The 267516-nt window shown below is 49.5% G+C and overlaps 4 protein-coding genes, 1 long non-coding RNA gene and 1 pseudogene across 5 annotated transcripts in view; 3 read left to right on the top strand and 3 right to left on the bottom strand.

The window, feature by feature from the left end:
- The first annotated feature begins 20043 nt into the window (after positions 1–20043).
- LOC142818689 (uncharacterized) lies at positions 20044–25374 on the top strand. The gene is made up of 2 exons (XM_075900011.1): positions 20044–24247; positions 24526–25374. Exons 1-2 carry the CDS (start codon positions 24047–24049, stop codon positions 24820–24822), a joined length of 498 nt encoding a protein of 165 aa, XP_075756126.1. The 5' UTR covers positions 20044–24046; the 3' UTR covers positions 24823–25374.
- An 83480-nt stretch (positions 25375–108854) lies between these two features.
- On the bottom strand, positions 108855–155642 carry LOC142818690 (uncharacterized). The gene is made up of 2 exons (XR_012896274.1): positions 154503–155642; positions 108855–131422 (listed from the first exon to the last, which is right to left on the bottom strand). It is a non-coding gene; the product is annotated as an uncharacterized LOC142818690 (long non-coding RNA).
- A 103-nt stretch (positions 155643–155745) lies between these two features.
- Positions 155746–199071, top strand: DELE1 (DAP3 binding cell death enhancer 1). The gene is made up of 13 exons (XM_075900012.1): positions 155746–155902; positions 158736–158862; positions 171978–172077; positions 172519–172654; positions 173037–173180; positions 177712–177773; positions 179799–179916; positions 180969–181111; positions 184883–185041; positions 186877–186969; positions 194483–194639; positions 194912–195179; positions 198683–199071. Coding segments are annotated over exons 1-13 (1620 nt in total). The 5' UTR covers positions 155746–155790; the 3' UTR covers positions 198684–199071.
- Positions 199072–199976: 905 nt separating this feature from the next.
- Positions 199977–223983, bottom strand: PCDH12 (protocadherin 12). Its single transcript, XM_025184092.2, has 4 exons — positions 220817–223983; positions 220349–220443; positions 215508–215659; positions 199977–203454 (listed from the first exon to the last, which is right to left on the bottom strand). The coding sequence occupies exons 1-4, from the start codon at positions 223637–223639 to the stop codon at positions 203075–203077; spliced, it is 3450 nt and encodes a 1149-aa protein (XP_025039877.2). The 5' UTR covers positions 223640–223983; the 3' UTR covers positions 199977–203074.
- A 6616-nt stretch (positions 223984–230599) lies between these two features.
- On the bottom strand, positions 230600–239552 carry LOC102450406 (plasma membrane calcium-transporting ATPase 1 pseudogene; annotated as a pseudogene).
- Positions 239553–265219: 25667 nt separating this feature from the next.
- ARAP3 (ArfGAP with RhoGAP domain, ankyrin repeat and PH domain 3) overlaps positions 265220–267516 on the top strand; it is a 26656-nt gene continuing 24359 nt past the window's right edge. The window contains 1 exon segment of the mRNA XM_075900723.1: positions 265220–265272. Coding sequence (XP_075756838.1) covers positions 265220–265272 — 53 coding nt within the window.

Consider the following 267516-nt stretch of genomic DNA (forward strand, 5'->3'; position numbering starts at 1 on the left):
AAGGGGCCCTTCAATAGAGCAGGAAAAGGGATAACACCGTCTACTGCCCGGCTGCCAAAGTTGGACAGGGTCAGATAACCAATAGCTATACACAGTGGATTCTCCATCTCTGACCATTTTTAAATCAGGATTGAATGATTTTTCTAAATGATCTGCTCTAGGAATAACTTTGGAGGCAATTCTCTCGCCTCTTATGCAGGAGATGAGACTAAGATCACAATGACACCTTCTGGCCTTGGAATATAGGACTCTATGCAACCTGGAAAAAGCATGTTCCAGAAAGACATCATACTGACTATTGGGCTCATCATAATACTGTGGAAATATGAAAGATATTGCTGCATCTGGCAATGGTTAGTGCCCTCAGATCTTCAGCAAAGGTTTATGGACAATTATCCAGGTATACATACTTCCATATTTTGTTAAGTTACTTGTGGGATTTCATTACTCAGCACATATATTTACTTATATTCTCAAACTGTGCACACTTCCTTTCAGCAGGTATCATGCTACATGATGGATACAATGGGCTTCTCACCGCCACTTGCTAATCTATAGGAGATACAGTTCCTACCACAGTAGATGAGACCTTACAAGCCAAGATGACAAGAGGTGTCAACATGCCCTAAGCCATGCTTCTTGTGCAGCCCTTCTCCATGCTTTTGGCCATTCCCAGAACCATCTCTAGATTTTACCTTTTGTAATAATTTGATCAAGATTTTCCAAAGGCAGAGAAGCATGAAATGAATTTTCCACAGTAGTTCTCTAGTGCCAAGAAAGCCTGAAGCCCTGTAGAGTCACCAGTCCCTACAGACAAAGTAGCTGGCTAGCTTTGGGTTTTGTTGAGCTGGGAGAATTATTTCAGAGCCAACTTTGTGTTCTCTGTTACTTGGATTCCCCTGATAAAATGTGCATTTGCTTTTATTCTCTGTCAGCTAGAGGTGGGGCCAACCTGAAGTCTTTCATGTGAGCCACTCAAATCTCAGAATTATGGGTTAAATGCAACCTGGAGCCGGACCCCCTGGTTCTGACTGTGTCAAACACAAGTGATGAGGATTTGCAAACTGCAATCTCTTTGGCCCATTTGCTCTCAAGCCACATTTCTTCTGCCAGCTTTGTACTGCTTCCAGGTTAGGCATTTGCATTTCTATAGCTTCTTTGTGACATTAGACAATCTCTTAGTGGCAGGAATCGTAGGTAGGGAAAGGCATTACCTTCCCAAACTATTTCATATGACCCCGGCCATGCTCCACCAGAACGCAGGGTCCCTTCTGCCTGTGTTACTATGGCAGAGGCTAGGGCAAGAGGCTGGAGGCCAGTTTAGGGAGGCTTGTAGCCCAAAAACCTACAGAGGAAAATGCTTTAAGTAAAGTTTGTTTAGTTTTTGTTCAGCTCTGTTGTTCTTTAAGAAATTTTTGCTTTGCAAGAAGCCTTGTTTTTTAAATTATTTACTGTTCTATGTAACAATCATACATATAGTAGCCCAATGTCTGTGAGTCTGTAACGCTGCCTTCAGCGCCCCACGCCCCCTTCCCCTCCCTCCGTGGTGGCTTGGCTGAGCACTGCGCCACTCAGCTGGGCCGCAGCAGGGGAGCAAGCGGCAGCAAGCGGGGAGGGAGCCTGCCAGCCCTGCTCCAACAGGTCTGTGAATGGCCTGGCCAGTGGTGCTAATCAGAGCTGCCAAGGTCCCTTTCTGATTGGGTGTTCCAGTTGAATACTGGACACCTGGCAACCCTCAGACACAAGTGTCCCAGCACGTGGCATTGAAAGGCTGTAAGAGTTCTCTCCAGTGGCACGCCCCTGCATGCCTTGCTGAGCTATAAGGTGTAGGCCTTGGCTACTTTCAGTGCATTCACTATACAGCTGATGTCTCTAGTGCTGGTGCCAATCTGTCATCCAGAAACACAGCCCAAGTTTGGAAACACAGCCATACCTGCCACACTCATCATAGAAAAGGGGACAAACTGAAGAACAAGATGATCATACTTAGCTAATCATTATATTTCCACTGACACTTTATATGGCATATCTGGTCAGATTCTTTGCAGTTTTACAAAAACAGTATGGCTGTAACACAAAGTGTCCCACAGAGTCCATACAGCATCACAGAATGCAAGGAGCCTGGGAATGAATCAAGATTGAGACATACCAGTCAGTGTTGGAAATTACAATCCAGTGCAAGGCAGCGGGGTGGCTGTGGCTGATTTATCCAGCCAGCACCTGGAAGGTAAGAGATGTCAGAGAAACACCTTGAATGAGCTTGCAGCAAAATGCTTTGACCTCATAGCAGCCCTTTATCAGAGACAAACCACAGAAATGATCTGAGGTCTGAAAAATGTGCCTTGCAGTGAGAGACAAAAGGGACTTATTCTACTGAGTTTATCAAAGAGAAAGTTAAGAGATGACTTGTTCACAGTCTTGAAGTACCAACCCAGAGAGTTTTCGGGACGAGAGGGCTCTGCAGTGTAGCAGGCAAAGGCAGAGGGCCCCAGCGGCGGGGTGCTGATGCTACAAAGACTCAGGCTGACGATAAGATACAAAGACAACGAGTGAGAGAAACTGAAAGAGCTGGTAAAATTCTTCCCTGAATTTTTCTGGTGAAAATTCCTTTTTAAAGAAATGGAAATATCAGTAAGAAAATGTCTGATTTCAGCTGCTTTTGTACTTTTAATCTCTCCCCCCGACACACACACAAATCCACCTCTGATTTAATTTATGCTTTTCAAAAACAAAAAATAAAGGCAGTTGTTGGATTTCTGAAATAAACCAAAATATGTAAAAAAATTATTTTCTTCGGAATTTGTTATAGGAAATGAAACCCACTTCCCATGGCAATTGGCCTAGTTTGCATTGGGATGTCAGTGAGTCTCCGTCCGCGGCAGACTGTATATGAGGGATGGGTGTCACTCTCTATATGGGCATATGGCATGCTGCATGTACCATGGACCCCTCTCTGCCTCAAAACACCCCCTCTGCATCTTAGCCCCCTTCGGTTACTCTGGTTTGGATTGGGCAAAACGTGATAATGAGAACGCAGTGAGTTCAAGGCACTTACAGAACCATCTCATGTGTTGCCCCTTGCTGCCACAGCTGGCATTGCCACCTGGAAGGCAGCTCTGGTCCGGGGACCATTTTCTTTTCTTTCCCACCCTGGGCAGCCTTTGTCCGTGGGGATGAAAACAGCTGTGAGTAAGGAATGCGCCCGGCGGCCAGGGTCCTGGTTTGTGGCTGGAGAAGGTTCCGAGCAGAGCACTGGGAGGCAGCATGTGTTGTGAGCAGCTCCCCCATTCACCATCCCACTATAGTCCCATTGCAGGGACGCTAACGTTTTCTGCATCAGGCTGCATCTGCCCCATCCTCACAGCAGCAGCTGGAGGACCGCGTAGGACAGTGGCTGCTGCCTCCTGGAGCCCCAGGCTGGGGCCCAGGGAGGCATGCAGCTCACTGTATTGCAAGTGAGGAATGCAACTGACAACAGCTGGCACAGCTGCCTGCCTGGGGCAAGGTACAGAGCCTGCATGAGCCTCGCAAACATGGCTCTCCAGCAAAGTAGGGCAGGTCTTGAATAGGCATTCCCAGCCATGGAGCCCAACTCATTTCCTCCCTGGCCCAAACCCAAGGGCCTCCGGTTGCTTTTCCCACGCGAAGCCTGATGGCAAACAGGAAAGGAGCCCTGCGTATCAGCCCAAGCTGGGCAGGGAGGGGGGAGGGAAATCCCTGAGAGATCCCTCTGTGCTCTCCTCACAGGTCAGGCTTTCGGAGATGCCCCCTTTACAGCTGACTGGAGTGGCAGTTGGGACCTTCTGGGGGTAGGCAAAGTCCTGTGGCACCTTAGAGACTGACAGATCTGTTGGAGCAGGCACTTTCGTGGGCAAAGACCCACTTCGGCACATGCATGTGGAGGATGAGGCCCACTTCTAGCAGCTGATGTGGAGCTGTGAACTCCAAGAGAGGAGAAACTGCTGTTGTACTTGGCGAGCCATTCAGTCTTTGTTTAATCCTGAGTTGATGGTGTCAAACTTGCAGATGAACTGTAGCTCAGCGGTTTCTCTTTGAAGTCTGGTCTTGAAGTTTTTTTGCTGCAGGATGGCTACCTTTAAATCTGTTACTGTGTGTCCAGGGAGACTGAAGTGTTCCCCTACAGGTTTTTGTTTGTTGCCATTCCTAATATCTGATTTGTGTCCATTGATTCTTTTACATAGGGACATTGCTGGCACATGATGGCGTATATAACGTTTGTAGATGTGCAAGTGAATGAACCCGTGATAATGTGGCTGATTTGATTAGGTCCTGTGATGGTGTTGCTGGTGTAGATATGTGGGCAGAGTTGGCACCGAGGTTTGTTGCATGGATTGGTTCCTGTGTTAGAGTTACTGTGGTGCGGTGGATAGTTGCTGGTGAGAATTTGCTACCGGTTGGCTGGCTGTCTGTGGGCGAGGACTGGCCTGTCTTCCAAGGCCTGTGAAAGTGAGGGATCATTGTCCAGGATGGGGTGTAGATCACTGATGATGCATCGGAGAGGTTTCAGATGAAGACTGTAGGTGATGGTCAGTGGTGTTCTGTTGGTTTCTTTCTTGGGCTTGTCTTGTAGTAGGAGGCTTCTGGGTTCACATCTGGCTCTGTTAACCTATTTCCTCACTTCCTTGTGCGGGTATCATAGTTTCAAGAATGCTTGGTGAAGATCTTGTAGGTGTTGGTCTCTGTCTGAGGGGTTAGAGCAAGTGCTCTGGGGTAGGGTTCGCAGGGCCTGAATCAACCAGAGAGATGCAGCTGAGAGGAGCAGGTTGTGTCAGGCACAGACAAGCCAGGCCCCACGCCCTGTGAGCCTGGTAATGGCACTAATCCAAGGGCACATTTTCACTAACTTGTGCAGCCAACCAGTGTGTGCTTGCCCTGTGCTGCCCTTGGCTCAGCTGAACTGGTACGGGGGGAAATGTCAGGGTGGTCAGGCTTCTGCAGCTGCACAGGTAGAACCACAGCTCGACTAGACTTGCTTTCACTAGGGTTAACAAGCACGGGAGAAAAACGGGTCAAGCCAGCTGAGCCGTCCTACTGAAACTGGCCAGGCCATGAGGGACTGGCACTAATTCAATTGAGGTGGCCTGTGGAACGGAAGTATTTCTTATATGGACATTTAGAAAAATGTTTAATTTTTCCAATGAAAATTGAAACTGAAATCCAGAAGCTGTTCCATTTGGGACAAAAAACATGGGTTTTATTAAAACTTTGTGTGCTTCAGTAAAAAGACATTTGAATTCCAAAAACTGGTGGGTTTTTTATTAAAACCCAAACATTTTTTACCAATTTTTTTCTTCAGATTTCAGCTTCTGGTTTCTTACATGAAAAACTGGAACATTTTGACCAACATTTAAAAAAATCCCATAAAAATGTGTTTTGGGACAAAGCCATTTTTTGTTGAAACAAGTTGAAGAAGTTTTTCCCGGCTTGCCCTTTCATTGCGATACAGGGAGGCAGGATCTGTCCCAGATGACACCTGCTGCAGTGAGATCTGCCCATCAGGGAGAGGGGCAGAACCTGGCCATAATTTGGTCAGCTGCATTGCTGGCTTCTTACAAGCCATTGCTCCTTCTTAACTAAGCCCTTATTTGCTTTACAGAACCTTTCTGTGTGTTTGCAGGCAGCTCTCCTATCAGTCCCCAGCCCTCTGACCCTTGCTCAATGTATTTTTTCAAAAACCCTTTTAGCATTGTTCCCTGACCTCCAGCTTGTCTATTGGGCCCAAAGCTGACTGCAGAGCCCAGGGAAGACCTCCTTAGTGTCCAGCATGGTGGGCAAGCCACTTTGCTTTTGTTACTGTTGCAGTGTATGTGCCGTTATCTGTTGCTTCCTGTCCAGTTCTCTTTGCACCCTGCCTGGGGCTGGCTGGAAAGAAAACCAGGGAACTACAGCAATGGGTTTCCATTTTCAGCTCCGTTACAGGTGCTGGGCACTGAGCAGATGGCTTCATTGCGATCACCATGGTGACCCCGATCTCTGCCCTTCTCATCAACATGCTGCGTGGTGACCAGAGCACATTCCCCCCATGGGCATCCGGGGAATATGGGAGGGTGGGTGGCACGTACAGGCACCTGTGACTTCTTGCATTAGCATTGTATTAACAGAGGTTTGGCTTTAGTTTCTCAAGATTTATTTGGCTAAAGGAGTTGGGGAAAATAAAAGAAAAACCCAGAACCCTGACGGGCAGAGCTTGGGAATCCCTGAAGAGAGTTAGGGCCCAGGCCCACACACCTAACCTGCATGTGTCTTGACACACACTGCTAGCGAAGTCATGGTGACCAAGTCCAGAAGGGACAACTGTGATCATCCCATCTGCCCTCCCAGGTAACACAGGCCAGAGACCTGCCTCAGAATCATGCCTAGATCAGAGCTTTTGGAAAAACAGCCAGCCAAGCTTGACTGTGAAATTGCCAGCAACGGAGAATCCCCCATAGCCCTTGGTAAGTCATTCCAATGGGTGTTAATTACTCTGTTAAATGGTTATGACGTATGTCTTGCATAAATTTGTCCAGTTTCCGCTTCCAGCCACTGATCACGAGACCTTCCTTCGGAAGGCTGAAGAGCCCATTGTCAAATAGCCATTCCCCATATAGACTGAGCAAGTCACCCTTGAACCGTCTCTGTTAAACTCAAGAGACTGGGCTAATTGAATCTCTCATTACAGAGCAGGCAGCTCTCCTGTCTTATCCTTTAACCATTGCTGGGCTCTTCTCAAACCCCTCTCCTCCGCTTTGTTAAAAGCCTTATTGAATTGCAGGCAACAGAACTCCAGCCCTTTTTCCAGCAGCAGCCACACCAGTGCCAAATGCAAAGGCAAGATACCCTCTCTTCTCCTAGCTGAGATGCCTCAATGTATGCATCCAAGGAGCTAAAGATTCAGTGTAACTGGCTAGTGCAGTCCAGTGGCTTTCCACCAGAAAGATTTACTCCTAAGCTGTCAGTTAAACTGTAAAAAGTGGTTGCAGTTGGCTACTACAAATCACTAAGAGTACTTTATGGCAACACTTTAAAGACTAACAAAACATGTAGATGGTATCATGAGCTTTTGTGGGCATGTTTTGTTAGTCTTGCAAGAACTACCAGACTATTTGTTGTTTTTTAAGTTTATCCTGTACAGACTAACTCAGCTACCCCCTGAAGCATTTGTATAGAAACAGTTGGGGTTATTTGGCTAGTATCATATATGAGCTTTTTTTTTTTTTAATTAAAAAAAAATTCCTCCCCAGAGCAGAGCTCAGCTCTCATCAGGCTAAATTTCTAGCCTCCCCAGCCCCCCATGTTAATTGGCTAATCACCGGGTGCCAATAATGATCTAATCTGGGGACTTTTGTGTCAGGTGCAGGGAGTGATGAATCAGTCTGTTTCACACAGTTAAAGACATTATTCCAAACCAAATATGACAAAGCTAGGAATCCAGCCTTCTGGTACATTGAAAGTCTCCTAAAATACACTGAGCTATAGAAATGCAGAGCTAGAGCATCCAAGTTACCTTAAGGTTGCAGTGACACTAAATATGAGCAAAGAATGTGGCTTTATAAATGAGTCTTATTTAATCTGCAACCACAAGCCCTAAAAGCCTTAATGCTAACCAGAGGGTTAGTGCATGGCATCCGAATGAAGTTATTCCGGTGCCTTGATGATGTTTTTACATAGTTATCATGTCTGGGTTTCCAGGTCTAAGACTAGGATTCAGGAGAGCCAATCCCTTGTTCTGCCACAAACTTCCTATTTGATGCTGGTCAAGTCACTTGAACCAGACTATTTGCAGGTAGTTGCTACTTACAGAATGAATTGCTCTGTTCCTCAGTTTCCCTCTGTAAACTGGGAATAATATTTCCTCCACCTCACTGGGCCTGTCTCCATAGTATCAGTAATGTTAAAGAGGTGGAAAAACTGGTGCTGTTCAGGAAGAGATGTGGTATTGAGGTGGGGCGTGCAGGGGAGCCAATCACTGGGGACTGAGGTGGTAGCAGGCTGTGCCATGGCACGGGGGAGCAGAGGGAGGAAGAAGCCAAGGACAGGGGAGGTGGGGAAGCTGGGGTACAAGCCTGCGCCTCACCCCAGGCAGTTTTAGCAGCATCTCTGCGGACCATGCCCCACAGGCTATTGGAGTCCTACCAGCAGCAAAGAACCTGGCACATGCTGCCACGATGGCTGCCTCACCCAAGCGCCACAACAGGCTGTTCTGGATGTGGCGTTTGAGTACTGGCTTTGCTTGATCAGGGGCTGAGTGAGTGTGCTCCAGATTCCCAGAACCCCTGCCCTGCAGTGGGTTACAGGTGAGCTGTGCCAAGTTCAAATATGCTGGAAACGCACTGGGCTGTACTTGGCCTGCTACCACAATGTCAGTGCGATTGACTCCGGCTAGCACAGGCTGTGACTACACTCGCAGGGTTTGTCACTGACAGTTCTGTCGGTGCTAGAAAAGCACTAACAGAAAACCACCGGGGTGAATTCACATTGTTTTCCACAGGCCCGAGAGCATGTTTACACGTGCAGCACTTGTATCGCAATGAGAGGAGCACCCTGTGCTAGCTCTCCCCCTCTGCACTGCTCTAGGACGCAAAGCAAATCATTATGTGGCAGGGAAGGGTAGTCAGGAAGAGACTTGACCAGCACCAAACAGGAAGTTTGTGGCAGAACAAGGGATTGGCTCGCCTGAATCCTAGTCTTAGACCTGCATGTGGTAACTGCTGAAAGCAACCTGTCCTGAGGTGGGGGAGCGTTGGGTCTCCAACCTCAGAGCCCACCTCCCTCCCTGGCTTTGCACAGCACATGCTGTCTGCCTGCCTCTCTTTGGGTGGGTGGCAGCAGGAGCATTCCCCAGTAATGATTTGTCATGTGTCCCGGAGCAGCGACAGCACCAGCTGTCAGAACAGAGCTGAAGGGAAGGAGCACACACCTGCAGATTTTCAAGGAGTGGCCACTCCCTCTGAATTGTGGGACAGCTCTGGAGGGCAATTAGACTGGAAAAAGCAATCAAGAGTCTTCACTGGCACATCAGAGCATGCAAAAAGCAAAAGTCTCTTGTCAGGGTGTTTTCATTTTTGGCGCCGAAACTCAGCCCTTTCAGCACAAAACACGGATCTCCAGAGAAGAGGCTAAGCTGGGGTTTTGTGCGTGACTTTTTGCACTAACGCTGGCAAGTGCAGGCAGCTTTAGTAATAGCTGGGTGTAGAGAAGCAGAAGAGTCACCCCCCTCACTGGTGGGCAGCCAGAGCCCAAGTGTGAGTCCGAGGTGTTGTAGGGACAGGATGTGCTGTTGGGCACAGGGACCTGGATGCCTCCTCCGAAGGGTTTGTTGATAAGTGAACAATGGGAACTATTGTCCCACCTCAAACCCGGGATCACTGGGAGGAGCTCCCACGTCTGGCCCCCACCCTGCTCTTCCGCCCTGCAGGACAGCAGCAGAGCTGTTTTACACACGTCACTAGTGTGGAGCCACACGGGTTTGGACGGTGTCTGCAGACATGAAAGGGGGAAGCTCCCTGACCTGGCAATTCCTCTCACTCTGGGGACCAAGCCTTAGGGGGGAGCCACGTTAATCTGTATCTGCAAAACCAGCGAGCAGTCCTGTGGCGCCACAGAGACTAACAGATTGATCAGAGCCTGAGCTCCCGTGGGTAAAACCCACTTCCTCAGATGAGTCGGCGTGGAAGTTACAGAGGCAGGGGATATAAAAGAACAACAAAAGAAAGGAATTACATATCACGTGGAGACCAGTGTTAATGAGGCTAACCAAGTCATCCTGGATGTGTCTCACTCGCAGCATTTGGTGTGGAGATGTGACTATCGAGATGGGGAAATTGCCCTTGTAATGCGTTAACCAGTGAAGATCCGTAGTCAGTCCTAAACTGATTGTATTGAATTTGCAAATAAAGGCCAGGTCTGCTGCCTCCCTTTGTGCTCAGGATGTAAGGTTCTTGTGCAGAAGAAGGGCTACTTTCGGATTCCTTACAGAATGCCCAGGGAGGTTCAAGTGCTCCCTACAGCATTCCCAATGTCTGATTTGTGACCATTAGCCCGTCCTCTCCACGGCAGAGGGGCTTTGCTGGCATTTGATGGCATACATCACATTAGTGGATGCGCAGGCAGAGCTGGCCCAAGCTACAGGCTGACGGGGCTACCGCCCGGGGCGCCCCATTGTAGGGGGCACCGCCCGGGGCTGCCGGACCGGGTGGGGGCGGGGCCGCACGAATGGCTCGGGCCAGCCCTGTGTGCAGGTGGGGGAGCCCCTGAGGGTGTAGCTGATGTGATGGTGCCACTTGTATAGATGTGTGGACAGAGTTGGCAATGGGGTTGTTGCAGGGATAGGTTCCTGAGTGGAGTGCATCTGAGGTGTGGTGTGTGGCTGCTGGTGAGTATTGCTACAGGTCAGGGGGTTGTCTGTAGTGAGGACTGGCCTGTCTCCTAAGGCTTGTGAAAGGGAGGTTGTAGATTATTAATGATGTGCTGAGGGCTGTAGGTGATGCCCAGTGGTGTTCTGTTATTTTCCATTTTGGAGCAGGTGACTGTGTACTCATCTAGGCAAAAATCTCCATGCTTGAATTTGGAGTTACCCTCATTCCTCCATTGTTGAGGACTGTTGTGGGTGTACCTAGTGGGGCCGGGCAGTTTCTTCCCTTTCTCCTATCCTACAGCCCTATGGAGCCATGTTCGTGCCTTGGAGCTCTCCAGCTGAAGTTGGTGAGCTGCTGCTTGGCCTGGGCATACCAGGCTGGCAAAGGCAGAAAGTAGAGTAGCTGGTTAAATCTCCAAAACAAAACTAATCCATTTTAATGAAGGTTCACAAGCTGCAGTGAATGTGAAACAATGTTGTCAGCTAAGCTGTTGCATTATTCACTTTTATTTGTACAAGGTCCTTCCATTAATATTTGACTACAAGAGAATGCAATTAAAAATTTTCTACTTGAATAAACCTCTCATCACTGTCTTAGTTACAGGATGAAAATCTTTTGCGCTTCCGTGGAAGGGAACGTCTCAGTGTGCTGGCTGAGTGTTTGCGCGCACATGTGTTTCTTGCCTCCCCTTTACTCTCTCCACTGGCCTGTTCTCACCTGTCACAAGCCCCTCCTGTCCTGTCTTCTGGGGCAGCCCTTCTCTCTCGCACACTTGGAGCATCCCTGGGCATTGTTTCTCCCCAGCTAGAGCAGAGGCACACAGGTACCTGGTAGGATTAGTTCAGACAGGTGGGGTGTGCTCCAGTTTCTAGAGCGGTTCACTGGAATCATTTGAAACAGGCTGAGACAGTCCCCAAAAGAGACAGGTCCATGCCCAATGGAATAAGTCAGACCTGCGTTCCTATGCAAGGCTATTTGTGGGGCAGGCTAGCAGGGAGAACTGATTTATTATTGAAATTCTTGCACACATGGATGGGCTCTGAATTAGTTGTAACCTCTCAGGAAAAAGATGCAAGAGTCATTAAAGACAGTTCAGTGAAAACACACGGCCAATGCACAACACAAGTCAAAAAAAGGGAAGAAATTAGAAGGGAATAGAGGATAATGCAGAAAGTATTTTAGCATTTTATAAATTGCTGTGTCCTGTTTACCCTACCCCTGTAATGCAGGAACAATGATCTCTGAATGAAGCTTTACGACAGAAAACAGAAATGCATAAGTGGCACAGCATTTATCTGGGAAGCACATAGTTACAAGCTATTCATAAAAGCTGGTGCATATCATGGTGCAGAAGGGGACTCTGCCTCAGTCCAGAACCAGCAGTCCAGAGTACCCCCTCTCACATACTAACCCCCACCTCAGTCTTGAGCCCCCTCTCACACTCCCAGTCCCTCCCACCTGGCACTCCCTCCTGAACCTCTCATTCCTGGCCCCACCCGAGCCCACACCCCGACACAGCCCTCACCCCATCCTGCATCGTGCCCTCCTGCCACAGGCTGGTGAAGCGGCGCAAGGGAGGGTGGGGGAGAGTGAGCCACAGAGGGAAGGAACAGCAAGAGTAGGGGTGGGCAGGAATAGGGCAAGGGTGTTCAGTTTTGTGCAGTTAGAAAGTTGGCTACCAGAGAGTGTGGAGATGACACAGGGCAATTGGGAAGGGTGGGAGATTGGCAGTAGCTGAGGCCCAGAGTTTTGGGATAGTGGAGGCGCAAGACCGGGGGTAACAGAGAGGAGCCAGAGCCTGGTGGGCTGTGGAGCTGTTGTAATAACCGGGCCTGCACATTGGAAGCTCAGCTGCAAACAGCACGTGCAAAGCCATGAAATGTTACAGTAGCTGATAACAATTGTTGATGGCAAAGGTGCAAAAGCAAGATAGAAAAACTGAATTAGTCCAAGCACAATGGCCCCGACATCAGTCAAGGACTGTGCTAGGATCATGTCTGATGGGAGACCAAAAATCACTGAACCAAAATGTGTGTGCTGGCTACTAGGCCTAATTGGGGACAAAATAACAAGGGGATGGTCTTTCCTAGCCACATTCCCTTTTGGGGCCCTTAAGAAAGAGACTTTGGGGGAAAAATTCGACAAATGGGCAACTGCTACACTGGCTGACTGAGAGAAGGGGGAGGAGTGAGTCCCTCCACCACAGCTGCTCCCCCCTGTCTCTTGGGACCCATCTTGAGAGCTGTCCTGAGAGCGGGCTGAAGAGAGGGACCCATGTGACATCGCCACTCTGGCTGGACATCGCCAGGGATGGGAGACATTGTCTTCCACTGTCTCAAACTGTCTTCCCTGTCTTAGTTCTTCTCTGTCCTCTCGTCCCTTTGCCTTCTGCCTAATAAGGGCCAAGCTGAGCCAGCCAAGGCTGCGTACATTACAGCACTGCTGTGAGCCTGTGACCAGAGAGACCGCTCAAAGAGATGCCCTACACAGTCCAATGTTGATCCGAGGTTGCCAGGTCTCGGAGTGACGGATAAGGGTGTGTGCCGGGCTTGTGTTTATCCCACAGTGACAGAAGTGAACGTCCACACCAGAGCCAGATGCTGCACTTTCTCCCTTTGCAGCTCTTGTCTCTCCCCTTTTTGCCTGTTTATCTTGTCTTCGTAGGAAATGGGATTGGCCTTTAACAATGATGACAGCTCCAGCCCAGCCCAGCTACTCCTCTTCTCCCTCAGCCCGCTATTACATCTCTGATCCCATCGATGAGACAGGCAAACAAGGGTTTTTTCCTTTGAAAAGCTCTCCCCAGCTAAGGGAAGGGGCCCAGGGTTGTAGTTACAGTGACAGCCTGACTTAATGCTTCACATTTCAGATGCGTGAACTGTTTTCCCTTCTTTCTGTATCTTCAAGAACAGGGTGTTAGGGTGTTTCTTGGGGGTTTGCCGTGGCGCAAGGCAGGCTGAGGTCTCTGGCTAGCAAACCCTGAATGTTCTGTAATTCTGGGCAATGGTGGACAGTGACAAGGTCACGTTGACACCTTTGACTTTTGGGGCCCCTGTATTCTGCTGAAATTAATACAGCAGTTCCTGGGAAACTGGAGTGAAGGGGAAGGGCAGCAAGAGCAAGGGGCAGCCCGAATGATCTGCTGGGCCGTCCTAGGTCTCTCCCAGTGGTGGTGGGAAATGGGCTGTGACAAAGTGCCTATGAGTACGTGCAGGAAAGGTTCTAGCCAGGGAGGTCCCACAGAGCTGAGGCTATGGAGACCAGGCATTGTGAACGGGGCAGCGTGGCCAGCGCTTGGACAGCGTACGTGCCACAAGGAGCACTGTGCGGAGAGCAAAGGGAAAGGCATGACACATGACACATGACACATGACACATGACACAGCATGATGGAGAGCAGCAGTTGTGTTTGGTTCATGGCCCAGCCTGCAGGCATGTCCCCTTTCCCTGCCCTGCTGCAGGGTTGCCCCAGCCCCTCCCTGCCACTGACTGCTTTGCTGCCCCCATGGGGAGGGGTGTTTGCCCAAAGTCTGTACCCCGGGGGCCATGTGAGGTGTCACATGAAAGCTTGCGTCCGACTGATTCTGTAGATGCTATTCATGAACCTGTATGATATCTGTTTGTGGAGGGAGAAATACGTAATCTGGGCTTATGACGGAAAATTCTCTCTCTGAGACAGAGCAATGGGCAAAGAGTGCTCAGCCAGTGACTATGCTAATTAGCATTGCTCCAGGGACAATGACTCTCTAGGTGCCAATACACACCTGAGGAATGTGTCTGGAACCTGCAGACCAGCCAGAATAGTGATTGCTGACTTGGGACACAAGGACAGGTCCCTGGGACATGTGACCTGCCCCAGCTTGGAAGAGACTAGGCATGGATATAAGATGCCCTGAGGAGAACTCCATTTTGTCTTGAATTCTGCTCCTGATCCCGGATGCAGCCTTGCAAGGGACAGAGAGCCGGGAAGAATTGTGGACCCATCCTGACGTAGGATGTACACCACTGACTTTTCAGATAGCAGTTTATAACATCTCTGCTAAGAGCCTGCATCGAGACGTTGGTGATTTGATCCTTAACAATCTCACTCTCATGCTTTTCTTTCTTTTATTAATATTTTATTAATTTCTTTAGATTTTAGATTCTAAAGGACTGGCTCAGCGTGGTCTTGTGGGTAAGATCCAGAGTGTAAATTGACGGGGACCTGTGGCAGGTTTCTTGGGACTGGAAGAACCGTTCAGGGTAGGTGAGATTGGGTTTTATAAGCCCTCACCTGTGTGCTAGGCCCGGGGCTGATTGTGGCACAGGGAGAGCTGGGGTGCCTGAGGGGTTTTGCTCGGTGTGACTGGTTTGTGATCTGTTTGGGAAGGTCTCCAGTCAGGGGCAGTAAGGAGCCCTGAGTTTGAGCAATTCACCCTGAGCGGACGCCCTCAGCAGTGCCCAGACCCGGCCCGGTCTGTCACACCCTCACGCTCCACTGCCCTGCAAGCTGCCCCAAAAGGTACTAAACAGGACTCCGTGTCAACTCCAGCCATTGATCACTGGCCCTCCTGCCCCAGAGCCCAGCCTTCCTCTGTTCACTAGTCCCTGCTGTCCAGCATGGCACCTGCCCCTGAAGACCAAGGTGGAGCAAAATGCAAGAGTACAGCCCTAGTGACCAGCAAGCGGCCCACAGTCCCTTCCTTGTGCTGGTCAGGCTCAGGATCAAGCAGCTCAGGAGATGGCAGCAGTGGTAGGCTGGCACGGGGAAGCAGCCACCTCTCAGATATGAGTCCTTTTGGGGTTCCAGATCCAAACCAACACCTGAAACAGCCTGCAAATGGCAGGGCAGCCAGCTGAGGCTCAGAGCACAAGAGACACCGAGAAAGCCTGTCCCCACCACAGGCTGACGGCTGCAGCAAGTGGCAGCCACGGCCCCACGCAGCACTTATCCGAGCAAACCCACAGTCCCCTGTTCAAAGGGGTGAGCAAAAATACAGGATCAAAAAGTATTGTAAAGACACGTCTCCATCACATCAGCCCTGTCACCAGTCTACAGCACCCCAGACAGACCCACTTTCCTGCACATAACCCTGCTCACCAGCCCTGCAGCTCCAACCTGATCACCGGGAGGAAGCCAGGGGTTTAGAGAGGGCTTCACTACCCAGAACCCTTTGCAGAGAAGGGAAGTCCCTTCCTGTCTCTAGGGGTATGTCTACACTAGCTCATTAATTCGAGCTAGGTAGGCAAATCAGGCAACTGGAGTTGCAAATGAAGCCCGGGATTTAAATATCCCAGGCTTTATTTGCATGTTCCCATCCGGCCGCCATTTTTAAATCCCCCTTAGTTCGAACAAACTGCCCACGGCTACACGCGGCAGTTTAAAGTTAATCCGAACTAAGTCCTTAGTTAGGATTCACTGTTACTCCTCATTCCACGAGTAATGAGGTTACTCCTCATTCCATTTAAAAATGGCGGCCGGACGGGAACATGCAATATTTAAATCCTGGGCTTCATTTGCAAGTTTGAATGCCTACATTAGCCACCCTATTTCGAACTAGGGTGGCAGTGTAGACATACCCTTAGTGATTAACAGTTCTGAAGACAACTTTTCCCTCATTCCTAGTTCTAAACCCATTGCACCTCCCACAGAGTGCATGGCAGAAAGCTAAAAGTCAGTTGCTAGAGGCACCTAAAGGGGCCCCTGTCCTCATGCATGCTGAGCTGGGGGGTAGCCAGACATATTTAGCAATATACATGCACCCCGCCATCTCCACCCTCATCCTATTCCATTCTTCAGTATTTCCCCATCCCCGCCCCATCTCTCTCCATCTACCAGCGCTTCCCTATGCACCCCATCCCTTTCCATTTACCAGCATCCACCACCCCTCCTTCATCACACTCCATCCCCCACCACCCTCCACCCTCCCCACTCCATCTAGCAGCACTCCCCTCCCCCTCCACTGTTCCACTGGTCAGGATAAAATGCATTATGTGCACAAGGACTATGCTATAGAACACTGAGACTTCAAAGTTGAATAACCCAAAATTAGGAAATGCCAGTGGTTGTCTGCAAAGCTTTAATTTGGCTACTTGTGCATATGCAAAATGGTACCATGCAGTTTTCATTACATGATCACACGCAACTTTCACCCTAAGATTCTTGCCTCATTCAGGGCGGACTGGATCACGACTTCCCTGCCAAATTTCAAGTCCTTATGCCAGAACATGGAAGCACAGCAACTTCCAAACAAAAGAACTGTAGACATCTTTAACATGGGCAAAACCAGGTATTTCTGTCTGACCTTGTTCTCAGAAAAAGCTGAATGATTTTTGCTGGTCATTTCCAAAAATCATCAGCCTGAAGCAGAAACCCAGCCTGGAAAATTTCAGCCACTTACAATTAAAGATTGGTGCACTTAAAAGCTACTGGAAATAATGCCAAGCAACCTTAGCCACACACAGAACTGCACATAGGCTATGTCTACATTCGCGGCTTCTTGCATGGCCGTTCTTGTGCAAGAATCCGCAGAGCATCTACACTGTCCACCCGCTCTTGTGCAAGGAAATGTACAGTACGGCGTGGTAAGAGAGGGCTTCTTGCACAAGAGCTATGCTCTTTTTTAACAGGTGTAAGCCCTCTTGCGCAGGAGCTCTTGCGCAAGAGGGCAGTGTGGATGCTTGGCAGGGATTTCTTGTGCAAGAAACCCCTATGGCTAAAATGGCTGTCGGAGCTTTCTTGCGCAAGAGAGCGTCCACACTGCCATGGGAGCTCTTGCTCAAAAGCACAGCGTGCACATGGCAGTGTGGACATTTTCTTGCACAAGACATCTTGCACAAGAACCCTCGCACAAGAAGCCGTGAGTGTAGACACAGCCATAGTGCTACCGACCGGCTCCCCTGCTGGAATATAGAAACCCTCATGTTCTGAATGCAGGTGCCAGCCACTGACTCTCCCAGGGTTTGGAAGACGTTTTCCCCCAGGCATGTTGTTGCTAAGATTCAAACGGGGTGGCGAGGGGTTGCCCTGAGGTGCAGGGTACATCTTCCTCTTCCATGTCTCTAGACCTGTGGGCTGTATGTGAAACAGGAGGGTGTGCTGGAGACTACCAGCAGCCTGAAACAGGCTAATCTCCCCTGTTCCTCTCAGCAAGGTGATGACTCAGAGGTCCAGTGCTGCAAAGGGAAATGCCACATCCAGTGTCTCCCTGAGATCAACATGGGTGAGAGAGGAAAGGCAAAGACCTGCACAACTGCCTGTGCGGGACTGTCCGGTGGGTTTCATACATGGGTGGGGTTGGGGAGACAGCACTACTTCTCTTTGTCCCCAGGCAAGAAGCCCTGCCCAGGAAGCCTAGCTAAGCCCCTCTGCCCTGGAGCCACCACAGCCCCGCAAGCCCACATGAGCATATTCTGAGCACGTGCCCAGTCTGCCGTGAGCTGTGCCTGATCCAGGAAGCACAGGGGAGTGGGGCTTCTTTCGAGAACCAAACGTGGCTTGGAAGCCGGTGCCCCTCCCCCCCCTCCCCCCCCCCCCACAAACCAAGGCTCATTGACTGCGAACATTAGGTAGTTTCTTGAACCTTCCTCTGCAGCCGCTAGTGCTGGTCCCTGCGCAAAACAGGGAGCTACGTGTGCAGTGGGCTCTGCCCATCCCTGAATTTCAGGAGACTGTGGAGCATGGTGGCATCCAGGGCAGTTGCCTGCTCCCTGCGCCCTGTGGGACCCTGGCTGCTCCTGGATTTCTCAGCAGCAGCAGCAGCTGTTGCCAAGAGTGATCCTCATTTCCGGGGCTTGGAGATAACGTTGTGACTTTCAGACTGCACAGCAACAGGCAAAAAGCATCATCAAACCACACCCACACCCACAGCTTGTCTGATCCCCGGGACTTGCTTTTCTGGACCTGCTGGTGCAGCTCAGAGCCATCTAGAGGTGGAGCCATTTAACTGCAGGTGAATCTTACAGAGCAGTTTATATTTCAGATGCCCTAGGACTGGCTCTGCTTCCAGCCCCAGAGGCTGCAGGCTCCACTGGCCCCTCTGCTGCTGGGCTAGGCAGGGTTCCTGGCCGTCAGCCCTCCTGCCACCCAATTCCTGGTTTTTAGAGATTCAACCTGTGCCAATTATCCAGCTTGTCTCTGTGAGGCTGAGTTACTGCAGAGCCTTCTAAATGGGCATGCACCTCTGAGCAACCAAAGCTCATGCAGAATGCAGCAGCCTGTTTTCCAGCAGTGTCCCCAGGAAGCCTATTAACCTGGGCTGCCAGTTTAAGGACGTTGCAAGGCAGGGAGTTTAAGTTGGAGACCAGCACAGGTGGACCTGGCCTGCCTTAGAAACCCACAGCTCTTTGCATGATACCACAACGGGTGTGGCCAGCTAGGCGGACAGTCTTTTGGTCTCAAGAAGGGGCTATAGCAGGATGTCTTCAGTAAGGGACCTTGACAGTGGGCGAAACCCCTTTGGGTCTGCAGAGCCAGGCTTCCATGAGCGCAGGGCACCCTGTATTGCCTAAGCATGGCCCAGCACTTTGTGATAGGGAAGCTGGGCAGGGTTTGGAAGAGAGGAAGCATTTAGTTTGGTGGGTAGGAAGACGACCATTCTGCAAGATGACTTTACTGAGTAAGTGTTACATGGTCATGCTGCTATGGTCATAGAATCCTAGGGCTGGAAGAGACCTCAGGAGTCAAGTCCAGCCCCCTGCCCAAAGCAGGACCAACACCAGCTAAATCAACCCAGCCAGGGCTTTGTCAAGCCAAGACTTAAACACCTCTAGGGATGGAGATTCCACCCCCTCCCTCGGGAACCCAGCCCAGTGCTTTCCCTACCCACCTAGGGAAATAGTTTTTCCTAATATCCAACCTAGGCCTCCTCAGCTAAAACTTGAGCCCATTGCTCCTTGTCTGCCATCCGCCACTACTGTGAACAGCCTCTCTCCAGCCTCTTTGGAACCTCCCTTCAGGAAGTTGAAGGCTGCTCTCAAATCCCCCCTCACTCTTCTGCAGACTAACTAAGCCCAAATCTCTCAGCCCCTTCTTGTAGGTCATGTGCTCCAGCCCACTAATCATTTTGGTTGTCCTCTGCTGGACCCTCTCCAATGCGCCCACAACCTTTCTGTAGTGGGGGCCCAGAACTGGACACAATACTCCAGATGTGGCCTCACCAAAGCTGAATAAAGGGGAATAATCACTGCTCTAGATCTACTGGCAGCACTCCTCCTAATGCACCCCAATATGCCATTAGCCTTCTTGGCTACAAGGGCACACTGCTGACTCGTATCCAGCTTCTCATCCACTGTAACCCCCAGGTCCCTTTCTACAGAACTGCTACTTAGCCAGTCGGTCCCCAGCCTGTAACAATGCTTGGGATTCTTCCGTCCCACGTGCAGGGCTCTACACTCAGGCTATGTCTACGCTGCAGGTATTTGTCGGCAGACTGTATGCTAATGAAGCGCTCATTAGCATTTGTCGTGCTGTCATTCTCATATTCTCTGCCGATGCTTTTTGTGCAAGAAGTTTTTACGCAAAAAAGCAGTGTAAATGGATCCATTTTGTGCAAAGAAACTCCTTTTGCACAAGATCCTTTTTTGAGGCATAAGGGATCTTGTGCAAAAGGGTTTTTTTGCACAAAATGGACCCATTTACACTGCTTGTTTTTGCGCAAAAACCTCTTGCACAAAAAGCATCAGCAGAGAATATGCAAATGACAGCACGACAAATGCTAATGAGTGTTTCATTAGCATAATCTGTGCCGACAAATACCTGCAGTGTAGACATAGCCTCAGAAGGCATGTTTATCAATGGGAATAAATGGTAATACAGTTACACTGGGGAATAAACTAGCCTTCTGTGTTTTCAGGATGGAAAGCCGGATTTCTTCTCCTCTGTTTTGCATTAGAACTAATGGTCTTGGAAGTGAGCTGCTAAAATTCATTCTTCAACTAGTTTTAAATCACCACAGAAAAGATGGAAATTTGTAATCCCCATCTGCACATTTGCCAGTTTTGAACATTTACCGCTGTAAAACTATTGCCCAATTTCCTTCAGCACAGGCTTGCTTTTTAGTCTTAGCGAGTGCTACAAAACCAGCTGAGTTTGAAGTTTTTAATTCCAATTAGTTCTGAGTTACTGAGCCTAAATTTGTGAGTGACCACAAGAAAATGTATTTTCTCACAGGTGAAGAATTTAAAAAATGCCTCAACTAACTACCCTCCCTCCCAACCTCCCACCCCCCACCCCCCACCCAAGCATCTTTAAGCAGAGACCAACCTGGACAATTTCAGCCCCAGGGAAAGCAACGTGAGAAAATTCAAAGCAACTGGGGAAGAAAGTGTGGTGGATTGGAAGCTAGAAATTCACATTCTGCTGCACACAGTCCCACACCTCTCTGGCTAAGCAGATACAGGGCTTGATGGGCTCGACGTTGAAGTGAATAAAGGCTCTGAATAAAGCCAGGCAGGACTCCAGTGCAGCTTGTCTCCCTTCATGCACACTCACTGCAGGGAGAAAAACACCTTGACTTCAGCGTTTCCTACCTCTGGGCTTGAAGCACTAACCCCCTTCCCCACCATGAGCATTCTGCAGCAAGTTCACCTGGATGGGACACAGGGGGAAGCCTCCCACACCCCCACAGGGGCCATGCACCCCAACAAGGAGGGAGGAGGTAGGGCTGTGGGCTGTGACTGAGGTTGAGTCTTCTGGTTTGAGACTTGGGGAGGGGGAGCCCTGGGCTTGGGAGCCCCCGAATGCTAGGCAAATCTGTACCCACTCACCAGAGGGGTACATAAACTGACTTTCGGAGGGGGACAAAAGGGAAAGGTTAGGTGAAACCAAGACAAGTATTTCCACAGCCACTCCCTGAGGGGGAGTAAGTCACTGTCCTGGACCACTCAGGGCCGGCTTGAGCTATTCCTGCGCCCCGGGCAGCGGGCGTGCGGCGCATGCGTGGTTCCGCCCCCGGGCGCACGGTGCATGTGTGGCCCTGCCCCCCCAGCACGCTGCGCACCTTACAGCTGCCATCAGGCGTCCACCATTGGTTGGCGCCCTGGGCAGCTGCCCGGCTAGCCCCCTCTTAACCCGGTCCTGGGACCGCTGAATTCCTGATGCAGCTGTTCTGCCTCTCGGCTCCCCTCCTCAGATTGTTGGTCCCCATCTTCTTCATTCATAGTCTGTGGTTCCAACAGTCCAAGAAAACCGAGGTCCTGTTTCAAAAGCAGCTCTGGGGCTTCCTCATCTGCCCTGCTGCTGGGATTTGAACCCATCCAATGGGGTTTGATTTCAGACAATGCTTCCCAGACATTACAGCCTTTGCATCAGTGAGAAGGGCATTTCAGCAAACCTCCAGAACTGCTGGGTACTGAACATGTTCCCACTCTGGAGTCAGTGTCCATGTTCCAATGGCCCTTGTGTTTAAAGGGCCAGTCACAAATGGATTGCTACTCCTTTAAGATCCCACCTGATGTACTGGGATACCACTGAGCCCACCAGTTCTGCCAGCTTGGGCATCCTATCACTCTGTCTTTCTGAGCCAGGTTCTTAAGTTTCCTCTAGCATACACACACAGGCAGGACCACATCAGGCTGCAGAAAGACACAGACACTGACATTGCCTCTGGGAAGACTCTTCTTAAGGGACTTTCCCCAGCACTCAAGTGCCCACCCCCCTTGGGGTACATCTAGACTACAGGCTTTTGTCGACAGATACTGTCGACAAAGAGCATCTAGACTGCATCCAGTTCTGTTGACAAAGCAAGCCACTTTGTCGACATGAGTGAAGACACAAAGGACAGTGTAGATGCAATAACGTCTTCTGTTGACAGAACTCTGTTGACCAAAGGTGTTATTTCTTGTAGAATGAGGTTTACCGCCATCGACAAAACTGCTGAGTTCTGTCGACGTTATGTCAACAGAACTCGGCGGTAGTGTAGATGCAGGTATAGTTTTGTCAACAATAGTCCACTTTTGTCGACAAAACCCTGTAGTCTAGACACACCCTTGGAGTACAGACCTAAATCATCTTGTGAAATCTGCTTCCTCCCTCAGTGTGGAACTGCCCTTTACTCTCCTCCCCCCACACAGTTATGAATAGCACAAACTGGGTTTCAGAATAAACAAAAAACAAGTTTATTAACTAAAAAGAATAGAAAGTAAGGGTATGTCTACACTACAACGTTAATTCGAACTAACTTTGTAGTGTAGACATACCCTAAGTGATTATTTGAGATGGCAGACAGAACAAAGCAGATTATCTGAATAAATAAACAAAACCTGCAAACTGAGTTTAGTGTACTAGATAGCTAGGGTATACTTTGGCAGATTATCACCCAGAGTGATAACAGGCTGGCAGATTCTTAAGGCACAAGTTACCTTGGCTTTCCCAGATTTTTATACACAGGCCAACAATCTTTCCAGCATGGGACGATGACCTCCCACGCAGGGCCGGCCCACAACATTTTGGCACCTGAGGCAGGGAGCTGAAATGACGCCCCCGTGCCCCCTCGCTTGGGCCAAAACTTTGAAAGGTCTCGATTCTGCCTCCTGCCTGTTCTTCGCCTCTCACGGCACTGCTCTGCTGCCTACATCTGCACCTGCCGCAGACACAATGTTCTACACTCTGGGTCCTAGTGGCACCCCCCCACAATCTGGTACTTGAGGCGGCCGCCTCAGTTCGCCTCATGGTAGGGCCAGCCCTGCTCCCACAGTTCAGTCCTTGTCCCTCTGGTGTTTCCAGGCGTGCGTGATTGCAGGGAGAATGAGGTCCCCCTTGGTGTAATTCTCCCCTTTTATATCTTCATCCCACTTGCTGGAAGCTTGTGACCCGGGTCAAATAGTTCTCATTAGGCAGTGCTGTCTCTGAGAGGATTCTGTTGCCCACAGCTCCTGGGGAGATCCTTGTGCTTGTGTATTTCCTTAATAAGCCATTCATATTATTTAGCCTTTTTATTGCGGTACCTGAAAGCCTGCTTGCAGGTATTTTCAGCCTCACCAGATGTTTCAGTAGCAGCCACACAGCCAAACTTCATAACTTCAAAGACAATGATAACACAAACGATTTGACAAGATATTAATATCTAGGAGTAAGCCTACACTACAGTGTTATTTCAAAATATCTTATTTCTAAATAGTTAATTCAAAATAAGTTATTTCGAAATAATGCGTCTACACATAAAATGTATTTTGAAATAGCGTTTTGCTATTTTGAAATAGCGCGTCTACACTGATTGGACGCTGAATCGCATTTAAGGCCAGCTGAAACCGGTTCCGGCAGGGCATCAGGTCAGTAGTTGCTTTGTGTGGCTGCTGTCTGAGGCTATCTGAGGCTTGTGCTTAAAGGGAGCCCCCTGGACAGCCGGTTCTCAGCTTTCCCTTCTTGCTTGCCTACCTCGCTGAGGGACAGAAAAGCATTTTTCTCTCTGCCTGCTTGGCTGGGACACCACAGGACTTGGCACCATGGAGCCAGAGCCACCCCTGGGCACTCTGGTGCTTCTTTTGGATCTTTTGCTCCAAGCCTGGCAGCAAGTGCTGGAAACTGCCTGGCACCATCTGCGGCAGCCCAACCCCCAGGTCCTCTTCCGGACCCCCCTGAGAGCCATGGAGGAGCAGCCCCTGGACGCCAGAGTACCTTGCCGCATCTGGCGCCTGGACACCAGCAGCATCTGGTGGGACCACATCGTCCTGGAGCACTGAGGAGACCAACAGTGGACCCAGAACTTCAGGATGAAGAAGGACACCTTCCTGGAGCTCTGTGAGTGGCTCACCTCTGCTCTGCAGCAGCGGGACATGCACATGAGGCCCGCCATTGCCCTCCAGAAGTGTGTGGCCATCGCCCTATGGAAGCTCTCCACACCGGACAGCTACCGATCCATTGGCAACCAGTTTGGCGTGGGGAGATCCACCGTCGGAGCGGTGCTTATCCAGGTATAGCAGTCTCCAGCCATTGTGCCAGGGGAGGTGGGGGCAAGGAGTGGATGGGCTGCCCCAGGGAAAAGGGGGGGAGGGGGTGCAAGTCCCCTCCATGGGAGGGTTTATTCTGTCCCAGCCGCACTTCGGACTGCCCACGGTGGCCAGGATTGTGGGGGGGAGGGCAGCCCAGGATTGTGGGGAGTGGGGGCACGGGGCAGTGGCGGGGAAGGAACACTCTCACAGCCACTCTGGAACCCCAGTGACTCTCGGTGGTTTTCTGTGTCTCTCTGCAGGTGGTCAAGGCCATCAACAGAGTGCTACTCCACAGAGTCATCCGCCTCTCCGATGTGGACGCGGTCATCCAGGGGTTTGGTGCTCTGGGCTTTCCCAACTGTGGGGGGACAATTGATGGGACGCACATCCCCATCTGTGCCCCAGAACACCAGGCCTCCTTCTACAATAACCGGAAGGGGTACTTCTTGGTCATCCTGCAGGCCATGTCTGACCACTGGGGCCACTTCCTGGACATCAACGTGGGCTGGTCCAGCAAAGCATACGAAGCGCGGGTGTACCGCATCTCCTCCGTGTGACAGAGGCTGCACGCCAGGACCTTCTTCCCCGACCGCCACATCAGGGTCGGGGACATGGACATGCCTGTGTGCTTGGTGGGGGATGTGGCCTACCCCCTACCACCCTGGCTCATGAAGCCCTACCTCAACCCCTCCCAGCAGGCCGTTAATGCCAGACTCAGTAGGGCCCGCACTGTGGTGGAGGGGGCCTTTGGCCGGCTGAAGGCCCAATTTTGATGCCTCCTCATCTGCCTTGACCTCTCCGAGAGGACTATTCTACACGTGGTGGCGGCATGCTGTGTGCTGCACAATTTCTGTGTGCAGAAGGGGGAGGCTTTCCTGACAGCCTGGATGGCAGAGGTCGACCACTAGGCTGGCCTGTACATGCAGCCCCTCATGGTTTCCAGCCGGGAGGCCCATCGGGGGGCTGTCCATGTCCGGGAGGCCCTGCAAGAGAGCTTCCACACGGAACAGGACTGAAGTCTCCCTGGCGTGCCCCACTGGGGCCTTGTGCCTTATTCCACCCTCACATCCTTCCACTTACCCCTTCATAACCCCCCTTCCTGTTGTCAAATAAAATACACATATTTACAAAAATATAAACTGTGTTTATGTAACAAAATGGGGGGGTATGAAACTCTGGGGAGACTGGGGAAAGGAAGTGGGAGATGGGAGGAGAGAGGGTGGGAGAGGGGAGGGGGAAAACTGGGAGGAGGGAGCTGGAAGGGGGAAGCTAGGGGGAAGAAGGGTGAGGGGAAGCTCAAGGCTCAAGGGTGGGGGTCTCACCGGGCCAAATGTCTCCCCACACGGGGGGCCTCGGTGTCCCCGGGGGAATGGGGAGGAGGGTGTGGAGGTTGAGGAGGGAGAGGCGAGATGGGGAGGAGTGGGAGGAGGAGCAGGAGCTGGGGAGGCAGCAGGTGCTGGAGCAGCACAAGGCAGCATGCTCTGCACCAGGGTCTGCAGATGGGCACAGATGGCACGACCCTGGGCAAGCTGCTCCCACTGGAGCTCCAAATCTAGTTCCACCCAGCGGTCGAAGGTGCGGTGCAGGGCTCGCTGTGCCCCCAGGTCCTGCAGAGCTGGTCCTCCTGTGGGGCCCTCGTATGTGGGACCATGTCCCAGGCGGGGTGGTGCGCCCTGCACGTGCAGCTGGTGCGGCTGTGGAGAAAGAAGAGGAGTGGTCAGTTCTCCCTGGGGTCACAGTGGGTGAAGCCCAGCCCCCCTCTGCAAGGTGAGGATGACTGTGTCCTGCACCGTCAGAGCCGATGTGCTTGCACAGAGGCCTTGGTCGGACTGTCCGGCTATCCCCGGGAGCGAGAGCTGTCCCGAGACCGCACCCATGTCCTTGTGCTGTATATCGTGCAACCTAGGTGGGGGGGAGATGTCCCCTGCCTCTGTGTAGAGGGGGAATGTGAAGGGAGAGCATCCTGCTGTGTCCCGCCCGGGGGTCAGGAGCATGTCAGGTCTCTTCACACACGTGTGTGCTATCAGGCCACGGCCCCTATGTGGCACACAGCTGGAGCCACCTGCCCAGGGGTAGAACGACACGTGCTCACACATGCACAGGTTGCTGCGTGATTCATGGTAAGCAAGGCCCGTGTGCGCGGTCCCTCCCCACTCCCCCGGGAAGGGGACAGTGATGTCATTTACATGGTGTGGTCTCCCCGGACGACCCTGATGACTCTGCTGCTGGGACAGCTTGGGGGTCCAGCCGGCGTGGCACCCTCCATGGCGGCTCCTCCTCCACGCCTTGGTCAGGGCTTTCTACTCCCAGCTCGCTGCCCCTTGGTCTGGCACGGACCATCCCGCCCCCACAGGATGCGGTCCAGGGCCTCGAAATAGGGGCAGGTGTGTGCCTCTGTTGGGGAGCTGCCGCGTGTGGCCCTGCCATATCCCTGCCACAATTCTTTAATTTCCATGTGCACTTGTTCTTGGGTGCACATGTGGCCTTTTGTGGCCATGGTGGCAGCTATGTGGCTGTAGACAGCCGTGTTCCTCCATCTAGTGCAGAGATCATGGATGGTGGAGGCCTCCCCCCAAACCTCAATGAGGTCCATGATCTCCACACTAGTCCAGGATAGTGGCCAGGAGGGCGGGGCCGGGAGCTGGGCAGTGCGGGGCCATGAGTGGGCAGCCAGGTGGGCAGAGCTGGGAGCTGGGCACTGCGGGGCCATGAGTGGGCGGCCAGGTGGGCAGAGCTGGGAGCTGAGCACTGCGGGGCCATGAGTGGGCAGCCAGGTGGGCAGAGCTGGGAGCTGGGCAGTGCGGGGCCATGAGTGGGCGGCCAGGTGGGTAGGGCTGGGAGCTGGGCACTGCGGGGCCATGAGTGGGCGGCCAGTTGGGCAGAGCTGGGAGCTGAGCACTGCGGGGCCATGAGTGGGCAGCCAGGTGGGCAGAGCTAGGAGCTGGGCAGTGCGGGGCCATGAGTGGGCGGCCAGGTGGGTAGGGCTGGGAGCTGGGCAGTGCGGGGCCAGGAGTGGGCGGCCAGGTGGGCAGAGCTGGGAGCTGGGCACTGCGGGGCCATGAGTGGGCAGCCAGGTGGGCAGAGCTGGGAGCTGGGCAGTGCGGGGTCATGAGTGGGCGGCCAGGTGGGCAGAGCTGGGAGCTGGGCAGTGCGAGGCCAGGAGTGGGTGGCCAGGTGGCCGGGGCTGGGAGCTGGGCAGTGCAGGGCCAGGAGTGGGCGGCCAGGTGGCCGGGGCTGGGAGCTGGGCAGTGCGGGGCCAGGAGTGGGCGGCCAGGTGGCCGGGGCTGGGAGCTGGGCAGTGCAGGGCCAGGAGTGGGCAGCCAGGTGGGCAGAGGTGGGAGCTGGGCAGTGCGGGGCCAGGAGTGGGCGGCCAGGTGGGCAGAGCTGGGAGCTGGGCAGTGCGGGGCCAGGAGTGGGCGGCCAGGTGGGCAGAGCTGGGAGCTGGGCAGTGCGGGGCCAGGAGTGGGCGGCCAGGTGGGCAGAGCTGGGAGCTGGGCAGTGCGGGGCCTGGAGTGGGCGGCCAGGTGGGCAGAGCTGGGAGCTGGGCAGTGCGGGGCCAGGAGTGGGCGGCCAGGTGGGCAGAGGTGGGAGCTGGGCAGTGCGGGGCCTGGAGTGGGCGGCCAGGTGGGCAGAGCTGGGAGCTGGGCAGTGTGGGGCCAGGAGTGGGCGGCCAGGTGGGCGGGGCTGGGAACTGGGCAGTGCGGGGCTCTGAGTGAGCGGCCAGATGGGCGGGGCCAGGAGGTGCGCAGCTCAGGGCCCAAGGCAACCACCTCGCTCTAGGGCCGGGCCTGTCAGCCCTTTCACCTTATTTTTCACTGACCAATTTTTTTTAGTTTCCATTCTAGAATGGAGTCAAAGGGCCACAGGTTAGAACTGACTGTGACCAGTCTTAAACCCTAGGCTATGTCTAGACTGCAAGCCTCTTTCGAAAATGAGCGTCTAGACTGCAAGCGGAACTTTCGAAAAAGCAAGCAGCTTTTTCGAAAGAAAGCAGCAAGTGAGTCTGGATGCTCTCTTTCTAAAAAGCCCTGTTGGCATTCAAGAACGCCTTCTTTCGAAAGAGCACTTTCGAAAAAAGGCGTTCTTCCTCGTGAAATTAGGTTTACCACCGTCGAAAGAAAAGCCGCGTTCTTTCGATTTAATTTCGAAAGAACGCGGCTGCAGTCTAGACGCAGGTGAAGTTTTTTCGACAAAAGGCTACTTTTTTTGAAAAAAACCCTGAGTCTGGACACAGCCTAGGGGTGTATCTAGACTGGCATGATTCTGCACAAAATCTTGCCACCTATCTACACTGGCCGCAAGTATTTGCACAAGAACACTGACATTGTAATGTACAAAATCAGTGGTTCTTGCACAAATACTCCGACGCTCCCGCTCAGGAATAAGCCCTCGTGTGCAAGTATTCTTGCGCAAGAGGGCCAGTGTAGACAGCCACTTTCATTTCTTGTGCAAGAAAGCCCAATGGCTAAAATGGCCATCAGAGCTTTCTTGCTCAAGTGAGCATCTACACTGGCATGGATGCTTTTGTGCAAAAGCAAATCTTTTGTGCAAAGGCACATGCCAGTATAGACGCTCTCTTACGCAAATATTATAACGGAAAAACTTTTCCGTTAAAAGTATTTGCGCAAAATCATGCCAGTCTAGACACAGTCTAGATGATTATGATCATCAGCATACTTGTTACCCAACATCTTTAAAGTTCATTATTATTTATGGATCCCTATTTAGGATAGACCAAATTAAGGCTTGCACGTCAGAGGCAGCGTTACAGTTTCATGAGCATCCTTAACCCTGACAATTCCTAACTCTAAAGTCCCAGCTTTAGAACTGAGGGTATGTCTACACTACAGCACTAATTCGAACTAACTTAATTCGAATTAGTTAATTCGAGCTAAGCTAATTCAAACTAGTGCATCTAGACCTAAAAACTAGTTCGAATTAGCGTTTTGCTAATGTGAACTAGCATGTCCACATTGAGTGGACCCTGAACCGAGATTAAGGCTGGCCGGAAGCAGTGCCGGCAGGGCATCAGGTTAGGACTTAGGCTGTGTCCAGACTCCATGCCTCCGTCGACGGAGGCATGTAGATTAGCCAGATCGGAAGAGGGAAATGAAGCCGCGATTAAAATAATCGCGGCTTCATTTAAATTTAAATGGCTGCCCCGATCTGCCGATCAGCTGTTTGTCGGCAGATCGGGAGAGTCTGGACGCGATGCCCCGACAAAGAAGCCTTTCTTCATCGACACAGGTAAACCTGGTTTCACGAGGCATACCTGTGTCGATGAAGAAAGGCTTCTTTGTCGGGGCATCGCGTCCAGACTCTCCCGATCTGCCGACAAACAGCTGATCGGCAGATCGGGGCAGCCATTTAAATTTAAATGAAGCCGCGATTATTTTAATCGCGGCTTCATTTCCCTCTGCCTATCTGGCTAATCTACATGCCTCCGTCGACGGAGGCATGGAGTCTGGACACAGCCTTAGAGTGTGGAGCTGCTGTCTCAGGCTAGCCGAGGGCTGTGCTTAAAGGGACCTGACCCCCACCCCGGACAGACAGTTCTCAGGGGTTCCCTGCTCTTTTGTCTAACTCGATGAGAGACAGCAAAGCAGTCCTGTCTTGGAGTGCCCACACTCGGCAAATCACTGCACTTGGCCATCAGCCTGGCTGCACTTGCCGCAGGCTGCCATCTGTGGGGGGTCAATCGGGGGGGATGCAGGAGAGCTTCCATCCCGAGGAGCCCGCAGAGCCACCGCAGTCCTCCCCATCGGGGACTCGTGCCCCATTCCTCCCTCATCTCCTTCCACTTACCCCTCTCTAGCCCCCCTTCCTGATGTACAAAATAAAGGACACGTGTGTTCAAAAATAGAAACTCTCTTTATTGAACAAAACTGGGGGAGACTGGGAAAAGGAGGTGGGAGAGGGGAAGAGAGAGGGTGGGAGAGGGGAGGGCAACTAAAATGATCAGGGGTTTGGAACAGGTCCCATATGAAGAGAGGCTAAAGAGACTGGGACTTCTCAGCTTAGAAAAGAGGAGACTGAGGGGGGATACGATAGAGGTCTATAAAAACATGAGTGGTGTGGAGAGGGTGCATAAAGAAAAGTTCTTCATTAGTTCCCATAATAAAAGGACTAGAGGACACCAAAGGAAAGGAATGGGTAGCAGGCTTCAAACTAATAACAGAAAGTTCTTCTTCACAAAGCAAAGAGTCAACCTGTGGAACTCCTTGCTGCAGGAGGCTGTGAAGGCTAGAACTTCAACAGAGTTTAGAGAGAAGTGAGATAAAGTCATGGAGGTTGGGTCCATGGAGTGCTATTAGCCAGAGGGTAGAAATGGTGTCCCTGGCCTCCGTTCGTGGAAGGCTGGAGATGGATGGCACAAGACAAATGGCTTGGTCATTGTCTTCGGTCCATCCCCTCCAGGGTACCTAGTGTTGGCCGCTGTTGACAGACAGGCTACTGGGCTAGATGGACCTTTGGTCTTACCTAGTACGGCCATTCTAAGCTCAGGGCTCAGGGTCAGGGGTCTCACTGGACCACCTTGATTTTCATGCAAACCTGCTCCTGGGTGGCCAGGCTGGCAGCTCTCCTGCCCTAGACGGCCACTTTCCTGTGCCTAGTGCGGAGGTCGTGGATGAGGTCTACGATGTCTGCACTAGACCAGGCGGGCGCCCGCCTCTTGTGGCCCTGGGCAGGCTCCTGGGAGCCGCCAGCCTGGTCACAGGAAGAGGCAGAGGGCTGGATGGCAGCAGGTGGCTGGCTCGTGCCGTGCCAGGTACAGGGTCTGCTGGCTGGGTGCTGGCAGGCTTGCACCTGGCACGGGCACCATAGCCAGCCCGTGCCCCTTTAAGGGCTCCGGGGCCGGGAGGGGGGGCAGAAGAGTTTCCCTGGTGGTGCCCAGAGTGGCCACCAGGGAAAGCTGGGGAGGGCTAGCCTCCCACTAGTTCGAATTAAGGGGCTACACAGTCCTTAATTTGAACTAGTTAATTCGAACTAGGCGTTAGTCCTCGTGGAATGAGGTTTACCTAGTTCGAACTAAGTGCTCCGCTAGTTCCAATTAAGTTCAAACTAGCGGTTTGTATGTGTAGTGCCTAGCAAAGTTAATTAGAACTAATGTCTGTTAGTTCGAATTAACTTTGTAATGTAGACATACCCCTAGTTACTCCTTTCTTTCACAGTTCATTACTTTCCCCAACAGTCCCCTATGGGACTGGAATTTCCCAGGTGTTGTTTTGTTTTGTATTTTTTTGATTTTAGCAAACCTCTTCCCTTTTCTTTGAGCCAGAAGAGGTTGGAAAATGAACTTTCTCAATTTAGAAACATTCTTGTGATGTTTATTGGAAAACATTGAGGTTTGAGAGCTGGGATCTGACATGGAAAGAGGCTCCTTGGGGAGCTGAACTTAGTTTAGCTTGGCTGGGAAGAAGCTGATTGGGACAAGAGCTGAAAATTGCATTCCAGTATGCTCAGTAGTGTTTGTACTTAAGGTGGACAGATTAGACACAAGCATGAACGCAGGCCTGGGAACCAGCAGGGTCTGATCTCCAGCCCTAGCTCCTTCCTTGGCTTCCTAAAGAACACACAGCACACACAAAGGTTAAGTTGGAGACAATTGGCATTTTGTCATGTGGCTTAAATGAGGTATCCAGCAACTGCCTAATGTCACATGGGGACTGTATGGGAGTGATTTCACACCCCCTGCAGTGCTGGGGCACAATGGTGATTTCACACCCCCTGCAGTGCTGGGGCACAATGGTGATTTCACACCCCCTGCAGTGCTGGGGCACAATGGTGATTTCACACCCCCTGCAGTGCTGGGGCACAATGGTGATTTCACACCCCCTGCAGTGCTGGGGCACAATGGTGATTTCACACCCCCTGCAGTGCTGGGGCACAATGGTGATTTCACACCCCCTGCAGTGCTGGGGCACAATGGTGATTTCACACCCCCTGCAGTGCTGGGGCACAATGGTCATGTCACACCCCCTGCAGTGCTGGGGCACAATGGTGATTTCACACCCCCTGCAGTGCTGGGGCACAATGGTGATTTCACACCCCCTGCAGTGCTGGGGCACAATGGTGATTTCACACCCCCTGCAGTGCTGGGGCACAATGGTCATGTCACACCCCCTGCAGTGCTGGGGCACAATGGTGATTTCACACCCCCTGCAGTGCTGGGGCACAATGGTGATTTCACACCCCCTGCAGTGCTGGGGCACAATGGTGATTTCACAACCCCTGCAGTGCTGGGGCACAATGGTGATTTCACACCCCCTGCAGTGCTGGGGCACAATGGTGATTTCACACCCCCTGCAGTGCTGGGGCACAATGGTGATTTCACACCCCCTGCAGTGCGGGGCACAATGGTGATTTCACATCCCCTGCAGTGCTGGGGCACAATGGTCATGTCACACCCCCTGCAGTGCTGGAGCACAATGGTGATTTCACACCCCCTGCAGTGCTGGGGCACAATGGTGATTTCACACCCCCTGCAGTGCTGGGGCACAATGGTGATTTCACACCCCCTGCAGTGCGGGGCACAATGGTGATTTCACACCCCCTGCAGTGCGGGGCACAATGGTGATTTCACACCCCCTGCAGTGCTGGGGCACAATGGTGATTTCACACCCCCTGCAGTGCTGGAGCACAATGGTGATTTCACACCCCCTGCAGTGCTGGGGCACAATGGTGATTTCACACCCCCTGCAGTGCTGGGGCACAATGGTGATTTCACACCCCCTGCAGTGCTGGGCACAATGGTGATTTCACATCCCCTGCAGTGCGGGGCACAATGGTGATTTCACACCCCCTGCAGTGCGGGGCACAATGGTGATTTCACAACCCCTGCAGTGCTGGGGCACAATGGTGATTTCACACCCCCTGCAGTGCTGGGGCACAATGGTGATTTCACACCCCCTGCAGTGCTGGGGCACAATGGTGATTTCACACCCCCTGCAGTGCGGGGCACAATGGTGATTTCACACCCCCTGCAGTGCTGGGGCACAATGGTGATTTCACACCCCCTGCAGTGCGGGGCACAATGGTGATTTCACAACCCCTGCAGTGCTGGGGCACAATGGTGATTTCACACCCCCTGCAGTGCTGGGGCACAATGGTGATTTCACATCCCCTGCAGTGCTGGGGCACAATGGTCATGTCACACCCCCTGCAGTGCTGGGGCACAATGGTGATTTCACACCCCCTGCAGTGCGGGGCACAATGGTGATTTCACACCCCCTGCAGTGCTGGGGCACAATGGTGATTTCACACCCCCTGCAGTGCGGGGCACAATGGTGATTTCACACCCCCTGCAGTGCGGGGCACAATGGTGATTTCACACCCCCTGCAGTGCGGGGCACAATGGTGATTTCACACCCCCTGCAGTGCGGGGCACAATGGTGATTTCACACCCCCTGCAGTGCGGGGCACAATGGTGATTTCACACCCCCTGCAGTGCGGGGCACAATGGTGATTTCACACCCCCTGCAGTGCTGGGGCACAATGGTGATTTCACACCCCCTGCAGTGCTGGGGCACAATGGTGATTTCACACCCCCTGCAGTGCGGGGCACAATGGTGATTTCACACCCCCTGCAGTGCGGGGCACAATGGTGATTTCACACCCCCTGCAGTGCTGGGGCACAATGGTGATTTCACACCCCCTGCAGTGCTGGGGCACAATGGTGATTTCACACCCCCTGCAGTGCGGGGCACAATGGTGATTTCACACCCCCTGCAGTGCGGGGCACAATGGTGATTTCACACCCCCTGCAGTGCTGGGGCACAATGGTGATTTCACACCCCCTGCAGTGCTGGGGCACAATGGTGATTTCACACCCCCTGCAGTGCTGGGGCACAATGGTGATTTCACACCCCCTGCAGTGCGGGGCACAATGGTGATTTCACACCCCCTGCAGTGCTGGGGCACAATGGTGATTTCACACCCCCTGCAGTGCTGGGGCACAATGGTGATTTCACACCCCCTGCAGTGCTGGGGCACAATGGTGATTTCACACCCCCTGCAGTGCTGGGGCACAATGGTGATTTCACACCCCCTGCAGTGCTGGGGCACAATGGTGAGCTGCCCTGCCACCCTGGGACTCTGTGGGGATTGTTCCCTCCTCCCCCGCAGAACTCCAGCTGTATGGTGATTTTCGGGCCTGTGCCTGGGGTGATTTCCGATATCCTGCATTGCTGGGGTTCCCAGGTGACTTTCGACAGCAGGGCGCTGCATGACTCGTGTTTGCCACCTGCTGGTCACATCTTGAAATAGAGCAAGGGCCTCTCGCCTGCCTGGCAGCTGCCTTGGCCCCTTGGTCCTCCGCTGGTGCTGCCCGCCCATGAGGGAGCATGAGGGGTCTGAGCACGCGTGCAGCAGCACAGGGCAGGTGTCAGTGCTAGGCCTGTGGGGCGGGCCCCGTGCCAGGCTAGCTGTGTCTCCTCTGGCATGTGTGCTAGGGCCCACGCTCAGGCAGGTCTTGTTCCCCTGCTTCGCAGGCCCCTCCGGAGCTCTGCAGGTCTGGGGCCTGCCTCAGCCATACCCATGGTGCCCTTATCTGCACCCTGCGCTGGGGAACACAGGGTTGCCTCCTGCATCCGGTCCTGCAGCTTTCATGTTGGCTGTCCCTTTGCTCCCTGACCTGCAGGGCAGCCAAACCAGAGCTGCTTCGGCAGTTCTGGCAGCATTTGTTCTATCTGCCTGTCTGGGCTACAATCGCTGGGCATGTGCGTGCAGCCCCACAGCCCCACATGCTCCCCACAGGGCTCTCCACGGCACTGCAAAGCAAGCTCTGCCAGTCTCTGCTGCCAGCACTGGAGGAGTTAAATCTCCCCTTCTGCAGAGGTTCTCCCTGCTTGGGGAGGGTTGTTAGGTTCCCAGCAGCCTTTCCCAGACTCTGACTCCTTGGGGACTCAGCGCAGCCTCCTGCTAGTGTGCAGAGCAGCATAGTGACGTGCCCCCAGCCCCCCGCTGCCTGGGCTGGAGACAGAACGGGAAGCAGGGCCCAGGGCCACGACTTCTCCCAGCTGCACAGATGGGAACAGCCCTGCTCTCCCACGGCCCAGGCCTAGGGTGAGTCTCACAGGAAACAGCCCTCTCCCGGAGCTGACAAAACTCTACAATCCCCCACCCCCTGTCTGCTGTACTGTCCTGGCTTGGCAACACACAGCCCCACCCCCTTCCCACACAGCATGCAACCACCAGTCTCTACAGGTCCAAATACACACATGGTAAACACACAGACACACTCCCAGACAAACACCTGCACCAACCCGCCCCCCAATTCACTGGCACTAACACACAGATACACCCCTCTCCATGTCCACCAACACACACTCACCCTTACTCACCTCCATCAACACACAGACAGAGGATAAGAAAAGAGTTTCTGTACATCCAGTTATAGTGCTTAGATTGTACACAAATTCAAAGTTTGTTTTTATAATCAGCAATAACCCAAATTTAAGTGAATACCTTTAATAGTGCAATGTAGCTATTTACTAAAGTGATTTGTATTATAACCCAACACCAGCCAAAAGCAACACAGCCCCCTGTCCGCTGGATAGCTGGAGGCAAGGTAGGTGTGTCCATGTCAATACAGTTTGTTCTGTCCTGAAGTCTTTCATCCTCCCAAACTAGCAGTCGGGGTGTTCTCATTCAGACCCTGCTTAGACAATAGTCACTAATCAACGCTCACAGATTGCTCCTATCTGGTCAGCAGGCTATTAGTGCTACAGCGTGGGTCCAGCGAGGGTTATTTTCGGAAAGTGTTTGTGTGCTGTCCCTCTTGCCCTCTGGAGCTCACATGATGACAAGCAGGAGTGTGCAAGGACTGCAACTGGAGCACTGCTCAGTCACCTGGCAGCCCTGCTGACTAATGGCTCTTTCTTGCTGAGAGAGACGCCTTCACTCTGTCACAAGGCAGGAGTCACTGAATAGAATTCTCTGCCTGGGCTGTGCAGGTCAGATGTTCAGAACCAGCCCCTCTGTCGGGGACAGCTTTGAATCTCTGCCAGATCTTTGTCACCAGGCCCCTGGACCCCTGAAAAGCAGGTGTCAGCAGATAAAAGAACAGAGGGGAAGTTTCCCGGATGTATGCTTCTGCTCTTTAGTATTCAATGCTGTTTATTGCAACCCTACAGTTTTATTTGCCCTGCATGATAAATGTGATCACTGTTCCTTTTGCTTCGCTAGTCTTCCCCAATCACATCCAATTCGCAAGCTATTGAGTTTTGCTGAGGGGCAGGATAAGATTGTGCAGATATAACATGATGGGGCAGGGTGGGAGAGCAGCACTTGGTAACTTACTGGTAAGTCTGGCACTTCAGGTTCCACCAGTCTCCCTGACAGGCAATAGCAGAGCTGCCGGAGAGCCCCGAGGAACGTAGTGTGGCTGCAAACTCTCTGGCTCCACTCCTCAGTCAGGTTTCCACGGGGTAAGGCAACACAGACCCAGTCCAGTGGGGGGAGGGGGGAGAAGAACCAGCTGGGCTTCTAATTCAGAGCCCACACGCTGAACCCACTGTTGTGTTCCCACCTTCTGCCCCAGGGCAGAATCCCTTCCTGACGCTTGTACCCCACATCTCCTTCTGCACCCCAGCCTCTTGCCCTAGTCCTCAGCCCTCTCCCATGCCTAAGTCCTCCTAGAGCCTGAACCCTGCACTCCCTTGCCCCAGCCTTCAGCTGCCTCCTGCACCCCAAGCCCAGTGACTGTGAGAGCGGGTTGGGGACAGCCAGGGATGGAAGGAGGGGAGAGGGAAGGAGTGGGGCGGGGCCTTAGACGAGGGGTAGGGGGCAGGGCCTCAGTGAAGGGTTAGGGGATGGGCGAGGTGATTCGAAAGCTGGCAGCCCTACCCCTGCTCCATGGCGGATCTATGTATCCTGATTTAAATGGATTGTACTGGGATGGGGGAAATTCACCCTGTGTGGCCCTTCCCCCCTGAATTCACCTACTCCTCCTGAGGGCCCCAGTATGGTTGGCCCTTGCACTGAGTGCTGCACAAGAGGCCTTGGCTAGAGGAAGAATTGAAGCTTGTAGCTTAGACGTGTTCTGAGCAGCACAATTCGTAGTCACCAACCTCCGGCAGGGAAGACGCCAGCACGTTAAAAGGGCTGAGTTCCCACAGCAGCTGTGGTCCATACCTCTCCCCACTAACACGACAGTCTGCATGAGGCTCTGGAGTTCTTTCTGTCCCAGCCCACGTAGCTGCAAGGGGAGGGCTGCATTAGCCTTAATGCCTAGTATGGGAAGACAGGAGTACCCCGAAGATGCAGGGCCAGTGTGCTGGAACCAGAGGTGTGCTAGCATCCACTGGCTTGGTGTGGGTCCTATCATGTACAGGGTTTACAGTGTGGTGCAAGGGCTCTGATACAAAAGTTGATGCAACCCCTCTGTGCAGGGCCAGAGGCCCCCTGCTGCTGCAAATGGTCCCAGCTCTTCTACAATGCACGCTTCCCTCCCCCTCTACTAATTTGCCTTGAAATGCAGGGTCATGAGAAATCATTCCTGAACCAACCCTGGCTCAGATTCTTCCATGGTGCACGAGCAGGAGCTCGGCCAGCACTGTGCTTTGCCCACTAAGTTGACGCAGCGGCACCAAAATAGTTAAGTAAGATCTTAAACACAGACGGGTCAGCTGAAGTGGCCCCTGAGGAAGCACGGTTCACCATTCACTGTAAATGCCAGGGATTGTCCAAAGAGCATCTATTTTGCAACTAAGGTCTCACTCGCAGCTGGTTTTAACAAACGAGTAAATTGACAAACTTGTGCAGAAGAGCATGTTGGGAGCTGCCAGTGAGAATACTGCTGGTTTCTTACGAGGCAGCTCTTTGTTTTAAGAAACAGTGAAGCATCTGTTAAAGAAATTCAAGAGGCTGTTTGCTGATTCCTCCACACAGAACAGTCCCACAGAGTTTAAGAGAAATTTGATTCATATTACTTGAGTCAAACATTGCAAGATCAGCTCCTTGTTCAGCATGGCTCTTCCTCATTCATACTTTAAACTAAAAGTCTTTGGGGCTGAGTTTCTCCATAAAGTGGCTCAGCGGAGAAGGAAGTGCAAAGTTTGGACATCCTTTGTCATTTCTGTTAAGTTAGGGTTAAAAAAGTGCATTTTCCCCCAATGTACAAAAATTCTTTCTGTGTTTTTGTATCTCACAAGCCATTAAAACAGACATGATCATTTTTTCTGGGAGCTTGGCATATAAACACATTGCAAATGGCTCTTCAAAGCACATAGAACAATGTTGGCACTGAGTAAATAATAAATAAATAAATGCCAATAATTAGCAAAATGCCTTAGAGCAGTATATGTTTTGGTAAAGTAATGAAGTCAAGTACATACTGTACCAGGTCTAACTAAATTGCTTATTTAATATTCCTCTAACAGCCCTAAACGTTTCTTTCCAGCATCTGCAATTTCCTCTGAATTTTAACTTTCATTTGAACTGTAGAGAAAAAAAACTTTTGTGCCCTTTGGCCCTTCACAGAACTGCTCTTGCTCCTGTGTACTTCTATTTCAGCAGTGCCAGAGGTGCCATCGGAAGTTATGGACAGAACCCAGCATCCTGGGGCCACAAGCAGGCCCAGCCACCAAGAGCTCACATTCAAAATAGGCTTAAAGGGAGGCTTTTAGGGGTGAGAAATTAAGCCCCCAACTGAGAGTGAGCGGGGGTCCTAGGGCACACAGGGGACATATGGCAGAGGTGGGAGATGTGCCAAGTGAACACCCTGACCCCAGGGCACCCTGTAGTGCAGGCCAGAGAGATTTGTCTGGCTGGTTTCCACAAACTCTGGCTCTCCAGCGCTAGGAGGAAAGACAGAGGAGTTCGAGCCCAGAGTTTGTCAGAACAAGCACAATAACAATGTGTTTTTAAAGTGTCTTTGTGCATCTAAAGGGGCAAAGAGGGACCCAGCAAACATCCTTTTCCTTTGCGGTTCACAGTCCTGCTCTCTGCATGTGTTGGTTTGGGCCTGCACATCAGTTCACCTTGCATCTGAGCACCCTGCGAGGGAAGTTACTCAGCAAAGCATGGTGGCTGAAGGGACAGGGACGTGCAAGTCGGCACTTCATCACGCCTGCTGGGTGAGGGCCTTTTCCTTTGCACTGGGCTAGGAGAGTCCCTCAAAACCCTTTTCTTTTGCCCCAGGCTCAAGCAGCTAAATGCCAGGAGAAGGTATGTGGGTGCTGTCTGCCAGTGCCGGAGCTTGTCTGTCCCTGGCTACAGACCTGAGAAATGCCAAGTTTTTCCTGTGATGTCTGCAGCCAGGCACAGACTCTCAATTGGCCCTGAGTGAAGCCATCCAAAAGGGCAATCAGGAAGGCAGGGATTTTTGAAGCTGGGCAGGCCGATATTCTACAAATATAATGGTGATGCTCTTCTGTGCTGTGTGAGCAAGCAGCAAGCAGCGTTCGACTGGCGCCCTCCTCCGGGGTCTGGGAGAGCAAACGCATGCTCTTACAGGGAAGGTGCTCCCTGGAGTAATATTTCAGGACTTAGCATGCACTTGTCGGCAGGCCAGCAACGCAGGGGGCCTGTCCCTTAGATTAGAGACAGGATTGCAGGAGGGATTCCCATACAAAGCGATCATCAGGGAAACTGCAACATGGCCAATCCCATGTCCTCAGCCCCCTGCCCTGCAAATCCTGAGCTTAGCAAAATAATAAACGTGAGGTTCTTGTTAATTGAGCCTTTAGAAGTCACTTTTTCAAACCTCTCTACACGGCCACAAGGCTAGAGACGCACTTTTTACAAATGAAATTGGATCCTCTCATTATTATTTTGGCTCCAGGAGTGGGGGGCGTTAGGAAAAAACATGAACATTGGAAAAACACTGGAACTTGTATAATGATGCCCACAAGCTTCTCATATGGACATTAAAATTAGCAAATGGAAGACACTAAGGAATTGAGCAGATGAATATTTGGTGTCCAAGCATAGTCAAAATTGCATGGTTGCTGCAGCAAGCCAATGATCCAACCAGTGGACAACTCTAGCGATGAATCATGGTCATGTGCCAGCTGAGGCCCATTGTACATACACTGAGATTAGTGGCCAGGGGCCAAGGCCCATAGCCTGTGTGTGACAGGGCGTTTGCACTGCACTGGCCCTTTAAGGGCAAAGCCCTGAGTGAGGCAGTTGTGGCTAATGAGGGCCCAGCTGGGGGCTATATAAAGAAGGGATCCTAGCGGGCGGGGGAGAACTGATGGCTGCTGTAGACAGAGAGCAGTAGGGACCTGACTGCCAGGGAAGAGGCGGGCTGGGGAAGGCAGGAAGGGCTGGGGAGGCTCCGTCTAGCAAAGCTCCCAGGCTGCAGGGCCTGAAGCTCCTGGGACGCCCGGCCGTGGTAGGCAGGGGCTCAGGTCCACACCCCTTTGCCATTGCAGACTGCAGTTTGCCCTGAGGCAGGGGCGAGATGGAGACTGGCCGTGGGTCACTGAGGCAAGGTGGGGACAGGAACTGGGTGCCCCTGGGGAGGGGAGGACCCTGGAGTGCGCAGTGGAGTAACCCCCCCCGGAAGGGGGTGCAGAGAGACTGGCGTGGGCACTGCTGGGGGGCTGTGTCCTGAAGAGGGCGCCATGGTCAGAGAGGAACACGGGGAGACGCCAGCTAGAGGGAGGCGTCCGAGGAGCCTGACAATCTAATTCCCAGGACTGCCAGCTGGGGGCGCCAGGGTGGGGCGTCTGCTCCGTAACGCTGTGTCACATGCAGTGATGATATTAGCAACCTGAGAAGAACCAGCCCCTATCTCTGAACTATTCATGGGGCTCACTTGCTGGACACTAGGGTGGTAGGACTGGCCTACCTGAAATAGGCAGCAGCCATTATCAAAAGCCCTGAAAGAAACCTGCGGTGCCCAGGCTCCCGGCTCTACTGTAAATGACAACAGCTAGATTTTTTTTCTGAAGAAAAGTAGCATTCCTACAAACAAATGACACTTTCCCTCCTCCCTGTGGAAGTGTGTGTGTGCGTGCGCGTGCGCACATGCGCAAAGAGCCTAGTTAGCATTGCAAGCCAATGGGAAGGTCAATTATGGGGGAACAGAAGGAGGCAGACTGGCCTCCTAGGTTGTCTACACTCGCGGCTTCTTGCGCAAGTATGGCCATTCTTGCACAAGAATCCACAGAGCATCTACACCGCCCGCCCGCTTTTGTGCAAGGAAATGTACAGTACAGCGTGGTAAGAGAGGGCTTCTTGTGCAAGAGCTATGTTCTTTTTTAACGGGTGTAAGCCCTCTTGTGCAGGAGCTCTTGCGCAAGAGGGCAGTGTGGACGCTTGGCAGGGAAGAAACCCCTATGGCTAAAATGGCCGTTGGAGCTTTCTTGCGCAAGAAAGTGTCCACACTGCCATGGGAGCTCTTGCACAAAAGCACAGCGCACATAGCAGTGTGGACGTTTTCTTGCACAAGACTTTTTGCACAAGAACTCTTGCGCAAGAAGCTGCAAGTGTAGACATAGCCCTAGTGTGCCCCGGGGTGAGAGACTGCTCTCTGAACCCAAGTGGACGGAGCTAGGACCTGCTCCACTGGAACTCAAGATGTGGGACAGGAAGCTAAAAGGATTGGTCCTGGTGCTCAGTCTGCTCACAGAGTTTGCTCTGGCCTGGGCATGCTGGAGCTTTGCCCCAGTCCCAGCCCTCGGGGGGATGGTCAGACAGTGTTGCCTGGAGGGGCTGAGCACCAAAGCTGGGACGTGCCGGAGGGCAAGGGTGGGGAGGCCCATTATCAGAGCTTGGGTAGCTCTGGCAGGGCCATTCCCAGCATAGGGCAGGACTCTGCAGGGTACAATGTCCCTTCGGATCTCACAGGCAGAGTTGCCTTTGGGTCGGCTGCTGAGACAGTAACTAGAGCAAAGCTACTGGACTGGTGAGCCTGGCTGAGCCACAAGGCAGAAGGGAAAAGCACAAGGAGCTGATTCCATTAAAGTCATCTCAAATGTAATAAGTGTTATGATTGGATTATAGCCACCAAACCATAGGAAAAGGGGTAGAGGAGGCTGGAGACAAAGGGGTGGGGGTTGGGATCCTGTCTCAGGCAGTTTGCAGGGACTGGACGGGTTGGATTTTCCTTTCATCACATGATGGGACAGGTGGTTTAGTTTATTTCTACTGGCAGAAGAGGGCCTTGCATGGCAGGGAGGGGATGGGCTAAGGAGTGGGAAGTAGTAATGCAGGCAGGACTTGTGATAGCAGATCAGACCAACGGTCCATTACAAGTTAGCCTGATGCCAACTCCCCACACATCCATTGCTGGGTGGTTTAAAACACAGCACAATCTCTTCGACCAGGAGGCAACAGGGCTACTCATGTGGGAAGGGGGGATTTTTAGGGCTCAGGTAGATTTTTGTTGTGTCGGGGAAGCTGTCCCATTGTAACCCGTTTGTCTGATCTAGGCTGCATGCAGTCAACTAATGCTACTAACTGACAGACCACGTACTGTGTGAGCACTTACACACGTCTGTTCTAGTTTTAGAGGTATTATCAGCTCCAGTGATAATCCCTAGCCATGAAATAGGGTGTTGATCTAAAACTGGTATTATTATCACTCAGACCAGCAAGAGCTTTTCAATCCATCCCTGGTCTTACATTGTTCTAAGTAGGAATGTTCTCAATTCCTCTCCTCTCTGCAGCATGGGATGGATTATCTTGTGTTTTAAGGCCATAAAAAGTTTTAAATGTCCCTTTTGCATCTCTGCTACTCTGTTATCTGGGATTTTTACTGGCAACGCTTGAAAAATAAACTGCAGTTCAGGAGTGGGTTCACTTTTATCACCGCTCTTCTCCCAACCTATGTGATTGTGGGTTAACTCCATTTCTGCAAATCTTGTTTTGCTTGTGTGCATCAACAGAGAGAAACTAAGATCATAAAGCTTGTTTGGTTCAGTAGGTATTTGTGTTCCTAAATACATAACGCCCAGACCAATCCAGACTGCTTCTTTATTTCCTCTATTTCTATTTTAGCACTTTATTGCTAGTAGTTTTGATTTTGAGTAATTCACTTGAAACTCGGATACTTCTTCAAATTTATTAATCTCTCCTTATTTCTGAAGGAAATTCTTAGAGCTGGCGTTCTAGCATGATGTTGTCTTCGTTGGGCACTCTTCTCCCAAGAGCATGCCACTTTTATTTCTGTAGTTGGCCTGTTCAACCCGGTCCAAGGGCTCCCCACACTGAACGTGCTGGGCCATTTCCACAGCAGAGCTGCCTGTAATGCGTACATGTGTCCCTCTCATGATATCTGATGAGGCTTATGAAGGACAGAGCATTGTTTGGAATCTCTCTCGCTCATTTGTAAGCATGCACTGGGCTATCGGTAGCTGTGTGACCCCATCCCTGGAGGTGCCGCAAGACACTTTGTGCCTAGGTGTGTGCGATACAAGTTGCTGTGGTTGTAAGGGTATGCTCAGACCTTGCCTACTGGAGCAGGGCCCCGCAAACAAGATTACACCAAACAGCCAGCATGGGCATGAGAACGTGGGAGGCCCCAATTCACACCCTTCTCTGGCTGAGGGGAGAAGCTGTAAATGGGGTTCTGTCACCCCAGTACTGAGCTAAGAACAGACTGAGTGGGACTGCTGCAATCTCCCTACTGAAGCTGTGAATAAAACAATGTAAAGATTCAGTGAGGCCAGCGATCGAATCCTGCGTCACCCCAGAGAGCACTAGGTGCCAGGCGACGGAGTTAGCCTCACGCTTTGCTTCTTCTCTCTGGTACAGGGCCAACGCATAATGAGCCAGTGACTAGGCACAGTGAGCAAGGGCCAACCTGAGAGTGGCCCAGCAGCTGGTGGTTAGAGCCCCCTGCCCCAGTGACGCTGCAGAGAGGTGGCCAAGTTAGTCTGTAACAGGAAAAACATAAAAACAAGAAATAGTCTAGCAGCACCTTAGAGACTGACAAAACAAGTCGATGGGATCATGAGCTTTCGTGGGTGCAGCCCACTTCTCCAGATGACAGGAGTGTTAGAAGTCTTTGTACTGAGTTAATCACGGTGGGCGAAGCTCAGGAGAGACTGAGGGAGCCCCACGTCAGAACACCCTGCGCCTCAGTGGTACGGTACTTAGCTGAGCAGGGATAGAGCCTGGCTCAAATTCTTCTCCCTCTCTGGTACAGGGGGAACTTGAACCAAGAGCCTTCCACCTCCCAGGTGTGTCCCGGGGACAAAACCACCAGGCTTGGTGCCAAGGGAGGGTTTGCAGCAGTGATGGTTCAACAAGGGCAAGTGCAGAGTCCTGCCCTTGGGACAGAAGAATCCCAAGCATTGTCACAGGCTGGGGACCGACTGGCTGAGCAGCAGTTTGGCAGCAAAGGCCCTGGGGATTCCAGTGGATGAGGAGCTGGAGAGGAGTCACCAGGGTGCCCTTGTAGCCAAGAAGGCTAATGGCATATTGAGGAGCATGGCCAGCAGATCTAGGGGAGTGATTATTCCCCTCTATTTGGCCCAAGTGAGGCCACATCTGGACTATTGCATCCAGTTCTGCCCCCGCCCCCCTCCTTACAGAAAGGATGGGGACGCATTGGAGAAAGTCCAGTGGAGGGCGACCAAAATGATTTGGGGGCTGGAGCACATGGCCTGCGAGGGGAGAATGAGGGATTTGGGCTTGTTCAGTCTGCAGAAGAGAAGAGTGAGGGATTTGAGAGCAGCCTTCCACAGAGGCTGGAGAGAGGCTGTTCTCAGTGGGGCAGGTGGCAGAACAAGGAGCAATGGGCTCACGTTGCAGTGGGGGAGGTCTAGAGTGGATATTAGGAAAAACTCTTTCCCTAGTAGGGTGGGAAGCCCTGGGATGGATTCCCCAGGGAGGGGGTGGAATCTCCCTCCCTAGAGGTTTTGAAGTCCCAGCTTGACAAAGCCCTGGCTGGGATGATTTGGTCTGAGTTGGTCCTGCTTTGGGCAGGAGGTTGGACTCGATGATCTCCTAAGGCCATGGTCAACAACCTATTGATTGCAATTGACTGGTCGAATTTGGGGACATGACTAGTCGATCGCAAGGTGTTCCAGTCCATCCTCGTTCCCCCAAGAAGGAGCCCGCGTTGGAGCTACCTCCTGGGAAGGTGGAGGTAGCGCCTGCTTCCTGCGAGGTGTGTGGGGGGGGGGAATCCCTGGCTGCGCTCCAGATCCAGCATCTCAGGAAGCACATGTGCTGCTCTTCCCCTCCCTAAAACAGCCGGCATGCTTTCTGTGACGCTGGATCTGGCACGCAGCCAGGGACTTCCTTCTCCATACTACCTTCCTTCCTTCCTGCACCGGGGGGAAGGCAAGTCCTAGGCTGCGTGCCAGCTCCGATTTCTCAGGAAGCACACCGGCTGTTTTGGGGAGGGAAGGAGCAGCACGTGCATTTCCTGAGAAGTCGGAGCTGGCACGCAGCCACAGGAACCCCCTGCCTCCGACCCCCAGTGCAGGAAGGCAGCACGGGGAAGGAAGTCCCAGCTGCACACCAGATCTGGCTTCTAGGAAACATGCCAGCTGTTTTGGGGAGGGAAGGAGCAGCATGCATGCTGCAGGATCCTCAGGTACCAGCCGAGCTGTCCCTGTCCCCGCCCTGTGGCCAGACTCCCTGCCCTGGCACCCGCTAGCACCTGGCCCCCTGGCCAGACCTCTACCCAGACCCCCCACCAGCACCCTGGCCAGACCCCCATCCAGCACCAGCCCAGACACCATCCAGTACCCTGCCCCTGCCTTGTGGCCATACACCCACCAGCACCTTGCTCCTGCCCCCTCTTTCCTGGCCTGACACCTACCCCCAGCTTGCTCCTGTACCCTGTTTTCTACCCAGATTCTGCACCCCTCCTCCCCCCATCCCTATCCCACTCACTGGCAGCCCTGGCCAGCACACTGGATCTGTCATTTTTGGCTCCACCTCAGAGTGTAGAGGGGTCCACAAATTCCACTCACCCTGGAACCCCAGAAGAGTTAATCTGGCCTGAGGCCTTGAGCCTCAGTCCTATCTATCCTCCGACCCCCCACCCCCCATGGGGTTGGAGTGCCAGGGGAGTGAAGTGTCTCAGCTGGGACCACATCAGTGAGGCTTGGGGGATTTGGAGGGGTTGTTTTTTGCATCTTACTTTTGAGGTCCCCAATGATTTTTCTGTGGGTCAGTGATCTCTGACCCAAAACAGGTTCCCCGCCCTTCTCATAAATAAAGACAATGCTGAAACACTGTGTTTGACATAATATTGTATTTAAAAATGAAGCCTGGCTAATAAGCCCCCAATTGGGGCTAAGCCCCCATCTGACCACAGCATTATAACACTCCTGCACCCCCCGAGACCCCAATCCTCAGCCTATCATACACCAGAACCCTGTCCTGAGTCTCTCATCCCCAAACGCCTGCACCCCCACATCCCTAGTCTTCTGCCACAACTCTGCAAATCTGTGTCCTGAGCCCCTCATGCTCCCAACCTCGCTGCCCTGTGTGACGTAGTGGGGGGTAACCTGCTAACTCTCTGGCTGCTGTCTGTAGCACCACCAAGCAGACAAGCGATGAGTCACTATAAAGAGGGTATCCCAACTGGTTTGGCCAGCTGACCCCCATGGAGAGGAACAAAGGGAGGTGGATGCTGCCCTGGCTGGGGGGCTGGGCTGGAGGAGAGTGGGTTAGTTCCTGGCTGGAAAGCAGGGGAGAAGGAGCTGGGGAGGGGGCTGGGATCCCCCCATCTCAAAGGGGGCACTGAGGCCTCGTAGCCCCAGTTCCTGTAACCAGATTACATCTGTGCTGTGCTGTATCCTGGAGGAGCAATAAACCACCCTCAATTCCACTGGCTGGTGGAGTCTGTTTGTGCCATTTCGGGGTGCAGGAGACGGGGGACCCCCAACGCGCCGTCACACCCTGAGCCTCTCATACACCCCAACCCAAACTCCTGAAATCCCACATCCACAAAGCTGCAGCTTGCTCCTGCATCCCAAACCTCCACCTGGCCCCAACACTCTCCAGCCTGGAGCTTCCTCCATGACCCAGCATCCCCTTCTCCATCTCCTCCTGCACCCAAATTCCCTCCCAGAGCTTGCACCTCTCACCCCTTCCCACACCCAAATCCCTCATTTCTCCGGCTCCCCTCTCCCCCAGAGCCTGCACCTCCTCCCTCGATCCAGTGAGTAAGGGCTGGGGACAGCAAATGATGGAGAGGAGGGGAATGGAGAGGGCGGGGCCTCAAGGAAGGGGTGGAGTCTTGGGGAAGGGATGGGGTAGATCTTGGCTTGCCCTGACATTTAAAAAGTGATCTTGGGTGTAAAAAGGTTGGAGACCACTGTCCTAAGGTCTCTTCTAACCCTATGAAACTATGGTAACCGAGGATAGTGAATAGGCCACATGAGTGGCCCTCCTCCATCTTGGTAGACTGGGAGATTGTCGTAACTAAGATGGCAGCTCTAAGGATGTGAAAGTGTAACCATGTACGTGGTTAACCCGTTAGCCTGAGCTCATCAGTTAACGTGCACGGTTAAATGCAGCTCCCTCCACCTGCACTACTGTTTCTGTATCAGAGGCAGCAGCACGGGGTGGGGGCGAGCTGGTGGGAGCCAGTGCTCATGTGGAACTGGCTTAAAAGCTGGAGGAATGCCTAACATAGTGAATGCCAGTGGGAAGGAGGTAGGTTTAGAAGATAAAATAAAAAAAGAACAAGTTAAAAATCACCTAGAAAAGTTAGATGCCTGTAAGTCACCAGGGCCTGATGAAATGCATCCTAGAATACTCAAGGAGCTGATAGAGGAGGTATCTGAGCCTCTAGCTATCATCTTTGGAAAATCATTGGAGACAGGAGAGATTCCAGAAGACTGGAAAAGGGCAAATGTAGTGCCCATTCATAAAAAGGGAAATAAGAACAACCCAGGAAACTACAGACCAGTTAGTTTAACTTCTGTGCCAGGGAAGATAATGGAGCAGGTAATTAAGGAAATCATCTGTAAACACTTGGAAGGTGGAAAGGTGATAGGGAACAGCGAGCATGGATTTGTAAAGAACAAATCACGTCAAACCAATCTGATAGCTTTCTTCGATAGGATAACGAGTCTTGTGGATAAGGGAGAAGTGGTGGATGTGGTATACCTAGACTTTAGTAAGGCGTTTGATACGGTCTCACATGATATTCTTATCAATAAACTAGGCAAATACAACTTAGATGGGGCTATTATAAGGTGGGTGCATAACTGGCTGGATAACCGTACTCAGAGAGTAGTTATTAATGGTTCACAATCCTGCTGGAAAGGTATAACAAGTGGGGTTCCACAGGGGTCTGTTTTGGCACTGGCTCTCTTCAATATCTTCATCAACAATTTAGATATTGGCATAGAGAGTACGCTTATTAAGTTTGCAGATGATACTAAGCTGGGAGGGGTTGCGACTAATCTGGAGGATAGGGTCATAATTCAAAATGATCTGGACAAATTGGAGAAATGGTCTGAGGGTTCCTGGATGAAGTTTAATAAGGACAAATGCAAAGTGCTCTACTTAGGAAGGAACAATCAGTTTCACACATACAGAATGGGAAGTGACTATCTAGGAAGGAGTACGGCAGAAAGGGATCTAGGGGTTATAGTGGACCACAAGCTGAATATGAATCAGCAGTGTGATGCTGTTGCAAAAAAAGCAAACATGATTCTGGGATGTATTAACAGGTGTGTTGTGAGCAAGACACGAGAAGTCATTCTTCCGCTCTACTCTGCGCTGGTTAGGCCTCAGTTGGAGTATTGTGTCCAGTTCTGGGCACCGCATTTCAAGAAGGATGTGGAGAAATTGGAGAGGGTCCAGAGAAGAGCAACAAGAATGATGAAAGGTCTAGAGAACATGACCTAAGAAGGAAGGCTGAAAGAACTGGGTTTGTTTAGTTTAGAAAAGAGAAGATTGAGGGGGGACATGATAGCAGTTTTCAGGTATCTAAAAGGGTGTCACAAGGAGGAAGAAGAAAACTTGTTCATCTTGGCCTCTGAGGACAGAACAAGAAGCAATGGGCTTAAACTGCAGCAAGGGAGGTTTAGGTTGGACATTAGGAAAAAGTTCCTAACTGTCAGGGTGGGTCAAACACTGGAATAAATTGCCCAGGGAGGCTGTGGAATCTCCATCTGTGAAGATATTTAAGAGCAGGTTAGATAAATGTCTATCAGGGATGGTCTAGACAGTATTTGGTCCTGCCATGAGGGCAGGGGACTGGACTCGACGACCTCTCGAGGTCCCTTTCAGTCCTAGTATTCTATGATTCTATGATCTGTTTGCTTTCAACTTAACTATGTGACTGGGCAACAAAATGGCAGATTAATTTTAATGCAAAGTAATGAATATTGGAAAACATAATTCTAATTATATGTATACAATGATGGGGACTAAATTAGCTGTTAACATTTAAGACAGAGAACTTGGAGACACTCTATACAGTTCTCTGAAAATATCTGCACAATGTGCAGCAGCAGTCAAAAAAAATGTTAGGAATCATTAAGCAAGAAATAAAGAATAAGACAGAGACTTATTGCTTCTGTATAAATCTATGGTACACCTACATCTTGAATATTGCATATAGATGTGGTCACTTCATCTCAAAATAGATATCTTAGCATTGGAAATAATTCAGAAAAGGGGAACAAATGATTAGGGGGTTTGGAACAGGTGCTATAGGAAGAAAAATTAATAAGCCTGGGAGTTTTCAGCTTAGAAAAGAGGAGACTAAGGGGGACATGACAGAGGTCTATAAAAGCATGATTGGTGTGGAGAAAGTGAATAAGGAAAAGTTATTTACTTGTTCCCATCACATAAGAACCAGGGGTCACTAAATAAAATCATATGTAGTCTGGCTCTTGGGGGGGGGAGAGGTTCATGAATATTATTGAAAAATCTGTTTCCCCCAGTGTGTAATGAGACCAGATGCCACAATTTTAACAGTTGTATAAAAAAGATTTCTGGTTTTGCAGCCAGCCCTCTGAGCGCCCAGCCAGATGCCCTGATCAGGTACCTGCCCTATGAAGGTTGCTCACTCCCCCATCCACAGGGGACAACACTAGCTCTGCCACTTCCTCCAACCAGCCAACACTGTATAGCCGGAGGGTGTCTCTAACTTCTGCTGAGAGCCACACCAGCCCCCAGAACACGGAAGTGCCAGATGCCTGCCTCTGTCCTGGATCCTGAGAACCTGCACTCTGCCTTGGGTCTGCTGCAGTGAGTTCTTCCTGCTCACTAGTGCCTTGTTTGCACAGGGTGAAACGAAGCAGGGAGCTTTGTTCTGTGTTCTTGCAGGGTGGTCTCCAGCATGACTGTCTCTGTGGTCAGGCTGCATATGCCAGCATGGAAGCTGTCTGCTCCTTTGACTAAAACATCCACAGAAAAGCTGCCAGATAGGAAAAGGAATATTAATCTGAGAACTACACAACAAAGCAACTGCAGGGTGTTCCCCCCGCCAGCCAGAGCAAGAGATAGAAAGCTGATTACCATGAAACTCAGAAGCCCGGAGCTAGTATTCACTTCAAGATTTGCAAATAATGTGCCCATTAACATTCATTAGCTCTTTAAATAATACCTGCCAGGCCTTCCAGGCAGGGAGAAGAGGCAGCTACGGCTGAAAAATCAATCACACAACAGCAGCTAATTGTACATTTTCCACATTTACACAGTTTTAATAAAAACAAAGCAGGCCAGAACGGCAAAGCTGAAGCTGTTGCTGAAGCATTCCCATCACTCAGAGGCACACTGACACCCCCTTGACTTCCTGTTCGAACTATAGGGCTCCGGCTAATTAGCAGGCATTTACTAGAGCAGAGTTTCCCAATTTTATTTGGCCATGGAACCCTTCTCAGAATTTTAAGGAACCCCTCGGTTTGTCAAGGAAAAAAAAAAAAGGAGGGGAACCCACCAATGCATGAAAATCACATTCCTTCCCCAAGACCCCACCCCTTTGAGGCCCCATCCTCTCTGTTCCCCGCCTCTCCATCATTTGCTATCCCCAGCCTGTATACACTCTCAGGGTATGTCTACACTACAGCGCTAATTCGAACTACCTTAATTCGAATTAGTTAATTCGAGCTAAGCTAATTCGAACTAGCGCATCTAGACCTAAAAACTAGTTCGAATTAGCATTTTGCTAATTCGAACTAGCATGTCCACATTGAGTGGACCCTGAACCGGGGTTAAGGATGGCCGGAAGCAGTGCCAGCAGGGCATCAGGTTAGGACTTAGAGCGTGGAGCTGCTGTCTCAGGCTAGCTGAGGGCTGTGCTTAAAGGGACCCGACCCCCACCCCGGACAGACAGTTCTCAGGGGTTCCCCTCCCAAACCCCCAAGCCTCACTAATATGGTCCCAACTGTGCTGGTAGGGGCAGGGGACAGGGTGCTAGTGGGTGCCGGGGCCGGGGAGAGGGTGCTGCTAGGTGGCAGGATGCTGGCACAGGTGGCAGGGTGCTGGGGCAGGATGCTGGGGTCAGGGACATGGTCCTGCTGGGCACTGGGGTGGGTTTCAGGGTGCTGGGACAAGGAACAGGGTGCTATTGGGTGCTAGGATGGGTGGCAGGGTGCAGAGGCCAGAGTCAGGATGGTGCTGGGTGTTAGGGTGGATGGCAGGGTGCTGGGACCAGGGACAGGGTGGTGCTGGGTGCTGGAGTGAGTGGCAGGGTGCTGGGGCTGGGGACAGGCTGGTGCTAGGTGCTAGGGTGGATGCCAGGGTGCTGAGGTTAGGGACAGGGTGCTGCTGGGTGCTGGGGTGAGTGGTAGGGTGGTGGGGCCAGGGACAGGGTCCTGGGGTGGGTGGCAGGGTGCTGGGGCCAGGGACAGGGTGGTGCTGCGTGGTAGGGTGGATGGCAGGGTGCTGAGGTTGGGGACAGGGTGCTGCTGGGTGCTGGGGTGGGTGGCAGGGTGCTGCTGAGTGCTGGGGACAGTGCTGGTGGGGGCAGGGACAGGGTACTCGTGGGGGGTCTGGGCAGGGAACAGGGGCAGCTGGGACCAGTACCTGGCAATCCTGCAGCATCTCTGGATTCCAGGAAGTGTGCAACTGCACTTCTCCTGTCCAAGCAGCTGGCGTGCACGCTGCCTGAACAGTAGGGGCTGTTGCACCCCAGCAACTTACTTCCATGATGCAGTCCTGGGGGGGAAGGTTCGGGGAGTCCCAGGGAAGAGCGTGCTGCCTGCACAGTCGGAGCTGTGCATCTCAGGGTCTCCTGACCTCCCCCCCCCCCACCCCGCAGAAAGGCCACGGAACTAAGTTGCCAGGTGCCACAGCCCCAGCCCCAGCTGTACAGGTAGCGCGTGCCGGCTCCTTTGGGGGAGGGGGAAGTGCTTCCCTCCCCACTGTGGGTCGCGTGGGGTCACCCCTGTCCAGCACCCCCTAGTGTGCCGGCTGGAAGCAACTGTTCCCCTCTGCCCCCATCTTGCTATGTCTCTGTGTCGCCAGGGAGGAAGGGGAAACAAGTGTTCTGCTTCTTTAGCCAGTGCTCTCTCTTTCAGCGGGGGTGGGGGAGTGCCGGCTCCTCGCGGAACCCCTACTTTGGCTTTGCAGAACCCCAGGGTTCCGCGGCGCACCAGTTGGGAAACACTGTACTAGAGGACTTGCCATGGCTCCTAGGGGTTCCCTTTAGGGTGAGAAAGGGAACAAGTGCTGTACAGTGAGAGGAGGTCTCCGTCTAGAACAGCCCTATGGCTGCCTTTGAGCTGCAAAACCAGGTGCCCCTCAGAAAGGACAAGTCACTATTTCCCCCGCTACCATGAGCGGCACGTGTAAGAGGCTGGGGTGGGGGGAGGGAGGTACACTGATGTGAAATCCAAAAGGCTGGCTGTGCGGGGGGCAAAGCCTGACTGCAGCCTGGGTCACCACTTTTTGGAGATGTGCAGGCCTGCCACATTTGTGCTGGCCAGGAGTCCCAGAAAACTCCTGGGGGGAGGGAGGGAGACACTGGCATCCAGACCATGTCCCCACCTCTATTTGATCTCTTCCTCGCTGCTAGCCCCTCGCATGGTGCTCCGCTTGCACCTGCCTCCAGATGGGTCTCTGGGTTGGTCTTGGTGCTGCACGCAGCCTGGTGGGGAGCCTGGAGCAGGACACCAGCAGGGCAGAGTCAGCCAGCTCAGTCTAGGGACCCTGCCCAGCTCCCCTGCACTGACCCTGGGAAGTGGCACTTCCCTGTCTAGGTTGGAGTCTGGTGCTGCTCCAGGGTGGAAGCAAATGAGCGACATCACCCTCCATGCTGCAAGGGTCATGGCAGTGGCCCAGGAACTTCAGCCTCCCCTGGGAGCCAGGCCCTGAAGTCTCTCTGCCTTCCCTGGCTGCAGCACTGGCCTCCCCTTTGCCCTGCTTTGGCCCCATGGCTGGAACCGAGCCCTGAGCAGTCTGGTGGGGCAGTAAGGCGTATGGGGGAGGGGACTGGCAGGAATCAGCTGGTGCGGGGGACTGAAGAGCCCCACAAGCAGAAAGTCAGGTCAGTGCTGGGCAGCAGCGTGAGGGGGGCACCTCAGTGGAAGAGGCGGAACAGTGAGGAGGCCATTGAGCAGGCGTGGTGGCCTCCTTCCCCCCCCCCCCCCATACACACTTGTTGGGAGCTTCTGGTGCTCCACAGCCTCCTCCAAGGAAAGAATCAAGCAGCACGTTTGCAAGCAGCCCCAGGAAATGGGGCGACACCTTGAGGCGCTGCGCAGCAGCTGAGGGGAAGGTTAATGCATTGGTATAAATAAGCAGTCGGTGAAATGCAGCCACCTCAGGCCACACTCTCATCTCGAGGGACTTGGGGCGTTCGACAGATACTTTTCTATCTGCCTGCCCCCACTAAGCCTGCATTTCCTGACTCTGTCATTTTATTTCCAACATATGATGACTGAGCACACAAGATGGTTGCAAGTTATGCTCAGTCCATATACAAGGAGGTTGCAAGTTGTCAAGTCCAGGTTTCTCATTACAGTTACATTCCAATTAGTACTTGCACAATTTCATATTTGAATTTCTCCAGAACACTTGTGTGAATACCCTCTGATCCTGGTGACTTATTATTCATTGATTTACCTTTTTTTTTTTTTCAAAACCTAATTTATGGACCCTGTCTCTGGGATAGTTCCTTTGATTTGTCACCTAAAAAGAATGGCTCAGGTGTGGAAATTTGCTTTACCTCCTCTCCAGTGAAGATTGAAGCAAAGAATTAATCGAACTTCTCCTCAATGGCCTTGTGTTCCTTGAGTGATCCTTTAGCACTTTGATCATCCAGTGGCCTCATTGGTGGTTTGACAGGTGTATCTTAAAAATTGCTGTTATTTGTTGTGTCTTTTGCTAGTTGTGCTTCAAATTCCTTTTTGCTCTACAGCTTACTCTCCTTTCTCTTTTCCCAGCAGGGCTTGATTTCCAATTTTTAAAGGATGCCTTTTTGCCTCTAACTATATCTTTAGCTCTGCTGTTTAACCACGGTGTCATTTCTTTGTCCTCTTAGTGTGTGTGTTTTTATTTTTTATTTTGGAATACTCATTTAGCTTGAGCCTCTATTAGACTGTTTGAAAATAATTTTCATGATGTGGGAAAAGCTGAAGTACTCAATGCTTTCTTTGCCTTGGTCTTCACAGACAAGGTCAGCTCCCAGACTAATGCACTAAGCAATGCAGTATTGGATGGAGGTGGACAGCCCTGGGTGGAGAAAGAACAGGTTAGGAATAATTTAGAAAAGCTAAACATACAAAAATCCACGAGTCCAGATTTAATGCATCCGAGGGTACTGAGGGAGTTGGCAAATGTCATTGCAGAGCCTTGGGCCATTATCTTTGAAAACTGATGGAGATCGGGAGAGATCCTAGATGATTGGAAAAAGGCAAATGTAGTGCCTATCTTTAAAAAAGGGAAGAACAACAATCCAGGGAACTACAGACCAGTCAGCCTTACCTCAGTCCCTGGAAAAATCATGGAGAGGAGCCTCAAGGAATCCATTTTGAAGCACTTGGAAGAAGGGAAAGTGATCAGGAATAGTCAACATGGATTCACCAAAGGCAAGTCATGCCTGATCAATCTAATTAGCTTCTATGATGAGGTAACTGGCTCCGTGGATATGGGAAAGTCGGTAGATGTGATATACCTTGACTTTAGCAAAGCTTTTGATATGGTCTCCCACAATATTCTTGCCAGCAAGTTAAGGGAGTATGGATTGGATAAATGGACTGTCAGATGGATAGAAAGCTGGTTAGTCTGTCGGGCCCAACAGGTAGTGATTAACAGCTCAATGTCAGGTTGGAGGAAAGTGGATAATGTAGCGAGTCTCTTTTTATTTTGCCAAAGTGAATAAATGTAACAACATACCAATGTGCTCCTTTTCAATGTCTACATTAATTCTACCTTTTGATGCATTGATACTGTATTAACACTTCCACAGCTTGCTGGTCCCTAGAAGACATACTTAGGGGGTAATTTAGAGCTAAATAACAGCACAGAACACCAAGAGCCAGGATTGGTGTCTGTAAAAAAATTTTGTTGGTTCATGGGAAACTTTGTCCCACCCACAGTAAGCGGACATCCAGCTAACTACAATCATGCCAGACTATGGATGTTGTTAGAGTGCTGGACTAGAGCCAGTCAACCTGTATTGGGTCATTTTCCACCACTCCAGCTTGATGTTGTCCTGCCACAAGACTTTCCTTCTCTACAGCACAGAGGCTGTCAGATTCCACGTGGGACTGTTCTACTCTGTCCCTGAAGGTCTCCTCTGTGTACCTCCTTGTTTATTAGCTAACAATATTAGGGGAAGGAATATTGTAAAATGGAACAAACAACAACTTCTCTCATACGGCATTACTCACAGAAACAGGGTAGGTATAGTAACTCCAAAGGCAGTTTCGTTGTTATCTGGTGAGGCTACACAAACGGTCTTGCCTACTTGGTCCCCAAAACACTCTGGAATTGGGTTTAAGGCTGCAACACAATTGCTCCATGATAGAATTATTAATACTGTTTGAAATTATTAATATTTAAATGGGAGACCATGAGATACTAAGTTAGCCATAAATTCCCTCTTTAAGTCCAATGATCAAATGGTATTTCAAACGATTGTTCTAGATATGCCTACCAACTTAGCCTCCTGTAGCCTATTATCCTTGCCACCTAGGCCTTCTTGTCATGGTACCGTCTCCCCAGATGCTCCTTTTACCCTCAGCAGAGCCACCTATGAGGTGAAGAACGCCAACCAGTTACTGGATAGATTTACAAAAACTAACATTCCCCTATAGTACTCTAAGCTGCCTCTTTCAACTCCTCCAGAACCTCTTGTTGAGATTCTGGCTGCGCTTTTCCCCTCACCTATTAATTTATGCATACCCCATCTGTGGCCCCACAAAGTCACAGGACCTCCTCATCAACCTCCTCCTGGCTATGGCCAAGATGGTAATCTACAAGGCCAGGGAGCAGGGGTTGGCTGAGGGAGGGGTTGACTGTGGGGCTGACTGTGGGGCATGCTTCCGCTCCTGCATCCATTCATGCGTCCGTGCTCTCTCTCAAGACCTTCAAGGGGCAGTGGGCGCTGTCCAGGGTTCTCTGCTAGGTGTCCTTATTTTGACCCTATGACTTCCGCACCCATCCCTGTTTTCTCTTTTTGTCCCCAGTAATTATTTGGCATTCTGTGTTTTGTGGACCCTTGCCATAAGCTGGAGGGAGGTCCTTTAGATGTGGGTAGGCTAACGCCGCCCACCTCCCAGAATCCAATAAGACAGTACTCTACGCTGTTAATAAGGGCATGCTGAGAAAACATTAAATCAAATACAACAGATTTATCTTCCTCAGGAACAGCCTGAAAATGGGAAGAAATTTGTTAGGAGGTTTCAGATTAGCAAGTTTTATACTAAATGTCAGGGGTGCCATCTAGGAGGGTGGAGAGGCTCTGCCCTTCTTCCCCGCCCCCCCCCCCCCCCCCCCCCAGTTTCATTCACCCTAGCCCCAGAGCTCTTAATGGCAACACAGCCTGAGTGTGATATGTGATAAAGCCACAACCTGGGAGCAGCACAATTTTTGTGGCAGGGTGATTAAGATAAAAAAGGCTTGTCATTAAATTAAACTAAGGATCATTAGACACTCCCGAAAACATTGCCAGGCACTGCAGTTAAAGACAGGAAACAAAGGATGGGAATAACTGGTGAAAATAGGGAATAACTGGTGAAAATAGAGAGAAGTAGATAGTGGTGTTCCTCAGAAGTCTGTACTGGGACCAGTGCTGTTCAATATATTCATAATGATCTGGAAAAAGGGTAAACAGTGTGTTGGCAAAATTTGCAGATGATACAAAGTTTATTCAAGCTAGTTAAGTCAAAGCAGAATACAAAGCCTTAAAGGGATTTCTCAAAACTGGGTGATTGGGCATCAAAATGGCTGATGAAATTCAATGTTGATAAATGCAAAATAATGCATCTGGCAAAATATAATCCCAAATTCACATGCAAAAGGATGGGTGTAGATTAGCTGACCCCATCAATAAAGAGATCTTGGAGTCAGTGTGGAGAGATGTGAGTGAGAAATCTACATGTTCACAAAGAAACAGCTTGAGGATCCCCTCCAAAAGATATTCCATCCATGAACTTCAGCAGAAGATGATTCCCAAAGACAAAAGATCTATAAGGAAAGAGAATGGACACTCCAAATTATTCCATCCTTTTCTCTCTCTCTGCAACATCTACAGCACGAGAGGAATAAAGAAACAGCTTTGGACTGGTGCAAGGATCCTGTCAGAAAGTTCAGTCAGTAAGACTGCTAAGACATGTGATGAAAGAGATTTTTGCTTTTAGATCCACGTAACTTGTTAAGTTATGTGTTAGTTGCTTTTTACTTTTATTGTCTTGCAATTGATTCTGATTTTTATGCCTCATTACTTGTAATAACATAAAATCTTTCTGTGGCTAATACATTTTGTTTTCTTGTTTTATCTAATTCAGTGTGTTTGGACTGAAGGGTTTGGGACATTTCATGTGAGATGACAGGATTTGTGCACATGATTTTCTGTTAATATGACAGACTTTCTATGAGTGTGTGTTGTCCTGAAGAAAAAAGCTGGGCAGTACATGACACACATTTCTGGGGTCAAGTCTGGACTGGCAATTTGTGGGTGTTGCCCTACAATGGCTGGTCATAGCACTCATTCTGTACAGCTGAGAGTAACTTCCTTGCTGGAGGCTGTATGTGAGCAGACCAGCAGTGGTCACTCTTACATTACCCTGGGTGATGTCACAGACTAATTTTGCATCGCACCTTTTTCCTGTCCTATATCTGTATGCAGAGCTGAATGAGCTCTCCTCTGACATCTAGTGATGAGCTGGGGAAGACTTTAGGAGCCAACCTTGTTTGAATGGACTCCCTCGCCCTGCCTAGCAGCTCAGGAAGACGGGGCTGCTTTTGGCTGGTGTTGGATCACAAGTCACTTTGTTATTGGAGGCAGGGGCAAGTGAAGGGTTCTTATCCTTGTGTGAATCCAGGGCAGCAAAACTATTCTTGGCATGCCCTAATGGAGAGACGTACGCTCAACTGAACTGCACTTGCTAGGCAGAGGACAGGGGTACCAAAGCATGGAGCTGTTGAATGAGAGCGAAGATGGGTATGTCCAGTTTGTGGTGTGAATGCTGCCCAAGGTTCCTAGACACCGTTTAACTATTTCTCTTCTCTGCCCATCCAAGATCTCTGGTGAACCAAGAGAGCTGATTAAAACTCAATAGAGAATTTTGTTGCAGATCAATAGAGATGAAATCACTAATAATAATCATATGGAACCAATAGACCTGATGTAAGATACTGCCCTGTCTGCACTAGTGAGATTCCCTCACTGAGAGCTATCATAAGTGATGGGACCTCAAGACATCCCAGAGGATGCACACTGGGGTGGACGGCAGGGTGGAGTGATGGGCAGAGCAGCTGATGAATCTAACAGTAGAGCAAGTCAGAGGCCCCCTACCCCAGATGGCAAGTGAATTTGCGCAGATTCACCTCTGAACTCTGTGTCATCACTGAGCAAGGACAGCAACTGTGAGTGGGGTGCAGTAGAGGGAGAAAAGAAGGGCACATTAATGAAACTTTTAACTATTGAAATTAAGAACCTGAGGCAACATATGGGTGGGTGTTTTGCTCATGTTTTGGTATTTATGAATTCTGCTTGTGGCATTTTCCCAAGTTAAGTCCGGAGTACTTTCCTCCTTTTCATTACAAGTTTTTCTACACTCAGACTCTGCTTGTGAGTGGGGTAGTATTGCTTCATTGAGGCAGCTGGGGTGGTGTGTAATTTTCCCAGGTTACTGGGTAGTGGCTAAAGACAGTGCTGTGCTGTATTTTTGAAAAGGAAGCGCTAGATACTGCTGCCTCCAACTGGCCAATATTATTATTGGCTTATAGCAATAAATCTGACAAATTGGTTGTTTGGTCTCGACTGTATTTTATCATAAACCAAACAATTTAATTAATGTATTTATTTATTTAAAATATTTTTAGCCCGCCTCTCTATTTAAAATATTCGAGGTAGCTCACTAAATTTTTAAAACACTAATATAGTTAGATAGATAGATAGAATAGAATAGAAATAAAATGTAGGACCCCAAAGGGAAGGAATATAAAGCCTGCTAAATCACCTCAAGAGGAGGGACACACACACACCTAAACACCAATACAAGGATGGGTAAAAAGGGTGGCCTTGGCCTGGTGCCAAAACAGTACCAGCGTCAGCGCCAGGTGACTGTCCCGGGGGAGAGAATTCCATGGCCTAGGAATTTTTATAAGTCATAACCAAGACCTTGAATTGTGCCTGGAAACATACCAGAAGCCCATGCAGCTGTCGGAGCACTAGCATAATGTGCTCCATATAACAAGTACTGGTTAAGACTCGAGCAGACGCATTCTGGACCAGTTGAAGCTCTTCAAAGGCAGCCTCATGTAGAGCTTATTAAATAATCCAAATGGGATGTGTCAAGAGCATGAATCACTGTGGCCAAATCATGCTTGTTCACGAAGGGTCGCAGCTGGTGTCTCAGCCAAAACTGCCCAAAAGCACTCCTGGCCACTGCGGAAATCTGATTTTCAAATGTTAAGGGTCCAGGAGGACTCCCAAGCTGCATTCCTGTTCTTTCTGGGGGAGCGTGACCCCATCCAGAACAGGTAACACGTCACGTTCCCAGACAGATGGGTTTCTGATCCACAGGACCTGTCTTATCTGGATTCAGCTTCAGCTTATTTGACCTCATCCAGTTCATCACTGCCTCCAGATACTGGTTCATATTGATCACCGCCACACCTGGATCCAATGGCACAGAGACATAGAGTTGGGTGTCATCTGCATATCGATGGCACTGTCCTCTAAATCTCCTTACCACCTCTCCCAGAGGTTTCGTGTTTATATTAAACAGCACAGGAGACAAGATGGAACTTTGCAGGACCCCGTGGCACAATTGCCATGGGGTCGAGCAGCAGCCCCCAAGCTCCACCTTCTGAAAGTGTCCTGACAGGTAGGACCAGAACCACTGCAAGACAGCGTCTCCGATACCCAGGCCCACCAGGCACTCCAGAAGAATATCATGATTGATGGTCTCAAAAGCTGCTGAAGGGTCCAAGAGAACCAACAGGGATGCACTCCCTCGTCTATCTCCTGGTGTGGTCCCGAACAAGGGAATCTGCTGGACCAGGGGAGATCAGGCATCCATGCTCTCCAGGGGCTCCCCTCCTGGCCGCTGCCCCAGGACAACCCAGAGGCTAATCTCTTCCAGTTCACCAGCCTACCCCCAGCCCTGTACACAGGGTGACAGCTGCTGCTCCTGGGGTTCCCTGGCTGCACACGCATGGCAGCAGCTGCTGCTCCCAGGACTCCCTGTGGAGAAGGGAACAGGGAGCCTTTGGGAGCAGCTTCCCACACGTGGAGTTGGGGTTGGGGAACCCCAGAAGCAGATGCTACCACTGGAGGCCTGAGTTGGGAAACCGTGGAAGAAGCTGGACAGCAGCTGCTCCCGGGGCTCTCTACCCCCAGGTTACTGACCCTCCCAACCTCTGCGGCTGGAGTTCTCTGGATGTGCCCGGATCAGGGAGTCCGGATAGAGAGGTTTGACCTGTACTTGGTTCCCCGGGGTTGGTCCTCCAAATATTATACCTATCAAGATTGTGGCTATAGTCCCAATGTTCTTCTATGCATTCACCCACACATGTTGTTATATGGCTAGAGGAGCTAGGAACTTAGGAAAGCTTGTCTGAGTCTGGGCTTGTTATCCAAAGCCCGTCTCATCTTCAGCACTGAACCAGTTATTAAGAATTCTGCAGTTGCACAGCAGCTGCTAACACAGACACACCATGTACCACCTGCTTCCACTCACCAACTTCATCATCTCCAACCCAACAGGAACTAGAAGCTGTTCTCTGCCTGCCCCTTTTGTGGGTGTTTTATATTCTGTAAAGAACATAGCCTGCAGGGGAAGGTACATAGGGAGTCATTGATTTCCATGTTGCCCTTTGCAGAGCGGTTGTTCAAGAAACTGGTGTGTAATTGAACAAGGGATTGGAGCTCATGCTGATGTGGAGTTTCATTGCACCATTAATATCAGCAGGGGCTTTCATACCAGACTGAAATTAGGAAAGTGCACCAGATGGCTTAACTAGCTCCCTGCCACCTTCCTCCAGCTCTGATCCTACTGCACTTACGAAAGTGGGAAATCTACTTGCCTTTAGAGACAGACACAGGAGAAAGCCAGAGAGGGCAGGTGCACATGTTTATTTCTGAAGCATGCTGGGGCTGCAGAGAAGACCTAGGAAGAAGCAGTCCCTGCCCCAAAGAGCTTGTGAGTTACCTAAGAAGTGGCAGTGGTGGTGTGTAGTCAGGCAGGAGTGAGGAAGAAGCAAGCTGCAGCAATATGAACAGGCAATTACTCACCTTCAGCCATATGCACAACTCCATGGCTCACTCCCAGGTTCTCTCTGTAACTCTAGTAAGGAAGATGAAGACAGTGATTGATGTCACTGTGGACACTGCCAGAAGGGGAGAGCTTCAAGAGGGATTTTAATGAGTGATGGGGAGATGTTTGGCAGACTATGGCAGGGGAGGAAATCCAGCACAAAAAACCACATGCAGATGCTCATGTGGGAAACTGAAAAGTGGGGCATCACTGCTGAGCAGGGCAGGGGACCCAGAAATAAGAGTGAGCCAGCTAAGCACACAGGGAGCTACAGAGTCTTGAAGGTGAAGGCAAGGAGTTCCCAGCTAATGCACTGGAGAAGAAGCATAACTCTGGCACGTCAAGTGTAAAAAGTATCATTAGTCAGACGAAAAAAGAAAAACAAACAGCAATTTTTAAGTACATCAGAAGCAGAAAGAGGAGAAAGAAGTTTGAGAAAGGAGAGAGAGAGAGTCTATATTTCTGGCCTCGCTGTGTGGTTGGAGACGTCTTCCTTGGGCTATGGGGTGCTGTGCTGTTAGTAACAATTCAGAGAATTAGGAAGATAACAGAAGCTTCATTAGGCGACATTAATTAAACTGCAGGAGTTAGGGTGCTGGGATGATCCTTAACTAGAGCTAGCTTGGACCTATTCTTAGAGAATTCCACCCCCTTATAAACTCCAGCAAGGGTACAACCATCACAAGACTTACATCAGTCAAAGCTGTGGAGAAGTTGAAGCTAGGCAAATGCAGTAATTTTTTAACAATGACAGTAGTTAACCTGTGGCTCAGTTACCAGGGGCTGTGGTTGATTCTCCATCACTAACAATTTTTCAGTAAAGATTGTACATTTTTCTCAAAGCTCGGCTCCAGGAATGACTCTGGGGCAGGTCTCTGGCTGGTGCCATGCTGGCTGGGATCAGACTGGATGGTCACTGTACTCCCTCCTGGCCTTGGAACCTAGGACTCTACGAAATGCTCTTTGGCTGCTCACATGCAGAAAACAGGAGTCCTTGCAGAGTATTTACACATTCCCAGGTGTCTGTGTATTGAACTGAGCCCAAATGCCACACCACGTTCAGGGTGCCCCTCTAGCAGGGTTGAGAGCAAAAGAATAAGGAGCTGATTGGGAGCTTGAAAGAGATGGATTCAGCTGCAATCCTACATTGCCTTGCCACTAAAAATATAGCATGTGGATTTCATTAAGGATAAATCATCATGCACACGTGAGGGAGCTTATGCATTAAGAAGCTTATGCATTCTCCATTTTGCAACCTAATTCTCCTGTAAGGGTTTTTCACATAGAACTTCCTGGTTTTTTAAAACAGAAAAAGATATAAAACAAAGAAATCCCATACCATGAAATTATTTGCTAGAAAGCAGGCACACACTGTGTCTTGGCCAGTTTTGCCATAGGACCCCTGTTTCATTTCAGTCTCACCTTCAAATATTGTATGAAATGAAGCAGCTTCTATTACAGATCATATTTCACACATGCTTGCATTCTAAAGCTCCAATCCTACAAAAATGTAAGCACCTGCATAATTTTACTCCCGTGAGTGAAGTTACATTTGTACTTCAATATTTACTGGATGACAGCCATGCTATGACAGTCCACTTTCTTCTGCACTCATGCCTAGTGCCAAGGTAACAAAACAGGACACATATTAAAGCATATTTCCAAAGTACAGAACGTTGTCTCCTTACAATTCAGTCACATTCACATGGCCTTTCATTGGACCACTACAAGGCACATTTGCCCCTAGGGATGCTGTCTCTGCCAAATTTCCCATGCAGCACACAGGTAAAGCCAAGGGAGCCAACGGGGGGAAGTGTTGAGTTTTGAAATGAAAGAAACCCTGCTTGCTGTTTCTGTGAGTTGTAAATCCGGAGTTGGTGGGACTAGATGAAATGAGCCAGGCAGGACGACCATGCCTGCAAAGAAAGCTGAGCACGCTGATGGAGTGGGCCTCGAAGCAGGAATACACGAGGAGGCGGGCTGCCGGGGGCCGGGTCGACCCGGACAGGCCGGGATTGTCGCCTCCTGTCTGATAAAAACATTCAGAAAATACCGGACACCGAAATGCCTGAAATGCCCTGAAATGTCGGGGATTTTCGGATTTTTTTTTCCGGCCAGGAGGCGAGAATCCCGGGTGCTCACTGGGTTCCGGGGGGGAGCTGTTTGGCCCGGAGCAGGAAGACGAGATGGTGGACGGCCGATGGCAGCCTGTTAGGGCCAAAAAGCCTCAAAAGCATTTCTTAAAGGGGCCATGCTGGTTTTTCTCAATAGAATTTTTTCCCCGGTGGTTTTTTGGTTTTTTTGATTTTTGGGGGTGTCGGGGGGAGAGTGTTTGGTATTTTTGGTTAAACCATCTGGCAACCCTATGAGTAGCTAAGAAATGTTTTTTAGGTAGACACAATCAGGTTATTTTCTTTGTATTGTTGTTAAACTTTGTTCTAAGTCCATGTTCCTCCCTACTCTCCCATACACTGTATCCCAGGGATGGAATTTCTCTGTGTTTTTAAATTGTTATTTTCTCAGTTGTATTAAAACACCTAGCAAACAAGTATGCTTTATCAAGTATATCTCTTTGTTTTGTTTAATAAAATCACCTTTTTTAAGATGATGATTTGATACGTGTGTCCTGGAAGTTAACAGAAGGTCTGACTATGCATGACTAAGGCTGAGAGGTCAACTATCAGAGACTACAGTTTGTTTTTTCTTTTTATTCAGGTTCTCTTGTGTTAGAAGAGCTGGGGCTACCCTAAGGTAAATAGGATGAAGTTTAATAAAGACAAATGCAAATTGCTCCACCTAGGAAGGAACAATCAGTTTCACACATACAGAATAGGAAGTGACTGCCTAGGAAGGAGTACTGCTAAAAGGGATTTAGGGGTCAGAGTGGACCACAAGCTAAATATGAGTCAAAGGTGTGACGCTGTGGCAAAATAAGCAAACATGATTCTGGAATGCATTAACAAGAGTGTGGTGAGGAAGACTTGAGAAGTCATTCTTCCGTTCTACTCTGAACTGATGAGGCCACAATTGGAGTATTGTGTCCAGTTCTGGGCACCCCATTTCAAGAACGATGTGAAGAAATTGGAGAAGGTCCAGAGAAGATGGACAAGGATGATTAAAGGTCTAGAGAACGTGGCCTATGAAAGAAGACTGAAAGAACTGGGCTTGTTTAGTTTGGAAAGGAGAAGACTGAGAGGGGACATGATGGCAGTTTTCAGGTATCTAAAAAGGTGTCACAAGGAAGAGGGAGAAAAAAATGTTCTCCTTAGCCTCTGAGGATAGAACAAGAAGCAAGGGGCTTAAACTGCAGCAAGGGAGGTTTAGGTTGGACATTAGGAAAAACTTCCTAACTGTCAGGGTGGTTAAACACTGGAATAAGTTGCCTAGGAGGTTGTGGAATCTCCATCTTTTAGATAGACATCTATCAGGGATGGTAGATGGTACTGGGACCTGCCATGAGGGCAGGGGATTGGACTCAATGACCTCTGGAGGTCCCTTCCAGTTCCAGTTACTAGTGTTCTATGATTCTGTAAGAAGTTTCAAGTGCTTTTTCCTGGGTTCAAGAAGAAAGGGGTTTTTCACTTGGGGTATGTCTAGACTAGGGTTTGGGGTTTTTTTGAAAGGAGATATGCAAATGTGGTGCTAATTTGCATATCTTCTTCCGATTTCTTTTTGGAAAGTGGGTTTTTCTAAAGTGAAAGTAGTCTGGATGCGGGGTGTTTTGGAAAAAAAACGTTTTCGAAAAAACTGCTTTTCCTAAAAAAAGAAGGTTTATGTGGTTTTTCGAAAAAGGTTTTTTTCCTGAAAAAAGCATCCAGACTACTTTCACTTTCAAAAAACCCGCTTTCAAAAAAGCGATCGGAAGAACATATGCAAATTAGTGCTACATTTGCATATTTCCTTTTGGAAAAAACCCATAGTCTAGAGGTATCCTTGGTGGTGGCAGCTACCTTCCAAGGCCAGGGAATCTGTGACCTTGGGAAGTTTTTAAGCAGGGGCGGGGAACCTCAGGCCTCAGGGCCAGATTCGGCCCCCAAGGCTCATGGATCCCCCCCTCATTGGGGAGCCAGTGCTGGCACTCCAGCCCTCTGCCATCCACCCACAGGGATGGAGCACACAAGAGCTACTAGTCTGGCCCCCTAGGCTGTGGGGTGCAAGGGGATGTGAGAAGTGCCTTCTTCCTTCTCAGCCAGGGGCTTCTTTCTTTGCTTCTCACTTGTGCGTGGCCCTCGACTGACTTTCCTGTGCATCAGCAGCCTCTGACCCAAAAAAGGTTCCCCACTCCTGCTCTAGAGACAAGGTATTTAAGATCTCTTGTGGGCCCCCATCTTCTGCACTCAGAGTGCCAGAGTGGGGAACAGCCTTGACACCAACCCCCCTGGTTTTGGTGGGAGTTTCCCAAAATAAGTTTCTATCTCCAGGAGGCCATTGCAGCAAATCTGGTAGGTTCTCGGCTGCTAAAAGTCCAGTGGTGCAGCAGAGCTAAGACAGGCTCCCCGCCTGCCCTGGCCCCACATCACTCCTTGAAGCTGCTGGCATATCCCTGCGGCCTCTATGCGGGAGGAGGAGGGCTTCACAATGCCAATCCTATAGTTCCCATGGCTGAAATGGGGAACTGCAGCCAACAGGAGCTGCAGGGGCTGTGCCTGCAGCAAAGGGCTGCATGCAGAGCCACATGTCTCCTCCCTCCCTCTCCGCCAGGGGCTGCAGGGTTATGCTGGCAGCTTTTGGGAATGGCATGGAAACAGGGCCAGCAGGGAGCCTGCCTTAGCCCTGTTGCATTGCTAACTGGCAGCTGCTTCAGGTAAGCTCCAACTAGCCAGAGCCCATATCCCTTACCTCCTCCTGCACCCCACCCCTGCACCATCCCTAAGTCACCTCCTACATCCAAACTCCCTCCCACAGCCTGCACCCCCTCCTCCACCAGGCTCAGCCCAGAGCCCCCTCCCACACTGTGAACACCTCGGCCCTAGCCTACATTTCCTCCCACATTCCAAACCCTGACCCAGCCCAGTGAAAGTGAGTGAGGATGGGGGAGAGTGAGCGACAGAGGGAGGGGGAATGGAGTGAGTGGAGTAGGATCTCGGGGAAAGGGACAGGATGGGGTGGAGCAAGGATGTTTGGGTTTGTGTGATTAGATAGTTGGCAACCTTAGCTGCCCAGCACCCTCTCTCCCTTGTAGTAAGAGGAGAGCCTGAAACATAAGCCCTTGTATTAGTGGCCTGGTATGAGACTTGAGGCATAAAGTAGTAGTCAAGGTCTTGCTGCTATAAAGCAAAGATAAGTTGTGAGCAAAAGGCAGGGCTTGTTCAGAGAATCTGGCAAGAACAGGGCTATTGCAGACACATGTATTCCTAAACAGTGCTAGGCACAAGAACACACATGCAAAAACATTCTGCAAATATGGCACCAGAACATCCTGATACCAGAAAATTCCTCAAAGATAACAGAAAAACAAGTACATCAGAAGCAGAAAGCCTGCTAAACAACCAGTGGGATCCATGGCCGATCAAGATGCTAACAGAGCACCCAAAGATGAGAAAGTCATTGCAGATAAAGTCATAAATGGACAGTCTCTACAAAAGTGGCCCTCCTGGCCACATCCAAAATACATTCCGCGGGGAGGGGGGGGACACGACACCATCTTCAGGCCTCTTTCTGCCGCCTCCTGCTTCTTGACTTCCCCGACTCCCCACGACCAAGCCCCATCTTCCAGGACTCTTCCTCCCTCGGGGGGGGGGTGTTCCCTATCCTCTGCGCTGCCCCTCCACGGGGGTGCGGGCTCCTACTATCTTTATCCTGAAAGGCTCGGCCTTGCCTTCCCCCCATCTCCTTTCGCCTCTGCCGCCAAATAATCTTCCATTAGGGAGACGGCGTCACTGAGGGTGCTGGGCCGATGGCGCCGCACCTAACGTTGGCCCCCTGCTGGGAGTATCTGGGTAAACTGGTTTAAAATTATGGTTTCTGCTACTTGGGCCCCTGTACGTCTATCCGGCTCCAGCCACCTCCACCCTAAGTTCCACAGCTTTTGGGCCACCTCCTGGGGGCATACCCGCTGCGGAAACCGTTCCAGGGGAACCATTGTCGGTGTGTTTCAGGGTTTATCCCTGTCTGGTCAAGGATGGTGTCCTTGACCGTGTGGTAATTAAGAGCCTCTCTATCCGAAAGGCTCCGGTAAGCGACCTGTGCTGGTCCCGTCAACTATGGAGCCAGCAATGTAGCCCAGAGTTCATCGGGCCAGGAGACAGCCGTGGCTACCCTCTCAAAAGTGACTAGGAAAGCTTCTGGATCATCTCCTGGACCCATTTTAGCTAACCTTACTGATAACTGAGCTACGTCACCTTCCTTCTTTTCTCCACCCAGGACCAAACCGGGCCCAGGGCTACCCCTCGAGGCCCATTGTTGGAGCCACCAGTCTTGTTGGGCCTGATGTTGTTCGGTTAATTCCTGAACCAATTGTCTTTGCTGCTCCTGTTGCTGCGCAACCAATTGTTGTATTATTTGGGTCTGCTGCTGGTGTTGCTGGCATTGGCTTTCTGCCAGCCACTCCAATAGCTTTCCCAAATCCATCCTTCACCCGGGGAATAAGCCTATTCTGAAAGTTTCTCCCTTACGAAACTACGATCCCCCACCTGACAAAGGGGGTGGGTCATACCCATGTTCTCCACCATCTGTCATCTGTCCATCCCCACTCCCCGTCGTTGTGTGGGATGGGGGCCTCCCTTGCCTGAGAGACTCGAGCCCCTGTCCTCAGTTTAGTCTTGGCTCTCACCTTCTTGCAGGTGGGCGTGCCAGCACCAGCAGGCGAGACCCGCCCCACCGTGGCCCGCCACCCACGAGCCTACTATGTCTCCCGCTGGCTGGCATGACCAGAGTCTGTCTTCAGTGCCCCGTTGGGACGGGGTCCGCTGTATCAGTAGCCTAACTTCGGGTTGATCGGGCCATTGCACGTAGAGTCTCTGTCTCAGGGTGGGGTTACTCCCGCCCAGTGGTGCAGTCCAACTTCATACGCGGTGGGGGAACTCAGGCCCTCCCCCTCAATTGAGCTCCAGCCCAGGATCCTTATGAGTAGGTTCCCTTGGCCTTACCCGAATGGTGAGCTGTGAATCAATCTCTCACCACTCCTCTCGGGGATGTTGTCGCTTCAACTTCCCATCCTGGGCTACTTCCTCCATGTACAGACTCTTGGCATTTCATGTTCTCTGACCCCATCTGGGCATTCACTCACCGAGGCAGTCGTCGGGTGCATTGGGGTAATAGCGGTCTAGTCGGCTTCTCTGCCATCGCTCCGGGGGACCCCCTCATCCTGGTGTCTGCCTTGGGTTCTTCTCCGGGGGGTTCACCCCGCAGGGCTTCCCTCCGCCGTGCCTCCACACCTCCCACCCTTGGGATCAGTCCAGCGGCTGCAGGTCCGGGGTCCTTCCTGTCTGGATTCCCCATGTCTCCTTCGGCGCCTGCCCTCCTGGCCGCCGCTCCGGTGGCGTGCTCTGCCCCGCTTCCCCACGGTGCTGCCTTGACATTTAAAGAGGCCGTGGGGCCATCAGAGCATGTGCAGCAGCACTGAAGGATGCCACACATCTCACTCCCAGCCGCCAGTGGTTTCCGGTCTGGGCGAGGGGACAGGCTTGCCCCGTCACAGGTGCCAACAAGATGCCCATTTGGGGTAAAGGAAAGGGATGTGTAAAGGACTCCCAGAAGGGAGGAGAAGGATAGAGTGCAGCACTTATGCCCGGACCCCTGAGGGAATGGATCCAAGGACTCAAGGGGCGGTGCTCTCGGGTACTTCAGTGACTGATTTGGAACTAATGATGGAGAAATGTGTGTTACTGTATAAGCCAGACAAGGGAGGTAAGGAGAGAGCAGCTGCCTGGATGCTATGGCAGGCTGCTAAGAGTCAGCTAGCACAGGATGTGGAGAAGAAGGAACTGGAGAAAGAATGAGATATGTGGAAAGCTCAGGTGCTTACACCCATGGCAAGTCATGGCGATTGACCATTGATTATCGCCGAACTAATGCAAACACCCCACAGTGAGCCCCAATAGTGGCAGATATGACCTCCTTATTAGAAAGCATGCCATGTGAGGCGAGCTGGTTCTCAGTGTTTCTTTGCACTGCCTCTAGCACCCGAAAGCCAGGACCGCTTTGCTTTCACCTTTTGGGACCAACAGTCTACATTTACCTGAGTCCCACAGGGTTTTCACAGCTCTCCAACAGTAGCCCACCAGGCTGTGATGGCCACAATAACCTGGGACCCTTAGACCGGCCCTGGGTGGTGTCCTATATAGATGACATTTTAACCATGGGGACAGAGCAGTAGGAGACCCAAGAATGTACAAAGAGGGTTCTGCAAGTCTTATAGGAAGCTGGCTTTAAAGCTTCCCGGGAAAAGGCCCAGCTAGTCCAGCCACAAGTCACATACCTTGGGGAACAAATATCAGAGGGTATGTCTACACTACAGCGCTAATTCGAACTAACGCGTCTAGAACTAAAAACTCGTTCGAATTAGCGTTTTGCTAATTCGAACTAGCATGTCCACATTAAGTGGACCCTGATCAGGGCTTAAGGATGGTCGGAAGCAGTGCTGGCAGGGCATCAGAGGAGGACTTAGAGCGTGGAGATACTGTCTCAGGCTAGCCGAGGGCTGCGCTTAAAGGGTCCCGACCCCCACCCCGGACAGACAGTTCTCAGGGGTTCTCCGCTAGCAAAGCAGTCCTGGCTTGGAGTGCCCGGAGTACCCACACTGGGCACATCACACCACTCGGCCATCAGACCGGCTGCACTTGCCGCAGGCTGCCATCTGGGGAGAGGGGGCAATTGCGGGGCTGCAGGAGAGCTTCCACCCCCATAGCCCGCAGAGCCAGCCCAGTCCTCCCCATCGGGGGCTCGTACCCCATTCCTCCCTCACCTCCTTCCACTTCCCTTCCCTAGCCCCTTTTCTTGATGTACAAAATAAAGGACAATTGTGTACAAAAATGGAATCTGTCTTTATTGAACAAAACTGGGGGAGACTGGGAAAAGGAGGTGGAAGAGGGGAAGAGAGAGGCTGGGAGAGGGGAGGGCAACTAAAATGATCAGGGGTTGGGAACAGGTCCCATATGAAGAGAGGCTAAAGAAACTGGGACTTTTCAGCTTAGAAAAGAGGAGACGGAGGGGGGACAGGATAGAGGTCTCTAAAAGCAGGAGTTGGGTGGAGAGGGTGCATACAGAAAAGTTCTTCATTAGTTCCCATAAAGAAGGACTAGAGGACACCAAAGGAAAGGAATGGGTAGCAAGCTTCAAACTTGTAACAGAAAGTTGTTCTTCACAAAGCAAAGAGTCAACCTGTGGAACTCCTTGCTGCAGGAGGCTGTGAAGGCTAGAACTAGAACAGAGTTTAAAGGGAAGTGAGATCAAGTCATGGAGGCTGGGTCCATGGAGTGCTATTAGCCAGGGGGTAGGAGTGGTGTCCCTGCCCAAGGTTTGTGGAAGGCTGGAGAGGGATGGCACGAGACAAATGGCTTGGTCACTGTCTTCGGTCCATCCCCTCCAGGGTCCCTAGGGTTGGCCGCTGTCGGCAGACAGGCTTCTGGGCTAGATGGACATTTGGTCTGACCCAGTACGGCCATTGTAAGCTCAGGGCTCAGGGTCGGGGGTCTCAGTGGACCCCCTTGATTTTCATGCACACCTGCTCCTGGGTAGCCAGGCTGGCAGCTCTCCTGCCCTATCCGGCCACTTTCCTGTGCCTAGTGTAGAGGTCGTGGACAAGGTCCACGATGTCTGCACTAGCCCAGGCGGGTGCCCGCCTCTTGCGGTCCCAGGCAAGCTCCCGGAAGCCGCCAGCCTGGTCCCGGGGAGAGGGGGAGGGCTGGGGGGCATCGGGTGGGTGGCTCAATCCGTGCCAGGTGCAGGGTCTGCTGGCTGGGTGCTGGCAGGCTTGCACCTGGCACGGGCACCGTAGCCAGCCCGTGCCCCTTTAAGGGCTCCGGGGCCAGGAGGGGGGCAGAAGAGTTTCCCTGGTGGTGCCCAGAGTGGCCACCAGGGCAAGCTGGGGAGGGCTAGCCTCCCACTAGTTCGAATTAAGGGTCTACACACCCCTTAATTCGAACTAGTTAATTCGAACTAGGCTTAATCCTCGTGGAATGAGGATTACCTAGTTCGAACTAAGCGCTCCGTTAGTTCAAGTTAAATTCGAACTAACGGAGCGCTAGTGTAGCGCCTATCAAAGTTAGTTCGAACTAACGTCCGTTAGTTCGAACTAACTTTGTAGTGTAGACATACCCAGAGAGAGGATGGCAGATGTGTCAAAAATGGCTACAGGAACTGCAGACTTTCCCAGTGCCCTCTGATAAGCACCAGCTTCAGATGGTACAGGGCTCCTTTAATTCCATTCGTGCACATGTCTGGGACTTTTCCAGTTTAGCCCGGCCCCTCTATGCCCTTCTAAAGGAGGGTGTGCCTTTTGAGTGGGGGGAAGAACAAGCCCAAGCTTTTGCAGCGATTAAAAAGGGGTCCTACAGGCAGCCGTGCTGGCCACCTCCAGGGTAGGTTTCCCCTTTCAATGTAGGCTTGCCACCTCACCCCAGGCTTTGGCCGTGGCCATGTTCCAAGCAGTAGGGGCAGAACCAGCTCTCCCCATTGCCTATTACTTCCGGGTCCTGACCTCAGTTGAGCAGAAGTTTGGTCCCTGCGAGAGGGAGTGTCTGGCAGCTGTGTGGGGCCTAGAGGTATCCACTGCTATGGTAGGGGATAGTCCCGTTGTCATTCAGAGCTCCCATACACCTCTGTGATACATCTTGTCAGGCAAACTTAGGTGGAGAGGGGGGAGCAACCCCCGATTGGCACAGTAGACCCTAGCCCTAGTCAACAGAGGAATGCAGTATCAATCCACCCCAGGAGCAGCTACAGCAGCCGCAGGTCTCCTGTCAAGTACAAGAGAGACCCATGAATGTCCATTTCAGGCACCAGAACAGGCTGTTCCACAGGCCACCTTCTTAGCAGAAGCCCAGACAATCACTCACCCAGAAAATATTTAGTTCACCAATGGGTCAGCAACCCGAATAGATGGCAAACTTCATATCCAGTCAGCATGCCTTAATTGAATGGATCGCAGCGTGGTCTGCAGTTGGGCTGCTGGGTCAGCTCAGCTCGCTGAGCATAAAGGCCTAGTGGGGTGCTTGAGACCTTGGTCTGAGAGTCTGGGACCACTAGTGGTTTTTAGTGATTCAAAATATGTAGTGGAAGGGACCAGGAACGGGATGTGGCAGTGGGCCCATGATCAGTGGAGCAGTGTGGATGGGGAACCAGTAGCACATGCAGAAGATTGGCAGGTTATATATAAATGGGTGCAGGCACATCCGGGACAATTATGTCTGACTCATGTAGGAGGGCATCAAGATCCAGAAGGGTCCCCTGAGGCCCTTGGGAATCATAAGGCAGATGCACTGGCTAGGTTACCAGTAGTGTCAGCTGTTACTACTCGAGGTGCTTTGTGTAAGCAGTTAAAAGGAGCAGGTGACCCCGCTGAATTCCCAGTGTCAATTCCTGGAAAATGGGACTGGCAGGATATTATATGCCGAGCTCACAGTTTGGGACATGAGGAAATGGAAGTTACATACCAGCAAGTGCAGGAGATAGCCCGATGGCCAGGTCAGAGAAAACAAGTAGAGGACTGGGTAAGCAATTGTCTGGTGTGTGCCATGTATAATGCCCAAGCAGGCAGAGAGTCAGAAGAAGTGCTGCCACTGGGACAGCAGCGCATTCTGGAGGAGCCGTGGGCCTGAGTTCTCCCTGATTTTATTGAGGGTCTTCCCTCTGGCCTGCAAGGGCAAACTTGTTGTCTGGTGATTATAGATGCCTTTAGCAGCTGGGTAGAAGCTTTTCCTATGAAGCGACAGACAGCAGCAGACACTGCCAAGCTGGTTTTTAGAGAAATCATTTGCCGATTTGGTTCTCTGGGAATCATGGACTCTGAGGGTATGTCTACACTACCATCCTAGTTCGAACTAGTGTGGTAATGTAGTCAACCGGAGTTGCAAATGAAGCCCGGGATTTGAATTTCCCGGGCTTCATTTGCATCTTGCCGGGCGCTGCCATTTTTAAATGTCCGCTAGTTCGGACTCCGTGCCCCGCGACTACACGCGGCACGAACTAGGTAGTTCGGACTAGGCTTTGTTCCATGAGGAGTAACGGTAGTTCGAATAGAAAGCCTAGTCCGAACTACCTAGTTCGTGCCGCGTGTAGCCGCGGGGCACGGAGTCCGAACTAGCGGACATTTAAAAATGGCGGCGCCCAGCAATATGCAAATGAAGCCCAGGAAATTCAAATCTCGGGCTTCATTTGCAACTCCGGTTGACTACATTACCACCCTAGTTCAAACTAGGGTGGTAGTGTAGACATACCCTGATAGAGGGCCACAATTTGTCTCAGAAGTATGGGAACATTTGTTGGGGGCATTGGGTATGAAACACAAATTGCATATCTCACGCCACCCTCACAGCTCGGGACAAGTTGAAAGGATGAACTGTACTATTAAAGAGGCATTGGGGAAGGTATTAGAAGAGCAAAAGGGGTCATGGGTGGAGAAGCTTCCCTTAGTTCTGGCAGTTCTTAGGAGCAAAAACAGGTTGAATTCCTATTTGTCCCCATATCAGCTGCTATTTGGTACCCCAATGATCCTTCTCCAATCAGCTCCAGGGGACAATTAACCTCTGGAGGATCACCCCAAGGACTGGATTCGGTGGTATAAAACTGGTGGAGGAAAACCCCCATATAACCCATCAGCTACAGCAGACCATGAACAGAGCAAGAGCTTGAATGGACAAGGGGCGGCAGGAGGTGGACCCATGGGATGTTATGTATTGCAAGTTCTCAACCCAACCCCTTCAGGCCAAGTGGGAGGGCCCATTCACCATAGTAAATCGTGCCAGGGACACAGTGTATACGAAAGACAAGATCCCTAAGGGCAAATGGGTTCACAGTGGCCAGCTGAAGCGAGTGTCAGCAATTCAAGAAAACTACCACTCTTTATGTTAATCTGGTTATGTGAGTTTTCTTTTAAAACAGATGGTGCCGGTATCCTGGAGCTCAGGGGCATTTGGACCTGCAGTTTTTCCCACCACCTGCAGAATGGACCCTATTCTGGTGGAACGAGACAACAGGCATGCACGTGAACCATTCCAATGTTAGTTCAACACTGTGGTGTAAATCAGCAGACAATTATCCCTCGACTCCCTTAAGGCCTTTTTTTGCCAGTTATTGTCTCCACTGCTGATGGAACCTCCTTACCCATAATTGACCCATGTGGCCACCTAGGACCAAATCAGGGAGGGAACCCGTCAAGAATAGGAGATTATTATAATACTCGCTTTCATACACGATGTACCCCTTGGGTTCCATGGGTAGGCCCAGTAACCCTTCAACTGATCTGGCGGGCACGGAAACGGGTCTTTAGCTGACCCAAGCAACTCTGTCTGGTGAGAGGAACCACAACTTGCAATTTGTTCAACCGGCTTCAGGCCCGGCTTCACAGGTGGGATCCCACTAATTTCTCCATTTTTCTTTCCACCAACTTGAGCTCACAACAGCGGGTGATTTTTGTGGTCCCAATGGTGGGATAGCACAGTCCAAGTGATAGACCCATGTCTCAAAGGCATTCTAAACTTATAGGTAAACTTTGGAGGACAGAACTGCAGATTTCGGGGATGGCTGCTGTAACTGCGGGGGGCGGGGGGCACCTGGTCAGATAGTCCCACGAGCCTCGCCGTCACCCCTAATTTGTGCCCAAATTCCCTCACTACAGGCGGAGGCGGTTACGGTGGCTCAGCTGGTTTTGTATCGGATTCAATTTGACATGTCTTTAATTAATGTGTCCACCATGTGGCCCAATTGTTCCCGCGTGGTGGAAGCATGGTTGAAATTGGTTCTTAACTCCCCTTACCATGCTAAGTGGGATTTGGGAGGGTGGGTTTTGGGAGGTTTGGGTACGGGAGCGGGCATTTTAAACGCTGTAGACATTGAAGTGGTGGCCAACAAGTTATCTCCACAGGGACCCTATTTCAAAAGGCCCAAAAGACGGCTGCTAGCATTTCTGAGAATTTGGCAGCTGGGCAAAGTCTTGTTGCCTCAATGGAAGTTCTACCCCTCCATCTGTTAACTAATACCCTTTCGGCCTTGGTAAAATCTTTTGGCAATCGTTCCTGGGAGGAACAGTGTTTGACAATTCAGCAAGTTTTGTTTGTAAGCTGGTTCCAGCAATGAACCCTCCTAGACCAGGGTTTGGTTCCAGGGGTGGTGCAACAGCATTTTTCTGAAATTGAAACCACAACCCTGTCCTCCCCAGGTGAGCACCCTACCCCCTAGGCCACACGGGAACCCACCCCACCACCTTACTGTCAGGGCGCCCCTTATCCCTCCTGCCCCGGGGGTCGCCCGGCTTTTGGCCATCCCGACCCGTCCTGACCCAACCCGGGGGAGGCTCACCATATATCTTATGTGCCTAAGGGGCCCTGGACAGGGGTTTTGTCATTATTGGCAGTTCCCCAAAAGTCCTCACATTTTACCCTGTGTGCCCTGGTTCCTATGCCCAAGCTTTAGGACCATCTTTAAGGATTCCCTGTAGTGTTCACAGCCATCACCACCCACAACTGGGATTTTTACATTTAGGCAAAGAGTGTGTAAGCCCAAGCTTTGGTCAATGGCTATATCCTGCCAAAACACCAGCCAAAGATGACTGTTATTCCCCATGGGATGCTGAAACCATGTGTGTGTTGCAGCGATTACAAGAACCGGTGGTGGTATTGACCCCCAGTCCACTATGTGCATGGTTTGGGTAACCTTGTCTGGACCCCATCTTCTAATGCATCTTGGTGTGCACCCAGTAATCATACTTCCTGTGTATCTAACGTTATCAGGGATGTTGTGGATGGGATATTTTCACCTGCCTTATGGTCTCCCTCAGTCGAGAATTTGGCCGTACAAGCAGTTATGTGGTCATACCAACCCCCCTCCCCCCCCATCATTAACTTTACTGTTTGGGCAGAAGGATGCCCAGCATAGTCTTCAGAAAGCCAAGCCTGTGGCACAACAAATTAAAAATAAAGAAATACACATTATTCAACAGAGTAAGCGCCTTGTGGAAATAGAGGATGAGGCTGTTTGAGTTACTTAACATCATTGGTGGGACTTTTTAAAGGGTGGTCAGGATCTGCCAGATCTGTTCTATGAGTCCAGGTCCATCCTATTGTGGGACTCTTGCTATTGTTAATTGTGTTCTTTATTGTATTTTTATGCTTATGTTGTTATACTCGCAGATTGGTAAATAGTGTAGTATGCGTACAACAGGTAACCTTTGCCCTCCAACGACATCACCTAATGGGATGATCAATAGATCAAGGGGCAGGGTGTTGGAGGCCAAGGAGGAGCAAGAAAAGAGTTAAAATGGATGTTGTTCTCTTTCTCACCTGTTAACGATGTTATTTGGTTCCCTAAACTGTTGAAGTGTTATCTGTTAGCCTCCATCCCTTCCCTGAGTGAGTGCAGAAGAATGTCTGAGGTGGGCACAAGAGCTGGGAAAGCTCTGAGGTAAACAGCAGGAGTAAACAACAGTGCACACGACCCGAGAGGCCCAGAGATTCAGAAGCTGCACGTGGCTGATCCTTAAAGGAGAGAGGGACGCAGACACAAATTGTTGGTTGACCATCAAGTGGAGCCACCCGCTCAGATCACCTGCCCAGTGGACCAGCTCAGGAGTCAATTTGGGAAGATCAGATACCATGAACTGCCTTTTGCTCGTCTGATCATCCTGCTTGGGACTTGGGTGTGGTTGGGTGTGGTTGCTCCCACTCAGGAATAAGCCCTTTTGCGCAACTGTTCTTGCGCAAGAGGCCAGTGTAGACAGGCAATATGAATTTCTTGCGCAAGAAAGCCCTATGGTTAAAATGGCCATCGGAGCTTTCTTGTGCGAGAGAACGTCCACACTGGCATGGATGCTCTTGCGCAAAAGCACATGCCAGTGTAGACGCTCTCTTCTGGAAGAGTTTTTTCACAAGAACTCTTCTGCAAAAGAGTTCTTGTGCAAGAGGCTGCCAGTGTGGACATAGCCTGACAGTTTGCCATGAGCCCTGTGGCTTGGCCACCTGAACAGTCCCATCAGCAAATGCTTTCCATTGTTGGGTTTGCTGACTTACCACTAGGTGGTGATAGAAGCACTGACCCTTCTGTGAGTTGCAGCTCCTGCAAAGCAGCAACCCAGCAGTGTTCACCTCTAGCGCTGGCTGCCTGTCAGCCACTCCCTCTCCTCCACCCCCGTTTTTCCCCCCTCCTCCACACTTCCACAGGAGCAATTCCCATTAAGATCCATTTTCGTGGATCACTGATTGGATGCAGATTCAAATTTTGTATGCAGAGTCCTGTAAGTCAGTCGATATCTATGGATTGTGGATCAGAGAGAGACACAAATTTGATATCTGTGCAGAGCTCTACCTACCATAAACATCAGAAATATGCTAACACATGCACCAGACATGGAGACATCAAGACTCACACTGCACCTTCCAACCCAATGTACACTGTGGAGCAATGCTGAGGAATGCTGGACATTGTTAATCAAGACTGAATATTTCTTCTAAAGAATCTATTGAGTTCAAACAGGAGTTATTTGGGACAGGTCTCTGGCCTGTTCTACACAGGGGGTGAGACTAGATGAACACACTGCTCCATTCTTGGTCTTGAAATCTATGACTCTAGACCAGCAAACTAGCCACTCAGCACACCACAAAGCTATCCATTTGTACAGCCATATAGGAACACACAGATTCACTGACACACACCATCCACACACAACTCACTGTAATTAAATTAACCCAATGCATGACCCAAAAGCACCACGAATCACTGACAAGTCCAATACCCCCAGCCCAGCATGACCATGTTACAGTCAGTTGAAGCCAAGCCTCCATGGCATTTCCCAGAACCTTCCCAAGCGTGGCTGCGCTCAGGCTGACAAGTGAGGCCAGGAGAGAACAATTGTTTCTGATTCTTAACAAAGCCATTTAACTCTCTCCAGCAGGGTAATCGTTGAAAGACGAATTACAAATGGTTTGGAAGGATGGTGCTCCCCTCGGACAAATTGAAATATTTATATTCCATTCTCAGAAAGCTGGCCCGGGTGTTTGTCGTACTGATGAAGGCTTTATGTCTGCAACACGGAGCTCATTAATTATATTCCAAAGGGATTAATTATGGCATGAATAAAAGAGGCTTCTGTCATCTCCTGGCTCCTTCCACACAGCTAGAGTAGAGGAGGAGCACTGAGACGCAGCCGTCACTGCCATGTGCTTGACAGAAAGAGGGCAACAGCCACAGCTACTCTTGACTTGCCCTGCAGTGTCTCTGCTGCTTCCACACTGCAGAAGGGCACCTTGAGAGGATGACATGGGGGATCGCGAGAGCTTTTAAATCTGGCTCTCAGTTCTGTTCGACACTGAGCCCCTCTTCAAGACCTTGACTGGGGACCCCCTCACTTCATGTGTGGAATTAAGACAAAGTTACATTCAGGTAGATGGAAGCACTTCCAAGGTGGGCAGAGTCTTCTGGCTTTCTGCCCATGTGGGGCTCCCTTGCTCATTGTCAGGTGGTTCTTGGCTGGCATCCCTTCCACAAAGCCCCATCTGTGGCTCTGCTGCCACACAGATGGCAGCTGTATAATTCAAAGAGGGCAGCCATTACCAAAGGACACGATTCTTTTCTGCATGGCATCACGGGGGCCAGAACAATTCCCAGTCCAGGTAAAAGGATGGCTCAGCACAGATTGGGGCAGGGGACCAAAGGGAGGGGGAGTCCCAGGCTGTCTGTGCTCCTGATTGAGAGGCCAGGATAATAAACAACTGTTTCTAGGAAAGCGAAAGCAGTCGCTCCCATATGGCTCCAACTGTTGCAATACTGGGCCCCAGAGTGCAAAGACAAGTCACAGGACAGCTGCCATCTCTGTTTTCTGTCATTTTGCCAGGCCAGGGGGCAGAACAAGGCAGATCCTTAGCACAGCCTCCAATTCCCTGTCACCTGGGGAGGCAGGCAGGGAGGGATGAGCTGTTCCCACTTTGACCAGAGTGAGCCCATAAACTGGGATGGGGGATGCAAACATCTGCCAGCTGCAGAGCGGTTGGGAGATATTCAGGGTTCCCGCTGTTTCTAAGCTGCAGACTCACAGGTCTGAAGAGAGGAGTAGGCAGGGCACGTCCTTCTCCTTTCCATTCCCACCGGGCCACAGAGCAAGTGCATGATCTGAAAGGGGAAAACCTGCACTCTAAAGCAGGAGAAACTAACTTTCTCCTATCCATAGCCAAGAGCATTCCAGAACCCCCCTTCTTGCCTATGCAGGCCCGCCAATGGGAGGGTGCGGATAAGGGGTCCACTACCCCAGAGCCTGATGATTCTAAAGGGGTAACAGGCCCCTGGGTGCCAGTCCTGTGGCAGTGGTGGTGCCTGGAGCCCTGAGCCCTTTAAATTGCTGCTGGCAGCACTGAGCGATGGGGGAGGGCATTGCAATCTGAGCGGCACTGAGGGCTGGCTGCTCTCAACCTCACCCCTTCTGCCTGAGGCCCCACCCCTTCTGGAAGCACAGAGCCAGCCCCCCCGCTACACACACACCTTGGCCAAGGCCCCAGCGAGGCTGTTGGCTCCCCAATTCCTGCCTGATCAGCTCAACAGGGGCTGGGTTCCAGCACAAGCTACGATGGCTGAAGCAATGGCAGGTGACAGCTCTGGTTGCAGTGTTTTCCCCAGGAATTGAAATTAGGGGTTACTACTTTTCATGTGTCCAGTACTTCAAGTCCATCATGATAGACTCACAACCAGGCAGAAGGTGATGCCTTTCTGAAGCCAAAATTCTATCCAACGAGGAAAAAGAAGGCTCAGCTGTAGCTGTCTTGCTTCTCCCTGTCACAACATGAATTCCTGCATTGTTCGTCCCAGGAAACAGCAGAGACTGGGTCTAACAAAGACAAATCTTCAATCATCACATGGTATTCCACTCTGAGTTCAAATTTTCTATTCTGTCCTAATCACATAGGAGCCCCATTGTTGGTGAGGTCTCAGCCCACTAGTGGTCAATATTTTAGAAGACAGGCATCTGTAAAACCTATGTAGAAGTTGACTAGAATCTAGAAGTTGCTGCTGTAAGTTTATAAGAATCAAGTCTGTGTACTTTATCAAATGGCTTATCGAACACTCCGGGTGCATTTAGACTGGCAAGATTTTGCACAAAAGCAGCCGCTTTTGCGAAAAACTTGCCAGCTGTCTACACTGGCCGCTTGAATTTGCACAAGAGCACTGACTTTGTAATGTACAAAATCAGTGCTTCTTGCGCAAATACTTTCACGCTCCTGCTCAGGAAAAAGCCCTCTTGCGCAAGAATACTTGCACAAGAGGGCCAGTGTAGACAGGGAAGAACTATTTTGTGCAAAAAAGCCCCGATGGCTAAAATGGCGATCGGGGCTTTCTTGAGCAAAATCGCGTCTAGACTGGCCATGGATGCTTTTACACAAAAGCACTTTTTGCACAAAAGCATCCGTTCCAATCTAGACACACCCCAGCAATATCCGTGCCCTAGATGGCCCCGGGCCTCATACACAGGTGGGGGGTCCTAGCACCCAATCCCACCTACCCCGAACAAGTTCTGTCTGGTTACAAGAAACCAGCCACAGATCCCTGGTCAATTTACCCTTTGGACCTTACCCACAAATCACGCTGGGCCAATCCTTTAGCATCTAACAACTAAAGGTTTATTATCACAAGAACAAAAAGCCTGAGAGTAAGGTTGCTAAAGAATCATACATTACATGCATTGAATCTCCCAGTCCTCGATGCAGGCTCTAGCAGAGATGTTAAAGCTGCTGGTTTAAAAGTCCTTGTTGCACATCCTAGAATCAGGATGGGTTCACAGGTCTTTCCGGCTCTTCGATCCCTGCTGCCTCTGGGATGAAGTGCTGAGCTGAGAACAAGATGGAGACCACCACATGGCCTATTTATCCATCCTTCCTGGTCTCTTCTTGGCTACAGCAGGTCACCTGGTCCACCTTATTCCTGTGTTGCCTGCTGGTAGCCCTTAGGTATGAGTCACCACTCATTCTTTAGGTGTGTCCTTGGCCCATTGAGTGCCATTGTCCCACAGGGCCTCGGTAATTAGCATGTCCACAGGCCTGGCCCTGCCCAATGCTCAACCACATGCAGGGAAATCTTCAGTGTCCATACAAGTACATGCCAACAACTGCACACACAGACATTATACAAACACATGAACAGCGTACATAGGATTAGCAGACAGTAAGCTTCTATTCAACACTTTTATACCATTTTTGGGGCCAACCCCCCTCCCAGGGGTGCAGCAGTGATCTGGCTGCTCCCTTCAAAGTCCAGTAACGTGACATAAACCTACCCCCTTTCTACTAGCATTCACTACCTTAAGCATTCCTTCATCAGACTTCTTGGTGAAGGCCGAAACAAAGAAGTCACTAAGCACTTCTGCCATTTCCAAGTTTCCTGTTAGTGTTTCTCCCTTCTCACTGAGAAGTGGGCCTACCCTGTCCTTGGTATTCCTCTTGCTTCTAATGTATTTATAGAATGTCTTCTTGTTTCCCTTTGTCTGTAGTTAGTTTGAGCTCATTTTGTGCCTTTGCCTTTCTAATCTTGCCCCTGCATTCCTGTATTGTTTGCTTGTATTCATCCTTTGTAATTTGAACTAGTTTCCACTTTTTATATGACTCCTTTTTGGTTTTAGATCATGCAAGATCTCCTGATTAAACCAAAGTAGCTTTTTGCCATAATTTCTATCTTTTCTACACCGCAGAATAGCTTGCTTTTGGGCCCTTAATGATATCCCTTTGAAAATGTGCCAACTCTCTTCAGTAGTTTTTCCCCTTAGTCTTGCTTCCCATGGGCCCTTACTTACCAGCTCTCTGAGTTTACCAAAATTTGCCTTCTGAAATCCATTGTCTCTATTTTGCTGTTCTCCCGGTGATCATTCCTTAGAATCATAAACTCTATGATTTCATGGTCACTTTCACCCAAGCTGCCTTCCACTTTCAAATTCTCAACCAGTTCCTCCCTTCTGAAATAAAAAGTTGTCTTCCATGCAGTTCAATAACTTATTGGATAGTCTGTGCCCTGCTGTGTTAGTTTCCCAACAGATGTCTGGATAGTTGAAGTCTCCCATCACCATCAAATCCTTCACTTTGGATGATTTTGTTAGTTGTTTAAAACAAGCCTCATTCACCTCTTCACCTGGCTAGGTGGCCTGTAGCAGACCCCTATCATGACATCACTCTTGTTTTTCACCCCTTTTATCCTAACCCAGAGACTCTTAACACATCTGGTTCCTACGTGCATCTCCACTTCAGTCCAAGTGAGTACATTTTTAATATATAAGGCAACACCTCCTCCCTATTTATCCCACCTATCCTTCCTGAGTAAGCTGTACCCTTCTAGATCAATACTCCATTGTGTGTATTATCCCACCAAGTCTCTGTGGGTATGTCTACACATCAAAGTTAATTTGAAATAACAGCCGTTATTTCAAATTAACTTTAATAGCGTCTACACAGGCAAACCACTATTTCGAAATAAAATCGAAATAGCGGGGTGCTTATTTCGAATTTGGTAAACATCATTCTAAAAGGAATAATGCCAAATTCGAAATAGCTAAATCAAAATAAGCGCTGTGTAGATGCTTATTTCGAAATTGGGAGCCTCCAGCCATTCCCAGGGTGCCTTGGTGGCCACTCTGGGCCAAACCAGGAAAACTCTTCTGCTCCCCTGAAGTCCTGGAGCCCTTAAAAGGGTAGAGTCTGTTTGGCCACAGGGCCTGTGCCAGCTCGAGGTCTGCCACCCCAGAGCCTGCAGGCGCTGCCCTTGACCCAGTTGCCAGCATGAGTGAACCAGCCAGTGTCAGCCAGCCCTCCACCACTCCCCAGGAGCAATCTGGCAGCTCCCAGGAGCCTGCCTGGGGCCAGAAAAGGCAGGCGCCTTCCTGGTCCAGTGCAGAGATCATGGACCTCATTGAGGTTTGGGGGGAATCCTCCAATGTCCATGATCTCCGCACTAAACGCAGGAACGCGGCTGTCTACAGATGGATGGCTGACAGCCTGGCCACCAAAGGCCACATGTGCACCCAGGAGCAGGTGCGCATGAAGATAAAGGAGCTGAGGCAGGTCTATTCCAGGGCCACAGGGGGCAGCTCCCAGACCCCTTGCCCTACTTTGAGGCCCTGGATCACATCTTGGGGGCCGGATGGTCTGTGCCCCCCAGGTGGTCATCGACCCTGACCAGGGCATGGAGCAGGAGGAGGACAATGGCCAGGAGTTGCAGGAGCCTGGAAGGAGCATGGCACTCAACCTGGACCTCTGGGGCATACCAGCAGCAATTTCACCGCTGTCTTCCGAGGCCAGGGAGGCCTCGACATGTGAGTGCCATCACTGTCCCCTTATGCGGGGCGGGGGGAGGGGAGAGGGAGTCCAGCGACCGCACGTGTGGGCCTTGATGACCACGGATCACACAGCAACCTGTGCATGTGCCGTGCCAGCCGGGCATGTGGCCAGCTGGCTGCCACACAGGGGCCCTGGCCCATTACCCACACATGAAGGCACATGACATGCTCCATACCCTGGGGAGGGACACTGCACGAAGCCCTCCCTCCACAAGACCCCTCTACGCAGAGGCAGGCTACATCCTCCCCCACCACACCCACACTATATACAGCACATGGGCATGGGTACAGTCCCAGGCCAGCTCACAGTCCTGGGGATAGCAGGACATGATGTTGCGGAGAACTGCCGTCCTCACCTTGCAGAGGGGGGCTGGGCTTCACCCACTGTGTCCCCAGGGATAACTGACCACCTCTCTGGTTTCTCCACAGCTGCACCAGCTACAAGTGCAGGGCGCACCACCCCGCCCAGGACATCCACCCACACCCGGGCCAGCAGGCGCACCTGGAACCAGGAGGGATACCAGTAGTAACACCTGGAGTTACTGCAAAGGCAGATCCACAGCCAGGAGTACTGGGTGCAGGAAGATCTCCAGCTGTGGTGGGAGAGCTTGTAGGATCTGCATGACCAGGGCCATGCCATCCGCGACCACCTGCAGACCATGGCTCAGAGATTGCTGCCTGCTGCCGCTCCAGCTATCACTCCTCCTCCCACTCCTGCTCCCCCTCCCGTTCCTTCCTCCCCTCCTGCTCCTCCCTCCATACCTGCTTCCCTCCCGGGGACGCCGAGGCCCCCGCACTGGCAGTGCAGGGAGACAGGCGGGCCTGCAAGACCCCCAACTCTGAGCTTCTCCTCCCTCTTCCTCCCCTTGCCTCCCCCTTCCAGCTCCCTGCTCCCAGGTTTCTCCCTCCTCTCTCCCATCCAGGCATTAACGGCCTGCCAGGCGGGGTTGAGGTGTCCTGTGTAGAGCCAGGATTGTAGCAGGTAGACCGCATCCCCTACCAGGCACACAAGCATGTCCACATCCCCGACCCTGATGTGGTGGTTGGGGAAGAAGGTCCCGGCGTGCAGCCTCTGGCACACGGAGGAGATGCGGTACACCCGCGCTTCGTGTGCTTTGCTGGACCAGCCCACATTGATGTCCAGGAAGCGGCCCCAGTGGTCAGATATGGCCTGCAGGATGACCGAGAAATACTCCTTCCGGTTATTGTAGAAGGAGGCCTGGTGTTCCGTCGATTGCCCCCCCCGACCCCCGCAGTTGGGGAATTCCAGGGCGCCAAACCCCTCGATGCCCACGTCCAAATCTGTGAGGCAGATGACTCTGCGGAGCAGCACTCTGTTGATGGCCTTGACCACCTGCAGAGGGACACACAAAATGAGAGTCACTGAGGTGCCAGGGTGGCCAAGAGTGTTCCTGCCCCACCACTGCCCCACGTCCCAACCCCCTTCCCTCCCCTCTCCCCACAATCCTGGCTACCACGGGCGGCTGGGACAGAAAAAACCCTCCCATGGAGGGGACTTGCACTCCCTCTCCCCCTTTTCCCTGGGACAGCCCATCCACTCCTTGCCCCCCCTCTCTCCTGGCACAAGGGCTGGAGACTGCTATACCTGGATAAGCACCACTCCGACGGTGGATCTCCCCACACTGAACTGGTTGCCAATGGATCGGTAGCTGTCCGGTGTGGAGATCTTCCATAGGGCGATGGCCACCCGCTTGTGGAGGGGAATAATGGGCATCATGTGCATGTCCCGTTGCTGCTGAGCAGGGGTGAGCCACTCACAGAGCTCCAGGAAGGTGTCCTTCTTTATCCTAAAATTCTGGGTCCACTGTTGGTCTCCCCGGCACTCTAGGACAATGTGGTCCCAGCAGACGCTGCTGGTGTCCAGGCACCAGATACAGTGGGGCACACTGGCATCCATGTGCTGCTCCTCCACAGCTCCCAGGGGGGTCTGGAAGAGGACCTAGGGGTTGGGCTGCCACAGATGGTGCCAGGCAGTCTCCAGCACTTGCTGCCATGCTTGCAGCAAAAGATCCAAAAGAAGCACCAGAGTGCCCAGGGGTGGCTCTGGCTCCATGGTGCCGAGTGCTGTGGTGTCCCGAGTGAGGGCAGCCAAGCAGGCAGAGAGAAAAATGCTTTTCTGTCCCTCAGCGAGGTAGGCAAGCAAGAAGGGAAAGCTGAGAACCGGCTGTCCAGGGGGCTCCCTTTAAGCACAAGCCTCAGATAGCCTCAGACAGCAGCCACACAAAGCAACTACTGACCTGATGCCCTGCCAGAACCGGTTTCAGCTGCCCTTAAATGTGATTCAGTGTCCAATTAGTGTAGACGCGCTATTTTGATTTAGCAAAAAGCTATTTCAAATTGCATTTTGTGTATAGACACGTTATTTTGAAATAACTTATTTCTAATTAAGTATTTTGAAATAAGATATTTTGAAATAACAGTGTAGTGTAGACATACCCTGTGATACAACAGGGTTGTGTTTATTTATTAGCACTTCAAGTTCTTCCTGCTTATTTCCCACACTCCTTGCATTAGTATATAGGCATCTAAGATACTGATTTGATCTTGCCTCCCAGTTCTGCATTGTCCCTCCTTTTTCTCTGCTATTATAGCCCACACTCCCTCCCATTTCCGGCCCATCTCCCAGGTCTCCATGTTCTTCACTTAACTGTGGGCTTTGGTCACCTGCCCCTGTCTAACCTAGTTTAAAGCCTACCTCACTAGTTTAGCCAGTCTGCATCCAAATATGGATTTCCCCTTCCTTGAAAGGTGAACCCCATCCCTGCTTAGCAGTCCTTCCTGGAATAGCATCCCATGGTTGAGGAAGCCAAAACCCTCCTGGTGACACCATCTTCGCAGCCAGGCATTCACCTCCAGGATGCACCTGTCTCTGCCTGCGCCCCCATTTTTGACAGGCAGGATGGAAGAGAATACCACCTGTGCTCCGAATTCCTTCACCCGTACTCCCAGAGCCCTGTAGTCACTCTTGATCCACGCAGTGTCACGCCTCACAGTATCATTAGTTCCCACATGGATGAGTAGCATGGGGTAGTAGTCAGAGGGCCAGATAATCCTCAACAGTGCCTCCATAGCATCTCGGATATGGGCCCCGGCAGGCAGCACCTCCCGAGATGACATGTCAGGGCGACAGATGGGCGCCTCCGTCCCCCTCAGAAGAAAGTCTCCGACCACCACTACCCTATGTTTCCTATTCGCAGTGGTGGCAGCAGACCTCCCAGCTTTGGGGTACAAGGGTTCTCCTCCTCAGCTGTAGGGGGTGATTCCTTATCTCTTGTATCAAGAAAAGTGTAATGGTTTCCCAGTACCATGGTGGGAGGGTTGGGAGCAGGGGTGGGGCGCTGCCTGCTGCCAGAAATGACCAGCTGCCAGTGTCCCCCTGAGCCGTCTCTTCCTCCACCATTGGTGTGTCAACAATGTTGTATAGTTGGATAGCTACCTCAGCTGTCTCCACGTGAATACTTTCCAGTTATTGCTTGTGGATTTGGATGCACCTCAGCCTAGCCACCTCCTCCAGAAGGTCTGCCACCTGCTTTTTTTATTGTTTCCCCAAAAGAGAAGTGAGTGGTGGGAATTATTCATGATTGATCCCAAGACAGCAATATCAGAATCAGAGCCATTGTTTGAGCCCCAAAGAGTTGATAAAAATAGTTATAAGAAGTGTAACATTTAGATGCTACCTGATTATTTTAGTGAGACTGTATTGTAAAAATTGACGAAACCAACCCTCTGGCTATTTTCAAGACAAGATTTTTTTGTTGGCCTCTTTTCCCTAATCAGCTTTCTCTTACCCTAATCTCGTCTGTAAGGCTTGTGCTTCCAGCATTCTGTTCTATATGTAGATGTGTAAGCAGGATTTGAAGGAATGCTTCCCTGGCAGCTAGCTGGAAGCAGGGGGAGAGCCCATGGATGTGTCTATGTAAATGCTTTTGTTAGATTTGCTAGTTATTTAGCAAAGCAGTGTTTTGCTCATTGTGATCAACTTATTTTGTGACCCAGCACCAGCTGTGTTAGTATTACATGCAGAGATAGGAAATATGGTTACCAATGCTTGTAAGTCTTATGAGAATACAGAAGAGCAAGGCTCTGCGTAATTGTTTCAAAGGAAAGCGTTCCCATTTAGCAGAAGGGACCTTGCTCCAAAGGGGCTCAACTGTCAAATCCCTCTGAAAGAAGGCTGGAGGCAGATATTCTGGGCAGGAGGCTCTAAGTCCCCAGACACGGCCTGAACTGGTTTGACCTGCTTTTCCCCACTGTTCAAAGAACAGAAATAACTGTGCTTCACTGCGAGCCTCTCTCTTATTTTAGTTGTGATAGAGCGGTGTGTCTGCCCTGCCTGCTAAGAGTTACAATCACTGGGGCTGTGTCCAGACTCCATGCCTCCGTCGACGGAGGCATGTAGATTAGCCAGCTCGGAAGAGGGAAATGAAGCCGCGATTAAAATAATCGCGGCTTCATTTAAATTTAAATGGCTGCCCCGATCTGCCGATCAGCTGTTTGTCGGCAGATCGGGAGAGTCTGGACGCGATGCCCCGACAAAGAAGCCTTTCTTCATCGACACAGGTAAGCCTGGTTTCACGAGGCTTACCTGTGTCGATGAAGAAAGGCTTCTTTGTCGGGGCATCACGTCCAGACTCTCCCGATCTGCCGACAAACAGCTGATCGGCAGATCGGGGCAGCCATTTAAATTTAAATGAAGCCGCGATTATTTTAATCGCGGCTTCATTTCCCTCTTCCGAGCTGGCTAATCTACATGCCTCCGTCGACGGAGGCATGGAGTCTGGACACAGCCTGGGAGTGAAATCACTTGAGAAGGGGCAATATTTCTGTCCAGCCTGCAAATTCCAGGAGCTGAAAATTACTAAGAGACTGATGTGAAGAGGTCACAGCTAAGAGGTAGATGGCAGCATGAGGAGCAGCCAGCAGGACAGCCATGGAAAGAGAGGGTCGTGGCCAGCAGGGCAGCAGTAGAGAGGGATGAGAGATGGCCAATGAGGCAAGTCAAATGACTCTTTCCATCCTTTCACCCTGGATGGGCAGTGAACCCTGCACTGAACGAGAGCAGCGACTGAGTGGGGTTCAGAGAAGGGTTGAGCTTCTGAAAGGAATTCTTGGGTTGCTGGACTTAAGAACCTGAGGGTGTGTCTAGACTACATGGCTCTGTCGACTGAGCCGTATAGATGAGTTTACTAGATATAGGAAAATAAAGCGGCGATTTAAATAATCACCGCTTCATTTACATAAAAATGGCTGCTGCGCTGTGCCGATCAGCTGTTTGGTGGCACTGCGGAGCAGTCTGGACGTGCCGTGGTCGACAAGGTATGCTCCTCGGGTGGGCGGGCGGGGGAGCGGACTGTGCTGGGGCCGGGGTCTCAGGTGCTGGGCTAGCGGCGGCTCCTCCTGGGAGGGAGGGAAGCTCCGCAAGGCTGGGCTGGCTGCCGTGCCCCAGGGCACCCCAAGCACCACCCTTCCCCCACCCCTCCAGCTGCTGCCACCCCGGCCCCGCTCTCTGGGGACCCGGCAGCGGGGCAGGTGCCGCCTCCGCCACTCCCTGGGGAGCAGATCCCTGGGGCACGCATGGCTGGCTGAGCCTGAGGTGGCCCCCGGGAGCAGCTGCCAGCGCCCGCAGCCACGAACGTCCCAGCCAGGCCACACCTCGGGGCTGCCGGCGCAGAGCTCCCAGCACCCTGGGGCCAGGCGCAGGCTCCAAGCAGCCGGGCGCGGGGCTCTCAGCTCAGGGCGGCCTCCATGGGGTTCTCCGCCTGCTCCTCCTGTGGGCCGGAATGCGCGGATATGCGGAGGAACAGCGCCCCGGGCCAGGCTCCACCAGTGGCTCAGCTCCCTGCCATGGCTCCCTCCACCTACCCCCACCCCACCACTAGGGCCAGGCGGGGAGCGCGCCTCCCTGGGGGTGAACACACGCGGGGGGGGGGGCAGTGCTGGGAAACGAGGGCACCCTGCAACCAGTTCCTTCTGCATACTGGGACCTGAGAACAAGAGTGAGTGTGGAGTGCTGCTTCCTCCCGCCCCCAGTCCCACTCCACTCATGCCTCTGTGGAAAAAAACAGGGGGTGGGGGCCAAAAATGTTTTTGCTTAGGGTGGCAAAAAAACCTAGAGCCGGCCCTGCTGGTGAGTGTTAAGTACCTGGTAATTTTGCATCCACAGAGTCAGTGTTTATGCAATCAGGGCTCTTCTCCATTGTCTCCGCACCCAAGAAGGCTAGAAGATAACTGCTAAAAATATCTGAAGAAATGAAAGAACTAGGATGGAAAAGGCAAAGTCTGAGTCCAGGCTGAGACAGGAGTCTAACCTGTAAAGAGAAATAAACTCTGATCTCATATAAAAACTTTTTGACTTGCTTGAAACAACATTTAGGGTGAGAAATTACTATTTTTAACCTGTTTTTCAGTGTATTAAGCTTAGTTCGTGTGGTTTGTTTGATGTGCTCAGTAATCTGCTTTATTCTGTTTGCTATCCCTTATAACCACTTACAATTTATCATTTGTAGTTCATTAATGTGTTCTTTGTTTATTTCAAGTCCCCATTTGTACAATTTATATCTGGAGAAGGAAGGCAAAAATCTGTGCATAGCTCCCTCCACACTGAGGTAGGGGGCAATTTTTATGAGCTTTGTGCTGTGCAGATCTCTTTATACAGCGCAAAACAATATTATTTGGACTTTACACTCTAAAGAAGGTGTGCATGTGAGTGCTGGATGAATCCCAAAGCTGAATCCTCCCACACAGGGCTGACAGAAGCTTTTCTGGGACAGGGACACCCCTCATCCTTGTGTGTGGTCTGTGTTTGTACAGCGCTTAGCACATGGGAAGTTTGGTCCATTAGCGGTACTCCTAGATGCTGCCACAACACAGATAATACAAAAAACATCATTATTTGGTTGATTCATGTCTCCCCCACACTGTTCTTTAGATGGGCATGTGAGCTTAGGAATAAAGTACAGTACATGATCTGTGTGCCACTCTTCAGCTGTCCTAATGCTACACTGTTGGCTATAGTGGCTGGTATTAGATATCCCTCGGGTGTTTCTAAGATGCAGTCACTGTGGTTATTAAACCACAGAGATATCCCGCAAAAACCCTGCTGCCTCCAAGGAACATGTTTGCTCTTCCGCTTTTTTCGTGGAAGAGCAAACGTGCTCTTTCAGGAAGCCCTGTATACCTCGTTTCACAAGGCATAAGGACTCTACCGAAAGAGGAGTCTTTTCCACCATTTGGCCTCATCTAGACAGGGCCAAATGGCGGAAAAGCCTCTTCTGCAAAAGCAATCAGAAAAAGCCCCATAGTCTAGACTTAGCAGTTTATTCAGACCTGGTGCTTGTCAAAGCTCAGAATTTCCATTTAGAGGGAAAGTTTGACATTTCAGAATTTGTTTTCTCTCTGAATTAAAATGAAAATAAATATTTTCAAATTTTCCTAGGCAATATATTTGTTTTTAAAATGTAGTTTTAGAAAAAAATCTTTTTTATATGACAACTGGTCATATATGATATATATTTTACTGCTACTCATCTTGAAATGATGTAAAAATAATAAAAGCAACACACAAAATAAAACAAATTTTCAAAAGAATAGTTTCATTTTTATATAAAATATCTATTTTTTTTCCAAAAATGACATTTTTGACCATCTCTAGAATAGAGAATATTGTTCATTAATTTGGCCTCTTTTCAGGTTAATATATTATTTGCAAAATGATATTGCTTCCAACAAATGTACACAGTTTATGTACCTACCCTTGAGCTATCTGGCTGCATAATTTTCAGCCTATGCATTCTTGACAAGGCTGTCTGATCTAATTATTCAGCAGTCACAAGGTCCTGTTACAGTTCAGAGTTAATTGTACACGAGTGTCTCTCTATTTCTATCTCTTTTAAATCATAGGCCTAAACTTGCACTTCTCTCAGAGGGCATCCCATAATTCATTCCATCTTTAAATTGGATCATCAGGCTTCAACACTCTTTTCCTACAGTGTTCCCTGTAAGCTGTGTGCTTGTGCAACCTCTCAGAGGAGATTCAAATGCTCCCCAGCTGAACAGCAGGGGCACTCCCAGATAGGTTTTTTGTTTCTACTGGTGGTGCACACATTCGCACATACCTTGGTGCACATAAAAAAATTATTCCACACGTGCATGGAAAAAATCCACACATACATGGGAAAGAGTAGAGGGAACATTGTTTCCTACCCCTATTTCCTTTGCTCCCTGCTAATTACTTCTCTCCAGGACAGTGAGCAGATTGACAGTCCGTGACAGAAAATAGCTTGTTCAAAACTAAGTATGATTCATAAGTATGGTTGGAGGAAGGTTACTAGCGGAGTTCCTCAGGGATCAGTTTTGGGGCCAATTTTATTTAATCTTTTTATTGCTGATCTTGGCACCAAAAGTGGAAGTGTCCTAATAAAATTTGCGGATGACACAAAGTTGGGAGCTATTGCCAATTCAGAAAAGGATCGGGATATCATACAGGAAGATCTGGATGATCTTGTAAATTGGAGTGATAGCAATAGGATGAAATTTAATAGTGAGAAGTGTAAGGTTATGCATTTAGGGATTAATAACAAGAATTTTAGTTATAAGCTGGGGACACATCCGTTGGAAGTAACGGAGGAGGAGAAGGACCTCGGAGTCCTGGTTGATTATAGAATGACTATGAGCCGCCATTGTGACATGGCCGTGAAAAAGGCTAATACGATCTTGGGATGTATTAGGCAAGGTATTTCCAGTAGGGATAAGGAGGTGTTAGTGCCATTATACAAGGCATTGGTGAGACCCCATTTGGAATACTGTGTGCAGTTCTGGTCTCCCATGTTTAAGAAGGATGAATTCAAACTGGAACAGGTACAAAGAAGGGCCACTAGGATGATCCGAGGAATGGAAAACCTGTCTTATGAAAGGAGACTCAAGGAGCTTGGCTTGTTTACCTTAACCAAAAGAAGGCTGAGGGGGGACATGATTGCACTTTTTAAATATATTAGAGGGATAAATACCAGGGAGGGAGAGGAATTATTTAAGTTTAATACCAATGTGGACACAAGAACAAATGGATATAATCTGGCTAGTAGGAAGTTTAGACTTGAGATTAGACGAAGGTTTCTAACCATTAGAGGAGTGAGGTTCTGGAACGGCCTTCCAAGGGAAGTAGTGGGGGCAAAAGATCTATCTGGTTTCAAGGTTAAACTAGATGGGTTTATGAAGGGGATGGTTTGATGAGATAACATGATTTTGGTAACTAATTGACCATTCAGTATCAGTGGGAAATAGGTCAATGGAGGGATGATAGGAGTTACTATAGAGAACTTTCTGGGTGTCTGGCTGATGAGTCTTGCCCACATGCTCAGGGTTTAGCTGATCGCCATATTTGGGGTTGGGAAGGAATTTTCCTCCAGGGTAGATTGGCAGAGGCCCTGGAGGTTTTTGCCTTCCTCTGTAGCATGGGGTACAAATCACAGCTGGAGGATTCTCTGCATCTTGGGGTCTTCAAAGTATTTGAAGGCTTCAATATCTGAGATATAGGTGAGAGGATTATTCTAGGAGTGGTGGGTGAGATTTTGTGGCCTGCACTGTGCAGGGGGTCAGACTAGATGATCATAATGGTCCCTTCTGACCTTAAAGTCTATGAGTCTATGAGTCATATAGTCACAGAAATATAACAAGCAAAGAGAAAAGCTTAAAAACAACAAAAGTGTATAGTATAACTTGAATGCAGCATTTGCTTCATTCTGGTAGGTCCAATTTAGCTTTGGTACCTCCCCAGAATGATTATAGTGTTGTGACTGTACTGGAAGCTGTGCTTTGCACCAGTCTATCAAAACTCCCACCCGTGAGCCAATCAAAAGTACCGTTTTGCTAGCATCGCTCTATATACACTACGGGGCTCTGCTGATACAACTATGCCCATCAAAGATCACAGCTCTTCAAACGCCAGACTGATGCAAATAAGCAAGCAGTTTAGACCTGGCCACACATAGCTACCCAGACCACGGAGCCAGGGTAAGGAGTGTTAGCTTCAGAGTACTCTGATGCAGCAGACTGGAAATGCCACAGCAGCTCTGATCAGTTAGTCTTGACCAAAGTTTTATGTTAAGGTGGCTTTCACCCATAACTGAACATCAAGGCAGACAGGAAATAACAAAAACAACAAATGGTCTGGTAGTACTTTATAGATGACCAGTCATCTGGAGAAGTGGGCTGTGCCCACAAAAGCTCATGATCCCATCGACATGTTTTTTGTTAGTCTATAAAGTGCTACCAGACCATTGGTTGTTTTTTCCCGTACAGACTAACTCAGCTACCCCTGAAGCTTCAGGAAATAACAAGTTACGGGTCGCACAGAACAACCATACATGTATTTAATTTTTTAATACATTAAAAGTGTCCATCAGTTAGTGCACAGTCAGGGCAGGAGAGCCACATACAGAACTGCACACAATTTGATGTCTTTAGTGGGAAAGAACATGTCTGCTTCCTTATTTCCTCTTAAGGCTGCCAGCAACAAAGGTGAACCCACTTCAAATCTGGACCTATTCACCTCCTCCCACCTCTGCCTTCTTCTGTGTTGCAGTACAGCAGTAAGACAGCCTTCTGAATGGATAACATTCATGCAGCTTTCATTATTGTTTCAGCCACGTAAATCAATGCAGAATTAAAATTCATGATGGTTCTAGGGTATGAGTGCAAACAATTTGTTCAGTAAACTTTGCTTTAATTGGCATTCTGAAAATTTCCTGTTAATCAAGTCTCTTGGGCTTAGTTTAGCAGCGTAGTTCTATCTACAACTGTCAGTGCTTTGAGCATGCATTTGTGCATACTGATGTCAATGGTCTGTATACTCTATTAGTTCATACACCTTGCCCTGACATTAGTATGTGATGAATTTTTTAACATCCTTCTGTGGTCCTCCCTTTGGTCTTCTAGACAGTTCAGTGCCAGAAGAAAGCAATGAAAGAAAGTATGTGTTAAAGAATGACAATTCGCTTCAAAGACTTTCTAGTGTTTCAATGTGATGTATTCAGACAGGTTTCGAACTCCTCAGAGAGGTAATTTCTAGTGGGACATGACTTTAAATGGTTGCAGAAGACATGCAGAAAAGATGATGGGGTCCATGGTTTGTGCCTTCTTCCAACACGTGTCAACAATATTGGAGCTGCTCCTGATCAAGTGCTTTGCCCTTACCAGAACACCCGTTTTTCTTCTTTCTGAATAATTTATTCCCATGTCTAATGATCAGAGACACGGAAAACCTACCTGAAGAGAGGCAACTCAAAGAGTGTTAAAAGAACATTATTAACCTTTCAAAGTTGAGAATTCAAAACTTAAAGACAGACTGATGCTTGTTCAAGAAACCTTAGTTCTACCTTCCTGTGCATATGCATTATGTTGCAATCTTAACTACAAGGTCATATGCTATTTTTTTTCTGCAGGACCCGCTGAATTCAGTACATAGGACAGATTCTTTCAGATGCCAAGTTTTATAATAAATTAACCTGCTTTCTTTAGGACCTTAGTATCTCCAGAAACAGAAACTGGAAAGCCTGTAGTGAATGACACTAGAGACCTCTGGAAGAAAAAATATAATCTTGGGTTAAATCTTAGTAATAAACTTCCTTTCCAGTTGAACTAGATTCTAGTAAAGTCACTTACACCAAAATTTTCATGGGTTGCCACTAATTGGGCATTCCTCATTTTCTGTGGGCCCAACTTGAAATGATTAGGGTATAATTTGTACAAGTGCCAAGAACTTCTAATTCCAGCTGAGGACCCTGGGACATGGAGGAGCTCAGTGCCTCTTAAAAATCTAGCCCTTTGTGTCCCTCGTTGGGCATCTAAAATTAAGGCCAATATGTGTAAAATTGCTCATGAATTCCCCTCAGGTTTTGTAGTTGCACTGGCGGGGAGGGAAGGGAAGGGGAGGAGCTGGGCAGCAAAACAGGACGTGCTGCAGCCTGAACCAGGAGCCTTGGAGCAGGGTGAATAATTGATAATATATCGTTTATTCAGTTAGTTTTGCCAGATTTCTTGCTCCCAGAGCAGCGGGGAACAAACTGCAATTTCCGTGAATTTATTGTTACCCCAAATTATTTAATTAATTTTTCTCACAATTTTTGCTGTGTTCACTGCTCCGTTAAGTACTTGCTTTTCAAGGTGCACTGCATGGCTATGCCAGGGAAGCACGTGTTCACTTTCCATTAACACTGAATTGATCAGTATCACTTGCACAAATAAATGTTCATTGAACGTGAAACCAAAGCCGGCTGTTCACAGGTTTTGTCTTGCATGTGGAAAAAGCAAGAATTGCATGTAATGCCCCAATCAATCACAGCCAGGCAACCCAGCCTAACTCCCAGAGATGTGTCCCCTTGTGAGTGTGTGAGGCCGTTCGTGTCAGACCCCAGCTGCCAACTTCTCTGCAGCTCAGGTCCTCATGGCTCTTAAAGTAACTACTATCATGGGAGAATCCGAAGAACATTATTTCCATTAACTTGTTGTATGATAAGCTGAGGTCAAGAAAACAAACCACCTCCCCTCTGCTCTTCTCTCTCCTCCCTGCTATTTCAGGCAAAACATGCAGCCAAGCTCCAGTGAGGAGAATAAAGGAGGAATTGGCACTGATGCAGTAGCTTCTTAAATGAGTTTATCGTTAGCTAGAAGAGCTGCGAATTGAAGCATAGATAAACCCTTTAACATCTTCCTTCTTTAATCTGAGCCTCATAAAAGCAGAGATGTGTTCCTATTCAGTAAGCTTTAGACAGAGGCAGGTATTTCATTCATGAATAAAACCTGGATTGGATAAATTATTAATGTTATTTATAAAGGCAATTCCTCCATTCAGCAACTTCTTTCGGCTCCCTACACTTAATCTGGCTGCTTAGCATAAGATACATTTCAGTTAAAAGGAGAAATCACATTCTCTTTACAAGAACTAGGGAATAACTGAGAGCTGGGGCATTTGGTAGGAATTCTGCAGTTTAAATTCTAGTTTAAAGACTAATACATTTATCAGTGGCAAACATAAGCTCTAACTCCCAGCTCCAATGTCTTCTCTGTGTGCTGGGAGGGAGCATAACCCTTGCTCACACATATCAAGAATTTGGGTCCCATATAAGGAGAGATTAAAGAGACTGCGACTTTTCAGCTCGGAAAAGAGGAGACTAAGGGGGGATATGATAGAGGTCTATAAAATCATAAGTGGTGTGAAGAAAGTGAATAAGGAAAAGTTATTTACTTGTTTCCGTAATATAAGAACTAGGGGCCACCAAATGAAACTAATGGGCAGCAGGTTTAAAACAAATAAAAGGAAGTTCTTCTTCACACGGAGCACAGTCTGCCTGTGGAACTCCTTGCCTGAGGAGGTTGTGAAGGCTAGGACTATAACAGGGTTTAAAAGAGAACTAGAGATACTCATGGAGGGAAGTCAATCAATGCCTATTAGCCAGGATGGGTAAGGAATGGTGTCCCTAGCCTCTGTTGAGATCGCTTGATCATTACCTGTTCAGTTCACTCCCTCTGGGCCCCCTGGCATTGGCCACTGTCGGCAGACAGGATACTGAGCTAGATGGACCTTTGGTCTGACCCAGTTTGGCCATTCTTATATTATGTTCTTATGCCCAGCCCAGTCTGCTTTGCAGACTAGACAGCAAGAAAGGCTGGCAAGAGCTGTAATATGCAAAGCAGCCTGCCTACTACTCAGAATAGTCTGGGGAAGGCCAGGTTTGTGTGTTCTGTAAGAGAGGAATGGTAAAATGGCAAATATTGTACCACCCACAAAATTCACCACTGCTTTTGTGTGATGATATAGTATGCTATAATACGTTCTGCCAGCAATAAACCTAGCTAGGTGCCTTTGCTACTAAACCATGTCTTGTGGTCTTCTTGGGTGGCTTCTGACCATTTGAGCTGTTAAATGGAAGGCAACCTTCAGGGATTTCAGACCTCATTCAAGAACTGTAGGAAGAACAACCATCTTGAGCCAGTAATATAGTGCAATACATCTTGACCCTGTGGAGAAGCTTGACATGCTAGTCTCATTTGCCAAGGAGAACCTCCTACACACCCAAAGCATGCAGGAAACAGCCTATACTAAAAAGGCTTGCCTCTGGTAGTTCCAGCCTGGTGATCTTCTGTTATTACCCAGCTCCAAATCAAAGCTTCTAGCCCAATGTGTGGGGCAGGTGAATTACAAATTCTGACAAACAAAAGGTGCAACAAATCTATCACATGAATCCAGGCCCAGGAAGAGACAAAGGGGACAGTTTTCCAATGTAAAGTAATGCACATTGGAAAAAATAAACCCAACTACAGTAAAACCTGTGTTATCTGGCATGCTCGGAATAAGGGCATTCCGGTTATCTAAAAATTCTGGTTATCTGAGGGTTCCATCAACCTAGGAAAAACCAATGGACGATAATCATAAAACTCATTTTTTAAATATTGGTAGTTTTGTAATGTAAGGCAGCTGGTCTCACATTTCTATTTTGAGTTAAAGATTATTAGTACTTCTTAAATAAAAAATTGTTAAGCCAATCATAGTAAACCAAGCCAGGCCTGTGCACCTGAAGATATGACAGTACTATGGCTGGGGGCAATGCCGGTTAACAAAGTTTTCTGGCTAACAGAGTGCCGGATAACAAAGGTTTCACTGTATATATACAATATGATGGGGACTAATTTGGCTACAACTACTCAAAAGAAAGATATTGGAGTCATTGTGGATAGTTCTCTGAAAACATCCATTCGTGTGCAGAAGCAGTCAAAAAAGCAAATAGGATGTTAGGAATCATTAAAAAAGGTATAGACAATAAGACAAAAAATATCTTATTGCCTCTATATAAATCCATGGAACGCCCACATCTTGAATACTGTGTACAAATGTGGTCGCCTCGTCTCAAAAAAGATATACTGGCATTGAAAAAGGTTCAGAAAATGGCAACAAAAATTATTAGGGGTTTGGAATGGGTCCCGTATGAAGAGAGATTAAAAAGACTTGGACTTCGCCAAAGAAAAGAGGAGATTAAGGGGAGATACGATAGAGGTCTATGGGAAAAGTAAAAAAGGAAAAGGTATTTACTTATTCCCACAATATAAGAACTAGGGGTCACCAAATAACATTAATAGGCAGTGGGTTTAAAACAAACAAAAGGAAGTTTTTCTCCACTCAGCACGCAGTCAACCTGTGGAACTCCTTGCCAGAGGACGCGGTGAAGGCTAGAACTTTAACAAGGTTGAAAAAAGAGCTAGATAGATTCATGGAGGTTAGGTCCATCAATGGCTATTAGCCAGGTTGGGTTGGAATGGTGTCCCTAGCCTCTGTTTCTCTGGAGGTGGGTGACAGGGGAGGGGTCACATGAGGATTTCCTGTTGTGATCCCTCTCTCTGGGGCATCTGGTATTGGCCACTGTTGGTAGATAGGATACTGGGCTAGATGGACCTTTGAGCTGACCCTGTATGGCTGTTCTTATGTTCTTATGCCCCTGTGCCCAGTGATGTAAAAGGGCGTTGGGTTCTCAACTGCCATGGCTGGAGTCCAGGGTCCTTTAAATCTCCATCTGAGCTGCAGGTCGGGCCCCACCTGTCTGCTTTGCCCAGGACCCAGCGAAGTCTGTCAGCAGCCCTATGTGAATATTTTAAAACTGTGGAAAGCCAAAGAAAGCTGACCAATAGCTCCCTACTCACCAGAACCTAAATTAGACCTCAGACTACCAAGACTTCAAAGACAGAGATGGTCAAGAGGGGACAACTTACCCCAGAACAGAAAATCCAGACTCAGCAACTGATCACTGCCTTCTCTTCAGTATTTTGGATGCACCCATTTAATAACCCATAACATTCAGCCAGAACAAGGGCTGAAAGTCAGAGAAAATCCTCAATCCTTTTCCCACAAGGTGAGGGAAACCATGCAGCAAGAACTCCAGTTGAAGCTAGAGCTGGGAGTGATCAAAGAATCATTTAGCAACTGGAAAGCCCCATAATGCTGTTCCATAAGCCTAAAGGGACTATCCAGTTTGGTACTGACTTCCAAAAGAACAATGCAGTGTGAAAACTGGAATTGTGCCAAATGCCTTGGACTGATGATCTACTTGACTGGTTAAGGAAAGCACGTTCTGGATCTGACAAAGAATTACTGACAGATCCTCTCATACCAGAATCCATGGAAAAGACGGCTTTTCCCACCCCCTTTGCCAGTTCTGTAGATTGCATGGGGTCTTGGCCATATTCCAATGGTCCTCCAACACCTCATGAATTTAATTGCTGAACAGTGAGATATTCACCTTCAGCCCCTAAAAGGAAGACACCATTGAAACATTACCTGCCTATGGAACAAACACACAATAAAGTATAGGGGTAATTCCTTTAATAGAATCATATAACGGGAAGGGACATTGAGAGATCAAGTCCAGTCCCCTGCCGTCATGGCAGGACCAAGCACTGTCTAGATCGTCCCTGACAGAGGTCTGTCCAACCTGCTCTTAAATATCTCCAGTGATAGAGAGTCCACAACCCCCTTAGACAATTTATTCCAGTGTTTAACCACCCTGGGAGTTAGGAAGTGTTTCCTATTCAGGGCCGACTTATCCATTAGGCACAGTGCCTAGGGCCCATGATACTTTTAGGGGCCCATGAAAATGTTTTAATTTCTAATTTTTAACTACAAGGATAAAAATTAATATCATATCTCTGAAAATTCTTTATTAAAATACAAAAGAAATCACAGTATTTAAAAATTTAATTGTTTATATTATATTATTAATTGCAATAATTCAAATAGAAAGTTACAGCTCAACTCGACAATCAGATATTACACCGTAACGGAATTTCGGTCAGTAATAGACTTTTGCATTTTTACTGAATAATTTCTTGCACATGTATACATATAATAATTTTATGGAACTACTTATCAATTCTGAAATAAGGTGAGTATATTTGAGATGTAACTTTTTTCAAATTTTATAATTAAGCACACAATATAGACACAATAAAATATACATGTGCACTTCATACCATTCAAATTTATTCACACGTATTTAGTGAATAACAATCCCGTATTTGCAAAATTAATAAATTATTTATATAAGGTAATCCCTAACCTAAATAGATGATAACTTACTGATGAAATTACTTATAATACGTACCTTTTAATATTAAAAAAGGAGAACACTTTGATGTATGCACTATTATTTTGTACTATAGTGAGAAGTTTAGTGACTGTAAACTGTATGGCCAATATGGCCTCGGCCATAGGCGCCAACTGAATGGTGGCAGATAGGAGGCCCACTTATTGCTTATTCTCACAATAAGCAAGATACATACTTCGACTGCGTTGGTATAAAGACGAATATAATCCAGCCTGGATCATAGTCATCTTTATACCAACGCAGTCGTAAAATATAATTTTTAATATATTTTTTTTTTATGGAGGAAGGAGTCTGCGAAGGCAAAAGTGCCTAGGACCCATGAAAGTCATAATGCGGCCCTGTTCCTATTGTCCAACCTAAACCTCCCTTACTGAAATTTATGCCCATTGCTTCTTGTCCTATCCTCAGACGTCAAGGAGAGCAATTTTTCTCCCTCCTCCTTGTGACATCCTTTCAGGTATTTGAAAACTTCTATCATGTCCCCTCTCAGTTTTCTCTTTTCCAAACTAAAGAAACCCAATTTTTTCAGACTTCCCTCAGAGCTCATGTTTTCTAGACCTTTGATCATTTTTGCTGCTCTTCTCTGGACTCTTTCCAATTTCTTCATATCTTTCTTGAAAAGTGGTGCCCAGAACTGGACACAATACTCCAACTGAAGCCTAATCAGCACAGAGTAGAGCAGAAGAATGACTTCTCACGTCTTGCTCATAATACTCCTGTTAATGCATCCCAGAATCATATTTGCTTTTTTTTGCAACAATGTCACAATGTTGACTCATATTTAGCTTGTGGTCCACTAAGACCCACAGATCCCTTTCTGTAGTACTCCTTTCTGGGAGTTCATGGTGCCTGCAATCAGCAAGAAAATCTGAAAAGGAAAAAGGAGTATTTTAAGCAATAATCTGCCATCTGCTCTCCCAAAAGAGGGTAGAAGAGTGTTCTTCTTGGCTTTCAGAACTTCAGAAAAACTGGTACCAGATGAAGAACAACTCAGAATACCATGGATTTACTGAAACAAAATACAGGACTATGTAGCACTTTAAAGACTAACAAGATGGTTTATTAGGTGATGAGCTGTGGTGGGCCAGACCCACTTCCTCAGATCAAATAGTGGAAGAAAATTGTCACAATCATATATACCAAAGGATACAATTTAAAAAAAATGAACACATATGAAAAGGACAAATCAAATTTCAGAACAGAAGGGGGATGGGGGGGGAGGTAAATGTCTGTGAACTAATGATATTACAGGTGATAATTGGGGAAGCTATCTTTGTAATGGGTAAGATAATTAGATTGTTTATTCAGACTCAGGTGTAACGTGTCGAATTTAAGCATGAATAACAGTTCAGAGGATTCTCTTTCAAGTGCAGTCTTAAAAGGCTTTTGAAGCAGGATGCAGGTAATTAAGTCATTGAGACAATGTCCTTTCTGGTTGAAATGGCAAGAAACTGTTTTTTCTTTGTGATCCTAATATCTGTTTTGTGGGCATTGATCCTTTGGCGAAGTGTCTGAGACGTTTGTCCAATGTACATAGCAGACGGACACTTTCGGCACATGATAGCATAGATTATATTTCTGGATGCGCAAGAATATGTGTTCTTGATCTTATAACTCACTTGGTTAGGTCCAATAATGGTATCAGCAGAGTGAATATGTGGACAAAGCTGGCAACGGGGTTTGTTGCAAGGTATTAGTGTGGTATGTTCTGTGGTGGTTGGTAAGAATCATCTTGAGGTTAGGTGGTTGTGTATAGGAGACTTTGGGTCTGTCTCCCAGAGCCTCTAGGAGTTTAGTATCCTGTTCCAATATAGGCTGTAGTTTATTGATAATGTGTTGGACAGGTTTAAGTGGATTTACTGTTGCAACAAAAATTATGTTTTGTATTTGTCTTGTATTGACTGTCTTGTTGCTAGTGTTTGTGTGCATAGTGTTTAAAAAATTAGCAATAATTGGCACATCTTAATCAACATCCAGCCTCCAAGCCCAGCTATGTGTAATTTGGAGAGTGGGGGCAGCAAAAAGTAAAAGCACTGCTAGGAATGCCAGACCCCAAAATGCATACTCCTTATGAGTATTGCTTGGAGGGTTAATTTTCTACAGCCACAGATTTACAAGTATGATGAAATCACACTTCCTTTATGGAAACTGTTAAAGCAAAAGACTCAGTGGGAATGTGGACTGGAACAGGATTCTGCCCTAATTATTTCAAAGCAAACAGCAGCCGCAGCTCCAGCTTTACACTTTCCTGATGAGTCAAGGCCATTTTTTATCTGGCTGGCTGTTCATGACGTAGCACTAGCAGCTACTCTATGCAAAATAATGAAAGAAAATTGGTGCCAATAGCCTATGAATCAAGAAAACTACAGGGTGCAGAATTAAATTTTGATTCTGTGAACATGAATACCGAGTAGCTGTGTGGGCAGAACAGGGCTTCGAGCCACTCACCAGCACAGCATCCATCACTATCCAAAGAACCCGCATTCTCCTTACATATGTTTTTTAAGCAAATGGATAGGCACTAAGGTTTCTAATATCTTCATCGCCCAGTGGGGCTGACACATGCTTTCATTAAAAAAGGAAATAAACATGAGTGCCCAGAGAACAAAGTGTGACATCTGATTAAAATATGCCCATATGCAATCACTGATATACACTTAGGCTGTGTCTACACTGGCAAGTTATTCCAGAAAATCAGCCGCTTTTCCGGAAAAACTTGCCAGCTATCTACACTGGCCGCTTGAATTTCCGGAAAACCACTGACGGTCTAATGTAAAATCAATAGTGCTTTTCCGGAAAAACTATGCTGCTCCCGTTCAGGCAAAAGTCTTTTTCTGGAAAACTGTTCCAGAAAAGGGCCAGTGTAGACAGCACAGTAGTGTTTTCCACAAAAAAGCCCCGATCACGAAAATGACGATCGGGGCTTTTTTGTGGAAAAGCCCGTCTAGATTGGCCAATCTAGATGCGCTTTTCCAAAAATGCTTTTAACATAATACTTTTCCGTTAAAAGCATTTCCGGAAAATCATGCCAGTGTAGACGTAGCCTTACAGCAAATCTTTTACAAAAGTTGTTGAGTGAGGGGTCTAGGGAAAGGTTACGCTTTGCTGGTTTGGGATTAAGCTATTTGTATACATGTATCATTTCCATATCTGAATTTATAGATATTAGCTCTGTGCTAGTATTTCAGTATGTTTGATTCTGAGCTTCCAATCCACCTAGGTTCTAATCAACCTCTTCTTCCCCTTGTACACAGGAGGGGATTCAGCCCTTTACATGGAACCAACTCACGCTCACAATCTGCCACAGCTCCCAGTCTTGGTAGTCTAATAACTGGGGAGGGGTTGTGTCTAGACTGGAAAGTTTTTCCGCAACAGGAGCCGCTTTTGCAGAAAAACTTGCCAGCTGTCTACACTGGCCGCTTGAATTTGCGCAAGAACACTGACAATCTGATGTAAGATTGTCAGTGTTCTTCCGCAAATACTATGCTGCTCCCTCTTGCGCAAATGTATTTGCGCAAGAGGGCCAGTGTAGACAGCTTAGTACTGTTTTGCGCAAAAAAGCCCCGATGGGGAAAATGGCGATCGGGGCTTTCTTGCGCAAAACCGCGTCTTGACTGGCATGGACGCTTTTCTGCAAAAAGTGCTTTTGCACAAAAGCGTCCGTGCCAATCTAGACGCTCTTTTCCGCAAATGCTTTTAACGGAAAAACTTTTCCGTTAAAAGCATTTGCGGAAAATCATGTCAGTCTAGACGTAGCCGGGGTGTCTACCTATGGCGAAGTGGGGTGCTGTCTGCTCTGTGACCCGGGGTCCCCCTGCGCTGTGATGGGAGATTCTCACTGACTCTCCCAAATGTGTATTAACCCAGACACCCAGGCTCAGCCTTCCAGGGAGGGAGACAAAGGCAGAAGGGCGGAGACCAGCACCTGGCTGGGGGGCAGGGCTGGAAAAGACTTTTGGTTCTGTCTGGTATCATGGAGGAAGCAGCCTAAGCAATGGCTGGGATTTAGGGGCCCAGTCTCCCCCATCTCAAGGGGGCTGAGGCATCCTAGGCCTGCCCTGTAACCAGATTCCATCTGTGCTGGGCTGTATCCTGGAGGAGCAATAAACCCCCTCTATTGTACTGGCTGGCGGAGTCTGTTCGTGCCACTACGGGGGTGCAGGAGGCAGGGAAACCCCGACGCGCCACCACACTACCCCATACCCAGTTACCCAGACCTTTGTTCCAAGGCCCTTCTCCTATGCACTAAGCCTCTTCATTACCTGACATTCTGGAGCTATATCCACAAAGGGACTTAAATCTATACCTAGGTGCCCTGCCACTTCGTGGAATCCACAGCCCCAAGTGTAGTGCCCAGGCTCCCTACAATGCACAGGAAGAATTAAGCATCTAAAAAGGGGATTCTCAGAAGCCAGCATGCTGAGCAGACAGCCATCTAAGCTAGCCAGGAGTGAAATGCTGAGGAAACTTGGGTCTTAGAGCATAGACTGCCAAAAGGATTTAGGCATTTGATTACCATTGCTCTGGCATTAGGCACCATCCTTGGCTTTGGCTTCTCAGCTGTGATCCCTCTCCTGGAGCTGGGCAGCAAAGCCAGATCATACCTGTCCCTTGAAAAAACAGACTGCCTGATACCCCTAGAATAGCCAATATCCTAGTTGGTAGGGCACTCACCTGAGATGTAGGAGACTCATCTTTAAAACCCTTTTCTGCCGGGACTTGACTCCAGATCCTTATGTGCAAGCTGAGTGCCGTGACCAGGAGGCAGCAAGGCTCTCTTAGTCTGGGTATGTCTACACTGCCACCCTAGTTCGAACTAGGGTAACTAATGTAGGCATTCGATGCAGCAAATGAAGCCCAGGATTTAAATATCCCGGGCTTCATTTGCATCTTGCTGGGCGCCGCCATTTTTAAATCCCCGTTAGTGCGGACTCCGTGCACGTGGCTACACGCAGCACAGAGTAGGTAGTTCGAATTAGGCTCTCTAATTCGAACTACTGGTACACCTTGTTCCACGAGGAGTAACGGTAGTTCGCATTAAAGAGCCTAATTCAAACTTCCTACTCCGTGCTGCGTGTACCCGCGGGCTCTCTTCTTTGGAGCTTTTCTGCCTTGTCTAAGACATTGACTATTGGCCAGAAGGAAAGCAGGCCCATATGTGGGGAAGGGGGTGAAAAAGTAGCCCCCATGGTCCTGTAGTAAGCATATTCTGGCCGGCCAGGAGAGGCACGCTGCCCGAGCCTCCCTCTCTGATGCTCTGGCTGGCCAGAGGAAGGCTGGGGCTTTCCCCTGAGATGTGGAAAAGTCAGGCTCAAGTCCCTGCTCCAGAATGGGCAGTGAACTCTGGCTCTTCTGTATCCCACACGAGTACTCAAACCCAGGGCTCTTGGGTAGTCTGGAGAAATGCACTTTCTGCTGGGATGCCTGCTCTGAGCTCCCCTCCCATCTGGGACGTGTGGGTGCAACAGGCAGGGGATGAGCAGTTTGAGAATCCCACCAGGGCTGCAGGCTGGGGAAGAGAGACAATAGGCTGTGTGGTACTTGAGCACTAAAATTTTGCCAGCTGTGTGAAGGAGTTCTGGCTAGGGATGTAAAAGTGTAACCATTTAAATGGTTAACTGATAAGCATCAGCTCATTGGCTTCTGTTATGGTTACATCCTGGCTCCCTGGGAGCAGGGCTGGTAGGGGCTGCTGGCCTCGCTCCTGGGGAGCCAGCTCTCATCTTGCTCTGAAAGCTCAGCAGTATAAAAGCTGTATTGCAGAGTCCACAGCATGTGTACACAAAAAAATACAGTAAATCGCCAGGCCAGAGGGCTTTTGCCAGTAGAATTATTCCTCTCCCCATGAGGCATAACTCCTTTTTGTGCTACTGCTTTTTTGCAAAAAGGCATGTGTGGATGCTCTGCAGGGGTTTCTTGTGCAAAAAGAGCCGATCAGGAAAAGCACAGGTGCTCTGATGGCCATTCTGTTAATGGCAATCAGAACTTTCTTCTGCAAGAGTGTCCATGCAGTGTGGACGCTCTCTTGCGCAAAAGCACATCATTTTTGTGATGTGCTGTTGAGGCCTGGATGCGCTTTTGTGCAAGACGTTTTTGCAGAAGATCTCTTCCACAAAAAGCTTCTTGCGCAAAAACCCTGCAGTGTAGACAAAGCCTGAGAGTGAGGGGTCATTTTCCAAGATAGGTTGTAGATTGCTGATAATGTGTTGGAGAGGTTTAAGTTGTGGGCTGTGGGTGATGACAAGTGGAATTCTGTTTCTCCTCTTGGCCTGTCTTGAAGTAGTTCATGTCTGGGTACTCTTTTGGCTCTGTCAATCGGTGTTTTCATTTCTCTGGGTGGGTGGGTATTTCAGTTTTAAGAATGCTCTATATTGTGCCTTTAGGTATTTGTCTCTGTCTCTGGGATTGGAGAAAATCCAGTTGTATCTTAGGGCTTGGCTGTATACATGGGCACCTGCATGGCCCCACAATATGCCAACGTCTTTATGGCAGACCTTGAACAACATTTACTCAGCTCTCGCCCCTTTGCACCCTTACTCTACTTATGCTTCATTGATGACATCTTCATCATATGGCCCCACGGGAAAGAGACTCTTGAAGAATTTCACAGGGATTTCAACGACTTCCACCCCACCATCAACCTCAGTCTGGATCAGTCCACACAAGAGATCCACTTCCTTGACACTTCTTCTTGGACTGAGCCATCGATCGATGGATCTCATCTTCTATGACGCCATTGGTGAGCGACTAAACCAATCCTTGATCGGAAGAGCCAATTACAGATGTTACATAAAAAGCTGCCAACTGCAGGTGCTGTATGTTCTTTTCGGATCCTGCACTTTTCCTGCAATGCCTGGACACGCTGACTCTCAAAGCAATTAAGAGCCTGTATAGTGGTTTGCCCCAGGACAATCTGTCCTGAACTAGAGTTTCCAGATCATTGGGCGATATGCCGCATGACTTCATATTGGCCTTTAAGATATCTTTATAATGCTTATACTGACCACCAATAGAGCGCTTTCCATGAGCAAGCTGGCCATAGAAGACCATCTTTGGTGTCCATGTAATATCCATCCTCATAACATGACCAATCCAGCGAAACTGTTTGTTCATAAGCATTGCTTCCATGCCCATGACACCACACAGCTTAAGAACCTCCGTATTAGGAATTTTGTCCCACCAAGTCAGGTGGGCAATCTTCCTCAGACAACGCATATGGAACTGATCAAGCTTCAAAACATGGAGACGATATATTGTCCATGACTCCGAGCCATACAGCAGGACATTCAGGACAACTGTCTGATAAACCGCTATCTTGGTATTGGAGTTTAATACCATGGTCGTTCCAAAGGCGTTTGGTCAATTTTCCAAAGGTAGCGCTGAGCAGATACATCATGATCCATGTTTATGCTAGAGGACAGTACACTTCCAAAGGTAGCAGAACTTGTCAACAGCCTTAAGGACTATACCAGCAGCAGTGGAGTGCTGGGCTCTTTCCAGACAGGCTGAGGCAAAACTTCTGTCTTCTTGAGGCTCACTGTGAGTCCAAAACTGTGAGCAGAAATAACAAAATGATCAAAAAGCTCCTGTGCATCTTTCACTCAATGAGCCAGCAACACACAGTCATCGGCAAGCAGAAGGTCACAAATAGTTGTAGTAACCACTTTAGTGCGAGCCTGAAGTCTCCGGAGATTGAAAATACTGCCATCTGTTCAAAACTGAATAAGTATGCCTAACATGCAGTCCTTAAAAGCAACTTACAGCATCATTGAAAAGTAGATGTTGAACAGGAGAGGAGCAAGGACACATCCTTGCTTTGTACTGTTTGATATTTCAAAAGGTGCTGATGTCTCTCCATTGTCAAGGATGCGACCAAGCATGCCATCATGGAGAGACAGAACAATGTTGATAAGTTTTTCAGGACAGCCAATTCGCCCAAGTATTTTCCAGAGCCCATTTCTGTTGATTGTGTCAAATGCCTTGGTCAAATCAATGAAAATGACATAGAGGTCCTGATGTTGCTCTCTACATTTCTCTTGTATCTGTCTGGCTATAAATATCATATTGGCAGTGCCTCGACTGGCATGAAATCCGCACTGGCTTTCAGGAATAATACCATTTTTAAACACACGTAGTGGAAGCCGCTTGTAAAGGATGCAGGCCAGGATCTTACCAGCTATAGAGAGCAGAGAGATGCTCTTGGATCTGGACTTCTAATACTCCAGTCATCTGAAGAAGTGGGTTGTGCCCTCGATAGCTTGTGATACTATCTACATGTTTTCTTAGACTTTAAGGTGCTACTAATCTATTCATTGGTTTTTAACTTTTTCCTGTTATAGACTAACTCGGCTACCCCTCTGATGCTTTATTTCAGTTAAGTTACTCATAAAGTGATGTACATTTTCCATACCGCCTCCATGGGATTTCTATAACAGTAAGAGACTTTCTTGAGTTTCCTTCTACTGGTAAGTGAGAAATCTGACACTCGGAATAACTGAAGGCAAGATGAATTGCTGATTGTCATGGCCAGCTTGTAATATTGTTCTATGGATCCAGCTTCATCTAGACCCAGCTCTATCCATGGACTATACAGTCAATCTGAAAGTTGCCACATCTGGTCATCACATAGAGCAGGGCTACTCAACATGCAGCCCGGTCCGCGGCCACTTGCCATGTGGCCCATGGTGCCTTGAGCTGCTTCTCAGGCTACCAGCTTGCCTCATTGGCTCCAGCCGGCAGGGGGTGGCAGCAAGAGGCGGTGAGCACCAGGTGAGAAGATGCAGCTGCGCTGCGCTGCGGAGTGGCTGGAGTGCCATGTACTGCGATTGGTTGTGGCAGGCTTGTGCGCCACCCCTCCCTCAGGTAAGTGCCACGCGAGGCAACTGGTACCCGGTGAGGAATGGCCTTGGCTGCAGCCGCCCCAAGACAGCTCTGCACACCGGGGTGTGGCAGACCCGCATTAGGGACTGGGATTGTGCTTCGTGGGCCCAGGGGAGGGGCTGAGACTGCTGAGGGCGTGGGGGTGGGTATAGTGGGCCCAGGGTAGGGGCTGGGATTGTGTTCGGGGACAGTGGGTCCGGGGGGGGGCACTGGGTTGCAGCGGGAGGGCTGGAGGGTGCCTGATTCTGGGAGAGGGGTGGGTGCATTGGGATAAAGCAGTAGGTTGGGGTGCCTGGCTCTGAGTGAGGGAAGGGGCATTGGGTTGGAGCAGGAGGTTGGGGGGATACCTGGTTCTAGTAGAGGGGAAGGGGATTGGGTTGAAGCGGGAGAGCTGGAAGGTGCCTTGCTCTGGGATAGGAGAGGGGCTATTTAAGTAAATATGTCATTTCCATATATTTGCATAAATATGTGCATATATTTGCATATATATGCAGCTACACTTAAGTTGCGGCCCTCGGCATGTGCTGTGGGTATCATTGTGGCCCCCAGGGCTTCCAAAGATGAGTAGCCCTGACATAAAGGGATATGAATTACACATGCATTATGATGTTTGTTCTGCTCTTCAATATCTGAGACCATGTTAGGGAAGAAAAAATTACTAAAAAATATGGCACCTTAGATACTAACAGTTTTATTTGGGCATAAGCTTTCATGGATAAAACAAAATGTATGCACGGGGAAACAAATGTATGCATCTTACAAAGTGGATTTTTACCCATAAAAGCTTATGCCCAAATAAAGTCTTTAAGGTGCCACATGGCCCTTTGATGTTTTTACAGATAGAGACTTACATGGCTACCCACCACCGTGAGATTTGTCAAAAATCGGAACAATACCTGCATGAGTTTCACTGTTGTTCATTTCATCTTGCACATTGGAATTATGATTCAGTCTCCTCTTAACACAATACTATCCCAAATAGACAGTTCATTGTCAGATCTCAGATATGGAATAAGCTTATCCAGAAATGGACATTTTCCCATTTGTACAATTTGACAAAGTTCACTTAAGAGATCATCTTGTTGAGAAGCAATCTACAGTTCTTCCACAGTTAATGCAAGCAAATCAGCCATGCACAATGAAACTATCACACAATAAGTCTTCTGCTACTGAGTGAGAGATAGTATTTGGAAGTGGAAGACATGACAACACATTGTCAATATTGCTTTTTCTTGAAATGCATTCAAAAATAAAATCAGATGGCTGACTTCACCAGCAAAAACACTGGATTTAAGAGCGTAACATTGTAGATTAGCTAGGAAATAACGTGAATTAGCCATTAATGTATCATTATAATCATAGAATCATAGAATACTAGGACTGGAAGGGACCTCAAGAGGTCATCGAGTCCAGTCCTCTGCCCTCATGGCAGGACCAAATACTGGCTAAGACCATCCCTGATAGACATTTATCTAACCTACTCTTAAATATCTCCACAGATGGAGATTCCACAACCTCCCTAGGCAATTTATTCCAGTGTTTGACTACCCTGACAGTTAGGAACTTTTTCCTAATGTCCACCCTAAACCTCCCTTGCTGCAGTTTAAGCCCATTGATTCTTGTTCTAGCCACAGAGGCCAAGATGAACAAGTTTTCTCCCTCCTCCTTATGACACCCTTTTAGATATCTGAAAACTACTATCATAATCTTCTCTTTTCTAAACTAAACAAACCTAATTCCTTCAGCCTTCCCTCATAGGTCATGTTCTCTAGACTTTTAATCATTCTCGTTGCTCTTCTCTGGACCCTATCCAATTTCTCCACATCTTTCTTGAAATGCGGTGAACACAATACTCCAATTGAGGCCTAACCAGCGCAGAGTAGAGCGGAAGAATGACTTCTCGTGTCTTGCTCACAACACCCCTGTTAATGCATCTCAGAATTATGTTTGCTTTCTTTGCAACGGCATCACACTGCTGATTCACATTCAACTTGTGGTCCACTATAATCCCTAGATCACTTTCTGCCGTACTCCTTCCCAGACAGTCGCTTCCCATTCTGTATGTGTGAAACTGATTGTTCCTTCCTAAGTGGAGCACTTTGCATTTGTCTTTATTAAACTTCATCCTGTTTACCTCAGACCATTTCTCCAATTTGTCCAGGTCATTTTGAATTATGACCCTATCCTGCAGATTAGTCGCAACCCCTCCCAGTTTGGTATCATCTGTACACTTAATAAGTGTACTTTCTATACTAATATCTAAATCGTTGATGAAGATATTGAACAGAACAGGTCCCAAAACTGACCCCTGAGGAACCCCACTTATTATACCTTTCCAGCAGAATTGTGAACCATTAATAACTACTCTCTGAGTACGGTTATCCAGCCAGTTATGTACCCACCTTATAGTAGCCCCATCTAAGTTGTATTTACCTAGTTTATTGATAAGAATATCATGCGAGACCGTATCAAACGCCTTACTAAAGTCTAGGTATACCACATCCACCGCTTCTCCCTTATCCACAAGACTTGTTATCCTATCAAAGAAAGCTATCAGATTGGTTTGACATGATTTGTTCATTACAAATCCATGCTGAATGTTCCCTATCACCTTGCCACTTTCCAAGTGTTTACAGACAATTTCCTTAATTACTTGCTCCATTATCTTCCCTGGCACAGAAGTTAAATTAACTGGTCTGTAGTTTCCTGGGTTGTTCTCTTTTTATAAATGGGCTCTATATTTGCCCTTTTCCAGTCCTCTGGAATCTCTCCTATCGCCCATGATTTTCCAAAGATGATAGCTAGAGGCTCAGATACCTCCTCTTATCAGCTCCTTGAGCATTCTAGGATGAATTTCATCAGGCCCTGGTGACTTGCAGGCATCTGACATTTATAGGTGATTTTTAACTTGTTCTTTTTTATTTTACCTTCTAAAACTACTCCCTTCCCACTAGCATTCACTATGTTAGGCGTTCCTTCAGACTTATCGGTGAAGACCGAAACAAAGAAGTCATTGAGCATCTCTACTGTTTCCAAGTTTCCTGTTACTGTTTCTCCCTCCTCACTGACCAGCGGGCCTACCCTCTCCTTGGCCTTCCTCTTGCTTCTAATGTATTTATAAAAAGTCTTCTTGTTTCCCTTTATTCCCGTAGCTAGTCTGAGCTCATTCTGTGCCTTTGCCTTTCTAATTTTGCCCCTGCATTCCTGTGTTGTTTGCCTATATTCATCTTTTGTCATTTGTCCTACTTTCCATTTTTTATATGACTCTTTTTTATTTTTAGATCATGCAAGATCTCATGGTTAAGCCAAGGCAGTCTTTTGCCATATTTCCTATCTTTCCAACACATCGGAATAGCTTGCTTTTGGGCCCTTAACAATGTCCCTTTGAAAAACTGACAACTCTCCTCAGTTGTTTTTCCCCTCAGTCTCGATTCCCATGGGACCTTACCTATCAGCTCTCTGAGCTTACCAAAATCCGCCTTCCTGAAATCCATTGTCTCTATTTTGCTGTTCTCCCTTCTACCCTTCCTTAGAATTGTGAACTCCTATGATTTCATGGTCACTTTCACCCAAGCTGCCTTCCACTTTCAAATTCTCAACTAGTTCCTCCCTATTTGTTAGGATCAAATCTAGAACAGCTTTCCTCCTGGTAGCTTTTTCAACCTTCTGAAATAAAAAGTCTCCAATGCAGTCCAAGAACGTATTGGATAGTCTGTGCCCCGCTGTGTTATTTTCCCAACATATATCTGGATAGTTGAAGTCCCCCATCACCACCAAATCTTGGGCTTTGGATTATATTGTTAGTTGTTTAAAAAAAGCCTCATCCACTTCTTCCACCTGGGTAGGTGGCCTGTAGTGGACTCCTACCATGACATCACATTTGTTTTTAATCCCTTTTAGCCTAACCCAGAGACTCTCAACACTTCTGTCTCCTATGTCCATCTCCACCTCACTCCAAGTGTGTTCATTTTTAATGTATAAGGCAACACCTCCTCCCTTTTTTCCCTGTCTATCCTTCCTGAGCAAGCTGAACCCTTCTATAGAAACATTCCAATCATGTGTATTATCCCACCAAGTTTCTGTGATGCCAACAGTGTCATAATTGTACTTATTTATTAGTGCTTCCAGTTCTTCCTGCTTATTTCCCATACTTTTCGCATTTGTATATAGGCATCTAAGATCCTGATTTGACCTTGCCTCCCAGTTTTGCCCTGACCCTCCTTTCTCTCTGCTATTATAGCCAGCCCTTACTCCCTCCCATTTCCGGCCCATCTCCCAGGTCCCCATGTTCTCCACTTACGTGTGGGCTTTGCTCACCTGTCCCCGTCGAACCTAGTTTAAAGCCCTCCTCACTAGCTTAGCCATTCTGTGTCCAAATAGGGTCTTCCCCCTCCTCGAAAGGTGGACACCATCCCTACTTAGCAGTCCTTCCCGGTATAGCATCCTATGGTTGGGAAGCCAAAGCCCTCCTGGTGACACCATCTTCGCAGCCAGGCATTCACCTCCAGGTGAATATATAACCAATGCATATAAAATATAAATAGAAAAGCATATTTATATTTAAGTTTCCAAACACATTACATTATTCTATGGCCCATGCTCAGACAGGGGCTTCCTGTTAAGTTTATGAATGTCCATGATTGTTAGTGAATCGTTGATATGTATCCCAAGTAGAACTCTTCGAGAATTTTCTTTTGAACTGATATTTCAAAGGAACCTGTAGTTTCTATAAAATCAAAATTTGCCATAGGAAAATTTTAATTTCACTTTTTTTCACTTATGTTCCTTTCAATTTTTTTCCATTTTCTGTCAGGAAAACCAAATGACAAATTTTGTGTTAGGTCAGTTTGACCCTAATTGAAGTATTTCAGTTTGCTTAACTAACTCAATAATGTTTCATTGTAAGTCAGTTCAATTTCTCTATGGGCTGCACTGTCTCAAGGGAGATGTTGTTTTGGTATTTCATTTCCTGTTTTCTTCCAGGAGCTGGGCTCCCTGGCTGCAACGTGTCTCTACTATTATATGGTTCATGTTCCCCATGGACTTTTAAGATATATGGTACATCATGGAAGAATGGGGACATTACAATTTCCTTGAGAACCAATGGGAAAATGCAGTTTAATGATGAGCTGACCTGAAATGAAGCATTTCAGTCAGTTTAAGAAACCAAAATGAAATGTTTCAGTACCAGGATATCAAAGTGTTTCACTTTGATTCATAACTTTTTGGCATTTTTAATAAACCCAAATTTGTGAATCAAAAAATTTTTGAAGAGAAGGTTATCCACCTGATGCAGTAACTGAGGCTCTTCAAGATTTGTTTCCCTGTGGGTGATTCGTTTCAGGTGATGGTGTGTCCTGACTGCATTTAACAGAGACCTGGTCATGTCATGTGTATGCAGATGCTGTCCTGTGGGGCCACTGAAGTCTGTTCAGTGCTCACACAGTCTGACTCCCTCAGTTTCTTCCCTCCCATGGAATCCTTTTTTTTTTTAACTCCAAATGAGAAAGAAGGCAAGTAGGTAGAGAAGAACCCACAGGGGGACCCATCTGTTAGCCGGTGGCCGGGATAGTGAGTGGTCTGTGAGCCCTATCACACCCGAGTCTTTGACTGCTAGGACAAAGTCCCTTTGCAGCGGGCAGCCAGGGAGGCTGACAGGTGCCCCAAAGATACACCCAAGTCTTTAACTGCTAGGACAAAAGCCCCTTCACAGCGGGCAGCCAGGAAGCCTGACGGGAGCCCCAAGAGTCTGCCCCATGGAGGTGGCATGACTCAACACTCAGCTCTTACTGCATTTACCCCTGACCGGCTATGGTTCTTTTTTATTGTGTTTGGTTCTGTTACAGCAACAGGAGGAGTCAGGTTAAAGCTTAAGCAGTTACTATTTTATTGTTACAAGGCACGCTTAGCTGTTAAATGTTACTGCTGTGTTACAGATAACACAGTCACTACAAAGACAATATAATAACAGTCACTTAAAGGTACCATGGAACCCTTTTGGTTCCCTGAGCTCTTATTGAATGTGCACAAACAGACACCTAGCAGGTATATTCTCACCCCTGTGATCCTTACTCTGGCGAAGCCAGGGTTTCTCTCAATCCCAATGAGAAGCAGTTGATACGAGATGAAGGCATCCCTAAAGTCTCAGGGGTCCAAGACCTGACCAGTAGGTATATGGGTGGATATCCAATTAGAGTGGGGCACAGGGCCCCACTTTATACCCCGGTAGTCACGTAGATGCTTCTCTTGTCATTAAAATGCCAATTAAGTTGGAACGTCTTTGTGATGCCCATTCCAAAGCTTAATTTGCACCTGTGAGGTGGAGGTAACTAAATCATTAGGGCCTGACATTCTTTCTGATGAAGCGGCAGATTCCTCTTCTGGGACGGTGTGTAGGCGTATCAATACTGGTACCAGCCCAGGCAGCCCGAGGCCCCGATCGTCTGCTGGTCCAATTGCCGCTGTTATCTGGTTCCTGTCTAGCATCCAGGGCCATAGTTATTCCAGCACCTCTGGAGGCTCTGGAGCCTTTGAAGACAGAGTTCCACTCTCAAGGATTCTCTCTCCCAAGGATTTCGGAGGGAGGAGAGGAGTGGGGGGGGATTCTGTCTGGCTACACCATCTTGAAGAATCTCAGAGTATGTCTACACTACCCCCCTAGTTCGAACTAGGGGGGTAATGTATGCATACCGAACTTGCTAATGAAGCCCGGGATTTGAATTTCCCGGGCTTCATTAGCATAAAGCCGGCTCCGCCATTTTTAAAAGCCGGCTTGTTCGAACCCCGTGCCGCGCGGCTACACGCGGCACGGGCTAGATAGTTCGAACTATGTAGTTATTCCCAACTATCTGTACGCCTCGTGGCAGTGGGTTGTGAGTGACCTCCACTGGCTGCTGGCTGCAGCACGGCCCAGCAGGGCAGGGGATGAGTCATTATGCAAGGGGGCTTCGAACCTGTCTGACGAGTTATCTCCCAGGGAGCAGAACAATGGGAAGAAGGCAGAGTAGAGCCCTGGCTGGGGGCAGGGCTGAAAGGGAGTCAGTTAGGTTTCTGGCTGGTGCCATGGAGGAAGCAGCCTAGGCAACGGGCTGGGATTTAGGGGCCCAGGTTCCCCCATCTCAAGGGGGCCTGAGGCATCCTAGGCCTGCCCTGTAACCAGATTACATCTAGGCTGTGCTGTATCCTGGAGAAGCAATAAACTCCCTCTAGTCTACTGGCTGGTAGAATCTGTCCGTGCCATTATGGGGGTGCAGGAGATGGGAAAAACCCAATGCACCGTCACACCTCCTCCTCTTGAGTGTGGGCACTCCACTTCAGGTGAATGTAAAGCAGTGCTCACTATGGCTGGGGGGGGGACTTTGGAGTTATACACATCACAGCAGCTGACAGAACAGTAAGGCCTAATATGGCATCTAACCTGGCATAGTGTTTGGCAAAGGTATGGCCTGATTCCCACATGGTGGCATTGCAAATAGCTGGAATGGGTATGTTGTCCAGGAATACTATGGATGTTGTCATGGCTCAAGTAGTGTATAACCTAACCCCAGCTGTTCTGGGTTTGGTAGCACAATTGGATAAAACCCGATATCCATTTGGAAACTTGTTGCTTGGGTACAGCAGCATCCTTGGATTGTTTGCTTGTGGACATAAAGAGACTTAGGGGATTTATTAAATGATTTTGTTCTGTCTAAATAGACAGAATGTTTGACCTTCTAAAGTCAAGTGTGTGTAGTGCAGCCTCTTGTTAGGTTTTATGTGGTTTAGGATAGACTATAGGGAGGTATATTAGGTGGTTGATGTGAAAGGAGGGTTCTACCTTTGTGAGGAACTTAGGTTGAGGTCACATAAGGTGAGATAACTTTATCCATAAAGAAGAGTGTGTAGTGAAGATTGGCCATCAGTGCATTTATTTCATTCGCCCTTCTAGCTAACAGGATGGCAACGAGGAATATTACTTTCACTGACATGTGCAGTAACGAGCAGGTAGCTAGGCATTCAAAGGTCTCATGAGTCCCTGGAGGACTAGGTTCAGATTTTACATGTCCAAGGAAGGTTGTACTTCAGGATAAAGCTTCTGGAGTCCCATCAGGAAGTGTTTCATGGTTGGATATGTAAATGCCGAGAATCTGTCAATTTTGTCATGGAAGACATTAATTGCTATGAGATGTACTTCGCTAGAGCTGAATGATAGTCCTGAATTCTTTTCCCATGAACCCCTTACCCCCAAGAGGAATAAGGCTGGCTGCCCTGTCTCCTGTGCTAACATCGACCCTAAGCTACGCCGTGTCTCTGAGAACCAATAAACCTTCTACTCTACTGGCTGCCTGAGAGTCACATCTGGGCTGCAGGGTCAGGGACCCCCTGACACATTGTCACAGGGCCAGGTCTCATAGCAGTTTGTGGATGATGGATTGACATCCTTCAGATAAGGGTAAGAGTATCAGGTCTGCCTGGGACATGCTAGAGTGATTAAGATAATTTTTCCCTCGTCATTCCTGATCTTGCGTAGGAACCTGTGTATTAGTGGGATTGGTGGGAATGCAAAACAAGTGTCTTGTTCAACTGACTCAGGAAACATCCCCCAGAAAGCCCCATCTCTCAGAAAGCTAAAGATAGTGCATTTGTGGTTCCTTGTTGCATCAAATAGGTCAATAGTTGAGAATTCCTCTAGATGGAAAATTTGTTGTAAAATCATTGAGTTCAGTTCCCGGTCATGTTCCTGAGAAAATTATGGTAGCCATGTGGGCCAATAGTTGTGGGCAAGTCTGTGCCTCAATTCTTGGACAGATGTATACTGTGTCTATGAGATGTTTGATAGTCAGGAATATGGCATGAGACAGTGAGGCTCTAGCTTGAGTTAAGCTTTGAATCATAAGAACATACTGTAACAGTGATCATACTGGGTCAGACCAAAGGTCCATGTAGCCCAGTATACTGCCTTCTGACAGTGGCCAAGCATGGGGACAATATGATTCCTTGTTTACACAGGTGAGCTGTGAGTAGTGCTAATATTTGGGAAAAGACCCTTGGGCTGTGTCTACATTGGTGTTATCTTGCGCAAAAGTGGCCACTTTTGTGCCAAAACTTGCTGCCTGTCTACACTGGCCGCGAGTTCTTGTGCAAGAACACTGACGTTCTAATGTATGAAATCAGTGCTTCTTGCACAAGAACTATGATGCTCCTGCTCAGGAATAAGCCCTTTTGCGCAACTGTTCTTGCGCAAGAGGCCAGTGTAAACAGGCAACACGAATTACTTGCGCAAGAAAGCCCTATGGTTAAAATGGCCATCAGAGCTTTCTTGTGCAAGAGAACGTCTACACTGGCAAGGATGCTCTTGTGCAAAAGCACATCTCTTGCGCAAAGTCACATGCCAGTGTAGATGCTCTCTTTTGGAAGAGTTTTTGCACAAGAACTCTTCTGCAAACGAGTTCTTGTGCAAAATCATGCCAGTGTAGACGTAGCCTCCGTGTGGTGGGCAGACTGAGTAGGAGCACTTTGTACTTTAAATGATGATGCCTCACTATGAAGCAAAGGAATCATCTGTGTGAATCAATCTTGAAGACCTGGGAGATCCTCCATTTATTGACCAAGTTAGAAAGGCCATCAGGCAGATGAGTTGCAGCAAGGCATCTGGCAAGGATGGAATTCCCGCAGAAGTGTACAAGGCATTTAAAGATGAGTCACTTAAGGTTTTTCATAATGTCTTGACCAGTATTTGGGAAGAGGAAGAAATGCCATCTGACCTCCGTGATGCCGTGATAGTTGCTCTGTACAAGAATAAGGGTGCAAGAGCCAACTGTGAGAACTATGGAGATATCTCGCTGCTTTCCGTTGCCGGGAAAATCCTCACCCGCATCATCCTGAACAGGCTGATTTCAGAAGTGAGTCTCCCCAAGTCACAATGTGGTTTCCACCCTAATCACAGTACTGTCGATATGATCTTCATAATGAGACAGGTGCAAGAGAAGTGCCTTGAGCAGAATATGAATCTCTACTCTGTCTTCATTGATCTGACAAAGGCATTCGACACGGTTAATAGAGATGCATTGTGGATCATCCTCAGGAAGCTGGGTTGTCCACTGAAGTTCATCTCACTCATCAAGCTGTTTCACGATGACATGACAGAAGCGGCACTCTCAGATGGTGTACCATCTGAGAAATTCAATGGTGTGAAACAGGGCTGCGTACTCACCCCAGTGCTTTTTAAACTGTTCCTCACTCAAGTCCTCATGCATGCTGTCAGAGACTTAGATCTTGGCATTTACATCAGATACCGTTTGGATGGTTCACTGTTTGATTTGAGATGCCTTACTGCAAAGACCAAGACACTGGAGAGGCTTATCACCGAAGTGCTGTTTGCTGATGACTGAGCCCTTATGGCACACCAAGAGAACCACCTGCAGACCATCATTGACAGATTCTCTGAAGCATTCAAACTATTCGGTCTCACAATTAGCCTCAGAAAGACAGAAGCCTCTTCCAGCCTGCACCAAACAGTGCTCCTCCACAGCCATGCATCACTATTGATGGTACACAACTGAACGTAGTGGACAGCTTTAAGTACTTGGGCAGCACAATATCAAGTGATGGCTCCCTTGACAAAGAGATTACACAGAGAATCCAGAAAGCCAGTCAGGCACTTGGGAGACTGCGTATTAAAGTTCTCCAGCCTTTCAACTAAACTCAAGGGCTGTGTCTACATTGGCAAGATTTTGCGCAAAAGCAATTGCTTTTGCGCAAAATCTTCCTGCCTGTCTACACTGGCCACGAGTATTTGTGCAAGAACACTGATGTTGTAATGTACAAAATCAGTGCTTCTTGCGCAAATACTCTGACGCTCCCACTCAGGCATAAGCCTTCTTGCGCAAGTATTCTTGCGCAAGAGGCCAGTGTAGACAGGCAACGTTAATTTATTGCGCAAGAAAGCCTGATGGCTAAAATGGCCATCGAAGCTTTCTTGCGCAAGAGAGCGTCTACACTGGCACGGATGCTTTTGCGCAAAAGCACATGCCAGTGTAGACGCTCTCTTGCGCAAATACTTTTAACGGAAAAACTCTTCCATTAAAAGTATTTGTGCAAAATCTTGCCAGTGTAGACGTAGCCAAGGTATATAATGCCGTAGTCCTCACCTCTCTCTTGTACGGCTGTGAAACATGAACCCTGTACCACAGGCACATCAAGCGGATGGAGCAGTTTCATATGCACTCCCTACGATCAATCATGCGAGTATGCTGGCAGGACCGAATTACTAGCCAAGAAGTGCTTGATAGAGCTGGTTCCACAAGCATCGAAGCTAAGATCCTCCAGACCCAGCTTTGATGGTCTGGCCATGTTCTCCACACGGACAAAAGCAGGATCCCGAGGCAGCTGTTTTATGGGGAGCTGGTATGTGGTAGTCGCAAACAGGGACGCCTGAGGAAGAGGTATAAGGATAACCTGAAGACCAACTTGCAGTGGACAGGCCTTCAACCTCAACAATTTGAACTAGCTGCTGCAGACAGGACTAATTGGCATTCCCTTACAAGGAAAGTAGTGACAAAGTTTGAAGATGACCGCCACCAATGCCTAACAGCTGCATGGGAAAGAAGTGTGACAAAGCACTTTCTGATCAGTGCTGGTTCCAGTAAATGTTGGTGCCAACAAGGAGACGTGGGTTGTTTCATATCTTGACTCCTAGTTTTGTGAGTGGTGCACCCAATGCAGGAGGTGCTAGGACAGTCATATCTGATCACTCTGGCACTGCTGGTAACGACCTCACAGGGGACCCTTTCTTTTTATGCAGTTCCCTCTGTGGAGAGCTCAAAGCTCACTTCCTCTTCCCCTGAGAGGGTGAAGCCATGCTCTTGGGCAGTTCTTACCAGGATGGAGAGCACTTGGGAGAAAGTTTAGGGTTGTTCTTCTACGATCCTGCTTGGACAGATTTCTCCATGAGGATCATTTTCAGGTACAGGAACCAGTCGCACTGGTCTTGTGCTTTTACGTTGTTGCAGCAGCCAGACTTCGCTGTAATGAGCATTTCAGAAGCATCTCATGCAGAGGAATGTCTGTCAGAGCATGGCATGGTCTCTTTGCAGGAATCCCATCTTTTGCTGCCAGAAGAGCCTGTCATGGAGACTGAAAAGGAGAGGTCATAGTGGACTGAAACAATGTAGCAGGGTTTTCACTCTGCAGGGAGCAGAGAACTTAGAAGAATGGGGAAAAAATCTTTTCAACTGTTAACTACTAATTAAGTTATCTAAGGGAAAGGGCAAATCTATTTTTTCTCTCACTAGGGGAAGAAGCTACTGTACTGTCCCAAGAGCTATCTTCAGCCAAGAACTGTTGAGAAGGGACTGAGGGTGCTGGGCCATACGTGTGTTGAACAGACTCCAACAATGACATGAGCCAGCAGCTGCACATGATTGGCCTGACCAGGCCTGGGTACCAAAGATTCCAAATGGCAGCCCTGGTGTGCACAGTAACCAGGAGTGGAGCACCCACAGGGACAGCACTCGAAGAAGAACTTTGTGTTCCATGAAAAATGTTGCTATTTCAGGAAGAAATGATATTTCAGTACTTCAGAGAAGTACCAGCATTTCGCTGAGAAGGAATTCTAATTTTCACTCCGCTCTACTCACAGGTTGTTTGCAGCCATCTTTTTGCAGATGGGGAAGCACCACTACTAAGGCAATGGGACCAGAATGTGTGGTGATCTACTCTGACCTGTACAGCACAGGCCAGAGACCTGTGCCAAACGTCACCAAACTTGGGCCAATCTCTGCATTTGCTTTAAAAAATGAAGGCTTTGTCACACCTTGAGACAGATAAATAACCAGTTTCCAGCATATGTTGTACCATTGAACTCCTTCTAGTGCTATTCTGAGAAGATGCCCAGTTACCTGCATCCTCAAGACTTGCAGTTTCATTGCCAACATCCCTGCAATGTTGTATCCTCAGTAGAGAAAGATCCTAATTGTAATGTATGATCTTCCTGTTACATAGACAGTGTAGTGGGGCACTATTTGGAAACCATGGAGGGGTGGGCGGGCACAGCCCTCCCACTTCTCAAAGTCCCTCCCTCAGCCCTGCAGGAAGAACAACTAGACACAGGGTCCAACTGATTTCTGGGGACAAATAATGACAAAAGGGATCAAGTTGTGGGGTCACAGGTTTAAAACAAGGGAACCAGACGGGGACACCGAGCAGAGAACCCCAGACAGTGCCCACTGCTCCTCAAAGCTGTTCATGGAGCCAGTGGACGCTGCCCAGAGGAACTCCGCCCAGATACGTGACACAAGGGAGGACTGAAAATAGGCCTCACAGTCACAGAGAACCCCCTCATCTAGCATCCTACTCCTGGTATTATAGATGGCAGCTTTCGCCAGGGCCAGGAGGAGGTTGACGAGGAGGTCTCACGACTTTGTGGGGCCACGGATAGGGTGTGCGTATATAAAGAGGTGTGGGGAAAAGTGCAGCCAGAACCTCAATAAGAGAGGCCTCCGCCCATGCCAGGTCACCCAGATCCTGGACCACGAGGAGCACGTCATCGGCGTACGCTGACAGGACCAGCTGCAGCTCCAGCTCCCAGAGCACCAACCCCTGAGAAAGAGACAGAGGAAGGGCTCGATCGCCAGAGCGTACAGCTGGCCCGACAGCGGACACCCCTGACGTACCCCTTGCCCGAAGCTAACCATCTCGGTCACGGTCCAGTTGAACCTGACCAAACACTCCACGAGGGCATACAGCATCCAGAGAAAACCCACAAAATGGGCCTGAAGCCAAAGGCCTGCAGAGTACCCAGGAGATACCCGTGGTCCATCCTGTCAAACGCCTTCTCCTGGAGGAGTAACGGTAGTTCGGAATAGGAAGCCTAGTCCGAACTACCTAGTCTGTGCCGTGTGTAGCCACGCGGCACAGAGTCCGCACTAGCGGACATTTAAAAATGACGGCGCCCGGCAATATGCAAACGAAGCCCAGGAAATTCAAATCCCGGGCTTCATTTGCAACTCCGGTTGCCTACATTACCACCCTAGTTCGAACTAGGGTGGTAGTGTAGACAGACCCTCAGAGTTCTTTGAAGGGGTTAACAAACATGCGGACAAGGGGGATCCAGTGGATATAGTATACTTGGATTTTCAGAAAGCCTTTGACAAGGTCCCTCACCAAAGGCTCTTGTGTAAATTACATGGCCATGGGATAAGAGGGAAGGTCCTTTCTTGGATTGAGAACTGGTTAAAAGACAGGAAACAAAGGGTAGGAATAAATGGTAAATTTTCAGATTGGAGAGGGGTAACTAGTGGTGTCCCCCAAGGGTCAGTCCTGGGACCAATCCTTTTCAACTTATTCATAAATGATCTGGAGAAAGGGGTAAGCAGTGAGGTGGTAAAGTTTGCAGATGATACAAAACTGTTTAGGATAGTCAAGACAGAAGCAGACTGTGAGGACTTCAAGAAGATCTCACCAAACTGAGTGATTGGGCAACAAAATGGCAAATGAAGTTTAATGTGGATAAATGTAAAGTAATGCACATCGGGAAAAATAACCCCAATTATACACATAGTATGATGGGGGCTAATTTGGCTACGACAAATCAGGAAAGAGATCTTGGAGTTATCGTGGATAGTTCTCTGAAAACTTCCATGCAGTGTGCAGCGGCGGTCAAAAAGGCAAATAGGATGCTAGGAATTATTAGGAAAGGGATAGAAAATAAGACCCAGAATATCTTACTGCCCTTGTATAAAACTATGGAACGCCCACCTCTTGAATACTGTGTACAGATGTGGTCTCCTCACCTCAAAAAAGATATTTTGGCCTTGGAAAGGGTTCAGAAAAGGGCAACTAAAATGATTAGGGGTTTGGAACAGGTCACATATGAGGAGAGGTTAAAGAGACTGGGACTTTTCAGTTTAGAAAAGAGGAGACCGAGGGGGGATATGATAGAGGTATATAAAATCATGAGTGGTGTGGAGAGGGCCGATAAAGAAAAGTTATTTATTAGTTCCCTAAATAGAAGAACTAGAGGACACCAAATGAAATTAACGGGTAACAGGTTTAAAACTAATAAAAGAAAGTTCTTCTTCACACAGCGTGTAGTCAACCTGTGGAACTCCTTGCCAGAGAAGGCTAGGACTATAATAGAGTTTAAAGAGAAGCTAGATAACCTCCATGAAATTAGGTCCATAAAAGGCTATTAGCCAGGGGATAAAATGGTGTCCTTGGCCTCTGTTTGTCAGAGGATGGAGAGGGATGGCAGGAGACAAATCACTTGATCATTGTCTTCGGTCCACCCTCTCTGGGGCACCTGGTGCTGGCCACTGTCAGTAGACAGGATACTGGGCTAGATGGACCTTTGGTTTGACCCAGTACGGCCGTTTTTATGTTCTTATGTCCCACCATCACCACACCGAGGGAAAGGTGGGCTGGTGCCCCTGCTAGGTCAACCAGAACTCCTGGAAGGATGCTACGAAGCCCACATCCTCCAGCAAGCTATTATTAAAATGCCAATAGGCTGGCCCCAGCTTCTCCGAACTCAGAGAGGCTTTCACAGCCACCAAATGGTAGTCCATGAATGGGGCCAACTGGACGCTGGAGGAGTGGGCTCGAGCCAGATGGAAACGGGATAAGTAGATGCAATCCAACCGGGAGTGGCTCGATTGATTGTCCCCCACCCGGACGTAGGTGGAGGCGGTGTTGTCGTCCGGGTGGTGGTCTCGCCAGACATCCACCAGGGAGTGATGGTCCACAGTCTCCCTGAGGATGCCTGCTGCAGCCTGGCAGTTCACATGTCCTACACGGGCCCAGTCAACGAGGGTGGTGTTGAAATCCCCGCCCAGGACCAGACACTTGCGAGGATCCAGGGTGCCCAGGAAGGTGGCCGCCTGCCAATGAAAAGTGACCTGGTCTGGGCCCACGTGCGGGGTGTAGACATTGACCAGGTTCAATGTCAGCCCCTCCATGTGGGCCCAGATGTGCGGCTGGCGGTCCAGGACAATCTCGGCAATCCCCAGCACCTCGGGCCATAGGGCAGGGGAAAACAGGGTGACCACCCCTGCCGAACAAGCGCCGAGATGGCTAAAATGCACCCCGTCCCTCCACTCTAGCTGCCAGCCAGCCTCGACAGCTGGAGTTGTGTGGGTCTCCTGCAGGAAATCATCGAGTACCCCCCCTCCCGAAGGAAGGAGAGCACCCGGCTCCTGCGGAAACCTGCCCTACAGCCCCGGGCATTTAATGTCGTGAATGTGGTGTACTTCATAATGAGGGCTGGGGTGGATCCTTGCTGGCAGAGGGATCGTCGGCCTCCTGCAGGCCCCACAGCAGACCACACTCTGCCCTGAAGGTCAGGAGCGCATCTCGGAATCTATGGGTCCGGTGGTAGGCTGCATTGTCCTGACTATTGGTCCCTCTCCCCTCCTGCAAAAGGGCTCTACTAGCTTGAAGGATCGAGTGAAAGTCTCCCCAGCGCTGGAGGGCGAGCTGCACCTTCCCCTTAGCCCCGCAGTTATCTGCGAGGAATTGGCGCAGCTTGGTCCTCAGCACTGAGGGGACGCCAGGGTTCTCCTCCGTCCAGGCCCCCAGATGGAGCTCACGGGCCATGGAGATGGGCAAGCACAGGGATCCGATCCTCGGCGCAGCACCAACAACAACGGTGCTGTGCTGCCCGTTCTCAACCCCGGGAAGGGAGAGGGCAGCGGAGAGAACATGGTAGCCCCTAATGGATTGGGGGCTGGGGATACGAATACCACCCCCTGAGGGCCGCCCACAGCTAGCAGGAATGAGACGGCCCTCATGGGGGTGGCAATAACAGTGGTTTGGGGGGGACAGCGGAGGCAGGGCAGGTATCCCGGCGGGGGCGGGAGTGGGGGAAGAATGGTGGGACGGTGAGGGGGAGGGCTGGCATCATGGTAAGGGTGGAAGGAGGGATGGGCTCAGGGCCAGACGGTGGGTCGGGGATAGAGAGAGGGATTAGGGACGGGGGAGGACTCGGGGCTGGAAATAGGTTCATAGAGGGTGGGATCAGGGCCAAGGGCACTAACAGGGGTGAAGGAAGAATCAGGACAGGGGAAGGGACCAGAATTTGGGGCAGGGTGTGTGGGAAGATCCCCCAAGTTTATACCACCGGGCTGTGGCGCCTCCAGAATGGGAACTGGGGGGGCAGAAACAGGGAGGGGGCCCACACCCATGCCGGGCTCAGATGGAGAGGCAGGAGTTACTACCACGACATCGGCCTGAGTGGTATTCTCTGCTGGGCCCCCAACAGGAAGGGGAGATGACCACCCCGTCTCACTTGCGGAGGAGGGGGGGCCCTCAAGCTCAAGACCCGGATGCTCAGCACCGGCCGTTACCCGAGGGAGCAGCGCTCGTGGTGAGGCTGTGACAAGGGAGGAGGGCGCTACCGTGGAGGGAAGGGCGCAAGGGAAAGGGGTGTGCGATTGGGGAGGAAGGGGGATGGGAAAAAGGCAGCCCTTCTCCCACTAGATTGTTTGCAGGGAGGGAGGGTGCCAACAGGGATAGGTCAGAAGCGGGGAACCGAGGGGTCTGGAGCCAGCAACCGCTCCTCCCTGTGAGGCTAGAAGCAGAGGAGGAGGGTGCTGGCAGGGCAGGCAGGGGCAAGGTAACAGGTGCAGGATGGGGGCTGGCTCCTCTGGCTGCACTGGGGTATGAAAGGGGACTGTGGGGCCATCAAGGAGGGGGTGCAATGTGCAGGGGGGGAAGGGAGGGGAAGCGCTCGGGGCGGGGACCAGTACACTGGGTGGGGCCAGAGGACTACTGGGAGGCTGGGGGGGGCACTGGGTGAGCAAGGCGGGGCAGGGCAAAGCAAGGGCTGGGAAGCAGGACACACACTGCAGCAAGCTAAATGCGGGCGGGGCAGATGAAAACAAACTGAGGCTGGGTAGGGCTGGTCAGCAAACTCGGGGGGGGGGAGGGAGAAACAGAACTGGCTAACACGGCGGGGTGGCAAGGCTTCTGCAGCGGGAGGCAGGATAGGGAGAGCAGGGGTGAAGGGCCCCCCCCAACCAAACACTGCTGAGGGAGGGGCTGGGAACACACTCACAGTCCTGATGGTAAAAGGGGGGGGAGTAGCTGGCCCCTCCAAGGGGCAGGAGCAGCAGCTGATGGTGGTGGTGGTAAGCAGGCAGCAGTGCCGCCATCCAGGGGGAGCAGCCCAGCAGCAGTGAGGCCTCGGCAGGCAGGCAGGCAGGGGGTGGCGGGGCGGGGAGAGCTCCGGCTGGTGCAGGCAGCAGGCAGAAGGAACAGGAGGGGGAGAGGAGAAAGAGAGCAGCATCTGCACCCTGCTCCCTCTCCTCCTTCTCTGGAGTGGGGCACTGGACTGAGCCGGAAGTGGAGGAACCCCTCCGGGAGCCATTTTGGGCGCAGCCCAGTCCTTCCACGTCTCCTGACCGGAAAACAGGGGGCGGGGATAGGGCTATAAAAAGACAGCCTGAGAGTCAATCAGTGCCCAGCCTCTGGAGGAGCCAGAGGCCTGCACTGAGCTCCCTGCCTGGGAGGCCGAGCCCTGGCTTGGGCCTCCAACAGCCTCCATCCCAGAGGCCTGCAAAGACTCCCTGCCAGGAAGGCTGATGCCTGGCTCTGGCCCCAAGGCCCAGCCCAAGCAACCCTGCCTGCTATGGCCAGCCTACCAGCCAGAGCACCGGGACCTGCAAGCTGCTGAGGCCCGGGTCGGCCCACCGGCCCCGTGGGACGACACCACCCTGGACTCCCCGAGTGACCGGCCGGAGGACCAGGGAATATCATGGCTGGGAAAGGCCCTAGGCCGGCACGTTTCGGCTTGGAGCCCCGCTGAGCCAGCTGCACTTCGGGCCCTGGGCCAAGGCGCAGAGAAGTGGGCAGGCCTGCGCCCCCCCACGTACCGGGTGGCAGTCTCCCCCTCCCCGCTCCAGCAGGAGAACTGCCTGCCGCCCTCGTGAAGGAGTCCCCAAACCTGCCTTGTTTATTGCCAGCCTGAGCCCAGGCCCCGGCCTCTTAAACTGTGAACGGTTTGTTTGCTGCTTCACCCTGAACCAGGGCCAGGCCCTGAGCTAACTGCTCACTGGGGCACTCTAAAACTAACGGTGTGTTTACCAGCCCGTCTGAACCAAGGCCTGGCTAGGGAACTGGTATATGTTCGTATTTGTTGCCCCACCCTGACCTAGGGCCAGGGCTCACTTCTTTATTTGCTGCCCCACCTGGAACAAGGCCTGGGCTCCTAGACCTGTACCTGTGGGTTGGTTGGTTGTTGTTCCACCCTGACCTAGGGCCAGGGCTCACTAAAACTGTGTGGACCTCTTACCTCTGGCCCGGACCTGAAGCAAGGCTGGGCACCGGGACTACTTGCTTCTCACCCCGACTTGAAGCAAGGCCGGGGCATGGAATTAGTGACTTGGGGACTATTCTAAGTAGCTGTGTAGTGGGGTGGACTGGCTGCCCACTGACCCGGAAGTGGAGAAACCCCTCCAGGAAACCTAACCAGCTTAGAGACAGAACAAGTAAGCACTGCCTGAAAATCCATGCTGCGGGGGAGTAAAGTGAATGAGGTTGATTTTGGCTATCTGCCCCTTAACCCTTCTCCACCCAATGGACAAAGAAGACATGATTCTAGCTGCTGCAACTGGGAATGCTACATGTCCAAGGTTGTTGCACTGATAATTAGAGAAATTGCATTTACAGCTTCCAAATCGTTCAGTGGTTGCAGCTTTGAACTAGCTGTGCTTTAATTCTTAGCTCGCTCACTGGAATGCTGCCAGAGAGAGGGGAAGTGTGGGAATAAAAAGAATAGAATGAGATACTGCAGGTAATTAAGTCTCTTAAGCTGTTAACAGGATTGGCCATTTGATAAATGAGGGGATTTGGGACTGTTTTGTCACTGACAAGTTGTTGTAAGATCATAGTGGAAAATGAAGAGAGTTTATCTTCATTGTGCTACAGAGAGGGGAATTATCAGTGGATTTCACACCCTCTTCAAATTAATTTGATTTTTAAACACTAATATGCAAATGGGAAATGAGCAGTGGGCTCAACCCAAAGACTAGGGGTTCAGAGGGGTAGCCGAGTTAATCTGTAAAGGGGAAAAACAACAAATAGACTAGTAGCGCCTTAAAGACTAACAAAACACGTAGATGGAATCATGAGCTTTCGTGGGCACAGCCCACTTCTTCAGATGACAGAAGACAAGGAGGTTCTTCTTAAGACTTGGGGATGGAGGGAGCAGGAACCTTGCTTGCTTCTACCACAAGCCAGATCTTAATAAGCCAGATAGTGCTCTCTCTGCTCTAATGATCCCTCACAAAAAAAGACATTATAAATGGGAAATGGTTCTATGGTGGAGGCATTTCTAATGGGGAACTGCAGAGCTGTGTACTTGGCAGATGCTGATCAGTGATGTGGAATATTCAGCCATGACTGAAAAGAAGATAAAGCTATTGCTGGTATAGTGTGAAGGTGACATAAATGGTGGTGAAGTGTTAAACACATATAAGGGCATGTCAGTAATACAGAGCAGTCTGGATCACATGGGAAGTGGGGCTTATTCAAACAACATGCATTTTAACACAGTCAATGCAATGTTCCCTATGAAGGAACAAAGAACATAGGTCATACCTGTAGAATTGGCTTTGTGACAATTAGGTCCAGGCAACAGAGGGTGTAGCAAGGCGGGATCTACTGGGACCCCTAGTCCGGTTCCGGCTACGCCCTACCTTGCCTTTTAGTCTTTCTCTAGCTTGCCTTGAGTTTTCCAGCTCCGTCAGAGTTCCAACTCAGACCCGGGTCGCTCACAAGAAATGCCACTCGTCACTACTCAAGGACGCTGTGCTGACCCTCTGGCCTCTGAGCGTCTCTTGCGGGTTTCTCCCCGTGGCCTCGGCACCTGGGGAAGAGGTGGGGAAAGCACGGTCTAGTAGCCCAGCCAGGATCCTTCCCCCACTTCTGGGCATGCTCCCCTCTTTTAAACCAGCCACCCTCCTTTTAAACCAGCCACCCTCCTTTTGGGCTGGCACCTGGGGATGACATCAGCCCACCCTTGCTGCCCCCCCCCCGGAGGCGCCCGGGTCCCTTCCCCAGTGCGGTCGGATGCCTCTTCCCCATGGCACAGGCCTCTGATGGGTCCTAAGGCCCCTAGCTGCAGGGACGCTAGTGCGCACATGCGACAAGCCCACAGTAGCTTGAGACCACTAGGTGAACGTGTCCTCCTCCTGCACTTGGAGTGCAGGGGGGCACGTCCCGCCAAGCAGAGGGAGGTGACCTCCTGTCACACACCCTCCCCCCCCCCTCCCCCCATACCTTCCTTATTTCGCCCTCATCCAAGGGTACGTTCCTTGAGAGAAAATCTTTGTTATTAGCTTTACCTGCTATATGTGGTACTTCAAACTTAAATGGCTTCAAAAACAAATACCACCTCATGATACATGGGTTAGTCTCCTTCATCGATTGCAACCAGTGTAGTGGGGCATGGTCTGTCACCAATTGAAAGGGACTACCTAATAAAAAGTAGTGGAGTGTCTCAGCCGTAAGGTGGACGGTCAACGCCTCCTTTTCAATGGTTGCATAGTTTTGCTCCCACAGCAATAGTTTACGGCTGATATACAGGATCGGATGTTCCTCGCCATCTTGGTTTTGCAATAGTACTGCCCCAAGTCCTATGTCGGACGCATCCGTCTGGCCGACAAAGGGTTTTGAAAAGTCAGGCTGTGCCAGTACTGGGGCTTCAGTAAGCCACTGTTTTAGACTCCGGAAGGCGTGTTCACACCGCTCATTCCACCTCACTTTCTGTGGTTGCCTTCCTTTTGTGAGGTCTGTAAGAAGTGCCACAATTGTGGAAAAATGTGGGATAAATCGTCTATAGTATCCAGCAAGTCCCAGGAATTGCCGCACTTGTTTCTTTGTTGTGGGCATACGATAGGCTTTCACTGCTTTGACTTTATCTACCTGGGGTTTCACCCTAGCTCCCCCGACGATGTATCCTAAGTAAGATACCTCACTCTTCCCCAAAAAAACACTTACTGGGATTTGCCGTGAGGTGCGCTTCGACTAGGGACGTCAGTACGGCTTTGATCTGTTGGAGATAGTCTGCCCGTGATGCACTGTAGATGATAATATCAACAATATACATGGCTGCGTAACCCTTGGTGTTTTCCGAGCACTCTGTCCATCGATCTCTGGAACGGCCCCATTTAACCCAAATGGCATCATCAAAAAGTGGTAGAGGCCGAAGGGCGTGGCAAAGGCTGGTGGTTTTTTGGGTTTTTTTCCTGTGACGCGGGTGTAAGGGGACTCTGCCAATAACCCTTGGGAAGGTCAATAGTGAACAGGTACCGGGAGCCACTTAATCTCTCTAAAAGTTTGTTCACGCGGGGCATTGGGTAAGCATCAAAATGGGAGATTGCATTGACCTGGCGAAGGTCGAAGCAAAAGTGCCATGAGCCGTCTGGCTTGGGTACCATCACAATGGGGCTCCTCCATTCGCTGCGGGATTCCTGGATCACCCCTAGTTGGGGCATTTTCTGAACCTCTATGCGTACTGGTTCCCACAGCTTCCTGGGGAAGGGGTGAAGGGGCTCCCGTACTTTGTGCCCGGAGTTCAAGTGGATATGGTGGCTCATCATCACGGTCCTTCCAGGGTAAGCTGATAGCACGTGCATGAATTCCTGTAGCAGGGATTGCAGCGTGGTTTTCTGTTTGGTCAGCTCTGTTCCCATCTAAATGGATCCTGCTGCGGGGAAATCCCCGACATACGGCCCCAGTTCTGGCTCTGCGGGTTGAAGGGTAATTAACATCCCTTCCTGGGACACCCATTTTTTTTAGTAAGTTTACATGGTAAATCTGGGACTTCTTCCGTTTGTCCGTTAATTTATTTCGTAATCTATGGGCCCCACTTTCCTTAGTACCTCATAGGGTCCCTGCCACTTTGCCAATAACTTTGAGTCAGCTGAGGGCAACAGGAGAAGTACCCTATCCCCGGGTTGGAATGTACAAATACGGGCCTCTTGATCGTAATAGCGGGTCTGTCTTTCTTGGGCTCATACTAGATCGTCTCTGGCTATTTCTCCCACAGCCTGTAGACGTTTTCTTAGATCTATGATGCCCTTTGCCTCAGAGCTTTGCTCTTCCCAGGTTTCCTTCACCAGATCTAATATTCCCCTGGGCTGACTCCCCTGCGTGTGCGCAGGCCTCTGCCGGGTCCTAAGGCCCCCAGCTGCGGGGACACTAGTGCGCATGTGCAGCAAGCCCGTAGCGGCTTGAGACCACTGGGCAAACGAGTCCTCCGCCCCGCACTCGGAGTGCAGGAGAGTGCATCCTGCCGAGCAGAGGGAGGCGACCCCCTGTCACAGAAGGTCTAAAATCCAAAGAATAATCCAATCAACTGGTTGCATACAATATTGTATTATGGAAGTGTATTGAGTAAGGTATCATATAAAAACTTGTGCCACACAGCTCATGAATATCATTGCATGATGTGTGCACAATGAGTGCTAGAAATACATTCCTAAAGTGTGTTTTGAAAGCAGATTTGATAAACATCCCTGCTTTAAAAAAAGAACTGAGGATTTGTAAGACTAGGTCAAGCATAGTAAAACATAGACTATGAATGTACGGGGGGGCTGACAGACTTGCTTGGGGAGGGGTGGCTCCATGCTCCTAGAAGGGGTGGACCTCAGGCAGAAAGGGAAGGGCTGGGGTAGCTAGCCATCAGCACCACCTGGAGTGTGCCATGCTGTCCCCCTCCACCCACACATACCCATAGCCAGCCCTAAAAGCCACCCAGCGCATTCTGGTAACCATTGAAAGGGTCCAGGGCTCTGTCTACTTCTACTTCTATGGAAGCAGCGGTTGTGGCCAGGAGCTCTGGGCCCTTTGCCATTGCTAGGCACTGGGGCAACTTCCCTCTCGTCCATCCCCTTAGTGGCGTGTGGCAAACAAAGCAATCAAGTCAAAAAGCAGTTGAACTTGGTGAGTACCTTGGGGGGGGACACTGGAGTCTTAAGCCCCAGTTGGTCTTCCTGGCTCTTGAGGCAAAGACAATGGGGCTACGTCTAGACTGGCATGATTTTCCGGAAATGCTTTTAACAGAAAAGTTTTCCGTTAAAAGCATTTTCGGAAAAGAGCGTCTAGATTGGCAGGATGCTTTTCCGCAAAAGCACTTTTTGCGAAAAAGCGTCTGTGGCCAATCTAGACGCGCTCTTCCGCAAAAAAGCCCCGATTGCCATTTTCGCGATCGGGGCTTTTTTTGTGGAAAACAAATCTCTGCTGTCTACACTGGCCCTTTTGCGCAAAAGTTTTTCGGAAAAAGACTTTTGCCTGAATGGGAGCAGCATAGTATTTCCGCAAAAACACTGACAATCTTACATGAGATCGTCGGTGCTTTTGCGGAAATTCAAGCGGCCGGTGTAGACAGCTGGCAAGTTTTTCTGGAAAAGCGGCTGATTTTCCGGAAAAACTGGCCAGTCTAGACACAGCCTGGATGTTGGGAACTATGAAGACCTTTTAGCTATCCATTGCATAGGGAACAAAAGGGGTAGTCAGCCTTTGAGTCTCAATGTTGGATACTTTTGGAAGGGCTGGAGATTCTGATCACTTGATGTAAGTGAGCAAGATGTTTAGGCAAATAGTAGATTATTAAAATTAAGTCTTGCATTCTAGAAAGCATGTCTTACTTTGTTTTGTTTGTAACCATAACTGCCTCTCTTTTGCTTAGTATCTCTTATGTCAACCATTTCAGTGCTGTTATACTGAAGTGAAGAGTGAGTCTTCAGCTAACCAATAGGCCAGTATGTGGATTATCTCCTTTGAGGCAGAAAACTTAATTTCTGTGAATGTCCAGTGAGAGGGACTGGATACTGCTGAGATGTTTCTGGGGAACCTGGGAACTGGGTGGTAAGCTGTTAGAGTGGCTCATGAGTGAGACTGCCAATCTCAGGATGGAATGTCAAGTAATAGGGCACAAATCTGATACTGGTTGTGTATTTTGTGGGTGGATTTCAGCAACCAAGTAACATGTGTGAACTTCTAGAGCACTTAACATGAAGTCACAGGTTGTCCCCTTGGGCATTCTGGTCTGTCTTGCCACCCAGGCAAGACTACCTTTGTGATAGATGGTCCCTTACAGCCAAAACCACAACAATATCCATGGTTACTTCCATTCTCAAGGGACCAGTCTCTTATCTCAGGTCAATTGTACCTTAGATCTCTCAAAAATGACACTTGCAGCCAATCTTGTAATAAACTAACTGAAGATTTAGTAACTAAGAACAAGAAATTAGTAAGATTTACAGTGTTAAAGCAGGTTAACATATACATGCAAGTGAATTACAATCTTAGGTTTTAAAAATAATGATGCTTCTGTAATATGCAAGCTCTGTATGTCCTTTTGGACAAACCGAGCTCAGCAGTTTAGGGATCCCTTACTTATGCTTAAAAATATTACCTTTTCGAATTACAAGTTGCATACTTACAATCATTTCTCTTCAACAGGGATTTTTATTCCAAATCCCAAATTCAAACTGTGATGGGATGAGGTTTTGTGTACATATCTCCTTAACATTTATGGAGTAAGCAATCAATGAAATATTTTATTCCCACTAATACTCCATTATGGCTTGTCTGGTGTCTATAGGCCTCCTTTTGCTGTGGAGGAAATGGTGCTTCTCGTTGTAAAACTAGTATTTGACATTTAGTAATGCTCCTCTGCTGCCTGCACAGGTATTGGATTGGATAAATGGACTGTAAGATGCATAGAAAGCTGGCTAGATTGTCAGGCCCAACGGGTAGTGATCAATGGCTCAATGTCTGGCTGGCGGTCGGTTTCAAGTGGAGTGCCCCAAGGATCGGTTCTAGGGTTGGTTTTGTTCAACATATTTATTAATGATCTGGATGAAGGAATGGATTGCACCCTCAGCAAGTTTGCGGATGACACTAAGCTAGGGGGAGAGGTAGATATGTTGGAGGGCTGGGATAAGGTTCAGAGAGACCTAGAAAAAATGGAGGATTGGACCAAAAAAAATCTGAGGTTCAACAAGGACAACTGCAGAATCCTGTTTTTGGGACAGAAGAATCCCAAGCATTGTTACAGGCAGGGGACCGACTGGCTAAGTAGCAGTTCAGCAGAAAAGAACCTGGGGATTACAGTGGATGAGAAGCGGGATATAAGTCAACATTGTGCCCTTGTAGCCAAGAAAGCTAATGGTATATTAAGGTGCATTAGGAGGAACATTGCCAGCAGATCTAGAGAAGTGATTATTCCCCTTTATTCAGCACTGGTGAGGCCACATCTGGAGTATTACATCCAGTTCTGGGGCCCCCACTACAGAAAGGATGTGGACTCACTGGAGAGGGTCCAGTGGGAGGGCAACCAAAATGATTAGGGGGCTGGAGCACATGACCTATGAGGAGAGGCTGAGGGATTTGGGCTTATTTAGTCTACAGAAGAAAAGAGTATGGAGGGATTTGATAGCAGCCTTCAACTTCCTGAAGGGAGGTTCCAAAGAGGCTGGATAGAGGCTGTTCTCAGTAGTGATAGCAGAACAAGGAGCAATAGTCTCAAGTTACAGTGAAGGAGGCCTAGGTTGGATTTTAGGAAAAACTATTTCACTAAGAGGGTGGTGAAGCACTGGGATGGGTTCCCTAGGGAGGTGGTGGAATCTCCATCCCTAGAGGTTTTTAAGTCTCAACTTGACAAAGCCCTGGCTGGGATGATTTAGTTGGGGTTGGTCCTGCTTTGAGCAGGGGGATAGACTCAGTGACCTCCTGAGGCCTCTTCCAGCCCTAGGATTCTATGATTTCACAGTGAGAAGAACTAACCACTAGAACAACTGGCCTATGACATGATGGATTCTCCATTAGCTGGATTTTTTTTAATTCAAGATTAGTCATTTCTTTCGAAAAGATCCATGCCAGTTAATCCAGAAATTCTGGGCTGGAGATATAGTCAGATTTTGTGTGCGTGTGCGCATATTTTTAAAGGTAAATTCTTTTGCAAAGTTTACTTGGAAGAGTAAGTGGTCCTGCAGTTGCCTGGCTCATTCAATTTTGACATCCTGCTGCCTCTTCTGGTACTCTTGAGTAGAGAAATAAAGGACCAGGACAGCAGATAGGTGCTAGAACAGAGCTTCAGCCACACAAAACCTTAGATTGATCATCCAAAACTATCAATTGCCTGGGGAGCATAAGAACATTAGACCAGCCATACTAGGTCAGACCAAAAGTCCATCTAGCCCAGTATCCTGTCTGCCGCCAGTGGCCGGTATCAGATGCCCCAGAGGGAGGGATCACAACAGGTAATCTTCACATGATCCCACCCCTGTCACCTCTGGAGAAACAGAGGCTAGGGACACCATTCCTACCCATCCTCATTAACAGCCATTGATGGACCTAACCTCCATGAATCTATCTAGCTATTTTTTGAACAGTATTAAAGTTTTTTAAAATATGAAGATATACCATCTCATAGAGCTGGAAGAGTCCTTGAGAAATCATTGAGTCCACTCCCCTACCCTCACAGCAGGACCGAGTACCATCCCTGACAGATTTGCCCCAGATCCCTAAATGCCCCCCAAAGATTGAACTTACAAGCCTGGGTTTAGTAGGCCAATACTCAAACCACTGAGCTATCCTTCCCCATAGGCTTCACTGAATCCTCTGGCAAGGAGTTCCACAGGTTGACTGCGTGATAAGTGAAGAAAAACTTCCTTTTGTTTGTTTTAAACCCACTGCCTATTAATTTTATTTAGTGACCCCTAGTTCTTATATTGTGGGAATAAGTATATTTCACTTTTTCCATACCAGTCATGATTTTATAGACCTCTATCATATCCCCCCCCCCCCCTTACTCTCCTCTTTTCCAAGATTAGTAAGGCATGATTTCCCTTTACAGAAACCAGGTTGACTTCCCCCAACAGACTATATTTATCCATGTGTCTGACAATTTTATTCTTTACTATAGTTTCAACTAATTTGCCTGATACTGACGTTAGACTTACTGGTCTGTAATTGTCAGGATCACCTCTAGAGCCCTTTTAAAGTATTGGCATCACATTACCTATCTTCCAATCATTAAGTACTGAAGCTGATTTAAAGGATAGGTTGCAAACAACAGTTAATAGTTCTGCAACTACCCATTTGAGTTTTCAGAACTCTTGGGTGAATGCCATCTGGTCCCAGTGTCGTGTTACTGTTCAGTTTATCAGTTTGTTCCAAAACCTTCTCTAATGACACCTCAATCCGGGACAATTCCTCAGATCTGTCACCTAAAAAAGGCTCAGATTTGGGAATCTCCCCAATATCCTCAGCCATGAAGACTGAAGCAAAGAATTCATTTAGCTTCTCCACTATGACTTGATCATCTTTGAGTACTCCTTTAGCATCTCAATCATCCAAGGGCCCCACCAGTTGTCTAGCCAACTTCCTGCTTCTGATGTACTTAAAAAACATTTTACTATTACTTTGAGTTTTTGGCTAGCTGTTCTTCAAACTCCTTTTTGTCTTTTCGCATTATATTTTTACACTTAATTTAACAAAGTTAATGGTCCTTTCTATTTTCCTCACCAGGATTTGACTTCCACTTCTTAAGAGATCTTTTTCTGTCACTACTTCTTTTACTTGGTGGTTAAGCCATGGTAGCACCTTTTTTATTCTCTTATTACTGTTTTTTTTTATTTGGGGTTTACATTTAAGTTGGGCCTCTATTATGGTGTCTTTGAAAAGTTTCCATGCAGCTTGCAAAGATTTTATTTTTGTCACTGTACCTTTTCATTTCTGTTTAACTTCCTCATTTTTGTGTAGTTCCTCTTTCTGAAATTAAATGCCATAGTGTTGGGCTGTTGAGGTGTTTTCTCCATTGGGATATTAAATTTTATTACATTATGGTCACTATTTCCAAGTGGTCCAGTTATTTTTTACCTCTTCAACCAGACCCTGCACTCCACTCAGGACTAAATCGAGAATTGCCTTTCCCCTTGTGGGTTCCAGAACCAGCTGCTCCAAGAAGCAGTCATTTAAGATATCAAGAAATTTTATCTCTGCATCCCATCCTGAGGTGACGTGTACCCAGTCAATATGGGGATAGTTGAAATCCCTCACTATTATTGAGTTTTTTAATTTGATAGCTTCTCTAATCTCCCTTAGCATTTCATAGTCACTATCATTGTCCTGATCAGGTGGTTGATATATTTCTATTGCTATATTCTTATTATGGAGCATGGAATTGCTATCCATAGAGATTCTATGAAACATTTTGGCTCATTTAAGATTTTTACTTTATTTGATTCTACATTTTCTTTCACATATAGTACCACTCCCCCACCATCTTGACCTGTTCTGTCTTTTCTGGTATGACAGTGTCCCATTGATTGTCCTCATTCCACCAAGTTTCCGTAATGCCTGTTATATCAATATCCTCCTTTAAAACTAGGCACTGTTGTTCACCCAGCTTTAGGAAGGAAACAGGAGTTTAATGGGCAGATTGAAATGCAATTATGTGAACAGATGTCATCCCACCTAGAACTAACTAGGGGAATACTCAGCCATCAAGGCCAATCATTGACTCCCACCCAACTCATGAAATGGGACAGCTGTCAAAGCCATGTGGTACAAAGAATAAAACGGCAACTCCCAAAGTCTTGCTAAAAGGAGATCTAAGTGCCATGTTGGAAGAGGACCTAGGACATGAATTAGCCAGGTAAAATATTAACCACTGACACAAACAGTTAAGTCTTAGTGTGAAAATAGCCTTTGTAGATTCGAGTTTTGTTAAAAGACCCTGTTTTCTGGTTCTAATAGCAGCAGTGTAAAATACAGGGAAAAATTAAGCCTGTTTCAGAAAGGGAGGAACTGAACTTACAACTCACATTCACCTTTATTCTGGTGACGTGTGCTTTGCTTGCCCAGTATGGTCTGAATGAGTGTTTGGAGACAACGATAACATCAATTCACTCTTTTAAACCAACTGTGAAATTTTCTGTTATTAATAGATTTTGTAACTGGAAATTTTGCACATTGGATCTTGGTCAATCTGGTGCCACCATTCTCATGTGAATTTTTGTAGTCAACTTCCCCCAGGATCTCAACCAAGCTGGACTCCAGAGATTTCAGGTTGTCTGCAATGATCAGGACTCGACAATTAGGGCAATGTAGATTTTAGCACGGCATGGTGCCGCAGCATGATCAGCGCATGCGCAGTATGCCAAACTACATGGCTGGCGAGTGGGGCTCGCTGCCGCTTGTCAAGACCTGGCAATGACCATCTAAATGAATTCAATGTTTATAGAATCAATGAGTCCAACAGGATTTTTCATGACATTTGCTGAAGTTGGGAGGATCCATAATTTGCAAAAAGATTACCAGTCAATGGCCACTGGGTGATGCTTAGTGACTCCACACGGAGAATCTACACTGATTCACCAGGAGAGCCAAGGAGGAAGTAAAATAGGCAGGACTACCTCAGGCCTAGTCCTCAAGAATCATCAGCAGCAGAGGTGAATCATTGTTTCTGAGTCACACAACATTACAGATTGACATGACACCCCTGTGGCCAGCCTCTGAGGGGGGTAGAAACAACCACCCATACTTGGTCCTGTGGAGCACTGGAGTCTCCCAGGTAGTTGCCATGAACCCAAGTTAGGAAAAGCATCACTGACTGTGGCATGCTCTGTAGTGCCAGCTTGCCCAACCTGTTGGCAGAGCTAAAGAATTCATAAATCATAGAATTTCCTTTTAATTATGAGAAGCTAGTGGCACCTAGAAGGAAAGGGCGCAGTGGCCTGGTGTTGGGGTCACTGGCCATGATCCTAGGTAACTCGGAGGAGTGGAAGATCAAAAGAATCGATGAAGCGCCCCTGCTCTAGGCCCAAGCACCCTAAAAGCACCCCCCCTTCTGCCCCTTTTCCTCCCCTCCTCCCCCAGGCATAACTTTTCTCTGGCTCGCTAATCGCTGGGAACGGCAAGACAGACCTTGAGGTTGCCTAGTTATTATCAGTGGTATAGAAGAAGAATTCAGATGTGTCTCTGTAGAGGGGAGGAGGAGGATAGGGCTGGCAGCATGTCCCAGCATGGGAATCTTGCTACAGTTCACTATTTTCCTGCAAGTAAACAACCTGGGTATATAAGGAGGGAAAACTGCTTACGTTGGTGTGCTTGATCTGAGATGTCTAGTCTCCTGGCACCTATTTGAGCGTTCAAATAAACCTTTTTTGCTTCTCCACACCGGTGTGTTTATTGGAGTGCGCACACCGGGCACCGAACCCAGCTGTTGCCTCCCTCGGGCACTCTGTGCCGGCAACACTGGTGAGAGGAAGGGCAGCTCAAGGAGTTGTGGTGGCATGTTGGGGGCTGTAGGAAGGCACAGCATCTTAGGGAAGAGGAAGACCTAGTGGCTGATTCCCAGCAGAGATGGGAGCCTTGTCTCAGCCCAATGGAGCTGGAAATAGCTCCAAGAAAAATCTGGCTGCTTTCTGGCCCTACTACCCAAAGGGTAGCCAAAGGGCAGGCTCTAGTTCAGGTGCTTCTTGGAACATATCACCCCAATTCCATCCTTCAAAGTTCCAGGATGGTGCTCCACAACAGGCTCTTGTAAAAACTTGCCTTTTTGCTGGTGCTGGGTATTGGTCATGTGCTGGGGGGTCATGTTCCCCAGTCCCAGCTTGCTCCTCCTAGCCAGTCCCTTTTTCTCCACTGCCACAGAGGGGCTGGCTCCCATTTCTGCCTGAGGCGAGGAGTCCTAGGCACTGTCCCCTCTGTGCTTGAAATCCTGGGGCCTTACACTTATTCACAGAAAAGCAAAAAGGCTCTTACGAGGCTCTGGTATTATTTATAGTTGTAAACACATCTTCTGGGGTTTTCCTTGCCTGGATAGCTCCTGAGGAAATGCAGTGAGAAAAGGATCCTAATAATAGCAACACTTATAGAATACTGGATATTAGAAAGCTGAGTCAGTCGGAGCTGCTAATATGTCTAAGCATGTGGCCATGGGCAATGTCAACTGTCTGATCCCTTTGTTCAAGGAACAGTCACCTCTGACCTTTCTCAGACAGGATTTCCTACTTCCTAGCTTTCATGCCATTATTTGCTGCTTTTTTGCTTTGGGGGTCTTCTGGAGCAGAAGGCCTCCCCCATTGATCTATGCTTTCTATTCTCAGTGCACATGCACCAGAAAGCTCTTGTCCTCTTTTTTTTCACTGATTCAATGTTTCTCACTTTCTTTTATTCACAAACACAAGTGGAGTTTAATTCCAAGTTTCCAGAGGAGAAAACGTGGAGTGTTCATCTCATGTTGTGCTATTATCTAGGGGAAGACAAAGCTTCTGATTCAAAGCCACAACCATTATGTGTTTCCTTTCTCTGACTCAGTGTGGCAAAGTTCTCTGTACACTGCAATTGCCCCAGACTGGGGCAAAATGCTTCCAAACTCTTAGGCTACGTCTACACTGCAGGCTTCTTGTGCAAGAACTATTTTGCGCCAAAGTTCTTGTGCAAAAGGTCTTGCGCAAGAGCACATCCACACTGCCATGTGCTTTTGCACAAGAGATGTGCTTTTGCGCAAGAGTGTCCATGGCAGTGTGGATGCTCTCTTGGCCATTTTAGCCATAGGGGTTTCTTGCGCAAGAAACCCCTGTTGCCCGTCCACACTGCCTTCTTGCACAAGAGCTCCTATGTCCATCTCCACCTCAGTCCAAGTGTGTGCATTTTTAATCTATAAGGCAACACCTCCTCCCTTTTTCTCCCGCCTGTCCTTCCTGAGTAAGCTGTACCCTTCTGTACCAATATTCCAAGCATGTGTATTAACCCACCAAGTTTCTGTGATGCTAACGATGTCATAGTTGTATTTATTTATTAGCACTTCCAGTTCTTCCTGCTTATTACCCATACTTCTTGCATTAGTATATAGGCATCTAAGATACTGATTTGCTCTTGCCTCCCAGCTCTGCCTTGTCCCTCCTTTCTCTGTGCTATTATAGCCCACACTCCCTCCCATTTCTGACCCATCTCCCAGGTCTCCATGTTCTTCACTTACACGTGGGCTTTGGTCACCTGTCCCCATCGAACCTAGTTGAAAGCCCTCCTCACTAGGGGTATGTCTACACTAGAAAGTTAGTTCGAACTAACGGACGTTAGTTCGAACTAACTTTCCTATGCGCTACACTAGCGCTCCGCTAGTTCGAATTTGAATCGAACTAGCGGAGCGCTTAGTTCGAACTAGGTAAACCTCATTTTACGAGGACTAACGCCTAGTTCGAACTAGCTAGTTCGAACTAAGGGCTGTGTAGCCCTTTAGTTCGAACTAGTGGGAGGCTAGCCCTCCCCAGGTTTCCCTGGTGGCCACTCTGGCCAACACCAGGGAAACTCTATGCCCCCCTCCCGGCCCCGGACCCCTTAAAGGGGCACGGGCTGGCTACGGTGCCCGTGCCAGGTGCAAGCCTGCCAGCACCCAGCTAGCAGACCCTGCACCTGGCACGGCACAGAGCCACCCACCCGATGCCCCCCAGCCCACCCCCTCTTGCCGGGACCAGGCTGGCGGCTCCCGGGAGCTTGCCCTGGACCGCAAGAGGCGGGCACCTTCCTGGGCTAGTGCGGACATCGTGGACCTCGTCCACGATCTCCGCACTAGGCACAGGAAAGTGGCCGTCTAGGGCAGGAGAGCTGCCAGCCTGGCCACCCAGGAGCAGGTGTGCATGAAAATCAAGGGGGTCCACTGAGACCCCCGACACTGAGCCCTGAGCTTACAATGGCCGTCCTGGGTCAGACCAAAGGTCCATCTAGCCCAGTAGCCTGTCTGCCCACAGCGGCCAACCCTAGGGACCCTGGAGGGGATGGACCGAAGACAATGACCAAGCCATTTGTCTCGTGCCATCCCTCTCCAGCCTTCCACAAACTTTGGGCAGGGACACCACTCCTACCCTCTGGCTAATAGGACTCCATGGACCCAACGTCCATGACTTGATCTCACTTCCCTTTAAACTCTGTTCTAGTTCTAGCCTTCACAGCCTCCTGCAGCAAGGAGTTCCACAGGTTAACTATTTGCTTTGTCAAGAAGAACAACTTTCTCTTACTAGTTTCAAGCCTGCTACCCATTCCTTTCCTTTGGTGTCCTCTAGTCCTTCTTTATGGGAACTCAGGAAGAACTTTTCTGAATGCACCCTCTCCACCCAACCCCTGCTTTTACAGACCTCTATCCTGTCCCCCCTCCGTCTCCTCTTTTCTAAGCTGAACAGTCCCAGTCTCTGTAGCCTCTCTTCATCTGGGACCTGTTCCCAACCCCTGATCATGTTAGTTGCCCTCCCCTCTCCCAGCCTTTCTCTTCCCCTCTCCCACCTCCTTTTCCCAGTCTCCCCCAGTTTTTTTCAATAAAGACAGAGTCAATGTTGGAAGAAACGTTATCTTTATTTTGTACATCAATAAGAAGGGGGGCTAGGGAAGGGTAAGTGGAAGGAGGTGAGGGAGGAATGGGGTACGAGCCCCCGATGGGGAGGACTGGGCTGGCTCTGCGGGCTTCTGGGGGTGGAAGCTCTCCTGCAGCCCCCCAATTACTCCCTCTCCCCAGATGGCAGCCTGCGGCAAGTGCAGCCGGGCTGATGGCCGAGTGGTGTGATGTGCCCAGTGTGGGCACTCAGGGCACTCCAAGCCAGAACTTCTTTGCAAGCGGGGCACCCCTTAGAACTGTGTGTCCGGGGTGGGGGTTGGGACCCTTTAAGCGCAGCCCTCGGCTAGCCTGAGACAGTATCTCCATGCTCTAAGTCCTCCTTTTATGCCCTGCCGGCACTGCTTCCGGCCATCATTAAGCCCTGTTCAGAGTCCACTCAATGTGGACTTACTAGTTCGAACTAGCAAAACGCTAGTTCGAACTAGTTTTTAGTTCTAGATGCGTTAGTTCGAACTAGCTTAGTTCGAATTAACTAATTCGAACTAAGTTAGTTCGAACTAGCGCTGTAGTGTAGACGTACCCTCTGTTAGTCAGCCTGTATCAAAATACAGTCTTCTCCTTCCTCGAAAGGTGAATGCCAACCCTGCTTAGCAGTCCTTACTGGAATAGCATCCTGTGGTCGAGGAAGCCAAAGCCCTCCTGGTGACACCATCTTTGCAGCCAGGCATTCACCTCCAGGATGCACCTGTCTTTGTCTGGGCCCCTACCTTTGACAGGAAGGATTGAAGTGAACACTACCTGCACTCCAAACTCCTTCACCGGAACTCCCAGAGCCCTGTAGTCAGTCTTGATCAATTTCAAATGTAAAGAAGTATTGCAGACATCCTTCTACTATCAACCCTGAAAACAGACTGTCCCAGACAGTCTCCGGCCTCTCCCTCCCAGGATGGTGCTTGCAGTGAATGTGTAGAATTATTATGTTGGTGTTGATTAGAGATTGACAAATAAAAAGATGCACTTGGCAGAAATTGGAAGCACTCCTGTGAAATGCTGCCTCCCTTTTCCAGGAACAGGGAAACTGATCATGATCCTGAATTTCCTTTGGAAAGCATTTTGGAAAAATTCTCTGGATGTGCTAAGCAATGGAAGCACCTCAGGACAGTCATCCAAAATGTCTGAGTGCCATTTGGAAAGTGAAATGTTTTAAACAGAGAGCTTATAAAGGGGATTTTCAGGGACCCAACATATACACAATCTGCTAGGGAGCAGTTGCAGTGGCACAAAGTGCCACAAATCCTCCCTCAGCAGTGGCATCTAGAGCCAGCCAGCACAGACCACAAGCAGGTAGTGTAAAGAGAGATGATGTGGGCCATATTCCTTGCCATGCCAAAAAGACACACAAAGGCAACAAGTCCCACTAGATAAGGATTCTTCCAGGGCAGGGGAATCTCCAGTTGGTTTATAGCTAAGATACTGAGCCCTATACCAACTCCCACTGCAAGAAAGAAAAGATGTCCTCTGGAACTCCCTGGCTGCTGGCATCTAAGAGCTAAAATCTGGCACACAAGGTGACACAAAACCACTTCTGTTCTCACATCTGTTTGGGTACGTACCCAATGCACATTATCTCAATGTTGTGCCACATTTCACTATCCCAATCTCAATGTCTATCCACCTTGATATGAATGCAATTTGTGAAGTAGGGCTCTACATACACAGAAATAGCACACCCCCTGTTTCTGGACTTCCTTGTCATTCAGGCCCAGACATGCTGCTGAGTTTTGGCTTTTCAGCAAGCTTCTTGCCTGCTTTAATTACCAGACAGGAAGAAAGTTTTGGGTTGAGGAATTCTGAAGGCTGTATCCCATTCTGACCATGGAATCAGCATCAGAATGAGAGAATTGCCCATAAATGAAGAGGAAAGACAGGAGTTCAGGAGCCAGGACCTCCCTGAGTCCCAGTTCTTTTTTCAAAGGTCTTTGAAATCAGCCCACAGGCAGCTCCTCTGTGTTTAAAATACAAGATGAAGCAGTCACTAGACATGATTTTGAACAACAAGTATTTGAAGGAAGATTAAACGAGAGAGGAACTGTAATATTCTTTCCTTTGTGTAACAGGCTTTTCTTATTGTAATTTTCCTATGTCCTTTGGTCTCCAATTTTGTCCTGGCACTTCCACTATAAGAAACAGTATGAGAAGCTCAGAAACCTTTATTGCTTTTTGTGTAAAACTAAACATGGAGTAGGGGGTCAGAAGAGCCATTTTCCTCTAATAATGGGATGTTGGACATTGTGGGAAACAGGGACATGAATAAGAGCAGCAGGTGAAGGAGACAGCAGCTGCTTTATTCTCCTTTGTTGAGAAGTCACCAAGGACTAGAATAATAGACCAGATGTCATGCCAGGAAGCTATTAAAAACATATGCACATTCTGTATCATCAAGACATGTCCATTCTCCTGAGGGCAGCCATGGTGTAGTACAGACATCCTCTAAATTGTTTACTTATTAAAATGAATGTCATTCATATGAATGCCATAATGAGACATTTGTCACAGCCAGGTCACGTGCAGCCAGATCTAGTGGTCAAAGTTAGAGCTCATGGATAGCAGACAGAAGTCAATAGACAGCTAGGTCAGGATACAAGGAGATCAGAAGCAGGAGACAAACTTGATATCAGAACCGCGAGATGGGAACCAGAATACCAGATATCCTTTTAGCTACTTGAAAACTGCTGTCACGAGGAGGGAGAAAAATCGTTCTCCTTGGCCTCTGAGGACAGGACAAGAAGCAATGGGCTTAAACTGCAGCAAGGGAGGTTTAGGTTAGACATTAGAAAAATGTCCTGTCAGGGTGGTTAAACACCAGAATAAATTGCCTAGGGAGGTTGTAGAGTTTCCATCACTGGAGATATTTCAGAGCAAGTTACACAGACACCTGTCTAGATCATCCCTGACAGTGCTTGGTCCTGCCACGAGGGCAGGGGACTGGACTCAATGACCTCTTGAGGTCCCTTCCAGTTCTAGGATTCTGTTTTTATATGGCAAGGTCAGGATACCAAGGGGTAAGAGGCAGGATACCATCTACACAACAGAAAATACAAGTCAGATGCCAGGAGTCAAACTGGATTAGGATGCCATAAAATCAAGGAGCAGTTGCAGAAAGCACATAGTCCAGGGCAGGGTGGGACCCAGATGTTCCGACAGATTCATCTTCCTGTTCCTGGCTTAAGTACGGTCATAGCAGATAGGGCCAATCCACCATTCAGGGACTCTGCCAGTCAAACTTCAGAGCTTCACTGGTGCTGAGCTTCATGGATCCTAGGTAAGCCATCATTTGTTAAACAATTAACAAAACTATCCAAAGCCCAAGATTTGGTGGTGATGGGGGACTTCAACTATCCAGACATATGTTGGGAAACTAACACAGCGAGGCACAGGCTATCCAATAAGTTTCTGGACTGCATTGGAGACAACTTTCTGTTTCAGAAGGTTGAAAAAGCTACCAGAGGAGAAGCTGTTCTGGATTTGGTTTTAACAAATAGGGAGGAACTAGTTGAGAACTTGAAAGTGGAAGACAGTATAGGGGACAGTGATCACGAAATAATAGAGTTCATGATCTTAAGGAAAGGTAGAAGGAAGACCAGCACAATTGAGGTAATGGATTTCAGGAAGGCAGATTTTGATAAGCTCAGAGAACTTGTAGGTAAGGTCCCATGGGAAGCAAGACTGAAGGGAAAAACAACTGAGGAGAGTTGGAAGTATTTCAAAGGGACGTTATTAAGGGCCCAAAAGCAAACAATTCCGCTGTGTAGGAAAGATAGAAAATATGGCAAAAGACCAGCTTGGCTTAACAAGGAGATCTTGCATGATCTCAAAATAAAAAAGGAGTCTCATAAAAAATGGAAACTAGGACAACTAACAAAGGATGAATATAGGCAAGCAACACGGGAATGCAGGGGCAACATTAGAAAGGCAAAGGCACAAAATGAGATCAAACTAGCTACAGGCATAAAGGGAAACAAGAAGACCTTTTATAAATACATTAAAAGGAAGAGGAAGACCAAGGACAGGGTAGGCCCACTGCTTAGTGAGGAGGGAGAAGCAGTAACAGGGAACTTGGAAATGGCAGAGATGCTCAATGACTTCTTTGTTTCGGTCTTCACCGAGAAGTCTGGAGGTGTGCCTAACGTAGTGAATACAAGCAGAGAGAGGGTAAGTTTAGAAGATAGGATACACAAAGAACAAGTTAAAAATCACTTAGGAAAGTTAGATGTCAGCAAGTCACCAGGTCCTGATGAAATGCATCCCAGGATACTCAAGGAGCTGATAGAGGAGGTATCTGAGCCTTTAGCTATGATCTTTGAAAAATCATGGCAGACAGGGGAGATTCCAGAAGACTGGAAAAGGGCAAATATTGTGCCCATCTATAACAAGGGGAATAAGAACAACCCAGGAAACTACAGACCGGTCAGTTTAACGTCTGTCCCAGGGAAGATAATGGAGCAGGTAATTAAGGAAATCATATGCAAACACTTGGAAGGTAATAAAGTGATAGGGAATAGCCAGCATGGGTTTGTGAAGAACAAGTCATGCCAAACTAATCTGATAGCTTTCTTTGATAAGATAACGAGCCTTGTGGATAAGGGAGAAGCGGTGGATGTCATATACCTAGACTTTAGTAAGGCATTTGATACGGTCTCGCATGATATTCTTATTGATAAACTAGGCAAATATAACTTAGATAGGGCCACGATAAGGTGGGTGCATAATTGGCTGGATAACCGTAGTCAGAGATTTGTTGTTAACGGTTCTAAATCCTGCTGGAAAGGGATAGCAAGTGGAGTTCCGCAAGGGTCTGTTTTGGGACCCGTACTGTTCAATATCTTCATCAATGATGTAGATATTGGGATAGAGAGTACGCTTATTAAGTTTGCAGATGATACCAAACTGGGTGGGGTTGCGACTTCTTTGGAGGATAGGGACATAATTCAAAATGACCTTAGCAAGTTAGAGAAATGGTCAGAGGTAAACAGGATGAGGTTTAATAAAGAGAAATGCAAAGTGCTCCACTTAGGAAGGAACAATCAGTTCCATACATACAAGATGGGAAGCGACTGTCTAGGAAGGAGCATGGCGGAAAGGGATCTAGGGGTCATAGTGGACCACAAGTTGAATATGAGTCAACAGTGTGATGCTGTTGCAAAAAAAGCAAATATGATTCTAGGTTGTATCAACAGGTGTGTTGTAAGCAAAACTCGTGAAGTCATTCTGCCGCTCTACTCTGCACTAGTTAGGCCTCAGCTGGAGTACTGTGTCCAGTTCTGGGAGCCACATTTCAAGAAAGATGTGGAGAAATTGGAAAGGGTACAGAGAAGAGCGATAAGAATGATTAAAGGTTTAGAGAACATGACCTATGAAGCCAGGCTTCATGAACTGGGCTTGTTTAGTTTGGAAAAAAGAAGATTAAGGGGGGACATGATAGCGGTTTTCAAATATCTAAAAGGGTGTCACAAGGAGGAAGGAGAAAATTTGTTCCTCTTGGTTTCTGAGGACAGGACAAGGAGTAATGGGCTTAAAGTGCAGCAGGGGAGGTTTAGATTGGACATTAGGAAAAAATTCCTAACTGTCAGGGTGGTCAAATATTGGAATAAATTGCCAAGGGAGGTGGTGGAATCTCCCTCTCTGGAGATATTTAAGAACAGGTTGGATAGACATCTGTCAGGGATGGTGTAGACGGAGCTTGGTCCTGCCTTGAGGGCGGGGGGCTGGACTCGATGACCTCTCGAGGTCCCTTCCAGTCCTATTATTGTATGATTCTATGATCATCTGTAGGTTCGGGGGTGGAGTGCAGCTGTTCCCTATAGACCTGGGCTTGAGATCCATAGATCATGACTAAGACTGTGATTCTGTCATAGAGGTCATGGATATCTATCTATCAAATTCGATGACTTTCTGCCACCTCTGATTTCAACAACTGCAGACTCCAGGGCAACCCGAGCAACTGGCTATGGGGCCAGCTGCTTGGGCACCCCACAGATAGCTGCACTTGTTGCTACTCAGGCAGCCCCAGGCTGCTAGTCCTAGGTCTCCATGGGTGAGTGGCGGACTACTTCTTATGGAAATTCAGTGGCTTCTCCAGGGGGCGGGCTCTCTGTAGGGGCAGCACAGTGCTTTGGCAGTGCCGGGGAGCGCAGGCCACCTGGCAAGGGCAGCAGGAAAGGGCTGTGTCTCCCCAGAAGCACATGTATTTTCATGCAGCCAAGCCTGTATCATTCATTTTCCTGTCACATGATACAGCAGCCTCAGCTTGTTTCCACACAGTGGGACAATGTGCATGTCCTCTTAGGTTAACTGCTTAAGCTTTCTTCATTTATTTTTAATAACATATCCTCTCATTTTCATCGTCAATGTGGATAAATGGCTGAAGAATGTGACTGGAAATACAACTACAAATGTTTGAATGATGTGCAGCCTAGTACAAGTGTGCAGCCTAGTACAAGTGAGAATAAGAAGATAAAAACTCCTTGAATCCGCAATTATTCTGATGAGTATTTGAAATTTGGTTTTATAAGTGTTGGTAGTGATAATCACTTGCCATTATGCCTAATCTGTCACACACAACTATCCAACGAGTGCATGAAACCATCAAAACTGAAACACCATTTGGAATGCAAACATCCAGAATACGCGAGTAAGCCCATAGATTTTTACACAAGAGAAATGAATTAGCTTTTGCTAAAAAAAAAAAAGCATGAAAAGTGCACTTTCTATGGGCTCTTCAAATGAAAACTTTGTGATGGCTTCATATACAGTTTCAAAACTAATAGCTGAGACAGGTTAGCCGCATACTGTTGGTGAAAGGTTAATACTTCCTGCATTGCATATTATTACATCCTGTATTTATGGAGGAAAAAAGGGAAATCAGTTGGGTTCTGTGTCTTTATCCAACAATACAGTGAAATGTAGAATTGAAGATATGGCGAAAAATATTGAAGAAATGCTCATTCATCAAATACAGAATAGTCAGTTTCTTGCATTACAAGTGGATGAAAGCACTGATATAGCCGACGCTGCCAATTTGATGTGTTTTGTTAGATATGATTATGAAAGTTCCATTCAAGAAGATCTCTTATTTTGTAAACCACTTCCAACAAGAACAATGGCTGCCGAAATTTTTAAGCTAATCAATGATTTTATTATTCAAAGTGATATTGCCTGGAAAAAGTGTGTTGGACTGAGCAGTGATGGGGCTCGAGTAATGGCAGGGGCTCGCACTGGGCTTGTCCTGTGGATTCGAGCTGTAGCACCTGACTGTATGGATGCACTGTAGTATTCAGAGAGGCACTAGCTGTGAAAACTATGCCATCACTTTTGAGTTCCACTCTTCAAGAATGTGAGAAGTTTATAAATTATATAAAATCTTGTCCTTTGAATTCCAGAATCTTTACTGCTTTGTGCAACGAATTAGGAAGTGAACATGAGCATCTCTTACTACACTGTGAGGTTCAATGGCTGTTGAAAGGAAACATTTGGAAACAATTCTTTGAAATGAAGAATGAAGTTTTATTGTTCTTAGAGCGACACCCTCCATCGGCAAAAGATGTCATATTTACATTTGTTGCATAAATTGCTAGTTTCGTCCCCTGGAAGCTAGTTCAATTTGCCTCAAGAAGAGAGTCACACTTTCAGGCTGGGTCCAACTCCATTTATTGTTTGCAAACAAGTTCGACCGAGGAGCTCAAGTACTCAAAGCAAGGTAGACCACGGGCAGTGCCCGAGCTGAAACTTTTATGGATTCTACATTCCTTCTGGCCAGCGTGTCGCAACGTGATTGGTCACTGCAAGTTTACTCAGTTCCTTGGCAGAAAGTTTAGCAGCTTCTAAGGCATGCGCAATCAGCTAAATGATACGTGCTGTTTCGAGCTTAAGCAGTGGAGGGGAAGAAGCACACTTAGTTTTTACTACACATTTAAAGACAGGTTTCATGAATTTGATTGGTTAACAATGGTGGCTTACTTATGTGATATATTTTGTCTTGTAAATTCAAACTTAAATCATTTAAAAGGCACTAAAATTAATATTTTCAAAGTTCACGAAAAAGTTGAGGCAACAATTTAAAAACTTCCTTTATGGGCACAGCGAGTTAACAAGAGAAACTTTAAGTCTTTTTGTACTTTAACTGAATTACAAGAAAAATATGCTGAAACCAATATCTCAGATACAATTTCTGCAGCAATCCAAGAACACCTCTTGGGCCTAACATCAAGTTTAAATGAATATTTTCCTCCAATTGATGCCAGTAAAATGTGGATTAGAAACCAGTTTACTGTTGACACTGAAAATGAAGAAATACTACAATTGAGTGCATCAGAAGTGGATTAATTAATTGAAATTTCCTGTGACTCTGCCTTAGATGAGAACTTTGATAAACTCTCCTTGATTGATTTTTGGTTAAGCTGTAGAAATTAATATTCTCATTTATCTGAGAAATATGTCATGACGAAAGGCATTAAGAATTTGACTAAGTGTGAAACTAGTTTCTCATCTTTGGTTTTCTTCAAAAATAAATATAGAAATAGATTGAATGTTGAACTAGATTTGAGGATAAAACTTTCTTCTTTTGCTCCTGAGATAAAGTTGCTATGTGATGTAAAACATCACCCTTCCCATTAGTTCTCTTTTTAGTTATTTAAAAGCTATAAAGTGCACACAAATGACTTGTATTCAACTCATTCAATTATAAATAAACTTTACAACTGTTGAAATGCTACTCATTAAACTGTAATTAAGACTTATGTTATGTACTGTTATTGTGAATAAATAATACACAGTGAAAATATATTCACTTTTTTAATATGCATTTATATTTTTGGGCTGCAAAAAACAGTACAAAAAAAATGGGTTCCAACTAAAGTAAAAAGTTTGGGAAACCCTGGTCTAGCCAGCTTTCTATCCATCTTACAGTCCACTTATCCAATCCATATTCTTTTAACTTTCTGGCAAGAATATTGTGGGTGTCCGTATCAAAAGTTTTGCTAAAGCTGGTACTGATGGCTTTGGGAGTACCAGAAACTTATTTGCATATTCATCATTTGCTTAATGAATATGCAAATAAATGTTACCAGTCATCCAAAAGCTCCATAATGGATTTACTGGTCCCCGTGTCAAAAAGTTTGGGAACCCCTGTTCTGTTGCATAGCAGGAGGAACACCACTTGAGCGACTTAGCAAGTGGAGGAGGTTTATATCCTGGTGCTCTGCAAAAGGGATTGTCCCTGAGGATGTGCCTATCCTCAGGGACAATCCCTTTTGCAGAGCACCAGAATATAAACCTCCTATTCATCATATCCTGGACTATGTCTTATACCTGAAACAATTGGAACTCTGTCCCATCCTTAAAGGTACATCTTGTGGCAATTACCGCTTTCTGTCACTCTATAGCTGGGACTTCGGTCTTTGCACATCCCACGACTAGAAGATTTCTAAAAGGTCTGATAAACCTTAATCTACTGTGCAGACCTCCACCCCCATCCTGGAACTTGAACTTTGTACTGGACACACCCCTTTGAGCCTATAGCTACTACACCTCTTCAGATACTCACATTGAAAGTAGTTTTCCCGCTTGCTATAGCGTCAACCCGCAGGGTCAGTGAACTTGCGGCTTTAACGTCAACACCTCCGTACACAGTTTTTAACAAGTGACGCTTTGGCCTCACACAGCTTTTATTCCAAAAGGCTGTTCGGCTTTCCATCTTAAGGAGCCCATTGTACTACCCTCCTTTTATCCTGCACCCCACAACAGTAAGGACAGGCACACTTGCATATATTGGACCTTCGGAGGGCACTATCCTTTTATATAGACAGAACCAGAGACTGGCACAAAAGGGACCATCTGTTAGTCTCCCCCATGATCCCTGGCTTCCCTGTGCTTACAGGGTCTGAGCTGCAGGATTTTAAAAATGGCACCCAAGATGGTGGCCGTCTTAAAGGGGCAGCCTCCTTTTTAATTTTTTTTTTTTTTTAATTTTTGCTCAACAATTCTGTTCTGGGGGGCTTTTGCTTTTTTTTTTTCCTGCTGCTGTTTTGGCTCTTTGTTAACTGGGTTGGCCACCCCTGGACTAGTTGACTGACTATCTGATAGGCATTTGCTTATCAGATAGTCGACTAGTCTTTAACGACCCTAATTCCCTGGCAGAGCCTCCTGTCCAGACTGGCAGAATAGGCCTGTGGTAGGTCGCTTTGAGGTGACGGCGATCTGTCATTAAGGGAAGCGCCTGTGGCTACACGTTGCGGGTTTGCAGTTGGAGCAGTGAGTGGCTGCTAGCAGCGTGGGCATCATGCAGTTGGGTCTGCTCGGTCTGCAGAAGCGAAGGGCGAGGGGCTGAGAGCAGCCTGCAGCTCCCTGCAGGGGTCCAGAGAGGCTGGCGAGAGGCTGGTCTCGGGGGGCAGGTGCAGAACGAGGAGCGAGGGGCTCACGCTGCGGGGGGCTCCAGGGTGGAGATTAGGAAACGCTCTTTCCTAGGCGGGCGGGGAGCGCTGGGCGGGGTCCCGAGGGAGGGGGGAGTCCCCGTCCCTAGGGTTTGTCTCGGCCGGGCTGGCTGAGCGGGGGTTGGGCCGGGCAGGGGCTGGACTTGACTCCTGAGGTCTCTCCCCGGCCCCCACCCGCCTCCTCCGCGATTCTGGGTCAGTCTAGCCAGAGTGCCTCTTTCTGGTCCGGGGGGTACCCTCTATCCTTCGCATCGCCTCTCTATGGTCTGCAGCCCGGCTAGTCTACACAACTCCTAGCGATGGCTTCGGGGTGCTCTGTCCTCTCTATGGTGTGTCCCCTCTAGCCTGCACAGGGCTTCTCTATGGCCTTATGGACCCTTCTAGTCCTCGCATTCCTTCTCCATGGTTTCTACAGGGCCGCTCTACCCTCCACGTTTCCTCTCTATGGTCCCTCACGCGGTGCAGCCTAGGAACGGGAGCGGGATGTGGCGGCTGCAGGGGCTGCTGAGCCGAGGTCAGAGCGGGGGCGGGGCTCAGACAGCGCTGCTCGCTCGGGGCTGACCCGGGACAGGGCAGGGGGAGGGGCGGGGCTGACCCGGGACAGGGCAGGGGGAGGGACAGGGCTGACCCGGGACGGGGCAGGGGGAGGGGCAGGGCTGACCCGGGATGGGAACGGGGTGGCAGGGCTGACCCGGGACGGGGCAGGGGGAGGGGCAGGGCTGACCCGGGACGGGGCAGGGGGAGGGGCAGGGCTGACCCGGGATGGGAACGGGGTGGTAGGGCTGACCCGGGACGGGGCAGGGGGAGGGGCAGGGCTGACCCGGGATGGGAACGGGGTGGCAGGGCTGACCCGGGATGGGAACGGGGGGAGGGGCAGGGCTGACCCGGGATGGGAACGGGGTGGCAGGGCTGACCCGGGACGGGGCAGGGGGAGGGGCAGGGCTGACCCGGGATGGGAACGGGGGGAGGGGCAGGGCTGACCCGGGATGGGAACGGGGTGGCAGGGCTGACCCGGGACGGGGCAGGGGGAGGGGCAGGGCTGACCCGGGATGGGAACGGGGGGAGGGGCAGGGCTGACCCGGGATGGGGCAGGGGGAGGGGCAGGGCTGACCCGGGACAGGGCAGGCGAGGAGCAGAGGGAGTGGCAGGGCTGAATGAGGACAAGGCGGGAGAGTGGCAGGGCTCTGTAAAAAGGTGCCCAGAGCTCGGTGGCCCAGTCACCCTGTGGCGTGGGGAAGCGTAGGTAAAATGGTTTGGACAGTGGAAGTGGATGGTCACTCCACCGCTCCGCATCCTAAATATGTAACCAAAACGCTGCATGTCAGAGCTTGGCAAGGGACAGGCAGGACAGACAGCCAGTCCTCTGCTGACCAGTCAGGGGAGGTTGATGCACCTGCAGGACGGCTCATGTCACTGCCACCTGGGCTCATGGGCAGAGCTATTTGGGCACTTGTTACTGGGCCTGTTGTGCGACCTTGGATTAGTCCTCTCCCTTCTCGCTTTCCCCATTTCTTTTGTTAAAGCAGTTTGCTGATGACAAGCCTTGTATAAAATCTAGGGATTATTATTTTAGAATACTAAGAACATTAACAATGCAATGTTAGGTACGGTGGGGCCTAGCCCAGTTCTGGTCTTCTCCTGACCTTCCACAATAGGAGTGTTTAATTCCCCAAAATCCAGATACAGGCAGACTATAAAAGCACATCTAAGGTGACATTTGCCATTGCTCTAAGAAGTCCCAGAGAGAACCTGGTATATTACCCCTCCCTCAGTGTCTGCCAACCAGCAGCATGTGCTGGATCAGAAATGGTCCTATTAGTGGAAGTGTTGGGAATAGAGATAATGGTTTGGGGAAGGGGATGAGATGCTCTTGTATTTTCAGTGCCTATTGCCAGCATTATGGGAATTTTGATGCAGAAGACCTTCAGTCAGTACGTCATTTAATTAACACTGTGACATCTTTAGGGATTAAGTGACTAGTCCACTATCCTATAAGCAAATGCTTATCAGATAGTCAACTAATGACTTGACTAGTTGCTCCCCCCCCCTTTGATAGAGGCAACAAGGGGGAGTAGAATCTGGTGCTGGGGGGAGCTGGCTTAAAAGCTGATTCCCCCCCAGTACCATATCCATTGGGAGAAGGAGCAGGGGCATAGTGGGAAACTGGTGAAGCTTCCACCTTTGAAATGGAGCAAGAGCAGGGCTCCTGCTACATTTCAGAAGCAGAAGTGCTGCAGGAGTCTAGGGTGAGCTGGGGATTCAGATAGTCCCCTACTGGCCCAGCACTCCCAATGCTTTGCTTTTGAGATATACAAGAACCTTCTTGAGGCTCTTGTACATTTCAAAATCAGGGAGCCTGGGGCCAGCAGGGGGGAATGCTTGAGTCCCCCACTGGCCATATTCCCCGTAGCATGTCCACCTTTGAAATATAGCAACATTTCAAAAGCAGAGGTGCCCTTATTGAGTAATCGAATAGTTGATGCAAATTACATCGACTATTTGATTAGTTGATTAATTTAAATTTAACATCCTTAGCCATCTTAGCAGGAAACAGCAGTGGGCAGGAAACAGTATGATGATGTTTCTTAATGCACTAGCCTCTTAACTTGATGTTCAGTGCACTTGTTCTCTTTCACTTAAAACATAAAGCCACACCTCCTTTAAATTAATATCTCAGCCTGCTTTGTTTATTTGTCAAAAGGAATCCGAAAAGCAGAAAGGTAGTCCTGTTTTTTGTAATTGGTGCTTTTTGGAGTTGTGCTTACTAAGCTGAGACTACCTGGCAATGCTATAGGAAATTCAAATACTTGCTAAACTACAATTTCCATTTCAGTTAACCCTACAATTCAAAATTCCCCATTGTTAGGGAGCTTTATGACCCCCACAGCAGAAGTATAACAGAGCTGCTGCTGCCCACACTTCTTGAACCAGATTTGATTGCAGTCCATCTTTCTGCTCTGGATGGAGGCTGAGGCTGGGAAATTTTGCCCAAAGGAGAGAATTCCTGGAAGTTCCACATCAAATGGGGATTTAGAGTGGAAATGTTCCAGCATCTTCCACTTCAGGCTGTTTGCTTCCCAAGTAACTAGAGATGAGACTTAAAATTTCCTTGTACCGGCACCATCTCACTCCTAAAATGAGTGGAAAATGGGATCTCTGGCTCCCTTTGGAGCAGAATGTGAGCCTGTGAGGCACTACCAACATCCTGCTATAGCTGGACCCAGTATTCCAGAGAGGATAGAGCATGTCCTAATGCTTGGGAGACACCTCTGGACTGGAGTAGTTGAAATCTCCTCCCAGCAGAATCCCAATACATGTCTCCCCTCTCTTTCTCATTCCATACGCAGCCCTTCACCGCCTCCATGTGCTGAACGCTTCAAGCTCTGTCCATGGGATCCCAACCCTCCCTGGCAATGAGGAGCTCCGTAACACCACCTCAGCACTCAGTGCTGGACAGACACCAACTGAACAGAGGTGAGGATGGGCATCCTTTGATGTGGGTGAGCAGGGAGGAAACTTGGGCAGCCCCTATGTTGCACTACTTAGCTAAGATGCAGAGTGAGGGTCTGGGAATAGTCTTGCCTAGCTCACATGTCCCATTCTTTATTGGGGGAGATGCAGCTGAATTTCTCCATTATTCTAAGATCTATTAAAAATGAAAACCAGCTGACTAAAGAGATCTTCAGCCAACTCTTAGCACTGTTGATTGCAGGCTATCTGGGCCTGCTGATTTAAGAATATCTGTCCTAAACAGATGTAGTGTAATATCATTTTTATTTAGACAGTCTTTCTATTAAGTGGTCATCATTCTTGTCGGTGTGTCTGTCATGTGATTTTTCAACTTGCCACTCCTGCTCATGCACCAACACAGCCACCCCTGCCAGTTCTTGCAGGCGTGCTCTGCCGCCTGGCTCAGTGCCGCTCTGTTCCACTTGCGGGGAGGCGCTGCTGCTGTGGCCGACGTGGCAGGCATGCTCTCTCTTGCCACCACCCTCCCCCCCGACAGCCTGACTGCAGGAGTCCTCACAGGTCAGGCTCAGCTTGTGGAGGAGGGGAGCTGGCTGCGAGGCATTGCAGGTAAACGTGTGCTGCAAGCAGACCTCTGACCTCTGCGTGTCCCAGCCCATAATATTTCCTCCCCCAGGGGAGACCTGCATGGCTGCCACTGGCTACCCCGCCAGCCCAGTGCTCTGCCCCAGCCAGCGATTCTTCCCAGCCTGTTCTGAGCGTCCCCTGCCAACCCTGCTTGCCCTCCCCCATCCCCATGTGTAATCCCCCAGGCACAGCCCACCCGCCCCCCTAATTTGTAAAAGCCTCCTCTCTGGGCACAGCCCGCACCACGCGGCTCCACTCGTGGGGAGGTGCTACTGTTGTGGCTGACGCGCAGGGCCGGCTCTAGGTTTTTTGCTGTTGGTGGGGAAACCAACACCGGGAAAAAATTCTGTTGAAGGGGGGAAAAAAGAGGGAGGGGGCAGGGGGGAGATCGAAGTTGTTGAACAAAAAAAAAGGACTCCATGACTTAAGCCATAAAATAAAATAAAACCGCACTTTAAGCCTTTAAGAGTGAGTGCATGGATAGGAACAGGGGAGCTTCCCCTAGGGCTTCTGTCTGGCAGCCATTTTGTGGAACCAGGTAAGCATGGGGGCTGGGGTTGGAGGGTGTTGGGGGCCAGGCGCTGAGTGTTTGTGGAGTTGCCAGGTGCCTGGCATTTTCGCCTCCTGGCTGGGGAAAAAAATCAGAAAATAGCAGACATCTGGCAACCCTAGTCAGGAAAGGGGCATCCTACCTGGGATTCCCACATGATGTAGGCGGAAGGGTGCCTGATGGCCAGGTCCAGGCTACGGGGCTGGCGGAGCGGAGCCTCCGCTTGGAGTGGAGAGGCTCTTGGAGAAGGTAGCGGCTGCCGGGGAGGAGCAGGACTCAGGAGACAGGGCTGGCCAGCAGGCTCCAGGGCCGGGCACACATGGTGCCAGTGCTGGCTGTGCATAGGGTTGCCAGGTGTCCAGTTTTCTACCAGACGTCCAGTATTTGCGCCCTCTCTCCAGTAGAAAATACCGGACACATGCAATGTCCGGTATCTTCTGAATTTCTGGCGGGGGCGGGGAAACGACTGGGAGGTGGGGCCGCGTTTGGAGCTGGGAGCCCTGTGATCACGTGCAAAGGCAGGGTGGGGACACTGGCCGGGACTCCCAGCCACTCCCCCCGCCCGGCTTCTGCATACAACCAGAGGCTCCCAGTGCCAATTGTGGCCCTGCCTCCCAGCTGGGAGCCTCTGGTTGCATGCAGAAACGGGGCGTGGGGAGTGGCTGAAAGCCACTCCCCCACCCCCGCCCAGCTTCTACTAGCAACTAGAGGGAGTGCCTGCCGGAGGCACGGCCGGCCCCCCCTTCCTCCTGGCCAGCCCCGCCTCCCGCCCCCCTTCCTTCCAGCCGGTCCCTCCCCCGCCACCCATGATCAAGTGTGTCCGGTATTTTGGGGGGGTCTACCTGGTAACCCTAGCTGCTCAGCTGTGGTGCCTCCCACGACCCTTTAAAATCAGTGGAGCGGGGCTGGGCATTGCCATGGGTGGTGCCAGCTGCTTAGCGACTGCCGGAGAGGAGCAGGAGAGGAGACAGGGGCAGCCAGCAGGCTCCGGGCGTGCATTGGTGCCAGCTGGCTGCGCAGCCATGGCATTTCTCGGGCCATGGCCCTTTAAAATCGGCGGGGCGGAGCTTGGCGTTGCCGGGGGCGGCGCCAGCTGCTTACCTGAAATGCCGCCCCTGGTAAAGTGCCGTCCCAAGCACCTGCCTGATTTGCTGGTGCCTAGAGCTGGCCCTGCCGACGCGGCACGCATGCTCTGCCACTACCTCTTGCCACTCTCCACCCCTCCATGCTGGCCTGACTGCTTAAGGCAGGGGTGTTCAAACTTTTTTCAAAGAGGGCCAGATTTGATGAAGTGAACATGCGTGAGGGCCGACCATTTTGCCTGACATTCTTTGAACCATTAAAATTAAATGCAAATTAACTATTTTATGCAAAGTTTATTGCAAACGGCATATTTTTCATTTCGTCACATGGATGACAAATCTAAACAGGTGTTAAATCACTCTGCCTTTCATATCTGAAGGCCAGATGAAAAAAAAAATCCAGGAAGCTGAAATATATGTCAGGAACATTGTAAAGTACATTACATATTATTGGTAATAAAGGTTGTCTGTCAACTTTTAAGTTCAAAAAATATGAACAGGAACATAACACCAAGTATATATGTTGTGTCCAAATATATTTATAACTGATTTAGACCAACTGACATTAACTGAGATTTTACAATGTATTCATCTCAATACATATGGATTCGTTGGGGGCCATAAAAGATAGATATTGCCAAATTACCTGTGGGGCCGTATTAAACCGGAACACGGGCCGCAATTGGCCCGCGGGCCGGACTTTGGACATGCCTGGCTTAAGGTTACGAAGAACTAACAATTTCATTTTCTAGGCCCTTCACCTCACCTCCGCTGTGGAGATGTCTGCCCTGACTTGCTGCCAGCTTGGATCACCCATTTCCAAATATTCCAACAAACAGCTCCCCACTACCATTATCTGTCAAATAAACTCCCCATCAACATTCACAGCTCCTTCAACTCCCCCCTGAAAGTCTACTTGTGCTATAATGTGTACAGCACCCATAGGTGGACAGTTGGTGTTCCGTGACAGCTTTTGGTGTTCCTTGCCTTCTCTCCCCATGCTTTTTCTCAATTGTGCTCATCTGTTGTCTCACTTATATTTGGAATGGTAGGTTTGTTCTGTGTTTCCATAACACCTAGCACCTTGAACACTCATACACAAATTCCAGTCACATTGAACTTTCCAAAAGCCCTTCCAAAAACATTTTGTAAAAAAGTCTAGTTCAAAATATATAAGCAGATCAAAACAAACCTTACTATTTTTTTAGTTGAAACACTAGATTTAAGACCAAAAAGACAAAAATAAAAAATATTAAAAACAAACTTTTTGAAAAGACAATCATTCTAAAAGCACACCAAAAGGCTAAAAATAATTAAAAAGTGCACCAAAAAGTCAAAAATAAAGTTTTAAGCTAGCAATTTAGGAGAAAAATTGGATGGCTAACATTTAACAACTAGCTTGAATTGTACTTAGCCATCCAATCTTTCTCCTAAATTGCTAGCTTAAAACTTTATTTTTGACTTTTTGGTGCACTTTTTAATTATTTTTAGCCTTTTGGTGTGCTTTTAGAAAGATTGTCTTTAAAGATAGACGTACTAGAAAGTACATCCTTATCCTAATGTGATGAGCGTATGCCATCCTGATTGTCTCCAAACACAGAACAGAAACATTTATTTAACACTTGGGCCTTATCTGCATTGTCATCTTCATTAATAGCTTTTGAAAGCTTGTTTTAAAAAGGAGAGGTTTGTAGGGCATAAGGGAGAGTTTGTGGAGCATGTCATATCTGTAACAGGACAATGCAGTAAATATGTAAATCTTGCACACATGCGTACTCAGTTGGCCCATAAGAGTCTATTTGTCTAGAAGAATGCCTCTCTGAAAGGTATGATTATTCTGGATTGCTGAACAAGTTATTTGCTCTTACTGGCTACGTCTACACTGGCATGAATTTCCGGAAATGCTTAAAACGGAACAGTTTTCCGTTATAAGTATTTCCAGAAAAAGAGCATCTACATTGGCAGGATGCTTTTCCGAAAAAGCCCTTTTTCCGGAAAAGCGTCTGTGGCCAATGTAGACGCGCTTTTCCGGAAAAAAGCCCCAATCGTCATTTTCGCGATCGGGGCTTTTTTGCGAAAAAGACTACTGTGCTGTCTACACTGGCCCTTTTCCAGAACAGTTTTCCGGGAAAAGGACTTTTGCCCGAGCGGGAGCAGCATAGTTTTTCCGGAAAAGCAGCTGATTTCTTACAGTAGATCGTCAGCACTTTTCCGGAAATTCAAGGGGCCAGTGTAGACAGCTCGCAGCTTATTCCGGAAAAGTGGCCGCTTTTCTGGAATAAGTGGCCCAGTGTAGACACAGCCACTGTGTTTAAAGAGCCCACACATTTTCAGAAGGACACTTGCAAACAAACACAAAATGCAGACGCAGGAAAGCAAGAATACAGACTCATTTTGGCCTTTATTTTTCAGTGGGGAAAAATCAGATTTCAAGAGGGTTTAAATATTTTCTTAAGACAAAACTGGCCTTGGCTGTTGTCCTTATGGGTTAGAAAATTGTAATGTTTAGAAACTAATGATGTTTTATTGCTAGCTGCAGGATGCCTTCCAGCATTTCTCCTAACTTGAAGGCCACCTAAAACAACATAGTTTTTCTACCCACACATTACAGACAGAAGTAGCTATCTGTCCTCTAGTTTATTTGATGGTCAGTAACCGATCCTCCCTCTCCAGCACTTCTGCTGCCTGCAGCTGGCCCTCTCCTCTGCACCAGTCTGTCCAACTCGCTGCCCTGTTCCGTGGCTGGCCTGGCTCTGCAGGGCCCATGGGAATGGACCCTGTTCCATGGGTTCTCAGCTGCTCCTCTTTCCTACTCCCTGCAGTGTCCTGAGTGAGAAGAGATAGCAGGTTTGCTGGAGCAGGTCACCTCATGCTAGAACCCAGCATTCAGGCCATTTCAGTGAGGGAACTCAGCACAGTTACTTAACCAATTGCTTATGGCAATGAAAATGAGGGTGAGAGGAGTCTTCAAGCCATGTTTATAGGTTACCAGTAGGACCTCAGACTTCACCTAGAAATGAATCAGCAGCCAGTGCAACCCCTGGAGCATGAGTCTAGGGACTCCTGGAACAACACATTGCTTCATTTGCAGGCAGGCATCTGCAGCAGCATGTGAATGCTTTTCAGGCATGTTGCCCTGTAGAGCAATACAGCAGCCATACAGGTGCCTAAAAGTCCTGGAAAGGCTAGACCAGCACACTCATGCCAATTGAAGGCAATGAAGAGTGCGCCTGTCAACAGATGCCACTATGAAATCCAGTAACTGGGAATAACAGAAAGCAGGAAAATGCAGCTACTGAGATCATCTCTGCAATCCTTGCTTTTTTAGCATCTGGGCTAAGCTTTATCCATAGTATCTATTCCCAGATCTGCCTTCTGTCTGTTCCTTACCACTTCAAACTGGACTCCCCTGACTACTCCTAATTCTGTGGCCTCTGCCACTGCGCACGTTGCTTCTACTTTTCCTGCTTCCTACCTAATACCTGTCGAGAGAGCACCAAATAGTACCCCCTAAAAGGAGGGAAGTGAATAACACATCTGTAGTTTGTGCTGTGCAGGCAGCCAAGCAGAAGCCCTGAATTCCCTCAGCATGCCTAGAGGGGATACAGAAGGATAATTATGAAGCATTAAAGTTTTTAAAACTCTGATACCTGTAGCTGCAGCCACAAGCCTCCTGCTGCTAACTCTTTCCCTGTACCTGCAGTAGCAAGCCTACAAAAAAAACCTGAGCTGGCAGCTGCTCTTCTGACAGCTTCAGCACCATCTCCATAGTCACTCTGTTTCATGCTTATATTTTGAAGTCTAATATCATGGAACCCCCTTTCAAAATTGATGCCAAATTTCCCACCATTCAACTGACATGCCAGTTTTCATGCTGCACCGCTCTTGCAGATAGGTTAATTTGAGAGGCTGCATCTCAGGCCAGGTCTACACTAGGAGGTTAGGTTGAAGTTAGCTGCATTAGGTCAATTTGGGGCTGGTTCTATTCAATACCTTCATTAATTATTTAGATGATGGCATAGAGAGTACATTATTAAGTTTGCAGATGATGACAAGCTGGGAGGGGTTGCAAGTGCTTTGGAAAATACGGTCAAAATCATCTGGACAAACTAGAGAAATGGTCTGAGGTAAACAGGGTGAAGTTTAATAAGGACAAATTCAAAGTACAGTAAAACTCCAGTAATCCGGCATCCAGTTGTATGGCACTTCCGATAGTCCGGCATCAAAATGGCAAGAGCCTAGTGAGTGACCTTTGGCAAAAAATGAGTCACAAGGCAGCAGCGGCAGCAGCTGAACCGAGCAAAAAGGGTAAAAAAGTGTTAAAAAAACTAAAACATTACTGTATACTGTATACAGTGTGTACAATAAGGGTTAAAAACACTTTATATACAGTATATACTGTATATAGTATATATATAACCAGTTTATAGGACCTCATGATAGTCCAGCACATCAGATAATCCGGCACTACCTAGATCCCAAAGGTTCTGGATTATCGAAAGTCTACTGTACTCCACTTAGGAAGGAACAATCAGTTTCACACATACAGAATGGGAAGTGATTGTCTAGGAAAGAATACTTCTGAAAGAGATTTATGGGTCATAGTGGATCACAAGTTAACATGAGTCAACAGTGTGGCACTGTTGCAAAAAAGCAAACATGATTCTGGGATGCATTAATAGGAGTGTTCTGAGCAAGACATGAACAGTCTTTTTTTTGCTGTACATTGTGCTGATTGGGCCTCGGAGTATTCTGTCCAGTTCTGGGCACCACATTTGAAGAAAGATGTAGAGAAACTGGAGAAGGTCCAGAAAAGAGCAACAAAAATGATTAAAGGTCTAGAAAACATGACCTATGAGGGAAGACTGAAATAACTGGATTTGTTTAGATTAGAAAAGAGAGGACTGAGAGGGGACATGATAGAGGTTTTCAAGTATCTATAAGGGTGTTACAAGGAGAAGGGAGAAAAATTGTACTCCTTGGCTTCTGAGGATAGGACAAGAAGCAATGGGCTTAAATTGCAGCAAGGGAGGTTTAGGTTGGACATTAGGAAAAACTTCCTGCCTGTCAGGGTGGTTAAACACTGGAATAAATTGCCTAGGGAGGTTGTGGAATCTCCATCCCTGGAGATATTTAAGAGCAGGTTAGACAGACACCTGTCAAGGATGATCTGGTCCTGTGGTGAGGGCAGGGGACTGGACTCGATGACCTCTCAAGGTCCCTTCCAATTCTATGATTCTGTGATTTTATAAACAATGGGGCTACGTCTACACTGGCCCCTTTTCCGGAAGGGGCATGTAAATTTCAGCAGTCGTCGTAGGGAAATCCGCGGGGGATTTAAATATCCCCCACGGCATTTAAATAAAAATGTCCGCCGCTTTTTTCCGGCTTTTAAAAAAGCCGGAAAAGAGCGTCTAGACTGGCCTCTTCAAAGAATAAGAGCCTCCGGAAAAGGGCACTTTTTCCGGAGGATCGGGGCCAGTCTAGACGCTCTTTTCCGGCTTTTTTAAAAGCCGGAAAAAAGCGGCGGACATTTTTATTTAAATGCCGCGGGGGATTTAAATATCCCCCACGGATTTCCCTACGACGACTAGTGAAATTTACATGCCCCTTCCGGAAGAGGGGCCAGTGTAGACGTAGCCTAAGTCTATACCACCAAGCCCATTCCACCCACTTTAAGGGTGGCTGAAGTAGATTTCTGTACTCCTTGATGAGAAGAGTAATGCTAAATTCATCATTGCTTGGTCAACTTTGAAATAGTGCAGATGTAGCACTGTAAAAGTCAACGTTCTTGGACTCTGGGAAGCATCCCACAGTGAGCCAATGTGACTGCTCTGGCCAGCACTTTCAACTCTGTTGCTGTCCCAGGCACACAGGAAAAGCCCTGGGAAATTAAAATTAATTTCCTGTGTGGCCAGTATGGCAAGCCCAGCTGCAGACCTCAGCAGCACACCTGACCATGAATGCCCAGGGTCTTAAATGAGCTCCAGCATGGAGTTTGCAGGGGTTCCTGGATCTGAATGCTGTGTGAGGAGAGGAATCAGTGCAGGCATAACTCCGAAGCAGCAGAAGAAACACTGATATCGATGCCAAAATCACACAGGTGATGGTGGAGAAAGGATACACCAGGGACTCCCAGCAGTGCCATGTGAAAATAAAGGAGCTCAGACAGGCGTACCAGAAGACAAAGGAGGCAAATGGTCAGAGCTGCAAACATGCAACTTCTATGAGCAGCTGCATGGGATTTGGAGGACTAGGAGGAGGGTAATGGAGACCCAACCACTGTCCCAAAGCTGTCCATGGATTCCTCCCAAATGACTTCAGGCAGCCTCAGGCAACAATGAGGAGCACAGTGTAGATGAGGAGGAAGAGAATGCTCAGCAGGCAAGCAGAGGATCCAATCTCACTGACAGCCAGGACCTTTTTAAACTTTGGAGCCAATCCCCTCCATGAATACGTTGCTTCCAGACCCTGGTGGTAGGGAGAGTACTTCTGGTGAATTCACATTTGTAATTATGTTATGTAGGTAAATAGTTGGGTTTTATCTGTTTGATCTGCCCTGAGGGGTGCAGTGGTAGCTACTCTGCGTACATAAAAAACGACGACTAGTCTAGCAGCACCTTAAAGACTAACAAAACATGTAGATGGTATCATGAGCTTGTGGAGGCTCACTGAAAGAGTTTAACGTGTCAGGAGACAAAGCGGGAATCCTCCCTGTACATCTCCACAGAACTCTCTTAGAGGTACTCTTTAATCCTTCTCAGGTTTCTGGGGAGGGCTGCCTTATTCCATCCTCCACAGTAGGACACCATTCCACTCCAAGCCAGCAGTGAGTGATCTGGCATCATTACAGCACAAAGCATTGCAGCATAAGGTCCAGGTTTCTGGACACGTTCAGTCAGCATCTGCTCCTTGTTATGCTTTCTGATTTGGAGAAGACTGATATCGTGCATGGCAACCTGGATGAAATAGGGCAAGCTCTCTAATTGAGAGCACTGAGGCAATCCACCTCTGTGTGGTCATGCCCCACAAATCATGACCCCAGGTTTGCTGCCCTCTTTGCAAAGGGCTTGAAAGGAGTATTCTGGCGAACAGGTTCTTCTCCCCTCTCCTCCCCACATACAGGAGTGGTGGCTAGGGGGTGTGACAAACACAGGCTGACCATGTGAGCCCCTACACATTAGCCCAGTTTCCTGCCCCTTGCAGGGTCCCTCATGAATGCGACCCATTTGTAAATGCACATACCTACATAGCATGAGGGCTGTACTTTGTAAGCATTGTGTCACGTGTGTTTTCAAAGCTGAAGCAAAAGAGCTAGAACCCTGATCTGTTGCTTACCGTGCCTGCCACAAACTGAGTCCAGCTGTACCCTGTTGTATTGTGTCTTGTACTTGCCTGGTAGATGCTTAAAATAACTTTAGCTTTGTACATAATAGGGACGTAATAGTGTAGTAAATTAACCGATAAGCAGAAGCTTATCGGTTAATGCTATAGACTACACACATTTACCCACCCACCCACACCTGCCAGTAAATTTTTTAGCAGGCTGGCCGGCAGCCCAGGACCTACCCCCGCTGAGGCTCTGCATTTAAAGTGTATTAGGAGCCAAGCAGCCTGGTTCAGTTCTGGCTCATGCCAGGTCGAGAGCTCAGCCCCTCCCCTGGACAGAGGCTGCTGCCACCCTATGCTGCTGCCTCTGTATCAGAGGCAGCAGTACAGGGCAACAGGCAGCCGGTCTGCGAGGGGAGCTGGTTTTTAAACTGGTTCCCATTGTGGACCAGCTCCTGCCTGGAACCCCATGCTGCTGCCTCTGATACAGAGGCAGCAGCGTGGAGTGGCAGGGGGTTCCTCAGGAGTGGGGTTGGAGCACACTGGCTTCTGGCACTGCCCCGGGTACTATAGAGTAGCCAACTAACCAATAAGAATTCATGAGGTTACTCGACTATTCAGTTAACCGATATTTAACATCCCTAGTACATAACACATGCCTTTCGTGCAGTACAGTGCTTCATTCATGGCAATAGATTTAACCCTCTGTGTTATACAGTGTTTCTTCTCTGCAGTCCAGCCTTGATTTTTTTCCCCTAAAGCAGCTGCAACAGTGCGTCTATTACCCACTCCCACAGATCATCCAGCACTTCAGCTATCACTTATCAGAAGGCGAGTAAAATGTACCTGGGATGATATGTTTAATTAGCAAGTACAGTCCGCCTGCACTGATAGCACAGCTGAATGAATGGAGGAGAACAATGTTACAGATCATTTGCACCAAACATGAGGAGGGAAGATGCAGGATGAGATCTTGAAACTCATGGGAGATCAAACAGAGTTGATAAGGTGCCTGGTAGCACAGAGCATAGTCTCTGGAGCACAGAGTCCCTCTGCACCCTATGTTGAACCACCTTCCCTCCTCACCATGCTCCATAGCTTGCTCTCTCAGGCAGCCTAGAATGATGAATTGGAGGAGAGTCAAGGGCAGCCTTGCACTCAACTCCCAGGGATGTTTCCTGAAACAAAAGGCGTTCATTCCCATAGCTATGATTGCTACACAGGAGGATTGTAATAACCCATTTGCACTTGTGCCCTTCCCTCCTTCCCCCATCAGTGCTCGCACACTGAACTCCTTTTCTGTCTCCATTCCCCATGTTTCATAAATACAAATGCATGATTTCACAATAACAGGATCTTTATTCTTTGTGTCAACTGGAGGGATTCGGGGAGGGGCTAACAGTGCTAGTGTGATGTGAGCTATGGTCATAGTTTATTCCCCAGTACATGTACTGCAGGGGGCACCTCGTTAAGAGCAACATACATAATTGTCACATCACTAGTTGGTCATTCATAAAACTTCTTTTTAAAACCTTTCCGATTGGCAGTGCCCCTCAATGGTGCTCTTTATTGTTCTGGTGTCTGGCTGCTCATAATTAGTGGGTAGGACTCCCCACCCTGCCAGAAACTTTTTCCCTTCTTTTCACAGATATTATGCAACACACAGCAAGCCTTCACACTCCCATTGTTGCTTTTGCTGAAGTTAACCTAGTCAATAAACTCTGAAAATGTGCCTTCAAAAGGCCAAAGGCATATTCTTTCACCATTCTGCACTTGGTCAACCTGTAGTTGAACTGCTCCTTACTGCTGTCTAGGCTTCCTGAATATGGAGCAAGGGATAGTCTGGGTTTCCAAAGGGAACTATTGGCATGTCAATGTCTCCAACGATAACTTTCTTGTCTGGGAAAAAAGTTCCATCTTTCAGCTTTCTAGAGAGCAGAGTTCCAAAAAATGCATGTCACGAACCTTTCCCGATCATCCCACATTGATGTCAGTGAAACGGCCCTGGTGATCCACCAATGACTGCAACATCATTGAGATGTACCCCTGGTGGTTTATGTACTCTTTGGTAAGGTGGTTTGGTGCCAAGATAGGGATGTGCATTCCGTCTGACACTCTACCACAGTTAGGGAACCCCATCACAGCAAAGCTATCCACTATGTCCTGCATGTTTCCCGGAGTTAATAGCCTTCCTAGCAGAAGGATATTGATTGCCCTGGCTGCTTGGATCATAGCAGTCCCCACTATAAATATACCCATTCCAAATTGATTCTCAACTGACTGATAGCTGTCTGGTTGCCACTCGCTTCTCAGCTGTCAGAGAGGGTCTCATTCTGGTATTGCTGAGCTTCTGGGTGGAGGGAGGGAATTCACAAAGTTCCATGAAAGTAGCTTTACATGTGCAAAAGTTTTGTAGCCACTGGTCTTGGTCCCATAGCTGCATAACTACTCAGTCCCACCAGTCTACACTTGTCTCACAAGACCAGAATTGGCATTCCATTGTGTCTACAGAATTGACTGCTGCTAGCATGTGCCAATTACTCCACTCATGGATTCCTGCATGTCTGTGTTTGTGGCCTTCTAACATTTTTCCTTGCTCCAGCAGCTCCTGGCTAGGCTCTGGAGAAACTAACCCAGAATGCAAAAGGGTATCAGGAACTATGGGATGGCTATCTATAATTCATCACTGTTAAAGTCAAAGGTAGCCATGCTACTGGGGATGCACTCCATCGACCTCATGGGCCCAGTGAGGACATGCACCTTCAACATTGTAAATTTGATATTAAACAGTTGACTTTGATGAATTCAACCTAAATTTGTTGTGTAAGGTTTCTGAGGGAATGTCGTGCAAATGCCTCCAGGTCTGTGGTCCTTACAAGCCATTCATATTTTCAAGTCAATCTGACTCTGCATGTGCAGTCTACAACAGGCTGATAAGCAGAGCCAGATCATTGTGGGGGGTTGTTGGGAATGCTTTATCCTGGGAGCCACATGAGCTATTGACCTGGGCTTATGCCCATAGCACCTGGTCTGAAGGGAGTTTCAGGCTGATCTGTAGAAATGAGAGCACTAATGAACAGGTGCAATGGCTTCCTGATTCCACTTCACGCTGTTGTGTGCAGGAGCTCAACATGCTGCCGGGAGAACCAGACAAAGGCTAAGAACTTGAAATATTGGCTTCTCAGACTGGTGGTTCTTAGTGCTAGGCACTAACTGGAATTCTAACAGTGCTAGTGTGATGTGAGTTGTGGTCATAGTTTATTCCCCAGGTCTTTGCCAAAAGCTTCATAACCTGCAAATTTTAAAATCAGGTTGGGGATTTCCTGACCCTGCTTCGATGGATCCCAGATTTGCACTGCAGACCAGCCTTGGGTCCCCAATAAGACTTCGCCTGACATTTATTGTAGATACTTTTGAAAATTCAGATCTAAACAGAAAACTCTGACAACTGTATTGTGGGTTGGCCCCTCTATGCTAGAGAGCTCGTTGTCTCACCCACTTTTGCAGAGAAAGGAGTTTCACCTGTTTTCCAGTTACTTTCTCATATCCAGCAGGCAGAGCTGGGAGGAAGAGAATGTGCAGCAGTCCTTGGACCTGCAGGCTCACTACACAGTACTGGATGCTTTCACCTGGGTAAGCAATAGTCTTCTGGTGGTTGGGGAGGGGCTGCAGCCAGTGCATACTGCTACAAAGGGGCTGTGGCCAAGGCACCCTGTGGGCTGCAGATAGGGAGTTAGATGTCTTCTAGAAGTGATGAAGAAGTTGGGGGGAGAAGCTGCAGCTAGGTTGTATGCAAGAGAGCTTTGACCCAAATGCCCTGCAGGAGTGTGGATTCCCTTCTGAAGTGAAGTGGGGAGTTGAGCCTGAGATGCCTTGTGGGACTCGGGAGAGGAGTCGGGGATGGATGGGGATGCTATGTGGCAGAGTGGTAGGAAGTTGCAGCTGGGATGCTGTATAGGTGGAGAGCTGTGGGTAGGAGCTCTCAGCATTTGGGTGCCCAGTGGAAAGGGGGAAATCTATGCTGAGGGGAGAGGAGATGGTTGTTCTCTCTGACTCATCTTTTCCTTCCTTTAGGGTGCATTAACTGTGCTTGCTCTGCAGCTGGCCAGGCAGATCCCATGGCTGAGTCATGTACCAGGGGCAGGAAGAGAGGGCAGGCATCCCTGGGTGGGCAGGCTCCTCCCTTCTGTGCTACCCCATCAGTACTCAGGTCAGTTCTGCCTCCAGCAGTAGGATGGGGCTTAAGATGACTGTTGGTTGAGTGTTGTGAGAGTATGGGAAGGGCTGTAATGCCCCTGTGCAGATGGCACCTGTCAGTGGGAAATTGGGAGTCATGTTTCTGGGAAACACACTATCCCTTTACACTGGGTTGGGCACCTTCTGGGCTGAAATACTCAAGGGAACACAATGGGTTCCTTGTGTTCCCTGCCCTGGACTCAGTGGAGTAACGTCTTCTCCTGACAGAGATGGGAGAACTCTGAGCAAAAGCTCAAGAGGGTCCAGGCACTGCTGTACATTGAGTGGGGTGACTCCAGGCATGTCCCCCAGGTGTCAGGGCTTCCAGGTGGTGAGGCTTGTCTTTTGTATTTCAGCGCCAGCTGCTGGCTCATGCACATGCCACAATAACCAGAGGGTACCCTGCTTCATGGTGAAAGGAATTCCAGACACTGCGTCAGGGAATCCATCCCCTGGCATCCCCTCAGGGAAAGGAGAGTACCAAATGTGCCCAGAAACAGGTACTGGCCCAGGCTGAATGGGGCTGGGTACCCAAGGCAGAGGGATTTTGGGGAGTCTCCTGGATCTGGGGAAGAAACCTATGGTACAACTGGTGGTGGGCTTGATTGGCCTTGGTGCCTGGGACACTACGTCTGGTTCTGGTGTCCTTGATTCAGAAGGGGTGTTGACTTGGTAAAGTCCAGGAAGGAGCCTCAAGAGCAATTTGAGGAGTAGCAAACCTGCCTTGTAGTCAGAGTTGGTGAGATCCCCAACTCTCTGGCATATCTCAGGTTAGGAGGTAACATGTGCTGCTAGTTGTGCATAAGGAGACTTCAGAGAGAGGAGGACTCCAGTGCAGCAGTCAAAAGTAGAAGGATCTGCCGGCTGGAAGCGGAAAGCAGACAAATCCATACTGGAAATAAAGTGCATGTTTTTAACAGTGAAGGAAATTGACAATTGGGAAAACTGCTCTCAAATTCTGATGGATTTTGCATTCTCTGAACCAGTTGTGGGGGTACGGGATCTTCCCAGGCTTATTAGTGCCACCATGTACACAATGAAATTATCATTGCAACCCCTACTTCCCCCGCACCACCTTCTGCTCATCCCCAAAAGTGCCTGCTAAGGATGTATGGGTGCCAGAGGAGGGGAAAGGCATCTGCTAAGAAGAAATGTAAGCCTGGGAAGGAGGGTGCCAGCAGCAAAATTGACTCATCCTCACAACCAACACCCTCCTCTGTGAGGGTCATGGCAAGGGGCTGCAAGGAAGCAACTGGGTTTTCCCAACATACCTGGGCAGTAGTGGGCAAAGTGAGAAAGCTCTGTGGGCCCCTGTCAGTTTGTTGACGGACTGGGGTATAGGACAGGAAGTCCTGGGGGGCAGAATGAGCCTGCATAAGAGCTGTAGCCCCTTACTGTTCGCTGTAAGGCAAGGGTGGGCAAAGAGGTCACTGCGGGCCTGATCCAGCCCACAGCCACCCTGTCACTCCCTCACCCACAGGCCAGTCAAGACCTTGGGCCAGGGAAGCATGCAAAGTCTTTCCCCTGCCACCTGCTAAGGGTGCGTGGCCACTAGAGAGAAATGCTGGATGTTTAAAAACAGCCGGTGTTTCTCTCTAGCCACCGCGTGCCACTGGCAGGGCGTGGGCAGGGGGTGAGAGACTTTGCACACTCCCCCGCGCCTGGCACCTGATTGGCCTGGGGACGGGGGAGCGCGCAAGGTCTCCTCCTGTTACTGTGACTAGAGGGAACTGCCAGCTATTTTAAAAACATCTGGGCTACGTCTAGACTGACATGATTTTCTGGAAATGCTTTTAATGGAAAAGTTTTCCGTTAAAAGCATTTTCGGAACAGAGCGTCTAGATTGGCACGGACGCTTTTCTGCAAAAGCACTTTTTGCGGAAAAGTGTCCGTGGCCAATCTAGACGCGCTTTTGCACAAAAAAGCCCCGATTGCCATTTTCGCGATCCGGGCTTTTTTGCGGAAAACAAATCTCATCTGTCTACACTGGCCCTTTTGCCCAAACAGGAGCAGCATAGTATTTCCGCAAAAAGCACTGATTTCTTTTAGTAGGAAGTCAGTGCTTTTGCGGAAATTCAAGCGGCCAATGTAGACAGCTGGCAAGTTTTTCCGGAAAAGCGTCTGATTTTCCGGAAAAACTGGCCAGTCTAGACACAGCCCTGGTGATTCTCTCTAGGTGCAGGGAGGTGAGAGATGAGACTTCATGCACTCTCCCACCCCCAGGCCAATCAGGGTTGGTGTGGGGAAGCATGAGAAGTCTCCTGACCCTGACCTTTCCGCCCAGGGCCCTGCTGCTTCCAGAGCAGCCTGGGGCCACGTCAGAAATGTATGAAGTTGCTCCCTTTTAAAGATTATTGCCCACCCGTGCTGTAAGGAGCAGTAAAAGCAGGGAGTGTTGGAAGGCTCCCTGTCAATGACCCATCATTGGGTCTTGCTGTTGTAGCCATATCAATCCCAAGCTATTAAAGAGACAAGGGAATGTATTTTCTTGGGCCCACTTCTGATGGTGAGAGAAACAAGCTTTTGAGCCAAAAAGCTCTTCTCCAAAGCTAGGAAAGGAACCTCCAGTGTCACAACAAAATGGAAGGTCAACAGATTGTTTATCATAAGTCATGAATACACACTATGAAACTACTCTGTGGCAGAATCCCCTCTCAGGCCGCTTGGTCTGGGACACCTGGTCCATGAATCAGCCAGAGATGCTTCTGGTGCAGTCACCCATGCTTTTACTGTTAGTTCCCACCACCTTCTAATTACAAAGCTTACAAAGAACTCAGCCAGCTCCTCTGTCTACCTGGGAACACACTCAGCCACATCATGGCTCCTCCTTACCCCCATGCTGGCTTCCTTCCTCTGCCTTATATAACCACAGCTGCTTGTAATAGCCCTTCAGGCCTGGGCTTGCTCAGCTGTTTCCCCTCAGCCTCTTTAGCCAGGCTATAGTGGCAGAGCTCTGGCTTAGCCAGCCATCTGTCACAGGCCCATTAACATCCTTAGGGGCTACGTCTACACTGCAGGCTTTTTGCACAAGAACAGCTGTTCTTGCGCAAAAACTTGCCGGGTGTCTACACTGCACACGCATTCTTACGCAGGTAAAGTCGGAAAACAGGGCTTCTTCCAGAAGAGTTATTCCTCTCCCCATGAGGAAAGAGCTCTTCCACAAGAAGGCAGTGTAGACAGGCAACATGATTGTCTTGCGCAAGAAACCCCTATGGCTAAAATGGCTATCAGAGCTTTCTTGCGCAAGAGAGCATCCACACTGCTATGGATGCTCTTGTGCAAAAGCACATACATCTCTTGTGTGAAAACACATGGCAGTGTGGATGCTCTCTTGTGGAAGACCTTTTGCACAAGAGCTCTTGTGAAAAACAGTTCTTGCGCAAGAATCCTGCAGTGTAGACGTAGCCTCGCAGTCCTAGGACAAAACAAGGGTGTTAGTGGGTTACAGTTTGTTGTAATAAGCCATAAATCCTGATGTCACTAAGAAGAGGAGGATTCATAGAGTCACAGATTCTGAGGCTTGAAGGGACCATTTTGATCATCCAACCTGAACCCCTGTATAGCACAGGCTAGAGCAGTGGAATCCAACCTTTTTAAGCACAAGATCACTTTTTGAATTTAAGTGCAATCCAAGATCTACCTCAAGTATAAATACCCTTGCCTCACCTCCCTCCTGCCTCTTCTCTGAGGCCCCGCCTGTGCTCATTCCATCCTCCCTCTCTTGCCCATCCTCGCTGATTTTCATCAGACTGGGGCAGAGGTTTGGAGTGCAGGCTCTGATCTTGGATTAGGGGATCTGGAGTATGAGAGGGGCTCTGAGCTGCTCTTGGGGCAGGTAGTTGAGATGTAGAAGGGGTTCTAGGTGCAGGCTCTGGGATGGCATTTGGATACAGGTGTGCTCGGTGCTAGGGCAGGAGTTTGGGGTACAGGAGGGGGTTCATGACTGGGTAGGAGTTTGGGATGTGGGCTCCAGCTGGGCACTGCTTACCCTAGGCGGCTCCTGGATGGTGGTGCAGTGGGGCTAAGGCAGGCTCACCCCTGCCCTGGCCCACTCCCTAAAGTAGCCAACAAACTCCCTCCCAAGTCCTGTTGTGTGGAGATAGGATAGAGAATAGGAGGGGGCATCATGACATCAGCACACTCCTTTGCCTCCCCTGTCCTGCACGGAAAGCAGGAGGCTCCCCAGGGGGAAGGGCAGCTCCAAGGCAAAGGGCAGGAGATGAGCAGCGGGGTGGGGGACAGATGAAGTGCCGCCTCTTGGCCAAGTCAGTCAGGATCCCCTGTCAGAGGCTCCAAGATCCACCAGTAGATCCCGATCTCCTGGTTGGTGACCACTGGGCCAGAGACATCCCCAAAATATTTCCAGTTGGAACTAGAGCGTATGTTCCAGCTCCTGATGTCACGGAGTGTGAGGCATCTGGAGTGCCCTAGAGCAGCGGAGAAGGGAGGCTGGTGATATCGTCCAGGAAAGTGCTCACTGGATGGCTGGCTAGTGGCAAACTGTGCAGTATGTATTCTCAGTGAAGCATGTGCCACCAGCCAAACCCTACACTGAAGATAGCAGAATTCATTGGTTTTGGCTCTTGTGACTAGTGTGTGAGCAGTTCACAATCCAATGTATATTCACAATGCTTGTGAACCAGCAAGGGGTTATTATCTCTGCTTTACGCATGAGGGCTCAGGCAGATTAAAGAAGAAAATGTTCATTAATTTTGGATTCCTGATTTTTCAGAGTACTCAGAATTATACATTCAAAGCACAGGTCCTGTTGAGTTCTGTTACAGTTGTGGGTGCTTAGAGCTTCTGCATCAGACCCAGGTTCTCAGGATGGCACTCAGGAAATGAGGAACTCACAGTGAGTGTGCAAGTTTGGGTGCAGTGATTTTCTTAGCATCCCATAGGAATTGTGTTGCAGAACAGGGATGGGATCCAATTCTCTAGAGTGGAGTGATGTGGAATGCGGGAGGCAGAGGGACTGCAGGATTGCTGGTCTGTCTCAGGTCCATACCTTACCCTGATCTCTCCTTGCAGAGGAGTGCCCATTCCCTGAGAGCTGGAGCACCAGTCTGGAGCCAGCCCACTGCAGTGCACAAGTACAGTCTCTTTGTTTCTGTGTAACTATTTGGCTTTAAGAAGAGCTTGTCCTAAAACAGTGCTCAGTATTCTTTCCAATGCAGCCTGGCTGATGCACTGTCCAGGGAGAGTCATGGTCACAGAGCAGGAGTCAGAGCTATGGCACCTCTCCCCTCTTTCCACAGAGAGGGACTATAGATTGTGTGTAGTGATTTCCTGCCCTTCAAGTCTGCCCTGCACACACAGTATTGCTGTGGAAATGCTACACCAACAGGACCCCCTGAGGAGCAGGATCCCTTGTATGTACATATCACACAGAATGCAAACAAGCCACAAAAATTAGGAAATATCAGAATCAAGACTGCCTTAGTCCAAGTCCCCAGAGGAGGACTTAGGTCACATGGCAGCTGATAAGCAAGCCTGGAGAATGTGGGTAGCCCAATGTGCTGAAAAGCATGGGATAGACTAAGGTATTATCATACTGCTTTTAAAGACCTACTTCTGCACTATCTTTTGCATCCCAGATGGCTGCCTGGCTCTGCAGGGCCTATGGGCATGGATCCAACTCCCTGTTCCATGCCGGGGCTATCTCTGCAGTGCTTGAAGGAGTGAAACTTGTGTTTGTTTGCTCAAGGTAGCTCTGACTGACAGGTAGGAAGCAAACCTTTTGGATGAGAAGAGGCCTTTCTATCCTTGTCCAGAGTAAAACTGCATTGTAAATAGTAGCATGGAGATAATCTGAAATGAGCTTCAGCACTTACTGCTGCCACTTGGTGGAACCAAACTGTCATAGTTGCTAGGAAATAATTACTCCAAGCCTAGCTCCCTCCCACTCCTGACTAGGCAAAATAGGGGATGCTGCTAATTATCAGAGAAGCAGGAGACAAGCAATACAGAAGAAGGATAAGGGAGGAGCAGAATGTTGTCAGGGCTACTTACGTGTAAATGATTTAGAGCTGCAGGAAATGGGCTGCTCCATGTTTGCTGTAAGGAGACCCCACCTATGCTGCTGAACCTGACCTGGGAAGGGGAGGAACAGATGATATTTCTGAGAGAGAGAGAGAGTTACAGGCTCTGCCTTTGCGGGGCTCTCCGGGATTCTACTGAAATGCTGCTGAGTAAGGGTATGTCTACACTGCCACCCTAGTTCGAACTAGGGTGGCTAATGTAGGCATTCGAAGTTGCAAATGAAGCCTGGGATTTAAATATCCCGGGCTTCATTTGCATCTTGCCGGGCGCCGCCATTTTTAACTCCACCTTAGTGCGGACTCCGTGCCCGCAGCTACACGTGGCACAGAGTAGGTAGTTCGAATTAGGCTCTCTAATTCGAAATACTGGTACACCTCGTTCCACGAGGAGTAACGGTAGTTCGCATTAGAGAGCCTAATTCAAACTACCTACTCAGTGCTGCGTGTAGCCGCGGGCACGGAGTCCGCACTAAGGGGGATTTAAAAATGGCAGCACCCGGAAAGATGCAAATGAAGCCCGGGATATTTAAATCCCAGGCTTCATTTGCAACTTCGAATGCCTACATTAACCACCCTAGTTCGAACTAGGGTGGCAGTGTAGACGTACCCTAAGAGATTACAGAGCGCTCCCCTGACCTGAGTGGTCTGCCCAAGGCTGGAGATGGATCAAGCTGGCACCCATGCACAGTGCTTGACCATATGGATCCCGTGGCCTGAGAAGGCTGCATGGGAGCAGGGAATGTTGAACTGGAATCTCTGGTTGACAAGGGCATTTGGGTAGGTTAAGGGAGTGTTGAGGCGTCTTACCTGGCCTGAGAAGCCTGTTTGGGTTTGGGGTGCTTTGCTGCAGCTCCCGGCCTGAGAGGATGACTCTGGGGTGTGTTGTGGTGGCTCTCTGGCCTGATGAAGCTGGGTGGGGAGGTTTTTGTTACCTATTAGAACCCAAATGCCATGACACCCTCGTAGATATAATGTGGCCCTAACATGGGGAGGTGCTCTGGCAGCCATGACAGTAGCTGCCATGAGACTTGGGAAGAGGAGATTTGCTAACGCTCCTCTAATTTTCTTCCCTTCTAGGGGCTGTCATTTTCCACTCTGCAGGGGAAATCAGCACGGCAGGAATGCCTTGAGGAAGCAGCCACCCAGCTGCAGCAGGTGTTCCGGGTCAGCGTTTCCATTGCGCTCAATATCCTTGGTAACATGGACCAGGCTTTATTGTGTTCCTGCTATCTGCAGCTTAGAATAGAGACAGGAATACCCACACACCTTCTCCTTTCTGGAGGGCCTCGAACATTTTGCAGGTCTTGTGTAAGGCAGAAGGGAGCTAGATCCCTGTGCCAGACAAAGTTTAACTGTGTTTGGAAAGACCTGCTTCCTGACTTATGGCTGCCTTTCTCTTGCCTGGAATAGTTGCATCCTAAAAGCTGTCAGAGCAACACCGCTAGACAGCAATGGCCATTTTTGCCTCACCTTGCCCACAGTACCTGTCCCAGTTTTGCAGCTCCCCTGCCCGAGGTGGTAACCAGTTTCACAAACTGGAGAAGGAAATGCTGAGCTGTACGTCCTAGGAGAGGCAGTGTGTGGGACAGTAGCGTATGGAAGAGCTCCATCTTCTTGCTGTTGTGGCCTATGAAAGCTTCAACACAAGCATTGTTTCCCAGGGGTTTTTTGGTGAGTTGGCTGTTCTCCTGGCCCCTCTTCCCTGTTCCTGATTTTGCTCCAGAGAGTGTTCCTGCAACCATTTTCAGCCTCTGCAGATTCTTCAGTGCCATCTCTGACTGATGTTCACCCTGCTTTTCAGTGAACTGGGGAATGAAATGACAGGGAGACTGGAGCATTAGAGAGACTGGTTATGAGGCCAGAGTCCCACTCCTCCAACATGGAGTCAGGTCATTGGCATTGTTCCCTCTAATTTTTTTCATCCATGTGCAGAATAAATTTTATTATGTGCTCCAAGGCATGTGTGGCTGTGCACCATCAGTAGAAACACGTGCTGCCAGCTGTGGGTGCTCCATTAATCAGTTGAGTGGCACATGAATCTCTCCTGGGTGACCATCCAAGCGCACAGCTTACAGAGAACACTGGCCATTGGTCCCTCCCACCTCCTGAACTCCAGAGCTTGAGATGGCAAATTTGGCAAGGTGCAGTGGGGCCAGCTGCCATGGGTGAGGCAGGAGGAGCTCCATGACCCTGCTCTGTCTGCTGCGTTTGTCCTGCTTTGCCAGATGTGCACTGTTCCCTCCCCAGGGCTTGAGAGTGTGAGTGATGGTCACTACGTGGCAGCCTACTCCTACTTCAAACTGGCAGCAGATCGGGGCTACAGCAAAGCCCAGTTCAACGTGGCCCTGTGTTATGAGCATGGCAGAGGCACAGAGAAAGACCTGGCAAAGGTACCTAGTGGCATGCAAAGCTGCCCCTTTGCATTTCTGGGGTTGGGGGGAGAACTGGAAGCCCTGTTTTGCAGTGGCACAAGTCGGAGCAGAGATGGGAAAGGAGCATCAGTGATATACTTCACTTCTAGGGGCCTTGCCTCAGCAAGGTGCTATTCCCATCTCTGCCCTTGTGTGCATAGGCGAATGCCTTCCAGTACAGGGGCACCCTGCACATCTTGAGTGTGGGGAGGCCCTCTGAAGTCCTGGAATAGAATGCAGAGCCCTATGCAGGACTATTATTTTAGCCCACTCCTGTTCAGACCCACAGTACCCACTCCCACCAGCTCCCATATTGTTTCTTGGGTTTTTACTGTGTTTGTATTATTATGGCAGTGAAAGATGCGGGATTCCAGTCCCTCTACAGAACATTAAAAGCATTCCACCAATGGCTGGACGTACTGCTCTCAGCAGATATCTTCCCACCAGCACCTGCCTTCTCTCTGCATCACCATACAATGTGAGGGGACTGCCTGACCAGCCCAAATCACCCAGGCAGAGGAATCGGGATCCTCATGCACTCCTACAATAGAATGAGCAGCCCTTATGTCTTGGCTTCTCTGTGTAAAGGGATTAGACACCTACCCTGCCATGCAAATGTCTGAAGAGCAACTGCATTATCATGCAAAGGGTACAGGAAGCACGCATGCCCTTCTAAGAAGCTCAGCGGCCTGTTAAGCCCTGAACAGGGACTACACTTTCTGTGCTCGGGAGAGGCACCCCGGACCCACACCAGTGGGGAGAGAAGCCTCTTCCCACTGGTCCCAGCACAGAGCTGCTGTGGCCAGGAAGGAAGCATCTCTGCCTACTGCCCCAGACTTACTGCAGACAGGAGAGAAGTACACCTTCCCTGGCTCCAACCCAGTCCAGGCATGGGCCTGCTGCAGCTGGGGGAAAGATGCCCCTTCCGCAGCCCCCCTCCGGTCCTAGCCCAGACATGCCAGGGCCATGGAGTGGTGCCTCTCTTCTGTCAGGCCCTACTGGAGCTGCTGTGGCCCTGGAGAGGCACATCTCATCTGCCCCTGAGCTACTGCAGTGAGAGTGGACTGGGGATAAGTCCTCTCTCCCTGAGGCAACCTGCACCTCTTCCAAACTACTCATCCCTCGTCCCACCCTAGATCCCACATCTCCATCTGGAGCACTCACTCCCCGCTGCATCCCAAAATCTGTATCCCTGGCCCCACCCCAGAACCCATACCACCTCAAGTCTCAACCCTCTGCCTCAGCCCTGAGCCCCTCCTACACTCGTAGCCCTTCAGCCCACCCACGTCCCACACTGTCCATGTGCAGAATGAGTTTTGCGATGTGCACCAATATGGAAGTGATGTGTGAAAACCTCCTTATTGATGCCAGCAACAAAATTCATTCCACATATGGATATGAGGAGGCACAGATAAGGCCCCATTGTCAACCTTTCTTCTGTGCTGGTCCTGGCAGCAGCACTGCCTTCAGGGCTGGGGGCTGGGGACAGTCCCTGTGGCCTGAGGCATGCATTTGTGGTGTGAGAGGGCTGTTCTTTTAATCCTGCTCCCATCCTGCCCCTTAGTATCCACTTCCACCCATTCCCACCTTGTTCCTTGAATGTTTATCCTGCTATTATGGCAGCAGGTCCGGCAGGGTCATGCTGCAGGGCTCTCATGGGTGGTATTGTCCATGTAAATGCAAGCCATGAATTATTCCAGCCAGGAAATTCCAAGGAAGAATATCAGGGCTGTAGAGTCAAACATCTTCCTGTTAGGCTGCATGTATGTTGGTCCAGGCTTTTTAACAGCCTAGGTGACTTGGTAGGATAAGCTGCTTTGTAGCCCTGTCCTTTCCAAGGGAACCTTTCAGGGCATTGAGCCAGACACTAAGGCAGGGCTACTCAACTTTGGAAGCCCCAAGGCCACAATGCAGTCGACTGTAACTTAAGTATGGTTGCATTTACATGTACGTATATATGCAAATAGCTTATTTCAAACTGACAGGCATGAATACAAAGCACTTCCCACAGTGCCTGAGCACTCCTGGCACCTCTTCCCTGGGGGCTAGAAATGCCAACACTCTGTACGTGTCTGTTCCAGCCAGCCTGTCCACTTGCATCTTTCAGTGCTCACCCTGCCTGGGAGACACCTTGCCATTGTGGAGCATGTTCCCAGTGGAGGCCATGTTCAAAGGATCCCACCTGTATGAGCCCTGCGTAAACCCAAACCGCACCGCAGGCCACATACAAAGAGGCTGTGGGCCATGTGCGGCCCGTGGGCTGCGTGTTGAGTAGCCCTGCATTAAGGTATGCACCACTTGTAGTGGCTGAGAGAATACTAGGGGCCCAGTTACTATGTGTAAAACAGGAACCATATGTGGGTGCACTGAGATGCACATCTTGGACCTAGGGAGCATTGGTCTTAGCAGTACCCCTGCGGTGGCTATTTTGTGCAACTCAGCTGGTGCAAAGGAAGTACAAAACCAGGTTAGCTGGACCTTATGCCAATCTCCAGGCATAGAAAAGTCTTTGGTGTAACTGGTTTGATGCTATCCCTGTGGAATATGGGTTGTAGCTTGAAAAAAGGAATGGGTGCAGTCCTCAGCTCCCACTTGCCTACCTTCACTCTTCTGTGTGAGCAGTTGGTGCAGCTAACACAGGGCTGTCGTGATGGGACTTGGCTGCAGCGGGTGGGTGTGACTGTGTATTGGGCAGTGATGCCATTATGTGCTTAGGAATGGAGCATCCCTGAGAAATGTTGTATACTTGAGGAGAAACTGTGTCTCCTGTAGTCAGTTCTCTCCCTGGTGATCATACCCGAGAAGCAGGATCTCACCTGAATAGTCTCATGCTTCTGGTGCATGTTTGAGAGCTGCAGGGTACTGGGTGTGAAGGAGGCTGCACTCATAAGGACAGTATTTCTGCTAATGGCCACCTGGGGGAGTATGCGTAGCTTGTGATGAGAACTGGAAAGGAAGTTTGGATGCAAACATATGCCAGAGTAGGGATGTCAGCATGTAGTTGACTGCATGATTAATTGATGTGACTTATCGGTTAATCCTATCAACTACACAACAACACCCCCACGCCACTGCCTCCCATGGAGGCAGGGGACAGGCAGGAATTGGTGCTCGGGGGAGAGCTAGCTTAGAAGCCAGATCCCCGTGAGCACCGCCTGCCCACCCTCCCCCCATTGCTGCTGCCTCTATCAAAGGCAGCAGTGTGGGGAGAGAGGTAGGGGAGGTTGCTCCGTGGGATTCTAACATAGTCTCTGTCTGCAGGAAGCTCAAGCCCCCCCACGGATGGGCTACTGCTGCAGAGCAGCCTCTGTCTGCATCGGGCCTAGGCTCACCATGGACAGAGGCTGCTTTGTGGGATGCTAGTGTAGCCTCTGCTGATGGTGAGTTCAGCTGCCACCCCACGCTGCTGTCTCTGTATCAAAGGCAGCAGCGTGGGGCAGCAGGCGGTAGCCGGTCTGTGCAGGCAGCAGGTTTTTAAACCGACTTCTCTCATGGACCAGCTCCTGCCTGCCACCCTGTACTGCTGGGCTTCGAGCACACTGGCTGTCAGCCCCGCCCCGGGGACTATCAAATAATCATGCCACCAATAATATTTGGTGCAGTTATGTCAGTTTTCAGTTACACAGTGTCTAACATTCCTATGCTAGGGTAAGTATGGTACAGTGACAATTAGCAGCCTCCTCACAGAGGTGCCTGGGAACCTGACATGCACACTTCCTGGTGCTCATGGCAATGTTTTTCTGTTTCCAGGCAGCTCTTTATTACCATCGTGCAGCCAGCAATGAGCACCCCATGGCCCAGTATCGCTATGCCAAGTTCCTCTTACGCCATGGGCTCCAAACTAAAGGAGCTGATGTGCAGAAGGCTGTGGCTCTGCTGGAGAAGGCAGCAGGAACAGGACTAGTGGAGGTGAGTCTCTGCAACACACGGGTTATTGCTGCATGTTTTGAGTAGGAACCCCCTCTGCACAGCACAGGGCCTCTGTAGGGAGTGTCCTTCTTGCCCCCGTGTAGGGCATGCCAGAGGAAGCTAGTTGCAGTGGCACGTTATGTCATCTCCTCAGCAAGGCGTATTCCTGCCTTGCATTTTTAGATGTGCAGAAGCTTTAGGGTTTGGCTGTATGTTAGGTGGGTTTGGCTCTTTGTTCAGGGAAGGTCAAGCCCCAGATCCCAGTGTGGGACTAGGCTTGTGATAGACATGCATGCTCAGTGCCTTTTCTGTCATCATTGATTCCCCTTGGATTAGGCCTTTACTAAGCTCACACAAGCAGAGAAGCAGGAGGAGCCAGCTCTTGACATGCTCTCAAAAGGGCTCATTTCCAATGCCAAGCATCCAGGAGTTGGTATCAAGGTTTTGGTCCTGTTCTGTGGATTCTGACACCAGCGGCCAAAAGAAGCTTGCCAATAGGGACACCGCCCCCTTTCAGCTGCCAAGCTGAGACCCTGACAGCCATCTGAACAGAGGCAACCTACAGATCCCTAAAAGGCCAGGGGCAGGTCTCACTGCCAGAGGTCAGCATCAGCCTCAGCTGATTCAGTTCACATGGTGTGTCTACCCTCACATCAGATCCACGGCTTTTCACCTTTGTGCAGAGAGCTGCCTGTGACGTTTCCACAGCAGCAGTGCTCGGAGACTCACTAGCCAGTGCTCAGATCTTGGGAGGAGGAGACACTCAGGTGCAATAGCACACGATGGCACCTGCAGCCAGCTCTGCTCCTGGGGCAGAAACAGCGCTGGGTCTCTAGCAGACCCATTCTGGGCCATCATGCTGTGTTCTGTCCAGCATGGACTTTTCCAATCTGCTGGACCTGCCACTGGAATCTTTGGACTAGCCTAGGTAGTCTGTCTCATAGGTGAGACCAGATTCTGCACAGCTTCTGTACAAGTGACAGTCTATAAATTTGGGGATAATAGCTCATGGTCAGGTCTTCATGGTCATTCACACATGTGACTCTGTTTGCCCAGGACAGTGGTGTATGCAAGGGTTACCTGGGTGTTAGTGCAGTGGTTGTATTACGAAGTAAAGGCTATTTATCTCCAAGCACACTGATTCATTGCCTTTTGCCTTTTTTGATACACTTGTGGGCTGCGTCTACACTGGCATGATTTTCCGGAAATGCTTTTAATGGAAAAGTTTTCCGTTAAAAGCATTTTCGGAACAGAGCGTCTAGATTGGCAGGACGCTATTGCACAAAAGCACTTTTTGCGGAAAAGCGTCCGTGCCAATCTAGACGCGCTTTTGCGCAAAAAAGCCCCAATCACCATTTTTGCGATCGGGGCTTTTTTGCTGTCTACACTGGCCCTTTTGCGCAAAAGGGACTTTGCCCGAACGGGAGCCAAATAGTATTTCCGCAGAAAGCACTGATTTCTTACAGTAGGAAGTCAGTGCTTTTGCGGAAATTCAAGCGGCCAGTGTAGACAGCTGGCATATTTTTCCAGAAAAGCGGCTGATTTTCCGGAAAAACTGGCCAGTCTAGACACAGCCGTGGAGTCTCCATTTGTGCCATGAAAGAGGCCTAGGTGTATCCTCTCGCAACATCCCCTTTCCTTCCCAGGGCTAGACAACAGAGAGGATTTTCTCCTCTCACTAAACACCCTGCTTTTGGCAGCAGGGGCAGTGGTTTGACACCCCCAGGGTCCAGTCACTAGGCATGCAGATGCAGTGGTGAGGGGCATGATCTAAAAACCTGGATAAACATAATAGACTATCTCCCAGTAATTTGTGTTGTGTGGTTTTGCTGCAGGCGCAGGCCTACTTGGGGGTGCTCTACATGAAGGAACCACAGGCTGTGACACAAAAGGCTCTGAAATACCTGTGGCTGGCAGCCAAGAATGGAGTAAGTGCTTTCTTTGCTTGCAAAAGGCTATAATTGCCCTGGTAATGCATTTGCTGGGTCTTCTCAATTGGGCTCAAAGGCCCTGGCCAGGATTACTGAAAGTGAGGATTCCCTGTAAATGTTCGTAGTAGGGATGCAAGTGACTCGTCTGTATTAGAGGCAGCAAGGGGGGGAGAGCAGGAGCCAGTGCTGGGGGGATCTGGCTTAAAAGCTGGTTCCCCCCAGCACCATCTCCGTGGGGGGGGAGGGAAGGAGCCATGCAGAGGCGCAGCAAGGGGCCTGATGCGAGCCAGTACTCAGCTGTCCTGGCTTGTGCCCAGTCCCAGACCACTGCAGCTCTGCTTTTTACTAACGGCTCTTACTACATTTAAAAAGCAGAGCTGCAGCAAACTCCCTCACTGACTAATCGAGTAGTCAATGGAAATTCAATAGATTACTCAATTAGCTTATTAACCTCTATTTAACATCCTTACTTCACAGTGTGGTAGCTGTGTTGGTCCCAGGATATCAGAGAGGCGAGGGGTGAGGTAATAGTTTATAGAGAACTAATATCTATTGGTAGAAGGGACCAGCTTTTGAGCATCACAGAACTCCCTCTGAGGGTAACAGCCCCTCCCTCATCGTAGAATCCCAAGGTTGGGCTCCAGCCCAGGCCCCAATGTCTGTACTGCAGTTAAACAGCCCCTTAGCCTATAGCCTGAGCCCAGCGACCCCAAGTTAGCCGACCCAGGCCAGCCAAGTGGTAAATTTCAGCCTAGACATACCAGCTGTGTCTAGACTGGCAAGTTTTTCCGCAAAATCATCTGCTTTTGCGGAAAAACTTGCCAGCTGCCTACACTGGCCGCTTGAATTTCTGCAAGAGCACTGCCGATCTCATGTAAGATTGTCAGTGTTCTTGCGGAAATACTGTGCTGCTCCCGTTCGGGCAAAAGCCCTCTTGCACAAATCATTTGCGCAAGAGGGCCAGTGTAAACAGCCAGTGTAGACAGCACAGGACTGTTTTCCGCAAAAAAGCCCCATTCGCGAAAATGGCGATCGGGGCTTTTTTGCGGAAAACCGCGTCTAGATTGGCACGGACGCTTTTCCCCAAAAAGTGCTTTTGTGGAAAAGCGTTCTGCTAATCTAAACACGCTTTTCCGAAAATGCTTTTAACAGAAAACTTTTCTGTTAAAAGCATTTCTGGAAAATCATGCCAGTGTAGACGTAGCCACCAGTAAATATCCCTTTTTTCTTGCATTAGGAGGCTGTGTCTAGACTGGCCACTTTTTTTTCCGGAAAAACTTGCCAGCTGGCTATACTGGCCGCTTGAATTTCCGCAAAAGCACTGACGATCTCATGTAAGATTGTCAGTGCTTTTGCGGGAATACTATGCTGCTCTTGTTCGGGCAAAAGTCTTTTTCCGAAAAACTTTTGCACAAAAGGGCCAGTGTAGACAGCAGAGATTTGTTTTCCACAAAAAAAGCCCCGATCGCGAAAATGGCGGTCAGGGCTTTTTTGCGGAAAAGCGCGTCTAGATTGGCCACGGACGCTTTTCCGCAAAAAGTGCATTTGCAGAAAAGTGTCCTGCCAATCTAGACACGCTTTTCCGAAAATGCTTTTAACAGCATTTTTAAAAGCATTTCCAGAAAATCATGCCAGTGTAGACGTAGCCGGAGAGTATAAATAGGGCCCAAGGGATCATCTCGGGGGGTATGTCTACACTACCCCGCTAGTTCGAACTAGGAGGGTAATGTAGGCATACCGCACTTGCAAATGAAGCCCGGGATTTGAATTTCCCGGGCTTCATTTGCATAAGCGGGGAGCTGCCACGAGGTGTACCGGTAGTTTGGAATAGGAATCCTAGTTCAAACTACCTAGTTTGAGCCCCGTGTAGCCGCGCTGCACGGGGTTCGAACCAGCGGGGTTTTAAAAATGGCGGCTCCCCGCTTATGCAAATGAAGCCCGGGAAATTCAAATCCCGGGCTTCATTTGCAAGTGCGGTATGCCTACATTACCCTCCTAGTTCGAACTAGGAGGGTAGTGTAGACAGACCCTAGCATACTAGTTCTGTATGTCTCTGTCATGTCCCTTCTTACACAATTCACAGTACTAAGTATTCCTGCTGGGCCCATCTCTAGGCCCTTTCCCTTCCTACTAGATCTCCAGGATAGGATGCCCAGAGCTGCACATCACATCCTGAATAGTGCTGTTTTAGAGATGGCTTTAGTGAACTTTTTACATTGACTTCCCAGCTCTTTTACTTCAGAGGTTGCAGTTTATCTGGAGCTGTAGTGAGTGGGGTGGCTGCCCACTGACCCCGATGGGGAAGAACCCTTCTCTGAGCCCAGGTGGACCAAGCCAAGGGGGTGGGGGCAGTGAGCATAAAAGCCCATCCTAGGAGCTCAGTAAGGTCTCAGACACCAGAGGAAGCAGAAGCCTATCCTAAGCTCCCAAGCCAGGAGGGCCCTGGAGGTAAAAAGCATCTAGGGATGAGAAGCTCGATATGCAGGGCTTGACAAACGGCGGCGAAAGCCACTCGCCAGCCCCGCACTGCGCATGCGCAAGAGTCACATTGCGCATGTGCGTGCCGCAGGTAAACGGGGCGTGCGGCTGAAATCTACTCGCCACAGACGAGTAGATTCTATAGTTTGTCGAGCCCTGTCCACACGAGTCAGCAGTGTGCCTTTGTAGCCAAGAAGGCTAACAGCATATTGGGGTGCATTATTAGGAGCATTTCCAGCAGCTCTAGGGAAGTGATTATTCTCCTTTATCCAGCACTGGTGAGGCCACATCTGGAGCACTGCGTCCAATTCTGGTCTCCCATTACAGAAGGGATGTTGACGCATTTGAGAGAGTCCAGCAAAGGACAACAAAAATAATTAGGGGACATCACTTACGAGGAAAGGCTGAGGGATTTGGGCTTATTTAGTCTACAGAATAGAAGAGTGAGTGGGGATTTGATAGCAGCCTTCAACTTCCTGAAGGGAGGTTCCAAAGAGGATGGAGAGAGGCTGTTCTCAGTGGTGATAGATGACAGAACAAGGAGCAATGGTCTCAAGTTGCAGTGGGGGAGGTCTAGGCGCAATATTAGGAAATACTATTTCACTAGGACGATGGTGAGGCACTGGAATGGGTTACCTAAGGAGGTGGTGGAATCTCCATCCCTGGAGGTTTTTAAGTGCCAGCTTGACAAAGCTCTGGCTGGGATGATTTATTTAGGACTGGCCCTGCTTTGAACAGGCGATTGGACTTGATGACCTCCTGAGGTCTCTTCTAACGCTATGATTCTATAAGGCTTGTGAGGAACTTCAGGCAGTCAGATAAAGCTAAACAATTAAGTAACACAGAGGAGCAATCTGAACTCCCCACATCCCAAAAAGTAAGCTGGCTGCTTGAGGTCCCGGTCTCTGACCTGTGCTCAGACTAGTGTAAACTGACCACTGAGTCCTGGGTCCCTGACCTGTAAGTATAGGTCTAGGGGCTCTGTCCAAAGTATAGGTCTAGAAGCCCTGTAAGTATAGGTGTAGGAGCCCTGTCTAGGAAGGCAAGTCGCAATACAAGCAATGTCGCACAGTCAGTAAGCCCTAGGCCCTGGTTCAGGGTGGGCAGCAGGGCAAAGCAGTTCCAATTAGTAAGACCCAGGCCCTGGTTCAGGGTAGGGCAGTCAAACAAACGCAGTCCCAAAGTCAGTATGGCCCAGGTCCTGGTTCAGGATGGGGCAGCAAACAAACACAGTTCTTAAGGCACGAGTGTGGAGGGGGAGACTGCCACCTGGTATTTGGAGTGGCAGGGGGATCCGGCCCGCAACACACTGACACACTCTAGAATGTTATGAGATCAGCCTGACAGTCGTTGGCTTCCCCTGGGTCACTGCCTAACTCCCCTTCAGCATCTACCTGGTGCCACGCTGGCTGCTGGAGTTTGGTGTTGTGGTAAGTCTGGAACTTTGGGCAGGGTGTAGAAGGTCTCCTCTTCGGTCTCTTGTGTAGCTGGCAGGCAAGCTGTAGTGCCAAAGAGGAGTTATGGCTGCTGAGTCAGAGCCGAGAGCTGCCCCTCACTACAGCTTTACAGGACTTTGTAAGTCCACCCACTTCAGTGCTGCTTCTGTAGAGGTGGCAATGTGTCTTGCCTGCCCATGCGTTAACGATTGCTCTACTGATGGACAAGGGGGAATCATAAGGCTGTACTTGCCCCAGTATCTATGATATCCCAAGTTCTGGTTGCTTCCCTGTGTAATCAGTTGTTTGCTTGATCCAGGTGTTTGGTTTGTTCCTTCAACATAAGCCCAGAAGTTGGGGAGAGGGCAGACTGGAGGTAGTATGAATAGAAAGTCTTTCTCAAGAGATGTTCAGAAGAGGAAGTGAAAAATTGCAAGTAAAAGTCTAGGAGAGCCAGGATGAATGATAAAGGAGCTAAAAGAAGCCTCAAGACATGGGCTCTCCTGGGTTTATTCAAGCTTAACAGTTCCCCTTTCATGTAGTAGATCTTATATTGCTTTTCTTCAATTTTGGTCAATGGTCTGTACTCTTCCAGATTATAGATTGCCCTATCTTTGTTCCTCCAGAAAATGAAAGGTCAATTTGTGTACTCCATATTTCCATGGTATAAGACTTTCCAAGTTATTATAGATAGGTTGAGATTTTCTATTACTCACTGTAACAGCATGGCACCTACCTCTCATGAGCACCCCTTCTGGTTGGATGTGTCTGCAGTCTAAACTATTCCCAGCTCTAGTATCAAGCCAGACCCCCTGGCTTCCTCCCAGGTGACAATTGATTCACTCTCTCTGGTCTGTTCTGGTCCCAGCTCTCTAGCTGGGCCTCTTAACAGTTATATTACTCTTCCAGGAGTCTGTCACTCTCTTATTGTAGGCCTCTTGTCAAGTGGCTTATGGGGGGTCCTGGGCCTGCCCATTACTCTGGGTCCCAGCTCAGAGTCCCTAAGAATAGCAGCCTCACGGCAGCTACCTTAAACTACACTACTTTCAGTTCCCCATGGCCCAAGCCTTCACCAAAGCTTTACCCTGTGCTCAGGGCTCTCCTAGGATTAGGCCCAGCAGCCAGACATGCTCTTCCTTGTTTCCCAGGTCCCTGCCCACACTCAGTTCTCTGTAATGCTGCAGTTCACTTTGGCCAAACAGGAGTGCCTACTGCACTCCTCTAGCTCCAGCAAGGAAGTGCCTGTCTTTGGGCCTACAGCCACTTTTATAAAGCGCTTTTAGGCCCTGATTGATTGGCTGCACCCTGCAGTTTCTCTCATTGGCTGCTCCCTGGCTGTCCCTCTAGCCCAGGAGTGGGCAATAATTTTTGGTGAGGGGCCACTCAAAGATTTTGGTAAGCGGTCAAGGGCCACGCTTTTTTGTGGAGGGGGTGTGGAGTCTAAGAGGGAGACTAGGTACAGAAGGGCGCACAGGATAAGGGACTGTGGTGCAGGAGATGATGTGTGGTCTGAGAGGGTCTCTGAATGTAGGAGGGGTTGTGACTGGGGCAAGGGAATTGGGTGCAGGAGAAGATTCTGGCCTGGGAGAGGAGTGTAGGAGGAGATACGGGGCCTGAGAGGGAGTTATGACCTGGGGCAGGAGGATGCAAAGAGTTTGGATGGTGACCTGGGGGAGGGAATTAGGGTACGGGAGGGGCAGGAGTGACAGAGGCAGGCTCTGGCTGGGGGGCATTTACCTAAGTCAGCAGCCTTGGAGAAGCCCCAACCAGGCTGGGCTCCCTGCCTGCTTCAGCCCCAGACACCTTGAAAATACAGGCTGGTCCCTCCATCTGGCGCTCAGCTCTGGGTGGAAGGACCCCCTCTCTGCTCGCAGGCCAATCTCAGCTCTGATTGGCTGACTGTTTCCAGCCAATAGGAGCTGAGAGATTGGCTGAGGTCAGTTTATATTTGCCGGTTGTTTCTGACCAATAGGAGCTGAGAATTGGGCTGGGGGATGGAGAGATCCCATGAAGCTCCCCTGCTCCCTGAAGAGCAAAGAGACACATGGACAGCACTTGAACTGCGGCAGCCGCGTGCCTGAGGATCCCGGCAGGGTGGACCGTAGGCCGGATCCCGTGGCTTGGCGGGCCAGATTTTGCCCAGTTCTGCTCTAGCCTGTTTGGAGGACCTCTCCACTGTTCTTTTCCGGGGTGGGTGTGGCAGGACCAGGGGGCTCTAGCAGGGGATCTCTAGGCTTAGTCCATCCTGTCACACACAGTTATTGTTGATATCTTTTAATCAGTATAATCATTTATCTTATACTATACAGATTTCTTGGGGAGACCAGCATTTCTCAAATTGGGGATCCTGGCCTAAAAGGGAGTTGCAAGGAGGTCGCAAGGTTATTCATTGTCAATGTTGTGTTCATAGGATTTTAAAAATAATAAATTTCATTATTTCAGCTATTTAAATGTGAAATTTCATGGTGTTGTAATTGCAGGGGTCCTGCCTCAACAAGATGTTGTGGGCTTGTCACAAGGTTATTATAGAGGAGAGTGAGGTACTAATACCCTAACTGCTGCACCCTAAGCCTCAGCAGCCACAACTCAGGTTGCCCAACTCTGAAGGTAGCAGTGAAGAAGTAAGGGTGGCATGTTGTGGTATTGTCACCTTTACTTGTTCATGGCAGCTGACAGGGTGCTGCCTTCACAACTGGGCTCATGGTCTACAGTTGCTGCTCTCCAGCTGTGAAGGCAGTGCAGAAGTAAGGGTGGTGATACTGTGATCCCTCCCCCAATAACCTTGCGACCTCCCCTCCCCCCTGCGACTCCCTTTTGGGTCAGGACCCTCAATTTGAGAAATGCTGGTCTCCCCAGGAAATCTATATTATATAGCATAGGGTATAAGCTTATAAAAGACCAGATTTTGTGGAGGGAGACCCGATTTCACGATCCGTCACGTTTTCCATGGCTATGAATTTGGTAGGGCCCTAATAATGGATGGGTGGATCGGGGAAAATATATGCTCAATAATACAATGACAGATATTACCCAACAAGATGATCTGGCTATGAGAAATTATTCTTAGTTTTCCTTTTGGTTTTCTGTTTTGAAGACAGTCCATGTTTCGTAATCACATTTGAGAGAATGATCAAATTCTCATTTACATAAGGTATATACTCAGTAAAGATCTCACACCATGGAGACTGCTGTTCTTAAAGGTAAATACAAAAAAGTCCCTTTATATCGTGTCTTCCCCATGTAAATCTGGAGACTTGGAAGAAATTTATCTCCATATCTTTTGAGTTGTTGAATTTCCCAATAGCTGAAAGCATGCTGGGTTTTACAGCTTTTATCACCATCCCAGATAATTCTTTAGTATTTCTCAGTCCCTAGTAGTAATGAAATCAGTGGCAATGTTTGCCCTTTTAGCAATGTTTTGAAGAAGAGAGGGGTTTTAAAGTTCTGATTGACATTTTATTCTCTGGATATTGGTGTTTTTAGATTATGAATGTTTTTATTTTTGTAATTGCCAGATATGTCCTATCAATTACATTGAATAGTTTGAACCCCTCTCCTCCCAGTTGGCCTGACTGCTGTGTGTATATTACATCTAGGATTCCCAAAGCAGGTACCATGTTGGTGTTTGCTATGAGAAGGGCCTTGGAGTACAACGGAACTTCGCAGAAGCCATGGAGCATTACCAGCATTCGGCTGCTGCAGGAAACAGACATGCTCAGGAGAGGGTGCGATTTGTTGATCAAGAGATGGCAGGTACTGCAGCATCAGGAGGTTGGGACAGAAAAGACATGCCAAAGACTCGGGCAGCGTCTTATGAACAGGGAAGCCCCTGTTCCCAGAGCCCCAGGCTGTGCTGCCATGAGAGAGGACACCACTGCTGTCAATACTGCAGCAGTAAGGTCTCTCGCCCCTTGTTCCCTACGCTATCTTGTGCTCAGTGGTTGGTTGTTGGATGCTGAATGGTAGGATTGCTTACCTGCAGCCTGAGGGTTTCAGTTAATGTCTTTTGTTTTTGGTCTTGGCAGCCACAAAGAGCTGCCGTCCAGCACCTTCCAGAATGAGAGCGTTCTCCTCCAGCCCCTGCCTCTGGGCCCTGGAAGGGCAGCACCAGGCCTCGCCAGTGGAACGTCGTACTTTAGCCTTGCCCCACTCCTGGAGCACAGGCAGTCTGGGTGGGGCTGACATCCGTGGCCTGAGATGGAGTCCAGCCCCAGAACATACAGCAAGTCTATTGGATTCCTCCCACCTGGAGCCATGGCCAGGGCTCTGTTCTCAGGGAATAGCAGTTGGCTAGTAGGTACCGACGGAAACTGTCCCTTCCAATGGAAATGATGTCCAAGAGGAGCAGCACTGGGGGCGGGATGATGGCGGGTGGGAGTGGTATATGGAGATAGGAGGCAGGGCAAGAGAAGTAATATAGAGCAGTCTCTCTGGCTACGTCTATACTGCTGAGAAAAGTTGGAAAAAGATATGCAAATTGTGAACTGCAATTTGCATATCTTTTTTCCGCTTTTTTTCCCGAAAGAGGCTTTTCCGAAATTTGGCCTGTCTACATGGGGCCAAATTTCAGAAAAACTCCTCCTTCAGAACATCCCTTATTCCTCTCACCGAGAGGAATACAGGGATGCCAAAAGAACATTCCGCTTTTTAGGAAACTGTTCCGAAAAAGCAGACGCATTCCTTGGATTTGGCAGCGCTTTTTCAGGATACCTCCGGAAAAGCTCCAGGTATCCCAGAAAATCTCTGCAGTCTAGACATAGCCTCTGTGTCCTACTATACTACTCTGTGCTACCCAGCTTAACTTCACACTGCCTCACCCAATCCCAGGCCTCAGCTCCTCCTCTCTGACTTGGCCCAGGTACCTGCAGCCCAGCCCAGCTCATCCCCCCATATTCTGGGAACTGGGGGCCAGCACTTCACTTTCTCTGCTGGCCTGAAGGCCTTGCTGAAGGCCCCTCCTCTGCACACTAGTGCTCTGCTCCATGCTGGAGCTGCACTTGACTGTCTGATCAATCCCCACCTGGAACTCTGGCACCAGGTCACTCAATGGCTCTGCCACTCGCTTGCCCTGAGCTTTGCACACCCAAATTGTAGCAGTTTAATTATATCAGTTAAAAGCCAGTTCAGTCAAATGGATACTGACTTTTGCCTGGGCCTGTACATGTACCATGCAAGCTAAACTGATACGTGCAGGGTTTAAGCTGTGTTAAGGGTGTCCACACACAAATTGCACTGGTTTAACTCAGTTGCAAATTCTCCCTGTAGCCAAACTGGTTCATCTTTGCGTGCCGGCCTGGCCTCACTACAACAGCTGTCCTCTGACACTTACTCTTAATTCCAGCTTCCATTCTGCAACTGCAGAGTACAGTCTCCCCCTTTGTTCCCAAAGCTTGTGGCTTTGCATTCAAGTCCATTCCGTTTACTTGCAATTCATTTGTGAGGCAGGATACAACTGGCAGGAAATCCCTCCGACGGATTTCCCTACTTTGATAATAACCGGGGCTGCTCCTGAGCATCCTCTCCTTGCTGCAGGGAGCGGAGCTGTAGCCACCCTTTTCTTTGTTATAGGACTCGCAGGGAGAGAGAGGTTTGAAGCATATACAGTGAAGCTAAGATAGGAAAATGGAATTAATCTCCTCTTTAAATCACTAGTTCATGATCATCGACAACTAAGTCCAATGGCTACATCCAAACAGTGCAGTGTGAGGAAGCCGGGAAGCTGTTTGCTGTGTTTGTAGGATGCCTGAAGTCTGAAAGACTTTTTCTGAAAGACTTTTGTGCAAAAGGGCCAGTGTAAACAGCGAAAATGGCGATTGGGGCTTTTTTGCAGAAAACCGCGTCTAGATTGGCCACGGACACTTTTCCGCAAAAAGTGCTTTTGCAGAAAAGCATCCTGCCAATCTAGACGCTCTGTTCCGAAAATGCTTTTAACAGAAAACTTTTCCATTAAAAGCATTTCCAGAAAATCATGTCAGTGTGGACGTAGTCGCTATGTCTGCAAAGCAGCGTTATATCGCGATAACTGATGTTACTCTGAAATAACAAAGAGCGTGTCTACGCTGTAAGCCGTTATTTTGAAATAATGGCAAGCTGGAGGACTTCCTACTCTGACTCCTGTAACCTTCATTTTATGAGGAGTAAGGGAAGTTGAAGGAAGAGTGATCTTCCTTTGTCTTCCTGCTGTGTAGACAGCGCAAAAAGCCAAAATAAGCTATTTCAACTTTAGCTACGCATTGACGTAGCTCAAGTTGCGTAGCTTAATTCAAATTTAGCCATGCTGTGTAGACATACCCTCATATAGTAAGATACTTATTGCCCTGTTTTGGGCCCTTCAGGTGACCTCTGCGGAGATGTTGGGACATAAGTTTACCACAAAGCTATAGGTCTATAGAACTATGATTATATCATTTTATTGTGTGAAAGAGAAACATGGACACTAGGGAAGGCTGAAGAGCATGGACTGATGTTTTTGATTCTCATCATCATCAGTTGCTCCTTATTTAAGTGGCAGGTCAGGATAAAAAATGGCACAGGTTTGAATTTGACAGATAACTTGGTATCGACGCATCAGGATGGAAAATCAACACATTCTGAAGCATGTGCACAAAGGAATACTATGACCTGGCTAGCGATCACATTGGTGCTAGAAGCTTCAGGGATATGATAAAACTACCAGTGATGGACAAACTGAATATACAGTCAAACCAGAATAAATGAGAAGTCCTGGGGCACCTTATAGACTAAGAGGTTTATTGGAGCATAAGCTTTCATGGGCAAAGACCCACTTCGTCAGATGCATGTGACACGAAAGCCTATGCTCCAATAAATCTGTTAGTCTATAAGGTGCCACAGGACTTCTCGTTATTTATGCAGATTCAGACTAACACAGCTACCCCTCTGATACTAGTCAGATCAGAGATAGTTTTAGTGGCACTGATCTGCAATGAGGCCACTTCTACCCAGGCTCACCCACTCTCCCCACACCCTTATGGCATATGGTTCACCCCACATCATAAATACATGTCCTTGAGACTTAGCTTCTTCTCCTCCCCCATGTTCTAGCTGTTGCAAATGTCCATGCACACCTCTAAACTTCACCATCCTCACTAGGGGGTGTTAAATTTAGTTTAATCACCGAATCGATTAGTCAATGGATTTTCCATTGATTAGTCAATAAGCGGGGGAACCACAGCAGCCAGCACGCTCTTAATATATTTAAAAGGCTAGACTGCAGCAGGGGGACCCTGCACGAGCTGGGAATCAGCTGTCCCGGCTTGCACTGGGCGTGTATCATCCGTTTCCGCCCCCTCCCCCGCCTCTGCACTTCTGATTTTTAAATTGAAAAGCAGAGGCACAGCCTCTGGGACTGGCCATGAGCTGGGAATCAACTGATTCCTGGTTCGCACCCAGTCCCCAGTCTTCTGATAGAGGCAGCAAGATGGGAGGAAAGCGACTAGTCAACTATCCAATAAGCTTTTGCTTATCGGCTAGTCGACTCATCACTTACATCCCTAATCCACACATGGCTCATGCTCCTTTATAACTCTCACACTTCCTATGGGTCACCTGTTCCTTCATACCCTCTGACTCCCGCTATCCTCATGGATCTACTCCATCCATGTATGCATCCTTATGACTCCCCTTCCTCTAGATACACACTTCCCTTAGTGCTGAGTTGAAGATGGTCACTGGGCTGAGGCTTGTGCTTCTAGGCTGCTCTGCTCTGCTCCCTTCCTCCTTGCTGCTCAGTTGATCTCTAGGCTGGGCTTCTAACTCCTCCTGCCCTTTTGTTACAGGCTAGACCCTGGTCACTGTAGCCTGGATCCTGCTCCTATGAGGAATCTGGGGAACATCGGGCAGCTGTGGGCACTTCCCACGCAAGCATGGACACAGAAACCACAGTCTCGGTGCAACACCATGGGGAATATGAGAGAAAGAAATGCTGAATTCAGCGGTACCTTGGCAAAATGTAGTATTTCACAGTGGTGGAGTCACAGAGCCCATGAACTCTTGAGAGGAACAGGGCAGGTCTCACCTCTCCAGAAGAGTCTGAAACAACAGCTTGAAGACTGAGGCAGGCATTACTATATCATTTTCCCTTGCTCACATTTATGAGCTTTTCATCACAATCATAAAGGCTAAAATCATTTTTATTTCAAATAAAACTGAAGATTTTAGAGCCTGATTCTGTGGCAGTGTAGTGAATTCTGCAGCTGACACCTGGGGCTTTGTGAGCACAGGCTACTGAAATTGGGTCTCAGCATGAAGTTTGTGTATGACCGAAAGTGAGTTATGTTCGCTGTTTCTCTAGTACAGGGGTGGGCAAAAGGGCTTCCAGGCAGGGCCGGCTCTAGGTTTTTTTGCCGCCCTAAGCAAAAAAAATGTTGGCTGCCCCCCCCCCGTTTTTTTTCACAGAGGCATGAGTGGAGTGGGACTGGGGGCGGGAGGAAGCAGCACTCCACACTCACTCTTGTTCTCAGGTCCCAGTATGCAGAAGGAACTGGCTGAGAGGCTGCCTTTGTTTCCCAGTGCTGCCCCCCCGCCCCGGCGTGTGTTCACCCCCAGGGAGGCGCGCTCCCCACCTGGCCCTAGTGGTGGGGTGCAGGTAGGTGGAGGGAGCCATGGCAGGGAGCTGAGGCACTGGTGGAGCCTGGCCCGGGGCGCTGTTCCACCGCGCATTCTAGCCCACAGGAGGAGCAGGCGGAGAGCCTCACGGAGGCCGCCCTGAGCTGAGAGCCCCGCGCCCGGCTGCTCAGAGCCTGCGCCTGGCCCCGGGGTGCTGGGAGCTCTGCACCGGCAGCCCCGAGGTGTGGCCTGGCTGGGAGGTTCGTGGCTGCAGGTGCTGGCAGCTGCTCCCGGGGGCCACCTCAGGCTCAGCCAGCCATGCGTGCCCCAGGAATCTGCCCCCCCCCCCCCCCCCAGAGAGCAGGGCCGGGGGGAAGGGTGGCGCTCGGGGTGCCCTGGGGCACGGCAGCTGGCCCGGCCCCACAGAGCTTCCCGCCCTCCCAGGAGGAGCCGCTACTTGCCCAGCACCTGAGACCCCGGCCTCAGCACAGTCCGCTCCCCCGCCCGCCCACCCGAAGAGCCTCCCCTCCCCTCCCCGGCAGAGGGAGAAGGAATGGGCAGAAGGCACGGAGAGGGAGCCAGGCTCCAGTGGAGGGGGGCTTCCTCCGGGCCTCGGCACAGCCTGGTGCCGGGGTCTCTGCAGCCGGAGGAGGGACTCGCTTGTCCCTGGTGCTCGAGGGATGGGGCCTCACCGCAGCTGAGCCCGAGTGCCTGCCGAGCCCCTGAACGCTACTCTATGGAGCCAGCTGCTGGGAGCAGCCACCACGGCCGCAGCCTGCCCCGCCGGGCTCAGCATTACCAGCAGCAGCCGTGGCCATCCTGCCCCGCTTTCCAGGAAGCACCCCAGCAGGGGCCGCCCGCGCAGAGCTCCTAGCGCCCCGGGGCCAGGCGCAGGGCTCCCAGCTCAGGGCGGCCTCCACAGGGCTCCCTGCCTGCTCCTCCTCAGGCCGGAATGCCGCCCCTCGCAATGTGCCGCCCAAACACGCGCTGCTTTTGCTGGTGCCTAGAGCCGGCCCTGTCTCCAGGGGCTGGATCTGGTCCACCAAGCAGATTGATCCAGCCCGTGAAGGCCCTGGCTCTCCCCCACCCCCAGACCAGTCAGGGCCCGGGGGTGGGGGGAAGTGCATAACGTTTCCTCTGTCCTGCCCCCACCCTGCAAGGCATGCAAGATGCTTAGAAGCACCATGTGCTCCTGGCAGGGTGGGAGGAGACTTTGCACACTCCCCCCGCCCCAAGCCCTGATTGGCCTGGGGGTAGGGGGAGTGCACCAAGTCTCCTCCTGCTCCGCGAGGGGCATAGCACTTCTAAGCACAACACGCTCCTTGCAGAATAGGGGCAGGGCAGAAAAAGAGTTCACGCGCTCCCACCTTCCTCCCCTCTCCCCCCCAGCCGATCAGGGCTTGGGGGCATGGAGGAGCAGGCGAAGTCTCCTTCCGCCCTGCTGCTAAGCTGGTGGTTGACTCTAAACGCCGTGCTCCCTTGCAGGGCAGGGGCAGGAAGCGAGAGAGTTTGTATGCTCCTCCTCCCCCAGGCCCTGTTTAATCTGGGGCAAAAGAGGGAGCGCACAAAGTCTTCTTCCACTGCCAGGGGCATGGGCACCTAGGGGGAACGTTGGGGCAGAGGGCAAAGACTTCACACCCTCCCCCACTGCCAGAGCAGTCAGGGTGGTGGATGGGGAGGCAGGGAAGTATCCTGCCCCACCCCTTCTGCCTGAGGTCCCGCCCCTTCTGGTGCAGCCTGAGGCCACTTCAAACATTTCTGAAGTGGCACCCATTAAAAAATTATTGTCCACCCCTGCTCTAGCACAATGCATTCTGTTTTACCCAGCTTTGGAGGAAAGCGCCTAGCTAACTTCCGACTGCTGCAAATATCACTGCCTTTCGGACACACGGGTGGCTCCAATAACTGTGCACTTGCCCTGGGTTTTTTTGCACAGTTTCTGTGTCCTGCTCCCACAAGTGAAGGTCCAGGCCCAGCTGGGATGCAGGGCAGATTGTAAATGCTCTCCTAAGTTATCTTCTCATTTCAGGCAGGGAGGAACTTGAAAGAGGAATTCTGGACCTGAAGCAAATGGATGGGAGGTGGAGGCAGGCCATGAGCAAATGGCAGGAGACCATGGGCAGACAGGGGGGTGAAGAGATGGGGCTGGGTCGCAGGCAGAAAGGATGGGGAAGGTGGAGGCTGTAGCTGGACCCTATATGGAAAGGAAGGATGGGGACAGGTCCCAAACGTTTCGACAATCTGGCCTGCACACAACTGCTGGCATATGAGTCCTTGCAGTCCTGGGGTGATGTCCATATCCTTCCCTGAATCCAGCCTCTGCTCTGATCCCTCCTGACCCTGCTCAACCCTCTCCTCTTCCCCATTACACGCCTTTCCTCAAGGGCCACAGCCTCAGGGATTATCGGGGGCGCAGCAGGGGTCGGGTGCCCCTGCACTGACTGTAGCAGTGGTAACTGCAGGGAAGTGGAGCAACACAGAAGCCTCTGCTCTGCTCTGCTGCTATCTCCAGGCCAGCACAGTTGCTGTGCTTCACTGCAGCAGTGACTGGCTTGGCAAATGGTGGCAAAGCAGAGCAAGCTGCTATGTAACTCCACTTTCCCATGGCTCCTGCTGCCACGATTAATGCAGGGAGCGCCCCAGCCCATCCAGGGCCTCACAGACTAAGTATGGGAGTATGGGGGACCATTCCATCCATAAGACGGTTGGGGTGACCGCTGCAGGGCCCCCCAAAGCATGGAGCCTGGAGCAGCTCCACCGAACCATTCTTTGGATGGGACAGTTCTGCACACAGCTCTGGGGCACAGCGACGTGCCAGTAGTGGCGCAGAGCTAGCAGACAGAAGCCCTCTAGTCCTGCTGTGCTACCAGTGGTGGCACCAGGGCGGCCCCTGGAAGAGGGGATTTAAGTTGCCCGGGGGCAGCAGGTGAGGCTGAAGGATGCAGGGGGGTGGAGAGGAGCACACAGGCAAGCAGGGCAGGGAAATGTGGAGGGAGACATGAGCCTGGCCAGAGATGGGTGTCCACTGACCCACTAGGAGGATTTGAGGACTGGTACTGGCCCTAAGGTAAATTAAGATTGAGTCCCAGGGACTGAGGGCTTGGCTGTGGGTGGAGAAGGAGAAATGGGCTGTTGGCAAAGGGGTGAAGCCAGATGCCAGTGGTACCTGGGTGTGACTGGGGAGGTAGGGCAGGGAGATGAGCTGTGGACAGCAAGGCAGGGGTAGGCCATGGATGGGAAAGGCACTAGATCCTGGGCTATGGATGGGGAGGTATGTGCAGAAAGACTGGGCTGTGATGATGAAGGGCTGGCTGGTGCCAGATTGTGGGTGGGGAGGAGAGTCCGGGTGTTAGGCTATTCTTGGCAGAGAGATGGGGCTAGTGCCAGACTAAAGGTAGAGAAGTAGAGCTGGGATATAAGTGGAGGGAGAATGGGAATTCTTTTGCCAGGGGCCAAGATACAGGAGGGGAGGTGGGGTCAGGTAAGGGGAGCATAAGGGCAATGCACCTAAGACAATCTGTATTCAGATGTGATTCTTGCTGGAACTATTGAACACAAGCACCACCATCAGGTGCTCTTTCCATGCAAACACAGTGGTTTTGCTCACACGTCTACTGAAGCCATCAGCCTTCCCATATGACTGACACAGGAGGAGCATCACCATCCAGCTCAAAAGTCTTGCTGCGTGCACAGAGCTGCTGCAGGAGCCCAGAGGCTGATGTTGCATGGGCCTGTGCTTTCTGGGATAAGATCATTTCAAATAGGGTGCTCATTTCTGAGAGGAACGTGCTGGCCAGCCTCGTCCTGGCTGTGTTTGTGTCAGATCCACTAACTTTACCAAATGTCTCAAAGGTCCTTGGCTTATCCAACCCTGCATTTTCTTGGTCCTGAGAAGACTGCAGAGAATCAGGGGAGAAAACATTGTCCTTGTAACTGCTGGTGAGGGACAGGGAAAGCCGAGCCATCCACGAAGGGTCTGCCGTCAGCCTCTCTAGGGCCAGCCCTGCATGGAACAACACATGAAAAAGAAATATGGACCATGAGAGCTGGGGCTGAGTCGTCCACTGGAGAAGAGAGACTCAGGAAAGTGTCCTGGATCAGCTGGGAGAAGTTTGGCAGTGGGGGAACATGGAGTGAGGCTTGTGGCAGCATTCTTGATTACAAGGATTTCAAAATTTGTGAGTGAACCATTCCCAAAATCATGAAAGTGGTTTAAAAATAAAGGGTCACATTTCATCACTGTAATAATTCTGTGCCCCTACACTTCCTTTTTACAGTCAGCAGCCCCTAGAAAAGTTTTTTTCTAAAAGCTTGGCTCCATGTTTCCTCCACTTATCTAGCTGCCTTTCAAAAAGAAACAGCCATATCTCTGTGTTTGACTATGTTCTCCTGCAATCCGCTCTGTGATGTCCCCCCCAAGCCAGTGGCTGCCAGCACAGTTGTTACAGATGGAGCAAGGAGGGCTAGGGTTCAAACCCTGCTGAAGGCACAGGACAGGGTTGTTAAAGTAGCACCTAAAACAGTCTGATTGTTTGAAGGTGTTTGTTTTTTTTAACTAAAACCCAGCAAATAGCATATGAAACCTGTTAAGAGAATTATATTAGAGTTGCAAAATCAAGTATTTGTATGTTAGAAAATGCCAGAATTGTGACTGTCCCTTTACTTTTGAAAGAGGGTAAATAGGAGTACCCAATCCCAAGTATTTCCTGCAGATCATTCATTGTTTGTTATAGCCGGTCTGCTTTCTCAACGTCTGACCTTTTCATTCTTCCCTATAGGGAATCTCTCCAAGCATTGCTAGTGCCCTCTTACCCCTACCAATTCTGCAAGACCCTTTTTGCAATTGGATTTCTAGTGAAATAGTATCCAGAGTAGACTAGCCCCTGGATTTAGAACATGCTAGAATGACAGTATTCATCTTTTGATGTTCCAGTGCCCAAAGACAGCAGATAAAGTGCTTCCTTCCTGGGACAGAACTAGGGTAATTTGGGCACCGCCAGTCGGATTCTCCTGTTACCTTGATTTTACTCCAGTGTCACTCCAGCCTCCAGCGGGGTTGCTCCTGATTTACACCACTAGGGTGAGTGAGAAGAATCATTCCCAATTATTGAGTGGGGTTATTCCTGAGGAGGGAATCAACCCCAGGCTTTGTCTACACTGCAGTTATTTTTCAGAAAAAGGTACGTGAATTGCAATTCGCTATTTGCAAACCTTTGCCCAATTCTTTTATCAAACGAGGCTTTTCCGACATTTGGCCCATCTACACGGGACCAAATGTGGGAAAAATCTTTCAGAAGAGCCCTTTTTCCTCATAAAACGGATCCAAAAAAGCGGATATGTTACCATGACGCAGCAGATCCCAGTGTACACATAGCCCCAGTGAGCATGAATTTCCATACTTTCCAGTGTTTCATTTCACCATTATCTCTGAACTCACTCACTTTTAATGGCTGCTTTTGTAGCTACAAGGCTCTTGTGAGGGGTTGTGATGTTATGTCTGCCCTCTGGGGTAGCTCAGATGTAGGCCTTTACTTGCTTGCTGGTTTGTTTTCTGCTTGTTTTCAGTTTGCAGAGGCTGATAGGGGGCAGTCTGCCGAGAGAAAGGCAGAGCCTTTGATCACAGCTGAGCCCTGATTAGGGAGTGGGGTTTTCCTAATTAGGGGGCCTATAAGGGCAGCCAAGCAGCGAGCCAGTAGCACTGGCATAGAGCTCAGCAAGCAGCTGAAAACAGGGTGGTATGAGTGTTAGGTGTTTGGGTTTCATTTTGGTGGGTGGGTCTGTGTAGTCTTCCTTGACAAGATTATAAGAGGGAAGGCTATGATAGCTTCAGGGGTGGTGATAGTAGTGAGCCACAGAATGAAAAAGACAATGAAGATGACTGGAGTTGTAGGTTGTCCCAATACAAGTACCTGAAAGGTGCTTCATTTGTTTGAAATGTTTGCTGAGACAGCTATTGGAGAGAAGAGCTAAGGCTCTGAGATGCAGGTAGAAACTACAGTTGTTTCAAAAGAGATTTGAGCAGATAATGGAGAGGGGACTGAATGGAAAATCTAAAACTTACAGATGCAAGCTGGACTGAGGACCTTTGATGGAAGACTGCTAAATGAGGAAAGTAGCCAGCGGAACCATGTGATTGGAAAAACTAGGCAGAGGATAAGACCGGCTAGTAAGGGAGAAATAGAGCTGAAGAACACATTTTCTGAGTTGCAAAATGAAAAAGGAGTACAACCAGCGGTAAAAGACAGAGAGGGCAAGGTAAAAGAGAAAACTAACTAGTCCTATAAGAAAAAAGCTGCAGTTTGAAGTCACAGGAGGATAGAGGATGATTGACAAAAGATTGCAATTAAAAGCAAATGATGAGAGGACTTGTAGCCAGAAAGAACTGGAGGAGGAAGGCAAACAAATTGCACTAACCCTAGGAAGAGACAGGTCTATGTGACTGGGGTGTCCCTACTAAGAAAGAGTTGTCTGTCACCATAGCTAATCCAGAGAACAGATGGGAGTATTGTCTGCTGGGAGCTGAGATGTGGGGATATAGACCTGAGGCTAAAGAAGCTCCTAATGAGAGCAAGAAGGAATCTACTGATGGTCCTTTTTACACACTATTGTAAAAATCCTTGTACAAAGTAGGCTATGTACAGAATCATTTGAGAACTCATAATTTGCTGCTGTGTTTTCCTTGAAAAATGTGTGGCAACACACTGCCGCTACGTCTAGACTGGCATGATTTTCCGGAAATGGTTTTAATGGAAAAGTTTTCCGTTAAAAGCATTTTCGGAAAAGAGCGTCTAGATTGGCATGGATGCTTTTCCACAAAAGCACTTTTTGCGGAAAAGCGTCCGTGCCAATCTAGACGCTCTTTTCCGCAAAAAAGCCCCGATCGCCATTTTCGCAATCGGGGCTTTTTTGCGGAAAACAAATCTCAGCTGTCTACACTGGCCCTTTTGCGTAAAAGTTTTGCGCAAAAGGGACTTTTGCCCGAACGGAAGCAGCATAGTCTTTCCGCAAAAAGCACTGATTTCTTACAGTAGGAAGTCAGTGCTTTTCTAGAAATTCAAGTGGCCAGTGTAGACAGCTGGCAAATTTTTCCGGAAAAGCGGCTGATATTCCGGAAAAACTGGCCAGTCTAGACACAGCCTGCATGAAGTTATAAGATTTCCCTGTATTACGTTATTAACACGTGTTCCAAATCCCATCACCCTGACCAAACAGAAGTGAAGTTTGTCCTAAACTAGGGGTGTGGAACCTCAGGCCCAGGAGCTAGATGCAGCCCCTGGTTTGCCTGGATCCAGCCCCTGAGTCTCAGGGATCCCCCTCCCCAGCACTGGGGAGTCTGCACTGATGCTCATGCCCCTCTGCTGCCTCCCTCTACCCCCTCCCTTGGGGCTAGAGCACACAAAATCTACTAGCCTGGGCTCCCCTAAGCTCTGGTGTGTGAGGGGTATGTGGGGAGTGCCTTTCTCCTCAGTCAGGGGCCATGTCAGTGAAGGTTGGTTGGTTGGTTGTTTGGGGGGGGGGTGTTTTTGTTTTGTTTTGCTTTTTTTTTTTTTTTTTTGCCATGACTGCTTTTTCTGTGGGCCAGTGGCCCCCTCATCCAAAAAAGGTTCCTACCCAGTCCTAAACAAAGGAAGGAATATGTACTTGCCTTAATGTCCATGTAAGCAGTAAACAAAGTCATCAAATGGGAAGGGGGGAACAAATGAAGTTCAAAACAAGTGGAAAAAAACCCACAGGGAATATCCTGCCACACAGACTTTCTCCTTGGTCTTAGCTGGAAATATTTTTCAAAAAGGAATAAACAGGAGGGACAAAGCCCAAGACACCCCTCTCTGCCCATCTCTAAACCTCCCTCTAATCCCTCTCCCCTTGTCTCTGCCCCATAGATACAGGAGTCTGTAGGTGCTCTGAGGTTGGAGAACCCTTGGGGAAAATTAGCGGGTACTTAGCACCTGCTCTCAGCCATGCTTCCCCTTTGCCCTCCTCCTCCAGTGGGAATGATGTGGGAACAGGTCTGTGGCTTGTCCTATACAGGCAGACCAGACTAGATGGTCCATTCCTGGCCTTAAAAGCTATGAATTCTTGTGGGGCCCTGGTTGGTGAATACAGTGTCTGGAGACCCATATTTCAAAGAGGGTTCCATTTGTTTATCATTAACTTGCTTCTTGAATGAAAGAGGACATTGACCTCCCAAAAATATCATTGTAAGGTCACTGTAATCAACTACAGCTTTTCCTTGAAGGTAAATAAGTCCTCTCCCACCTATCCCTATGATTGGATGTGGCAAAAGCCTCTTTCTGCTGACAGTTGTCACATGACTGGTGGGTATCCCACCCTTCTGTCAAGGAGCAGAATTGTGTATTTATTCTCAGCCAGCAAATAAGAAAGAGTTGTCTGTCACCATAGCTAATCCAGAGAACAGATGGGAGTATTGTCTGCTGGGAGCTGAGATGTGGGGATATAGACCTGAGGCTAAAGAGGCTCCTAAGGAGAGCAAGAAGGAATCTACTGATGGTCCTTTTTATACACTATTGTACAACTGAGACAGTTGTTGATGTCTGCTTGATAGAAAAATGGTCAATGGTGGAGAATCCACCACAGTGGTTGATAAATTGTTCCAATGGTTATTTATTTTCACTGTTAAAAATGTAACCTCATTTCCAGTTTGAATTTGTCTAGCTTCAACTTCTGGCTTTTGGATTGTGAGAAACATTCCACTGGAAGATGGGGGAGCTACTTATTCAATATTTGTTTGCCATGAATGTACACATAGCCTGAAATCAAGTCACTCCTTCACCTTCTCTTTGCAAATAGGAGTTTGACCACCACATCCACAGAGTGAGCATCAGGTGGAACTAACTATGCAGGTATGAGATACAGGTGGAACTAGATATGCAGTTATGAGACACAGGGCTGGTCAGGTGGAACTAGCTATGCAGTTATGAGACATGGGGCATGTTTACACTTAAAATGCTTCAGTGGAACAGCAACTCATCTTCAGATGCAACATTTTAGTGCTTCAATGCAGGCACTCACTATAGTCACAGGAAGAGTTCTCCCCTTTCAAAAGTTCACCTTCCCGAGATGCAGTAATTATGCCAATTCTTCATAAAGTGGCACACACCCTCTCTCCCACTAGATTTTGAATGGGACCGATCTTCTAGGTCTCTGAGCATGCCTGCATAGTTTGACCCCAGGTGACATAGATACTGCTGCCTTTGTCTTCCCCTAGATCAAGAGACAGATGTCTGAATCCTGGAGTGATGCAGCTGGACACATCCATACATGCCAAAACTTAGGCCTCTAGGGTTCCTTTCCCTTGAAAATGTAGACACCTTCTGGGTTTGGTGACAGCTAAGTGGGGGTTTTGTGGTTCATAGTGGAGGCTAACTTGGAGACTTAGCTATCTAAATACATTATGGATTGGACCCTAATTCCCTTTGGGGGGCACGATGTAAGCCCTGCATCTCTCCTCAACGTTTCCCACTGACTAGGGCTATGTCTAGACTTCAAGCTTCTTTCGGAAGAAGCTTTTCCGGAAGAGATCTTCTGGAAAATCTTATTTCGAAAGAGAGCATCCACACAACGAAAGTGCAAGGAAAAGGCTATGTGCTTTTTTGATGGATAGCATCCAGGTTGATTGGATGCTATCTCACATTTAAGTTGTGATTAGTATGGACGGAGTGGCCACCAAGGCACTTGTGTTATTTCCTGGAGACCTCTTCTTTTGAAAGAACTCTTTCTTCTGTGTCCACACATGCCTTTTTCTGAAAAAGCTTTTTCGGAAAAAGGCTTCTTCCTCATAGAAAGAGGTTTACCGCTGTCGGAAAAACCTCTCCATTCTTTCAACTTTCTGTCAAAAAAACGCAATAGCAGTGTGGATGTAAGTATAATTTTTCCAGGAAAATGCTGCAATGTAGACATATACCCTAGCTTAGCTGACTCCCCGCTCAGTGTGCTAGCTTCTGTGAATCCTATTGTTATGCACCCACTTCTGCACTCAGTATTTGGGGAGCCTGGGCACTCAATTCAAGATTCCACTGAATCACTGAAGTTGCTATCACAGCATCACCAAAGGTAGATCCCCTGCTTTGGGGATCTAGCCCAGGTGCTTGGCAGTTTCAGCCTAAAGCAGCAGCTGATTGGTTGTGGTGTTAGCGGTCTACACTGGGTACTCAGTAGAGTAACATCTCTCAGGCTGAAAGAGACGTAGCTATATTGACTTACTTCCCAGTGTAGACAGCACTAGGGCAATGGAATAATTCTTCAGTCTACCTCCTTACTGCCGCTTGGGGAGGTGAAGTACCTGTATGGATGGAAGAACCCCCTTTCGGCACAGGCAGTGTCTATAATGAAGCACTACAGCAGTGCAATTGCAGTGCTGCAGTTGTGCTGCTATAGTACTTTAAGGCTGTGTCTACATTGGCAAGATTTTGCGCAAAAGCAGCTGCTTTTGCGCAAAATCTTGCCACCCATCTACACTGGCTGCAAGTATTTGCACAAGAACATTGAAGTTGTAATGTACAAAATCAGTGCTTCTTGCGCAAATACTCTGACGCTCCCGCTCAGGCATAAGCCCTCTTAGAATCATAGAATCATAGAACTGGAAGAGACCTCAGAAGGTCATCAAGTCCAGCCCCCTGCTCTAGGCAGGACCAATTCCAACTACATCAACCCGGCCAGGGCTTTGTCAAGCCGAGACTTAAACACCTCTAGGGATGGAGACTCCACTACTTCCCTAGGTAACCCATTCCAGTGCTTCACCACCCTCCTAGTGAAATAGTTTTTCCTAATATCCAACCTGGACCTCTCCCACCACAACTTGAGACCATTGCTCCTTGTTCTGCCATCTGTCACTACTGAGAACAGCCTCTCTCCATCCTCTTTGGAACCTCCCTTCAGGAAGTTGAAGGCTGCTATCAAATCCCCCCTCACTTTTCGCTTCTGCAGACTAAACAGACCCAAGTCTCATAGACTCATAGACTCATAGACTTTAAGGTCAGAAGGGACCGTTATGATCATCTAGTCCGACCCCCTGCACAGTACAGGCCACAGAATCTCACTCACCCCACCCAGAATAATCCTCTCACCTATATCTCAGATATTGAAGCCTTCAAATACTTTGAAGACCCCAAGATGCAGAGAATCCTCTGCCTTTTTGCTTCTGACTTCCAGCATGTCTTCAGTTTGCAGACAATAAGTAAAATTTGGGAGGAATTGTCCCAGGATTAGGGATGTGGCTTTGCTATCCCTAGTAAAAATAATTGAGATTTGACTGAAACTTGACCACTGGGGAGAAAAAAAATCCCATTATGTTTTCCTTAGATTTTTGGAGGGTTGCAGCTTAAAGCACCCCACAATTTCCTGAAACAGGTAATCACAGAATTAAACAACCAGATGCAATATAGACAAAATAAACTTATGCCAACCATGTTCAATAGACCTTGGGTTTAGGGGGAAGGGCACAGGGCTGGGAGCTGAAAAACTGTAACTTAAAATGTAACTTCTGTGCTGGCTAATGTTAATATTTCATTATCTTTCACAGCCTGTATAATAAAGACAGGCCTCATGTAGCACAGAGAGGTTGCACAACTTGGAACAGAACCCAATCTATAAAAGGGAAGCTGCTTATCCCAGTGATATATAATCATAGAAGATTAGAAACAGGTTTCTAATACAAAGATTAAGCAACTTCAGTATAGAGTCCTATATATCACTCAGTCCCTCAGCCTCTCCTCATAAGTCATATGCTCCAGCCCCCTAATCATTTTGGTTGCCCTCCGCTGGACCCTCTCCAATACGTCCACATCCTTTTTGTAGTGGGGGGCCCAGAACTGGACACAATACTCCAGATGTGGCCTCACCAAAGCTGAATAAAGGGGAATGATGACATCTCTGGATCTGCTGGCAATGCTCCTCTTAATGCAACCTAATATGCCACTGGCCTTCTTGGCTACAAGGGCACACTGTTGACTCATATCTAGCTTCTCATCCACTGTAACCCCCAGGTTACAATTGCACTGCTGTAGTGCTTCGTTATAGACACTGCCTGTGCCGAAAGGGGGTTCTTCCATCCATACAGGTACTTCACCTCCCCAAGCGGCAGTAAGGAGGTAGACTGAAGAATTATTCCATTGCCCTAGTGCTGTCTACACTGGGAAGTATTCTTGCGCAAGAGGCCAGTGGAGACAGGCAACGTTAATTTCTTGCGCAAGAAAGCCTGATGGCTAAAATGGCCATCGGAGCTTTCTTGCACAAGAGAGCGTCTACACTGGCACGGATGCTTTTGCACAAAAGCACATGCCAGTGTAGACGCTCTCTTGCGCAAATACTTTTAACAGAAAAACTCTTCCGTTAAAAGTATTTGCGCAAAATCTTGCCAGTGTAGACGTAGCCATAGTGCAGACATACCCTTACAGACAGAACAGGGCAATCCAGGCCAGCCTTAATTAGTTGTTAATTTAAGCTGAGCATGAGTGACACTTCCTTCCACCCTAGCACAGGATACAATTGTGCTTGCCTCTGGGCAGCATGACAGCTCAGACTCTACTAAGCTCTCCACTCCCCTGCCCCTTCTGGAAAGCTTGAGCAACTGCCAAACAATTGTTTCCACGGTAACAGCTGGATGCTACTAGCCAGGCCAACCACACAGGCTATGTCTAGACTGCAAGCCTCTTTCGAAAATGAGCGTCTGGACTGCACGCGGAACTTTCGAAAGAGCAAGCCCCTTTTTCGAAAGAAAGCACCCAGTGAGTCTGGATGCTCTCTTTCGAAGAAGCCCTATTTACATTGAAGAACGCCTTCTTTCGAAAGAAGCACTTTCCAAAGAAGGCGTTCTTCCTCATGAAATGAGGTTTACCGCCGTCGAAAGAAAAGCCGCGTTCTTTCGATTTAATTTCGAAAGAACGTGGCTGCAGTCTAGACGCAGGTGAAGTTTTTTCGGAAAAAGGCTACTTTTCCCGAAAAAACCCCTGAGTCTGGACACAGCCACAGTGGTGGGAGACTGCCATGTCTCAAATAGGTCCCCACCAGCATCTCTGGTCTTTGCTGTGAGGTCTGAGTCACTGTCTGTGTTATGGAAATTTGTTCCCATCTGCAGCAAGTATCAGGCATGCGAGGGATAGTTCATTATCGGCTGTGCCTTTTTCCAGCATTGGATTGGCTAAACCGGGTGTTTTCATTCAAAGGCTGCCTGTGCCACCTGAAAACAAGCCCCATAGCCTCCTGCTGAATGAACAGCATCTGTCAGTCTGTTTTACGGAGAAAGAGCTTAGCACATTGGAGGTTAATAATTACAGGCTGGCAAACAAAGCTGGGACAAACCGCAGCTGAAGAATTGGAGATTCCTTAGTTTATTTTCCCCTAAGGGCACTGTTCTATCCCTGATCCTCAGCAGAGACTGCACATAGCACACACAAAAGCCCAAGAAGCAATTCAAAGTGCAGGGAGAGCAGGAGACCCACAGTGCAGGGAAGGAGTCAGTGCTGCACACAGCTGAACAACAAATCACTCCTTCAGGAAACGTGATTACTAGTTGCTACTGCAAACCAGTTTCTCATGCTCTGGAGGTGCAGCAAGATTCCAGATAACCACAGCAGTACTAGTTCCATAAGAGGCCCCAGTATTCCCTGGGCCTAGTAAAGGACAAGCACAACCGAACAACACTTTTTGCTGCCTCTCTGACCTGAGGGCAATCGAACAGCAAAAAGAGCAGGGAGCTCGTGGGATGGCGTTGTATCCATACTGATCTTCCCAACCAGCCTCAGAGGCAAGAGTTTTACCAGCATAACTCCTTCTTGGACAACAACCAGGTCCTGTTCTTCCATGACTGGCATCAGAATCCAAGCTGGTGTATTTCAGAACATAACGTCCATACTGGATCCGTTTACAGAAACCATGTTGGCTTTTGTCCAACAAATTATGTTCTTCTACGTGCCTGACAATTTTATTCTTTACTATTGTTTCGACTAATTTACACCAGCGGAGTAGAGGTCCTGTCAGGAGCACACCGGGACAACCCTGAAAACCCTGGGGCTACGTCTACACTGCCATTTTTGCTGGCAGTGAGTATGCAAATGAGGCTTGATTAGCAAATGAGACATTGACCGTGCCTCCTTTGCATAATTTATGCACACCATTTTTGCAGAAAAAGAAGTAGTGTGGATGGGGGGGAGGGGTTGTGCAAAAACTCCATTTTCCACAAGATCCTTATGCCTCTGTGGGCCTTATGCCTCTGTGAGAGAGGCATAACAATCTTGCAAAAAACGGAGATTTTGTGCAAAAAACCCCCATCCACGCTACATTTTTCTGCAAAAACGGTGTGCATAAATTATGCAAATGAGATGTGGCAGTATGCTAATCCATGCCTCATTTGCATACTCACTGCTGGCAGAACCAGCCGTGTAGATGTAGCCTGACTGATGACAGTATGGTCCATCATGATGTGTCAGATAGCATCTCACCACAAGCCTGTGTGCTGTTCGTGTGTGATTTTATCAACCTACAGCAGTGGTCCCCAACCTTTTGGGGCAGCTGGGTGCCCGGGGGCGGGGCCACGCACGCGCCGCACACTTGGGGGTGGGGCCGCCCATGGGCCATGCGCGCGGAGCCGGCACTGTCCATGCGCCGCGCGCCCGGGGCAGGGCTGGCCCTGATCACTGGGCAGGTGCACATAAATGCCCCAGCGGGCGCCATGGCAGGGACCACTGACCTACAGCCTGTGTGAAGTGAAAGTATCAAGCTCTGAGGGAGGAAGGTGAGGCCAAGATGTGTAGGGTAGGGTTTGTGCCAACTCCTTTAGGTCCATACAGAGCCTGTCCATAAAGAGCTTGATCAGATGCTGTAAGCAGAGGAACAGGAAGAGTGTGCTGACAGACTCAGTTCTGCAAGGCTCTGCACTGCGCTGTAGCCTGCAGAGGCAGTCTGAGTCAGAGGGGGTGGGGAAGACAGAAAAGCAGGACAAGATCCATAGTGCAGAAGGAAAAGCATGTTTCATAGACACTGCTAAGTAGAGGCTGCAAGGGCAAGGAGCATTGCACACACACACACACACACGCACACACACACACACACACACACACACGAAAATTGGATGTCTGCTTGAGTCTATAAACAGCTTGGAAGCATAGTCTGGGGGAGGGGTTCTCTAGGAGGGGTTAAGGAAAATGTCCCATGATGATAATTTATATCATTAACTCTTTCTCGTGTGAGGAGAAAGAGGGAGAATCACAGCACTGCACAATTTACTGTTCAGCACTGTTCCCCCCCATTCAAGAAGTAGCCCAGCATAGCCAAACATATGGCCATGTTCAAGCCCCACCTACAGGAACCTGGGAGTGACAGTCCTAATCTGAACATCTGCACACTTCAATACAAGATTCATCCCCATTTGGTTATTATGTTTGTGAAAGATATTTTGTGGGAGGAGCTTGGAAGAGCACCACTAGGACCAGCAGGAAAAAATAATTTCCCTCCTATGAAAATAATGACATTTTAGGGAAGGAAACTGTCCCATTTTGGGACAAAAGGTCAAAATTTATCATTTTTTGTAGAAGGAAAAAGTGTGGAAAATTCTGTTTTAGGAAAACCAAAATGAAAATTTTCAGTTTGCTCCCTTGAGCAGTCAGAGCCAACTCACTGGGTTGCCAGAGACCTAGGTTTCCTGATCTCAGCAATGCCACATCAAAAAAGCCCAACCAGCCAATTAGAATATGTTCCCCTCTCAGGCAGTCCTACAGAGGTGCAGAGACGATCTTCTGTGAAGATGGAGCAGGCTCTCTCTGGAGCATGCATAGATAGAGCCCTGCATTGATACAAAATTTGTATCCACATCAGAATCAGATTTTGCAGAAATGAGCCACAGATATCCACATTTGGTATCAATGAAGATGGATACCTGTGGATATAAAGCGGGTATCGCGGCTTTTCAGAGCTCTATGCATAGGAAACTTGTAGCACTCAGGAGGTGCACTGCCCTCCTATGCCCACTCCCTGCCCCTCTTGTTGACCCTCCCTGCACCCTATAAGCATCTGTCACCCCTGCAAGCATAGTGACCTCACCTGCATGAGGCTCTAGAAGACTGTCGAGTTCTTCTCCCACCAGCTGGTGTATAGAAAGATTGAGTCCATTTTCTGAATCCTGGTCATCTGTCTCACTGTCTTCTTGGCAACTGTCCTTTATACTGAGGCAATCAGTATCTAGCCCCACGTTCCTATAAAGGAGACCAAAGGCCAGAGCATTGATGCTACCCTCTGCCAGGGACTCATCTTCATGTGTGTCCCTCCCCTCTCCCACACCTCACCTCTTCATGATTCATCTCTGCCCAGAAAAACAGGCCCAGTTGATACCACTTGGGAGTTGCATAACCAACGCAAAAGAGGAATTTTAGGCATTCCCTCATGACTTCGTGACACACAGCATTAAGTTTCTTCCAGTCTTCTGAAACTTCCCCAGCATTCCAAGAGAAGTTGAAAATCGACATTAATTGGCCGTCTCTTTTAAAACTCTTGGAGGTGTTTTGCTCAAACTGCAAGCAGAGACTGAGTTTGGAAAGTGTCTTCCTGAAAGGCGACCATTTCAGAGAGACCCAAGTGACTGAAAGTAGCTTCTTCAGTCCCTTCTGAGTCTCTTGAAAATGTTGGCTGGAGGGTGGGCTACTAGGAGGTCCTGGGCTCTGTCACACACTTCCTGAGTGGTGCAAGTCTCTTACTCTCTTATCAGAGATCTACAAAACGGAACACTACTCTAGTGTAGGGATGCAATAGTGTAGTCGATTAACCAATTAACCAAAAAGCAAAAGCTTATCAGTTAACAGACGACACGCATTCTCTTCCCCTTTCCCCCTCCACCAGTAAATTTTTTAGCAGGCTGGCCAGCAGCCCAGCTCAGTCCTGGCTCACGCTGGGTCCAGGACCTAACCCTGCTACAGCTCTGCATTTATTAGGAGCTAGGCAGGCAGGCAACCCGGCTCAGGTCCGGCTCGTGCTGGGTTCAGGAGCTCAGCCACCCTCCCCCCAACAGCCGCCCTCCCCACTCCTATATCAGAAGCAGCAGTGTAGAGTGGCAGGGGGCTCCTTAGGAGTGGGCACTGGCTGCCAGCCCTGCCCCACAGGGACTATAGAATAGTTGAGTAACTGATAAGAATTCATGAGGTTACTTGACTATTCAATTAACTAATATTTAACATCCCTACTCCAGTGGCAGTTACCATGCAGCTTCCCCAGCTCAGGTGCTGCATGCAGGAAGGCAAAACCTGGTATTTTTTACAGTGTCCCCTGACACTCATACCCTCATCTGTGTTCACCCTTGGTGTCCTTTCCCTTTTGGATCTTAGGGTATTTACCACCATTGGAGAGCCTTTTTCTGGTTAGGCACTTCTCGCTTTGAAAGCTGTGTGAGCTAAATCACAGAAAGCCCTCATTCCCAAATACATGACCACGTGGTGACTTAGCTCAGTAGAATTATCACAGCGTATCATGCCAGAAATTTCCCCATGTAGACAAGAGCTCTGTCACTCCTCATCCCGCTTTCCTGTCCTGCTGTCACTCCCCTGTTCTAGTGCGACTCAGTTATTCCTACTTCGTCTCCTCTAAATCCCTGGGGAGAAAGGAGCAAGGCCCAGAGCTTCACAGTCATTTAGGCTCCTAACACACTGAAATCTATGGGAGTTAGGTGCTAAACACTGCTGGGGATCTGGGAGTCTCTAAGACCCTATCTCAAAAAGGCTTTTCTGCAGGGTAGCCTGGTCTCCCCTTTGCCCTTTTATTTCTCCTTTTCCTGCTATCACATGAGAAGGGGAGGAAAGTTGGAGCCCCACTGACACAGGAGAGTGTGGGTGGTATAGGGTGCAGTTTGGTGGTGGACAGGGCACAGGTACTAGCAGTGAGAAAGCAGAGAAAAAACAGTGCCTACTCCTTCTTCTGCGTACTCCTCAGCCAGGCACCCTCCTTTCTCCTCCTTACCCACCACCCTTGTGCCTGGCTGTGGCAGAGGAGGATCTAGGGCATGCTTCAGGGAAGAGTAGAGCTAAGGTGAAACAACAATTAGCTCCTGGCTGCCCTTGACTGCTGCATGCTCTTGTATTTCCCTAGCCTCTTTCTACAGGCCCAGCTCCTTTGTGGGCCTTTGAAGCACCCCTGTCTCTGTTCCCTCTGTTCCTCCTGAGGCCCTGGCGGGGTTGTGTTGGTGGCACTCCCTGGAGCCATAGTATGTTGGCGAGTATGTAGTGAGAGGCTGACCAGTGCTACCAGTGAGCTGGGAAAAGAGCAGAACACAGGCCATCCCATGTCTCAGCGACCCACAGTCAAGTGCACAAACACCACAAACAGGCAGGACAGTCTGAAGGATGTCTCACTTGTTTTCTGGGTTTGTATGACCCTGCACTAAGACATGGCAGGTCCCTGCCTTGCAGGCAGCATAGGCAGGGCAAGTGCTCTCAGCATCATTTCAGCAAGGCACTGGCACACCCTGAGAGTGTACTTAGGTACAATAGTGATAGAAATGTAGCCATGTTAGTCTGGTGTAGCTGAAACAAAATACAGGACTATGTAGCACTTTAAAGACTAACAAGATGGTTTATTAGATGATGAGCTTTCGTGGGCCAGACCCACTTCCTGACACAGGAGAGTGTGGATCTGATCTGAGGAAGTGGGTCTGGCCCACGAAAGCTCATCATCTAATAAACCATCTTGTTAGTCTTTAAAGTGCTACATAGTCTTAGGTACAAGTGAGAATGCTAACCTCCTCACTTGGCTTTGCTGACACTATCAGAGCTTCTACCAACTCCTCCTCCTTCTACCAACTCCTCCAACTCCTGATTTTAAGAGGAATAAGGGACCTTTCGGAAAAGGCTTTATTTTTCGAAAGATCCCCGTCTAGACTGGCGCTTTTCTCCGGCAAAGCCCCGCGCCGGAAAAAAGCGGCAGCCATGTTCATGCAAATGCAGCGGGGAAAATTTAAATCCCCGCTGCATTTGCAATTCTGACTTGTCTCATCTGCATCCTTTTTCCGGAAAAGGGGTGCAGTGTAGACACAGCCATGTTGTAATACACTGTTGATCTCTGATAAAGATTAAACCAAGGGGGTTGGATTTCAGACTTCACGGGAGAGTGGGGTTTGATAAAGAAGGCGGTTAGGGGTTCCAGAGTGGGAAGAGCATGGGAGAGACAGATGATTACACTGGAGAAATGGGCAAGAAAAAGAACGTGGATGTGTTGGGTCAGAACCGGGTTTGCATTTAAGGTGAAGAACTTGCTAAGGAAAGGCAAGTGGAAGGCAGTGAGAATGGCCCTTTGCAGGCATGGGCCATGAGGCTTGCAGAAGTGGAGTCAGAAGGTCCAAAAGGCCTGGCAGAGAGTACAGGAGGCCCCCACATGACCCTATTGTAAATGAGCGTTCAAGTTACAATGCCCCTGACTTGTGACGCTTCTCCAGGAACCGATCGCGTCGCAAGTCGGGGTCCTCCTGTACTCCTTCCTGCCCAATCCCTTCAGAGATTTCACACTGTGTATGACAATGGTGGGACCAGCACCAGACTGTCTGCAGCTCTGAGAGCCTCATTGTAAAAACAATGTTGAAAAATTGCAAAAGTTGCAGAAAAGAGACACAGAAATTATTGGAGGGCTGGTGAAAATACCTGCCAGTGAAAGAATCCTAGGGTTGGAAGAGATCTCAAGAGGTCATTGAGTCCAGCCCCCTGCCCAAAGCAGGACCAACCCCAACTAAATCATTCCAGCCAGGGCTTTGTCAAGCCAGGACTTAAAAACCTCTAGTGATGGAGATTCCATCCCCTCCCTAGGGAACCCATCCCAGTGCTTCACCTCCCTTCCAGGGAAATAGTTTTTCCTAATATCCAACCTACACCACCCCCACTGCAACTTGAGCCCATTGCTCCTCGTTTTGCCATCCGCCGCCACTGAGAACAGCCTCTCTCCTTCCTCTCTGGAACCTCTCTTCAGGTAGTTAAAGGCTGCTATCAAATCCCCCCTGCGTAGTTGGCTTAGTTTGGTTTGAGAGGTGATATGGTTACACTCACAGTCCTTCCCCCATTCCTCTTCCCTCCCGCAAGTCCCCTCACAATCTCCCTCTCCCTCTCCTACATAACTCAAATATTTCTCAGGGGCTCTCTCCCTTCCCTCCAATCCTTCTTAGTCTCTCTCCTCTTTATTTCTTCCTTTGAGGCTTCCCTTTCTCCCTCTTGGGCCTAGGGCCATGGTGTCCAAAAAGCTAGCCACTAGCTACATGTGGCTGGCCGGGTGAGTGTGGCTAGTTCTCTATGGCAGTAGCCACCGTAGTAGCTACTGCTTCAGAACTGGTTGGATACCATGAATCTAGGGTTTCCTGCTCTGCTCCCACCCTTTACTTCCCTCTGCCAGCTAAGGCCCCTCTCCTGGGTGTGGCTGCCACTTTTTGCTTTGGGCCGTCTCCTCCCATTGCCCTACACATCCTCCTTCCATCTAGGTGCTCTCTTCTGTCTCCCCAGGCCAGTTCTCTCTCTCCCATCCGGCTGCTCTCTTAGTCCTAGCCATGCCAGTTACTGCTGACTGGCAGTAGCTTGTGTGGGGAGAAGGGAGAAGTCCAGCAGTGTTGGAGCCCAGGTGTCAGCTTCAGAGAGGATCACCTGAGAGCAGGGCCTGAGAGACCAATTACCATGCATAGGGCTGTGGCTTGGGACCCTGGGAAAGTCCGAGTGAGTCCAGCCCAGTCCTGTTGCCTCATCCCTCTCATCTTCAAATGCAGGTATATGCAAAGCAGGGAGACAGCACAAATCCTGAGGCTCCCATGAGCCCTCTTAGCATGGGGATCTTCCCTCTGGAGGCATTTGAAGCTGACTTCTCCTGACAGGGGCAGAGGAGAAGAAGGGAGAGGCAAAAGGCACTGGGACTTACACTGTGTGTCTTACCTGCTGCCATTCTTGGCTGTGTATTTGTTTCCCCTGTGGTTTGGTTTGGGCTGGAATTGGCCCTGGTGCAGCAGAGACAGCAGCTGAGAGATTTGCTGTAAGACAGGAAGAGTCTATTGATTGCACACAGTCACCACTCAGGATGCTTCCTGTCAGGATGTCCCCTTCTCACCGTGTCTGCTCTTTATAGCGTTTCCTTCCCTTGCAGATGGTTTGGCATTGTCACTTGGAGACTACAGCCAAAGAGTAAGCAAGCAGCTTCCTCCCCCCACCCCTGGCTCTGCTTTGAGCCCCAGAGCCTGCTGACTCTGCTAATCCCTCTCGCGCCTTTCACAGCGCAGACTGGATTTGACTCCCTTACACTTGTGGAAAACAAACCAGGCATAACTCCCTCTTTGTGTGACAGTCCCACCTCCCTTCCCCCAACTCCCTAACCTGTCCCTAACACAGCAAAGATACAGCCCCTACCTGAACAGGAGGTGACTCCATAGCAAGTTCTCCCGTGGGATCCTGCTCCGCAAGTGCCACCATGGACAGCCTCACGAGACTTTGCAGGAGGTGCTGGTGGGGATGGGCTTCTCTGGGTCCCACTTCTTGTGCTGCAATTCTCTGCCTCATCAGAGTTGTGTCTGAAAGCTGAGTAGTTGGCAGGGAGAGGTCAAAATTATGATCTCCCAGAGGCTTCAGCTGTGGGTTCTCTAAGCTTTTGGAGTGGGTCTTGAGGCTTGAGCTCTCTTTTGGTGCATTTCTTAGCCTGTGTGGGTGGAAGGGTCTGCACTGTATTGCAGGGAGATTGAAGGCATCTTTCTGTTCAGCTGGACCTTTCTGATTTCGTAGAGTCCTGTACAGTGTTGGGGTGAAGTGAAATGGAGTCTGCAGTGGACTGTCCTTCAGCAAAGCTTCTTCGTAGGAGCAAACTTGCTCAGCCTCACTCTGCCCAACTTGCCTGTTTCTGAGCATAGGGACTAAATATATGTCTGTTTTCTGAATGTGTTTCTGAGGCTTCTTGAGTTGCTGTTGTCTGTGAGCGTGTTCTGCTTCCCTGCAGTTGTAGGCCATGTTATCTTTCTTCTCTCTTTTGCATATAGACATGATTAAAGCCAAAATAAGAAGAAAAGTGCTTACTAGCACAGCTATGCAGATAACAGTCACCATGGATGGGCTCAGCCTCTGAGCCTCCTGGGCTGAGTTCGTCAGCTGGTCAAGATGATTTTGGAAACTTAACTGCACAAGGGCTTTAGCCTGCAGTGGTGAGTTCCCTTGATCCCTCACCAACATCTCCAGTTCCCATTCACTTCCAATGAGGCTGCTGGCATTGCTGCTGTTGAGAAACACGTGCCCTGAGAATGTATCAAGGACAAACAAGTTGGCATCATTCCCACTCAGAATGTCATAGTGGAGGGCCCCATTCAGACCAGAATCTGCATCACTGGCAGCTATGGTGAATAGCAGGGAAATGTTGGAAGTAGATGTTGGTGTCATAGTGCTTACTGCTGTACTTTGGGGGCCATGGTTCCCTAGGGATAGCCTCAGGCATCCAGTCTGTGGATTGACTAGAAAAATGATCTTTGCTTTGCCTCCCAGCAGCACTGGCTGCAAAATCACTGGGGAATTATCATTCCTATCAAGTACATTTACCCTAACAGAAACATTTGAGGCAAGTTTGGGGTGACCCCAATCTTCTGCTGTCACCAAGAATTCCAGACTTGCCATTTGTTCATAATCAAAAGCTCTGAGAGCAAAGATTTCACCAGTTTTGGAATCAACAGAGAACAAATCTGAAGCAAAGAAGTCTTGGATGCTATAAGTGATTTTTCCATTGAAGTCTAAATCAGCATCCTGAGCCTTGACAGTAACCAGGTAGGATGGAGGCACATTGTTCTCAGCAATGGTGACATCATACATCATTCTTTCAAACAATGGGGGGTTGTCATTAACATCACTGATGCATATAGTGAGGTGTTTCCACGTGGCCAAGGAGTAGTCCCCATTGTCCTGGACCATTAATGTCAAGTTATATTCTGCCCATCTCTCCCTGTCCAAGACAGCATTGGTCAACAGCATATAAGTATAGCTGTTGGTCCTTTTCAATTTGAAATGCTCAAATCCTTGTGTTAGGTAACAGTGCACCTGTCCATTGTTTCCTGAATCTGGATCACTTGCCGTCACTAGAGCAACAAAGCTGTCCTTCGGAAGAGCTTCAGATAGCTCTGGCACCTGGGCAGCCCAAGTGATGTGCACATCTGGGGCATTGTCATTGACATCCAGGATCTTAAAGAGGATCTTGCAGTGTGCTGGGATAGGGTTGGCTCCAAGATCCCTGGCTTGTACATCTACTTCATAAGTATGATTTTCTTCATAGTCCAGTGGGAGTCTCACAACTACACTGCCTGTCTTGGTATCAATGCTGAACATGTTCACCACCTCCAGTGGCGCATGTTTACTGAGTGAGTATTCTATCTCCCCATTGGGACCCTGATCAGGGTCCGTGGCTGTAAGGTTTATAAGAATTGTTCCAGGCAAAACATCTTCCCAGATTTCCACTGTCAAAGAACTCTCTGCAAACACAGGACTGTTATCATTGGAGTCTAAAACAATTACCCTAAGTAAGGTTGTGCCTGATTTTGGTGGTTCTCCATGATCGAAGGCAGTCAATACTAAATCAAAACAAGAGTGGAGCTCTCTGTCCACTTCTTTAATAACTACAAGTTCTGCATGTTTAGTTCCATCAGATCCAGAGATTACATCCAAAGCAAAGTGATTACTGGGTGATAATGAGTAAGAGCAGAGGGCATTGGAGCCAATGTCTGGGTCAAGGGCTCGGTCCAGTGGTATCCGTGTTCGTAAAGATGCACTCTCTGATATTTCCAGTTCCAGCTTAGGTTTTGGAAACAGGGGTGCATGATCATTGATGTCCAAGACCTCAATCACCACGTGGATTAAAGCCAGGTGCACAGCAGTCAGAACATCAAAAGAAACCAAGCATGGATCACTGTGCCTGCATAACTGCTCTCTGTCCAAGCGTCCTGCAGTACTAAGCAAACCATCTCCAGACCTAACACTGACAGGGAGTTTCTTGGGGAAATGCAGCTGCTGGAAGGTCTCTACCAGTTCACTTCTCTCTTCCCAGCCAAAATCCTCAGATAATTTCCCTATCACAGTTCCACTTGGCACTTCTTCTAACACTTTGTATTGCACTGCAAAGGGGGCCACCTCCTGGCAATCCACACAAAGGAAAAAGTCCAAGTACAATACCAAAAACTGAAGCAGAATGTGTGACAGAAAAAACATGCTTATGAGAGAGCCAACTACACTGCTGCTTAGCCCCAAAACAGCTGGCTTTGTCCTTCAAATGTTGCACACCCTTACCGTGCTTAAAGATTCTGCAAATCATTTGTTTTCATTTTCCAGCCAAATACAGTCCCATTTCCAGATTTCATAAGTGTATGTTACCAGCTGAATGAAGAACAGAAATCTCAGGCAAGTCCAGCTGCATTGAGATAAAATCCCCACTTTCTCCACCAGTGGCCAGAAGAACGGGTAGGAGATCCAGCTGTTGTCCCGGCTGAAAAACCTCAGTATGTGGGAGAAGAGAGAGGAGTCTTTGCGAGTACAAGCTGACTGGCAATGCAGACTCCAATGGGCAGCTTGCTAGCACTGGGAAGCAGAGCAGCTGCTGTTTCCTAGGGAAACCCCACCTACAGGAAAAGGGAGGAACAAGAATGCCGGTACAATGCCTTCCCAGGAGTGAAGTATCAGAGGGGTAGCTGTGTTAGTCTGAATCTGCAAAAGCGGCAAGGAGTCCTGTGGCACCTTATAGACTAATTGAAGTGTTGGAGCATAAGCTTTCGTGGGCAAAGACCCACTTCGTCAGATGCATGTAGTGGAAATTTCCAGAGGCAGGTATAAATATGCAGGCCAGACTCAGGCTGGAGATGACGAAGTGGATCCAATCAGGGAGGATGAAGCCCACTTCTAGTAGTTGATCTTCATGCTTCTAGCTTCCATCCAAGACACATTTCTCAATCTATTGTTTACAGCCACGCCCTAAGATCAGGAGTGGTAAACTTTGTGGGTTTAGCTGCTATGTGGCTCTGGGAAAAGATACTGGATATTCATAGAATTTAAAGGCAGAAGGAACAATTCTAATAATCTAGTCTGACCTCTTACAGAACATAGGCCAAAGAACTTTAGACAGTAACTCCTGTATCAAGCCCATACATTCTGTTTGAGGCATAGCAGAGCTCTTAGCAAGGCATCCAGCCTTGATTTAAAAGACTGGAAATGACAGAGAATTTTCTGTGTCTCCAGTAAGTTGTTCCAAGGGTGAATCCCACCACTGGGCTTTGGCCTGAGCAAATGGAAAAACTTGGGTGTTGCATGAAGTCTGACACAGGCACCTAGATGCTCATACAGGCTCCATCTACACTACAAGGTTTTTATGCAAAAACAGTTGTTTTTGCGCAAAAACTTGAGGGAGCGTCCACACCTTAAGCGTGTTTTTGCGCAAGTAAATTGACAGTAAAATGGCAGAACAGAGGGCTTTTTGCGGTGTAGGTAAACCTCATCCTAGGAGGCATAACTCCTTTTTGTGCTACAGCTGTTGTGCAAAAAGGCATGTGTGGACGCTCCGCAGGGGTTTCTTGCACAAATAGAGCCTATCCGAAAAAGCACAGGTGCTCTGATGGCCATTCTGTGAATGACAATTAGAGCTTTCTTGTGCAAGAGCGTCCATGCAGTGTGGACACTCTCTTGCACAAAAGCGCATCACAAAAGCGATGCGCTTTGAGGTGTGGACACACTTTTGCGCAAGAACTCTTCCACAAAAGACTTTTTGTGCAAAAACGCTGCAGTGTAGATGTAACCACAATGAATGAAGAAAGATTGGCACCTTTGAAAGTGATTCACAAAAGCCAACACCCTGGGGATGGAGCTACATACACTAGCCAGTGGGAGATGCCAGCTGTGACAGGGCGCTTGCCCTGCACTGGCCCTTTAAGGGCAGACCCCGGCCTGAACCAGGGCCGGGGAGTTTAGCCCAGCTGAGGCTGTACTAGCCCATTAGGGCCCAGCTGGGCGCCATAATAGAGAATGGGCTGCTGCTGTGGAGGGGAGCAGTGAGAACCTGGCTGCTGAGGGAGGAGGAGGCTCCCTGGAGCTAGGGCAGGGCTGGGGAGGCCAGGCAGGGCTAGGGGAGCTCTGGCCAGCAAATCCTCAGACTGCAGGGCTTGAAAGAACATCAACCCCCGGAAGGGGGGCTCAGAGACAGACTTGGGCACTGCCGGAGGGCAGTGTGGTGAAGAGGACGCCGCAGCCGGGAGTAAAGAAGGGAGACGCCACCCCAGAGAAGGCACCCCACCTGCCAAGGGAGCCAATTCCGGAAGACAGACGGCAGGGGGATACGGTGGTGAGTGCGAACCCCCTCACACCAGCAAAAGCTCTGCCCTTCTCATGTTGCAAGGTGACAAAAGTGCACTCTGCCAGTAGGTGCCTATCTCTTCAATTCACAGCCAGGAACCTTTGTTGGAGATAGGTGCGATAGTATACGGCGTTTCAGCAAGCGGCTGGGAGAGAGAGAGAAGGGCTTCTGTCCTAACTTTAGCCTCGTGGCTAGAGTACTTGCCTAAGGGCCCGCTTTAAAGGCTTCATCCTCCTGAGGGCAAGAAGGGATCTGACTAGGGGCCTGGCACCTCCCAGGTGACAGCTCAAAACACTGGGCTGCAAGACAGTCTGAGATGAGGCTGTCTACTGTACTGTAGAAAGAGTCAGGGGGCAAGGTCACTGGGTGAGTGCTCTAACCCCCAGACTATAGGCAGGCTTGTGTTCTCTCTCTTTCTAGCCACCTCCTGACACTACACTACACTTCACCCACAGACTCAGCTCCCCATGCCCAACCCCTGCAGCTTGATGTATATCCCAGTTCATTAGCTGTGACTTGGTCCCTGACCTTTGGCCACATAGGCTCCTGATTAATTCTATGCAGCTGAGCATTCACAGAGATTGCAGTTTTTAACATGCATGAAAGAGAGCATGGGCAGAGGGCTCAGCGGCTGAGCTCCCATGGTGTCCCTGACAGAGTGCCAGGCAAGAGATATAGAAATAACAATGGACTCTTCCCTACCTCACTGCCCCATAAATTTCCAAACCCCTGCACTGAACCAGCCATGGGCCTTATCACTCAAATCTGCCCTTATTCTGACACCTGGCTCTCTTTGCATTGCCACCTCCAGCAGCAGCCAGACTCTGCCTGGCCCCTACCATGCCACCCAATCCACATCCTGTGCCCAAAGGCACCTCCTCACCACACCAAGCTATCCTTCATCAGATCCAGACTGCCCCATGTGCTGCACTGCTCTAGCTCTCCATCTGCTCCCAGGGTGGGTGGGACTTGAGCCCACTATCCTGCCCTCCCCAGGAAAATCCCCTAGGCCACTCCAGAACCCACCTTCCTACCTTCAGGGCATCCCTTATCCTGCTTAGGAAAGCAGGATAAGGGACCTGCTGAAGGTAGGGAGGTGGGTGGGTTGTGGAGTGGACTAGAGACTAGGGCAGTCACTTGGGGAGCGCAAGCCTCACTCACAGCTGTCCCTACCTTACCACTCATGGAGTCCCATCACATTATTTGCTTTTTCCACACTCCCTGCCCTTGGACACCATTCAGCCTTCTCATCCCATATGATCTTCCTACATGCACACACTGAACAAAAATCCTGTCCAAAGGGCTGGCCTTACAATGAGGCGAACTAAGGCAAGCGCCTCAGATGCCAGACGGGGGGGGGGGGGCACTAGGACCCAGAAAATTGTGTCTGCTGCTGGTGCATATGAATTCTCTCTGCTCTAGATGCACAGAGATGGTGGAGTGCGGTACTGGAGGAAGGACGGCACAAGAGACATAACAGGGAGGCAGGAGAAAAGGTGGCATGGGGGTGTAATTTGAGCTCCCCACCTCGGGTGCCAAAATGTTGTAGACCGGCCCTGCCTGTCCATCCCACATGCTGCCCCATGCTAGTTTGTCTCATATCCTGCCCTCTCCTAAACACACCCAAGTCTCAGCAATCAGATGCCTGATACCTGCCTCTGCCCAGCCTGCCCATTTCTGCTGTTCCCCTAATGCTGCTATGCCTTTGTCCTGTGCTTGCTGCTCAAGCCTAGCATCAGATATATCCTGGCTGCTGCCCTTTTTCACATCACATCCCTTTCCCCAGCATCCTGACCCACCACCAATTCTGCTCCATAACTGTTTTTTCCCATTGCTTTTGGGTCCCTACATTTGTCTATGCCTTGCAACCTGTTGTGATTTCTGGTTTCCAGCCAATGGAACCTGCTTTGACAGTGCTGAAGTCTGAGGCAGCATGGAACTGTCTGTCTCCCCCATCCTTCCAAGCGCTGCAGTGACTGCCTGTGGTAAGCCAGCTGACTGCTTCCAGGAGCAGAGTGGAGGCCAGACGGGCAGAGACAGCCTACCTGAGGGTCATGATCCACTGGCAGAGGCAGGATCTACCAGTAGATCACGATGGATGGGTTGATGACCACTGGTATAGAGTAAAAGCACACAAAAGACCAGATGTTATGGGGGGGGGAGAAGGAGGCGACACCAGATATCACAGTCTGTGACTCTTTTTTGTCACTATGAATTTAGTAGGGCTCTATTAATAAACCTTCAGTTAGTTTACTAAAAAAAAAATAGCTGCCAGAGTTGTCTTTGTCATAAGATCTATGGCACCAATTGCTCTGAGGTAAGTGGCCGGTCTTTTGAGTGTGAGAATAACATGATACTTACTTTTTGGCAAAAGTGGCCTTTTGATCACAAGGTCCAGTTTGTCTGGATGGCGTGATAGACTGGAGAGTCTAAGGGGGACTATCAGTGACTCAATGGTCAGACTGGCACAGTGTTCACATTTATTACTGGTTTGGTAAAATTTAATTATAGAAAACACTGCCAGTGTAGGGTATCTGCCCTGAGGTAGGTTCTTACAGTCATGAGTGACTCCAGACAGCATGAGTATGCACTTCAGCAGTGTCTAGGACTAACCCACTAAGAATACATTTCTGCCTACCCACTTTCACTTCACCCTGGGAGGTCTGAATTATTGACGACCAAACAAGGATGTGATAGTCACTCAGAATTTTTTCACAGACTGCAGATTGATCCATTTCTAAGGCCTTCCCTGTTCAGCCTGTGGCTCCATAACCCAGAACTGAAGAGAACTCATACATAGTCAACAGCTGAGTGGCTCTTGCCATAGGAAGCTGATGTGATCTGGTGCTCTTTCGGAGAGGGCCTGAAGAGATTCCCTGAGACTGTGCAATGTCTGTGGCCCCCGATGGTAGTGACTTTGCTAGAGGCACAAAGAACATGAGTCTCTTTTGTGGCTCTCTCTTGGGGTGCATCTACACCACTCCGTTATTTCGAGATAACTAGCGTTATTTTGAAATAACAATGTGAGTGTTATTTTGAAATAACGGATGGCTTATTGCAAAATCTGTAAACCTCATTCTACGAGGAATAATGCCTGTTCTGAAATAGCTATTTTGAATAAACATTCAGTGTAGACCTACCCTTAGTTCTTACTCAGCTCATTCTACAGCTGCATCGCAAGTTCAGAGGTGAGTAAATACCACTGCACGACCTGTGCTTCTGGGAGATCAAGGAAGGCCCTGGCATACTCAGACTCCCTATTAACAGAATAGAATTGTGTTTTCCTCTTCTTCGTGCTCTGGGTCAGTGCCAGTTTGGTCCTCCTTCTCCTGCCTCTTTGTATAGGACAAAATTATGGCTGGAAGCAGTATGACAGGTGTAATACCCTCAGTCTGACAAGGTTCATCCCATCTAAAAATACACTTTATCCCCTCCCCCGGCCTCCCGCAAATACATGCCTAGTTTTCCTCCTCTCTCTCTCCTTGGCCTGTGCAATTAGGGTATGTCTACACTACCACCCTAGTTCGAACTAGGATGGTAATGTAGTCAACCAGAGTTGCAAATGAAGCCCGGGATTTGAATTTCCCGGGCTTCATTTGCATGTTGCCAGGCACCGCCATTTTTAAATGTCCGCTAGTTCGGACTCCGTGCCCCGCGGCTACACGCGGCACGAACTAGGTAGTTCGGACTAGGCTTCGTTCCATGAGGAGTAACGGTAGTTCGGAATAGAAAGCCTAGTCCGAACTACCTAGTTCGTGCCGTGTGTAGCCGCGGGGCACGGAGTCCGAACTAGCGGACATTTAAAAATGGCGGCGCCCGGCAACATGCAAATGAAGCCCAGGAAATTCAAATCCCGGGCTTCATTTGCAACTCCGGTTGACTACATTACCACCCTAGTTCGAACTAGGGTGGTAGTGTAGACATACCCTTAGATTGGTCACTCAATCTTGCTGTCTCTAACACACACTATCGTCGCAGGCAGTGAGCTTCAGCTCTGAGAGACAATGGGTGCCTTGGTCTACATTACAAACTTATATTGGTAAAACTACATCGCTCAGGTTCTTGGAACATGCTAACCCCCAGTGTAGACAGTGCTATGTTGACAGGAGAGCTTCTCTCATTAACTTAGCTACTGCCTCTCAGGGAGATGACGTACTTCTCACCTGACGTGAGAAGCTCTCCTGTCAGCATAGGCAATATCTTCAGATCTGGTCTAAACTATGGACCTGTATCAGTATAACGATGTAGCTCAGAGGTGGTGAAAAATCCATACCCCTGAGTGATGTAATTATATTGAGCTAATCCTCTGTGTCTCTGGGAGATGGGTTAACTACACTGATGGAAAAGTTCTCTCCCATCCCATAGAGTGTCTTCATTAAAGTGCTACAGAAGTGCAGCTGTGAGGATGCTTTAAGTGTTTTAAGTGTAGATTTTCCTGAAATGCTATAACAGGAGGATGCTGTAAGCATAAACAAGCCCCTAGAGAACCTGAACCTGCAGAGAGAGGTGGGTGCCTTTTGGGGCTTTTGAAAATGAGATATGAGCAGCCATTGCCTTTGCCCTGGCCTTGCCCTTGCCCCTGCCATTCATCCTCTGAAAGTGCACAGGACTTTTTGGAGATGTTCCCCTAACTTTCTGCTATGTGCAGCCAAAGGAGCCAACCTACTCCTTCAGGTACTTTCCAGCGAATAATCTCCCAGAGTCTGGCCTCTATCTTGATCAAGTAAGATGGGAGAAGAGAACTTTTTACAAAATTATTTTTATTTAATAAGAAGAAATATTCATAATAAACAACTATGGCAAACAAAATGAAAACATACCAACTGCACCTATTGCAACACTCCTCCTGGTACACACAAACCTTCTGTTGGAGGGAGGTTTTTTAAATACTTAGATTTAAGAAGAACACGGTCCCATTCACAATTAGTCAAGGGCCTGATCCTAGGCAACTGGAGTCCCTGGTAAATATTCCATTGAGTTAAAGGAGAACTGGATGAGGCCCCAGGACAGCAATGAGTTAATATGTTAAGACAAAAATGACAAATGTACTGATCAATTTTGATTTAGCATATTTTATGTTAGATTAAAAACATTTCAAGCAATATTCTACTGAATTCTGAACAAAAAGTTATTTTATACAGTTTTCAGGACTGAACAACAGTGTACTCAGATCTATTCATGCTGTGCAGTGAAGGCATTTCAAAGTTCAAGTGTTAGTACTATGTTTTGTGCTGAATGCCTCAAGGAAAAGAGCAAGAGGGGCATGTGGCACCTTGTGTTTCACGTCCTGTGGAAGTCTGGAGTTGCTGCTTTCTATCTTGCATGGTGCCCCAGAGCACCTTTCCTTCTACCAATGATGTCCCATCAACAGGGAACACCGCTGGCCTAGAAAAGGTCAGCGTCCCATGAACCTTGAGCTGGACTTGACCCAAGCTTGCTAAGGGGGTAACCAAGCTGTCAAACTGCATAGAGCCCAGAGTCACTGGGCTTGCTTAGGCTGGGCTTTAGTTTTTCACAATAAACAATGTTCCCTAAAGTGTTTTGATACTGAATATTCTATGGAATATGGATTGTGACTAAACACTTTAGAAAACAATACATTAATATAGAAAGGCCATTCCTGAGTCCCATCCTTCAGACGTCAAGTTGCAATATAACTTACAAGGGCATTGGGTAGAGCTGATGATCTAAAGAAAGGCTTCTTTCCTGAAGGAAATATTCCATCAAATTTACAAATATGGCCAATGCCCCTCTTGCCTAGGTTAGTCAGCTCAGATTTCTAAAGCTGCTGGCTCTTTTACAAAGATGTGACTGGCTTCCTTTCAGTACTACAAACATTAATTAGAACAGAGATTCTAGATTATTCATTAGATCAAGGTAAAGGAGCCAGGCAAGCATCTCCCACTCCATTTCAATAAGTGTTGTGTAGCAAACTCCCTTAGGTTCTTGTAAAGTGTCCAGCCCCACTCACCACTGCTCTTGAGTTCACAAAGCACAATTGCCCATACTGAAGCATTAGCTCTAGCAATTTATCTCCTGAATGTGTCATGTACACTGAAAACAGAATTGAGTTTTGTTTCAACAGAACCCTCTTCTCCAGAAGATACAGCATTACCTAAATAACGGTTTTCTTTGACTTGCATAGAAAGAAGTTTGCCTTCCATAAACAGGATTAAAATTAAAAGAATCTTGGAACTTTGTAAAAAATCTTTGTCTTTTATCAAATAAACTAGTCATTTTTGCAGCTGACATGAGAAATTAGAGTTAATAGATTGAAGGCATCCTCACCTCTTTCCCTCAAAAAAGCCAAATTAAAGACTCAAGCTAATCATAAGCACTATTCATATGACCCGTTTTTTAATAAAGTTTAGATCAGCCTTTTTATGCTGACTTACTGTTTTGTTTGTCTATATGAATTAATTTCCCCATTCTCCAAAAAAGAAATCCTCAAATCTTTCAGAAAACTCTTTAATCAAGAAATCTTCATTCACACCAGTGTGCCTTCTTTTGCAGTTTAAGACAAAATGATTGTCGTTTTAACACTCTGTGTGAAAGAATTCTATTCGTTTCTTAATGCAGTAAATTTAGCCCAATATTATTTTTGAGTGGTATTTCAATAATGAGAAAGTAAGATTTAAAATTCATTGCTTAGATTCTCTTAAGCTGCGAACTGAGCTTTGTGTTTCTGGTTTTTCTAACTCTTCGTAAAAGGAAGTACGAAAGGCTTTCACCACTCGGCTCTGAGCTTGAATTCTGTACATTCCCCTAAACCATAAGATCTGACCACGAAGCAATTCTCTTTCAGCATGGTCAATCTCTCCTGCATCTTCAGCTCGTTCTTCCTCAAGGATTTCTTCCTTTGGCGGTCCATGACCAAATTCTGTCAAGAACGTCAAATAGCTATTTGGAATTGTTGTTATCAGCTGTCCCCACAGCAACGTTCCTATGCCTAGGAAAAGTGACCATAGCCACTGTTCTACTGTAAGCTCAGTACAACTAAAGAGCTTCCCACCAACTTCTACTATAAGTATTTGTACAATTAATGTACCAGCAGTGATAGCACAAAAGATTGTATTACTGAATATTCCTTCAAAGACATTCCTTTCACCATGAACCTTTCGGGCATTGATTTCATTACAGATCTGCATTAACACAAAACTATTGAATACAATTGTGTAATGCGTGGAGGGAGGGGAATGCAGAGGAGCATTTCTTCCACTGTCAATATCAAAAAGTTTTTCACCAGTAAAAACAAGTGTAAAAATGACTATAAGCTGATAGAATGCCTGACCTAAAATGTTTTTCATCATTGTGCGGGAGATTAGGGCTTTATTTCTTCCATAAGGCTTCCGTAGCAAGAGAGACTCAGTTGGTTTTTCTGTAGCTAAAGCAAGAGATGCAAATGTGTCCATGATGAGATTCACCCACAGCATCTGCACAGTTTTTAGTGGTGAATCTTGTGTAATACATGCTCCTGTGAATGCAACAATTACTGCTACTACATTGACTGTAAGCTGGAACTGCAGGAATTTGGAGATACTGTCATATACATTTCTGCCCCACATAACTGCTTTAACGGTGCTTGTGAAGTTGTCATCTGTGAGAATAATATCTGATGCTTCTTTAGCCACATCTGTTCCAGCAATGCCCATAGCAAAACCGACATCTGCTTCCTTCAATGCTGGTGCATCATTAGTACCATCACCAGTTACTGCTACAACTTGTCTCTGTTCTGAAAGGGTACTGTTAATTATACCTTTCACCAATGTGTGTTTATCAGAGGGGGAGGATCTTGCAAGCACCCGAAGTTTTGGCCAAATCTTGTCTAGCAGCTCTTGCTTAATCTCTCCTTTTTCGTTACGTATAAGTCTGTTGAACTCTTTTCCCTCTAAGCAAAGGAAGGTCTCCCCAGGATGCAGAATACCACATTTCAAAGCAATTGCGCGTGCAGTATTAATGTTGTCACCAGTAACCATACGCACTGTGATGCCAGCATTCTGGCATTTTGTTATTGCATCTGGAACCTCAGGCCTCAATGGATCTTCAATGCCAACAACTGCAATACATGTGAGTTCCATTATAATATTGTTTTCATTATCCCATTCTGGTTCAGGCTGCCCAGCTGGGAAATCTTTGACTGCTAGACATATGGTTCTGAGTCCATCAGAAGCCATAGGATCAACCACAGTTTTTAAAATATTAGTATTGTCCTTTGAGTTGAATGGTTTAGGTTCACCGACAGCATTCAAGATTTTGTTGCATTTTTTAAGCACTATCTCAGAAGCACCCTTGGTGAACATCTGGTAACTACCATCAACTTTTTTTAATACTGTACTCATGGACTTTCTATCAGAGTTGAAGGTATATACTTTATACAACTTTTCTTCTGGTATTTGATTTCGTACAGCCTGATAATCCTGTTTTAAATTCAGGAGAAATCCCAGCAAGGCACATTCAGTTTTATTGCCAACCTGACGTGGTAAGCCATTTTCTTTTTCAGGAGCCAATATTTTGGAAGTATACGCACAATTCACAGAAATACCTGTTAAAAGATAGTTCAGAGTAGTCTGAGGAATTGATTCAGGTGCAGGAATAATTTTATGATGCCTTTCTCCGATGAAAGCCTGGACGACAGTCATTCTGTTCATGGTTAATGTTCCTGTTTTATCTGAGCAAATGGTTGTTGCATTGCCCATTGTTTCACAAGCATCCAAATGCCGTACTAGGTTATTATCTTTCATCATTTCTTTTACAGAGTAGGCGAGTGAGATAGTGACAGCAAGTGGGAGACCCTCTGGCACGGCCACCACCAATACCGTAACTCCAATAATGAAGAACTTCACAAAATATTTTATATAAATTGGGGTACACTGAGCAGTCCAAGTATGCTTCTGAATTAATAATGTTTTAATTAAAAAATAAACTACAAGGACAACCACTGTGATTGTTGACATTGCCAACCCTGCTTTGCCAATCTGAACTGCTAATCTGGTAAGTTTCCCTTGTAGAACTGATTTTTCTTTTTTTGGTAAATGTGATTGCCTGTTGGCCATCTCTTCTCCATTAGTGCTTTCTTCACTAGTTCCAAACAGCATTTCTCTGGCTGCATAATCCTGAGCTTTTGCTTTGTTGCTGTTCTCAACAGTGCCATCTTGTTTTTTCTTTTTCTTTTTCACATTCTCCTTCTCTAATTCTCCTCCCACCCCAAGTAAAGTGAGGATAATTCCTGTCTGTGAGTTTATACCCACTGCAGTAATTACCACTCTTCCAGAGCCTTCCATTACATGAGTACCAGAAAGTAGTATAGGATCTCCACTCAAAGTCTTCTTAACATGATCAGATTCTCCTGTGAGTGAACTCTCATCCATTTTGAGGTCATTCCCGTGGAGAAGCACACCATCAGCTGGTAAAAGGTCCCCATATTTGACATACACAATATCCCCCACTACTATGTCAGCAATGGGTATCTGTATGACTTGACCATCTCTGATGACAGCAAACTTCTGTTCTTTTTCAATATGTTGCTGTAACCCCCTAAATTGTTTCTCCTTACTCCAGTCATTGAAAGCTGTTACTAATACTACACAAGCTACTGAGAAAAGAATTGCAGTTCCTTCAATCCAAGCCATCTGACTTTCACCCTCTTCAGTAGCAGCATGGCTGTCTACACACACTGTATTTTGTCCTTGTGAAGGTCTATAAAAAGAAAGTCCTAGTGATACAATGGCTGCAATTTCCAATATAATTAATGTTATATCTTGTAATGCCTCCCATATCAGCTGAAGGAATGGTTTAGGTTTTTTAGGGGGTATAAAATTCTTCCCAAAAACTTCTTGCCTTCTGGCTACATCTAATGGGTCCCCCCTTATCCCTTTTTGGGGTGATGTTTTGAGCCGTGTGCAGAGTCCAAAGACATCTCCATAACTTTCTTTTATTTTTTTCAGAGCATCCACAGATCGTAGCTCCATCAGGGCATGAAGCTCTGCTAGGGTCATCTCAAAATCTTCTGCTTCATGGTGATCTTCTCTGGTCAGCACTGTAATTTCCTGTGCAGATGGGAGTCTAGCCATGTTTTTGCCTTCCTATGACAACACACAGACCTTTAAAGGGGAGAAGACTGAGTCCAGCAGTTACCCTACACATATCTTTTTATTTAAATATTTATAAGATAAACAAAGTCCTTTATCTGAAGATAGAGTCATTGGAGCTGAGAAAATACACAGATCTTACTGCTGCTGCTGAAGCTCCTCTCTGGGGAAGCACCCTATTCCTGAGCAGAGAAGACAGGGAGAAAGGAGACAACCACAGCTTGAGGGTTAGTCCTTCAGGGCCCAGGCCCCTCTGTATCACTTTACATTGCAGTGGTATGTGAGCCCCCCAGCCTCGGTAGAAAAACTCACACAACAGGGCTAAAAAAAGCAATGTGGAAGTTGTGGCTCAGGCAGAAGTGTGAGCATTCAGCTGGGGTGCTGAATGAGCTTGAGATCTCATGCTCCACCCCGAGCTGAAATATCCTTATTGCTATTTTGAGTATGCTAGCTTGAACTCTTCTTGCACAAGTCTGTCTAACCAAAGCTGGGAGACTGGCTCTAAACTACAGTGTACAGACATCTGCTGTGGCTCACTCATTCTCTCTACTCTGCAGTCGGGATCAGGCTGCATGCTCCAGCCTCCACCAGCATAATTCACACTCACTGATTAACAGTGTCCTCGTGCACACAGGTTGGGAGGGGAAAGTGGGAAGATGCACCAGCAGAGAGATCTGAAAGCATCATACAACTTGGGCATTGGAGACATCACCAGAGGAAGAGGCCTGAGGAGGCATTATGTGGGTCTCAGTATTTAGCTGACCTGCTCACACCAACTGCCTCCAACTTCTCTCAGCTTCCAGCCCCTCAGGACACAAAGGCTGTGTCTAAACTACATGGCTCAATCGATGGAGCCATGTAGATGAGGGTTGTAGGCAAAGAGAAATGAAGCCGCGATTTAAATAATCGCGGCTTCATTTAAATTTACATGGCTGCCGCGCTGAGCTGACAAACAGCTGATCAGCTGTTTGTCAGCTCAGCGTGCTAGTCTGGACGCTCCCGTGCCGACCTGAAAGCCCTTTATCGACCTCCCGGTTATGCCTCGTAGGTTGAGGTTTACCGGGGAGGTCGATAAAGGGCTTTCATATCGACAGTGGAGCGTCTAGACTAGCGCGCTGAGCCGCTGTTTGTCGGCTCAGCGCGGCAGCCATGTAAATTTAAATGAAGCCGCGATTATTTAAATCGCGGCTTCATTTCCCTTTGCCAAACAAACAAATCTACATGGCTCCGTCGACGGAGCCATGTAGTTTAGACATACCCCAATAGTCAGTCCAGCACCTTGTCCCTAGCTGCTCCTGCAGTTGCACAATAACAACAGGGCAGCATGTGCTCCAGATCACAGGCCTGCTCCCAATGCTCATGTTGTTTGGGGAGGGCCTCCTTCCTTTAATTCTGGAGAGGAAATGTAAGGCAGTTTAGGCATGTGTGTGTATGTGTGACTTAGCATATGCATGTGGACGGAAGGGAATTCCAGTTTGGAGAGAGGAGACGTTTCCATACAAAAACTGGCATTAAGACTGTTAAGGTTGGTGGGGGGAGCAGTCTCAAGTCAAGAGGAACCACCTTGAAGACTGCTAGCCCAAAGTGCTGTGAGTCCTTATACAGACAACGCACTGAAAAGACACCAGAGATTACTCCTGGGGGAATTCTGTGCCACTGCACATGCAGAATTTTCACAGAAATTAACATTGTGAATGCAGAATTTCCTTTTCCCCCTGCAGAGAACTGGGCTGCAGAGCTGCTGGCCACTACTAGGGGCCGCTGGACCTGAAAGAACCCAACTTGCAACTAGAAGACACTGCCGGGGGAAGGGAGGGAGCTGGAGGATTCCCAGCAGCTGTAGTTCTTAGCACACTCCCAAGGAAGTAAGCTGTGTGCATGAAATGTCACACAAACCTGGGACCGAGCATGAGATTGTTTTTCCCTTTGTATCCCTAGCCTCTGGAGGAGGGGGGAGGGTTAGGGAGTGTGGATGTGTGGGTTGTGGGCATCTATGGTTGGGCTCTGGGGAAAGAAATGTAGGTGTCTGGGCTAAGGGGCAATGTTTCCTCTCATCTTTTCCATCAATGTGTGGAATAATTTTATGTGCACCAAACCATGTGTGAATGTGCACCACTGACAGAAACAAAAAACATAGCTGTGGGCACTCTGCCATTCAGCTGGGGGGAGGGACATTTGAATCTCTGTTGGAGGAAGGTTGCAGAGAAACAAGGAGTGGATTGTTATATGGGGTTTCTTTAATTCTCTACTCTTGAAGGAAATGTTTTATGTATCTGTATTTTTACAGAATATTTGCTGACAGATATTTTGAAATACATTACCAAAATAATTGAAAAATGGTGTGTATATATAGTATTATTTAGAAATAATAATATAGGCAGAGTTTTACAGAATTTTTAAAAAAGTGTGTGCAGAATTTTTATTGGCACAGAATTCTCCCAGGAGGAAATGCTGCTCTGAGCATCCCAAAGGAAGACCCTGCTTCTCCTTTGCACTGGCTCATGGAGAAGGCATGGTACGCCATCCTGCTCAGGGAATGACAGTGCATCTTGAAGAACAATTGGGGTATGTTTACACTAAACAGCACTTAGCGACACAGCGGTGTCAACATAGCCTTGTCCCTAAAAGTCAGGCAGAGTAAACACTTTTTGTCAGCGCTTTTGCCATTAAAAAAAATTCCACCTCTTACCAGTGGTATCTGCTTTGTCATCAGAAGAGCATTCCTGCCTACAAAGCACTATTTACAGTAGTACTTGCCAGTGGCAAAGCTTTTGTTGTTGGGGGCAGCAAGGAGTTAAGCATGTGAATGACAAAAGCTTTGTCGCTCAATTGCCAGTGTAGACAAAGCCTTTGGGTACATCTATACTGCCAAGCTATTTTGGGATACCAGAAGTATCCCGAAATAGCAATTCCACATCTATTGAAGCAGCCTGTTATTTCAAAACAGATTTTGAAATATCGGGTGGTTTATTCTGATGTCCCTGTAAACCTCATTCCACAAGGATTAAGGGACATTTCAGAATAGCAGTTTATTTTGAAATTTGGCAATGTGTAGACAGCACCACATTACAAAATAAGCTATTTTGAAATACACTCGAAATTAGCTATGCAATTTGCATAGCTCAAATTGCGTAGCTTATTTCGAGCTAAGGATGCAGTGTAGATGCACCCTTTGTCTCCAGACTCCCTCTTTGCAAGGTGGTTCTGCTTTCCTACTCAGGCACATGGCTAATTAGTACCATTTGGCACTTCAGGCCCACAGATCAGGCCATAAGTACTGATGGCATCATAGGAAAGGCATTTAGTTCTAAGACACCTATCCAAACAGAAGGGCACAGGAAAGAGGCCATGATATCACTGTCAACTAGAATCAATGACTATTTGATCTGAGGAAGTGGGTCTGGCCCACGAAAGCTCATCATCTAATAAACCATCTTGTTAGTCTTTAAAGTGCTACATAGTCCTATATTTTGCTTCAGCTACACCAGACTAACACGGCTACATTTCTATAACTAGAATCAAGACATTGTTTATTATCTGTGTGAAAATTAAATTAAATACAACCAACCCCAGACTGAAGAAATGGGAGAATCTAATTTATCCTTCTCTGCGGGGATATTCCTGCTGTTTGTTCCTCTCCCCAATGGTGGATGACTGCTGCAGCTGCTGAAAATCAAGATGTGTCACTTCTAAGTACCTGTAAACTATTAAAGATGACGAAAAGAGTGTTACTTATCAAACAGCTGCTGCTCTCTGAATGTACGGTGTTTCCAGAGCCCAAGGCTGTGTCTACACTGGGCCACTTATTCCGGAAAATCAGCCGCTTTTCCGGAATAAACTGCGAGCTGTCTACACTGGCCCTTGAATTTCCGGAAAAGCAACGACGCTCTATTGTACAAAATCAGCCGCTATTCCGGAAAAACTATTCTGCTCCCGCTCGGGCATAAGTCCTTATTCCAGAACACTGTTCCGGAAAAGGGCCAATGTAGACAGCCCAGTAGTCTTTTCCGGAAAAAAGCCCCGATCGCGAAAATGGCGATCGGGGCTCTTTTCCGGAAAAGCACGTCTACATTGGCCATAGACGCTTTTCTGGAAAAAGGGCTTTTCCGGAAAAGCAGCCTGCCAATGTAGACGCTCCTTTTCCAGAAAAACTGAAAACGGAATAGTAATCCGTTTTAAGCAGTTCCGGAAATTCATGCCAGTGTAGACACAGCCCTAATGTATCACTTGCATGCTTGGCTACAAAGCCCCAGAATCATTCACAGTAGTAAGAACCATTAGCATCAGGTAATTAACCATTTTAATTAATTAAATTAATTAAAAATAATAATAGAGTGTCAAGGAACCCTAGGACCAGACTTAATATCAATGATAGGAGAAGCAGCAAATTAGTCTGTCTCCCTAGACCAAAGGCCCCCAAGAATACCAAAATAAATAATTTTAGATCCCAGAAAATGACAGTGCTGGAGAAATACAGCTGCTACTGGAGGAGTGGATCTGCTGGGAGATAAATGTGGATTCATAATCAATGATAGATCATTCTCTAGTAAGGCTCGCCACACACTTGTGGCTTTTACCAAAGATCCAAAAGAGTGATCAAACTACCCTGCGTTCAAAAGCATTTATTATTTCAGGGCATGTCTACACAGCAAGGCTAAAGTCGAATTAAACTATGCAACTTGAGCTATGTCAATTGCATAGCTTACGTTAAAATAGCTTAATTCAGCTTTTGGCTCTGTCTACGCAGCATGAAGTCGAAGGAAGAACATTTTTCCTTCGACTTCCCTTACTCCTCACAAAATGAGGGCTACAGGAGTCAGAGTAAGAAGTCCTCCAGCTCATCATTATTTCAAAATAACAGGTTGCAATGTAGATACATCTCAGAACATCCCAGAGCCCAATTGCCAGGATGCTTTCAGACCCAACGTCAAATTCCTTCTGTCAGTTAGACACTATAGGGAATTGAACACAGATGTCCTGGGCTAAACAGAGTGGCTGTGTCTACACTGGGCCACTTATTCCGGAAAATCAGCCGCTTTTCCGGAATAAGCTGCGAGCTGTCTACACTGGCCCTTGAATTTCCGGACGACAAATATCTCTCTGGAGATATTTAAGAACAGGTTGGATAGACATCTGTCAGGAATGGTGTAGACGGAGCTTGGTCCTGCCTTGAGGGCGGGGGGCTGGACTCGATGACCTCTCGAGGTCCCTTCCAGTCCTATTATTCTATGATTCTATGATTCTATGACACTCTACTGTACAAAATCCCAACGACACTCTACTGTACAAAATCAGCCGCTATTCCGGAAAAACTATTCTGCTCCTGCTCGGGCATAAGTCCTTATTCCGGAACACTGTTCCAGAAAAGGGCCAGTGTAGACAGCCCAGTAGTCTTTTCCGGAAAAGCGCGTCTACATTGACCACAGACGCTTTTCCGGAAAAAGGGCTTTTCCGGAAAAGCAGCCTGCCAATGTAGATGCTCCTTTTCCAGAAAAACTGAAAACGGAATAGTATTCCGTTTTAAGCAGTTCCGGAAATTCATGCCAGTGTAGACACAGCCAATAAGGTGGGCACCTCCATCTTCTCTAGCCAGTCTGGGGAGTTATAACACTTTTACTTTCATGAAAATTCCCAAAATCTAAACAAATATTGAGTCAGATGGAATAAAACTTTTTGACTCAATTCAAAATATTTTCAACTTATCAAGTTACTAAAAATGTTGATAATTTTCATTTTTGGCTCAACCTGAAATTAAACTTCCTTTTTTTTCTGGAATTGACAGCAAACACTATCCTTAGTGACAGTCTTGGTACCAGATGCCAAAGGCGATACAAAATTGTGAGGAATTATTTTGAAACTATAGATATCACAAAGATTTATGGTGTGACTGGTTTTTCAGCCACTATTACAGTAGTTCTAATGTTTCTCCATAGCATCACTTCTCTTCCTTTCCCATGCCTTTTCTTCCGTCTCTCATTAGTCATGGACTTTAAAGCCAAAAGGGATCCCCAGATCATCCAAGTTGACCTCTTGTATATCACAGGCACCAGCCTAGCCAACACCTGCATACTAAATCCAGCAATTGATATTAGACTAAAGTATCAGAGCCCTCAAGGAGATTGAATTGTTGTGTGCCATCAGGAGAGAAATAGGAGGGACTGAGGTGCACGAATGCTTGAGGCCCCTGCAATGGCAGGAAAATGATAAAGTGATATTTAACCATGGATCGTGCCACATAACTCAGGCCCCAGGCTGCAAAAAAGATAGATAGAATAAAAACCCTCTTCACTTCACCATCCCAATTTGTTCTGGGAGAAAATTCATTGCAATACGGCAATCAGTTAGACCCTAAGCATGTGAGCAAGAACCAGTCAACAAGCATGCAAGTGATAGAATACTTTGGTGACCATGTTAAAGCACCATCCTTACACCATCAGGTGTCCCATATCCAGCTATGGACATCTCCCATGCTTCAGCCAAAGGAGAGAAAACAAACAAACAAACAAAAAACCCCAACCACAACCCACCAGAATACTATGACAGATTTGCAAAGTAGGGGACTACAAAATCCATCAATCTTCCTCACTGCACATTTTTTCCCCTGGCCCAGGTAGGGAGAAATGCCTGATTCCTGACACAGAATATGGCTGGGTTCTGTTTGGGGAGTGGAAGCTACATGGCAACAGGGAGCTGGACAGAAGCCCCATGGATAGAGCCACATGTGGAAGAATGTCACAGCTGGGTGCAAGTTTGTATGGGATTTATGAGGGAGCAGCAGTGGCTAGGCAGGGAGCCAGAGTGAAAGGCTCTCAATGAGAGACACAAATTGAACCTGGCAGACCTGAAGATGCTTATGTACTTCAATAAAGACTGAATTGGAGATGGCACCCCAAACTTTAGGCCTGAAGATCCCTTATTTTTGGTTGGACTTTCCCAAGTACTCAAACAGGAACCATGGTTGCATACTTTGAACTATAATTGCTTGAACCTCTGTACTTAAAGTAATTGTAACCTTTTCTTTTCCTGCCAGCCATAGTAAAATATCTTTAATGTAGCCCTGTGTCTGAGTAGTTATTGCAGGAGATGACAATAAAAAACAGCAGCCCACTAAGGTTAGTTCCTGATGGGTTGCTGCTGCTATAGTTACCTGTGCCTCTGCAGGTATTGGGCAATCACAGGTATTCTTGCCGTTCCCATTGGCCGAGAATGGTGATCCGCGGCCAACAAGAGCATGCAATCACCCAATACCTATGGTGCCACAGATAAATATAGATGTGTTGGTCTGCCAGGGACTAATCCTGAAGACTGGAATTTGCACACTCATGGATTATTGGAATTACAATACAATGAGGGAAGGGTGAAATCTGTTTCTGATCTCTGTAGGTAACCAACTGAAGCCCTGAAATATGAGCTATAAGGAACATAAGAGCCAAACCAGAAAGGACTGCCAGGGCTTCTGAACCTTGTTCTGAACCATGTCCCCCATCATACAATCAAATGCATCCATTTATTACCTACTCATCTGATGAAGTAGGTTTTACCCATGAAAGCTCATGACATAATATATTTGTTAGCCTCTAAGATACCATAGGACTGCTTGTTGTTTTTAAAGTTATAGACTAACATGGCTACCTGTCTAAGGCCAGGCAGAATGGTCCAGCCCAGCTGAGTCCCTGAGGGTATGTCTACACTACCCTCCTAGTTCGAACTAGGAGGGTAATGTAGGCATACCGCACTTGCAAATGAAGCCCGGGATTTGAATTTCCCGGGCTTCATTTGCATAAGCCGGGCGCCGCCATTTTTAAATCCCGACTCGTTCGAACCCCGTGCCGCGTGTAGCCGCGCGGCACGGGGTTCAAACGAGTCGGGATTTAAAAATGGCGGCGCCCGGCTTATGCAAATGAAGCCCGGGAAATTCAAATCCCGGGCTTCATTTGCAAGTGCGGTATGCCTACATTACCCTCCTAGTTCGAACTAGGAGGGTAGTGTAGACATACCCTTAGTGCCCAGCACAGCTTAGCCAACCTGTGGCCAGGCCAGCACAGCATAATGAAGCCCAGCTTAGTCAAGCCTTGATAATGACCAGCATGGTTCAGCCCAGTCTGACTGTGGCCTGTCCAGCTGGCTTTGCCTAACAGATCCCAGTGGTACCTGGCCTCAGGGTGCCCAGTCTGGCCTTACAGTGCCCAGCACAGATTCACAGGGCCCAGTGAAGCCTGGCCTACCTATCCAAATGGTGCCAAATCACAGCCTGTCCCAAGCTGGACTTCCAGTACCCAGAATAGCCTCTCAGAGCCTGGCATTGTCTGAACTGACAGTGGAAAGTCTGGCCTGATGATGCCCAACCCAGCTTTAGAATGCAAAAAGTATGTCATGTGCTGATGATAACCAGCCCAGCCTGGCAGCGCACAACATGGCCCCCACAGTGCTCAGCATGGCACAGTCTGACAGTGCCCAACATGGCCCAGAATGACACTACTCGGCATGGCCCAGCATGACAGGGCACAGTGTAGCCAAGCCTGACTATGCACAGCATAGCCTGTCAGTGCTCAGCAAAACCCACCCTGACAGTGGCCAGTATGGCCCAACCTGACAGTGCCAACATGGGCTCCCAGCGCCTGGCATGGTTCAACCACAGTGACTGTCAAACCATCCTGGGCTCTCTTATATTGGGCCATGCTAAATACTGTACAGCTGGGCCATGCTGGAAACTGTCAGAGTGTGGTGGGCATTGTCAAACTTGGCCAAACTTAGCATTTTCAGGCTGGGCTAAGCTGAGCACTATCAGGCGATGTTGGGAACTGACAGAGTCAGCATGGCCTGACAGTGCCCAGCGTGCCAGTACACAGCATGCCTGTCAGTATCCAGGGAGACTCATCCTGACAATGCGCAGTATGGTCCAGACTCACCGTGCCAGCATGGCCTTGTAGTGCCCAGTATGACCCAGCTTCACAGTGTCCATCATGGACCACCCTCATAGTGCCCCCCATTGCCTAACAGTTTCCTGCATGGTCCAGGCTAATGTTGCCCAGGATGGCCTGACACTGCCCAGCGTGGCCCAGCCTGGCAAGGCTCAGACTGGCAGAGAGACAGTGCCTATCATGGCCTGACAGTGCCCAGCGTGGCCCAGCCTGGCAAGGCTCAGACTGGCAGAGAGACAGTGCCGATCATGGCCTGACACTGCCCAGCGTGGCCCAGCCTGGCAAGGCTCAGACTGACAGAGACAGTGCCGATCATGGCCTGACAGTGCCCAGCGTGGCCCAGCCTGGCAAGGCTCAAACTGGCAGAGAGACAGTGCCGATCATGGCCTGACACTGCCCAGCGTGGCCCAGCCTGGCAAGGCTCAGACTGGCAGAGAGACAGTGCCGATCATGGCCTGACACTGCCCAGCGTGGCCCAGCCTGGCAAGGTTCAGACTGGCAGAGAGACAGTGCCTATCATGGCCTGACAGTGCCCAGCGTGGCCCAGCCTGGCAAGGCTCAGACTGGCAGAGAGACAGTGCCGATCATGGCCTGACACTGCCCAGCGTGGCCCAGCCTGGCAAGGCTCAGACTGGCAGAGAAACAGTGCCTATCATGGCCTGACACTGCCCAGCGTGGCCCAGCCTGGCAAGGCTCAGACTGGCAGAGAGACAGTGCCTATCATGGCCTGACAGTGCCCAGCGTGGCCCAGCCTGGCAAGGCTCAGACTGGCAGAGAGACAGTGCCGATCATGGCCTGACACTGCCCAGCGTGGCCCAGCCTGGCAAGGCTCAGACTGGCAGAGAGACAGTGCCTATCATGGCCTGACACTGCCCAGCGTGGCCCAGCCTGGCAAGGCTCAGACTGGCAGAGAGACAGTGCCTATCATGGCCTGACAGTGCCCAGCGTGGCCCAGCCTGGCAAGGCTCAGACTGGCAGAGAGACAGTGCCGATCATGGCCTGACACTGCCCAGCGTGGCCCAGCCTGGCAAGGCTCAGACTGACAGAGACAGTGCCGATCATGGCCTGACAGTGCCCAGCGTGGCCCAGCCTGGCAAGGCTCAAACTGGCAGAGAGACAGTGCCGATCATGGCCTGACACTGCCCAGCGTGGCCCAGCCTGGCAAGGCTCAGACTGGCAGAGAGACAGTGCCGATCATGGCCTGACACTGCCCAGCGTGGCCCAGCCTGGCAAGGTTCAGACTGGCAGAGAGACAGTGCCTATCATGGCCTGACAGTGCCCAGCGTGGCCCAGCCTGGCAAGGCTCAAACTGGCAGAGAGACAGTGCCGATCATGGCCTGACACTGCCCAGCGTGGCCCAGCCTGGCAAGGCTCAGACTGGCAGAGAGACAGTGCCTATCATGGCCTGACAGTGCCCAGCGTGGCCCAGCCTGGCAAGGCTCAGACTGGCAGAGAGACAGTGCCTATCATGGCCTGACAGTGCCCAGCGTAGCCCAGCCTGGCAAGGCTCAGACTGGCAGAGAGACAGTGCCGATCATGGCCTGACACTGCCCAGCGTGGCCCAGCCTGGCAAGGCTCAGACTGGCAGAGAGACAGTGCCTATCATGGCCTGACAGTGCCCAGCGTGGCCCAGCCTGGCAAGGCTCAGACTGGCAGAGAGACAGTGCCGATCATGGCCTGACACTGCCCAGCGTGGCCCAGCCTGGCAAGGCTCAGACTGACAGAGACAGTGCCGATCATGGCCTGACAGTGCCCAGCGTGGCCCAGCCTGGCAAGGCTCAAACTGGCAGAGAGACAGTGCCGATCATGGCCTGACAGTGCCCAGCGTGGCCCAGCCTGGCAAGGCTCAGACTGGCAGAGAGACAGTGCCGATCATGGCCTGACACTGCCCAGCGTGGCCCAGCCTGGCAAGGTTCAGACTGGCAGAGAGACAGTGCCTATCATGGCCTGACAGTGCCCAGCGTGGCCCAGCCTGGCAAGGCTCAGACTGGCAGAGAGACAGTGCCGATCATGGCCTGACACTGCCCAGCGTGGCCCAGCCTGGCAAGGCTCAGACTGGCAGAGAGACAGTGCCTATCATGGCCTGACACTGCCCAGCGTGGCCCAGCCTGGCAAGGCTCAGACTGGCAGAGAGACAGTGCCGATCATGGCCTGACACTGCCCAGCGTGGCCCAGCCTGGCAAGGCTCAGACTGGCAGAGAGACAGTGCCTATCATGGCCTGACACTGCCCAGCGTGGCCCAGCCTGGCAAGGCTCAGACTGGCAGAGAGACAGTGCCTATCATGGCCTGACACTGCCCAGCGTGGCCCAGCCTGGCAAGGCTCAGACTGGCAGAGAGACAGTGCCGATCATGGCCTGACAGTGCCCAGCGTGGCCCAGCCTGGCAAGGCTCAGACTGGCAGAGAGACAGTGCCTATCATGGCCTGACACTGCCCAGCGTGGCCCAGCCTGGCAAGGCTCAGACTGGCAGAGAGACAGTGCCTATCATGGCCTGACACTGCCCAGCGTGGCCCAGCCTGGCAAGGCTCAGACTGGCAGAGAGACAGTGCCGATCATGGCCTGACACTGCCCAGCGTGGCCCAGCCTGGCAAGGCTCAGACTGGCAGAGAGACAGTGCCGATCATGGCCTGACAGTGCCCAGCGTGGCCCAGCCTGGCAAGGCTCAGACTGGCAGAGAGACAGTGCCTATCATGGCCTGACAGGGCCCTGAGCGGCCCAGCCTGGCAAGGCTCAGACTGGCAGAGAGACAGTGCCTATCATGGCCTGACAGTGCCCAGCGTGGCCCAGCCTGGCAAGGCTCAGACTGGCAGAGAGACAGTGCCTATCATGGCCTGACAGTGCCCAGCGTGGCCCAGCCTGGCAAGGCTCAGACTGGCAGAGAGACAGTGCCGATCATGGCCTGACACTGCCCAGCGTGGCCCAGCCTGGCAAGGCTCAGACTGGCAGAGAGACATTGCCTATCATGGCCTGACAGTGCCCAGCGTGGCCCAGCCTGGCAAGGCTCAGACTGGCAGAGAGACAGTGCCGATCATGGCCTGACAGTGCCCAGCGTGGCCCAGCCTGGCAAGGCTCAGACTGGCAGAGAGACAGTGCCTATCATGGCCTGACAGTGCCCAGCGTGGCCCAGCCTGGCAAGGCTCAGACTGGCAGAGAGACAGTGCCGATCATGGCCTGACAGTGCCCAGCGTGGCCCAGCCTGGCAAGGCTCAGACTGGCAGAGAGACAGTGCCGATCATGGCCTGACAGTGCCCAGCGTGGCCCAGCCTGGCAAGGCTCAGACTGGCAGAGAGACAGTGCCTATCATGGCCTGACAGTGCCCAGCGTGGCCCAGCCTGGCAAGGCTCAGACTGGCAGAGAGACAGTGCCGATCATGGCCTGACAGTGCCCAGCGTGGCCCAGCCTGGCAAGGCTCAGACTGGCAGAGAGACAGTGCCGATCATGGCCTGACACTGCCCAGCGTGGCCCAGCCTGGCAAGGCTCAGACTGGCAGAGAGACAGTGCCGATCATGGCCTGACACTGCCCAGCGTGGCCCAGCCTGGCAAGGCTCAGACTGGCAGAGAGACAGTGCCGATCATGGCCTGACAGTGCCCAGCGTGGCCCAGCCTGGCAAGGCTCAGACTGGCAGAGAGACAGTGCCGATCATGGCCTGACAGTGCCCAGCGTGGCCCAGCCTGGCAAGGCTCAGACTGGCAGAGAGACAGTGCCTATCATGGCCTGACAGTGCCCAGCGTGGCCCAGCCTGGCAAGGCTCAGACTGGCAGAGAGACAGTGCCGATCATGGCCTGACACTGCCCAGCGTGGCCCAGCCTGGCAAGGCTCAGACTGGCAGAGAGACAGTGCCGATCATGGCCTGACAGTGCCCAGCGTGGCCCAGCCTGGCAAGGCTCAGACTGGCAGAGAGACAGTGCCTATCATGGCCTGACAGGGCCCTGAGCGGCCCAGCCTGGCAAGGCTCAGACTGGCAGAGAGACAGTGCCTATCATGGCCTGACAGTGCCCAGCGTGGCCCAGCCTGGCAAGGCTCAGACTGGCAGAGAGACAGTGCCGATCATGGCCTGACACTGCCCAGCGTGGCCCAGCCTGGCAAGGCTCAGACTGGCAGAGAGACATTGCCTATCATGGCCTGACAGTGCCCAGCGTGGCCCAGCCTGGCAAGGCTCAGACTGGCAGAGAGACAGTGCCGATCATGGCCTGACAGTGCCCAGCGTGGCCCAGCCTGGCAAGGCTCAGACTGGCAGAGAGACAGTGCCTATCATGGCCTGACAGTGCCCAGCGTGGCCCAGCCTGGCAAGGCTCAGACTGGCAGAGAGACAGTGCCGATCATGGCCTGACAGTGCCCAGCGTGGCCCAGCCTGGCAAGGCTCAGACTGGCAGAGAGACAGTGCCTATCATGGCCTGACACTGCCCAGCGTGGCCCAGCCTGGCAAGGCTCAGACTGGCAGAGAGACAGTGCCGATCATGGCCTGACACTGCCCAGCGTGGCCCAGCCTGGCAAGGCTCAGACTGGCAGAGAGACAGTGCCGATCATGGCCTGACAGTGCCCAGCGTGGCCCAGCCTGGCAAGGCTCAGACTGGCAGAGAGACAGTGCCTATCATGGCCTGACAGGGCCCTGAGCGGCCCAGCCTGGCAAGGCTCAGACTGGCAGAGAGACAGTGCCTATCATGGCCTGACAGTGCCCAGCGTGGCCCAGCCTGGCAAGGCTCAGACTGGCAGAGAGACAGTGCCGATCATGGCCTGACACTGCCCAGCGTGGCCCAGCCTGGCAAGGCTCAGACTGGCAGAGAGACATTGCCTATCATGGCCTGACAGTGCCCAGCGTGACCCAGCCTGGCAAGGCTCAGACTGGCAGAGAGACAGTGCCGATCATGGCCTGACAGTGCCCAGCGTGGCCCAGCCAGGCAAGGCTCAGACTGGCAGAGAGACAGTGCCTATCATGGCCTGACAGTGCCCAGCGTGGCCCAGCCTGGCAAGGCTCAGACTGGCAGAGAGACAGTGCCGATCATGGCCTGACACTGCCCAGCGTGGCCCAGCCTGGCAAGGCTCAGACTGGCAGAGAGACAGTGCCGATCATGGCCTGACAGTGCCCAGCGTGGCCCAGCCTGGCAAGGCTCAGACTGGCAGAGAGACAGTGCCGATCATGGCCTGACACTGCCCAGCGTGGCCCAGCCTGGCAAGGCTCAGACTGGCAGAGAGACAGTGCCGATCATGGCCTGACACTGCCCAGCGTGGCCCAGCCTGGCAAGGCTCAGACTGGCAGAGAGACAGTGCCGATCATGGCCTGACACTGCCCAGCGTGGCCCAGCCTGGCAAGGCTCAGACTGGCAGAGAGACAGTGCCTATCATGGCCTGACACTGCCCAGCGTGGCCCAGCCTGGCAAGGCTCAGACTGGCAGAGAGACAGTGCCGATCATGGCCTGACACTGCCCAGCGTGGCCCAGCCTGGCAAGGCTCAGACTGGCAGAGAGACAGTGCCGATCATGGCCTGACTCTGCCCAGCGTGGCCCAGCCTGGCAAGGCTCAGACTGGCAGAGAGACAGTGCCGATCATGGCCTGACAGTGCCCAGCGTGGCCCAGCCTGGCAAGGCTCAGACTGGCAGAGAGACAGTGCCGATCATGGCCTGACACTGCCCAGCGTGGCCCAGCCTGGCAAGGCTCAGACTGGCAGAGAGACAGTGCCTATCATGGCCTGACACTGCCCAGCGTGGCCCAGCCTGGCAAGGCTCAGACTGGCAGAGAGACAGTGCCCATCATGGCCTGACACTGCCCAGCGTGGCCCAGCCTGGCAAGGCTCAGACTGGCAGAGAGACAGTGCCCATCATGGCCTGACACTGCCCAGCGTGGCCCAGCCTGGCAAGGCTCAGACTGGCAGAGAGACAGTGCCTATCATGGCCTGACACTGCCCAGCGTGGCCCAGCCTGGCAAGGCTCAGACTGGCAGAGAGACAGTGCCGATCATGGCCTGACAGTGCCCAGCGTGGCCCAGCCTGGCAAGGCTCAGACTGGCAGAGAGACAGTGCCGATCATGGCCTGACACTGCCCAGCGTGGCCCAGCCTGGCAAGGCTCAGACGGGCAGAGAGACAGTGCCGATCATGGCCTGACACTGCCCAGCGTGGCCCAGCCTGGCAAGGCTCAGACTGGCAGAGAGACAGTGCCCATCATGGCCTGACACTGCCCAGCGTGGCCCAGCCTGGCAAGGCTCAGACTGGCAGAGAGACAGTGCCGATCATGGCCTGACAGTGCCCAGCGTGGCCCAGCCTGGCAAGGCTCAGACGGGCAGAGAGACAGTGCCGATCATGGCCTGACACTGCCCAGCGTGGCCCAGCCTGGCAAGGCTCAGACGGGCAGAGAGACAGTGCCGATCATGGCCTGACACTGCCCAGCGTGGCCCAGCCTGGCAAGGCTCAGACTGGCAGAGAGACAGTGCCTATCATGGCCTGACACTGCCCAGCGTGGCACAGCCTGGCAAGGCTCAGACTGGCAGAGAGACAGTGCCGATCATGGCCTGACAGTGCCCAGCGTGGCCCAGCCTGGCAAGGCTCAGACTGGCAGAGAGACAGTGCCGATCATGGCCTGACACTGCCCAGCGTGGCCCAGCCTGGCAAGGCTCAGACTGGCAGAGAGACAGTGCCTATCATGGCCTGACAGGGCCCTGAGCGGCCCAGCCTGGCAAGGCTCAGACTGGCAGAGAGACAGTGCCGATCATGGCCTGACAGTGCCCAGCGTGGCCCAGCCTGGCAAGGCTCAGACTGGCAGAGAGACAGTGCCGATCATGGCCTGACAGTGCCCAGCGTGGCCCAGCCTGGCAAGGCTCAGACTGGCAGAGAGACATTGCCTATCATGGCCTGACAGTGCCCAGCGTGGCCCAGCCTGGCAAGGCTCAGACTGGCAGAGAGACATTGCCTATCATGGCCTGACACTGCCCAGCGTGGCCCAGCCTGGCAAGGCTCAGACTGGCAGAGAGACAGTGCCGATCATGGCCTGACACTGCCCAGCGTGGCCCAGCCTGGCAAGGCTCAGACTGGCAGAGAGACAGTGCCGATCATGGCCTGACACTGCCCAGCGTGGCCCAGCCTGGCAAGGCTCAGACTGGCAGAGAGACAGTGCCGATCATGGCCTGACACTGCCCAGCGTGGCCCAGCCTGGCAAGGCTCAGACTGGCAGAGAGACATTGCCTATCATGGCCTGACAGTGCCCAGCGTGGCCCAGCCTGGCAAGGCTCAGACTGGCACAGAGACAGTGCCGATCATGGCCTGACAGTGCCCAGCGTGGCCCAGCCTGGCAAGGCTCAGACGGGCAGAGAGACAGTGCCGATCATGGCCTGACAGTGCCCAGCGTGGCCCAGCCTGGCAAGGCTCAGACGGGCAGAGAGACAGTGCCGATCATGGCCTGACACTGCCCAGCGTGGCCCAGCCTGGCAAGGCTCAGACTGGCAGAGAGACAGTGCCGATCATGGCCTGACAGTGCCCAGCGTGGCCCAGCCTGGCAAGGCTCAGACTGGCAGAGAGACAGTGCCTATCATGGCCTGACAGGGCCCTGAGCGGCCCAGCCTGGCAAGGCTCAGACTGGCAGAGAGACAGTGCCGATCATGGCCTGACACTGCCCAGCGTGGCCCAGCCTGGCAAGGCTCAGACTGGCAGAGAGACAGTGCCGATCATGGCCTGACAGTGCCCAGCGTGGCCCAGCCTGGCAAGGCTCAGACTGGCAGAGAGACAGTGCCGATCATGGCCTGACAGTGCCCAGCGTGGCCCAGCCTGGCAAGGCTCAGACTGGCAGAGAGACATTGCCTATCATGGCCTGACAGTGCCCAGCGTGGCCCAGCCTGGCAAGGCTCAGACTGGCAGAGAGACATTGCCTATCATGGCCTGACACTGCCCAGCGTGGCCCAGCCTGGCAAGGCTCAGACTGGCAGAGAGACAGTGCCGATCATGGCCTGACACTGCCCAGCGTGGCCCAGCCTGGCAAGGCTCAGACTGGCAGAGAGACAGTGCCGATCATGGCCTGACACTGCCCAGCGTGGCCCAGCCTGGCAAGGCTCAGACTGGCAGAGAGACAGTGCCGATCATGGCCTGACAGTGCCCAGCGTGGCCCAGCCTGGCAAGGCTCAGACTGGCAGAGAGACAGTGCCTATCATGGCCTGACACTGCCCAGCGTGGCCCAGCCTGGCAAGGCTCAGACTGGCAGAGAGACAGTGCCGATCATGGCCTGACAGTGCCCAGCGTGGCCCAGCCTGGCAAGGCTCAGACTGGCAGAGAGACAGTGCCGATCATGGCCTGACACTGCCCAGCGTGGCCCAGCCTGGCAAGGCTCAGACGGGCAGAGAGACAGTGCCGATCATGGCCTGACACTGCCCAGCGTGGCCCAGCCTGGCAAGGCTCAGACTGGCAGAGAGACAGTGCCGATCATGGCCTGACACTGCCCAGCGTGGCCCAGCCTGGCAAGGCTCAGACTGGCAGAGAGACAGTGCCGATCATGGCCTGACAGTGCCCAGCGTGGCCCAGCCTGGCAAGGCTCAGACGGGCAGAGAGACAGTGCCGATCATGGCCTGACACTGCCCAGCGTGGCCCAGCCTGGCAAGGCTCAGACGGGCAGAGAGACAGTGCCGATCATGGCCTGACACTGCCCAGCGTGGCCCAGCCTGGCAAGGCTCAGACTGGCAGAGAGACAGTGCCTATCATGGCCTGACACTGCCCAGCGTGGCACAGCCTGGCAAGGCTCAGACTGGCAGAGAGACAGTGCCGATCATGGCCTGACAGTGCCCAGCGTGGCCCAGCCTGGCAAGGCTCAGACTGGCAGAGAGACAGTGCCGATCATGGCCTGACACTGCCCAGCGTGGCCCAGCCTGGCAAGGCTCAGACTGGCAGAGAGACAGTGCCTATCATGGCCTGACAGGGCCCTGAGCGGCCCAGCCTGGCAAGGCTCAGACTGGCAGAGAGACAGTGCCGATCATGGCCTGACAGTGCCCAGCGTGGCCCAGCCTGGCAAGGCTCAGACTGGCAGAGAGACAGTGCCGATCATGGCCTGACAGTGCCCAGCGTGGCCCAGCCTGGCAAGGCTCAGACTGGCAGAGAGACATTGCCTATCATGGCCTGACAGTGCCCAGCGTGGCCCAGCCTGGCAAGGCTCAGACTGGCAGAGAGACATTGCCTATCATGGCCTGACACTGCCCAGCGTGGCCCAGCCTGGCAAGGCTCAGACTGGCAGAGAGACAGTGCCGATCATGGCCTGACACTGCCCAGCGTGGCCCAGCCTGGCAAGGCTCAGACTGGCAGAGAGACAGTGCCGATCATGGCCTGACACTGCCCAGCGTGGCCCAGCCTGGCAAGGCTCAGACTGGCAGAGAGACAGTGCCGATCATGGCCTGACACTGCCCAGCGTGGCCCAGCCTGGCAAGGTTCAGACTGGCAGAGAGACATTGCCTATCATGGCCTGACAGTGCCCAGCGTGGCCCAGCCTGGCAAGGCTCAGACTGGCACAGAGACAGTGCCGATCATGGCCTGACAGTGCCCAGCGTGGCCCAGCCTGGCAAGGCTCAGACGGGCAGAGAGACAGTGCCGATCATGGCCTGACAGTGCCCAGCGTGGCCCAGCCTGGCAAGGCTCAGACGGGCAGAGAGACAGTGCCGATCATGGCCTGACACTGCCCAGCGTGGCCCAGCCTGGCAAGGCTCAGACTGGCAGAGAGACAGTGCCGATCATGGCCTGACAGTGCCCAGCGTGGCCCAGCCTGGCAAGGCTCAGACTGGCAGAGAGACAGTGCCTATCATGGCCTGACAGGGCCCTGAGCGGCCCAGCCTGGCAAGGCTCAGACTGGCAGAGAGACAGTGCCGATCATGGCCTGACAGTGCCCAGCGTGGCCCAGCCTGGCAAGGCTCAGACTGGCAGAGAGACAGTGCCTATCATGGCCTGACACTGCCCAGCGTGGCCCAGCCTGGCAAGGCTCAGACTGGCAGAGAGACAGTGCCGATCATGGCCTGACACTGCCCAGCGTGGCCCAGCCTGGCAAGGCTCAGACTGGCAGAGAGACAGTGCCGATCATGGCCTGACACTGCCCAGCGTGGTCCAGCCTGGCAAGGCTCAGACTGGCAGAGAGACAGTGCCGATCATGGCCTGACAGTGCCCAGCGTGGCCCAGCCTGGCAAGGCTCAGACTGGCAGAGAGACAGTGCCTATCATGGCCTGACACTGCCCAGCGTGGCCCAGCCTGGCAAGGCTCAGACTGGCAGAGAGACAGTGCCGATCATGGCCTGACAGTGCCCAGCGTGGCCCAGCCTGGCAAGGCTCAGACTGGCAGAGAGACAGTGCCGATCATGGCCTGACACTGCCCAGCGTGGCCCAGCCTGGCAAGGCTCAGACGGGCAGAGAGACAGTGCCGATCATGGCCTGACACTGCCCAGCGTGGCCCAGCCTGGCAAGGCTCAGACTGGCAGAGAGACAGTGCCGATCATGGCCTGACACTGCCCAGCGTGGCCCAGCCTGGCAAGGCTCAGACTGGCAGAGAGACAGTGCCGATCATGGCCTGACAGTGCCCAGCGTGGCCCAGCCTGGCAAGGCTCAGACGGGCAGAGAGACAGTGCCGATCATGGCCTGACACTGCCCAGCGTGGCCCAGCCTGGCAAGGCTCAGACGGGCAGAGAGACAGTGCCGATCATGGCCTGACACTGCCCAGCGTGGCCCAGCCTGGCAAGGCTCAGACTGGCAGAGAGACAGTGCCTATCATGGCCTGACACTGCCCAGCGTGGCACAGCCTGGCAAGGCTCAGACTGGCAGAGAGACAGTGCCGATCATGGCCTGACAGTGCCCAGCGTGGCCCAGCCTGGCAAGGCTCAGACTGGCAGAGAGACAGTGCCGATCATGGCCTGACACTGCCCAGCGTGGCCCAGCCTGGCAAGGCTCAGACTGGCAGAGAGACAGTGCCTATCATGGCCTGACAGGGCCCTGAGCGGCCCAGCCTGGCAAGGCTCAGACTGGCAGAGAGACAGTGCCGATCATGGCCTGACAGTGCCCAGCGTGGCCCAGCCTGGCAAGGCTCAGACTGGCAGAGAGACAGTGCCGATCATGGCCTGACAGTGCCCAGCGTGGCCCAGCCTGGCAAGGCTCAGACTGGCAGAGAGACATTGCCTATCATGGCCTGACAGTGCCCAGCGTGGCCCAGCCTGGCAAGGCTCAGACTGGCAGAGAGACATTGCCTATCATGGCCTGACACTGCCCAGCGTGGCCCAGCCTGGCAAGGCTCAGACTGGCAGAGAGACAGTGCCGATCATGGCCTGACACTGCCCAGCGTGGCCCAGCCTGGCAAGGCTCAGACTGGCAGAGAGACAGTGCCGATCATGGCCTGACACTGCCCAGCGTGGCCCAGCCTGGCAAGGCTCAGACTGGCAGAGAGACAGTGCCGATCATGGCCTGACACTGCCCAGCGTGGCCCAGCCTGGCAAGGTTCAGACTGGCAGAGAGACATTGCCTATCATGGCCTGACAGTGCCCAGCGTGGCCCAGCCTGGCAAGGCTCAGACTGGCACAGAGACAGTGCCGATCATGGCCTGACAGTGCCCAGCGTGGCCCAGCCTGGCAAGGCTCAGACGGGCAGAGAGACAGTGCCGATCATGGCCTGACAGTGCCCAGCGTGGCCCAGCCTGGCAAGGCTCAGACGGGCAGAGAGACAGTGCCGATCATGGCCTGACACTGCCCAGCGTGGCCCAGCCTGGCAAGGCTCAGACTGGCAGAGAGACAGTGCCGATCATGGCCTGACAGTGCCCAGCGTGGCCCAGCCTGGCAAGGCTCAGACTGGCAGAGAGACAGTGCCTATCATGGCCTGACAGGGCCCTGAGCGGCCCAGCCTGGCAAGGCTCAGACTGGCAGAGAGACAGTGCCGATCATGGCCTGACAGTGCCCAGCGTGGCCCAGCCTGGCAAGGCTCAGACTGGCAGAGAGACAGTGCCGATCATGGCCTGACAGTGCCCAGCGTGGCCCAGCCTGGCAAGGCTCAGACTGGCAGAGAGACAGTGCCGATCATGGCCTGACAGTGCCCAGCGTGGCCCAGCCTGGCAAGGCTCAGACTGGCAGAGAGACATTGCCTATCATGGCCTGACAGTGCCCAGCGTGGCCCAGCCTGGCAAGGCTCAGACTGGCAGAGAGACATTGCCTATCATGGCCTGACACTGCCCAGCGTGGCCCAGCCTGGCAAGGCTCAGACTGGCAGAGAGACAGTGCCGATCATGGCCTGACACTGCCCAGCGTGGCCCAGCCTGGCAAGGCTCAGACTGGCAGAGAGACAGTGCCGATCATGGCCTGACACTGCCCAGCGTGGCCCAGCCTGGCAAGGCTCAGACTGGCAGAGAGACAGTGCCGATCATGGCCTGACAGTGCCCAGCGTGGCCCAGCCTGGCAAGGCTCAGACTGGCAGAGAGACAGTGCCGATCATGGCCTGACAGTGCCCAGCGTGGCCCAGCCTGGCAAGGCTCAGACTGGCAGAGAGACATTGCCTATCATGGCCTGACACTGCCCAGCGTGGCCCAGCCTGGCAAGGCTCAGACTGGCAGAGAGACAGTGCCGATCATGGCCTGACAGTGCCCAGCGTGGCCCAGCCTGGCAAGGCTCAGACTGGCAGAGAGACAGTGCCGATCATGGCCTGACACTGCCCAGCGTGGCCCAGCCTGGCAAGGCTCAGACTGGCAGAGAGACAGTGCCGATCATGGCCTGACAGTGCCCAGCGTGGCCCAGCCTGGCAAGGCTCAGACTGGCAGAGAGACAGTGCCGATCATGGCCTGACACTGCCCAGCGTGGCCCAGCCTGGCAAGGCTCAGACTGGCAGAGAGACAGTGCCGATCATGGCCTGACAGGGCCCTGAGCGGCCCAGCCTGACATGGCCTCACAATGCCCAGTCAGACCTAGTTTCACAATGCCCTGCACGGCGCAGCTGAGAGCAGTCCAGTCTGACAGTGCACATGGCCTGTCAGTACCCAGCAGGCCTGCCCTTACAGTGCCCAGTATGGCCCAGCCTGACAGGCCCAGCGCGTCCCGGCCTGACAGTGCTCAGCGTGGCCCGGCCTTGTGGTGCCGTGTGACTTGCAGCCCTGCCTGAGCCAGCCTACCTGCCACCAGTGGCCAGTAACTGCAGCGGTGTGACTGGCCTGACACTCTGCCAAACCCACCAGGGTGTGGTCTCCTCAGGGGGTGGTCACAGCCCCAGCCAAAGTGACAAGGCGGGAGGTGGAGCACTAGCTGTAACGACTAGGTCTCACAGTGTGCAGCATGGCTCAGTCTCACAGGGCCAGGCCTAACAGTGCCCAGCCTAGCCTAGACTGACAGTGCCCAGTATGAGCAAGTGTGACCGTTCCCACCATATCCTGACAATGCCCAACATGGCCCAGCATGAGAATGCCATCAATCAACAACCAAGCGAATAACAAAGGAATAAAAATTTTATTAAAAAAAAACTAGACAGCATCTGTGATGAGCTCCTATGCCCAGCTCCATCATATTTTTGCCTCTGCTTCCGGGGCACTCAAAATCTTTATAATTATAATACCATCCCTTATAAGGGAGCTTCTCTAAATTATAATCTTGCACAAACATATCTCTGCATCTTCAAGTGAGACCCAACATGGTTTCTGTAAAGGGAAATCATGCCTTACTAATCTATTAGGGTATGTCTACACTACAAAGTTAGTTCGAACTAACGGACGTTAGTTCAAATTAACTTTCATAGGCGCTACACTAGCGCTCCGCTACTTCGAACTTAATTTGAACTAGCGGAGCGCTTAGTTTGAACTAGGTAAACCTCATTGCACGAGGACTAAGCCTAGTTTGAACTTACTAGTTCGAATTAAGGACTGTGTAGCCCCTTAATTCGAACTAGTGGGAGGCTAGCCCTCCCCAGGTTTCCCTGGTGGCCACTCTGGGCACCACCAGGGAAACTCGTATGCCCCCCTCCCGGCCCTGGAGCCCTTAAAGGGGCACGGGCTGGCTACGGTGCCCGTGCCAGGTGCAAGCCTGCCAGCACCCAGCCAGCAGACCCTGCACCTGGCACGCCATGAGCCAGCCACCCGATGCCCCCCAGCCCTCCGCCTCTTCCCGGGACCAGGCTGGCAGCTCTCGGGAGCCTGGCCAGGACCGCAAGAGGCGGGCACCCGCCTGGTCTAGTGCAGACATCGTGGACCTCGTCCATGAACTCCGCACTAGGCACAGGAAAGTGGCCGTCTAGGGCAGGAGAGCTGCCAGCCTGGCCACCCAGGAGAGGTTTGCATGAAAATCAGGGTGGTCCACTGAGACCCCTGACCCTGAGCTTAGAATGGCCATACTGGGTCAGACCAAAGGTCCATCTAGTCCAGTAGCCTGTCTGCCGACAGCAGCCAACCCTAGGTACCCTGGAGGGCATGGACCAAAGACAGTGACCAAGCCATTTGTCTCGTGCCATCCATCTCCAGCCTTCCACAAACTTTGGGCAGGGACACCATTTCTACCCCCTGGCTAATAGCACTCCATGGACCCAACCTCCATGACTTGATCTAACTTCTCTTTAAATTCTGTTCTAGTTCTAGCCTTCACAGCCTCCTGCAGCAAGGAGTTCCACAGGTTGACTCTTTGCTTTGTGAAGAACTTTCTGTTACTAGTTTGAAGCCTGCTACCCATTCCTTTCCTTTGGTGTCCTCTAGTCCTTCTATTATGGGAACTAATGGAGAACTTTTCTTTATGCACCCTCTCCACACCACTCTTGCTTTTATAGACCTCTATCATATCCCCCCTCCGTCTCCTCTTCTCTAAGCTGAGAAGTCCCAGTCTCTTTAGCCTCTCTTCATATGGGACCTGTTCCAAACCCCTGATCATTTTAGTTGCCCTCCCCTCTCCCAGCCTCTCTCTTCCCCTCTCCCACCTCTTTTTCCCAGTCTCCCCCAGTTTTGTTCAATAAAGAAAGATTCTATTTTTGAACACACATTTTCTTTATTTTGTACATCAGGAAGGGGGGCTAGGGAAGGGTAAGTGGAAGGAGGTGAGGGAGGAATAGGGTACGCACCCCCGATGGGGAGGACTGGGCTGGCTCTGTGGGCTTCTCGGGGTGGAAGCTCTTCTGCAGCCCCCCGATTGCCGCCTCCCCCCGGATGGCAGCCTGTGGCAAGTGCAGCTGGGGTGATGGCTGAGTGCTGTGATGTTCCGCGTGTGGGCACTCAGGGCACTCCAAGCCAGGACTGCTTTGCAAGCGGGGAATCCTGAGAACTGTCTGTCCGGGGTGGGGGTCGGGTCCCTTTAAGCACAGCCCTCGGCTAGCCTGAGACAGCAGCTCTACGCTCTAAGTCCTCATCTGATGCCCTGCCGGAACTGCTTCCGGCCATCCTTATCCTCTGTTCAGGGTCCACTCTGTGTGGACATGCTAGTTCGAATTAGCAAAACGCTAATTCAAACTAGTTTTTAAGTCTAGCTGCACTAATTCGAATTAGCTTAGTTCGAATTAACTAATTCAAACTAAATTAGTTCGAATTAGCGCTGTAGTGTAGACATACCCTTAGAGTTCTTTGAGGGAGTCAACAAACATGTGGACAAGGGGGATTCAGTAGATATTGTATACTTAGATTTCCAGAAAGCTTTTGACAAAGTCCCTCACCAAAGGCTCTTAAGTAAAGTAAGTTATCATGGAATAAGAGGAAAGGTCCTCTCATGGATTGATAACTGGTTAAAAGACAGGAAAAAAAGGGTAGGAATAAATGGTAAGTTTTCAGAGTGGAAAGAGGTAACTAGTGGGGTCTTCCAAGGGTCTCTCCTGAGACCAATCCTATTCAATTTATTTATAAATGATCTAGAGAAAGGGGTAAACAGTGGCATGGCAAAATTTGCAGATGATACCAAACTGCTCAAGATAGTTAACACCAAAGCAGATTGTGAAGAGCTTCAAAAAGATCTCACCAAACTAAGTGATTGGGCTACAAAATGGCAAATGAAATTTAATGTTGATAAATTTAAAGTAATGCACAGTTGAAAAAATAATCCCAATTTAGGCTACTAGATAAGAGATTGAAGTCCAGGGCCTCCACTGTAGCATTCTCTGAGATGCTGCCACTTCCACAACCAGGGCCAGTTAGATAGGAAGCACTGCAGGGTATCAATGCTTTGATGAGATGATGGTGTAGGGAGGAGGGATTTAGATTTATTAAGAACTAGGGAATCTTTTGGGAAAGAAGGAGCCTATACTAGAAGGATGGGCTCCACCTAAACCAAAATGGATTGCTGGCTCTTAAAATTAAAAAAAGTCATAGCGCAGTTTTTAAACTAAAGGTTGGGAGAAAGCTGCAGAAGAGCACTTAATTTGGACTGAGACATTCCTTGGAGAGGAACTATTAATGGAGATTCTCTGTGTCCGAGTAAGGAGACATGATGTCTGATGATAAAATATAAGTAGGATCTGATGAGAAACAGTCCCATGAAAAAGATGTCCATTTAATTACATCATGTAATGGCAGACAACTAAAAAAATGACAATTTTAAAGTGCTTATATACAAATGCTAGAATTCTAAATAATATGTGTAAACTAGAGTGCCTCATATTGAATAAAGATAATGCTATAATAGGCATCACAGAAGATTGTAGAATGAAGATAATCAGTGGAACACATTAATACCAGGGTACAAAATATATTGTAAGGACCGAACAGATCATGCAGGTGGGGAAGTGACCCTGTAGATGAAAGAAAGCATAGAATCAAATGAAGTAAAAATCTTAAATGAACTAACTTATACCCTAGAATCTAATTCCATGCGCTAATAATATTAATAGAGCAGTAGGAATATATTACTGACTACCTGCCCCGGAGGTTGATAGTGCCTGTGAAATGCTCAGGAAGATTAGAGAGGCTATACAATTTTTTTAAAAATCAATAATAATGGAGGATTTCAGCTATCTGATATTGACTGGGTACATGTCAGGACAAGATGCAAAGACAAAGTTTCTTGACACCTTAAACCAGTGGTTTCCAACCTTTTTAAGCACAAGAACACTTTCTGAATTTAAGTCTGTCCAGGATCTAACTCAAACCCAAATACTCCTGCCCCACCCCTTCTCTGAGGTAGGGTTGCCAGGTATCTGGGTTTTGCCCGGACTGCCGGTTATTCAGATCCCTCGTCCGGTAAAAAAAACAGAAAATACGGGACGTGAAATGTCCAGTATTTCCTGTTTCCTTCGGACGGAAGCCCGGAGGAGACAATTTTCCCCTGCTGCTTCTGGCGAGGGCAGGGGAGTGAGAATCGCAGGACCATGTAAAGGTGCAGCGCCCATTTTTTTCTCAACAGAATTTTTTCCTGGTGGTTTTTTTTTGGCGGGGGCGGGGGGAGGTGTTCGGTATTTTTTGTGAAACCATCTGGCAACCCTACTCCTAGGCCAGGGGTCTCCAACCTTTTTAAGCAGGAGATCACTTTTTGAATTTAAGTGCAATTCAAGATCTACCTCAAACCCAAATATGTTTGCCCTGCCTCTTTTGTGACCCTTCTCTGAGACCCCGCCCCTGCTTACTCCATCCCTCCGCCTCCTCCCTCACTTTCACCAGGCAGGGGCAGAGGGTTGGGGTGCAGGCTCTGGTCTTGGATTAAGGGATTTTGAGTGTGAGAGGGGCTCAGAGTTGAGCTTGGGGCAGACAGTTGAGGTGTCAGAGGGGGTTCTAAGTTCAGGCTCTGGGAGGATGTTTGGATGCAGGAGTGCTTGGGGCTAGGACAGAGACCTGGAGTACAGGAAGAGGTTCATGACTGGGTAGGGTTTCAGGATGTGGGATCCTACTGGGCACTGCTTACTTCAGGTAGCTCCTACTGTGGGCCTAAGGCAGGCTCGCCCTAGCCCTGCACCACTCCCAAAAGCAGCCAGCAAATTCCATCCTAAATCCTATTATGCCCCCTCTCTGCTCTGTGGAGATAGGATACAGGGTGGGAGAGGGGGCACCAGCAGTCCTCTTCCCCTTCCCCTGCCCTGCACAGCAAGCAGGAGGCTCCTAGGTGTGGGCAGAGGCAGCTCCAAAGCAAAGGGCAGGAGGTGCACAACAGTAGGGGGAAGGGCAGCTGAAGTGCCCATACTTGATAGGCTCGTGGCCAAACCAGTCAAGATCACCTGTCAGAGGCTCCAAGATCTACCAGTAAATCCCGATCTACTGGTTGGTGACCACTGTCCTAGGCCCTGCTCCATCCCATCGCTAAGGCCACATCCTCCTCACTCTGTGAAGATGGGGTACAGGGGAGGGAGACAGAGTGGCATCAATGCCCCCCTGCCTCTGTCTCCCCCACTCTGCACAACAAGCAGAAGGTTCCCAGGGGTGGGTCTGGGCAGGAACAGCAGGGCAATGTGGGGAGGGGCAACTGAAGTGCAGGTACTTGATAACCTCCCAGTCAAACCAGTCAGGATAACCTGTCAGAGGCTCCAAGATCTACCAGTAGATCCGGATCCAGTGGTTGGTGACCACTGTCTTAAATGATTACTTTTTGGAGCAACTAGTACTGGAACCCACAAGAGGAGAGGCAGTTCTTGATTTATTCCTATCTGGAGCATATGAGCTGGTCCAAGAGGGGAATATAGCTGAACCACTTAATATTAGTGATGATAACATGATTAAATTGAACAGTTCTGTAATAGTGTAGCCAGACACAAACCCCATCTTGTTTTTCCACGAACCCCATCTTGTTCCCCCCCCCCAGAGAGCAAGAGAAAGGCAGTCAGCCTTTGATGCCCTGGGAATGCAGGTGTGCTGCCTGTCCCTGACTCTACCATAAACAGAAACCAGACAGTAAATGGGCTAGCTGACGACCCGGGGCCTCCCGCCGTCCTGATGGCTAGTACCAGTAATTGACACGCCTGCACTGTCCCAGGAGAGGAATCTTCGCCCATCACATACCAGAGGTGCCCATTGTCTGCATTTTCCCAGTTGTAAATTATGCTTTGCACCCTTCGTGGGAAACTTGGCATTCAAAGCCATTTTTCCTAATTGGCCACTTGAGACCAGGAAGAAGCCTACATGACCCAAGGGGTATAAAAGAGGTTCAGCAGCCCACCCCATTTGAGCTCCAATCATCTATACCTGCTGGCAGGTATTGATTGTCTCCCGAGGTCTGTGGGACGCCCAACCTCGCCCTACTTCTTCCCGAGGGATTGAGAGAAAGACACTGGCCACGCCAAGTCTGGAACGCAGGGGTGAGAATATATACCTGCTAGGTGTCTATTTTGCATGCATTTAATAAGAGCTCAGAGAACCAAAAGGGTTTCATGGTACCTGTAAGTGACTTCTTAGTGTAATTTCTGTCCTGTCCTCTGTAGTGGCTGTGTTATCTGTAACACAGCAGTAGCATTTAACAACTAAGTTTACCCTGTAACAATAAAATAGTAACTGTTTAAGCTTTAACCTGACTCCTTCAGTTGCTGTAACAGAACCAAGCACAATTTAAAAGAACTTCAGCCAGTCATAAGGGACTCACTGCCCTGACCGTCGGCTGACAAGTAGGAATACACCACAGCAGCCCATTATGATAGTACGTAATTTCAGAAAGCGGTACTAGACAAAAATGAAAAAGTTGTTAAACAGAAATCAAAAGGTACTGTGCAGTCATGAGAAGCTGTAAGGAAACTTTTAAAAAACACTGTAATAGAAGCTTAACTTAAATGTATGCCCCCAAATTAAAAAAAAATGTAGTAAGAGAACCAAAAATGTGCCACCATGGCTGAATAACAAAGCAATAGAAGCAGTGATTAGCAAAAGGTGTCTTTTAAAAAGTGGAAGTTAATTCCTAATAAGAAAATATAAACGATCATAAACTCTGTCAAGTGAAATAATAATAATAAAAAAAATTAGGAAGACCAAAAAGGAATTTGAAAATCAGCTAGTCAAAGGCTCAAAACGTCATAGCAATTTGTTAAAGTACATTAACATTTAGGAACTATTTAGAAAAGCTAAACGTACACAAATCCATGGGTCCGGACTTAATGCATCCGAGGGTACTGAGGGAGTTGGCAAATGTCATTGAGGAGACTTTGGCCCCAATCTTTGAAAAGTCGTGGAGATCGGGAGAAATCCCAGATGATTGGAAAAAGGCAAATGTAGTGCCCATCTTCAAAAAAGTGAAGAAGGACGATTCAGGGAACTATAGGCCGGTCAGTCTTACCTCGGTTCCTGGAAAAATCATGAAAAGGATCCTTAAGGAATCCATTTTGGGGAAGAGCGAAAAGTGATTAGGAATAGTCAGCATGGATTCACAAAGGGAAAGTTGTGCCTTCCCAATCTGATTAGCTTCTATGATGAGGTAACTGGCTCTGTGGACATGGGGAAGTCAGTGGATGTGATATACCTTGACTTTAGCAAGGCTTTTGATACGGTCTCCCACAATATTCTTGCCAGCAAGTTAAGGGAATGCGGATTGGATAAATGGACGGTAAGATGGATAGAAAGCTGGCTAGAAGACCGGGCCCAGCGGGTAGTGATCAATGGCTCGATGGCAGGATGGCAGGAAGGATATGACAGGATGATGGTGTTGGGAAGCAGGGGGTAGGAGTACAACTTGATGATGCAAAGGAAGGAAGGAATAAGGGAGGCGGAAAGGTCGCGGAAATAGCGAGATAGGGGTGTGCAGATTGAGAAGGAAGGAAACAGGGCTGAGAGATCCCATGACCAGGGATAGGGTGCAGGTCGGGGTGAACTAGGGGGTATTGTAGGGAGGAAAAAGGGGGAACTGATGGACCCCATGAATGGAGGGATTAGCTAAGGGTGCAGGTTTGGTTTTGGTGTTGTGGAGAAGGAAACTGAGATGCCCCAAGGATAAGAATATGGCTGGGGGTGGGAGAGGGCACTGATGGGAGTGTAGGTTGTCCTGGGGGTGTTGAATGGACTAGGGAGTGGGGAGGAAAGGGGGTGTAGGTTGGCTGGGGATATTGAATGTACTGGGGGGTGGGGGTGGAGGAATGGAGGTGCAGGTTGGCTGGGGATATTGAATGTACTGAGGGGTGGGGGTGGAGGAATGGAGGTGCAGGTTGGGCTGGAGTGGGGGTAATGGAGGTGCAGGTAGGGCTGAAGGAAATGAGGGTGCAGGCTGGGCTTGGGTGTAGGTTGGGCTGGAGGTGGGGGAATGGGGGTGCAGGCTGGGCTGGAGATGGGGGGAATGGAGGTGGGGGGAATGGGAATACAGGTTGGGCTAGGGTGGGAGAAATGCAGGTGCAGGCTGGGCATGGGGTGATGAATGGACTGGGGGGGTGGGGAAATGGGGGGCAGGTTGGGCTGGAGAGAGGAAAATGGGGGCACAGGTTTGGCTGAGATGGGGGAAATGGGGGTTCAGGTTGGGCTGAGATGGGGGAATGAGGGTGCAGGTTGGGCTGAGATGGGAATGGACTGGGGGTGCAGGAAATGGGGATGTAGGTTGGGCTGGGGGAATGGGGCTACAGGTTGGGTTGGGAGAATGGGGGTGGGGGGAATGGGGGTGCAGATTGGGCTGGGAAGAATGGGGTGGGTGAATGGGGGTGCAGGTTGGGCTGGGGGAAATGGGGTGGGGTGAATGGGGGTGCAGGTTGGGTTGGGGAAAAGGGGCTGGGGTGGGGTGAATAGGGGTGCAGGTTGGACTGAAGTGAATGGGCTGGCGGAAATGGGGGTGCAGGTTGAGAAGGGCTGGGGGAATGGGGGATGGGCTGGGGAATGGGGCTGGGGGTGCAGGTTGGGTTGGAGAAATGGGGGTACAGGTTGGATTGGAGAAATGGGGTGGGGGAATGGAGGTGGGGAAAGGGGGTGCAGATTGGGCTAGGGAAATGGGGGTGCAGGTTGGGCTGGGGAGAATGGGGGTGGGGAAATGGGGGTGCAGGTTGGGCTGGTAGAATGGTGGGGAGGGAATGGGGGTGCAGGCTGGGCTGGGGAATGGCAGTGGGAGAATGGGGTGCAGGCTGGGCTGGGGAATGGCAGGAGGAGAATGGGGGTGCAGGTTGGGCTGGGCGAATGGGGGTGGGGGAATGGGGGTGCAGGTTGGGCTGGTAGAATGGTGGGGAGGGAATGGGGGTGCAGGCTGGGCTGGGGAATGGCAGTGGGAGAATGGGGGTGCAGGTTGGGCTGGGGAATGGGGGTGGGGGAATGGGGGTGCAGGTTGGGCTGGGGAATGGGGGTGGGAGAATGGGGGTGCAGGTTGGGCTGGGGAATGGGGGTGGGAGAATGGGGGTGCAGGCTGGGCTGGGAATGGGGGTGGGGGAATGGGGTGCAGGTTGGGCTGGGGGAATGGGGGTGGGAGGAATGGGGGTGCAGGTTGGGCTGGGGGAATGGGGGTGGGAGAATGGGGGTGCAGGCTGGGCTGGGGAATGGGGGTGGGAGGAATGGGGGTGCAGGTGGGGGAATGGGGGTGCAGGCTGGGCTGGGGAATGGGGGTGGGAGAATGGGGGTGCAGGTTGGGCTGGGGAATGGGGGTGGGAGAATGGGGGTGCAGGCTGGGCTGGGGAATGGGGGTGGGGGGAATGGGGGTGCAGGTGGGGGAATGGGGGTGCAGGTTGGGCTGGGGGAATGGGGGTGGGAGGAATGGGGGTGCAGGTTGGGCTGGGGAATGGGGGTGGGAGAATGGGGGTGCAGGCTGGGCTGGGGAATGGGGGTGCGAGAATGGGGGTGCAGGTGGGGGAATGGGGGTGCAGGCTGGGCTGGGGAATGGGGGTGGGAGAATAGGGGTGCAGGTCATTGCCCTGGCGCGGTGCATGCAAATGATGGAACGCGGGGCACGTTCTATCGGCTCCCGGCGAGTGACACGTGGGTTTGTGGGGCACACAGACG

The sequence above is a fragment of the Pelodiscus sinensis genome, chromosome 17 (assembly GCF_049634645.1).
Source record: "Pelodiscus sinensis isolate JC-2024 chromosome 17, ASM4963464v1, whole genome shotgun sequence".
NCBI classification, from domain to species: domain Eukaryota; kingdom Metazoa; phylum Chordata; order Testudines; family Trionychidae; genus Pelodiscus; species Pelodiscus sinensis.

Bases quoted from the DNA above. Each gene is read 5' to 3' on its own strand.
- LOC142818689 (XM_075900011.1), top strand. From the start codon at position 24,047: ATGAAGAAGGACACCTTCCTGGAGCTCTGTGAGTGGCTCACCTCTGCT. The intron at 24,248-24,525 runs GTATAGCAGTCT...GTCTCTCTGCAG, and splicing joins TCGGAGCGGTGCTTATCCAG to GTGGTCAAGGCCATCAACAG.
- DELE1 (XM_075900012.1), top strand. From the start codon at position 155,791: ATGGTTTCTACAGGGCCGCTCTACCCTCCACGTTTCCTCTCTATGGTC. The intron at 173,181-177,711 runs GTACTGGCCCAG...CTCTCCTTGCAG, and splicing joins CCAAATGTGCCCAGAAACAG to AGGAGTGCCCATTCCCTGAG. The intron at 194,640-194,911 runs GTACTGCAGCAT...TGGTCTTGGCAG, and splicing joins TGTTGATCAAGAGATGGCAG to CCACAAAGAGCTGCCGTCCA.
- PCDH12 (XM_025184092.2), bottom strand. From the start codon at position 223,639: ATGTTTTTTCTGTCACACATTCTGCTTCAGTTTTTGGTATTGTACTTG. The intron at 220,444-220,816 runs GTAGGGGCTGTA...CCTGTCTTACAG, and splicing joins TGGAGTCACCTCCTGTTCAG to CAAATCTCTCAGCTGCTGTC. The intron at 215,660-220,348 runs GTAAGACACACA...TCTCCTTTATAG, and splicing joins ACAGCCAAGAATGGCAGCAG to GAACGTGGGGCTAGATACTG.